General features: G+C 43.2%; 3 protein-coding genes and 1 non-coding gene across 15 annotated transcripts; 3 read left to right on the top strand and 1 right to left on the bottom strand.

Moving 5' to 3' along the window:
- The first annotated feature begins 57086 nt into the window (after positions 1–57086).
- Positions 57087–117398, top strand: LOC121269111 (gasdermin-A2-like). 6 transcript variants are annotated; one of them, XM_041173577.1, is made up of 10 exons: positions 57087–57301; positions 96123–96334; positions 99175–99367; positions 101476–101629; positions 103411–103519; positions 105651–105728; positions 110229–110359; positions 115058–115232; positions 116313–116386; positions 117162–117398. In XM_041173577.1, exons 2-10 carry the CDS (start codon positions 96124–96126, stop codon positions 117378–117380), a joined length of 1344 nt encoding a protein of 447 aa, XP_041029511.1. In that variant the 5' UTR covers positions 57087–57301; position 96123; the 3' UTR covers positions 117381–117398. The 6 variants fall into 6 exon arrangements, with proteins under 6 accessions (XP_041029511.1, XP_041029512.1, XP_041029514.1 ...); XM_041173578.1 differs by lacking the exon at positions 57087–57301 and adding an exon at positions 58578–58648; XM_041173580.1 differs by lacking the exon at positions 57087–57301 and adding an exon at positions 81495–81605.
- A 7512-nt stretch (positions 117399–124910) lies between these two features.
- rapgefl1 (Rap guanine nucleotide exchange factor (GEF)-like 1) lies at positions 124911–204137 on the bottom strand. Of its 6 annotated transcripts, none has more exons than XM_041217616.1 (17): positions 204056–204087; positions 179395–179993; positions 162555–162633; positions 158899–159049; positions 155097–155194; positions 153908–153944; positions 150768–150846; positions 149739–149912; positions 148011–148108; positions 140616–140738; positions 139710–139888; positions 135874–135964; positions 133173–133223; positions 131506–131593; positions 128919–128983; positions 127987–128041; positions 124911–126361 (listed from the first exon to the last, which is right to left on the bottom strand). In XM_041217616.1, the coding sequence occupies exons 2-17, from the start codon at positions 179780–179782 to the stop codon at positions 126237–126239; spliced, it is 1881 nt and encodes a 626-aa protein (XP_041073550.1). In that variant the 5' UTR covers positions 179783–179993; positions 204056–204087; the 3' UTR covers positions 124911–126236. The 6 variants fall into 6 exon arrangements, with proteins under 6 accessions (XP_041073550.1, XP_041073549.1, XP_041073553.1 ...); XM_041217615.1 differs by lacking the exon at positions 204056–204087 and adding an exon at positions 187171–187261; XM_041217619.1 differs by lacking the exon at positions 179395–179993 and having other exon boundaries at positions 204056–204137.
- An 85-nt stretch (positions 204138–204222) lies between these two features.
- med24 (mediator complex subunit 24) lies at positions 204223–278439 on the top strand. 2 transcript variants are annotated; one of them, XR_005946689.1, is made up of 27 exons: positions 204223–204357; positions 207736–207874; positions 208941–209023; positions 210232–210270; positions 218845–218918; positions 223516–223739; positions 225354–225465; positions 226777–226924; positions 227975–228088; positions 230339–230386; positions 232521–232603; positions 235802–235888; positions 239001–239112; positions 239763–239905; positions 240775–240812; positions 242716–242798; positions 244639–244814; positions 246154–246253; positions 249862–250037; positions 251402–251666; positions 252944–253125; positions 256334–256427; positions 262983–263082; positions 269055–269135; positions 271139–271287; positions 275150–275330; positions 277320–278439. XR_005946689.1 is itself a non-coding variant. In XM_041217613.1 (26 exons), the coding sequence occupies exons 2-26, from the start codon at positions 207745–207747 to the stop codon at positions 275264–275266; spliced, it is 2958 nt and encodes a 985-aa protein (XP_041073547.1). In that variant the 5' UTR covers positions 204223–204357; positions 207736–207744; the 3' UTR covers positions 275267–278439. The 2 variants fall into 2 exon arrangements, 1 of the variants encoding a protein (XP_041073547.1); XM_041217613.1 differs by having other exon boundaries at positions 275150–278439.
- On the top strand, positions 241264–241372 carry LOC121269281. The gene has a single exon (XR_005941335.1). It is a non-coding gene; the product is annotated as a small nucleolar RNA SNORD124 (small nucleolar RNA).
- Positions 278440–286345: the final 7906 nt, after the last annotated feature.

Raw genomic sequence — 286345 nt, 5'->3', positions numbered from 1 at the left:
GGACAGTAGTGAAGGGGCTTTGGCTGGTGTCTGTATGTGCAACATTAAAGTCACTGTCTGTTTAGCTAAAAAAAAAAGCACAATGTAATACAGGAATTGCTAGCATCTTTTCAAGTGCCTGAGAAAAATCGATCTGTTTCTTAAATTGATTTCTAAGCTGTTATTGTTGCATTCAAATATCATTGTCTTTTTAGAGCAGTATGTTTTAGCTGGTCTATGTTGGCTGCATGTTTCACCTGTGATTTTTTCTTGTTGTCTGATCTACATGTACATGTTATGGACTATCTGGAGTTAATTCAAACAAATAAGCTAATATAGAGATAGGGTAGCTAGTTTTAAGAGGTTTCACATGGGCTCTTTGTTTTATGCATTTTTATCTGAAGAGCCTATGGTTATGAATGTGTCTCAACTGACAAACAATGGAGGCAGACCTTGTTTGCCTTCAGCATCATTGATATTCCTAAACCGGCCACTTTCTCAGCAACAACAATGGATTTTGTAAACTTCAATTTCTGACTTGCAGGCTTGGAATTCTACCCATAACAGGGTCTTTAATTAAAATGATATGGAGTTTAATTTGCAGTGTTTGTATTTTTTGTGAGGTCCTTCACCTATAAAATAATAAAACAATGATTTTCTCCTCCACTTTGAAGTTCTGGAATTATTTCATTCTGTATCCCTGCATTCCCATGTCATCGCAATAATTCACAGTGCCAGATTTGGCCTCCCTTTGAAATCAGAGTTCAAAGCAATGGGCTAAGTGACTGAGTTTTAACAATATTCAGTTCACCTATAATTGGATATAAAATCATTGGAAAATGGAACACTGCATCTTTTTAGGATAAGTAGAGTGAGCATGAATTAATGTTCTCAGGATGTAGGTTCCAAGTATTTAATCAATTGATAACTGGGATAAAAGTATTATCAACCTCATTATATGAGATTTTTTATACTGTAATCTCCAATGTATGGCAGATATGGATATCTTGCCATAATAGAGATCATGACAAAAATAACCTTTCAAAACTCCGATCATTCCCAAGGACAGCTATGATAGAATATTGAATTGAGAATTTATGATATGTGCTGTGAGTCTTCTTTCCCCCTCATTCCAAAGTATCCAGATTGAAGATTTTACATTGTCTGAAAACTGTAAGTTTGTAGCCTCTGATGTAGGTGCTATTGATTCATATTTTCTCCATCTTCTCGATAGCTTTCAAAAATCCACCCATCTAACTCTTAACTAGCACTATTTCTCAGCGAAACTGATCGCAGGCAGAGCATTTAACCTCTGAAACATTTGCTTAATAAATTATTTTGATAGCGCTGTTATATTCCAGCTTCTTTACTTAACTGACTTTCTTTACAAAGAATACTCAATTAAACCATTTCCCCTGCTTATACCTCCACTGTGTCAAAATCAAGACTCGTTTTTAATTCATTCATGGGATGTGGGCTTCGCTGGCCAGGCCAGCGTTTATTCCCCATCCCTAGTTGCCCTTGAGAAGATGGTGGCGAACTGCCTTCTTGAACTGCTACAGTCCATGTAGTGTAGGTGCACCACAGTGCTGCTAGGGAGGGAGTTCCAGGGTTTTGACCCAGCAACAGTGAAGCGATATATTTCCAAGTCAGGATGGTGAGTGGCTTGGAGAGGGACTTCCAGGTGGTGGTGTTCCCATCTGTCTGCTGCCCTTGTCTTTCTAGACGGTAGTGGTCGTGGATTTGGAAGGTGCTGTCTATGGAGTCTTGGTGAATTCCTGCAGTGCATCTTGTAGATGGTACATACTGCTGTCACCCTGTGCACCGGTGGTGGAGGGAGTGAATATTTGTGGATGGGGTGCCAATCAAGTAGGCTGCTTTGTCCTGGACAGTGTCAAGCTTCTTGAGTGTTGTTGGAGCTGCACTCATCCAGGCAAGTGGAGAGTATTCCATCACACTCCTCAGTTACATACATATGAACATACAAAATAAGAGCAGAAGTATTCATTCGGCCCCTCAAGTTTGTTCCACCAGTCAATAAGATAATGGTTAATCTGTTGGTCTTTCAAGTTCTGCATTCCAATCTATTCCTGATAACCTTTGACTCCCTTGCCTAACAAGAATCTATCTACCTCTGCCTTAAAAACATTCAGTGACCTCACCTCTACTGAGGCAGAGAGTTCCAAAGTTGCACAACCTTCTGCGAGAAAAAAATTCTCATATCTGTCCTATAAGGGTGGCCCCTAATTTTAAAACAGGGTCCCCTAGTTCTGGTCTCACCCACAAGAGGAAACATTAAATACAATTAAATGCAATTAATTTCAAACACTTGTGCTTAGTAGTTGGTGGACAGGCTTATGGGAGTCAGGAGGTGAGTTAATTGCCGCAGGATTCCTAGCTGCTGACCAGCTCTTGTAGCCACACTATTTATATGGCTGATCCAGTTCAGTTTCTGGTCAATGGTAATTCCCAGGGTGTTGATAGTGGCAGATTCAGAGATGGTACTGCCATTAGATGTCAAGGGCGATGGTTAGGTTTTCTCTTTTTGGGGATGGTCATTGCCTGGCACTTGTGTGGCGCAAATGTTACTTGCCACTTGTCAGCCCAAGCTTTGCCCATTCCACTCAATCCCCTGTTCTAACATATAGACGTCTTGGGTGAACTACCTGCGGGCTTCCAGCACCTGTTGAACAATGTCTCAACAGGTGTCTCTATCTTTAGGAGAAGGAGGACACAACAGAGGTTTGCAGGCAGTGTGTGAGGTATTGAAGCCTGGAAAGGCAGCATGACTGGGACAGGTATTAGGTTGACTTTTGCAGAATTCTGGATGGAACACAAATCTAAATGACTCATCACTCATCCAAGAAATCTTCAAAGTATCAGTCTTGTTTGTCCCCTCAGCACTGCGTGCCAATGATTGATCTGAGGGGATGTTTGAAAGTGCCACTATCAAAAAATATCAATTACATTTTGCAGCCAGTTACCAGACCAGCGTGATTAAATACTGGTCTCTGGTGACACTGTGCCGGGGGGGTGGGGGGAGGGGAGGGATTCCCCAACTGCGAGAGTGCGCTGGTTTCACGCATGCGCACGAAAGAGCGCACATCTCCCTGAGGCTAAGTGGTGTCTCAGGGAGATCGCTGAAAGGCCGGGAAACATTAAAAATAGAACAATAAAAAAATCATTAACATGTCCCCCGCATGTGAAAATGTCACACGAGATGGGACATGTTAATAAAAGACACAAAAACCTTATTAAACTTTAATAAAATCCGAAATCAAACCTCATCCCGCCACCGGATGAGGTTTGTTAAAAAAAAAAACCACTCGCCCGCCTGCCCGTTGAGCCCGTCCGCCGAGCAGAAGTTCACAGGGGCCCCCCCCCCCTCGAAATCCTGGTCGATTGGAGAGTGAATGGCCTTCATGAGGTCTTTAATTAATGGTGGGCGCGCGTCCCGCTGCATAGTGCTCCCGCCGACCGAAACACCGCGATGCCGCGCACAGATGTCCGAACCCTCCAGCGACATTTTAAGCGCCGATGTGTGGGTTCCGCCACCCGCATGTCAGCTGGAAGATTCAGCCCAGTGTTGCTTGGGAAAAGATGGCCTCGGTCATGAGAAGAGCCGAGGGATAAAAAATACAGAGAATGCTGGAAAGATGCAGCAGGGCAATCAGTGCCTGTAAAGAGAAAAACGGCCAGACACTGACACTTTTTTTATTCGTTCATGGGATGGTGCGGGGTGTCACTGGTAAAGTCAGCATTTATTTGCGTCTTTAAAGTAAAAAATGTTCTGGAATCCTTGCTGAGTAACCTGGGCATGCTCAGCATTGCAACTGGATGTCAGTACTTCAATACCTGGGCATTGTCATAATAATAGTATGTAATTCATTATGCTTTAATTAAACATAAACATACTATTAACCATATTGCTTTGAATTCATCTCAAAATGGGTGATTCCAAAACCATGCATGGAAAACAGAGTGAGTAGCTCCTGACCTTGATTCCCAAAAGGATCATTAAAGCCTCCTCGGGGACAATGTGGAAAATGACATGCAAACAGCTGAGGGCCATTGGTGTTTGTAACTCCTATTGAGTCAACCAAGTAAACTAAATTAACAAAATTAGGGACAAAGTAAAAGGCAGACTCTCAAAGCAAAACTGCAAAAACAGAGATAAAATTTAAAGGAAACTTGCAAACATTAAACCAAAACGTGATTAACAGGGTCAAAGGTCCAATTTTGGTAGCTGTGGGATAGACTCACAGGTCACAGTGAAGTTATATCACTTTTAATGGGAATACTTAAGGATCCATTAAGTGGCAGCTAAATTCTGTGAAAATTGTTGTGTCTTGCTCTGAGGAAGACCAATACATGTTCAACTGCAGGCAGCCAATACTGAACGAACTTTATTTACACCTCCCCTACAGAACAGAGAGGGCAGCTCTACAATATACCACAACCTGCGTGAGTTAGCAAATGTTACCACTTTTAGCTTAAAACCGGCTTCGTGCTTCATTCTTTTTGCCAGAAGACCCATTTCTGTTTGTCATTCACTATGCACGGTCTGCCCTGTGTGAATGAGTCTTAAACTCCCGCGCATCTTCTTGGCAACACGGCCCATATCACCTGCTTGATCCCATGTACCGACTTATAAGGTAAAGTAAAACATGTATTTTTGAGGTGAAAAATTGAGGACAACTCCTAATGCGACTGTGTCTTAGCAGAAGATGGGGGGGTTGACTTATACAGTGAGTATGGGCCTAGACATGATTCTTGGTGCCGAAAAAATGGGGTTGTCTTTTTTGCCGGGTCAACTTATAGGCATAGATCTATGGTATTAATTTCAAACACTGTGGGTGTGCTTAAACTATATGGACTGCAGCAGTTCAAAAAGGCTGCCCACCACCTTCTCAAGGGCAGTTAGAGATGGGCAATAAATGCACTCCCCTTTACACTAGTGCAATTTTGATTTGGTGAATTCCAGATTGTGGACTGTAGTGTAATGGTGCCCAATAGGAACAATTTCAGATGGCTTTCATATGCATCTCCTCTTTTTAGCCAGCAGACTTGCACCCTATTGGTATGGTTGGACCTGATCCCAGGCCTCTGCAGTGAAAGGGCAGTGTGGTAAGCCGCAGCACCACCGAGCTCCCTCAGTCTCAGCTTTTAATGCCAATGATTTTATATGGAACAGAAATGACAGAGAATGCGCAGCACATAAACAGGCCATTTGGTCCCATTGACTCCCTCCTCCCACTCTCATTTAACTTCATCAGCATAACCTTCAATTCCTTACTCCCTCAAGAGTTTATCTAGCTGCCCCTTAAATGTATCCATACTAATTGTCTCAGTTACTCCTTGTGGTAGTGAGTTCTAACCATGCTGGGTTTCTCATGCATTCTCTATTTGATTTATTAGTTAAGTATATTTTTAGTCCTTGATTTTAGTCTCTCCCACAAGTGGGAACTGCTCCTCTATCTGGTGAAGCCTTTTTGCAGAAAGTCCCAGTACTTTTTTTACAATGTGGGTGAGTGTGGCTTATAACAGTTGAGTGCCGTGATGAGATGTGCAAGACTAGATTCAGTAGACCACATAGCAATACGCTGTACTGCAAGCTGTCCTGAATTGTTACAACCGCCAGTTTTAGTTGATGAGCCACAAATTAACGGTGACTCCCTAAAATGACCGAATAGTGAAAAATATTCAACTGTTATCCTACTGTAACCTGAGCTCCTCAATCAATGACTATTCTTCTGATTCTGCCCGGAAGAACTCATCCCATTTATCATTCAATATTGCCATGGCGAAGTCTATGAGGCATGCCATTCAAATGACGAGGGTTCTGTCGTGTTATTATAATAATATAATATCTTGGGCTTATTTACTATACAAGACACAAGGCACCAATGCCTTCTGAGCGATTGGTACCATGTATCTTGCACAGTAAATATGCCCGAGGTATTATATCATTATAATACCATGACGGGATGGTAAGACAGGTGGCAGTAAAATTAAGTACAGGTACGACATGATAAATAGCCTTAGATTGTGCTACATGGGCATGAGAAGACGCTTGACATTTTGGTCACACTGCAACTAAGTTGCAGCATCGGAGAGTGTCGGAAAACGCAGCGTCGTGACTGTGAAGAAAAGCTTTGAAGACATCAGAGCCATCTTCTGTGTGCTCTGCTCATAGCAAAGTGAAACTAAGACTGGATCACATGAGAGAGTATTCCTTCCAGTGCTGCCATGCTGATATCGCTTACAGGCTTATTACACCAGGTGGATTATACAAAGCACAAATGATGAACTGATTGAATTTCAATCCCAACGTTTCAGTCTGCAATCTGAGGCAAATCCACTGTTTTGCATTTGATGCTAATGATAATTATAACCTCTTTCTTTTAAATTATTTGCAAACATTCCTTTCTGCACTCCTCTAATTCTGGCTTCTTAAATTACATCTCCAATTTTAATCTCTCCACCATTGGTGGCTATGCGTTCAGTTGCTGAGGTCCCAAGCTCTGGGATACCCTCCCTACACTTCTCTGTCTCTCTACCTCTCTTTCCTCCTTTAAGACACTCCTTAAAACCTACTTGTTGACTTAGCTTTTGGTCATCTGACCTAATATCTCCTCATGTGGCTCCGAGTGATGCTTTGTTTCATAACGCTCCTTCGGGTTGTTTTATTATTTTAAGTCTGCTGTATAAACATAAGTTGCTGTTGTTTCAATGCGGATCCTGTTTCACATGCTGATGGTTAGTGTAGTGTTCAATTGTTTAATAGTTCTGTGTTTGATTATCTTAATCTGGGGCAGAATTTTACCCTTGGCGTGTGGGCTTAGCCAGGGTGGACGGGAGTGGTCAAGAAGCCGACCTGCGATTGGCAGTGCACCATTGGCCTGCCCAATGTGAGACGCAGCCTTTCAATGAGCGTGAAGCGGCGGGCGGGGTTGGGGGATTAATGTCCTCCGAGTCCATTGGCGCCCCTGTGGCTGATTCAAATACGGCCTTGGCAGCCCCCGGGAGGTTGCCACGGAAGGATGCAGAAGCTGTGTGCACGGATGCCGCAGTGGGCGGGCACATCAGGCGGGAGGACAGGTGGGCGGGGCAGTCGGCACCGTGTTTTTCGGACGAGTGCCTCGGTGCCCTCCTGGAGGAGGTGGGAGCCAGGAGAGAAACAATTTCCCCCAGGTTCAGAAGGAGGAGCCCCCCACCCCGTACCTCACCAAAAAGGCCTGGGAGGAGGTGGCATCCAGGGTCAGCAGCCATGACGTTGTGAGGCACACATGGGTGCAGTACCAGAAGCGCTTTAACGATCGCCTGCGATCGGGAAGGGTGAGTACCGTGTTGGCATGGGTCACTTTGCAGAACAGGTAAGAGCTGCCCATTCACCCCGTGGACCTCAGAGGTGTTAGAGTGTGAGTGGCAAATGTCAATCAGGCAGGATCTGGCCAAGGGGGTGAGCCCTGGCTGCTTGGGCTGAGTGCCTTGCAGCTCCAGGGTCACGAATCGGCTGAGCCCTGCGAGGTTTTCCTCAAGTGGGATTGTCCAGGCTGCAATGGTGCTGCAGGTAGAGAGTGGACTAATCAATGCTCCTGTGTCCTTTCAGGAGAAAACACCCCATAACAATGCTGAGAGGTTGTGGACTGGCAGGAACCCCACGCCTCCTCATCCTCAGTAGATACAAGCAGGAGACCCTGGAGCTGGAGAGGCGCCATGCACCTCAGTCAAGCGGCTGTGGTGAGGTTGGGGTGTCAGAGAAAGGTAAGAGTGCAGAGCATTGAGGTGAGAGTGTCGGTTATTGCTACCTTTGTAGTGTTGTATCTATATTGATGTGAGCCTGGAACCTGGAATCCCCACTGATAATGGAAAGATGAGGGCACCATGATGCATATCTCTGTCTCTTCAGGGTGCCAGGCTTGCACAGTAACAGTGTCATGATTTAAACTAATGACATGTGCTTCTTCTCCCTTTCAGGCTCACCAGCAGCTCGTTATGAGGAGCCTGAAGACCCACCCCTGACCCCTGAGGACCAGCATGCTCACCACGGACCCATGTCGCACCCTCCCTGTCAAGCAGGCACCAGCACAGATACCAGCACCTCCGTGGGCATAAGATCGCCGTCTAGTATCTCGGTGCACATTGGTGAGGGCACTTCACACTCGCTCGAGGTGCAGGCAGAGCAGAGAGTGTCCAGGGCGCCGGCAGTTGGAGGACTGCTGGAAACCAGGACGATGCTCAGTCGATGGTTGATGATGGGCCTCTGGAGTTGTCCCTGAGGCAGCCGATGCTGGAAGTCCAGCAGGATGTGCAGGAGGATCTGGCGGAGCTCATTAGGGAATGCTTGCTATGGTTTCCATTGTGGAGTCGTCCATACAGAGCATAAACATTGCATTGACCCTCATGGCCGAGCGCAATGCCTCCTCCATGGAGAGAGTGGTGACTCTCAGGCAGAGGCTCCTCCAGGGACTCAATCAGGGGTCCCCGGGGATGCTCTCGGACCTGCAAGCCCTCACACCGGCAATGACCTCAGCTGGTTAGTGTCAGTGTGGGAGATGGACGAGGCACCCAGTATCTCAACTCGGTGCCCATCCATCAATGGTGAGCAGGGAGGTCCAGAGTGACCTGGCGGTGCACGAGCTGCTTGTCGTCTCTGTGGGCTTCTCTCTGGATGATGGGCAGCAGCTCCTCCGCCCCTCTCCCCAGTGACCATGGCATCTGATGAGGCTGCAGTGACTGGGGAGGTGCCAGCCGTGGCACTGGCCGCTCCCTCCCAGCCGGGGCCAGCACAGGCTCCATGGGCCAGAGGACGACCGCCAAGGTCATCGAGGCCAACAAGACAGCAGAGTGAGCAGGCTGCCTCCAATGCCGGTGCCAGTGAGGGTGGGAGCACCTAGACGTAGTGCCCGCAAGTGAAAACTTAAAGCACAGCATGGCCTGATCATGGGGGATGTTTGTTTCCCCCATTTTTCTGTTTTTTTAACGGTATAACGTAAAAACACTGCTGAATGTTAATTTCTGCTTTGTTTGTCACTCAGAAGTAAATGAGATGGTTTTTTTTTTGCAACTGACCTCTGGATGCTTCATTTGCTCTGTAGGTGCAGGGTAAGCCATGATGTTATGCTGGACGTGTGACCCCTTACACTATGAGCCACTGCAATAAAGTTTATGTTGTTGACCAAGGAACTGGTCTTGTCAGGGATCAGCCCTGGCATGTGGTGATGGTTCTTATTTGGCAGGCTAGCTGAAGGAGCATTGGATCAACGTTTCCCGGGTGTCCCAGCCTCCCTGGAGGTTACCCAGGTCAGCGTCTATGCCCTCAGCTTTCTCCTGAGTGTGCTCGTCCTCGGACTCACTACTGGACTCATCACCTGTTACCTGTGCAGCTGCGTCAAAATCTTCTTCCTCCTCTGCGTCCCCCCCTTGCCAGTGCCAGATTGTGGAGAGCGCAGCGTGCAACCACTATCAGTGACACATGATCTGCAGGGTATTGCAGTGCGCCCCCTGAACAGTCCAAGCTTCGGAAGCGCATCTCTCTACCACAACACTTATGGAGGCGTGGCTCCTCTTGTACCACTGCTCGACCTCTGTTCTTGGATGGTGGAGAGACGTCATGAGCCACCTTCTGAGGGGATAGCCCTTGTCACCCAGCAGCCATCCATCCAGCCGGGCTGGAGCACTGAAGAGCCCCGGCACCTGGGAGTGTCTGAGGATGTAGGTGTTGTGGGAGCTGCCTGGGTACCTTGCACAGACTTGTAGAATCAGCATCCTGTGATCACACACTATCTGCACATTCATGGAGTGGAAGCCCTTCCTGTTGACGAAGGCACCGGGCCCACCTGCTGGCGCCTTGATGGCCACATGTGTACAGTCTGTAGCACCCTGGACACGGGGGAAGCCAGCAATGGCCGCAAAGCCTCTGGTTCGCGGTGTCTGGCTGGCCTTGTCCGTACGGAAATGAATGAAAGTCAATACCTGCCTGAACAGAGCGTCTGTCACCAGTTTGACACAACTGCAGACAACTGATTGGGAGACTCCACACAGATTCCCCACTGACCCCTGGAAAGACCCAGAGGCATAGAAGTGTAGGGTCACTATGACCTTCAGAGCCACTGGCATGGGTGTCCACACACACAGTCGGAGCTGATCTCAGGCCTGATCCTCTGACAAACGGAGGTCACTGTCTCTCTTGAGAGACGGAGCCTGCTTCGGCATTGCACCTCAGACATATTGAGGTAGTTGCATCTGTAAACCCTGGCAGCAGGATATTGGCATCTTCTGTGGCCCCTTCCACCTTGGCCTTTCTGTTGGCCCTGCACCCCCTGTGCCTGCACCTCTCCTCCCACAGGTCGCTGCCCTGGAGGCTGAATAGGGACATGTGGCCTCTTCCCTATTCTGGCCCTCTCTTTCTCAGAGAAGGTGCTTTCAGTGGAGACCACAATCCTCATTACCAGGGTAAGGGAAGGCCGTCTGATACTTGGAAGGCCCCACATGGTGTGAATCCTCCGGGGGCCTGAAAGACAACATTGAGTCCTGAAGTGAAGCCTCTAAATGCTCCGGATGCAGTTCTGAAGTGAAATGAAGCTGCCCTGTTCACAGAATCAAGCAGCAGCAAGTGATATCCTAAACTATTCATTATTCGCCTGGTGAAGCCCACTGAACCCTCTTATCCCGCCCGTGGATGAGGTTTTGCAAATTGTGGCCTGCCTGCCCGTTTTTCCCAAGCGACGGCCTGAAAATTGCATGGGCTACATAAACTCGGAGTCAACTGGTCTCTCAAAGGCTTTAACTGGCCATTAATTAATGGCGGGCGAGCCTCTGTCTTCATTGTGCGCCTGCCTAGATAAATACCGTGAGAGTGCACGTTGAGGTCGGGATCCTCGTCCGACGTCAATGTGATTTATTTCACGCACGCCTGCGGGCCAAGGGTAAAATTCTGCCCCGGTAACTGATCAATGTGCCCTGGGCTTTATTGATTTAATCTTGAGTGTGGACTCAAAGCAAAGTAAGCAGACACCACAGAAAGAAGTAGAAGCTGAGCTATAAGCATGAAGGCTGACATTTTGTGGTTGAATGAATATTTTAAAATGCTTTAAATAAACCTGTTGCACACTTAGAAGCTAGCGTTGTCTCTGCATTGCTCTGGGAAATACAAAATGTACAACACTTAGTGAGAATTTCCACAGCCTTGAGATAGTTGCATTTCCCTCTATAGATAAGAGCTGAAACAATGAAGACAGCAGAAAACAAGGCTTTAGCTTCTAATTCTGAACCTTGTAATACCTCCTCTCCCTCCATTTCAGCTTCAGGATTATTTACCTGGTGGAAAGTGTTCTTTGGGACAATTTTTGCCATATTTCAGGGCTCTTTAACACGGCTCCACTCCTGGTGTGGCAGCATTGACCCTGCTTTGACAGTCCTGCTGTTACCCTTGGAGCCACCTATGGACTCCTTTCTACTTGTCGGTGGGGTAATTGCTGTGAGGCCGACAGCTTAAAATCCCAACCCGTGGGAAGGCAGTGTGTAAGTCACCGCTGCAGTGGCCACAGCTTCATGCCTGGTTTCCACAGGAGGGGTAGGTTAAAATCGGCCAGACACTCTGCCCGGTTACCCAAGATAAAGTAGGACAGTGTTAGGGAAGGTAATTAGAGCCTTAAGTTAATTATTGGTTTAATTCAAAAGCTGTTACCAATTTAAATCAACATTCCAAACACCATTCCCTGAATTGCGAACATCAAAAAAAATTAAAGTTGGTTGCCATAGTTACACAAAGAATAAGTAAAGCTAAAAATCAATACTATATTAGTGAGCCCACACATTACAGAAGACAATGCATTTAGATGAAGTGTTCTTTCTTGAAAGAATGTACACCATGACACTGATTAATGCCATATGCTGCGCTTTGAAGAATTGTTTTCCAAGTTCTTGAACAATTGCTTTAGGGCCTTGTCCTTCTCATTAACTCACCTGTGTTTGGCCAGATTGAGAAGCCTTTCATTCTAAGGCAGAACGTGAAAGGGCTCCACTGAACCAAGTAGCTGAAAGTGTCACAGGCTAAATAAGATTATCAGATCTGCAACTATGGGGGCCAAGGAAGGAGCATTCACCTTGTGACACCTGCCGGGTTTTGTGTGGACTGTAAATCCTTCTACAATGCTGCATTCAACTTCCTGCCACTCGTATTTCCAGAGCCTGCATGGAATAGCGGTGAGGGAAGGTGAGCAGTGAGCCACGCAGCAGGGAAAAGTCTCCAACTATCAACTTTATATCAGTATGAAATTTCTTTTAGAATTGGCGCCTTTTGTCGAGTCTAAAACAGAACAAATGTAAGAGAGGAAACTGACCAGAAGGTAGCTTGACTTCTAATATTTCCCCATTGCTGTTGTGATAGTGAGCTTGCTAATAGGTAAAATACACTCATTTGAATATATGATTATGTAAATAGTTATGTCATACAGGAAGTGATGTGATGTCAAGAGATGCAGCAGAAGCCAGTTTTGTTAGACTGCACAATGAGCAGCACATATAACAACCATAAGAAGAAGCCTCCATTAAAGAAGCTGCCTTCAGTTTCTTTTATACTCATTTAGAAAGACATAAAAACGTTGCTGGTGAAAGTTCATTATATCCTTTGTAATTCGAAGACACAAAGTGTTTTCCGGTGTTTTCAAAATATAGTTTAATGGCCCACTAAAATTCTTACTCTTAAATCTCTCTCAATTTCAAACAACTTCCACAATTTTCTTAGCACGTTATTAATTGCAGAGATAAACAGACATTCTCCTAATATCTGTTCATACTTTCGTCTGATTTACATTTTGGATACATCCAGGAACTTGCTGATAAAACAGACCATCTGTGCAAAGCCAGATGTGTGGCATTACTAACCACTCTAGGGAACAATATCCCTGAGGCTCAGAGCTTCAGACCCCATTACACTAAGAGGTATCAAGTATAAATATTCAGACTGTCATCAGCCGTCCCATGATTTGAGGATGATGCCTACAAAAGGGCTGCATGGGTCTTCAGACAGTTTGAACAGGTCAATTCCCCATCCTCAGATCTGTGGGCACGTGTTCACGATGGCCCATGGGGTATTGGGAACCGGACTGCAGGATTTTTTTCCTTTTCTTTCCCTCTTTGTCGCTGCTCTGCCTCATCATCAAAACGTGATGCAGTTTGATGGGCAAGTTGCCTTCATTTTGAACAATTGGTAGCAAACTCCTCCTAGCCAGTCATGTCAATGCTGCTGAGCTTCAGGATGAAATACTTAGATATTTGGAATCTAGTGTTAGTATTCCATCAGACCAACTGTCACCATGGTAATGACAGTACTGTTCATAATAAAATATTTATCTTACATTTAAAAAACTTTTTTTTATACTTTCATGGGGTGTGGATGTCGCTGGCTAGGCCAGCCTTTATTGCCCATTCTTAATTGCCCTTGAGAAGGTGGTGGTGAGCTGCCTTCTTGAACCGCTGCAGTCCATGTGGTGTAGGTACACCCACAGTGCTGTTAGGGAGGGAGTTCCAGGATTTTGACCCAGCGACAGTGAAGGAATGGTGATACAGTTACAAGTCAGGATGGTGAGTGGCTTGGAGGGGAATTTGCAGTTAGTGATGTTCCCATGTATCTGCTGCCCTTGTCCTTCTAGGTGGTAAAGGTCGTGGGTTTGGAAGGTGCTTTTGAAGGAGCCTTGGTGAGCTGCTGCAATGCACCTTGTAGATGGTACACACAGTGTGTCGGTGGTAGGGGGAATAAATGTTGAGGGTGTTGGATGGGGTGCCAATTAAATGAGCTGCTTCGCCCTGGATGGTGTTGAGCTTCTTGAGTGCTGTTGGAACCACACTCCTCCAGGCAAGTGGGGAGTATTCCATCACACTACGGACTTGTGGACAGGCTTTGGGGAGTCAGGTGAGTTACTCTCCACAGAATTCCCAGCCTCTGTGCTGCTCTTGTAGCCACAGTATTTATAGGGCTGGTCCAGTTCAGTTTCTGGTCAATGGTAAGCCCCCAGGATGTTGATAGTGGAGGATTCATTGATGGTAACACCATTGAATGTCAAGGGGAACAAGGGGAAATTGCTAGATTCTCTCTTGTTGGTGACGGTAATTGTCTGGCACTTGTGTGGTGTGAATGTTACTTGCCACTTATCAGCCTAAGCCTGATTATTGCCCAGATCTTGCTGCATATGGACACAGATTGCTTCAGTATCTGAGGGGTTGTGAATAATGCTAAACCTTGTGCAATTATCAGTGAACAGGAGAGGACTGAATAAAACTGCACAAATTAACAATAAATAACAAAATAGGAAGGATTACAACTTTGGTATGGGTAAGTTGATTAAAGGGTAGATAACAATGAATATTGATTGGAGGAATAATGCCAGGGTGTAGTGGAGGGTTGGTGAGGTGACCAGGAGGTAGCAAGTAGGAGAAGAACCCCATGACTCAGCATTGGGACCACTTTTTTTTCTAACCCAGCAGTGGAGTTGAAGCAGGGAGCAATAATGAACTAAGTAAAAGCTGTGAGTGGGCTGAACAATGACAGATAACATTTAGTGCAGGGAAGTGTAAAGTCTTACCTACAGGAAGGGAAAATGCCAACACACACACTTCATGAATGTTGCTGAAATAGCTAAAGGGTGAGATTCCTCATCCATAACTTTCTTGTTTTGTGGCCTCAACTACTCAACATCAGTCAGGCTACAGATAAAAGCACCATGCACAATTTTGGGCTCCCCAACTTTAAGGCATATTAAAACTATAGAAATCATATGGTTTAGTTTCATCAAAATGATGCCAGGACTGGGGGTCATTGGTTGTGCAGAAAGACTTGAGCTATTGGAACTATTTCCACTGGAGCGGGGAAGGCTGTGAAAAGATTCGATAGAGGTTGTTGAGGTTAGTAAGTGTTGCGCCCCCAAAATATGCTTTCAAATTTCGTGAAATAATGGCACCTAATTATCATACAGTAATGGAAGCAGAGGATGATAGAGAATGAGGCATTAAATTCTTTGCTGCAATTCCACTTTAGTGCCGATCCTCCATTATCAGTGAGCAGCAGCAGTCTGATGTAGCTATCAAGCATGGGAAACCCTCCGAATTTATTACCTGAAACGAGCTCCAGCGTTTTCACAGATGATAGCCAATTTTCTGAAAATGATATGTTCTGTGGGCCCTCAGAATAAATTGCTGCTCATAAAGATTGCTGGCACGCTTGGGTGAATTTGAGATTTCCTGGACTAAAATGCTTGCACTGAATTGAATGGCTTTTATGAAAAGAAATAGTTGTGCTGATCTCAAAAGGTTAATTTAAACACTTTTAGTTGCAGTACATGTCTCATTAATCCAGTCGGATGCCCACAAAACACTCAAAGACAGACCGTTGAAGAAAAATGCTCTTAGCTCAAATAATCGGTTTGGAATATAGGATCATAAGAACGTAATTAAACCATTCAACCCTTTGAACCTGCTCCGCCATTCGACTAGATCTGATATAAACTTCAGTTCTACTTACCTGCCTGTTAGCTCCATTTCTCTTGATTCCTTTGATATCTGCTTTTTCTTCTTGTCTTGTCGACTGCATGATTCAATGCTTTTCTTAATAAACTCATTACTCTGAAGAAGAGTCATATGGACTCGAAACATTGACTATTTCTTTCTCTACAGATGCCGCCAGACCTGCTGAGCTTTACCAGCATTTTCTGATTTTATTTAAGATTTCCTGCATTCGCAGTATTTTTCTTTTATCATTTCGTTTATTATTGATCTGCATCTATTTCTTTCTGACTGCACAGAAAGCTGAATTTTTTTGTACTCATTCATGAGTTTTTATCGCCCATTAGTATTCATCGTCCTTGGGAAGATGGTGGTGAGCCACATTCTTGAGTAAAACTAAATGGTTGGCGAGGCCGGTTCAGGGTCACATATGTGTCTGGGGTCAAACTAATACTTTGTTATATCTAGTGATGGGCCATACTGGTTAACATATGATAACCATTGGTTTCCCTTGGTGGAGAATTCTAGAACCAGGGGACATAGATTCAAGATAAGTGGCAGAAGGTGTAAGGGGGACATGAGGAAGAACTTTTTTACGCAGAGGGTAGTGGGTGTCTGGAATTCGCTGCCCAATTTGGTGTTAGAAGCAGAAACTCTAAACTCTTTTTAAAAAGTACCTGGATCTGCACCTTAAGTGCTGTAAGCTGCAGGGCTATGGGCCAGGTGCGGGAAGGTGGAATTAGAAAGGGCGCCTGGGTGTCCCCGGGCTGGCATGGACAAGATGGGCCGAATGGCCTCCTTCTGTGCTGTAACTTTTCCCCATGGTTCTTACATCTTTACACCAGATCTGGGGTGAGTTTTTTTCATATTCATTCATGAGATATGGGCGTCGCTGCCCAGGCCAACCTTTATTGCCCATCCTTAACGGCCCTTGTTCAGAGGGCATTTAAGAGTCAACCACGTTGCTGTGGGTCTGGAGTCACATGTAGACCAGACCAGGTAAGGACAGCAGATTTCCTTCCCCAGAGGGCATTAGTGAACCAGATGAATTTTAGACTTTTAATTCCAGATTTTTATTAAATTCAGATTTCACCATCTGCCATGGTGTGATTTGAACCCAGGCCCCCGGAGCATTACCCTGGGTTTCTGGAATACTAGTCCAGTGACAATGCCGCTATGCCACCACCTATGTAAGGATATCCTTAGGATATCCTAACTCACTGCAGTTGGCCAGACTGGTTATAGATGGCAGATTTTCTACCCTAAAGCACATTGGTAAATCAGCTGGGTTCCTAGGACAATCTGGTATTTCGTGGTCCCCACTACTGATTCTTATTCCAGATTTTTATTTAGTTAATAATAAAAACAGAAAATGCTAGAGAAACTCAGCAGGTCTGACAGCATCTGTGGAGAGAGAAACAAAGTTAATGTTTCAAGTCTGTATGACCCTTCCTCAGAGCTAAAAAGCTCTGAGTTTTGCTTTTATTTTTATTTGATTAATTGAATTTAAATCCCTCAGTAGCTATAATGGGATTTATATCTCTGGATCATTAGTCAAAGTCTTTGAATTTTTGGTCCAGTAACATAACCATTTTGCTACAGTATTCCATTTGGCATGCACATTCTTGTAGAGTGTAAGTGGCTATGGAATCTATCCCAGCATAAATACTGGCTGTTTTGACTGACAGCTTGGCTCAGTTGATAGCACTTGAGGGTATAATCTTGCCTGATGTTTAAATGCAAAACCAAGGTAGTGTACATAGTTAAAACTGCTTTGGACAAATTGTTAAACCAAAACCTTGTCTGCAAGTTCAGATAGGCATGGAAGATCCTGTGTCACTTTTTTCACTGAAGAGCAGAGACTTCTCTCTCTGTCAACATTCATTCAACAAATGCCAACAGAAAAGATGAACTGATAATTTATCCCACTGCTGTTTGAAGGGCCTTGCAGCAAGTAATTAGACTGCTGTGATTGTCCACAAAACAAGTGACGACACTTCAAAAATAATTAATTGCCTGTTGCAGTGAATTGGTAAATCCTAAGGATGCAAATTGCACTGAATAAATACAATTGTGTGTTAGCACATTCCTTAGATAATATCACCACCTTCAACACCTCTTTGTCCTTTTGTCTGTGACATCTTTTGGTTATCTCCACCTATCACTGGCCCTCTATCCAGCTCTACCTGTCCCACACCACCGCCCCCCCCCCAAACCAGCTTATATTTCACCTCTTTTCTATTTTTACTTAGTTCTGTTGAAGAGTCATACAGACTTGAAATGTTAACTGTGTCCCTCTCCGCAGATGCTGCCAGACCTGCTGAGTTTTTCCAGGTATTTTTATTTTTGTTTTAAATACAATTGTGTGCTTCTCTTCTTAGTTCACCCGAGTTCCAGTGTAAGGATTTCAGTAGATGTTGTGATACATTAACCAGTGTGGCCCATCACCAGATGTGATAAAGTATTAGTTTGGAAAGTTACTATCACTGCCTTTGTACCTTCAGTTTTAATAGAATGTGACTTTAATTAACGTTTCTATTAGAGACAGTTATTGGGGCTATGTCCCTTTTCAATAAATGAAATGGTTTCACCTTTCAAAAATAATACAGGCTCAAAACACTACTTTAAGTCAAATTGAAAATAGGGATTAATACCTCTTCCTGATACAATTAAGCTTGTAGGACATTACAATGTTATGTCTGCATAAATATTAATTTGCTTTCCAATATATAACTACAGGGCATTATCTCCCTTTAGCATAATGTAATACAGGGTGCATTTTAATCATTTCACATAGTTTTTCTTTTGAGATTGTATTTTAAATGGTATGAACATTATTCTTCACACTTCGGCAAGTGTCAAACTGCCTCATGCAGTGGGCAACATAGGCCGGAATTTTATGGGTGGCAGGTGGAAGGAGGTTGTAAAATTGGGCACCGTGGTTGTGGTGTGGTGCCTGCTGCCTTCTTGCCCCATCCGCCTACTGCAATGTTACGAGCATCGATGCTGGCAATAGACAGCCAATTGAGACCCTCAGGATGGCTAATTCATGCTGTTCAAGGTAATCTCAAGATAGGCCAACCTGATCCCTGCAAGACTTTGGCCTTAACCTTTTGTTCAAGGCTTCATCGCTGATTGCTTTTCTCAGGAGCGTTGCAGTCCCAGTTGCTGTCCTGGGCGCGCTGCTGGGACAAGAGATCTGCCAGAATATGATTGGCCACCAGCTCTTGGAGGTGGGACTTCCTCTTGGAAGGAGGTGGAGGTTCTGCCTTCAGCCAATTAATTGCTCAATGGCCATTAAATGACTGTGGGTTGTGTAGGACAAGGATCTGGCACATATAGAGTTAATGTTGGGCTGAGTACAGTGCCACCCACATGGTGATGTAAGAGAACACATGACATGCAATGAGGAGTCAGTGTGGTCTTGGACACAGCCATGTGCAGGCCCAAGCATGGAGACAGCTCCTAGCTTGCACTCTTTACTGCATATTTCTAAATAGTTCTAGTAGGTAATAAAGACTTACAGTTAACCCATATGACTACAAAGGCTTTTTCAGACCCACCGGACTGTAACCAACATCCTACATGGTGGCAGCTTGTGCGAGAAACTTAAAATCCTTGCTAAAATGCAGATACAAACCAAAATGCTGCAAGACTGAGGAAAAATTCAAAAAAAAGCATTTGGATCTGGAAAGAATCTCCAGGGCCAGAATTTTCGGGTTGGTGAGCGGGGGCGGGGCCCACTCACCGACCGTGTAAAATGACGCTCGGTGACGTCGGGCGCGTGTCCTGATGTCACTGCGCATCGTTCGGGTTTTCGGTTTTCAGCCGGGTCAGCTGATCACCCGCCGAACCGTCAAAGGCCTATTAAGGCCATTTAAAAATCAATTCAAACAATAAACGGAGCTGTCCGTCCAACCTTAAGGTTGTCTGGCAGGCGAAGAGCCCAGGCGGCCTTCGTGTTTATCATGGAACCTCATCCACGGGCGGGATAAGGTTTCATGAAGGTTTTTTAAAGTTTTCTAAAAACTTTGAATAACATTCACAGACATGTCCCAGCTCCTGTGACACTTTCACATGAGGGGACATGTCATAAATATTTTTTTCTTTATTAAAATTTTCAGAACCTAAACTAATCTTCCTGAGGCAGCTCTGTGCCTCAGGGAGATTCCTGCACTCTTTCGCACACATGCACAAAAGAGCACTCTCCCTGACTCAGGCAACACCCCCACCTCCTCCTCCCCCTCCCCCCCCACCCCCACCCCCGAGCGCACAGGGAGTGCCCAGCGCTTCCAGGTGCGCATCACGCTGGATGGCCCTTAATTTGCTTGCCCATGTAAAATGGCGGCACCCAGCCAATCGTGGGCAGCGATCAGCTACACTCCCACCCACGGCTGCTCCCAACCAACACCCCCCACCCCCCACCTCAATGGGGAGAAAATTCTTCCCCAGAAGAAGAGGCCCAGAGGAAAAAAATCACTAGGGAAAGTCTTGGAAGCTGGAGGCAGGAATTTAAAATCCCTTACTTCAGTAAAAAAAAACTCCATTGCAGCTTCTTTGGAAGTCCAGCTTGAAATCCCATGGTCAGGAGGGTAGCTAAACCTTCTAAAATTGCAGGCTACAGCAAGTTCTGTGAAATCTTTTAAAATTTTAAGTTAGAAGTGCAGTTTGAAAAAAAAGCTGTATCTAAAAACCCAATCCTGGGTCAGTGTGGTGTCCAAGCCCACTTCAAAGTGGAGAAAAATAATTACTAAAATAATCTTGGAGAATCGTGACATCAAAACTCATGTGAGGGCAAGTAAAAACCAGGATTTGACAAATTTGCAACTTTAAAGTAAAACACTGAGCAAGAGAACTCTGCAGGCAGTCAATCCAGGCAGTGATAGTTGAAATTATTTTCAAGCTGAGTGTGGGCGTTATTGTAGCAGAGCCTGCCAAAACCAGCAAGCGTGGGAAATCCCTTTGTCTCCAAGTGAACAGTGATGCCATCTTGAAATTCATAAAGCTGTTGAAGAAGAATCTTCACTTCTAAAAATTAACCGTGGAACAGAATTCCACTCATCCAGAACAATTTGGTCTTATCCAAGGGCCAAAGCTAATGGGAAAGTTGGTGTCTTTGAGAAGAACATTTCTAAACTACCAGAGTACATCAGGTCTAAGTATAAAGACAGAAAAAGTCCAGATTTGTGCCTTTTTATACTGGTTCGATGAACTTGCAAGGCATTGATGAATTCTCAACCAGCTTTGATGAAATACTAAAAGCCTTTGATAAATATTTTAACCTTCAAGTTGAGGAGCATGCAGAACTTAAAAAGAGGCATAGAAAACACCCAGCAAAGTGACAAAAGGGAAAATGATAATACCCAAACAAACCACATGAGGGCACCAGAGAGGTAGGAACTTTGTAGAAATGCAAAGATATATCTTCTTGGAGATCTTGACATGTTTCCAGAACTGCAACAGCAGCTGGCAGTGAATGACAAGCACAAAACCCTGCTGTTGGGAGCAAGGAAAAGCAGAAATAAAATCAGAAAATGTTCATATCAAATTTGAACTGGAAGGTTTAAAATGCGAGATTCAAGCTGCGTATATATCTTTTGAAGACACGAGATAAACTAAAAGTCTTTAATGAACCAAACTGTTTGGGATTTAAACAAACTAGTTTCTGAGGTTTCACAAAAGTACCAGGAGGAATGAAAGGCCCTGAATTCCAAGGTTAGCAAATCAAAGCAGGAATTGGGTAAACTCCACCAGATATACAACCAGGCATAACATCAGGCAGAAAAGGTACTCAAAGAAATTGTGCCCTTGAAAGATTCTTTGAAGAACCAATACATGCTCCTGGAAGAACACAAGGAGTTAAAAAAGTTGAATGCTACTTTAGAAAAAGCTGTGTTGGAACTATCAGTAGTGACAAAGCAATACACTGAAGTATAGAAAGAGAAGACAAGAGCTGAACAGGAAAATAAACAGCTAAAAGAATAACTAATTGTCCTTCAAGAACAAATTCAAAAACAGTACATAACTCTTTAGCAACCTGAAAGAATAAAGACTACCTTGAACAGGAGAATGGCGATAAAACTGAACAAACTTGATAAGATTCTGTTAAATTACAGGGAAACTCAAGACAAAGTAATTGCGCTTTACAAAGAAAAGGAAAATCTGCTAAAGGACCTTCACATGCTGCAAGGACCCCTCAGGTCACAGTTTATTCCTCTGGAAAATTACGAAATGAAACAAAACAAATTTAATCTTACTTTGAAAGAACTGAAGAATCAGCTGGCAGAGAAGACTCAGGAATATTCCAAAAGAAAGCCAAGAGGTACAAGAAAGAGTTTACAGAGCTGAAGAAAGTGATTGGAGATTTGGAGGAAAACTTGGGAAAACATTACATTTCCAAAGGTATATATGAGGAGATGAAATTGAATGACCTAGAATGGCAAGAGCAAGTAGAACTTCTCGCAAAAGAGCGTGAAACATCTCAAACAATTGACAGAAGTGCAATTACAGAGCTTGAGGAATAGCGCAGAGAAATTATGCTCTGCTAAAGAAAAACTGACCAGCGTAGAGAACCAACTTTCATGTACAAAAGATGAGTTTGTAAAGGAAAAATGAGAACTGATGAGAACACTGGAATGTCACTCATAGGAAGTAGAACACTTGAAAGAGGATATGAAATGCTTAAATGACAGACTTGTAGCAGCAAATTCAACAAAGATAGATCTTTAATTAAAACTTCATGAACTTTAAGCATCAGAAGTCTCCTAGCATCGCGCAAAATGCCTGGAACAGGAGAAAGAACTACTGATGCATCAGAACAGTTGCTTGAAAGCAGAATTAACTTGCAAAACTGATTTAACTTTTTGAACTTTGTTCCAATCTGAACAACAATGAAGTTTGGGATATGCAATATGGGAGAGCAAATCCTGACTTTGAAAGCAGATAAAAGAAACAGACTGATGACCTAATGAGTGAATTGAAAGAGCCCAAGGAGCAGTCAGTGACCATGGAGAAAGATTCTGAACAGAACTGAATGCCCAGGTGAAGTTGTGAAACGTATATAAGAGTTCCACGGATAACTGAAACAAAGACGACTCAACTTACCAGAGTTATTGCTGAACTGAATGAAAAGATTCATAAGGTCGAAGAACAAGTGGAAAAGAAGAAAATGATCAAAAATGTGGCTAAAATTGTGAAACAAGTGGGAACGAGGGTTCCATTTTTGAACCATAAACTTCCACATACGTTACAAGACCCACACGGTGATGGAAGATGCAAAAAAAGTGACAAGGAGATGAGCACAATGTTTGTCCACCCCATAAGAAACAGGCCAGAGTAGCCACTGACCAGTGCAACACTGGATCGACCAAGAGTGGTTCAGCATGAAAGAATGGAAGTAAAGGATGAAAACATACCCAGGTGACAGAACAACCTCCAAACCTTCAGGAAGAACCAGCAGTGACAGAGTCTACCGCTCCCTCAAGAGGAAGGTGAATGGGATATGGAAGGGTTGGTTATGGGGCCTCCAGACCTCCTGAACCTTTGAATTCAAGGACTTTTGGTGGGGAGGTGGGGTAGTGATAATGTAATGACAATGTAAATGTATGATAGCAATAAAAATGTGAGACATAAGGTAAGCTATAATCACTTAAAATACATTAGATAAAGACTTGGGAGAAGGTACAGCGTAAGGGTCTGGCACATATGGGGTTAATGTGGGACTGAGCACAATGCTGCCCACATAATGATGTTAGAGAACACATGACCCACACCTAGGGGTCAGTGTGGTGTTCGACAGAGCCGCATGCAAACCCAAGCATGAAGATAGCTCCGAGCTTGTACCTTTTACTGATTATTCGGAAATCGTTCTCAGAGCCAATAAAGACTTACAGTTAATCTGTGTATGACTACAACAACCTCTTCAGACCTACTGAACTGTAACCAACACACTACAACAGGATGAGCCAGCCAAGCAGGGGCGGGCTCACACCTGACCTTTGTGGTGGGGGGTGGGGGATGGGACACCGCCCCCAGCGTCAAATCCAGCCTCTAGAAAACAAGAGCCCAGAGGAGCAATCTAGGAAGAAGAACTGTGTCGGAGAGAAAGTGTGAAGGAGAGGAAAAGAACTGCCACCCTGAGTAATGGTTTACACATTGAAGAGAAATAGATTGTACCTGGAAGTGTATGAAAGCAGATATTCATTTCAGGGTTTTCAAATATAATGTACCAGCTGCGGCTGACTCACCTCTGAATCAAAAGGTTCTGGGTTTAACTTCCACTTCAGGGCTTGAGTAGAGGGAGTGCTGCACTGTCGAAGATGCTGTCTTTCTGATGAGACCTTAAACTGTGGCACCATTTGCCTGTGTGGGTGGATGGATTCCCTAGTGCTATGTCGAAGAAGAGCAGGGGTATTCTCTCCGGTGTCCTGGACAATAGTTAAACCTCAATCAACATCACAAAAAACAGATTTTCTGGTCACTATCACCTTCCTGTTTTTGGGAGTTTGCTTGAGTAAAAATTGGCTGCTGTGTTTTCTTCATGACAACAGTGACCACATTTCAAAAGAAAAACAGAATTACCTGGAAAAACTCAGCAGGTCTGGCAGCATCGGCGGAGAAAAAAAGAGTTGAGTGTTCAAGTCCTCATGACCCTTCAACAGTTCCAGCATCCGCAGTTTATTGCTTTTATTACATTTCAAAAGTACTTCATTTGCTGCAAAACGATTTGACACACCTGGTGGTTGTGAAGAGTAGTATTTAAAGGCAAGTCCTTTTTTTTAAAAATTTCCCATTCAAATTTAAAGGAATTCCATTGTGTGGAGGGAACAGAGGGCTTGAGACTGCTCTCTGCAGAGCAGTGAACCTTGAGAGGAGATTTGATTGAGATGTTCAAAAAAATGAATGGTTTTGATAGAGTAAATAAGGAGGAATTGTTTTTAACGGTGGAAGGATCAGCGACCAAAGACACCGCTTTAAGGTGATTGGCAAAGGAACCAGAGGCGTGATGAGGAGATCTTTTTTAAGCAGAGTTCTAATGGGGGTGGGTGGGGGGGTGGTGGTGGGGTGGGCGCAGGGTTTCTCCTGCGGGATTCTGGATCCCACCATCACCTCCAACACTTTTGCCTCTCAACCCCAAAAATAAATCACACACTTTTTCAGGCCCTGAGTTCCATGGGGATGTCCTTTTCCACAGGGTAACTCCAAAACAAAGTCAGCTTTTACAGCACAGACCTACATTAATGGACACCCCCCCTCCCCTTTGATCTGTAATCTTTTGATTTCTAAGATTTACTGATAATCCCAAGTTGATTCTCCAGGGTGAATCGGTTTGCCTTTTGACTGACAGTTTTTCAATGAATCTCTTCCTAACGTTATCAGAATCACAATTTTTAAGCAGATGCTTAAAGTGCCCAACTGCTGATTCACAGGTGACCTCCCGACCTGAACAAGTACAGAAACCATGGCCTGGATTTTTTCCGATGGCGGGTGGAACGGGACAGGTGGGGGAAGAGCCAATCGCCGCCCGCGGTCTGCTCCGCGCCGCCATTTTACGCGGGCGGGCTAATTAAGGCATAATTTGCGTTCCGTAGCGCTCAGCACTACCTGTGCAGGCGGGGGGAGAATGGGGGTGGGGGGGTGGGGGAGTCGGGGCCAGTGCCCTCTCGCTCATGCGTATGAAAGAGCGCAGCGATCTCCCTGAGGCACAGATTGAGTGGATATGAAAATAATTAAAGAATCGGTTTAAAAATCTATTCAAACATGTCCCCTCATGTGACTGTGTCACACCAGTTGGGACATGTTTGTGAGGGGGGGGAAATTTATTTATTTATTTTATAAAAGCTTCAGGAAACCTCATTCCACTTGTGGATGAGGCTTCCTGAAAAACACGAAGGCCGCTTGGGCTCTTCGCCTGCCCCCCCGCCGAACCAACCTTAAGGTTGGACGGGCAGCGTACTTAACTACTTTAGTTAATTTCTCAATGGCCTTAATAGGCCCTTAACGTTTTGGCCGGTGAGCCGCCCGCCAAATGAAACATTGCGATGGCGCGCGATGACATCGGGATGCACGCCTGACATCATCGCGCATTGTTTTACACGTTGGTGTGTAGGTCCTGCCCCCCGCACACCGGCTGGATGATTCTGCCCCATAACAATAGGCATTAGGGCATCAACCAAAGGGTTTGTTCACAATGCACCAACTGTTAACACCCCTGCCCCCGCTTAATGCTTCCTGGTGAAGGAACTTACATGATCTTGACAGTAGGTGAAGGAAAAAATAGTTATTCAATTGAAGGGAAGGTACCATGTTAACCAGAGTGGAGATATTATTACACTGTGCACACTAAGGGGTTACATTCATTCAGTGACAAGCTCTCCTGTCCTCAAGCAATGCGGCACCATGGACAGAACATGCATTTAAATAGCAACTCAGCACATCTCTCTGAAAGGCCTACAGTGCTTCACATGAATTACATTGTACAATCAGTAAATGCAGCAGCCATTTCACATACAATAAGGTCCCACAAAGAGCAGTCAGAGGAATGACCAGTTAATCTGACTTTTGATGGCGTTGGTTGGGGGGGTAAATGTTGGTCAGGCTACTGGGGCCGACCTACTTGCACATTTTAAAATGGCTCACTGCTAGCTACCAGGAGCAAGCAAACGACACCGGCGACAACACATTTCCTCTTTACTGCACTGAAATGTCAGCCAAGGTTATACAGGTTCCATCGAGGCATTCAAGAGGACATTAGATGATTATTTAAATAGAACCAATGTGCAGGGTTACAGGGAGAACGGCACTGAGTCATAACGCTCATTCGGAGATCCGGTGCAGACACGATGGGCTGAGTGGCCTCCTTCTACACTGTAACAATCCTGTGATTCAAGTCTGCAACATTCTGCCTCAGATGTGAGAAGCGAGCAGATGCTTTGTAACTTTATTAGTGAATAAATTTGATGCATTGCCTGTGGATATTTCTGATGCATTTTCAGTTCAACTGATAAGAAACACTGCCTCCATTTTCATCAGCCAGAGCTCGGCTACCTCCAGGGTCAAATTGCTCCTAACCTCCTTCGTCATCATTTAACCCCGAGGCCCAAAGGAACAGAAATAAAATAACATTGAGAACGCTGGAATTAGAGGCCAAAAGAGAACATTGGGAATCACACAGCTGGCTGTTCAGCACCTACTGAGAAAGCGTTGTTGTTTTGAATGTGGGCCCTTCTGCAGAGCTGAAAATTAAGCAATGGTGAAGCACAGCAAGACTGACAAACAAATAAATTCACTTGAATGACCAGCTGTGTGTTTTATGCCTCAGAAGAACAGTCTTCATCTATCAGATATAGCTCCTTTCTGATGGACAAGACCAGATGCTGCACACCACTTAGTTTTCCCAAGCCTGCACATATTCCCAAAAGGAGCTCCTGGTCACATTTAGGACATTATTAACAGTTTTTTATGGTGCACCTTGCTTGGGCAGATGGCGGTGTAATGGTAATGTCTTTGGACTAGTAATCCTGAGGCTACTATTCTGGGGGCGTGGATTCCAATCCCACCATGGCAGCTGGTGGAATTTAAATTCAATTCATAAAATCTGGGGCAAAATGTTCCCTTTGGTGTGTGGGGGCGGGTCCCGCAGGTGGGGTGACGTGGGGTGAGCGTCACTGTGCGCCATCGCGATATTTCGCTGGGCGGGCACGCAACGAAGTCCGACGCGCAGCCAAAATTCATTAATGGAGCCCCTGAGGGCGCCCGTGCTGAACAGGCAGGCGGGTAGGACATACTTGTGTTAACCTCATCCACTGCTGGGATAAGAGGGCTTCAGTGGGATCGCGAGCGTGCACAGTCGAATATTTATTTATGAAAGTTTTTGAAACCTGCCTGTGGGACCTGCGGTACTTCAAAACGCTTCCCAGCTGCTTTCTCTGGACACTTAACCTTCAGGTCAGCGCTCTGCAGTGAGGAATCTTCTCTGGGCCTGCAGGTTTCAGGAAGCCTTCCCTTAGCCTGGGAATGGGAGCTGGACTGTCCACTGGAGACACCTCCTCTGAGGAGGAAGGGAGGGCCAGAAGGGGGAGGATGCCGATGTGAGGGCTTGCTGGTCCCAGGAAGTGTAACTTTATTAGTGAATAAATTTGATGCATTGCCTGTGGATATTTCTGATGCATTTTCGGTTCAACTGATAAGAAACACTGCCTCCATTTTCATCAGCCAGAGCTCTGATTGGTCTCCTGGAGGAGCCTCTCCACAAGAGTTGCCAGTCTCCCCATAGAGGACGCATGGCACTCGACCATGAGGCTCATTGCATTGGCGATGGTCCACATGGACTCCTCCACCATGGACACCAAGCCAAGCATAGCCGCATTTATCTCCCCAAATGCTCCCACACACACATATCCTGCACCTGCTGCGTTGCGGACGACTCCAGAGGCTCATCATCAGGCACCGACTGAGCATGTGACTGGTCCTCTGAAGTCCTCTGACTGCTGGCACTCCCTGTTCTGCCAGCTCCTCCAGCAACTGTGAAGTGCCCTCACCGCTGTGCCCTGGGACACTAGCTGATGTTCTAATTCCCACCGAGGTGCTAGTATCTGCTCTGGTGCCTGCCTGGCTGAGATGGTGTGATGCTGGTGAGACTTCAGGGCCCTCAGTGTGAGAGGGGGGCCTCTGCTTCTCCTCCTCCCAGCCCTGCTCCACTGATGCTGAAAGGAAGAACAAGGACATTGGATCAGTTAACGTGGAGACAATGTCAATGTGCATCCCTGTCCCCCGGATCATTATGCGCTCATCCTTCCATAACCAATGGTCAAGCCATGTTGCAAAATTAGATCAATTAACATTCAGCACTGCCATGGCTGTTGAGAGAACAATGGTCACCTCACTGTTGGGCATAAATACCTGCCCCGTGGCACCTCAACCTCACCGACACTGGTGGAGCTGGGTGCATGGCGCCTCTCCAAATCCAGGGCCTCCTGCTCGAACCGGCTAAGAATGGTGATCTGTGCCTGGCCGGCGCCAGTCCTCACCCACTCGGCTGAGTTATGCACGTTCTTCTCCTGAAAATGAGAGATGAGGATTGAATAGTGAAAATTGCACATGGGGTCTCTTCACGCACGGCCCACCCCAACCAGAGCGGGACATTGCAGGGCTCCAGTGCCTCCTCACCCACTCACACAAAGATGCTAGACCTACTCCACACCCCCAACCCCCACCTTGGACACACACTGCCTACATCTCATTAGGCACCACACGTATATCCTCCCATAGCCAGGAGGCTCAAGCACGTGGAGCGCAGAGGGCAGCAGATGGTTCATTGCCAACGCCACCTTGAAGCTTCCCTCCCAGTATGTCATCACCCAGACTTGGACATGTCCTGGAGTTCCAGCACTGCGCCTGGGTGCAGCTCTTCCAGGTTACCCCCAAAACAGTCGTGTGGGACTCAGTGTAACACATGCTGAGGGGGCAAAACACATCTCTTCATCACCCCCTGAGGCATGGACAATATCTGCTGGCCCTCCCAGCAAACGACAAATGCTGTCAATGATTCAGTGCAGTCACTACACTCAGACTTGGGGAGTGGGGGGTGCTGAGCAAGGGGGTAAGCTGACCTGCTGGGTACAGGACCAATGCCAACATGTTACTCACCCTGCCAGAGCGCAACAAGTCATTGAAGCGCTTGCGACACTGGACCCAGGTGCCCCGCACCACAACGCAGGAGCTCACCACCCCCACCACCTCCTGCCAGGCACGGTTGGTCATGTGTGGGGGGAGGGCCGCCTCCTCCCATCCTGGGGAACCAGCATCTCCCGCCGTGCTGCCACCTCCTCGAGGAGGGCAACAAGGCAGTCATCTGACAAACAAGGGACACATGGACCCCCCCACTACCCTCCGGCCTGTCCTGTCCTGCTGCCCTACCCTCCCGCCTGGCCTGCTCACCAGAAGCCCTCTGGTGAGCCCTTCCACTTGACATTCTAGGCAGCCTTACAAGGGCTGCCAGCGCTTCAGATAAACAGGTGGCCGGGTCACCATTGGACCCGGTGGACAATGCACTCCTGCTGCCGCCCGCCCATTCCCGCTACCCTCGGGAGTCGCGCATTACGCTGGGTGGGCCTTAATTGGCCCGCCCATGTAAAATGGCGGCGCGAACCTGATCATGGCGGCGATCGGGTCCACACCCGCCCGCGCCCTGCTCCTGCTCTGCCACCCCACCCCCCACCCCGCCAAACAGAAATTTCAGCCCCTGGAATTGAAAGCTAGTCTCAATGATGGTGATCACGAAACTGTCATTGGTTGTTGTAAAAACCCATCTGGTTCACTAATGAAGCAAATGGGGATAATGGAAAGAAATCTACCATCCTTACCTTGTCTGGACTACATGTGACTCCAGACCCACAGCAATGTGGTTGACTCTTAAATACCATCTGAAATGGCCTAGCAAACCACTCAGTTCAAAGGCAATTAGGGTTGGGCAACAAATGCAGGCCTTAGCAGACATGCCCACATCCCAGGAAGGAAGACATTTTTAAAAATTATATCCGAAATATAATTAAATCAAAGTTAAAGTTGACTCTAAACTCCAATCTCTTAAAATAACCTCCCGGGAGGGAATTTGATCCCTTGCGAAATTTATTTTCCAAGGTAAACATTTCAATTTTGTTTGAAACTTTTAGTCAGAAGTGAGTGAAAGACAAATGTCCCAGGTCATAATTCCAACTCAAAGCCTTGAGGTTGATTAATTCCTTTCAAAGAAGTGGATTTACTCCTCTACCTCCTTTGAAGGCACCACCTTATGTTGGAATTGAGCTCTAAGGGCACCAAAGGCTTCCCACTATCTCACCCAAATCTGGACAATAAGGGCCCAGTTTGTAACGCTGAGACCAGCTGGTGGAAAATCGAACAGTTCAAGTGAGGCGAACAACTTATACTCACCCCCTCCCTCACACCCCCTTCGACCCCACTGCCTTTCCGCTGGACCCCAATACTAACCTGTTCTTTTCAGCAGTTGAGCAAGATACCATCCCTAGTCGACTTGGAACTCAATGAAGACGTGGATGTCGCCTTCTCTTTAAAATTCTGCCTGAACTATTAGCAAACTCTTCACCACTGGTACTGGCACTACCAAGTATAGTTTACAAATTTCAAAGTTAACATCTATCTAGGCAGAAAAAAATAAGCTGCAATAAATGTCAGTCTCTTTTTGCCACATCTGAGATTTTTATAACTAATAAGCCAAAGTTTTCAAAGAGAAAGAAAAAAAAAACAATCTTTTTAATACCCTGGTGATTTTTCTCCTCGATTTGCTGACAAGTGATCTGAAGATAAATCTAAAAGACTTGGACAATTCTGGAGTGTTGGTGACTATAACATTTTTATTTCATTCTTTCAAGGGATGTGGGCGTCGCTGGCTGGGTCAGCATTTTTCCTGCCCATCCCTAATTGCCCTTGAGAAGGTGGCGGTGAGCCGGCTTCTTGAACCGCTGCTGTCCCTGTGGTGTAGCTACACCCACAGTGCTGTTAGGAAGGGAGTTCCAGGATTTTGACCCAGCGACAGTGAAGGAACGTCAATATATTTCCAAGTCAGGATGAATTCGTAGCTTGGAGGGGAACTTGCAGGTGGTGGTGGTGTTCCCTTGCAACTGCTACCCTTGTCCTTCTAGGTGGTAGAGGTCGTGTGTTTTGAAGGTGCTGTCGAAGGAGCCTTGGTGAATTGCTGCAGAACATCTTGTAGATGGTACAAGCTGCTGTCATTGTGCGTCAGTGGTGGAGGGAGTGAATATTTAAGGTGGTGGATGGGGTGCCAATCAAGTGGGCTGCTCTGTCCTGGATGGTGTCGAGATTCTTGAGTGTTGTTGGAGTTGCACTCATCACATTCCTGACTTGTGCCTTGTAGATGGTGGACAGGCTTTGGGGAGTCAGGAGGTGAGTCATTCGTTGCAAGATTCCCAGCTCTTGTAGCCACAGTATTTATATGGCTAGTCCAGTTCACTTTCAGCACTAATACGACAGGCTCTAAAACCAAGACCAGGATTGCAAATTTCAAACCAGAATCTGTGCCATGTTTAATTGGTCAACATTCAGGTTACCAGAAGTTTAGAAAGCTCAGTCACATGAAGCAAATGGACCCCTGTGAAGGATATTGCTTTTTAATTGGGCCTGAGATGCCGGGGTTGCGATGTTAATAATTAGTGTTTGAATCTTGTGCATAGTTGACCCATGCCTCTTACTGTGGCATTTGAATTGGCAGGAGGACATTGTTGACTCCCAAGGCCTTCTCCTTGCAAGACATCCCAGTGATGTTGCCAGGATAGTGACCAATAAGGGCTTTTTTCCACTATGGCCATGGTGAATGGAAAAACCTGGTTTGAAAATGACAGTGCCACCAGGCTGCTCAACCACAGGTGGCACTGTTAGACAAGTTCATCTGACATCCAAACCAATGCACTTTCCATCAAGATTTACTGGACAAAGGTCAGAAGCATGAAGACTGACTGATTTTTCTCTTTCTGGTCCATCGATGCCAAATCCAATCACACAACCTCCACCTCTGCCTCACCAAAGACAAATGTAGGGTTGCCAACCCTCCAGGATTGGCCTGGGATCTCCAGGACACTGCTGTGCGCAACCCTGGAGAAAATCATTGGGGCATTAAAAAGGATTTTTTTTTGGTCATTTCCTTTGAACATTTCTCTTTACCAGATATAAAACTATTGAAAACATAGGGGACAAAAGGCAGTCAAGCATCACCCAATTGGGTAATGCATCATTTTGCTTTCCAATTAGCGTAGGAAGGCAATTGAATCACAAGGATGGATGTGTTGACTAATGTCTGGAGTGTGGGGGAAAATCATGTGATGAAATCTCCAGGAATATATTTATTCACAGTCTGCAACCCTAGACAAACCCAGTGACTTGCACATCTCTACAGCTAACTATCGCACCATGCGACATATTCACCTGCTGGGTGCTCACTATTACAAATTATTAACCGAGTGCTAAAAAACCTGTTGCACTGATTCAGCATTCACAACCAAAATGAAACAAAATAGATATAAGAACATAAGGAGTAGAAGCCGGAGTAGGACACAGGGTCCCTTGGTCTTGCTCTGCTATTCAATAAGATCATGGCTGATTTTTTTACATCAACTCCACTTTCCTGTAAGGTTGCCAACTGTGATTTAATATATCCCTGGAGGTTTCACCACATGACTTGCCCCCACGCTCCAGCCATTAGTCAGCCAACACATCCATCCTTGTGATGCACTGCCTTCCTACACCAATTGGAAAGCAAAAAAACTTACTGTCCAATTAGAAGATGCTTGACTGTCAGCCAAAGCAGCCTTTATTTCCCATCTTCAATATTTTTATATCTGGTAAAGAGAAATGTTCAAAGAAAATGACAAAAAAACAATATTTTTTTAATGTCCTGATGATTTTTCTCCAGGATTGCGCACAGCAGTGTCCTGGAGATTGATCTTCAATTCCTGGAGACTCCAGCCCAATCCTGGAGGGTTGGCAACCCTGTTTTCCTGCCCCATCCCCATATACCTTGTTTCCTTTGGTCAAAAATCTAACAATCTCAATCTTGAATATACTCAATAACCGAGCATTCATGGCCTTATGGAGTAAAAAATTCCACAAAGATTCACAATGAAGAAATTTCTCCTCATTCCAGTCCTAACTCATTGACCCGTTACCCTGTGACTAGCTCTAGACTCTCCAACCAGTGAAAACATCCTCTCAGCATCGACCTTGTTGATATTTGGGATTTGACAACTGTTCGAATACTAAAGGAGCGTTGCTGCTTTAAATGACTTATTTAAGTTCTTTTCCCCCATTGTGATGAGACAATCTGTCCTTAGTTTGGCTGCCAAATATTCAGCAGCTTCATTGCAGGGCTGGGGCTTGGCCTAAATAGCCAAGTGGTTATGGTACTGGGTTTGTAACCCCAAGATCAAGTATTCAAATCTCACAATGGCAAACTATGAAACAATGTAACTTCATCTGAAACAGATGGAAACGGGTTTGTACTCGAAAGAGTTTCATTGCAGGGCTGAAAGAGTCAGCTTGAGGGATTTGCTCATGAATTGAAAATAAAACAGCTTACAATTAAGCAATAAAATGTAATTGGTTTCTTTACAGAGTTGACTGGCGCAAAAGGAGAGGAGCTTTTTATGAGGGTCAATAAGGATATACTTTAATGGTTTAAACTGACAGAAGCAATGGGCGGTTATATATTTAATGGGAGAAAGCTGAAGCTCATTCGCAATTACTTCTTCACCTTGGATCAGATGTGTAATGGGAACTTGGTTCATCCTCCTGCCGTCTCATTCCAGGAGAATTACTTTCAATTGCTCCCTGTGGGCTGTTTTGCTGCATTTTTTATTTAGCATCTGGCGTCGGTTTCCTAGTGATGATCCTTGGTGGGCGCGATGTTAACCCAGGTCAGTTAAGCTCAGGCCAAGGGAACTCCCAGGAACAAGTAGCGGACCGGAGGTTTGACACTGAGATGGCTCCATGTGTCATGGTGGTTATTGTTGAACTGACCCCCAAATTCCCTGGGGCAGGAGAGGGCACATCTCAAATGGGGGGAGATGGCAGGAAATTGGGACAGAACCTCTATCATTAGGTTTCTACATCATAACCACCACATCCTAAATTCCAATGGGGTGAAGACGAGAAGGGTGAATAAGCCGGTTTCCCTCTATTCGCTTTTGGCAGAGACTTAGGGCCATCCCTGGCAGTGGTACTGAGCTACTTTAGGAATTCTGACGAGTACAATGCCTGATAGGCACAGAAGGACCTACACCTTGTGATGCAAGTCCCACTTTCAGAACTTTGAAATTGCCAGCAAGAAAGGTGAGTGATCCCAGAAGTGATTAATCGCCTTCCATGTGATTTGCCTTTGCTCCCTCAGGGTTATTAAAAAAGTGGTTACGGAACGTTTTATCTAAACTGAAGTCAATAGGAATCGGGGGAAAACTCTCCACTGATTGAAGTCATACCGAAGATAAAGGAAGATGGCTGTGGTGTTGGAGGCCAATGATCTCAGTCCTAGAAACATTAGTGCAGGAGTTCCTCAGGGTAGTGTCCTAGGCCTAATCATCTTCAGTTTTCATAAAGTCAGAAGTGAAGATGTTCACTAATGATTACACAATATTCAGCATCATACGCAAATCCTTAGATGCTGAAGCAGTCCATGTCCATATGCAGCAAGACCTAGACAAGATTCAGGCTTGAGCTTAAATAGCATGTACCATTTGTGCCATGTGAGTGACAGGCAATGACCATCTCTAACAAGAGAGAATCTGACCATTTCCTCTTGACATTCAATGCCTCTACCATTGCTGAATCCCCCACCATCAACATCCTGGGGGTTACCACTGACTAGAACTGGACCAGCCATATGGCCACAAGAGTAGATCAGAGGGAAATCTACAGCAAATAACTCACCTTATGACTCTGCAAAGCACGTCCACCATCTGCACGGCACAGGCCAAGAGTGTCATGAATAATCTTCATTTGCTTGGATGAGTGTAGCTCCAACAACACTCAGGAAGGTCAGCACCATCCAGGATAAGGCAGCCTACTTGATCAGCACCCGATCACCACCTCAAACATTCACTCCCTCCACCACTGATGCACAGCGGCAGCAGTGTATACTATTTGCAAGACGCTGTACAGGAACTCGCCAAGGCTCCTTCGACCACAATTTCCAAACCCGCCACCTTCATCACCTCGGAGGATATGGGCAGCAGACGCATAGGAACACCGCCATCTGCAAGTTCCTCTCCATGCCACACATCATCCTGACTTGGAACTATATTGCCATTCCTACATTATTGCTGGATCAAAGTCCTGCAACTTCCTAACAGCACTGTCGGAGTACCCGCACCCGGAGGGACTGCTGTGGTTCAAGAAGGCAGCTCACTGCCAATTAAGGATTGGGCAATAAATGCTGGCCTAGCCAAGGGCATCCACATCCCATGAAAGAAGGAGAAAAAGCGTACAGAATGTGGAAGAACCAAATAGACCTGGACTTTGATCAGATCAATCACAAACTGATCAAAGAAAGGTAGGGACAGCAGCAACGTGACAGTGCCTGACAGTCACTGCAAGGCTTATCTCTGCCTGCAAACAATTCATGATAAATCATTCAGAATGGTTTTGGAGAGCAGAAGAATGTCGTTTTCAGAAGGGAACCTGTAAGCCAGGAAGTGTGAAAGCTTCAAGGCACAAGTGTGCAGCTTTGAAATATCCTTATAATCACTGACAGCTGTACCATTTATGGGAAGAGGAAACTGGTTTTCACACTTCTACAAGATAAAAGTATAATTAGTTAAGGTAAACTTTGCATTGGTGATTTTGATAGTGTTAAATGTGGTTCGGTTGGTTGCATTCTGAGATGCAAGGGACAGAACTTAATGAGTGCAATGCGGGTCTTGTCCAGCGATTGTAGAATTGGTGGAGATCCCACGTTGCTCTTCTCCAGATGCCTGACGCAATTACCAGGTAACAGGCCACAGTCAGGCCTCCCACTCAATTAAGGCACCAGCCGGGCGAAATCCCTCCCTCAAGAGCTGCCGGCCAATCAGAGGCTGGCGGCTCTCTAGTACCGGCAGTATCACTGGGAGTGGTGGCCACCTCCGGTACTAAACTTGGGCCTACAGGAGGGATGGGCCATGAGTTCTTAGGTAGAGGTGAGAATGGGTGGGACGGGGATCGTGGGGAGGGGTTGGTCAGCAAGTTGGGGGAGGGGGGTGCAAAGGCAGAGGGATGGCTCATGGGCCTCTCCTGTTTGATGTAGGGTCACTTGATCAGGCGAAGGACCTCCACCCCGGTAATCTGCTGGTAGTCCCCGGCTGCTGGTTGAATATTGGCCTCTGTGTGGGAAGGCCGCTCTCTGTTATTCCCATTCAGGCCTTGATTGAGGTGTGGGGAGGTGTCTGGAAGGTGGCAGGTTCCCCACCTGCACCCTTCCACTCAAATAAATGACACTCTCTGCCTCTGAACCTGCCTTGGGAAGTGCAGGGGTGGGGGGTGGGGGTATTAAATTCTACCCAAGATTCCAGGTTCAAGTTCCACTCCAAAAATCAAGGCTGATGCTCCAGTTCAGTACTGAGGGACTGCTGCACTGTCAGAGGTGCCATCTTTCAGATGAAGCACTACTAAAATGGCTTTTTCTTCTTGCAATGCCATGGGGACTGTACTGGAAGTGGCTCAAAGTGAGAGCCACACAATATAAGCTGTGCAAGATCTCCACAGTGCCAGTACAAGCAGGGCTGCACACAGCAATTTCACACCCGATATATTTGATTTTGTCTGCGTGTGTGAGTGGCTCAATGAATTTGTCATTGCATTCTATTATGTTGAGTGCAAGAATGAATTAATGCACTTCATGGGGATATCAGATCAATTTATTCGGATTTGTATGTGTGTGCTGTTTATCCAGAGTGCAAATAGAAACATTTGTCCAATCTGCCAAAACGAACATTTTAATCCAGAATTTGCAGATCTGTTGTTTCAGAGAGATGCATTGAGGCACATAAACAAAGAATATCATAATTTAAGGTTGGATAAGATTCAACTTCAATCTAGTTCTTCTCTATATAGTTTGTGACATCAATTTTACACGATTCACCTCACAAACAGTGGTTATCACCTGCTTCCTATCTTCTCATGCTATGTAAAATACAATAGCAAGAGGCTCTACTGAGGCTGATTTTTTTCCCCACCTAAGGGGCCTTTGTCAAACATCTCTTCCGTGCTACACCTCACCTTCCTCCAGCCCCAAAGGCAGCCCTAGCCATGACTGCAGTAGAACTGCTGTGGCCAAAATCCATGCAGCATCAGCACAATCCTTCCTGTCAGCAACAAAAATAAACTTCTAGCCGCCCGGAAATAGACCAAGAAAATAATATACCTTGACGTTAGCCAGAGGCCTAAAAGTGAAAATAGGCAACAAACCTATGTGTAGTGGATGCACCCTTTAAATGGCACTATTGGTGGATCCTATGCCTGTTAGCACCACAAATTTCTGACCATGTTATCCAGTGGTGAACCAATTGCTGAGGCAGCCTAATATCAGAAAGAGGTCCAAAACAACTGGTCTGGCAGCATCGGCGGAGAGGAGTATAGTTGACGTTTCGAGTCCTCATGACCCTTCAACAGAACTAAGCAAAAATTTTTTACATTTTAATCCAATAACAACTACTTCATTTAGCCATTTAAGTAGTTCTGGCTTTCCTCCAGAACATCCCAACCCAATAGAGCGGACGGCACACTTCCGGCTCATTGTGATCACACACTTGGATGTTGTGTGTTCATTTTGCACCTGGGAGACAGACATGGCACCATCAAATTTCAGGCCCGTCATCCTCTCTCCTTTCAGGTGCTGACAGAGCTGCTACCTTCCAAAAATGGCGGTTTACTTTTTTTTTAATCAATTTCTTAATGCCCATTTGCAAGTGTTCGACTTACAGCCCTGTTCAAGAGACTCACCTCAACACAAACATCAGTGGTATTGAAACAATGAAGCATTTTCAGTTGCATCTGTAGTATAAAGGGTTAACTAGATGGGATATGCTAATGTATGACGTAGATGATAATGTATCACTGACATCAGTCAGTCATGTGTTAGACTCGAGCGAGAGAGAGAGAGAGAGATGTTGGAACACCATGCGTTGGAGCAACATGCCTAGTCTGTGATCTGTTTAGAAGTAACACTAATAAACAAGTGTTAAGCAGATACCAGAGTATGACTACAATCTGTCTACTAAGCAAGTACCATGCCTAGGGGTCACAGTTAGAAGGACCATCTCAGAACATGGTGGCAGCAGTGGAGATATCGATGTAAAAGACACATCGGTCTTATCGAAGGAACCACAGCGTGAAGGAAAGCTCAGTATCAACTTGCAACAAATCAATGGAAAGAGAAGGAATACTGGAGAGAGGCAATGATGACTGTACCTAGTGAGCAATCCCTGTCCCTACCCTGCCCAGTTGACTGCCTTAAGGGTGCACAGAGAGGGCCAGCAGTGGGAGTTATGCAAACACCATTTTCTCTGGTATCAAGCAGCATCAGGCCTTCACTCTAAAGAATAAAAGCATGAAGTCAGTTCCTTCCTTTAGGCTGTAGGTCCAGTAGCAGATAACGTTCTCCTGAGGCAGGGAATGGAGAAGCTCACCATGGATTTTGAGATGGCACTTGAAGCTTTTGACACTTATTTCAGTCTGCCGCTGAAGACCAAAGTTGATCAAGCGGTCCAGCATAGGAGGCAGGCTGAACTCAGGGAAAGAAACCACGCTATCATTCAATGCACTCTGAGGCTTCACATAACTCCATTGTTTGGGTGGGCCCATGGGCAGTGGCTCCACCTATACAACAGCCCGCCAAACCAGGCAAAAGGGCATGAAGCTCCACACTGGCAGCCATTTTGAGGTACTTGCGTTGTGGTGTGAAACTCCAATATAGACAACAGGACCGCCCAGCAGGAGGCGCAAAAGGCTTCCCGGGCAGCAAAACTGGACGTTTTGAGCGTTTCTGTAAATCCAACAACTAAAATCGAAGTAGAAGACAAGAAATTATTTATGAAACACAGGCCATTCAAGAAATGGTAAATCAAGATAAAGACAAAATTACAGATTTCCTAGGGGAAATTGATAGTCTTAGTCCAGACTATTGGTCAGTTACGGTGCAAGGCCAAGGCTTTGATACCATGTTTAAGATTGATTCTGGAGATGCTGTTAACATACTGGCCTTGACTAGCTTCAGCCAATGAGCCTTCATCCATCAGATATCAAATTACAAATACAGGCAGCATAAACCTTCCAATTAAAAGCAGAGTTATTGCTCCTCTTCACTACAAGGGGTGACAGATTGTTGATTCTCTCTATGTTATCCACAATCAGCGTACATCCTTATAACACCAAATCCGGTGTTGGCATACTTATTGGAATCCTCAAAAAAAACAGACGATACCCAGTATTTGAATGACTCAGTGTCCTTCATACAACAATCTTCAACCTTTTGTTTAGAACCAGTGGAACTTCAGCCCCCAGAAGCTGAGGAAGTTTATACAATCAGCAGCAAGTTCCCTTCCTTCACAGAGACAGCAAGCACTAGACCCTGGGCTGAGATGGAAGTTATGAAAATCTCAGTTCTTCATAAAGTTAGATCAGAGATGGTGGATACAGAAAACACTGCAGCAGAGGGTGACCATCCACATGAAAACCTGCTGGACCTAAATTGGCTCTTTTCAGAAGAAAGTGTAGAGGGAGATGCTCTTGTAGCACTGAATCCTTCTGTTGGAGGTTGTAGTCCTGGAGGATGATTCATCTTTCCAGCTGATAGACACATCACATGAGGTTTGTTGTATTTTGAGAGGAGTCAGCTGTGTTTCTAGTGGCTGAGCTACACTCAGATCTTTGTTCTACTGTACCTACCAATGTATTGCCTAGTCTATCCCCTGTTGTCCATGAAGAGTCTTCCAGAGAGAATCCTTTGCCTGATTCAGCCCCAGCTGAAGGTCTCCTTCCCTCTAGAGCTGGAGGTCAACACAGAAGCTGTGGCAGAATCCTGTACAACAATCTTATCCCTGAGTTAATTTTCGACAGGAAATTCATCTTATTACAGAAGATGAGGCTCTCTTGTCTTGATATCCTCAGCAATTCTTCCCATTGCCCAGAGTGGAGCAACCTGGTACAGAGAAAAGTGTGGCTCTCTTACCACTGCCTATAGAAAGTAGACCATCCTTCTGAAGTGCAGTCGGGAAATTATGTCTTCTTTTCCTGAAAGGCTTACAGGAATTTTGTCATTTTTTCGTTTGTTGTCTCAGTTAATTGAAATCTCGGATATTCAATGTCTTTTCAGTCTTTCATGCTGGACAGAATGATGCAGCTGTGACAGTTTTACCTGGAGTTGAAAGTCATTCATCTTCTGAAGTTCTTAACTTGGGTGCTTCAAGGGGGCAACAAATTCCTCAGAGTCCTGAGTTCATCTCTTCTAGTGCCAGAGAGTCCAAAAGTTGACGCTCTTCAGCTTTCTCTCTTCCATCAGTCTTTCATTGAGAAGTCTTCGTTGTCCTTGCAGTTCCATCATCCTGAACCCTACACTCTGCTTTCAGCAATGCTGCTAAATTGCTGTCCTATTCTGCAGATGATGATGTCCTACTAGATGTAGAAGGAAGCCAGCATGTCTCCAAAATTGTCTTCCCTAAGGGTCAGGAATACTGCAGGAGATTGAACCCCTCAGGACTGTGACTTGGGGAGGGGGAAGAGCAGGAGCTGAAGTTGGGGTGGAATCTGTAGTTGTAAAAAGGGAGCTACAGAAATGCAATGTAAATAGTTCAAGACATAGTTTCATTTTTGTGCTGAAAATAGTTCTGCATGCTGGAGGGAGATGTAGTATAAAGGTTTAACAGACTCTCACCATGCCTATGGGCAGTATGCCTACTCTGTAACTTGTTTATAAGTAATACTAATAAACAAGTGTTAAGCAGATACCAGAGTATGACTTCAGTTTGTCTACTAACCAAGCACCATGCCAAGAGTCCACAGATAGAAGGACCATTCCAGAACATCTTCAAACATTTGTGAACAAATATAGGAGTATTTGTGAGGTATTTTTCTCATTTAAAAGGTACCCAGTGAGGGCTTCCTATGTGACAAATAGATCAGTGAATGGAGGCAGGCAGATTGAACTATTGAGATCATTGAGAACCATATGTACAATGCAGCAATGGAGCAGGAAGAAAATATATCACAGCATTATATTATTCGTTATGTTGGCTTAGTCAGTGAATAGATAATTTATCAAGAGAGACAAGTTTAAGCAATGACACTGAAGGAAATGAAAGACTCTCAAACTCTTATGAGAACTGATATATCATCATGTCAGTTTCCAGCATGCATTCATTCAGTATTTACTCATTTTCTTCAGATGAAGTGCAATTATTTCTACCAAGCCCCTGCAGTACAATCTAGCAAGCTGTTTTTTTTAATTTATTTTGTTGAACTATATTTTTTATTTTTTGGACTTTGCTTCTGTGTTATTTTCTTATTTCTCCTTGCTGTTGTCATTGCTACTCTGGCTGCTGCTACCCGTCTCTCTCCTCAGGGGGTCCTTATCGCTAGGGCTGATTATTCTCTCGGGGATATATTTGTCACAGAGCCTGCAGAGCTTTATGATGTTCCCAGGCGCACTGTGAAATCTCGGAGTCTCCTGAAATTAATGTAAAAATGTGATTCATTTCATGCAGACCCCCTGACTCCTCACAAGAAATGCTCCCCTTGGAAACTGTACCCCCTTAGTCTTCATCATGAACAAGCTAGCAGGTGGATTCATTATGTAGTTGGAAGGTTACTCACTAGCTCAATTAATGCCACATCCCAATTTACTTATTCAGTCTTGTGGTTGAAGAGAAACATTTATGTCTGTCTTCTCTCCATTTCATTTCCACGCAACACCCATCTGAGGAACAATGAAACTTATTCAGCTGAGGCAAGTGACTTTGAAGAGTCCAGGAGGACTGAACTCTCACCTGGGAATCGAGCATTCAAACTGTTTGAGTCCCTGAGGCAACCTATCCATACAAAACAACCTGGAACAGGATATTGGCAAGACATTTGTTGAGTTGACAAGAGTTGAAAATGGAATTCACCCTTGCTAGTTTATAACATCATGATCTTTATCTTGCTCTCCCCACAGGCCAACCATCCATTTTACCCTATCAGCTTTCTGAAATAAAAGATTGACACAACCTTTACTATGCCTTGCCATAAACTTCTTTCCCTCTCCATCTTTTTCCCTTGAGATTCATATTATTATTGCTGGTCTGAACTATTCACTTCCTCAGCTCCAAATATTCCATTTTACACACGTTTTCACCTTACTGAATTGTTCCCATTTTGAATTCAGGACTCATCACGTCATCTCCTGCTTTAGCCCATCTTTCTGCACCTTTCTTTTCATTCTCTCCCTTCTACTCTGCTGTATCAAAACTTGTCCCTGTTTCCTGCTACTCATTCCTCTGGACTAACCTTAATCGAGCACTTCCTTTCCATACCTATTGTCAACATCAAACAATCCCCATTCAAGTTAGTTACACTTTCAGGTTGGTAAAGCATGAGTTCTCAATCCTAGTCATGGAAGAATACCCTGATTGTACCAATCTGAGATTGCTGGTGTCTGCTAATTAGTGACTGGGTAGTTTGATGGAGCTGTGCTAAGTAGAGATGTTTTGAGACTGTCGATCAAACTTGTTTCACTGAATAGATGTGCAGCCTAGCTCAGCCATTGATGCTAAGGGTCAATATCGTAACGAGCCCTTCTCTGCGCTCTCTGTAAGGCTGAATGTGTCGGTAATCAGAACAGGGAAAATGCTTGAGGTGTGGCCTGGAAGATCGCAATGAATTTTCAGCATCCTTCCCCTAATTTGTACTTTACTGTTTTAACATGAAACATCAGAATTCTGTTTATATTGCTTCTCTGCAGTAATTGAACCTGTTGAGCAGACTCCAAAAAAACAGGGGAATCAAGGGTTAATGGGGGGCGGGTGGAGGTGATTTGTGGGATCTGGCAGGAAAGTTGAGTTGAGGCCACAATCAGGTCAGCTATGATCTTATTGAATGGCAGAACAGGCTCGAGGGGCAGAATGGCCTACTCCTGCTTCAATTCCTTAAATTCTTATGTTCTTATTCCTATAACCTACAGGCTTTTAACACTCAAATTTGGTTTCTTTGCCATACTTCATTCATGCTGGTGTCCAGGTCCTTGGTTCAACACTTGGCTTCTCAACTTGAAGAATCTTTATGTACCGATCACTGGTGACTTTTAGCTGATATCCTCAGGACAATAAATTTGCCCCATACATCACACGCTCTTTATTTGGGTCTCACTGTAATTTCGAGGTCCAACACCAACCTGCATTTATATAGTACCTTAACATAGCAAAATGTCCCAAAGCACTTCACAAGTGCTTTATCAAACAGTTTAACACCAAGCCACATAAGGAGACATCAGGACAGAAGCTGTGCTGGAGTGATGGGTTTTAAGAAGTGTCTTAAAAGGAGAGAGACGTAGAGAGGGGTTTAGGGAGGAAAATACGAACATAAGAAATAGGAACAGAAGTAGGTCATTCAGCCCCTCGAGCCTGCTCCGCCTATCATTTAAGATCATGGCTGATCAGTTTGTGTTTCGGATTCCACATTCCCATCCACCCCCGATAACCTTTGATTTCCTTGCCTAAGAAGAATTTATCTAGCTCCACCTTAAAGATCTTCAGTGACCCCGCCTCTACTGTCTCCTGAGGCAGAGAGTTCCAAAGTCGCACAACCCTCTGAGAGAAAAAAATTCTCCTTATCTTTGTCCCAAATGGACAATCCCTAATTTTAAAATAGTTCCCCCTTGTTCTGGACTCACCCATGTACACCTTGACAATACTATTCAGGATCTAATATACTTCAATCAAGTTGCCACTCACTCTTCTAAACTCCAGTGGAAACAAGCCCAGTCTGTCCAACCTTTCCTTGCAAGAAAACCAGCTCACTTTGACCTGGATTTATATGAAATTGCACTCTTTGCTTTCATAAAGGCTGTTCAGAATCATTGTAATAACCTGAGGATTTTGTTTTATCTGGCAATCATATAGTGATTATGTTCATAACGAGTGAGAAAGACCTCAAGGAATAAAATTTCAAATTGCATTGTCTAATGTAAGACCAGTCAAAATTAGACTCCCTGAGGCCCTGTTCCAGCACCATCCCTTTACAACAATAACAATCTCCCTTAGGAACAGTCAGATCCAAAGCTGTTTTACATACTGAAGAGGTAGTTTAATTATAGCTTCCCAAATAAACTAAAACTGTTCAAAATTAATTCAGAAATTAATGACAAATATGGCTCAGGAAGAAATCTGTCCACAAAGGTGGCTCAATTCTATTTGGCTAATGTAGTCCCTCAGGTAATTATCCTTGAGAATACTGAGCATCCAAACTAGAAAGGATAAAGTGCCCTTTAGCGATTGTGTTCAACCAAAATGTATCAACAAAAATTTTTCAATGTTTTTTTACTTTGTCTAACAGAGAAGGGTAGCAATGTCAGTTAATGTTGGGGATGTGGACAGAACCCCTGCGGCAAATAATTCTATGCTCAGATCATTCAATAGGATGTGCTAACACTTCCTACAGCAACTGGGCCTGTCTTTAAGATAACTAAAGCAATCTTTGAAACATTTTTTCATGCTTTGCTATGAAAGAATGATTCTTCCTTACTTTAATCATGCTGAAACCATTGAAACAGGCAGAACCCACGAATGCTACCTTGATTCTTGATTGACAAGGGAGTCTAAGGCTATAGGGGAGGTGGAGGAAAGTGGAGCCGAGGCCACAAGCAGATCAGCCATGATCTTATCATATGACGGAGCAGGATCAAGGGGCCAAATGGCCTATTCCTGCTCCTAAATCGTATGCTTGTATGTGCCCAGGATCAAGTGCCATTCCATTGATCTAGGCTACATTAGTATAGATGTTATGTTCCTCGACTTGTATTCCAGATTCTTATAAACCAGAGAACATGAGTTCTAATCTCACAATTGCAGTTTGATAATTTGTCTAGTTTCCACAAACGGTAGTGTGATAATGACCAGATAATCTGTTTTTGTGATGTTGAGTGAGGGATAAATATTGGTCAGAGCACTGGGGATAATTCGAAATATTGCCATGGGATCTCTTATGTCAATCCAAGACAGCAGACAGGGCTTTGGTTTGACACTTCATCTGAAAGATGGCACCCATGACAGCACATGCTCAGTACTGCAGTGAGGCATCAGTCTTAGTTTTAGCATTCAGTCCTGAGGAAAATAACAGATCAAATACGCTTTTTGCACTCCAGCTCCACCGTAGTTATATTTTCAGAATAGCTGGCATGAGTTGAATGGTCATTTGCTTGTGTTAGAGATGTTTCACGTTTAGCTTGTCTAAGCATTAGAAGGAGTTAATCATTCATGTTCCACGGCCCATGAACTTTATTTCTGGATCTGATAGGCTGATAGCAACATCTCAGAAAATGCAAGTTCTGATAGTGGGTTGCTCACAAAAAGGATTTTTTAAAAATTCTTTTATTGGATGTGGGCATCACTGGCAAGGCCAGCATTTGTTGCCCATCCCTAATTGCCCTTAAGAGGGTTGTGAATATAACTGAGTGGTGTGTTGGGCCACTTCTAGTGGACAAAGGGTCAACCACATTGTTGTGGTGAGGACAGTTGACTTTCTTCCCTAAAGGACATAAGTAAACCAGATGAATTTTTAAAACAATGCGGTAGTTTCGTAATCACTATTATTGGTATTAGTTTTTATTCTAAATTCCCCTTCTGATTTACTTAACTGAGTTTAATATCCACAATCATTGTGATGCAATTTGGATTCCTCTGGATTCCTATCCCAGTAACATTACCCCTATGCTACTGTATACAGTACAGGCAGTAGCTTAGCATCATTATCTCACATATAGGTATCTAGGTAATGAATTAGTACAATGGCCTCCATAAGGAGGAACTTGGGTTAGTAGCAAAGAGAACAAACAGGGAATCTGGGTTTTGGTTAGTTTCTACCACTTCACAGAGGCAGTTCTGTTTTGAATCTGGAGCTCTAAGAATCTAGAGCAGCTGCCTATCCATTCCTTTAATTCAGTAAAGCAGGGAGTTTGGGGGAGGAGAAGAAGAAAATCACAAACATACTGTTAACTTATTTCTGTACATCTCATGGATCGATTCCAACTGAGGAGCTGAATATTTAGAGGGATATATTAAAATGAAATGACTTCAGTTGGTAACTATGCCCAAATCTTTAATCTGGTTTCAAATACTAAATCAATTCCTATCACTGAAGGAATAAAAAGCCTTTTCCATCCTGCAGTGAAACTCAGATCTGATATAATCTAATGATGGAAAATGTGCCTTCTGGCATGAAACCCCGCAAAACTGTAACAAAATAATATTCAACTCTGATCAGGAACTATGGAAATAAAGCCTGAGTTGATGGGGTAATCCCATCAATTGGCAGATCTGCTGCAGGTTTGAGATTAGTCATGCACTTCAGCGCTTCAGAGTATCATTAGTGATTCCTAGCCTCTCGGATAAATGTTGGCTCTTGATTAAAGAGTATATTTAAAAATCCTCATTTGTTAAAGATCTTAGTGCTGGAGCCCAAGACTCCAGCATCTGTTGCACTGCAAGCACAGCTACAGGCTGCATGAGACACCAGGGAAACAAACTGTTGGCAGCCTTGGGTCTGGTCACAGCAGGTGCTGAGAAAACTACAAGTTAAGATGTACTTGTAGTTGGAACTCAGAACCATTTTGCACATTTTAATAAGCCCTTGGGGTGTATGCGCACTACCTGAGAGGCTGGTTCAATCAGATTCCATAGGGACTTTCAAAGTACTTATGGACTTGCTCTTGAAGAGGACTAATTTGCAGGGTTATAGGGAAGAAGGTGGGCTGGGGGAGTGAATTAGACAGTCCTTTCAAAGAGCTGGGACAGGCTTGGTGTACAAAATGGCCTCCTTCTGCTCTGTAAGATTCTTGGGCTGAGCCCTGGAAGGTAGTATTGTACTTCTGCACGTCAAACAGGTGCACACAGAAGGTTGGCTTTATTAGCAGTCGACCCTGGTGATCTTACCCAGCAACGCCTCTCCACAGGACCTTGCCTCAGTTGGCACGCTAAGGGCAGTGCAAGGGAGTAAAGCTCAAATGCTTGGTGAGTTCCAGACCCCAAAATTTGTCCCCATCATCGCTGCTCATGAATGTGAATTGTGTAATAGTTTATCAGCTCTTATCAAGAAGTAATCAATACGGGCTGGTGAGTTCAAGTGGAGGATCAGGAGTTCCTCATGTGGGTAGGAGAATTTAGGCCAGAAGGTCATGTCGGGTATTGGATGAAGGAGGATGTTGGAGAAGAGTTGGGAGGGCTGGACAACGATGAAGCATCAAATGTGGGGAAGGAAACAGAGGAATAGAGGAAGTCACAGCAACAAGATGTGAAGATGATTTCGACTTTTGGCATATTAAGAGGTTATTTTAAATTAACCTACCTATAGGAACTGAAGGGTGAGCCATTATACAGCCAACTGGGTTTCACTTGTGACTAACGTTTCCATGAAACTTAGTGTTTCTCTTCCCCTTTCTTCATTTCTTCTTTTGTAAGTAATGTGACTCTGATTAACCCTGTTCCTTTCTCTATTATTATTCTATTCCTTTCTCTGTCTTCATTAGTTAGGGGATAAACTATTGTTCCCACCATTCATCGAAGCTGCCCCATTGACTGTGCTATCAACTCAAACTTCCAGTAATTTTCAACACTGCAAATTTGAGCTGAAGGGTGAGGAAGAATTTCTAGCTTACGGGGCACACTGTGAGGTGCCCTTTCCGGAAAATTCTTGGCTGACAAGTTAGAGATTTTTAATCCATGTCCATGGCCCCTTCTGTCCATTGAAAATGAGCAGCCAGGCAACAGTGGTGTCTAGAGACCTCTCAGTGTTGGTGCTCAGGTGTTATAGTTGATGGATGGGAGAGGGAGGTCATGGGGGGGGAGACGCTGAGGTGGACGGTTGGGGTGGGCTGGAGGAGCGTAGGCCGCCTGGAATGATGGGCTGGTTTACTGGCTGCAAGCTGCTGACATGCTTCACTGAACAAATCCCAAGTGTACAGCCAATTTACAAGTTACTATGCTTTTATATATAACTGTTCTCCACCTGGAATCCCGGGGCACATTTCATTTCAAACACTGAACCTAGAGATGGAACAGGTTTTAAATGCAGCAATAAAATGTTAATGGGCGGGGGAGACACAGAGACCAGATTAGTTCCAATCAATCTTCAGGCAGCTGTTTCCCTTGGTGTGTGGAACACAGGCTTCCATCTGTCACTGTCCAAATCATTTCTGCCTCAATTAAAGTTCAATTTCTACATTTAGCAACAATTACTGAATTGCACCCAATCCACGCCTCCCGGACTTCAGCAAATTAAAACCACACATTAACCCCTAAGATACTGGATATTGCCTCAAGATGCTGTGAAGTTCAGTATGGTTTTCATCCACAAGACCACAGATTTCTGACTTTTAGTACCAACGCTGGGTGGAGATGCACAAAATGCCAGCTCCATGTGGCATTCACATCAATCAACAACATTTGTGGAACATGTTTTGGGGCTTATGGTGTGTCTGTGATTGTGGTGTTGTCTCCATGTTTTTGGTATTGTTTCTGTGTTTGTGGTGGCTGTCCGTGTTTGCCATGTTTACATGTTTATCCCAGAATGTGGCACAAAAAACAGGCATTTATATAACGCCTTTCTTAACCTTAGGACATCCCAAAATGGTTCACAGTCAATCAAGCATATTCAAAGTACCACTTGGCTAACCAAGGTTCATTACAAGTTTCATTACTTGCTTGCTTTTCAATTCTTTCCCTCTAGCAATGAACCCCAGCATTCTGTTAGCTTTTTTTTAATGACCCTGTTAACCAGCATTGCTACTTTTGGTGATTTGTGCATCTGTACCCTCAAATCCTTCTTTTCTTCTACCCCATTCACTCACTTATTTTACCAAGGAATACATAGCTTTCTTATTCTTCCTACCAGAATGTACCACATCATGCTTATCTATATTGAACTTCATTTGCTAATTACATTCTGCAAATTTGTTAATGTCTTTCTGTATTTCTTCACTGTCCTCTGTATTAACTATCTCCCCCAATTTGGTACCATCTGTAGGATTGGAATCCCCTCCAACTGGACTTTATTAAATATAAAAACCACTTCATGGGCATAAACACAGCAAAACAAAACAGGTCAAATCTCAACACAGAGGCAGGCTGTACCGCAAGAGGTTAATCTTCAAACAAGTCAATGCCGAATCTAATCGATACTGTGTAAAGATACTGGGACATTATCATCTCAAAGACACAGAGCAGGTGCCATCAGACAATCCAATTAAAGAAACTAGGAAACCATCACAGCAAATGGCCCTAGACAACAGCCATCACACAAACAAACATCGAAAACAGCTAAGAAGAACTGGACCTTATCACATGCACATTAACCTGAGATCCAGAGACATCACACTGGGATGGGGTCTATTATTTCGGTCGTTGAAACAACATCGTGAAGAATGGGTTGTCTGAACCAAGGCAGGAGCCAGGCTAAAGAGATCAAGGGGTGCTAAGCACCGACCATCCAAACAGAATGTGCTCCAGGAAATGTACTCTGATACTACAAACTAGATTTGTAATAAAAAGGCCAAGGCTGTGGGGTCTGGCACTGCGTCACCGAGGAGGATCGGGAACGGTCAACCTGATTCATGGACCTACAGCTCTCACTGGACCAACCAACTGTGTGGGGAGGTGTAAATATCAGCCAGATCCACAGATTTTGGGGCTGAGAATTAAGGATAGCTTTAAGGGTAGTAACTAAATCCTGAAAGGGGGTTTGAGTTGGACCAAGTAAGTTTTGGAGCAGAAACGTGGGGTTTTGCCTGTGGTTCTACTTTCCAATGGAGTTTTATAAATGAGTTTGTGATTTAGAGTGTTGTACACCATCATTACACTAGTTTAGAGCTCTTGTATTAGGGGCAGTAGAAGTGCTCCGTCAATAAATAAGTTTGTGGTTGAGCCTAAATCCCTGTGAGTTTGTCCTTTATAAAATACTAAAGTCAAGTACCATCAGTAAGGGTAAACGAGCACCGATTGAACCCCTTACATCTCAGGCAACCAAGGCAGGACTTCAAGGTTAAGAACAAATTGTGCAAGGGGCTGAGAGCAAGAAACCTTCAATGGAGCAGAGGATGTCTGAGTATGTAGAAGGTAAGTTGAACTTTTCTGCATCGTGGGTGCAGGAGTTGATGATGGCTACCTGCACGGAGGAGAAGGTAGCAGAGTGGGCGGGCAATAGTTCCCACAAGAAATCAAAAGATAAAGCAGTTTGGCTGCTCTATATGCAGAGACAAAACCAAATTCTAGCAGTTAAACTTAACCGAGTGCAGGAGGAAATGGAGGAGTGAGAAAACAGGGTAAACGATAGGGAGGCTGCGGTGGACTGGCAACAGAATTAAGGAGGAGAGGGGAGCGCAGAAGGAGGCTTCCAGGAGCTTTGTGGAATATTTGCAATGCCAGATTAAGGAAAGTAAGGGGGAATGCCAGGCTCAATGGGAACAAAGTGCCAGGAATCTGGAGAGAGCGTGGCAAGGCTGAGGGGCAGCTGAAAGATGTTAAGACAGTTATAAGGTGTTGCAGCGTCAGGCACATGAAGAGGCTGACCATGGACCATGTAGGGAAAAGATCTGGAGCTGACCCTAGCATTATCAGGGGCCAGAGGTAGGGCCAACCACATGGCACCAGGAGAATGCGGTATAGACAGGGATGAAGTGGGAAAAGCGTCTGATGACGGGGCTCACAATAGCAGGAGTTGGCCAGCTCCCAAAGCGCTTGGTTCACCAAGACCAATGCTCCTTCTGCGATAGCAGGAGTTTGTCCCACCTCCAGTAGGCGGTGGTCCGGCACCATTGCAAGGTGACTATGGAGTCCCATTATTCAACCCTCCAGCTGCAGGAGATGCTGGCCAACATGCTAAAGTCAAAACCCGGAGCAGATGCCTCGGTCCACTTCACGAATATAGAACCGATGGGGGGAATTAACAACTGTGATGAGGATGAGATGAGAAAGTTGATCCTGTTCTCCCTGGATAGGAAGTTATAAACAGAGTTTGTCGGCAGCAACTGAGGTGGGGGTTGGAAATGGGAATGAGTTCAAGGATGAGATTTTGATTGCAGTGGGACATGGTCAGGGCAGCCTGCTCGCACAGATCCGGCAGCTGGCGTTTGCAGACAGGTTATGGCCTGTGTATCTGAAGGCTACAGGAAGCACCCAGGCTCGGTTACAACAAGCAGGGGCCGGGAGAAACCATTGGCTGAGGGCCCTGGTATCCCACTGCCTGCCACAGATTAGAACGATGGCAGAGTCATGATTTGACCCCCAAGGACCTGACGAATACAGAGGCACAGATCCTTGTGCAGCCCTGCTTTGTACCTTTCGCCAGTGTGAGTAACCACCTTTAAACCCTATCCCCGTTTTGTACCTCTTTGGCCAAGCTTTTGGTCACATGTCCTACCAGCTTGGTGTCAGTTTTTTCTTAGTGTGCTCCTGTGAAGCACCTTGGGATTTGTAATGAAATCAAGAGGAGCTACAAAGATATAAACTGTTGTGGTGTATGTTCACGTCAAGGCAGCAAAGCTACAATCCCGTTTTACCTGAAATTCAGAGAGGGGAATGGGTTGGGCTGCCCAGACTTGACCCAGGATTGACTAAGATTCAGAGTCGACACTGTTATGATCCAGTTAGGGGCCAATAACATTTAAAAATAAACCTGAATGCCTCATTATGACCAATAGAACTATGCCACAAGAGTTCACTTTATTGTATTTAAAAGACTTAAACAAAACAAGCACCATTAACTTAATACGGCGTATAACTATATAGGTTAAGCAATCAGGTTTACTTCTTACTTCCTTCAAGAATTCTCTTATAACATGCATCAATCTTGAACTTATTACTTATGCAGGGATCACCCATAAGTATGCCACAGTCCTCTGGAGAATTCTCCTCAGTTCCAGCTATTCTCAGAGGTAAAACTTTCATTTACCACCTCTTGACTGTGGAAGCCACAATCCCTTGTTCTGGTCACTTTTCCATTATTCCCAAGATAATCTGCTGCTTAATTTTTTTTGCAATATTTGAGAGGCCTACTGTGGGTTCTCCAACTAGCTTCAAACAAGGAAATCTTCCACCTTTCGTTCCTCACAAGATTCAAGCTGAGATTAAGCTTTCCACGTGGTCAACGATGAAGTTAGTGTTTAACTCTGCTTACAATACAGGTCTATCTAACTGTCATTTATCCTAATTAACTTCTCTCTCTGAGCTGCAAACCACACAAGTTCCAAACTGCAAGTAAAACTCTCTCAGCAAACACCCAGATAAATTGAAACCAGAGAGCCTTCTTAAGCTTCATCCATCTCCATGACAACATAGCCTGCTCTGGGTTATCCTCAAATGGGCCTGTAAGCAAATTATTCCTCATTTACAATTTCACCAGCTAAGTAAGCCCACCTGCTAGGTCTATCTCTTCTATTCTGATTCTATTAAAAAAACATGGGTAACCTTCTGAACTGCCATTTCCTTAAGTGTTCTGGCAATCACTAAAGCCCAGAATTTTAATTACCTTCCCTTTACAACAGTAATTTTCCCAGAACTAAACATTACCTTGAAAATATTAACATGAGCCATGAACTAGATATTTGCTACAAAAGCCTCCCTCCCCAGTGCTGATCATATCTTTACATTCTTTCTGCTAATGGCATCTCAGCAATTATGGAGGGAGGCTTGAGGCAAACAATAACCTGTCCTTACATAACAACTACATTGTCTTAAAACACCCCAAAGCATTTCACTGGAGTGTTATCCGGCAATATTTGACACCTAGCCTCATTCGGAGATATTAGGACAGGTGACCAAAAGCTTGGTTAAAGAGATTGGTTTTAAGGAGAGCCTTAAAGGAGGAGAAAGAGCGACGGGGAGATTTGTGGAGGGAGTTTCAGAGCTGAAGGCACGGCTGCCAATGGGGGAGCAATTAAAGTTGGGGATGCTCTAGAGGCCAGATTTGGAGAAGTGTAGAGATCTCAGAGCTGGGGCAGGTTACAGGCTTCAAGAGGGATTTGAAAAGAAGTGAATTCTAAAAGTTACAGTCGAAGCAGGGTGAAATGAATTTTGCCATCCTTACTGTATCTGGCCTGACAGAGCTTGATGAAGACATTGGGGTGCAGAGTGGATAAGGACTGCAGTGCCCAGCACTCGCTGCTCTTTCTGTGCTGAACGCAGTGAAACTATTTGAAAAAGATAGCTTCGAAAATGAACAAATCTTAGTAACAAATGCAGGGAGTTCAAACAGAGACCGAGCTCATCATCTCCAGTTGCTTCGGCTGCCTTGCTTCATGGGGCAGCTGCAGTCTAAGTAAGTAATCAACGGCAGGGCTTGGTTTGCTTTATAAAAATCCCATTTGAGGAGAAGTCATTTGAAAAGCATCAGGAAACGCATCTTAATGTTGCATCATAATCAGTGGGAGGTTGGAAATGCTACAAGAATAATGCAGAAACAGTGGGAAATCTGCAAAGGCCATTTTTTAAAGTAGATTTTTATCTTATTTGGTAATGTTCTATTTAAATGGTCAACGTCACCAATGTCAATAGCATGGGCTAGCTTTCTCTGCGGATGAGTTTCTTGCTGGAGGTGGGCCAGTGTTGGGTTTCTGTCCTCTGCCCCAACCCCCAAAACTGACCCTTACAGCACCAGAAGAGGAGAAAGCATGTAAAGGAATGCATCTAAAAGGGAGAAAGTTAAAGAGTGCATGTTCAATGGGATATGTTAAAGGCAGCATCCTAAAGGGGCAAAAAAGCCCTGAAGTTTTTATTTATTTTCATATTTTTATTCATATTTGTACCAAGAAGCATACTAACAGGAGGACGAAGCAACCATGGCTGACAAGGGAAGTCAGGGACAGCATAAAAGCTAAAGAGAAAGCATACAATGCGGCGAAAAGCAGTGGAATGGGAAGCCTACAAAGACCAACAGAGGACGACTAAAAAAGAAATAAGGAGGGAGAAGATTAAATATGAGGGTAAACTAGCCAGTAATATAAAAGAAGATTGCAAGAGTTTTTTTAGATATATAAAGGGTAAGAGAGAGGCAAAAGTGGACATTGGGATGCTGGAAAATGATGCTGGAGAAGAAGTAGTGGGGAACAAAGAAATGGCGGAGGAACTGAATAGGTACTTTGCGTCAGTCTTCACGGTGGAAGACACAAGTAACATCCCCAAAGTTCAAGAGAGTCGGGGGGCAGAGGTGAGAATGGTGGCCATTACCAAGGAGAAGGTGCTAGGAAAACTGAAAGGTCTGAAGGTGGATAAATCACCTGGATCAGATGGATTACACCCCAGAGTTCTGAAGGAGATTGCTGAAGAGATAGTGGAGGCGTTAGTGGTGATCTTTCAGGAATCACTGGAGTCAGGGAAGGTCCCAGAGGACTGGAAAATTGCTAATGTAACCCCCCTGTTTAAGAAGGGAGTGAGGCAAAAGATGGGAAATTACAGACTGATTAGCCTGACCTCGGTCGTTGGTAAGATTTTAGAGTCCATTATTAAGGATGAGATTTCAGAATACTTGGAAGTGCATGGTAAAATAGGGCAAAGTCAGCATGGTTTCATCAAGGAGAGGTCATGCCTGACAAATCTGTTAGAATTCTTTGAGGAGGTAACGAGTAGGTTAGACAAAGGAGAGCCAGTGGATGTTGTCTACTTGGACTTCCAGACAGCCTTTGACAAGGTGCCGCACAGGAGGCTGCTCAGTAAGATAAGAGCCCATGGTGTTAGAGGCAAGGTACTAGCATGGATAGAAGATTGGCTGTCTGACAGGAGGCAGAGAGGGGATAAGGGAGTCCTTCTCAGGATTGCGGCCGGTGACTAGTGGAGTTCCACAGGGGTCAGTGTTGGGACCACAACTTTTCACTTTATACATTAATGATCTAGATGAAGGAACTGAGGGCATCCTGGCTAAGTTTGCAGATGATACAAAGATAGTTGGAGGGACAGGTAGTATTGAGGAGGCGGGGAGGCTGCAGAAGGATTTAGACAGGTTGGGAGAATGGGCAAAGAAGTGGCAGATGGAATACAAAGTGGGGAAGTGTGAGATCATGCACTTTGGTAGGAAGAATAGATGCATAGACGATTTTCTAAATGGGGAGAGAATTCAGAAATCTGGAGTGCAAAGGGACTTGGGAGTCCTAGTCCAGGATTCTCTTAAGGTTAACTTGCAGGTTGAGTCAGTAGTTAGGAAGGCAAATGCAATGTTGGCATTTATTTCGAGAGGACTAGAATATAAAAGCAGGGATGTGCTGCTGAGGCTTTATAAGGCTCAGGTCAGACCACATTTAGAATATTGTGAGCAATTTTGGGCCCCGTATCTCAGGAAGGATATGCTGGCCCTGGAGAGGGTCCAGAGGAGGTTCACGAGAATGATCCCAGGAATGAAAGGCTTAACATATGAGGAACGTTTGAGGACTCTGGGTCTATACTCGATGGAGTTTAGAAGGATGAGGGGGGGATCTGATTGAAACTTACAGAATACTGAAAGGCCTGGATAGAGTGGACGGGGAAGATGCTTCCATTAGTAGGAGAGACTAGGACCTGAGGGCACAGCCTCAGAGTAAAGGGAAGACCTTTTAGAACAGAGATGAGGAGAAACTTCTTTAGGCAGAGAGTGGTGAATCTATGGAATTCATTGCCACAGAAGGCTGTGGAGGCCAGGTCATTGAGTGTATTTAAGTTCAAGATAGATAGGTTCTTGATTGGTAAGGGGATCAAAGGTTATGGGGAGAAGGTGGGAGAATGGGGTTGAGAAACTTATCAGCCGTAATTGAATGGCGGAGCAGACTTGATGGGCCGAATGGCCTAATTTCTGCTCCTATGTCTTATGGTCTTATGGCCTTATCACTAAGATCACCTATTTTCACCTCAGTAGCATGTTTGACTATGCCCCGATCGCAGTTCATCTACTGCTGAAGCCCTCATTCATGCCTATGTTACCTGTAGATCTGGGTATTCCAGTGCACTTATGCCTGGCCTCCTATGTTTATGAGGTGATTCAAACGTTGCTGCCTGTCTTAACTTGCACCAAGTCCTGTTCCCCTATCAGCCCTGTGTCCAATGACCTTCACTGACTGACTCCTGGTCGGTTGATTTTAAAATTCGCATCATTATTTTCAAATCTCTCCATGGCGTGGTCCCTCCCTATCTCAGTATTCTTCTCCAGACTCACAAACAGTGCAAGATATTGTTGGTGACATCATTTGATGATCTGCTTCTATCACTGCTTGTTTGTCCCTACAACCACACCACCCCCCTCCACTTGTCTCTCTCCCTCTCTCTCCCCCCCCCACCCCCCCAAACCACACACACACACCTTAAACCAGCTTATATTTCAACTCTTTCTTGGACTCGAACTCAAGTTCTGTCGAAGGGTCATGAGGACTCGAAACGTCAACTCTTTTCTTCTCCGCCGATGCTGCCAGACCTGCTGAGTTTTTCCAGGTAATTCTGTTTTTGTTCAAGATATCTGTGTTCCTCTAATTCTGGCCTCTTGCACAAACTCGATTTTAATCACCTCAATATTGGTGGCTGTGTCTTCAGCTGCCTCCCCAAGCTCTGGAATACCATCTCTAAACCTCTCCACCTCTACCTCGCCTCCCTCCACATTCTTTAAAACCAACCTCTTTGACCAAGATTTTTGTCAACGGACTGAGTATCTCCTTATATGGCTCGATGGTATACTTTGTTTCATAATGCTCCTGTGAAGTGTGTCGGGATTTTCATTACATTAAATGTGTCACGTAATTATGAGTTGCTGTTGTTTAAATTGGCCACAGCAGCAAGAGGAGCCTATTGGCTGGGTCCTCCCCTTTACAATCTGCTGAGCAGAATTATTGCTGCTGCCCTGGGGTTACCATACCCTGGCAGCTCCTGGGATTGGCAAAGGCATGCGAAGCACTGAGAGAATGTGAGGAAGTTCCCGGGCTCCATATCCCTCTATCCTGTGCCTGTGAGCCCCGGGGCTAGAAGGAAAGTCCAGGGCGGAGATGAGGCTGCAGGCCTTCATTTCGCGCTGTTATACGACAGTCATAGCGCCAGAACATCCAGCCCAGCCGACACACGCCACAAGCAAAGGGGTAAGAATTCCACAGGCCACAATGTTTGCTCAAATACCTGCCAAAGGAAAGAAATGTCTGATAGAAGAATTTTCACCAATAGCTTTATGATACTGTGTGTCACGGGGAACTGTGAGGAATTATTATTGCAAGGGGTTTGTAGAATGACGTGTTTCCCCATTATCTACTTCACCATTGCCTTGGAAGCACAGCAGATAGAAGGAAGCCCTTTGCAGCAGCCTTGGGCTTTAGAGGGGAAAACCAGGTTTCTCTCCCCTGACCATGATCTAATGAACATTGCTGGGAAAAGCGGTGTTGATAACTGATGGGGATATGAAGCCCCATGCAGTCAAATAGACTGAAAACAGTCACCACCTGGGCTCATAAGAAAATAAGCTCCTGTGGAGATAGGGGAGGTAAATGGGGGAACAGGAGGAACGGGCGGGGGGGGTGGTGGCAGTGGTGATACAAAACTGTTGAATTGGATACACAATGGATTCTCCTGTTGTTCTGATGGATGAGTGTTCAGCAAAAAAAAGACCGGTTTACAATCTAGGCTGATGTCCTCTTGTGTGTGATGTTAGACCATGTCGCAAATTACACAACCAATTGTAACTTCTGCATTTGGAATCAGTTTTGAAGGGATGGATGGAGTCATTAGCTTTACGCTGCACTTGCTCTTCCTAAAGGCACTTGACTCTGGTTCTCCTCAAATGCCAATATTGCTTGAAGACAGAGACTTCTCTATTTGTCCAACGTTGTTTTTTTTCCCATGTGTTGGGGTCCAACTTGCCAGCTCTGAGGTTGGCTTTCAAATTGTCTTTATATCTAAGTTTGGAGCATCCCCTGGCCTGGGTTTTCGGGCTCAGCTGGCTGTAGAGTACTGCTTTTGGAATGTAGGACTTCACCAGACAAACCACAACATTGGCCCAGCAAAGCTGACCTCTGATGAGGCATGCTCTCGGCTGGAAGCACATTTGAAAAGAAAACCTGCAGGGCTTAGGGGAACGTACAAAGGTGTGGGATTAGTTGAAAAGCTCTTTCAAAGAGCTGTCACTGACATGATGGGTGAAACGGCCTCCTTCTCTGCTACTTCGTTCAATGATTCTTAATCCCCAATCATTAGTATGTATAACAAACTCCAGCAGCTTGTTTTAAAATATCTAAAAATCTAAAAGTGTAACAGTCTGCCAAAGCATTGCAGCTTTCTCACAAAACTGGTTAGGCAGTACATTAGTTCCATTGAACAAATCATAGTTAACCACATCCTGTGGAATCACTTACAGTCAATGTGCAAGCATCAGATGCTAAACCAGACAACAATTAAAGAAATTGGTGAAAGGTACGCAGTTCATCTCTCGCCTCGAGGTAAGGCTTAAGCGCTTCTTATTTAAGGTCAGCTTGCCTCTCACTTTGTCTTCTGCCTTTCTTCAAACAGTTTATGCCATTTTTTATTTCATTTGTTTAAAAAAATAATAATTTCGCAACCAATGGCGTGTCAACTATTCCTCGTTCTGGTGAAGTGAGATCGCCGCAGGAGGTGTACTACACATACAAAGTCGGCACAAGGAGTCTGTATGCTGTGTCCTCACTGATTTAAATTGGGGCCGGTGTTAAAAGTGAGGCCAGGCACATCCCCACAGGAAGGAAAGCAAAAACTTCTGCTAAAAGCAACTGGTTTATCGTCCACTTTCCTGTTTTGATAGAGGAAGAAGTGGAGAACAGTGCTAAATCCCTGTAAGCGTGAAGTGTAAACAGACTGCATAAGCCAGTCAAACCAGAATCTTTGAAGTTACTGTTTAAGTGACTAGACTCAAACAGCAAACACCGATGGAGTACACAGTGAATACTTGATAAGTGGATGGACACAAAGTATAAAAGCACAAAACTGCGGATGCTGGAAATCCAAAACAGAAATAAAAATACCTGGAAAAACTCAGCAGGTCTGACAGCGTCTGCAGAGAGTTACACACTTAGCGTTTTGAGTCTGTATGATTCTTCAACAGAACTAAGGAAAAATAAAAGAGAGGTGAAATATAAGCTGGTTAAACCTGGGCTCAAAGTATATCTGTTGTCCACCAGCTCATGCACCAGTGAAGAGGCATTCACGCTGAAGCGTTTATTTTTGTGGAGATTTCACCTTGTACCAAGTTAAAGGCCCCAAATATTTCTTGTATATTTTTCAATCCTGATCTGTCACCCCAAGTGATAACTGATGCTCGCAGGATGAAACCCTCACCAACTTTGACATTTTTCTGCAGTTGGGACCAAAAGTGGGTCCAAACCCCACTGGTATCGGCTCGTCACATGGTATCGCCATCTTAGAGGAAGCAGCCAACTCAGAGGCTTCCTCCCCCTTCATTGTCCAATTAAGGGCAGTCAGTAGGTTCCCAAGGTGGGAGGCCCAATCAGAAGGTCCAAAGCTCTAGGCGCCTGACAGTTCAACCAGGAGATGTGGGCATTGCTGAGGCAGGTAGGAGACAAGGGTGGGGGGGGGGGGGGGGGGGGGGGTTGCATCTCAAAATGGAGGTGCCCTCTGAAGCCTCCATAAATTTAAAAATTAAATAAAGGGCACAGCTATCAGGTTATCATTGTGCAGAGGGAGCCACTCTCCATAGGGTGGCTGGTGGCTGTAGCTGTGGCCTTATCCCATTGGGCCTGTGATGGGGTCATGGAGAGGAGGTGTGATGTCACCGCCCCCCCATCCCTTGCCTGTCGCCTCCAGGTACTTCTTGGGCTTTGGCCTCAACCATCTGGGAAGATCCTTGTGGCATCAGGAACTTCCCCCACCTTAGTCCCTTATTGGGCCTAATTGGCTACCTGTCACCCCTGGGTGGGTAAGTGCTGCTGCGCTGAGCCCACCTCCGGCATGATCTCTTGGAGGTGGGAATGTGTCAGGCAACTGATCCGATGCATTATTTTCAATTTTTGCTCCCATGCCCCACCTCGCCCCCAGCTCGGCGGGGATGATACGATTCTGTCCACGGCGACTGTAACTCAGTGGAACTGCAAAGCTTGCGGCTTGTGAATATCCGTCCATTTAAGCATCTGGGGTTGATACAGTGAGTGGTCAAAGACCAGGAGGAGTGTGGGACTGAAGAGGAGCCAGAGGCTGAGGGACAGCTTCCTTCAAATACAGCCACACTTCACAACACAGTCGTGGATCACGGTCTCAAAATTAAGGGCAGCCTGGGAGTTTGCAAAATAGCCTGAAAACCAATTAGACGAACTGCTCTGTGAAGCACTGTCCATTCTAGACAGCTGCTGTATGTAACATAGTGTTAAAGCTTGATAAAGTCATTCAATTTTCCTTCGATGTTGGATAACAAAGAATTCTGAAAGAGGTTTAAAATAAGAACATCACTCAATCGGCAGACATCCATGCAATCTTGGTAGTAATCAGGACTGGAAACCGAGGCTAATGATTTTATTTCTCCTCCTAGAGACTCCAAGAGGTTTCATTTGCCTTGGTAGAGCACCCATTAACATCACTTTAAGCACTGTGCTCAGAGAAAACTAAACTCCAAAAGCTTTAGTTTAGGATTTACACAGCATGCCTTACACAAACATGTAGAAGAATGGAGCAAGGTGAAGTAACTTGATCCACAAAGCTGGCTGCTTCTATAACCCCGACACAATCTGCACTATACAGCTCTCTATCCCAGTTCCACGAGGGAAACCTCTACATTGTTTAAAAAGGAGAAATTATTTAATGAGACAATGTTCAGAAGGCTTAATGCTCGTGATGGTCAGACCATCCTGAATGAGTGCTGATAAGTGAGTGATGGGGTGTGGTGCATTGAGCAGAGGGAGAGCTTGGTAGTTCCATGGGATCTTTACATGGCAGGTAGCTCAGAGTCTGAATTGGAGGCAGGCGAGTGTTAAAAATTGCCCCACTTGTTGGTGAGCTAGCTCCCCAGCTCCATTCCACTTCCGGGCCATTTTCTTTTTTACAGAGGTGGAATACGGCGATGGGGAAGCATTGGCGGGGGCGGGGTGGGGGGGGGGGGTGGCTATGAGGATGGCAGGGCTACCTGTCCACTCATCGTGGCTAACTGTCATGGATCACAGATCATTAAATGTCACTTAAAGCCAATTAAAGGAGTTCGACTGGAGACGACCTCCCATTGGCAGACTGGGTTGGGGGTTGGGGGTTGTGGGGCTGGTGGGGGCATGGGGTCAGTCCTTCAGATTAGCCTACAGACCCTCCCTGCCTCCCAGGAATGCTGGAACAGGCACAGGTCATCCTGCAGCGAGGTTTCTCTCCCCATTCCTCCCACCACCCACTCCCCAGTGCAAAAAACATTTATCAATTTAAATTTTTAAAAGTGTTGGTGAGAGAATGTCTCCATCTTAAAGTGCCCTCCCAGTTACTTACTTTCCATCACGGCCTCCTGCTCCATCAATCTGGCAGGCCTCTGATTGGCCCTGGCTCCGAAAGCCTGCTGTCCTTAATTGGTCACCAAGCTGCCTCCATTTCAATTAAAGGGACGTTCCCGTCAAAAAGCCCGTGAGTGTCTGTCTCCCCCCCGGGGCTGGACTCCGCACCCACAAACAATCCCGAGTCCTGCCCAGCATCTCTGACAATGCCGAACTAACCAGCTTGTGGCAGGAATGCAGGAATCCAACACATCCAGTCCACATTGAGAGTTTCAGGACAACGTTAACTTTCCTTTTATTGAAAGAATATTCATTGAAGTGACTTGAAATTTTGAGTTATTACTGAGGCCTGTTTGCTTCTAGGCTCAACTGATTGCCATTGCGTTGCCAAGTATGTGCTTGACACACAAGTTGGCTAAAATTTTACACTCCCATCGCCTACCACCCCCCCCCAGCCCAAGTGGGTTCTGAGGCGCGGCTGGGTGTGGGGGGAGGGGGAGCATGAAATTGCACAGACATGATTCCCTCTGGGATCCTGCCCCCCCACCCCAGACTTGGTAGTGATTTTATGCTGGGGCGGGCAGGGTCTCGGACAGGAAGCCTGCCCTTGTTCCAATTCAGGCCCTTAAGGGTCTTTTCCCACCCAGACTCAATTTTTAGGCTGGTGGCCGGATGACAGCCCTTGGTGGGGGGAGTGGGGGGAAACCCGGAAATGAACTGAGCCCGATCGCGGGCAGGAGGTGGTGCGAGTGTGGGGTTTTACCTCCATCAGAAGGCCTTTCCTGACTGGGGTAGTCCCCACCTCCCGGCCTATCCTCCGAGACCCCCATCTCAAGCCCCCTGATGTTGCCGGCCCTCCCCACCCTGGGACCCCTGCCATTTACCTGCCCTCCAGGTCCCGGGACTTAGTTCCAAGCAGCCCCCAGCGGTGCCTCTTCTGCCAACGGCAGCGCCGTGCCTGGCGAGACTGGAGAGCTGCCGGCCAACCCGATTAGCCAGCGCCTCTTCAAGGTGAGACTTCCTCCCGAGTGAGGGTGGAAGTCCCACCTACTGCCAATCAATGCTCGCTGGAGTGTGAAGTGACATCAGGGCTGCTGGAGTCGGCGGGGACTCTTCTGATGGCAGGAGCTCCACCATCCTGAACCTTCAGGCCATTAAAATGCAAGGTATTTGATCATAACGGTACTTTAAGATTAAGGAGGGGGCTGCCCCAATGTAATCTTTTAATCATAGCTGATTGGAGCAGCTTCCAGTACCACCCGGTGATAATGGCTTTGTGAGACTGGTTATAGTGTTGTTACAGGTTGCTGCTAAAGCCATCCAGTTTGTCAATCCCTTTCTTCCTTTGTTGCTTCTTTCTCTGTCCTCTGCCAGTTTGGATTGACGGTGAGGGGTTTATTTTGCGGGTGTTCACTCCCAGTGGGGACCCTCACCCATGTATCAGGACAAAGCAGGGACAGAGTACAATAACTTTCCATTCATAATGCACTGTTAGCACAAACCTGTACAGCTGAGGCACGGTTGGTAGCACCAGAAGCACTTTGAAACACTCCTGCCTGCTTGGCTGAAGGTGTACTTGCAGGTTTCCTTGTGTGGGTACCTTTTCTCCACAATGGTGGCCGGCGGCTGTGGTCATTTTCAGTTGAAAAGTTTTTATAGTTGCTGAGAGACCACCTCAGGATTGAGGCACTGTCTCTCTCTTTCTCCACACAGCAACTCATCAAGCCTCCAGAAGCACCTTCCAAACTCACAACTTCTACCACCTAGAAGGACATGGGCACCAAATTCATGGGAACTACACCACTTGCAAGTTCTTCCAAGCCACACACCATCATGAATTGGAACTACATCGCTGTTCCTTCATTGTTGCTGGGTCAAAATCCTGGAACTCCCTCCCTAACCACACTGTGGGAATAACTACACCACTGAGACTGCAGCGGCTCAAGAATGTGGCTCACCACCACCTTCTCAAGGGCAATTAGGGATGGGCACCAAATGCTGGCTCAGCCAGCAATGCCCATGTCCCGTGAAATAATAAAATAAAAGTGCTTGATAGGGACTTCCATTTGACCCATTCGATTTTGGTGTAGGGGATCGCCACTCAAAACTCTAAACCCTGGTTATTACAGTGTGAAGGAACAGAGTTCATTGATTCCAAGTTCAGTGGTGCACATATCTTTGGAGCCATGTTGTGTTTACAGATTACTGTCTCAGAGACTTTAGATAGTGCCTTAGGAAGGATGTCAATCTTTTAGTCGAGATGCAGTAGAGATTTACTAGAATGGGAGCAGGGATGAGAAACTTCAGTTATATGGTTAGACTGGAGAAGCTGTGGTTACTTTCTTGAGAGAAAATATGTTTAAGAGGAGACTTGATAGAGATGTTGAGATTATAAAGGGTTTCAATAGAGTAAGCAAAAAGAAACCACTTCCAGTGCTGGAAGGGTTGGTGACCAGAGGATGTGATTTAAGGTGATTGACAAAAGTACCAGAGGCAATATGGGGAAATGTTTTTTTTATGCAGTGAGTTGTGATCTGGAAGGCACTGGCAAAAAAGGCAGCAGATTCAGTCATAACTTTCAGAAGTTAATTGGCTACTGGAAGAGAAAAGAATACCGGGCTACGAGGAAAGAGTGGAGGAGTGGGGCTAATTGTATATCTGGACCAAAGAGCCTGCACAGACTTGATGGCCTCATTTTGTGCTGCATCACTCTTATGATGCAAAGCAATTTTGGGACAATGATTTAAGGCACAAGAGCTGAATGCTGTAGATCGATCCAAAATTAGAAAAGGTTTGGTGGTTTTATTTATTGGCTGGGGTCTTCCTTTAAAAATCGCAGGAGGGAAAGCTAACAGACAAGAAGAATCCAATTACTTTTAAACAAAAATATAATGTGGGTTTTATTTTTCAGTCAGTGGGATCCATAAATCTGTTTCTCAGTCATGTGGATCTCATCTCCTTAGCTTTTCTACTCACACACTGTCAAACAGGCCTTCACACTCAGCTGAATGTGTGGATGATACATGGCTGATAATCTTTTGAAGGATCATCCATTGTGCATCAGAATCAGCTTTCTTTAACCCTTTCTCTCCCATCAAACAGCTGGCTCAACCTATGTTACATTGAACAATCCTGAAATCTTTGTCTGTGAAAGAGATGTGCCTTTAAGTGAAGCTAAAAAAGGGCATGAGGGAGAAAGGAGTAGAAGGATATATTGATGGAGTGAGATGTGTGGAGCATAAATATCAGCAAGCCGATTATGCCAAATGAACAAAGAACAAAGAAAAATACAGCACAGGAACAGGCCCTTGGGCCCTCCAAGCTTGTGCCGATCATATTGCCCATCAACTAAAACATTTTTCACTTCCGGTGTCCGTATCCCTCTATTCCCATCCTATTCATGTATTTGTCAAGCTGCCTCTTAAACACCACTATCGTACTTGCTTCCACCACCTCCTCTGGCAGCGAATTCCAGACACTCACTACCCTCTGCGTAAAAAACTTGCCCCGCACATCTCCTCTGTAGTTTTCTCCTCTCACCTTAAATCAATGTCCCCTAGTAAATGACTCTTCCACCCTGGGAAAAATCTTCTGACTATCTACTCTGTCCATGCCACTCCTAATCTTGTAAACTTCTATCAAGTCGCCCCTCAATCTCCGTCGCTCTAGTGAGAACAATCTGAGTTTCTCCAACCCCTCCTCATAACTAATAACCTCCAGACCAGGCATCATCCTGGTAAACCTCCTCTGCACCCTCTCCAATGCCTCCATATCCTTCTGGTAATGTGGCGACCAGAATTGCACGCAATATTCCATGTGTGGCCGAACCAAGGTTCTATACAGCTGCAGCATGACTTCCCAGCTTTTATACTCAATACCTCTGCCAATGAAGGCAAGCATGCCATATGCCTTCCTGACTACCTTATCTACCTGCATTGCCCCTTTCAGTGACCTGTGGACCTGTACACCCAGATCCCTCTGCCTGTCGATGCATTTAAGGATTCTGCCATTTACTGTATAATTCCTGCCTGTGTCAGACCTTCCAAAATGCATTACCTCGCATTTGTCCGTATTAAAATCCATCTGCTATTTCTCCGCCCAAGTCTCCAACTGATCTATATCCCATTGTATCCTTTGACAATCCTCTTCACTATCTGCCATTCCTCCAACCTCAGTGTCGTCTGCAAACTTACTAATTAGCCCAGTTACATTTTCCTCCAAATCATTTATGTATACAACAAACAGCAAAGGTCCCAGCACTGATCCCTGACTCCACTAGTCACAGCTCTCCACTCAGAAAAGCACCCTTCCACTGCTACCCTCTGTCTTCTATGACCAAGCCAATTCTGTATCCTTCTTGCCAGCTCATCTCTGATCCCTTGCGACTTTACCTTCTGTACCAGTCTGCCATGAGGGACCTTGTCAAAGGCCTTACTGAAATCCATGTATATAACATCCACTGTCCTTTCATCAGCGATCATCTTTGTCACTTCCTCGAAAAACTCGATCAAGTTAGTGAGACAAGACCTCCCCTTCACAAAACCATGCTGCCTCTCACTAATACGCCCATTTGCTTCCAAATGATAGTAAATCCAGTCACGAAGAATCTCCTCCAATAATTTTCCTACCACTGACGTAAGGCTCCGGCCTGTAATTTCCTGGATTATCCCTGCTACCCTTCTTAAACAATGGAACAAGGTTGGCCATTCTCCAGTCCTCTGGGACCTCACCCATAGCCAGTGAGGATACAAAGATTTCTGTCAAGGCCCCAGCAATCTCCTCCCTTGCCTCCCTCAGTACTCTGGGGTAGATCCCATCTGGCTCTGGGGACTTAACCACCTTAATATTCTTCAAGACGACTAACACTTCCTCTTTTTTGATCTCAACATGATCCAGGCTATCTACACACTCTTCCCTAGACAAATCGACCGCTAAGTCCTTCTCTTTGGTGAATACTGATGAGAAATATTCATTCAGTATCCCTCCCATTTCTTCTGACTCCACACACAGATCCCCACCTCTGTCCCTGAGTGGGCCTACCCTTTCCTTGGCTACCCTCTTGCTTTTTACATATGTATAAAAGATCTTGGGATTTTCCTTAATCCTGGTTGCCAATGACTTTTCATGACCCCTTTTAGGCCTCCTGACTCCTTGCTTAAGTTTCTTCCTACTTTATTTATATTCTCCAGCCTTCTAACCCTTACGAATACTTCCCTTTTCATTTTGACTAATGGCCTGTTCTTGTGCTCTAATTCAATGTAATAAGGGCAGATTTATTTGTAATTTCCAAATGTTGAAGTCATAGCACAATAATTTTATCATGAAATTCATGAAATTACAATGATTGATTCCAGAGCCATTTACATTTCTGTGCACATTCACTTTCACTAAAATAATTTAGATAATAGACTGGAGGACATTTTTTGATTGAGTTATTAGTGGGAAATACTCGAGCACTTGGCCTGCACTTGGTGTCACTCCCTGATGGACATGGGAAATAGTAACCTATTATTATTCCTATTACTATTATTCCTATTAAGAAATATTAGCCACAGGTGATTACTAGCAGAGGACTGCCAACAAGTTTACTGAAATGCTTTTAAAAAACTGTCAATGGGGATTTCCTGCGGGGTTCCCCTGAAAGGGCATCATACTGTAAGTCTCCTAGTGTACCACCCCTTCGAGTGCCATAACTATCCTATTATAACACCCTCTCCCATACCATAACTGTTCCAGTATAACAACCCCTTCCATACTGTAACTGATAGCATAACATCCCTTCCAATACTGTAACACCCTAGTATAACATTCCCTCCAATACTACAACTCTTCCAGAATAACATTCATTCCAGTGAAATAACTGTCCCTATGTAACAACCCCTCCAGTACTGTAAATCCCCTCACCCCTCAGTGTAACATCCAGTGACATTTTAAAGGTCCTCTTTGTATACAGATTATTCTAAATATTTATCGTTATTTAAATAAATGTAAAATCAGCGTACGCCTCCATTGTTCTGGCTTACTTTAAAGGAACAATACAGGTTTACCTTATCCATACCATTTAATATTGTATGTCTATTTAATGTCTAACACAAATATTGAACACAAAGAAGCTACACATAGGGCCCTTCCCTTTGCAGATAGAAAGAACATGTACACTAATTGCGCCTGTTTCAAATAAACAAAATAGGCAACAGCTATTCTCTGGTTCATTCCCCAGGGCAATGCCTTGACCAATCAGAATCAACCTGCCTGATTGGAATTTAAACAAAGTTTGGCAGTTAACTGTCAGTCATCAGTTAACTGGTGCATTCTCCATGGCTGCACCCCTACCAATCAGAGTCCACTTGCCAACCAATCAGCACTCTCTTCTCCTGTAGTATAAGTTATTGTTCCTTTTGCATTTGGTTTTCTTGAGAATTTTCTGATGAGTGCAAGGTGAAAAATTTCGACAAAAAAAGTTCCTTTCTTCAGCAAAAACAGGAGTACATTAGAACTTTAAATTTAAGACAATGAATTGTGATTAACTTTCTGTACATAAGTGACTATAAAGAAGTGAAGACTGAGGTGACTTAATAGAGGGCTTTTGTTTAAATTCATTCAGGGTATATGGGCTTTGTTTGGCTAGTCCAGCACTCATTGTCCATTCCTAATTGCCCTTAGGAAGTGGGGGTGAGCAGCTTCCTTGAACTGATTTGGAAATATATCGCCGTTCCTTCTCTGTCACTGGGGCAAAATCCTGGAACTCCCTCCCTAACAGCACAGCGGGTGTACCTACACCACAGGAACTGCAGCGGTTCAAGAACGCAGCTCACCACCACCTTCTCTAGGGCAATTAGGGATGGGCAATAAATGCTGGCGCAGCCAGCGAAGCCCACATCCCGTGAATGAATAAACAAAATGTGGCATAGGTACACCCACAGTGCTGTTAGGAAGGGAGTTGCAGGATTTTGACTCACCGGCAATGAAGGAACAGCGACATATTTCCAAGTCAGGATGATGAGTGACTTGGAGAGGAACTTCCAGGTGGTGGTGTTCCCATCTATCTGCTGCCCCTGTCCTTCTAGATGGTAGTGGTTGTGGGTTTGGAAGGTGTTGTCTAAGGAGCCTTTGTGAATTTCTGCAGCGCTTCTTGTAGATGGTACACACTGCTGCTACTGTGTCATGGTGGTGGAGGGAGTGAATGTTTGTGGATGTGGTGCCAATCAAACAGGCTGCTTTGTCCTGGACAGTGTCCAGCATCTTGAGTGTTGTGGGAGCTGCACTTATCGAGGCAAATGGGGAGTATTCCATCACATTCCTGACCTGTGCCTTGTAGATGGTGGACAGGCTTTGGGGAGTCAGGAGGTGAGTTACTCGCAGGATTCTTAGCCTCTGACCTGCTCTTGTAGCCACTGTATTTATATGGCTAGCCCAGTTCAGTTTCTGGTCAATGGTAGATAGTGGGGGATTCAGTGATGGCAATGCCATTGAGCGTCAAGGGACGATGGTTAGATTCTCTCTTGTTGGAGATGGTCATTGCCTGACACTTGTGTGGTGCAAATGCTACTTGCCATTTGTCAGCCCAAGCCTGGATATTGACCAAGACTTGCTGCATTTGGACATGGACTACTTCAGTATCTGAGGGGTTGCGAATGGTGCTGAACATTGTGCAATCATCAGCGAACATCCCCACTTCTAACCTTATGATGGAAGGAAGGTCATTGATGAAGCAGCTGAAGATGGTTGGGTCGAGGACACTACTCTGAGGAAGTCCTGCAGTGATGTTCTGGGACTGAGATGACTGACCTCCAACAACCACAACCACCTTCCTTTGTGATAGGTATGATTCCAGCCAGCGGAGAGTTTTCCCCCTGATTCCCATTGACTCCAGTTTCGCTAGGGCTCCTTGATGCCACACTGGGTTAAATGCTGCCTTGATGTTAAAGGCCGTCACTCTCCCCTCACCCCGGGGGCTCAGGGGCAGAATTTTGAGATCAGCTGGTGGGCGTGATCAGCGGGCCCAGGAGCTGCTGGGAAATTAAGACCTGCCAAGCGTGAATGGCAGCTCTCCAATGGCCCGGAAGGCGTGGACAGGGGTAGGAGATCTGTCGGCTGCCTAGTCCAATGGCAACCTGGCAGCCGGTTTAAAACCAGCACAGTCAGGCCCTGGAAGGCTGCCATAAGGCTACCAGAGAGGAAGACATCTTCAGTGTTGGTGACAGGAGATTATAAATTATGGATTCCAATGCGGCTGTAGACGCCAAGTGGAAGGGCAGGTCAGGTGGGCACTCGGCCCCCCCCCCCAGTTTTCTGATGAGTGCCTCGTGGTCCTCCTGGAGGAGATGGCTGCTAGGAGGGACACCCTTGTCCCCAGGTAAGGAAGGAGGAGGCCACTGCACCTTACAAAAAGAGCTTCGGAGGAGGTGGCAGCGCTGGTCAGTAGCCATGATGTTGTGCGGCGCATCTGGGTCCAGTGCCACAAGAGGTTTAACAAGCTGCTGGACTCAGGAAGGGTGAGTACCATTTGGCATGGGTCAATGTGGTGAAGTGTTAAGGGCTGGCCATCCCTGCATGGAGCTCAGGGATGTTAGAGTCTGAATGCCAACCGTCAATGATACCAGAACTGGCCGAGGAGGTGAGCCCTGGCTGCTTGGACTGAGTGCCTTGCGGCTCAAGGGCCACAACTCGGATGTGCCCTGCCAGGTGTTCCTCAGGTGGGGTTGGCCAGGCTGCAATGGGGCTGCAGGTAGAGAGTGGACTAATCAATGTTCCTCTGTCCTTTCAGGAGAAGACATCCCATAACAGCATTGAAAGGTCAAGCACTGGTGGAGGCCCCCAAACCTCCTCAACCTAACCAGATGTGAGCAGATTGCCTTGGAGCTGGAAAGGCGCCACACACCTTGGTCAACCAACCACGGAGAGGCTGGGGTATCAGATGAAGTTAAGAGCACAGTGCACAGGGGTGAGAGTTTCGGATGGTGCAAATATTCTTGTGTAGTCACATCATTGATAGGAGCCTCAAAACTGGATTCCCCGTTGATCATTGAAAGACGATAGCACGATGATGCAGATCTCCGTTGTCTCACCAGGGTGCCTGGCATGCACGGTGACAGTGTGATGACTTTAACTAATGACATGTTGTTGTTCTCCCTTAGGTTTCCCACTACGCACCCAATCGCAAGACCCCGAAGACCCACCCCTGATGTCAGAGGGCACTGTCTCCCTTGAGAGACAGAGCCTTCTTCGGAATAGCACCTTAAACGCAGTGAGGTAGCTGCATCGCCACCTGTAAACTCTGGCAGGAAGATAGTGGCATCTTCTGCAGCCCCTTCTGCCTTGGACTACCTGCTGGCCCTGCACCCCTTGTGCCTGCGCCTCTCCTCCCACAGGTCACTCCCCTGGAAACTGCATTTGAGACAGCTGACCTCCTCTCCCTTCTGCCACTGTCTTCCTCTTTTGAGGAGGTGCCACCAGTGGAGACCATAACTCCCATTACCAGGGTAAGGGAGGGCTGTCTGATACTTGGAAAGATCCACACGGTCTGAATTCTTAGGGGGCCTTGGATTCACCAAGGAAGCCTGGAAATGCTAAGAATGAAGCCCCAAACAGAGATGAAGCTGCCATATACCAATAAAGCACCAGCAGCAAACTATCTACCAAACTTTCCACTACTCACACTGGCAATGCTGCTGACCCTTTTTATCCCGCCCTTGGATGAGGTTTCTGAGATTATTGATTGGCCGCCTGCCCGGTTTGCCTGTGCGACAAGCACGAAATTACATGGGCAACTTAAAATCGGCGTCAATTACCTTTTTAATGGCCTTAACTAGCCTCTTAATTAATGGCGGGTGCGGCACCAGCACCCCCACCTGCCTGCCCAGCAACCTAAATATCACACTAGTGCAAAATGACATCGTATGCTCGCCCGAAGTCATCATGCACTATTTTACGCTCCAGCAAGTTGGGCACGTGCCCTCCTGCTCAGTGAAAAATTTTGGCCCCACTCTTCTGTCCATATTTGAACCAAGGCTGTAATGAGATCAGGATCTGAGTGGCTCTGGCGGAACCCAAACTGGGTGTCGGTGAGCAGGTTATTTCTAAGCAAGTGCCACTTGATAGCACTGTTGATGACCCCTTCCATTACTTTACTGATGATCAAGAGTAGACTGATGGGCCGGTAATTGGCTGGGTTGGATTTGCCCTGCTTTTTGTGTACAGGACATACCTGGGCAATTTTCCACATTGCCCGAGTAGATGCCAGTGTTGTAGCTGTACTGGAACAGCTTGGCTAGGGGCATGGTAAGCTCTGGGGCACAAGTCTTCAGTACTATAGCCGGAATATGATCAGGGCCCATAGCCTTTGCAGTATCCAGTGCCTTCAGTTGTTTCTTGATATCACATGGAGTGAATCTAATTGGCTGGAGACTGGCATCTGTGATGCTGGGGACTTCTGGAGGAGGCCAGGATGGATTGTCCACTCAATACTTCTGGCTGAAGATTGTTGCAAATGCTTCAGCCTAATCTATCAAACTGATGTGCTGGGCTCCCCCGTCATTGAGGATGGGGATATTTGTGGAGCCTCCTCCTCCAGTGAGTTGTTTAGTTGTCCGCCACCATTCACGACCGGATGTGGCAGGACTGCAAAGCTTAGGTCTGAGCCGTTGGTTGTGGGACCACTTAGCTCTGTCTATCGCTTGCTGGTTAAGCTGTTTAGCACACAAGTAGCCCTTTGTTGTAGTTTCACCAGGCTGACACCTCATTTTTAGGAATTCCTGGTGCTGCTCCTGGCATGCCCTCCTGCATACTCTGGCTTGATGGTGATGGTAGAATGGGGGATATGCCGGGCCATGAGATTACAGATTGTGTTCAAATACAATTCTGCTGCTGCTGATGGCCCACAGCGCCTCATCGATGTCCAGTCTTGAGTTGCTAGATCTGTTTGAAATCTATCCCATTCAGCATGGTGGTAGTGCCACACAACACGATGGAGGGTATCCTCAATGTGAAGACGAGAGTTTGTCTCCACAAGGACTGTGTGATGGTCACTCCTACCAATACTGTCATGGACAGATGCATCTGCGGCAGGCAGGTTGGTGAGGATGATGTCAAGTATTTTTTTCCCTTTGTTGGTTCCTTCACCACCTGTTGCAGACGGTGTCTACCAACTTTATTCTTTAGGACTCGGCCAGCTCAGTCAGTAGCGATCCTACCGAGCAACTCCTGGTGATGGACATTGGAGTCCCCCACCCAGAGTATATTCTGCACCCTTGCCACCCTCAGTGCTTCCTCCAAGTGGTGTTCAACATGGAGGAGCACTGATTCATCAGCTGAGGGAGGGTGGTATGTGGTAATCAGCAGGAGGTTGCCTTGCCCATGTTTGACCTAATGCCATGAGACTCTATGGGGTCCAGAGTTGATGTTGAGGACTCCCACTTCCTCCTGACTGTATCCCACTGTGCCGCCACCTCTGCTGGACCTGTCCTGCCAGTGGGACAGGACATACCCAGGGATGGTGATGGTGGTGTCTGGGACATTATCTGTAAAGTACGATTCCGTGGGTATGACTATGTCAGACTGTTGCTTGACTAATCTGTGAGACAGCTCTCCCAATTTTGGCACAAGCCCCCAGATGTTAGTAAGGAGGACTTTGCAGGTTACTTGAAAATTGTGAAAGGGTTTGATAAGTTAGACATAGAGCAAATGTTTCCACTTGTGCAGGGAATACAAAACTAGGGGCAATAAATATAAGATAGGTGCTAAATAACCCGACAAAGAATTCAGGGAAATGTCTTTACTCGGAGAGTGTTAGAATATTAAACTTGCTACCACATCACAACACAATTGCAACACAACTCCATCTGAAATGTGTGCAGGAGCTAGTTCACAGAGTAAATTGTGCGTTGCTATGGACTGAACAGCAGCAGTGCTTTCACAGCCTGCAATGTAAATTAGGATAGATCCCACATCGTCACCAGTGGATTATAATCCAGCGCAGCTTTTGTAAGTAGTTCTGTCATATTGACACAGTACATAATTACAAATGGCAGTTGGGAATATCAAATGAAGGTTTCAGCTTTTTGACTTATTTTTTAAGTGCATATTCACTCATACTTTTTTTTCTCCCTTTGGGGTATAGCTGTGAGGTGGGAGAAGGATTCCCTACAGCCTGTTACAAACATACCTTCTGTGGCCAAACAGCCTGGTGTGGGAGTTGAACCCAGAGCTTCTAGCCCAGAAGTAGGGACACTACCACTGCACTACAAGACCTCGTTGGTTACTTGGCTGACAAGATACCATTTCTGTGTTCACTTGCCTTCAGCTGCCTAGGCCACAGGCTCTGGGATTCCCTCCCTACACCACCACCCACCCCACCAACACCACCCCCCCCACTCCCCCCCAACCCCCAGAGTTAACATTTCTGAAGGAGGTTCATACAGACTCGAAACGTGAACTCTGTCTCTCTCCACAGATGCTGTCAGACTTGCTGAGCTTTTCCAGCATTTTCTGTTTTCGTTCCTTAAAACCTATCTCTTTGATCAAGCTTCTGGTAATCTGACCTAATGTAGCTCATGTCATACTTAGTTTTATAATGCTGCTATGAAGCCTTGGTTACAGGCACTATATAAAATAAATATATATGTTATTGCGTAGGCAGAGAGTTTTAGAGTCACCTTCAACAGAAACAGTAAAACAGCTCCTGCTGAGACCAGTCAGAAATTTGAAATAAAAACCAAAAATGCTGGAAACACACTGAACAGAACCATCTGATGAGAGGTCACCCACCTGTAGCGTTAACTCTGTTTCTCTCTCCACAATATGCTGCCGGAGTATTTCCAGCATTTTTGCCTTTTATTCAGATTTGCAGCATCTGCAGCATTTGATTCTGTTCCAAGCAAGAAGTTATGAGATGAATCGCATCCATTTTTCAGATCTTTAAAAAAAATGGAAGCTGCACAAGATTTTGCGGGTCGCTTTTTCATACAGTTAATTCCAGCTGTTGGATCAGGTTGGAGAAACTTTGCCCAAGTTTCAAAAATTGCTCTGAAGTTTTCTTGAATTAGTATCACCCATTGCTCAGCATTAATGTGTACAGCAGCACACACAAAACAGTCACGCGTCTAGACTAAGCTCCCTCAGGCTGATGCCGACATGATTAGAAATGCAATTCATTTCACTAGTTTAAAGATTGCTGCCTTCTGATTGCCTTTATAGATGCTTCAACATGGCTTCAAAGAAGAAACCTATGCTGTGGATGATGGCACAGTGCCAGTCAAACTTAGAATTAAAATTTTGACTCTGTCAGTGCAGGCTGAGTGTATCAGAACCTGTACTTTTATCCCCCAATGGTGTGTCTAGTTTTGTGTTATGCCTTTGAGTGAGTGATTTTTAACCGATGATTTTATCCCCTGGCTTTGGGCAAATGAACTTAAGCAACAATATTTTGTCTGTAAAACAATCAAGTCAGAGGGAGTACAGCTGCAATAGGCTTCAAGGGAGCAAGGCAAGGCTGGATGGCCTCTACTTTAATGCCAGGAGTATTACAGGTAAAACGGATGAGTTAAGGCTGAGGATTGACATGTGCAATTGTGATATAGTAGCCATCACTGAGATGTGGTTGAGGGAAGGGCAGGATTGGCAGCTCAACATTCCGGGTTATCGAATCTTCAGGCGATACAGGGGAGGGGGTAAAAGAGGAGGAGGCGTTGCTTTATTAGTTAAGGAGTCGGTTACTGCAGTAAGGAGAGATGATATCTTGGGGTGGGGGCATCGAATGAAGCTTTGTGGATAGAGCTTAGGAATAAAAAAGGGGCAACCACATTATTAGGTGTTTATTATAGACCCCCAGATAGTCAGCGGGAAATAGAGGAGAAAATATGTGCACAATTTGTGGAGGTGTGTAAAAACAATAACAATAGGGTAATTATGTTAGGTGATTTCAACTTTCCCAACATTAATTGGGATAGACATAGTGTTAAGGGCTTGGGTGGAGTGGATTTCTTGAAATGTGTACAGGAGGGTTTTTAGGTCAATATGTAGAGGGTCCAACAAGGGATGGTGCAGTGCTGGACCTAATTCTGGGGAAAGAAGCCAGACAGGAGGCTGAGGTGGTGGTGGGGGAGCATTTTAGTGATAGCGACCACAACATGATACAGTTTAAGTTTGTTATGGACAAAGTAATCGACAAGTTGCAAAAAAATGTTTTGGATTGGGGGAGAGTGGTTTTTAGTAAAATAAGGCAGGATCTGGCCAAGGTAGACTGGGAACAAAAACAGAATTACCTGGAAAAACTCAGCAGGTCTGGCAGCATCGGCGGAGAAGAAAAGCGTTGACGTTTCGAGTCCTCATGACCCTTCGACAGAACAAGTTCTGTCGAAGGGTCATGAGGACTCGAAACGTCAACTCTTTTCTTCTCCGCCGATGCTGCCAGACCTGCTGAGTTTTTCCAGGTAATTCTGTTTTTGTTTTGGATTTCCAGCATCAGCAGTTTTTCTGTTTTTATTTTTAGACTGGGAACAGTTACTTGTGGGGAAATCTACAGAGGAACAGTGGGGGGTGTTCAAAAAGGAAATGGGGAGGGTACAGGCTCAACATGTTCCCTCTAGGGGGTTAGGAAGGAGTAACAAGCCCAGAGAACCACATGGATGACCAGAGATACTCAGGTTACGATAAGAAGGAAAAGAGAGGCTTCTAGCAGGTACAATGGAAGCAAATCAGCAGAGGCATTAGTGGAGTACAGACAGTGCAGGGTGGAGCTTAATAAAGCAATTAGGAGAGCAAAGAGGGGATATGAGAAAGCTCTGGCTGGTAAAAGTAGGGAAAATCCTAAGATATTCTATAAGTATATCAATGGGAAGAGGATAACCAGGGAAAGAGTAGGGCCCATAAGGGACCAAGGGGGCAATCTGTGCGTGGAGCCAGAGGACATCGCTAGAGTGTTGAATGAATATTTCACATCCGTCTTCACCCAAGAGAATGAGGTTGAAGGTATCGAACTTGGGGAGAGAGACTGGGAGGTTCTTAAGCAAATTGTTATAGGGAGTGACAGAGTATTGGGGGTATGGACAGGCTTAAAAGTGGAAAAATCTCCAGGTCCAGATGATTTGTGTCCCAGACTGCTGAGGGAGGCAAGGGAGGAGATCGCAGGAGCTGTGACCCAAATTTTTAATTCCTCTCTGGCCATGGGGGAGGTGCCAGAGGACTGGAGAACAGCTAATGTGGTTCCGCTATTTAAGAAGGGTTGTAGAGTGAAGCCAGGGAACTACAGGCCAGTGAGTCTCACGTCAGTGGTAGGGAAACTATTGGAGAAAGTTCTGAAGGAGAGTATCTGTCTCCACTTGGAGAGGCAAGGTTTGATCAGGGATAGTCAGCGGCTTTGTCAGAGGGAGGTCATGCCTAACAAATTTGATTGAATTTTTTGAGGAGGTGACCAGGTGTGTAGATGAGGGTAGTGCAGTTGATGTAGTTTATCTGGATTTCAGCAAAGCCTTTGACAAGGTCCCACATGGGGGACTTATAATGAAGGCAAAGGCACATGGGATACAGGGTAATTTGATAAGGTGGGTTCAAAATTGGCTTAGTTGTAGGAGGCAGAGGGTGATGACCGAAGTTTGCTTTAGTGACTGGAAGCCAGTGTCCAGTGGCGTACCACAGGGATCTGTGCTGTCATTTATATAAACGACATAGAGAACTATGTGGGGGGTAGGATTAGTAAGTTTGCGAATGACACAAAGATTGGCCAGGTGGTTAACAGTGAGGTTGAGTGTCTTGGGCTACAGGAAGATATGGATGGGATGGTCAAATGGGCAGATAAGTGGCAGATGGAATTTAACCCTGAAAAGTGTGAGGTGATACACTTTGGAAGGAGTAATTTGGCAAGAAAGTATTCAATGAACGGCATGACACTAGGAAGTTCTGAGGAACAAAGAGATCCATAGCTCTCTGAAGACGGAGGGGCATGTTAGTGGGGTGGTGAAAAAGGCACATGGGACACTTGCCTTTATCAATCAAGGCATAGATTACAAAAATAGGGAGGTCATGTTGGAATTGTATAGAATCTTGGTGACACCACTGTGTGTCTGGTTGCCACATTATAGGAAGGATGTGATTGCACTGGAGGGGGTGCAGAGGAGATTCACCAGGATGTTGCCTGGGATGAAACATTTAAGTTATGAAGAGAGGTTGGATAGACTTGGATTGTTTTCATTGGAGCAGAGAAGACTGAGGGGCGACCTGATCGAGGTGTACAAGATTATGAGGGGCATGGACGGGGTGGCTAGGGAGCAACTGTTCCCCTTAGTTGAAGGGTCAGTCACAAGGGGGCATAAGTTCAAGGTGAGGGGCAGGAGGTTTAGGGGGGATGTGAGGAAAAAATTTTTACCCAGAGGGTGGTGATGGTCTGGAATGCACTGCCTGGGAGGGTGATGGAGGTGGGTTGCCTCACATCCTTTAAAAAGTACCTGGATGAGCACTTGGCACGTCATAACATTCAAGGCTATGGGCCAAGTGCTGGTAAATGGGATTAAGTAGGTAGGTCAGAAGTTCCTCACGTGTCGGTGCAGACTCGATGGGCCAAAGGGCCTCTTCTGCACTGTGACTCTGTGATTCTGTGATAATGCAGATTATAATTATGGTAAGGACGTGGGTGGATTTAAATAAATCAGGAGATCTTTAACTGTGTTATCTGCCTCAACAAAACTGAGATTAGTCCAGCAAGAAACTCAGATCTTTGTATAATTTGGCAAGTTGGAACTGTTTAGCCAGTGGAAGCTTCATGTTACTATCTATGACTCGTTGTAACTATGGTTTTACATTCATCAATGACTATTTACAAGAACTGCGCTTATATTTAAATGGTGTCTTTAAGGACCCCAAGGTGCTTCACAGAGACAGATTCAGACAAAAGTGGATGCCAAGCCAAAGAAGGAGGTATTTGAGCCGGTGCCCAAAATTTTGGTTGAAGAGGCAGGAAGGGGAGAGAGAGAGAGCAGGAAAGGCAAAAAGTCGAGGGTGGGGGGAATTCCATACATGGCTGTAAATGTTGAGTCGATGGGAGGGTGGATGCATACAAGGCCATTGTCAGAGAGAGTTCTGGGGGCACAGCCATGAAGGGGTTGAAAATTGAGAGTGACGTTTTTGAGTTGGGGGCTTTGGAAGTCAATGAAGTTCCAAAAGGACCGGAGCATTTAGAGGAAATCTGCACAATTATTATAGTGGTTTGACATAGTTTTTTAATTTGTTCATTGGGCATAGGCATTGCTGAAGAGGCCAACATTTGTTGAGACCAGTTAAGAGTTAACATTGCTGTGGGCCCGGAGTCACATGCAGGCCAGACCCAGGGAAGGATAGCAAATTTCCTTCCCTAAAGGGGAAGAAACCAGATGGGTTTTTATGACAATCAATAATAGTTTCACAGTTACCATTACTAAGACTAGCTTTCATTTCCAGATTATTTTAATTAATTGAATTTAAATTCCACCAGCTGCCATGGTGGGATTTGGACCCATGTTCAATGTTAGCCTGTGCCTCTGAATTAAGTGACATGACCACTATGTCACTGTCTCCCTTTTTGTGGTCCTGTGTGTGTTAATGCACATTTATGTAGGCTGCGTGGGTAATACTGTGGGGGTACATGCATGTGTTTGAGATAAGTGCATGAGAGAGTTACCATCCTTCACATGTGCATGGCTACAATGTGTTGTTTAAATACGTTTATAATAAAATAAATAAAACATCATAATTATTGCAGAATAAGCAAAGCAGTTAATTGATGCTTAGTAACTTCAAAATACAATGCCAACTCTGGCTGGCACTATGCCAACCCGTACTGCAGAAATCTCCACTTTGAAGGCTGTTTGAAAGTTTTCATTGTTTGTCTAAATATCATTGCTACTTACTGCTCATTATGCTAATATTTGCTAAGATTTGTTGAGGCAGGCAATGATTTGTGGATAGAAACAATGATTGTACACTACTTCTATATGATGGGAAAAGCTTATAATGGGCTGTCCAGTTTTGATATCCATTTGATGAGATCTTGAGATGCTGGGCGATAAATGAGGAGTCCCCTACAAAGGATCCATTATGATCCAGTTAGGGACCAGTAACCTTTTGTTTGAAGTAGACAAAGTTTGAAATACTAGTTCCCCACTAGGAGAATAAAGCCATAAGATTGCATGGTTTTAAACAAACAAAACAAACTTTATTATGCAAAGTCAGAAAAATAAAACATGTTGCAGTATGAACCTTACTCTCTAACAATCAGAATTATCATGAGGTAAATATAACTTAACAGGCAAACTGTGCTTGAACACACCACACTGCACATTAACTGGCAGATGCGACCAAGACAGATCCTACGGAGTTCTTAGCAGTCCACCCAGATGTCAGTGACCACTGTGAGTCAAAATATCTCATTCACATCCTGTCTCCCTCATGTGGGATTATAAATCTTCACTTTTGAAGATCTAGCCTTCAAAATCACTCAAAAGCCATTCTACCTCAGACTGTCTCAACTACTGCTCACCTCCTGATATTTCAATCTCTTCACCTGAGACTGCATTCCATGGGATTCATGAAGTTGCATTCCCATCTCTAATTACCGACATACTTTCAACTCTTTCACAGGCCGCTAGCTTCACTATGTTGGCACTGCCCAAGGTTTCTCTGAACTCCAGTCTCCTGGCTGCCCCAAGCTACAAATGGCTCCAAGGACTTCTCCTGAGCCCTAACTGCCTGACACAGAATCAGTAACCTTCCGCCACCTTCACAGCTCCCTGGGACTTCTTTGAACCTTCACTGCCTGAAGACTGATAACAGCTCCTATGGTTTCTCTATGTGCTGCAAACCACATGAAGTTCAAACTGCAACTAACCCTCTCTTCCAGCAGACACAGAGATAAATTGAAACCAGAGAACCTTCCTAACTTCCACCCATCTCCATGACAATGTAGCCTTCCAGGGTTCACTGAATGTGTTTAAACTAATTTAACTCTAACTCCCAAAACAAAACATCTCTCTGGATTGCACTTCTTTGCAAGTAATGTAGATACCATGTCTCCAGTTCTCCAGCTAAGTTAGCCCACCAGCTGTTTTGTTGCTCCAGCTCTTCTGTTAAACAAACATGGTAACATTCTGAACTGCCAGTATCTTTTAGTTATCTGGTAATTTAGAAAGCCCATGGGTTTAGTTATCCTACCTTCACAAAAACAATCTTCCCAGAACTAAACATTATTTCTAAAATATTAACATGGACCATGACTAGATATTCATCACAGACCTTAGTGGGTAAGTTGTTTTGATCTGTTCCATGGTCTGAAGCTCATATCTGCAATTGTTGCACTTCAGGTTGTCTCTCATCTTCCTCATGGTGCAGATGTATCAAGCAGGTCCAACAGAGGGCACTGGTGAGAAGTGACTGAAGCATTCTGGGAGAAGTCACTGCAGACACTGCGACTCAGGAGGGAATCGAGGAGAAGGACTCTTGCACTCAACAGGAGGATGAGCATCCAACAGAGGGTGCTGGTGAGAAGTGACTGAAGCATTCTGGGAGAAGTCACCGCAGACACCGCAACTCAGGAGGGAATCGAGGAGAAGGGATCTTGCATTCAACAGGAGGAAGAGTATCCAACAGAGGGCACTGGTCACTGGTGAGAAGTGACTGAAGCATTCTGGGAGAAGTCACCACAGACACCATGACTCAGGAGGGAATCGAGGAGAAGGACTCTTACACTCAACAGGAGGAAGCACATCCAACAGAGGCATTGGTGAGAAGTGACTGAAGCATTCTGGGAGAAGTCACCGCAGACATCGTGACTCAGGAGGGAATTGAGGAGAAGGACTCTTGCACTCAACAGGAGGAATAGCATCCAACAGAGGGCGCTGGTGAGAAGTGACTGAAGCATTCTGGGAAAAGTCACCGCAGACACCGTGACTCAGGAGGGAATTGAAGAGAACCCACTGTCAAAGTATGGAATAGCCCCAAACATTACATTGCTGTAGTGTTTCTATCCCTCCCTCCTCCTCAAACCAAAAAAAGAGAGAGAGCAGAAGAGGCAGTGCCTTCAGGGGTGCACCAGACTTGCAAGAGACACTTTTCTGAAAGTGTATTTTAAAGAAAAAGCAGCTGATTAGTGAGTAAATCCTGATGAGGTTTTTTTTTCAATCTATTAAAGTGATTCATGGTTTAATACTGAGGTAGGAGCTAAAAAAAAGTAGAGAGTAGTACTGTACAAGTATAGTTAGTCAAGAAACAAGGTTCCTAGCTAACAGAAATAAGGCCCCTACCTAGCATATTTGTTTTTAAGGGAGTAACTAGCTAAATTGAGAGGGGCATCATGGCAGGAGATCTCAGACCTGTGATATGCTCGTCCTTCATTTCTCACATCTTGCAGGAGGCTTCCAGCGTCCCTGTTGACCATGTGTGCAGAAGGTGTGTCCAAATGCAGCTTTTGGCTAACTGGATTTCGGAGCATTGTGGAGCATCCGCGATGCTGAGCAAGTCGTGGATAGCACATTTAGTGAGTTGGTGAAGATTACACAGGCAGAAAGGGAATGGGTGACCATCAGGAACAGTAAAAGACTCAGGAAGGTAGTGCAGGAGTCCCATGTGGTCATCCCCCCTCTCTAACAGATATACCACTTTGGATACTGTTGGGGGATGGCCTCTCAGGGGAAAGCAGCAACAGCCAAGTTCACGGCAACCCGCGTGGCTCTGCTGCTCAGAGGGGCAGGAGGAAAACATGTGGCAGGGCTATAGTGACAGGGGATTCAACAGTTAGGGGCACAGACAGGCGCTTCTGTGGCTGCAAACGTGAATCAAGGATGGTATGTTGCCTCCCTGGTGCCAGGGTCCAGGATGTCACGGAGCGGCTGCAGGACATTCTGGGGAGGGAAGGTAAGCAGCCAGTGGTCGTGGTACACATTGGTACCAAAGACATAGGTAAACTAAGGGATGAGGACTTGCAAGCTCAGTACAGCAAGTTAGGAGATAAAATTAAAATGCAGGACCTCAAATGTAGTAATCTCAGGATTACTCCCAGTTCCACGTGCTAGCGAGAGCAGGAATAAGCAGATAGACCAATGAACACGTGGCTGGAGAGATGGTGTAACCGGGAGGGATTCAGATTCTTGAGGCACTGGGACCGGTTCTGGAGAAGGTGGGACCTGTACAAAGCAGATGGGTTGCACCCAGGCAGAGCTGGGACCAGTGTGCTTGTGGGGGCTTTTGTTAATTCTGTTGGGGAGTATTTAAACTAGTGTGGCAGAGGGATGGGATCCCAGGAGTAGGATCAGATAGGTCAGATTCAGATCAGAAAAATGGAGGTGGAACATTAGCTAGGGACGTTGTGATAGACATGGAGTTACAGGAGAAGCAAAGTTTACAAAGTGTCCAGCAAGGGAAATTGACGGGGTTAAACTGTTTATACTTCAATGCAAGGAGTATTACAAACAAGGTAGATGGGTTAAGGGCACAGGTAGACACATGGCAGCAGGATGTCATTGCTATAACGGAGACCTGGCTAAAGGAGGGACAAAACTGGCAGCTAAATATCCCAGGTTATAGAGTCTTCAGACACGATAGAGTAGGAGATAAAAAAGGAGGGGGGTTAAAGAATCAATTCCAGTTGTGAGAAGGGATGATATACTAAATGGGTCAACAAACGAGGCTTTATGGATTGAGCTTAGAGATAAAAAAGGGGCAGTCACACTACTGGGAGTATACTACAGACCCCCAAATAGTGAAAGGGAGATAGAAGAACTCATATGTAGGCAAATTTCTGCTTGTAAGAACAAGAGGGCAATAATAGTAGGAGACTTCAACTACCCTAATATCAGCTGGGATTCAAACAATATGAGGGGCACTGAGGGAGAAAAATTCATGCAGTGTGTCTAGGAAAAATTTTTCAACCAATTAGTGACAAATCCAACGAGAGGAGATCCAATTCTAGACCTAGTCTTGGGGAACGAAGAAGGGCAAGTGGGTGAAGTGACAGTTGGCGACAGTGATCACAATTCAGTCAGATTTAGCATTACCTTGGAAAAGGACAGAGATAAGGCCGGAGTAAAAGACTTGAGCTGGGGGAAGACAAATTTTACAAAAATGAGAAGGGACTTGGTTGAGGTGGACTGGACAGCACTGCTGGAGGATAAAACAGTGGAAAACCAGTGGGAAGCACTAAAAAGTGAGATCCTAATTGTACAAAGTAGACATGTCCCCTACAAAAATAAGAGTGGTACTGCCAAATCTAGACCTCCCTGGTTGTCTAGAGGAATACAGGGGAAGATCAAACAGAAAAAGAAAGCGTACAATAGGCACGAAGAACTAAGCACTGCAGATAGCCTAGATGAATATAGGAAGTGCAGGGACAAGTTAAAAAAGGAAATAAGGAAATCAAAGAGAGGGCATGAGAAAAGATTGGCAAGTAAAGTTAAAGATAACCCAAAGATGTTTTACCAATACATTAATGCTAAAAGGTTAGTTAAGGGAAAAGTGGGACCTATCAGAGATGAAGGTGGAAACTTATGTGTAGATGCAGAGGCTGTGGGAAGGGTTTTGAATGAATATTTTGTCTCCGTGTTTACAAAGGAAAGGGAGGATGTAGATATAATAGATCAGCAGGAACACTGCGAGATATTGGACAGGATAGTCATAAAGAGAGAGTAAGTACTCGAAGGGTTGAAATCCCTGAAAGTTGATAAGTCACTAGGGCCAGATGGATTGTTTCCGAGGCTGCTGAAGGAAGTCAGGGAGGAGATAGCAGATGCTCTGAGGATGATTTTCCTATCTTCATTAGATACAGGGGAGGGACCAGAGGACTGGAGAAATGCAAACGTAGTTCCATTATTTAAAAAGGGATCAAAGGAAATACTAAACAATTATGGGCCAGTTAGTCTTACATTTACTGGTGAGCAAATTAGTAGAATCAATCCTGAGAGATAGGATTAACTGTCATGTGGCAAGGCATGGACTAGTCAGGGAGGGTCAGCGTGGATTTGTTAAAGGAAGGTCTTGCCTCACAAATTTGATTGAATTCTTTGATGAAGTGACAAGAGGGGTTGATGAAGGTAGTGCAGTGGATGTTGTGTACATGGATTTTAGCAAGGCATTTGACAACGTCCCACATGGCAGGTTGGTCAGGAAAGTAAAAACCCAAGGGATTCAGGGTAATGTGGCAAACTGGATAAATGATTGGCTTTGTAACAGGAAACAAAGGGTAATGGTCAATGGATGCCCTTGCTAATGGAAAGTTGTCTCAAGTGGTGTTCCACAGGGCTCAGTGTTGGGACCCTTGCTGTTTGTGTTATATATTAACGATATGGACGTGAACGTGGGGGGCATGATTGGGAAATTTGCAGATGTCACAAAGATTGGCCGAGTAGTGGATAGTGTAGAGGATAGTCATAATCTCCAAAACGATATAGATGGGTTGGTGGAGTGGGTGGTAAAGTGGCAGATGGATTTTAACAGACAGAAGTGTGAGGTCATATATTTAGGGAGGTCAAAAAGTTACAGGGATTACAAAATAAATGGGAATATACTAAGAGGGGTAGATGAAGTGAGAGATCTTGGCGTACAAGTACACAGGTCCCTGAAGGCAGCAGTTCAAGTAGACAAGGTTGTAAAGAAGGCATATGGAATGCTCTCCTTCATTGATAGGGGTGTAGAATATAAAAGTAAGGATATAATGTTTGAATTGTTTCAAACACTGGTGAGGCCACAACTGGAGTATTGTGTGCAGTTCTGGTCACCACATTACAGGAAGGACGTAATAGCTCTGGAGAGAGTGCAGAGGAGGTTTACAAGAATGTTGCTAGGGTTAGAAAAGTGTAGCTATGAGGAGAGATTGGATAGGTTGGGGTTATTTTCCTTGGAACAAAGAAGGCTGAGCGGTGACTTGATTGAGGTGTACAAAATTATGAGGGGAATAGATATAGTGGACAGGATAAAATTGTTTCCCTTGATGGAGAATTCTAGAACCAGGGGACATAGATTCAAGATAAGTGGCAGAAGGTGTAGGGGGGACATGAGGAAGAACTTTTTATCGTAGAGGGTAGTGGGTGTCTGGAACTCGCTGCCCAAATTGGTAGTAGAGGCAGAAACTTTAAACTCTTTTAAAAAGTACCTGGATCTGCACCTAAATTGCTGTAAGCTGCAGGGCTATGGGCTGGGTGCAGGCAGGTGAGATTAGAAAGGGCACCTGGGTGTCCTTGGGCTGGCATGGACAAGATGGGCTGAATGACCTCCTTCTGTGCTGTAACTTTTCTATGGTTCTATGATTTTTTTTATTTGGCACTCAGGAACTGGCATGACCTCTCCATTTGGACTTAGTGTAAAGTTTTTATGCTGAAATCACACTATACGTGGAGAGGGTTGAAGTTGTATCAAGTTGTAGCCGTGGGATGTTGTGCTGTACCCTATGGTTGAATCTCTGGATTACTTTCAGGGAAGGGACAACATTATGCTTCACACCACTTAGCCAATCTGAAAAGAACAAGTGGGACAGCTTCTTGATGTCAGTCTAATACAGGCTTCATGGTTTTGATTTTAATACTCCTACCCACCAAAGGCTTTGAGATCCAGGCAAGGGCTAAAATATCAGGATTGGGCAACCCACCCCCATTCTGCCCCACTTGTTATGTTTTTCTACTTCTTGTGCTTACAGAGTAGACAAAAATCAAGGCACCAACCACAGACAAGGGATTGGTTAACACAAAAGTACATAGGTTCATTTATTAAGGATTTGAGAAGTTGGTAGCAGTGTTACACCGTTGGACAACTTGCACATGTTTGTGTTGATAGTTTCCTCAGAAGACACTGAGACTAAGACCGGATTTTCCAGCTGGCCAGCGGTGGGCTTCATGGTGGGCAGTGGGTGGTGGGGGGTGGGTGGAGGGGGGGGTGCTGGTGAAGAATGCATTGTGAGTGAAAAACCGGTTTCCTGAAGGCGGGAAGGGTCACCTCGAAACCGTTCAGCATATTATTAACAGAATCTAAATGAGCACCCCACTGGAATTCCGGCTGGAGCTGATGAGATCGCAGACGGAGGGGACTTGGAGCACCGGACATCCTTGGAGAGTCCTAAGTGGAGATCCCCGGGGTGTCTGCTTGCCATGCCTCCTCCCTTTGGGTGCCTGAGGGCCCCTCCCTGACTCCTTGAGGGAAAGGGGCTCCTGGAGAGAGCTCGCTGGGTCCCGTTCCCCTCTCTCATAGCCACTGGAAAAGCTCACCCATGGCTATAGTGGTCAAGTGCAGGTCCAAGAGCATCTCCGGCAGAAACTGCGCGTTTTGCTGGACCAGGTTCACCATGGTATCTGCCATCCTCCCCATGGACACCTCTGTGTGCACATGTCAGTGCTGCTACAGCAGAGAGCCTCATGTGCCACTCTGCTGAGGGCCTCTGACACCTCTGCCTGATATTCCCACGTCCCTTGCTTCACCTCCAACATCTTGTCCATAACCGCTCCCTGAGGCTTGTCATCAGACTCGGAATTAGGAGAGGCCTCTTTCCCCTGCATTCCTCCCAGTGCCGGGGACCTTGACTGTCACTGCCTCCTCCTAACATGGACACATGTGTGGTAACCACCAGATTGTGGGGTCCAGCCTAAACTAGATCTGTGATCCACCAAGGAGTGTCTGGGCTGGTGGATTCTGTGAGGGCTCTACACGTGAGAACTCGCTGTCGTCGTTATGGTCCTCGGTCCCCTATGGGCTGGGGCTTAGCTCAGGATTAGAGTCTGATCTCACCCTTTTTCAGCTGGCACCTGTAATGGAAATAGAAGAGAATGAGTAACTGCATGGGCTGCCTCTTACATTGCACAGAGCCTCACCCTCAGGTTTCAATGTGCAGAGGTTAAGCATCCTCGCTGGGTAGCTGGGGGAGGCTAACCTGCCGTTGGCACATGCACAGTCATGATCCTCCCCCTGCCAGCTCAGCAGCTCACTCTTCATATTGTGTGAAGGGGGGACATCAAGCATGCCCCCTCCTGTCTTCACCCTCTCCTGCCTGTTGCGCACTATCTTCTCTTGTGTGAAGATAGAAGATGGTTTGTGAGCACTTCTGATGCAGGTGCCAATCTCCGCTGACCCATTGGCAACTGTGTGCGCCATATGAAAGCTGCACTTCTGCTGGTCCCAAAGGGCACTTTAGCAGCACCCTCTTGACCCGTGAGCTCTAGTAGCTGGAAAGACAAGGACAACAGAGGCATGGCAGCGGCAGCCACATCTGCAGTTGCCCTCTATGCCAACCACCCGACCCCCGCCAAGATTTGTGCCATCTTGTGGCTGGGTCAGCAACTGTGGTTGCCTCCTATCACAAGAGGGGAGACAGTGGCGTAGTGCTAATGTCACCTAGTAATCCAGAGGCCCGGGCTAATGCTCTGGGGGCATGGGTTTGAATCCCACCCTGGTAGCTGGCGGAATTTAAATTCAAATAATAAATCTGGAATTATAAAGCTAGTCTCTCAGTAATGGTGACCAGGAAACTATCAAAAAACCCATCTGGTTCACTAATGCCCTTGAGGGAAGGAAATCTGCCATCCTTACCTGGTCTGGCCTACACGTGACTCCAGGTCCACAGCAATGTTATTGACTCTTGAAATGGCCTAGCAAGCCACTCAGTTCAAGGGCAATTAGGGATGGGCAACAAATGTTGGCCTTGACAGTGACACTCACATCCACTAAAAGAACGAAGAAAGAAAAGCAGACTATATGGACTTCATTGGGGGCTATGAGCACCATGTGAAGGGGTTTTATGCATGCGCAGCACAGATGTTGGTCTTGCCATTGAGGCCCACGTCCAAGTTCCCATTTAGTGAGGTAGGTATGAGGACAAGAGGGTTCACTTCCCTGGCAGCACGGATTAGGTCATTCATTCTGTTCCTGCACAGCAGAGCACTCCTCCTCTGATTGAAATTGGCATTGACCACCCTGGTGACCTCTTCCCATCCCTTGGGAAAAGGACATCCCTCCTGTCCTCCACGGCTGTGTCCAGCGAGGCATTGCTGCACCGTGGGGTCGGTGCTTGCTGTTTCCTGGCAGCCATGTCTAGGTCCAAACCCTTTGCACGATGACTGAGTAGCTCCATGGCGGGGCGCACGACTTCCTGCCTGCCCCACAACGTGATTCACCAGGAAACCCCCGGCTGCATAATTAATGAGCCGAACATTGCGCAATTCAGCGAGTTTACACACTAGGCTCTGCGGTGGGAGTCCCCCTGACTTCACACCCCCACCACAGGAATTAGGCTCAGGGTGGAAAATCCCACCCTAAGTCTGAATCACATGATTTGTGTTATTTTCCCCCTCCGGTGATGTATAAAGAAGACACAACCACAGTCAATTAAAGGTGTTCCACAACATTCAGGACATTAATGAGGCTCCTGCAAAAGATATACCGAAGTCGTGGTCCCATGACTTAAATTTAAAAGAAAGTAATGCTGCTGGGCGGGAGGTGGGACTACAATATGTTAGTGAGATAAAAGCGAAAAACTGCGGATGCTGGAAATCCAAAACAAAAATAAAAATACCTGGGAAAAACTCAGCAGGTCTGGCAGCACCTGCGGAGAGGAGCACAGTTAACGTTTCGAGTCCGTGTGACTCTTCAACAGAACTAAAGAAAAATAGAAAAGAGGTGAAATATAAGCTGGGTTTAAGGGGAGTGGGGGGGGTAGAGCTGGATAGAGGGCCAGTGATAGGTGGAGATTGCCAAAAGATGTCGTAGACAAAAGGGCAAAGGGGTGTTGAAGGTGGTGATATTATCTAAAGGAATGTGCTAATTAAGGGTAGAAAGCAGGACAAGCAAGGTACAGTTAGCCCTAGTGGGGGTGGGGTGAAGGGAAAGGATCGAAATAGGCTAAAAGGTAGAGATAAAACAATGGATGGAAAAACATTTAAAAATAATGGAGATAGGTGGGAAAAGAAAAATCTATATAAATTATTGGAAAAAAAGGGGGATCGGAAAGGGGGTGAGGATGGAGGAGAGAGTTCATGATCTAAAATTGTTGAACTCATTATTCAGTTCAGAAGGCTGTAAAGTGCCTAGTCGGAAGATGAGGTGTTGTTCCTCCAGTTTGCGTTGAGCTTCACTGGAACAATGCAGCAAGCCAAGGACAGACATGTGGGCTGAGAGCAGGGTGGAGTGTTGAAATGGCAAGCGACAGGGAGGTCTGGGTCGTGCTTGCGGACAGACCGCAGGTGTTCTGCAAAGTGGTCACCCAGTCTGCGTTTGGTCTCTCCAATGTAGAGGAAACCGCATTGGGAGCAACGAATGCAGTAGACTAAATTGAGGGAAATGCAAGTGAAATGCTGCTTCACTTGAAAGGAGTGTTTGGGCCCTTGGACGGTGAGGAGAGGGGAAGTAAAGGGGTAGGTGTTGCACCTTCTGTGGTTGCATGGGAAGGTGCCGTGGGAGGGGGTTGAGGTGTAGGGGGTGATGGAGGAGTGGGGGTGTCCTGGAGGGAACGATCCGTGCGGAATGCTGCCGGGGGGTGAAGGGAAGATGTGTTTGGTGGTAGCATCATGCTGGAGTTGGCGGAAATGGCGGAAGATGATTCTTTGAATGGAGAGGCTGGTGGGGTGATAAGTGAAGACAAGGGGGACCCTATCATGTTTCTGGAAGGGACAGGAAGGTGTGAGGGCGGATGTGCAGGAGATGGGCCGAACATGGTTGAGGGCGCAGTCAACCACCATGGGTGGAAAACCTCAGTTATGGAAGAAGGAAGACATGTCAGAGGAACTGTTTTTTAAAGTGGCATCATCAGAACAGATGCAACGGAGGCGAAGGAACTGGGAGAATGGTTAGTGAGCCTGCCCCACACCCTCCCCGCCTCACAATTAATACTGGGTTAATGTTACTGCCTTGCTGTTTTTAAACTTTTCTTTATCAAGAACACTACATTTTATCTAGAAAAGCTTTTGTTTGGCATGTCAGTAAAATAATTATGCAAAATGGCTCTCAATCCAGCTAACATGGTAAAGATTGGTGGAATCAAGTGTTGCAAATAGTGTGCGACGAGAATCAAGAACATGAGCACTAGCTGATATGGTCTTGGAGAAAGGGACACACTCCCTGTCTATCTACCAGAAACAGAGTGAACACATTCTACCCAAGCTGAGTCTCCAAAATTAGAAATGTAACTCCATTCATGTGTCATATTTAAGGTTATGGAGCAATTTAACAGCTTATATTTATATAGCGCCTTTCATGTCTTTAAACACCCATAGGAGCATTATGAAGGAAAATATGACATCAAGCTGCATAAGGTGATAGTAGATCAGATGACCAAAGGCTTAGTCAAACAGGTAGGTTTTGAGAAGCTAGTTAAAGGAAGAAAGCAAGTATAGAGGCAGAGAGGTTTAGCGAGAATATTCCAGAACTTGGAGCTCATGCAGCTGAAGACACAACCACCAATGTTGGAGAAATTATGATTGCTCTTCCCTTTTAAGGAATAATCACTTTTATCCATAAATGTTCATTTTATTTGTGTTGTTTAACTCCTGTTACACAGAGGGAAGAGTTTCACATCAGTGAAGTCTCTGGATAAAATTGTATTGTTGGGTGTTCAAGAGAGAAATCTATTCAGAGAGAAATAACTGAACCAAATCCTCCGTGTGAGTCCTGTGTGGGGAAGTTATTCTTTCTCTTCTTTAAAATGGTGTGATTTACACAAAATCTTTTTTTAAAAATGTGTGAAACACGTCCCACATGCACAATGTCAACAGTGTGCATTCTGTGGTTACACCTAGGATATAACGGAAGTTACAAAATTACTTTCTTCCTCTAAATCCTTTGTGCCTCCGCCCCCAACAAAAAGATTGTGAAATCATTTCCATGAAGGGAGTTCCTGATCATGTGATTGGGATTTCCCCAGCTTCTGTATATAGATATAAAAGCCTGAGAAGCAATAAAGCCAAATGACAACGCAACCTTGGACTGAAGACACATTATTTGGGAAGGACAGAAACAAAGTAAGTAGTGTGAGTCAGTTGGAAATCATTGTCGTGTTCTAGGAGGGACAGAGTACCATAATGTACCCGGGTGGTGCAACCATTACTGCAAAACTGTGTTTGTTTTGACCCATTGAAGTCAAGCGATTTTGTATTGTGCATGTGTGAGAGAGTGGGGAGAGAGGGAGAGGGAAAGTGGAAAGTGGAAAGGAGAGGGGGAGAGTGCAGGGAAGAAAATGTGAAAGAGTGGGGAAATAGGAAGTGAGGGAGAGAAGGAATAGAGGGAAGGAAGAGAGGAGGGGGTCGGGAGAGGAAGGGAGAGCCAGGGAAGGTGGGGAGGAGAGGGGGAGGAGGAGGGCAGTGGGCAGAGGGAGAGAGGAAATGGGAAAGAGAGGGAGCAGTGTGGGACAGCCAAAGAAGAGAGAGAAGGGGAGAAAGAAGGGGGGAAGAGCCAGGTAAAGAGAGTAGGTTAGTGGGAAAGAGATGAAATTAAGGGGGGAGGAAGAGATTTTTTTTATTTATTCGTGTGGGCATTTACCAGGCCAGCATTTACTACCCCTTCCTATTTATCCTTGAGAAGGTGATGGTGAACTGCCATGTGACATAAGTACACCCACAGCGTTGTTCGGGAGTTCCAGGATTTTGACCTAGTGGCAATATATTTCAAAGTCAGAATAACGTGTGATTTGCAAGTGGTTGTGTTCCTACATTCCTGCTTTCTTGTTCTTCTGGATGGTAGAGGCTGTGCGTTTAGGAAGGTGCTTTGCCAAGTTGCTGCAGAGTTTCTTGTAGATGTTACACACTGCAGTCATCGTTTTTTTAAAAACTATTCATTGGATATAGGCAGTTTTAGGAGTCAACCACATTGCTGTGGGCTAGGTAAGGACAGCAGATTTCCTTCCCTAAAGGGGGAAAGGGCCAGGTAAAGAGAGTAGGTTAGTTTAGTGGGAAAGAGATGGAAATTAAGGGAGAGATTTTTTTAAATCATTCATATGGGCATCACCAGGCCAGCATTTACTACTAGGACAATCAGCCATGGTTTCATCATTTAATTCCAGATTTTTATTGGATTCAAATTTCCACCATCTGCTGTGGTAGGATTTGAATTTGGGTTCCTGGAGTATTACCCTGGGTCTCTGGAATGCTAGTCCAGTGACAATACCACTATGCTACCACCTCCCCCTTTGTTAGTAGAGGAGTGAATGTTTAGGTAGTGGAAGGAGTGCCAGTCAAGTAGATTGATTTGTCTTGGATGGTGTTGAGTTACTTGAGTGTTGTTGGAGCCGAACTCACCCCGGCAAGCGGAGAATATTCCATCAGACTCCTGACTTCTGCCTTGTAGATGGAGGAAAGGCTTTGGGGAGTCAGGAGGTGAGTTACTTGCTGCAGAAATCTCAGTTTCTGACTTGCTCTTGTGGTCACAACATATGTGGCTAGTTCTGTTCTGTTTCTGGTCAATGGTAACACCCAGGATTTTGATGGTGGGGACTCAGTGACGGTAATGTCGTTGAATGCCAAGGGGAGAAGGTTATATTCTCTCTTGTTGAAGATGGTCATTGCCTGGCACCTGTGTGGCGCAAATGTCACTTGTCACTCATCCAAGCCTGAATGTTATCCAGGTCATGCTGCATCGAGGCACGAGCTGCTTTGGTATCTGAGGAACTGCAAATGGAACTCAAAAATTATGCAATCATAGGAGTAGGAGTATTCCCACTCCTAACCTCATGCTGGACGGAAGATCATTGATGAAGCAACTGAAGGTGGTTGGACAAGGGCAATATCCTGAGGACCTTCTGCAGCGATATCTCTAGGACTGAGATGCTTGGCCTCCAATAACCACAACCATCTTCCTTTGTGCTGGGTATGACTCCAACTAGTAGCTGGAGAGAGAAAGAGAGAGGAAGCTGCATTTTCAAACTTAAAGATATAATTTTAACCCACTCAATGGGAAGGAGTCGTGCAGATGAATAAAATGGTGCTCGTGTCTTCCTCTGTGCTCCAAGGATTCCTGCCCATCACCATTTCAATGGCTGGATTTCTGGCAGTGCCAGGCTCTCTTGCTTTAGGCTGGTGTTAACCTCATTAATATGTAAACATCAGGGTCCAATTGCCCAATTAAGACAGTGCAATTTTAACCACTGATTTCACATGTCATGCTTATTGCTGGGCCCATGGGTGGTGTGGTGAAACGAACCCAAATGTGATTATATTTCAATTTTTTTTTTGGTTCCTCTGATGGCAGAGAGAAGCAGGAATGTTCCTTGGTTCCCAAGGGAAAATCTGGGCCTCTCCCACTTTAGGATTGGCTCTGTCTTCCCCACCTGCAATCTCCTTTGGAGCAACCCACCGACCGCTTAATCCAGGGCTGGGGAATGTTGCCAGACAACCCAAGGATGACAGCTCCCTAACTGCCTGGACTCCCATCCCTGTCCACCTGCCAGATGGAGCTTCATCCAACACGGCAAACTGGGTGTGGGAATTCCAATCCTCGGGGTCTGAGCCTGTGCCCGCTTCGAGATAACAACCATTCCAGGGTGTTTGAATGGACACCGTGCGATATTAAAATGTTGCATTAACAAAGGTATGAATCCGTTGGTCAGAATATCAGAAAAAGAGCCAGTGATGCAGTTTTCACTGTTGGTGAGTAAGCTGAACATTGTTAAAAACAAAAAACCGCGGATGCTGGAAATCCAAAACAAAAACAGAATTACCTGGAAAAACTCAGCAGGTCTGGCAGCATCGGCGGAGAAGAAAAGAGCTGATGTTTCAAGTCCTCATGACCCTTCAACAGTTCTGTTGAAGGGTCATGAGGACTCGAAATGTCAACTCTTTTCTTCTCCGCCGATGCTGCCAGACCTGCTGAGTTTTTCTAAGCTGAACATTGTGTTGGTTGTACCATAAGCTGTTATTTGAAAACATTGTAGCAAGGATCATCTTATAATTTTACTGAATAATAACAACATTTCATTAACACAGGATGCTAGCCTGGAGGTATGTTGTGTTAGTGAGTCATGATGTTTTGAGAAATTCTGGAATGCCACAGTATGTCAGTGATTTTTTAAAAATACTTCAATCGTACATTTTCTGAAGGAAATTTCTTCCCCATGACACAAACAGCCTTATACCAAAGGCTAGAAACACTGCCAGATTTTCCATACTCCCCTCATCTGTTGCTCTCCAATAACTTCCCTGGACTTCTTTTTGTATGTAAAAAACAAAAAACTGCGGATGCTGGAAATCCAAAACAAAAACAGAATTACCTGGAAAAACTCAGCAGGTCTGGCAGCATCGGCGGAGAAGAAAAGAGTTGATGTTTCGAGTCCTCATGACCCTTCAACAGATTCTGTTGAAGGGTCATGAGGACTCGAAACGTCAACTCTTTTCTTCTCCGCCGATGCTGCCAGACCTGCTGAGTTTTTCCAGGTAATTCTGTTTTTGTTTTCTTTTAGTATGTCTTCATCTCTCCCTCTCACATTCTCTCTCTTTGTCTCTGTCCCTCTCTCTCTCTCTGTCTTCACTCCTGTTAGTTTTCTTGTTCAATTATGAACTCCATTTTTCCTTGCACCATTATCACTTCCATCATTTAATCACTCCTGTCCGACAACCTACCTGATTTTTCCTTCTGTTCTTTCTCTGCCCCCTTTCCCCAACTCTGAGCTTGTTTAAAAGCTTTATTAAAGGCAGTTACAGTACACTTTCCAACCACAACTTTTATTTACTTAGCACCTATAACATAGTCAAATGTCTCATTGTACTTCATAGGAGTGTTATCAGAAAAAAATTGATACCAAGCCACTTAAGAGGTGTTCAGGCAGACAACCAGAAGCTTGATATTATTATATGCCTTCGGCTCTCTCTCTTTCTCTGTCTTTGTCTGTCCCTCACTCTTGGTCTCTTCTGCTTCTCTCTCTTGTTTTTAGCCCCAGTGTGATAGAGAATGTACTTGCTGACCTCTGTTCGCAACCAGTTCACAAACATCTTGATTTTAAAACTCTCACTGGCTTTCCCCCACCCACCATGTTCAAATCCATCCATGATCTCATCCCTTCCTGTCTCTGTAACCTCCTCCAACCTTACAACTTTCTTATAACTCAGTGCTCCACCAAACCGGGCCTCTTGTCCATCCCCCACATCCCCCACATGCCTTGAGCTATCCAAGCCCCAAGCTGTGAAATTTCCGGCCTAAAGCTCTTCGTACCTCCACCCCTCTCCTCCTTTAAGACCCTCCTTTAAATCTGTCTCTTCGTCATCTGTCCCAGTGTCCCAGTCTTTGGCATGGTCTTTGTCTGATCTTACTCCTGTGAAACACCTATGTTAAGGACGTTAAATGACTTGCCCTTGCTTCACTGATTTTCCATCCCACTTAATTCACAGCCTCCACTCCTCTGACTTGGGAAATTGCCAAGCAGAGCCAACATGGAGAGAGAGAAGTCATATCAAGCCAGCCACTAGGTTAGAAGTTCTGCCGCACTGACCCATTGGGTCAGGATATATTGTCTGATGGTATCTAATTTAACATGCACCTTCCCTTGTTTTAGGATGTTTAAAAAAGCATTACAGCACCTTATTGAACAAATTGATTCCGGAGGTGGATTGATCCCAGCCACCAGTGCTTATGAATCAGAGAAGTTTCAACCTCTACACCTGGCCTACAGGAGAAAAAATGGCCCATTCTGGAGAAAACCAACATATTGCCCTACTGAATTCGAACTGAAACATGTACTAGTCGATGAAGACACTTTGGTGCCAGGTAAGTCGATGTGTGTGTTCATCGAACAATGTTGTCAGCGTCCTCAACAATGCAGGAAGGCGGAGGGCTGAATGGAGTGCTTTGTCCATTCTTCTGAGTCCTTTTTTCACCCCCTACCATTTTTATCTCCTTTCCTGGACATGTTGATTCTTGTTGGTTTACTATTTTGCCAGTAACCCCCAGTATCTCACCCAAGTGAGGCCAGATCGTGAGTCAGAAGTTTGTGGGTTCAAGTCTCACTCCAGCACACAATCTATGATGACACCTTAGTGCAGCATTGATGGAGCGCTGTAGAGTAGGGGACCCCTACATCTTAAACTGCTGTCTCAGATGGGCATAAAAGATCCTATGGCACTATTTCAAAGAAAAGCAGGGAGATCTCCCAGGCAACCTGGCCAATATTTAACCCATAATCAACATCAATGAGAAATGGATTATCTGGTCATCATCACATTACTGCTTGAGGGAGCTTGCTGTGCACATACTTTTTTTACATCAGAACAATGACTGCATGTCAAAAGTACTTCTTTGGATGTTGAGCGCTTTGGGACATTCTGAGGTTGTGGAATGTGCTGCATAATTGAAAATTCTTCTTCTCTTAAACATATGATATTCCCTTATCTGACATCATATTTGTGTCATTGGATAATGAAAAGGCTTACTCTAATAATAGCTGCTGAGTATGTGCATAAGGAGCTATGTCATAATGACGTCACTCAGGAAGAGGTGAGTGTGCAGGACCTCAGAGAGGAGCAGTAACCCTGTCCTGACATTCTGTAATCTTATATATAGTTAGCCATGTTAATAAAAGTACTTCTAAGCAAAGATCTTTGCCTCCAGCCAAATCTCTTACCACAGTAAGACACCCAATGTCTTCCAAGACAGCCCAACCTAATGGGGAGGTGGTGGCATAGTGGTATTGTCACTGACTAGTATTACAGAGACCCAGAGTATTGATCTGGGATTCAAATTCCCACCATGGCAGATAGTGAAATTTGAATGTAATGAAGAAAATCTGGAATTAAAATATTGTTGTAAAAACCCACCTCGTTCACTAATGTCCTTTAGGGAAGGGAATTGTCTGGCCCACATGCGACTCCAGACCCCTAGCAATGTGGTTGATTCTTAAATGCTTGCTGAACTTTGGCAGTTATGGATAGGCAATAAATGCTGGCCCAGCCAGTGAGTTCCACAACAAACAATCAAGAGGGGGGAGTTGAGTCATTATTTTCCGCACTTTGAGTAACTGGAAAACCCTGATTAATGCCTCAACTGAGACCACCTAGCACAACACAGACCACAGGTGGACCCCAGACCTTTTTTGTGTCAGTACTTCAGGAGCCCATCATGTGGTGAAGTCAACATGGGGAGTATTCTTTGAAATCCTAACATAAGATCTTGCAGAGTTCCATCATGTGGGTTATTATTATTGATATTGCAGAAAGGATAATCAGAATTACAGGGGAGAACTTTAAAAAGTCTGTCCCAAAGTGCATTTGTGCTCTGAAGCTCCCATCCCACTGAATGGTTTCTCAGAGCTGTATGTGTTGCTACAGGAAAAAACTGAACAGACCCATGGAGAAGCGCTGACACCACAATGCGGAGCAGCGCAGTGAAGTGGAGAGGCGTGAGGGGAAGGTTGAGAGAAAACAAGCAAACATCTGGCTTTGCAGCCTTTTGTAAATTCCAAGCCAAAATAAAGGATTGTGGGGCTGGGGTGGTGGGGAAAAATGGGGCCCCATTTGTGTGAGGGTGTGTATGTGTGTATGTGTGTGTAGGAGTGGAGAAATGGGAAAGGGGAGGGGTGTGGTGGAAAGAGGTAAAATCAAAAGGAGATCCAATGTGGGCCTTTCCATTTACCCATGAATGGGAGTTGAGCAACAATGGCTTCTTTACTCAGAAGAGCAAAGTACATACAACAGTATCAATTTTAGAAAATCTGAACCTTTTTAATATCCATGGGGGAGATATACGACTTGAGCCCAAAAGAATGGACAATTTCTCTATACCAGCCTGAGGCCAAAGCTAAATTAAAAATCAGACCTAATTTCAGTGGGAGTGATGAGCGGTGGGACACCAAAGAGGCCACAAGGAGGCACTGACACCAGTTCACCTTATATTGGGCAGCCATTTCTTTGTGGATCATTTTGACAACTATACATTATAAACCAAATACAACCTGGCAGGAGTGGGAAGTTGGGGGGTGGGGTGATGGTGGTGGTGGCAGATTTTAACTCTGTTTAAGTGAATGAGCTTCGATCTGGGTTAAAATCAGGCCCGTGGCACAAGTTTATCTTCTTAAGTTGGACATGCAGCAACTAGTCCCTCTTGTTGCTCCATCTTTAGGGGTGTAGTCATTGTTTCAATAAACTGAATAAAGATGACAATGAATTGTCAACATTATCGAAGAAAATTGCACACACACACACATATGTACACACACATATACACACACGCATATGTACACATACGTACACACACACACACACACACATACACACACTCACACAATGGGGCCCCATTTTTGCCCTCACCACCCCAGCCCCACAATCCTTTATTTTGGCTTGGAATTTACAAAAGGCTGCAAAGCCAGATGTTTGCTTGTTTTCTCTCAACCTTCCCCTCACGCCTCTCCACTTCACTGCGCTGCTCCGCATTGTGGTGTCATCGCTGGCAACAAGTCATCAACGTCAACTCCAATAGCAGGTGGGAAAGAGATTTTGCCTGTCAATTACTGCTGTTACTGAATGAAACAGATTCAAAGAAACAACAATACCAGTGAAAAAAAAAATGTGAGCCTGTATTACATTTCAGTGAGCATTTCATTTAATTCCTTGCAGTTCAACAGAAGGAGATGCCCTTCAGTTTCTTGGAGACAGTGGATGGGTTGATCAAAGGAAAGGTAAAGGTCAATCTTGATCCGGTAACAGGAAAAGTTGAATTATCGAAAACCAGTTACAACACCGTTCAGCTGCAAGGAACAAAGCAACTTTACATCAGTGTCTCCGAGCTAATCGAGAGCCTGAAAAAACGGTAAAGCACAGTAATGAGAATATGCAAACTGTGGTCATTTTTGGTGATGTTGCTTTAGGAAGAATCAATTGTTACTGTAACGTGAATGTGAAATTGACGGGCAGAAAAAGACCAGGTGAGGCCTGTCCCACAGTCAAGAGGTAATACTTGTTCCTTCCTCCAGGGTTAGTAGATTGTCAGCAGAGGATTTTTCAGTAGCTTTTATTAAATGCATCTCAAAAAGATTGGTGTGTATTTGTGGAAGTCATTAGAAGAGTATTTTTGGGTTGGAGGTTCAGTGCAAATTCTCAAAGTAAGTTACATTCTTAATATTTATTGATTCTAAGAGTAGTATAGCACAGAAAGAGGCCATTCAGGCCATCAAACCTGCACTGGCTCTTTGAAGAAGCAATCCATTTAGTTCCACTCCTTTGCCCTTTCCACATACCCTTGCAACTGTTTCTCTTTCAAGAATTGATCTAATTCCCTTGGGAAGAGCTGCTATTGAATCTCTATCCACCACCTATCAGGCAGTACATCCCGAATCCTAACTACTCATTAAGTGAATAAGGTTTTCTTCATGTTGCCCCTAGTTCTTTTGTCAATCACCTGAAAACTGTGTCCTCTGATCATCCACCCTTCAGCAAATTGAAACAGTTTTCCTTTATTTCCTCCTCCTTTAGATACCATGCCCTAAGACAGTATTGGTGGCCATGGCCTTCCAGTGGATTAGTCCAACATTAGGCCAGCCAAAGTACTGTAAAGGTCTGGCATTGCCAGGAAAATCTCCTGCTCTCTATCAGGCATATTGATAGCATATACAGGCTGATAATTCACCTGTTTAGATACATTATGAATGCACCTTCTATAGCCATCAAGTGCCTGGCGTGGGATTGAACCTAGAGCTTCTGGCCCAGCAGTAGTGATGCCACCCACTGCACACAAGACCTCCTCTTCCCTTTACTCGCTCTATTAAAACCCTTCATCAATTTTTGTCATGTATCAAATAGGTAATAGGTAAATTAGTGTAACAGACTCCAGGGGCCAAATTTTTAAACAGTCGTGGAAGTGGGATCAGGGCTGCAATTCCCCGCCACCAACTAGCATGTCACTTTAATGGCATAGTCCCATCTTGGGGCCATTTCTGAAGAGCCTGTTTGAGGCAGGGTGGCAGGGTGATGGAGGAGGATGGCTACCTCCCCACAAGAGGCAGGTAGCCAATCAAGCCCCTATTAAGGTCAGTGAGCAGACACTGCTAGAACTTTCCGATCAGCAATTACGACCCTTCACTGATGCAGAATCCCAGCCGATGAACGAAGGTGACTTCCTGGCAGCAGACCAGTTTCCCATCTATAATTTTTAACCATCCTTGGCTGGGTTTGCAAGATGGCCAGAACTGCATCTGCTTGCCACCCTGTGCAATGAGGGCCAGCTGACAGCTGTGGCCATTTTTTATTTTTAAAGCCTTTTAAAAAAAGTCTTCAGAGGGTGCCTCCATCCCTCACCTACCTACCCCAGCAGCACACGCCTCTGACAGCGGGGCTGCCAGTGCATCAGTACTGGAGGGCATCCATCCTAGTGGCCCTCTAGCCTCAGGAGCTGCAAGCTGTCCTAGATTGGTCCTGGCGACAGCCATTTAACCGGCCTCTTCCTTAAAAATCACTCCATGGGTCCAGACTCCAGCATGTGAAGATTCCTGACCTGCGTTTCCTCTTCACCATGGGCTCAGGACCCACAAATAAAAATTCATTCAGCCCAGGTACCATCTGGTGATAAAAACAAAAAACTGCGGATGCTGGAAATCCAAAACAAAAACAGAATTACCTGGAAAAACTCAGCAGGTCTGGCAGCATCGGGGGAGAATAAAAGAGTTGACGTTTCGAGTCCTCGTGACCTTTCAACAGTTCTACTGAAGGGTCATGAAGACTCGAAACGTCAACTCTTTTCTTCTCCGCCGATGCTGCCAGACCTGCTGAGTTTTTCCAGGTAATTCTATCATCTGGTGATGTTAGTTAGTGGTATCCTCTAATTCCAGAGCTGTCAGCTGGGTCTGCATGCCAGATTTCTGATGTATTTGCAAATTTGATGTCCTGAATTCCCACTCATTTACAATTCCCTTCCTCTTTCAGAAAGCTTGGACGTTCTTGGGAGCTGATTAAAAATAATTACTCAGGAGATCTCTGCATAGTAACCGAAACATTAGTGTCTGTAGAGCCCATCACACTGAAGAAAGTTAACAAAAGAGGATCAGAATTCTATGTCACCTTACCCTACATCTCCAAGGTAGGAGTGGCTGCAACCTTTAGGCATGAAATGACCAATATTACCATGTCAGTAATCCTTTCCCAGACTGCTGTTGTTTCTCTGCAACTTAGATTAATGAAATGAATCTGAGGTTAAAAAAATGATTTTTCATAGATAACATTTTGGACATAAAACAATTCTCTGGACTTTGCAGCCTGTCCCATAGAGATGCCTTATGTATAACAACACAACAATCTGCATTTATATAGTGTCTTTAATGTAATAAAATGTCTCCAGGCACTTCACAGGTATGTCATCTGTAGTGGTCAATGGTTGAATTCTGTGTTTGATTATGGGAGGCTGGTAACTGATCTATGCTATCTGCACTTGATTGGTTAAGCCTGGGGGATGACTCAGAGCTAGAGTAAACAGACAATTTGCTTGAAACTGAGCTGTAAGCATGAGTGCAGACGTTTTGTGATTGCAGAGATATTTTAATTTAAAACTCTTACAAATAAAACCTACTGCAGACTTAGAGACTAGTGTCATCTCTGTATTGCTCTGATATATAAAACATATACAAGAAACTAGTGAAACACAACGTTATCAAACAAATTTGGTTGGGCCTCACTCAGTGTACTGTATACAGTTCTGCTCTCAAAATAAAGAAAGGATACCAAGGTGTTGTAGAAAGCAGAGATTTACAAGGATGTTACCAGAACTGCATGGGGTTTACGTAAGGAAAGGATTGACAAGCTGGGCTCTTTTCTCTTGAAAAAAGATGGGTTGACCTAACAGGTGCCTTCAAAATTCGGAAAGGCTTTGATGGAGTGGTAATGGAGAAAATGGTTCCTCTTAAGGGAGGAACAGAGCTAGAGCCATCAATATAAGATAATCACCAAGAAATGGAGAATTTGATCAGAAGGAACTCCTTTACCCAAGGAGTGGTAAGAATACCACAGGGAGTGGGTGAAGCAAATAGGATAGATGCATTCATGGGGAAGATAGACACATGTCTCATTTGAGAGAGAAGGGATTAGATAGTTAGGATAGTTGATTTAGTTGACGAAAGATGGAAGGAGGCTCAAATGGAGGACAACCACCAGCATGGACTTGTTCAGCCTAATAGCCTGTTTCTGTGCCTGAAATCCCAGGTAATTCTAGGTAAACTTTGTCACCAAGTCATATCAGGAGGTATCAGGGCAAATGACCAAATGTTCAGTCAAAAATTATTTTAAGAAGTTCTTTAAATGAGAGAGAAAGTGGAGAAATTTGGGGAGAGAATTCCAGAGCTCAGGTCCTAGGTAATTGAGGACATGGCCTCTAATGGTGGAGGGATTAAATTCCAGGATATGCAAGAGACCAGAATTGGAGGGAAGCAGAGATCTCAGAGCATTGTAGGGCTGGTGGAGATTACAGAGGTAGGGTGGGACGAGGCCATGGATGGATTTGAAAACAATACAAACATTACCAATCTCACCTGAAGCCATGTAATATCCTGGGAGAGGCAGTAGATGAGAATAAAAACCTAGGCCTATTAGCAGGAAGAAGATTCAGAACAATCTGCTCTGACCCCCTTAGGCAATCAAAATAAGTACAGGAGCCCACTCTGGATCTGATTAACATTATAACATTACTGAGAGGGATCCAGGGTAGGATACCCTGCAGAAAAAAAAACATGAGAGTTCAAAGCAGTTAGATAAACCCTTGGATTCACAGAACAACTTAAGCCATTGATTTGTGCTTATTATGAGGGATGTAAATCTCCACTGCTCTGTGTCTCACAATAATTTCACTTCTGATGTGTATGCCTTTTTTAGGCAGGTACAGAATGCTCTCTTTTGACAGAGAGGACACTGGGTATTCCTAAAGGAACGGTCCTTGCGTACAAAGTGTGGGACCTGACCATATCAGAAGATGATACACTCTGTAAGTGATTTTGCAATTTAAGTGTTTTACCATCCCCTGACATTCTCCAGGCCAGACACATTCCCCTTCTGAAGGTTTGGTCAGCTAACCCTCCAGAAAGCCTCCTTCATTGGTGGTCAGTAAATGACATCTCCATGCTGGATGTCCCTGACTGACGGGGCTTTTTTATTTGTCCAAACTTTTGCCATGGTGACGTCTTTGGAGAAACTATGATAAGAGGGAAGCCAGCAAAGAACAAAACTGGAAGATTGTGTTAATCCAGAAATAGTGACTAGGCAACTCCGGAGACACAAGTTCAAATCCTGCCATGGTGGGTGGTGGAATATAAATTCAATTAATTAATAAAATTAATTAGTTAATGGAATAAAAAGCTAGCCTTAGTAATGGTGACCATGAAACTACCAGATTGTTGTAAAAACCCATTTGGTTCATTAACTGGTTCAGGGGAAGAAATCTGCCGTCCTTACCTGGTCTGGTTGACATACGGGCCAGAATTTTTCAGTCAGGCCCGACTCGCTGGTGCGTAAAATGACGCGCGATGACATTGGGCGTGCATCCCGACATCATCGCGCTGTCTCGTGATGTTGCATTCGGCAGGCGCACACCAGAGTTGGCTGCGCGCCCGCCAAAAACTGATAGGCCTATTAAGGCCATTAACGAATTAATTAGTGTCACTGTTGACGCTGCCCATCCAACAAAGCCCAAGCGGCTTTCACGTTTTTTAGGAAACCTCATCCACGAGCGGGATGAGGTTTCCTAAAGCTTTTGTGCATCAAATAAAAAAATTCTGTGAAATATTAAAAACACGCCCCATCTCATGTGACACAGTCATGTGAGGGGACTTGTTTAATTAGATTTTTTTCCCATTTATTTAATTATTTCAATAGCGATTCAGTCTCCCTGAGGTAGCTGGCCCCGACTCTCCCTCCTCCCCCGCCTGCACAGATAGCGCTGAGCGCTATGGCTCGCATCTTACGCTGGGCCGACCTTAATTGTCCCGCCCTCGTAAAACGGCGGCGTGGAACCAATCGCGGGCAATGGTCGGCTCCGTGACCACCCCCCGCCCACTCCCGCCGAGCCCGCCCGCTGACTGAAAGATTCAGGCCGTGGTTCCAGATCCACAGCAGAGTGGTTGATTCTCAATTGGCCTCTGAAATGGCCCAACAATCCTTCTCATGATCAATGAGTGCCAGCCTTGCCAGCAACACTCACATCCCATGAACAAATGGGAAAAAAAAACGCTTGAGTTTTAAAAGATTGACAATTATAGCAACGGGGAGAAAAATCAAGGAAGAGATGGAATTCCCTTACTCGAGAAATATTAGAGTTGAAGATGGTGTAATAAGCTTGATTTCAACACAGCAAGGAAGTAAACATTTAGATAGATGCCCGAGACAACAGGAACAATTGAGAAGGAGCCATAGTGTGGACAAAATAGAAACAGGTGAGAAAGGCAGTGGCAGCAGGAGCTTGAACAGTGGGGAGAGGTGGGGAGTCATTTAGAAACAAGAGGTTTTTTTTTCTCATATCCTTTCTAGGTATGTAACAAGTGTCAGCCAAAGTATTCCTAGATATTTAAAGTTTTACATGGACTTGTGCCTTAGTGCTCACACACATGACCCTTTCTCCACGTGTAAATATAGGTAGTGAATATTGGTGAGTATTTATCCATAAGTGACATTATATCCAAGCTGAATATCCTCACTCAAAATCCTTACATGTGCAGAGATGAGTGGATGGTTTTCAGGAATGGGAACAATGGCTGATTCTTTTTTCTCTTCCTAGTCCAGGATCAACTGTAATGCCCCTACTTTTGCTCCAGGTAGCATCAGCTATCTCAGCACAAGCCAAAGGTTGAATCTGGAACCCGCTGAGTCTGCATGAGTACATTTCCCTTGGTAAAGCGTCCTCACTTTCCTTGTCTTCTGCACTGTCTGCAAAGTGGAAGAACTTCAGAAGCAGTTCAGCTATCTGATCACACATTTAACCCTTTCAATGAACACCTTACTCTCCATTGAGTAAATACTTCTGTATACACAAGATAGTAAAACATTTGAAATTTGCGGCTAACAGCTCCCTTAGGTTTCCAGTGTTGCTCTAATCCAATGGCTTTTTCTCTTTTCCTTTTCAGGCATCTCAGTGCCAAAAAAGAAGCAACTATCAATCAAGCCTCAGCTGTGTCTTGACAATATAGACGGTAAAGTTAATGGTATAACCACTTGAAAATTATTAAGAGGATAGACTATGTTCCTGGACGAAATAGAAGAATAATGGAAAGAGTAAGCTACTGAGAATGAGGAATAGAGTGACAGAATAACAAAACTTAAAGTCAGAGAATGGAAGAATTAGTTTCAATTCCTCCTTCCAACAAAACAATCTTGGAACAAAAACAAAAATACCTGGAAAAACTCAGCAGTTCTGGCAGCATCTGCGGAGAGGAACACAGTTAACGTTTCGAGTTCATCAGAACTAAAGAAAAATAGAAAAGAGGTGAAATATAAGCTGGTTTAAGGGGGCGATGGGACAGGTAGAACTGGATAGAGGGCCAGTGATAGGTGGAGATTGCCAAAAGATGTCATAGACAAAAGGACAAAGGGGTCTTGACAGTGGTGATATTAGCTAAGAAATGTGCTAATGGGGACAGTAAGGGCAGAAAGCAGGATGAGCAAGGTACAAATAGCCCTAGGTTGGGATGGGGTGAAGGAATCGAAATAGGCTATAAGGTAGAGATAAAACAATGGATGGAAATACATTTAAGATAATGGAATAGGTGGGAAAAGAAAAATCTATATAAATTATTGGAAAAGGGGGGATCGGAAAGGGGGTGGGGGAGGAGAGAGTTCATGATCTAAAGTTGTTGAACTCAATATTCAGTTCAGAAGGCTGTAATGTGTCTAGTCGGAAGATGAGGTGCTGTTCCTCCAGTTTGCGTTGAGCTTCACTGGAACATTGCAGCAGGCCAAGGACGGACATGTGGGCATGATGGCAGGGCGGAGTGTTGAAATGGCAAGCGACAGGGAGGTCTGGGACATGCTTGCAGACAGATCAAAGGTGTAAAACAATCTTAGATATGGCTCCATTGGTAGCATTCTCGCCTCTGAGTCGGAAGGTAGTGGGTTCACAGTCCCACTCCAGGACTTGAGCACTAAAATCTAGGTTGACACTCTAGAGCAATACTAAGAGAGTGCTGCACTATTGGAGATGCCATCTTTTGGATAAGATGTTAAACAGGGCCCTGTCAGATGGGCATAAAATATCCTGCACCATTATTTTAAAGACTAACAGGGGAGTTATCCCCAGTGTCCTGGCCAATATTTAGCCCTCAATCAACATCAGTCAAAAAAAAATTTGGTCAGTATCACACTGCTGTTTGTGGGATCTTGCTGAGCGCACATTGCCTGCTGAATTTCCTGCAATAGAAGAGTGACCACACTTCAAAAATGTTTCATTCATTTTAAAGCATTTTGGGACATTCTGAGTCATGAAAGGTGCTTTCTTTTATTTCAAAATCTTTTGCAAACACAAGGTCAGCTTCCGTGTGTAATGACGACTCTCAAACCTGCCTCACCAACACTGCCATTGGCTCCAGAGTTGTTGGTGTATCTGACAATGAGACCTGCAGCTGGCCTGTTGGTGTGCAGGCTTGATGGTCTCTTTGACCACGAGCTGAGCTTCATTGCCTTTTATCCGGTCTGTCACCAAAGCCATCTTCATCTACCTCCAAAATATTGTCCAATTAACTGCTGAAACTCTAGTCTATACCATCATTGACTTGAGAATCAACTTCTCAAATGCTGTTTTTCACCTTCACCCTTCAGCTAATCCAAACTTCTACAGTTTCAGTCCTCTCTAAATTTGGTCTCTTACCACATTATCCCCAATGATTCTCTACATCCCAAAAAGCACCTTCGAGATTCTAATACTCAGTTTTACATTCTTCTGTGTCATCTCCGAGTCTATTTGCGACATTACCAGTCATAGCCATGGCCACTCCAGGGACTTGAGCAATAATTTAGGCTGACACTCCGGTGTAGTACTGGGAGAGTGCTGCACCATCTTTCAGATGAGTCCCTGCCTGCCTTCCCAGGTAGACTTTAAAGATCCTGTGGCATTGTTTCATAGAATAGAACATATACAGCATCTGGCCCAACTCATGTGTACTGGTATTTACACTCCAAATCACCCCTATTCAATCTACCTCTTCTCAGCCTTTCAACACTGCTTTCTATTCCCTTTTCTTATGTACTTGAGTAAATTCTTCATGAAAACATCTAAACTATTCACCTCAACCACTTTCTGTGGTAATGAGTTCCACATTCTAACCACTCCGAGTGAAGAAGTTTCTCCTTATCCCTCTAATGGATTTATTAGTAACTATTTCGGGCACCTAGTTTTGGATTCTCCCACAAGAAGGAACATTCTCTTCACATCCACCCTAGCTGTCCAACTCGATCATAATTTTAAAGATCTCTATCAGGTCTCCATTAAGGTCTCTATTTTGGAAAATCTCCCTGGTGTCTGGGCCAATATTGATCCTCAACCAACATCACCAAAGAGATTTTCTGGTTTACTAGATTGATACCTGGAACGGGCGGGTTGTCTTATGAGGACAGGTTGGATAGACTGGGCTTGTTTCTGCCATCGTTTAGAAGGTTGAGGAGTGACTTGATTGAAGTATATAAGATCCTGAATGGTGTTGACAAGTGGGATGTGGAAAGGATCTAGGCCAGAAGTAGGGGCCACTGTTTTAACATTAAGGGTGCGCCCTTATAGGACAGGGATGAGGAGAAATTATTTTCTCTCAAGAGGGTTGTGCGACTTTGGAACACTTTGCCTCAGAAGGCAGTGGAGGTGGGGTCACTGAATATCTTTAAGGCAGAGGTAGATAGATTCTTGTTAGGCAAGGGAATCGAAGGTTATCGGGGGGTAAGTGGAAATGTAGAACTCGAAACACAAACAGATCCGCCATCATCTTATTGAGTGGTGGAGCAGGCCCAAGGGGCCGAATGGCCTACTTCTGCACCTATTTCATATATTCATATGTACTGCACTGAAGGGCTAACCTAGACCTGAAGCGGTCAGCAAAAGGCCAAAAATGTGATCTACTGCTTCTGAAGCTTTTCCTGTGCCTGCCCACAAATAACCTGATGTTACCTCATAATACAAGGTCAACTCATTTAAACTTTTTTCCCCTTGTGTTGCTCATGCAGAGAGTCCACAGGCAGAGGACTGTGGCTGTACCTACACCAGATGGACTACAGCAGTTCAAGAAGGTGGCTCAACATGACCTTCTCTAGGCATTTAGGGATAGGAAATAAAAGCTGGCCTTACCAGCAACACCCACATCCTGTGAATGAATAAATGATAACAGAAATTCCAGTGCAGCTGTGTATGGGCTTCTGCTCTGGAGGAAAATTGGCCTTTGAGGTACCAAAGAAATGCAAGAAGTAATTTGGGTGATCCTGGCAGAGATTCAGTTCACCAAGCCTACTGCCTGCTCCCCTTTTGTGCTTTCACAACAGGGGCTACTCCAAACTTTGTCTCCAGTCCCTCTCTTGCAGTCCACATTTGTGGCAGAAGCTGAACGAATTTAAATGAGTATTATGAGGTAACATCAGGTTATTTGTGGGCAGGCACAGGAAAGGCTTCAGAAGCAGTAGATTATGTTTTTGGCCTTTATCCGTTCATGATAATGCAACTCTACAGGCCTTTGCTGAGTGCTTCAGGTCTAGGTTAGCCCATCTTACTGAGGCTGCTGCACACGTTCTGCACAGTTTCCTTTGCGTTAGCTGGAAGAATTAGTGTGTGCTAGTTAATCCAGATGTACAGCCATCTTCAGGACTTTGTGCCTGATTATACAGTGAGCTAACTCTAGATTTTGCACCATTGTGTTATTAGCCCATAGATATTGCTCCCAATCTTCAGTGATGTTTTCATGTGTTTGTGTCATAGCATCTTATAGCACAAGAAGAGGCCATTCTGTCCATCATGCCTATGCTGGCTCTTTGAAAAAGCTATCCAATTTTGTTCAAATCCCCCCACCCACAACACTCTTCCACTCCACTTCCCCACCTCCATTCTTTTCCCATAGCCCTGCAAATATTTACTTTAAAGTATACATCCAATTCCCTTTTGGAAGTTATTATTGATTCTGTTTCAGCCAGTGCAATAACTCACTGTGCTTTTTTAAAAAAAACCTCCTCAACTTCCCCTGGTTTTTTTGCATATGGTCTTAAATCTATATTCCCTGGCCACTGACCTTCCTGCCAGTTACTTCTTATTTACTCCAGTAAAAGCCCTCATAATTTTGAGCACCTCTGTCAAATCTCCTCTTCACTAGAATGGAAACTGCAACTGTTTTCATTCAGTAACACTTCATTCAGTGAAGCTTCTTTCAAAGAATAGTGGCACTTGGGAGACATCAATCAGGAAATGGAAAGGATTGACCAGAGCTCCTGCTTCTGAATATCTCCCGATTGTCCCTGTCGAAAAATGTGTGTGTGTGTGTGTGTGTTTTGAACTCCTCCTCTTTAAAAGCTTTCCATTTCAACTTTCTACACATCCCAGCCACTATTGTCTGATGGTTAGTGCAGTTAACACCAACACCATCATACCAGCATTTTAAAAAATCCACACAATGTTGATATCGATTCTCCAGAATTTTACTGCTTCTAATGTACTGTTTGTTGTTAAATTCTATTTCTTTCAGTTAAAAGAGTGGAAAGCTTTGAAATCTGCTGTGAACTTAAGTGTCTGGAAAATGTTCTAAAGCGTCAGCTCCTCGACCATATATGTCAGATTATTGAAGACTCTGAACTTCATTCAGTCCTCAGTGACTTGGTAAGGTGAGGTTTTGATTAAAATATTAAACAGAAAGGATTGATTCCAGGTTTACTCCCTTATCTGTCTCAGTTGGTAGTGTCATGTCCCAAGTGTCTCTGGATTAGGGAAGAGATTAGGAGATGTTTCTGATCACTATCTGTTGTATGTGCCTGTATGCCATTGTAATGTAAGAGTACTCAGCAGAGCAAGGATTAACATGGGACTGGAGAATAGTAGCGCTCACGGTATGATGTATAGAGTCACATGGTATTAAACTCAGAGAGAACACTCTGGAAGCAGCCTACATGCATGGCAGCAGCACCGAGCATGGCATTAACTGGAATCTGTGCATTGTTAATGATTAACAATAAATGGTTCATGGTTAAACAAACAAGTTTCAAGGTCTCACCATTGAGGCATCAAACGAACCCTAACACAATACTATCCAGTAGCTCTATGTGGAAAGCATGTTTGTGGGGATATTCGGTGAGGACAGGATTGAGTTGGGTTGCAATGTTCCTCCAATAAGCTGCTAATATTGTTGTCTCGGTCGACATATGCAGACCAGGTCAGTGAACATCACCAAGATTTTTCAACCATAGTTGAACTCAATCCTGTCCTTCGCGAATGCCCATTCGCATAAGTTTTGATTCAGGGTCCCTAACTAATGATTAAGCCTGACTGATGTTGCCTCCAATTCTTACCCAGCTTACACACACTGAGGCTAATTCCAACATCCCAACCACTGTCTCCTTTGAGATTGCGTAGGTAACTTAGCAGAAGTAAAGATATACAGGAAGCTTCCCTTTTCAATTGCATTAGTGAAGGCTGCTCCCTCACATTGTCCTTTAGAATGGGGATGATTGATCAGTTATATGGAACAAATCCAAGGGCAGGATTTTCCATGCCCACTGGAGTCAGGCATCATGTTGGGCATGAGCGGACAAGATGACAAGAAGGCCAAAAATCGATTTCATGACTTCATAAACCCAGCTTGTCAGAATCGTCCCCCCCATGCTGGATCATCTGAACATGTTGGCGTGATTGTACTCCAACGTCTTTCGAACTGTACATAAACGATGTGTACCTGGTGGGTTGCACTTGGCTCAGAACTTTGAGGTCTGTTTCGGTCAGCACTCGCAGTCATCAGCGCCAGGCTTCACAGGCAGCACCACATCACTTTTAGGGGGGCTCATGGCAGGTGTCTACCCACCAGACTAGCTGTAAGGTGGAGGTGGCTTTTCAACAGCTTCAGGGCTAGGGCCTGTGTGGGGAAGGGGGAGAAGTGGCCTCAGGAAAGTGAAGAGGCTGCAGAGCAAGGGCTATATTGGGGAAGGGGAGTATCCCAGGGTGTGTGTGGGGGCACAGGTTGATCTGTGCAAGTGGCCTCAAGATGGTGAGGGCTGAGGAGGCAGTCTCCAGAGGAGATGAGGCCAGATGGTGATGTGAGATTGTGTGTGAGAGAGTGAATAGTGATGTCCCTTGAGCTGGCAGTAAGTGAGGTGCCAATGAATGTGTGATGGGCTTATGAGTGTGTGACTTTAGAGTGATGAGATGGTTGCCTTACCCTGGCGGCATGGATGAGATTATTCATCCTCTTTCTGCACTGGATGGCCAACCTCTTCTGTGCAGCCTTGGCACAGATCACCACTGCCACCGACTCCCAAGCCAGAGGGGTGAGATTGCTGGATCTCCTGTGGCCAAAGCAGTGATGGAGGACATCATGGCATGTCTCTGAAAGGCATTCCAGTGATGTGTCACTGAACTCTTCTTGGCTTACAGGGCCACGTCTTCACTGGAGCAGTCCTGGGCTGCAAGCATTGAGGACTGCGTGGGCGGCTGCAGTTTAGATATGACACCCAGAGTGAGGTAACAGCGTGGTGGGCAACTCAGAGGCAGCCTGCCAGTATGACGGCGTATTTCCTGTGGCTGCATAATTATTGAGGTGGGACTGGGGCAATACGGTGTGAAAAGCCACCACTGCTGCCGGCAGGTAAATGTCCTCTTTCCCGCTTGCTACCACACTTAGCGCAAATCTGGGACGGTTAGTTTTGCTAGTTTTATTAGAAGTATACAGTGACCAATCAACACTTCCATTTTGGGCACCCTAAATTGACATCAAATACTCCCCAGGGAAGGGTCAGTTGCATGTCTCCGGTGGTTAAGCACGGAATAAGACCCTGCCTACATTGTTGCAACAATGGGGCAGGATTTGTTGAAAAAAATAATGGTGTTTGAATGACTCATGCCATTATCAATGTGCCGATCAGCAAGCAACCTGTGGTGAGGAAAGGATACCTTGTGAGTTGTGACGTGCCAGGAGTTGCTGGACAATTTACAGCGTTATACCACTAGTTTCACGAAAATTGAATCTCGCATTTAACCACCTTGTGAGTTTTGTGAAGCTTCTGCATTTTTACATTAAGTGCCCATTAATCTCATCACAGAATGTTAAATCTAGTGATTAATACCACAGGTATCCTTTTAATTTCAAGATAATTGTTAATGACTGCTAACCAATTCCTCTGGCCCAGAAAGTGAACAATTAAATTAGGATTTAATAGTCATTGGTGTAATAGACTAGTGAATTGTCATTGCTGGATGTTTTAATGATGGGGAATTTACATGTAACAATATTTTCTTACTTTTCCTCTCTGTAAGTCCAAACTGTTTTTATCTCCTGTATTTCTCTTCCTGTACCTGATTTGATATTGAATTCACCCACTGTAATTCACCCTCCTTCTCGGTTCTCCCTTTGTTTCTATCTCAATCCCTAAATCTCTTTGTTTAAGGAGATAAACTGTTCTGCTGTTCACCAAGGTCCCACATGCCCTGTTATCCTTACCACGCTATTATTAGTTTGTATTCCTATCAACTTAGAGGGCAAAAAATAAGCTGAAGGGTGAAGGAGAAAGTCTAATGAACTGGGCATGTTGCAAGATTCTCAGCTCCAATATACCGTCACTGTATAAAGGTGCGTTCTACTTCATTGGTTATGACGTGTTTTGGGAAATGCAGAGGTTCTGAAAGGCATCATATAAATTAAATCTCTTTCTTTCATTCATTACATTTAGGACCTGAATCCACAGCAGAAAGCAGCCCACAATTCAACATATGCAACATGTGCATTTTACAAGATCAGTGAGCACTTTTACTCAGCCAGTCATATGGTCTTGCTAACTAAAATTGTCAATTGCATATGTTGAATGCAGATCCTCTGCATTTCCCAAAACACGTCATAACCAATGAAGTACAATCACTAATGATAGTGTAGGAAAACACAGCAGCTACATCAAGGTCCCACTAACAGCAGTGAGATAAACTACCAGGTTTTACTGAAGTGGTTGAGTGATGAACGTTGGCTAGCATACAGGGAGAACGTCTCCACTCCTAGTGACCTGGGATATTTCACATCCCCCTGGCCAGCAAGACAAAGCCTTGGTTTAATGCCTCATTTAAGAGACTCTCTTGGTACCACACTAAAGTGTCACCCTGGATTATGCACTAAAGTCCTGGAGTAATGTTTGAATTTATGACCATCTTACTTAGAGGTGAGAGTGCTACCACTGAACCAGGGTTGACACTTAATTTAACTTGCTCACAGCCAGGCACTTGCATTCCACCAGCATCAGCCAAACTGTTTACTAATCTATCGTGTCACTCTCTGTCCAAGAATAGTGTGGCTGTAGTTTAGGAGACAGTCACATTCCCCAATTTTTAACTGTGGAAACCAGATAATTTCACAAGGATCACAGCTTCTTTGTGACATAATTATTGGGTTTCTTGTCTGTTGTTGGAACACCCATCCATGCCCTTGATATCTCCGGGTTCAATTATTTCAATGCTGTCCTGGATAACCTTTCATCTTCCACCTTCCAGCTCCTCCAAAACCCTGCTGCCTGTATCTTATCCTACACCACGTTCTCCTAACCTATTGCTATTGTGCTCATTGACTTACACTGCCACCAACATATTTCATTTAAAATTCTGATCCTTGTGTTCAAGTCCCTCCATAGCCTCAACCTGCCTATCTCTGTAACCTTCTCCAGGCCTGCAACACTTTGAGGCCTCAGCTTTCCTCTAACTCTGGCCTCTTGTAAATCCAGTACTTTTGTTGCTCCTCCATTAGTGGTCACACCTTCAATCATTTAGTCCCTAAACTCTGCATTCCCTTCCTAAGTCACTCTAGCTCCCTCTACTTGTTTAAGGTTTTCCTTATAATTCACCATTTTGACCAAGTTTTTAGTTACCTCCTATTATGTCCTTTGGCTCAATTTTTGTTTGGTTACACTTCTGTGAATCTCCTTGGGGATCTTTCCTCCTCCTCCAGGCACTATGCCCTAAGAGGACATTGGCAACCATGGACTGCCATTGGATTTGTCCCTGATAATGCTTGGCAAAGTATTGCAGTCGTTTGCCATTGCCTTCTGCATGACTGACCAGTAAATTCCCCACTCTTGACTGTCTGCCATTCAGCATATTGGAAGGATTTACAGGTAAATAATCCACCTGTTTGGCTACATTATGCCTGCACCTTCCATGACCATCAAGTCCCAAAGTGGGACTTGAGCCTGGAGCAGATCTTGTCCAGAGGTAGGGACACCAACGCACTGAACCACAAGACCTTGGGATGTTTATGCACATTAAAACATTATTTAATTAGCAAGACATTGTGGAATTGGTCATGTTTTTCATTTACGCTCTTTTGTTTCCCAGCTCTGTGATGCTTGTGCTGGAATCAAATATAAACTCTCAGATTTGAATAAATTTGATACAAAAGGAAGAGAATGTGCAGAGAACCTGCTGGGCATCTGCAGTGAGGCTCAGTTGCAGAACGCTGTTGAGAACAAGCTTCTTAAAGCAGTTTGTCTTCTCATTGCAGCATTGGAAGGTAAGGAACCAAATCTGAACCTTCAGCGTGGACCAACCAACCAACATCTAACCCTTCTTACTTTGAACTATCCTAGAATAGGTGCAGATAGACACAGTCTTCTACAAAGGGAAAGTTGTAGCATACGGTAATGTAATCATTATGTTCCTGAGCTACAGGCCTGCAATAATAATCCAGAGAACAAGAGTTCAAATTTTTTCCAGGCAGATTGAGTTTGAAAAAGAAAATTCAAAGATGTCACATTAGCATAAAATCTCAACTGGTTCATAAAGTCCTTATGGGGATGAAAATTTGCCATCCTTACCTGGTATGGCCTGACTCCAGTCAGACTCCAACACGGTTGACTCTTAACTGTCCATTACTGTAACCTGAAACGGTTACCAGCCCTCTGTCATGACGTACTCACAAGATTGCAGGATGGGAATTAATTGACACTCTTTGACACCAGAGAGTGAATTTAAAAACCCTTTGATTTTTGGAAGCTTGATTTTAAACCCCAGCCTCTCTACCCCACCCAACCGGACAGGAGATGGCCAAGCACAGGATTGAAATCTTGAAATTTGAAAGGTTGCTCCACTTTTGTGGACTTGTTTTTAGTTGTTTCTGGGATGTGAGCATCACTGTCTAGCCCATCCCTCGTTGCCCATCCCTAATTGCCCTTGAGAAGGCGCTGATGAGCTACCTTCTTTTACCATTGCTGTCTATGTGATGTAGGTACACCCACAATGTTGTCAGGGAGGGAGTTCCAAGTTTTTGACTCAGCAACAGTGAAGGAATGATCGATGTAGTTCCAAGTCAGGATTACTTGCAGCTGGTGGTGTTCCGATGTGTCTGCTGACCTTGTCCTTCAAGGTGATAGTGTTTAAAATGTGGTGTCGACGGAGCTTTGGTGAGTTGCTGCATGGCATCTTGTAGATAGGGCAGCAGTATATAGTAATGGCTATGACTTAGACCTTTGGCAAAACTCCGTCTAAAAGCAGACGAGGAGCCACTTAGGATACAGAAGTGCACATATAGAAAGTCTAAGAGGAAGTACCTTACCCTCGAATCTTTGCAAACATTCTCTTCTCTTATTTTCAGATCTGCCACCAGCAGCGCTGCAATTGTTAGTTCAGAGTTTGAAGATGCAGATCCTACCGCAGCAACTTAACATGGTAAGAAATGAACTAAGACTGTAAAAGGGGAGGAGGCAAATAAATACATTTGGATGAGAGAATTCCCAGGGGTGAACTAAACTGGAAATATTGAACATGTGGGAATTAATAAAACAGAAAATAATGAATACCTGAGAATAAATTAAAAGGGGAAATATGGGATTGAATAATGGAGAATTGAAATAAATTAAAATGGGAATAATTGATACCTGAGTGGGCAATGAAAAAGAATAATATAGACTCAACAATTAATTAAATAGAGATAAATAAAGATCATGAATTGCAATCGAAATTCTAGATACCTGGGAATGAATTCAAAGGGAAATAAGAATGACATAATGCATCATGTTGGGAACAATGAATATCTAAGAGTGAACTAAATTGAAAACAATGGATAAGTAGGTGTGATATCCAGGTAAACAAAATTCAGCAGCTCAGACAGTTCAATAACTGTGGAGAATGACTGTACTGGGCTGCCTCTGAGAGCAAGAGTGCCTTCTGAGAGGGGTGGTATGAGTTTCTCATGAATCCAAGTGCTGAATGAAAATGGCAGCGAGCAGCAGCAGCAGTCATTGCTGGCACTGAGGTTGGATCTGCCACTTGGTGTCTGGCTGTGGTTAGGTTTATTGCTCAGCTTAGCCAATGAATAAATAAATGTACTTGGCTGCATCCTTCATAACTGCAATGGTGTTTCAATGCTGGACCAGCCTGTAAGTCTTGCTTGTGGAATTGAAAAATTGCAACCCTTTCATTTCCCTGTTTGTCCTTTCTGAAGGTCACCAACATCATCAATGATCTAGAGTATAGCCAAGTAGGCCAGCTTCTGAAAGTGGATACCCGAGGTTTGCCTGAGGCTGCATTTGGAATAACGGCAGGGATTCTGAATGAAATCGGAATTCAGATGGAGAGAGAGGGCATTCGAAAGATGAGAGAAACAAGTCTCTGTGAACTGTCCATCGCTTTGTACTGTCTGGAAGCACTGAGCAACCATTAAAAGGGTGAATCGGACAGACTTAACGCACTGATTTGTCTTTTTTATTGCAGCGATCTCAGAGAAGATCCACATGCATTTATTTCCATTGATTCTACCTTCATTTACATGCTTTGAGATAATAATCTGCATGTCTCTCATAGATACCATTTTATCCATACTGAGAGATTACCGATGGACAAATTTCATTTGCATTGCTTAGGAAAGTACAAAACAGGTAAGCAATCTGCAAAAGGCAAATAGGTTCATCAACTCAGAATTACAAAGGAACTACAGCACAGAAACAGGCTATTCAGCCCAAAGAGCCATTCTGGCATTTATGGACCACCGAGTCTCCCTCCATACTTCCTCACCAAATTCCATCAGCCTCTGTTCCCTTCTCTCTCATATGTTTCCCCTTAAATACCTCAATGCTATTCACCTTAACCACTCGCTGCTTGCAACAGTGAGTTCCACATTCTGACCACTCTCTGAATTTAGATGTTTTCAATTCATTTTCCAGGACATTCATTGGAATATCAGAATAATTTTCCATTAGTATTGCTGAAAAAAGAGACATGCTGCCAAATCTTTTCACCTTGCACTAATCAGAACAGACACAAGAATGCCAAATTTCAAAGAAAGCAACAATTTATACTGCATGAAAAAAGGGTGCAGATGGGTTGGCAGTCAACTTGCTGACCAATTTGCACCCTTTTCTCGTGCGGTATAAATTGTTGTTCACATTGAATGTCTCACCCAGCTGCACTCAGCTTGTTCAGTTCTATTTACTTGCATTCTTAAATTGCAAATTTGAAACTTGTGCCCAATATTGCTCAGATGTTAAATTTTGTTTGCTAACTTCAGTTCTATTAATTCATGGGATGTGGTCATCACAGGCAAGGCCGCTCCTTATTGCCTATCCCTAATTTCCCTTGAGAAAGTGATAGTGGGTCAACTTCTTCAAAGCTGAGCAGATTTTCAGGGGACAGTTAAGAATCAACCATGTTGCCATGGATCTGGGGCCACATAGGCCAGACCAGGCTAGAATGGTAGATTTTCTTCCCTAAAAGGACATTAGTAATCCAGATGGATCTGTAGTTACGCGGTCATCATTACTGACACTAACTTTTTATTCCAGATTTATTTAATTAACTGAATTTAAATTCCTCAGCTGCATAGTGGGATTTGAACTCATGTCTCTGGAATACCAGGACCAGGCCTCGGGATTAGTAGCTGAATTTTACACCTCCCTGAGGGAAGGATGAAAGGCTGGCAGGGCGTAAAGTTGGGTGCCATGGCACTGGCGCCATGTCTATTACCTGCCCATCCCCTCCCACCCCTGCAAATGTTACCTGTGGTGAGGGATACCGGTCTTCAAGCTGCCAGATTTAACTTGGCGCTATAATAGCTGGACCAATGGGAGGATGGGGGTGGGGTGTGGGTGGGGCGGTGCAGGGTTCCTCCTGTTTGGGCACCCTGTACCCGTTAGAGGTACTCTTTTCAGGGCATTCCCAGAAATGCGCATGTTTCCTCTCCCTCCCACCACCACCCCCATCCCACCTGACCCCCAACCCCTCGCTGGGCTCCATGGCTCCTTAGTGTTGGGAACTGCCTGTAGTCCAAGCAGTGGCTATTTGATTGGCTGCTAGCTCTTGGAGGCGGGGCTTCCTCTGCAATGGTGGCAGAAGGTTCACCTCAAGACTGTTGGCGGTTAAATGGCTGTTAGGACAAGCTGGTCAAATGCAGGCTGACTCGCCTTTAACATGCACTGGGAGTGGTGTGGGCTAGGGAACCGTGCTTCCCACATAAAATTCAGCCCATGAGCACTATACTACCGACCTCCGAGTGGCCTAACAAGCCACTCAGTTGTATTCGAGGAGCTGAATTACTGCTATCTTTTTTAGGTCAACTAGGGATGGTCGATAAATACTGGATGGTACGTGATGCCCACATCCCATGAATGAATAAAAATAAACCCAGCAGAGACTGAGGACTGAAGCTAGCGCATGCTGGTCTCACACACACAATATGTGATAGTGGACAATTAATTTTGTATGTTTACAACTGTTCTACATTTCAATTCTAGTCTTTTTGTACATTTATATGACAGCACAGTGTTATTCATATGTTTACCAGCAAATTAAAAGCTTTACTTGTTGAAACCATAGGCAAATTCAGGAAGAGTGACAAACCCACTGAGAGGGGAAGAATAGGAGAAGGAAGCCTTTGCATCATGAGCAAATGCTGCAAATTATTGGAGAGAGAATAAGAAAAGCAAATGCTTAATATAAGGGACTGAGAACAAATGGGTTTTAGGACCGTGAAGGGCAGAATTTTCTTGACTCCGGGGTAGTGGGAGTGGAGTTGGGCAAGGATGTGAAAATAGCCATGTTGGGACAGATTCCTGGTGCATTCACCCCATCCAGGGTGTTTCCCTGGGGTGGTCAGGGATGTGAGAGTCTGCCTACTGCAAGGCAACAAGCAGCCAATCCACATATTTAAGGCAAAAGCAAAATACCGCAGATGTTGGCAATCTGAAATAAAAGCAGAAAATGGAAATGCTCCACAGGACTGGCAACATCACTGGAGAGAAACAGAGTTAACAGTTCAATGTTAATTCTCTTTTGCTCTCCCAACAGGTGCTGCCTGACATGCAGACTATTACCAGCATTTTCTGTTTTTACTGCTTATTTAAGGCTCCAACTAGGGGCCAGTTATATCACCTGCTGGAATTTTGCCTCCCCTGCCCTCACTCCGTGCAGAGGCCACCAGGTCCACAGAGGCAGCCTCTCTGTTGGGGGGTGCCAGCAGAACTGGAGACTCCGTTCCCCAAAGAGCTTGGGGGGTGAGGGGTGAGGGGCTGCTGGGGACGCTGGTGTCAAAGGCAGCGCCTGTGGCTCAAACACTGCTGCCGGATTGGTTTCTGATCCAATCGGGGTGGGGGTGGGGTGGTGGGGGGTGAGGTGGCGGGGTTCTGCCTGCTTGGCTCCCCTAAAACATTTAATTATTTTTCACCCTTCTTTCATTTGGATGTGCCGTTGTTTTCTCCTATCCGCACGAGGTGCACCTACCCTCCTCTCTCGGTGGGGCTGCCAAGGCTCTAGAAGTGCAGGATGTAATTGGGCTGGCAGCATTGGGAGCCTGCAGAGGCAAACTCAGAGAGGGCCAATTAGGAGGCCACTTCCCTGAAAAATAGCTCCCCTGGTCTGGATCCTGGCAAGTGTGGTCCCGGGACCACCATTTCATCCTGACATCAGAGTCCTGCAAGCCACAGGAAATTCTGCCTTAAGAGTCTGCATTCTGTGATAGGATGCTGCCTATTATTGCTGACCCTTGCTGACATAATTTAACAGCTAGTAGTCACCATAAGGTGCCTCAACTGAGGGCCCAATATTCACACTTGAGTCTGGTGTGTGAGTGTGGGTGTGGGTGTATTGTTTAACTTTGAGGAGAATTTCCAGCTGAACTCAATCCTGTCCTCACCACAATTTAATTTGTAAATTGATGAGCAAATGACTTAAACCTCATGAGTGGATATAATAAACCTGAGATAAATAGTGGGGAAAAAAATTATCAGAAATTTCTCCAGCTTGTGGCACACCCCTTTCAATACAAGGAAACAACACAAATTCCTTCAAGATACAGACAAATATACATTTTCCAGCAATTAAAAAAAGCTACATTTACATTGCATTTTTATGACCCCAGGGCATTCCAAAGCACTTTATAGCCAATGAAGAACTAATGAATTGTGGTCACTGTTGTATGTTAGGGAAAGGTGGCAACTTTCACACAGAAAGCTCCCAGACATTCAACAGAATAAAGGAACAGATCATCTATATTTTTAGTGTTGTTGGTTGAGGGATTAATTTTGACAAGGACATTGGGAAGAACTCTCTTGTAATACAAATAGCTGCTTAGTATTACAGAACTTGAATATTGCCGAAAAAAGAGACATATCTTGCACTCAAATGCAAGAATACCAAATTTCAAATGATCATAATTTAAATTACAGGATAAAAGGACACTGATTGGTTGGCAAGACCCCATGGCAATGCCTCGGCCAATCAGTCAACTTACCAACCAATCAGCACCCTTTTCTCCTGTTGTATAAATTGTTGTGATCATTTGAAATTTGGATTCTTGCGTTCGGCCTGATGAGTGCAAGATGAAAAGCTTCGGGAAGTAGTTAATAATCCCAAGGCACTTTATTGGAGTGTCACCAATAAAATTTGAAACAGAGCCACATAAGGAGATATATAGCCACATAGGACAAGTGACCAAAAGCTTGATCAAAGAGATAGGTTTTAAGGAGTGTTTTAAAAGAGCAGAGGTAGAGAAGTGGAGATGTTTGGGGGGGCGCTCCAAAGCTTAGAGCCCAGGCAGCTGAAAGAAAGCTTCAATAATACACCACTTGGAGGACGCACCAAGGGTGAAAAGGGCTTAGGATGTGCTCGGGGTGGGGGACTTCAATGTCTATCACCAAGATTGGCTTGGTAGCACCAGTACAGGTCGAGCTGGCCGAGTACTAAAGGACATAGCTGCGAGACAGGGTCTGCAGCAGGTAGTGAGGGAACCAACAAGAGGGAAAAATATAGTTGACCTCATCTACACCAACCTGCCTGCCGCAGATGTATCTATCCACAACAGCATCGTAGACAAGTGTTGTGTGGCATTACCATCGTGCTAAATGGGATAGATTTCGAACAGATCTAGCAACTCAAGACTGAACATCCATGAGGCGCTGTAGGACATCAGCAGCAGCAGAATTGTACTCAACCACAATCTGTAATCTCATGGCCCAGCATATCCCCCACTCTAACATTACCATCAAGCCTAGTTCAACACTAGTTCAATGAAGACTGCAGGAGGGCATGCCAGGAGCAGCACCAGGCATACCTAAAAATGAGGTGTCTACCTAGTGAAGCTACAACACAGGACTACTTGTGTGTCAAATAGCATAAGCAGCAAGTGATAGACAGAGCTAAGCGATCTGCAACCAACAGATCAGATCTAAGCTCTGCTATCCTGCCACATCCAGCTGTGAATGGTGGTGGCCGATTAAACAACTCACTGAAGGGGGAGGCTCCACAAATATCTCCATCCTCAATGATGGAGGAGCCCAGCACATCAGTGCAAAAGATAAGGCTAAAGTGTTCGCAACAGCCTTCAGCCAGAAGTGCCAAGTGGATGATCTATCTCAGTCTCCTCTGGAGGTCCCCAGCATCACAGGTGCCAGTCTTCAGCCAATTTTATTCACTCCACATGATATCAAGAAACAGTTGAAGGCACTAATACTGCAAAGACTATGGGCCCTGATAATATTCTGGCAATAGTATTGAAGACTTGTGCTCCAAAACTTGCTGAGCACTTAGCCAAGCTGTTCCAGTACAGGTACAAGACTGGCATCTTCCTGGTTATGTGGAAAATTGTCCAGGTATGTCCTGTACACAAAATAAGGACAAATTCAACCCCACCAACTATAACCCCATCAGCGACAGAAGGGGTCATCAATAGTGCTATCAAGGGCACTTTTTTAGCAATAACCTGCTCACTGATGCCCAGTTTGGTTTCTGCCAGGGCCACTCAGCTCCTGACCTCATTACAGCCTTGGTTCAAATGGGGAAAAAAGAGCTGAACTCCAGAGGTGAGATGAGAGTAACTGCCCTTGACATCAAGGCAGCATTTGACCGAGTGTGGCATCAAGGAGCCCTAGCAAAACTGGAGTCAATGGCAATAAAGGGGAAAACTCTCTGCTGGCTGGAGTCATATCTAGCACAAAGGAAGATGGTTGTGATTGTTGGAGATCAATCATCTCAGTTTCAGATCATCACTGTAGGAGTTCCTCAGGGTAGTGTCCTATGCCCAACCATCTTCAGCTGCTTCATCAATGACATTCCTTCCACCATAAGGTCAGAAGTGGGGATGTTCGTTGATGATTGCACAATGTTCAGCACCATACACAACTCCTCAGATACTGAAGCAGTCCATGTCCAAATGCAACAAGACCTGGACAATATCCAGGCTTGGGCTGACAAGTGGCAAGTAACATTTGCACCACACAAGTATTAGGCAATGACTATTTCCAACAAGAGAGAATCTAACCATCACCTCTTGACATTCAATGGCATTACCATTGCTGGATCCTCTGCTATCAACATCCTGGGGATTACCATTGATCAGAAACTGGGCTAGCCGTGTAAATACTGTGGGGAGCAGGTCAGAGGCTAGAAATTCCGCGATGTGTAACTCACCTCCAGACTCCCCAAAGCCTGTCCACATTCTACAAGACACAGTCAGGAGTACGATGGAATATTCTCCACTTGCCTCCAACAACACTCAAGAAGCTTGATACCATCCAGGACAAAGCAGCCCGCTTGATTGGCATCCCTTCCACAAACATTCACTCCCTCCACCACCGATGAACAATGGCAGTGGTGTGTGCCATCTACAAGGTGAACAGCTGGAATTCACCAAGGCTCCGTAGACAGCACCTTCCAAACCCACAATTGCTGCCATCTAGAAGGACAAGGGCAGCAGGTGCATGGGAATACCACCACCTGGAAGTTCCCCTCCAAGACACTCACCATCCCGACTTGGTAATATAAGGCTGTTCCTTCACTGTTGCTGGGTCAAAATCTTGGAACTCCATCTCTAACAGCACTGTGGATGTACCTACACCAGCGGTTCAAGAAGGCAGCTCACCACCATCTTCTCAAGGGCAATTAGGGATGGACAATAAATGCTGGCCCAGCCAGCAATGCCCAGAAATGTAAATGAATAAAAAAAAATAACGGAGTGATTAAAATTGAGGCCAGCATTAGGGAATTGCAGGCATCTCAGAAGGTTGTGAGGAAATTGCAGAGATGTGGGAGGGTGAAACCATGGACGAACTTGAAAACAAAATCACGGCATTGCTGGGCCTGGAGGCAATGTAGGTCAGCCAGCACAGGAGTGATGGATGAATGGGATTTGGTGTGATAAGGTCACAAGCAGCTGAGTTTTGGATGATCTCAAGTTTACGGAGGGTACAACATGGGAGATGGCCGCTCATGTTGCACAGTAGCCTGTGTCCCTGTTTCTGGGCCAGGAGCTCTGAGTTCAAGTCCCACTTCAGGGGACGATGGCCACAGAAGGTGAGTTCAAAACTTGGCTAAACAGGTTGATTATCAGCCTATAAATCCTTCCAATAGGGCTGATGGTAGGAGTCAGAGTTTCCTGATCAGCCATACCACAGTAAGCAATGGCAAACCACTGCAGTACTTTGCCAAGCATAATCATGGACCAAACCAATGGAAGTCCATGGTCGTCAATGCCCTCTTCCGGCATGGTACCTGAAGGAGTGTGACTCTGTAACGACACTACAGGTTTATTTGCAAAGATTTCCTCTGGTTTTTTTCAGATTAAACAGCAAAACACTTTTAAAAAAGAACCCGATTCTGATTTTGTTACAAATCGCAAAACTATTTACAATTTTGTTACACATTGTGTTCAGAGTAGTTCTTAGCGCCACATTCCTATAACTGAAAAATATGAAACATTAACCAGATCTTTAAAAAAATTGTTTATTCTTATACGCATAATTTCAGTTTGATCTGTAAGTGCTTTCTTTACAAGTAGGCAAGACAGAGAAAAGCTGACGAACACTGCGTATCTACACCCATAGACTCAAATTAAATCATAATGAGAAAAAGCATTCTTTGTACAAAAGTTTTTTAAAAATGTGGAAATTATTTCCTAAATGCAACAATGAAATTAAAAACTGATAGAAATAACTGATCCATTTTATGTTACAATTTAAATTCTACAGCAAAAAAAAGGATACAACTCTAAAAAGGCATCAGACCGGTGTGGAAGTATTCCCCTTCAACAATAGCTTAATAATGCTCCATCTGTTGGTAGTGTATGAAGTTGCAGTCATGAATCCCCAGAGAGGTGGTACACAGCAGCTTAAGGTGTTTCCCCAAACAGATGGAGGCAAAGGGAATAAAGAATGTTAGTGTATCCCACCCCATCAATCTTCAGGTTGCTCTTGCTTCTGTCCTCCTGGTTCAGGGTGGCATCAAGATTGAGTGAGGAGCCAGTGATCTGTCTGTTATCCGAAATAGGCAGTGAGGTGGGAAGTCTTACAAATGGAGGGGAAATTAATAAATATTTCAGAATTGGAGGGTGACGGTGAGTAGTGTTATTACAGGTTGCTAGTTTCACATTAATAATGAAGCAATTGGTCTTTACCAAAGTCAGGTTTAAAACCTAAGCCATCTGTATCTTGCCAAAAGAGGGAGCCAATGTCCTATGTCACCATCTATTACAGTAATGTAAATACTGAAGGCATTAGAATTAGATCTTCAGTTAAATGAATCATACTGGGTACAAGCAGAAATGAGGATATTCCCGAGAAAGACCAGTACACATGTATCACTCCCACCCTCTCCACTTCCCCATTCTGTTTTTGGCCTGTGTGTTGTTTGACAGTATCTCTTGGTTTCTGAACACATGATCCCATGGTTTCGTTAAATGGAAGATGACAAAAAGTAATAGTCCTAGAGAGCTTGCAGGCATTCTGTGTTCTCTGCTCAAGGTCCTACATCAGTGCACAAAACTCTTGAAAGAATACTGGGCACACACCACAAGGGTTCCTTGGCTGCAGCAGTCCAGTGTAATATATTGAATGCGTGAATGGAATAGGTCTAAAGCCAGGCCTAGGTCACTTTGAGGTCAGCTTTTCTAGCGCACATTCAGCGGTATGTGGCAGATCTCTTTTGGTAGGTTGGTGGTTCTACACAGTGAGTTCAGATCAGTAGTGGCACAGCCACATACACTTTCAACGCCATTGGCTAGCATTGCAGACTGGAAGCGGAGCAGAACATTCCATGGTTATGGGTCCTTGGGCTCTAGTCTGTAAGAGAGGTCGTAAAGTAACTGCTGATTGTCGATCACATGGAGCTGACGGATGTATGCCTTAATCTCAATGTGGTTTGCAGCAGCTTCAGCTTCTGGCTCTGGCAAGGAAAAGAGAAAGCTATTAGTAAGAGAATAGAAATTCTCGGTGCCAAGAGGCTGATCAACAATTGTGGCTCAGTTGGTCGCACTCTCACCTCAGAGTGAGGAAGGTTGTGAGTTCAAGTCCCGCTTCAAGGCTCGAAGCACAAAATCTAGGCTGACACTCCCAGTGCAGTACTGAGGGAGTGCTGCATCATTGGAGATGCCATCTTTTAGATGAGACATTAAACAAAGGACCTGTCTACCCTCTCGTTTGGATTTAAACAGTTCAATGATACTATTTCAAAGGAGAGCAGTGTCTAACCAATATTTATCCTTCAATAAGCATCACTAAAGACAAATAATCAGATCAATATCACATTGCTGCTTGTGGGAACTTGCTGTGTGCAAATTGGCTGCTGCCTTTCTGACATAATAACAGCGACTATGCTTCAAAACTACTTCACTGGCCCAAAAACACTCTGGGGAGCCCTGAGGCTGTGAAAGGTGCTATAGAAATGCAAGTTTGTTTATTTTCTTCCTTTTTTTTAAGGTACCTAATGCATCACCCAGTAACAAGCTGAGCGACACAAACTTGGCAAGGCCCAACCTCTTTCTCAGTCTGTGCTGCTTTCGATGCTCATTGCCAATATAGTCACGGGGGGGTATACAGGTTCTCTCAGCAATCCCTGGGTCAGGGAGGAGAAATATCAGCTTCAGGCTCTCCCAATATTTATTACCCATTTACCCTTTCTAGCACTAGGGTGTAAGGCGTGATTTCAATGTCTCTCATAGCTGATAGCCTACCAATTCTCTTACCTGCAGTTCTTACTCAGGTAAGATAGAGCTGGAATGAGGCAAGAGCCAGCACCTTCAGCAATGGGACATTTGTCACACCATTGTTAATATCACAGGTCTATTGATTTTTTTATTTATTTGCTTTTCCAGCATTTTTTACTGCTGATTCACTGTTTACGGAGTTCTCAGAACAGATTTAATCTCCCCCTTTCAAAATGCTGGATTGTCAACTTCGCGGAGTTATGGTACCAAAATGTTTACGATACTGGGCGAGGGATCTTAAGGTCTTGAGATCAAATCCCACTGTACAAGCTGGGAAATCTGGTCATTTGTAGGCTGGTGCCAGACAAAATGAATATGGAGGCTGTCAGGTGGTTGTAAATACTCAGTTAGTTCACTTCAGGGAAGGGAAACTGCCACCCTCTACCTGGTCCAGCCTCCTTCTGTCTCCAGTCACAGTGGCTGACTGTTCAGGCTCTCTTAAGTAGCCCAGCTAACCACTTAGCTGTATAAACCTTCTACACTACCACCTTCTCAGGCAAGAGTGGCCTTAGCAGTATAATTCACATTCTGAGAACAAGTCTTATTCTAAAAAGGGCAGCTCCTCATCTCAACATCAAGTACACCAACCTGGTCTGGGTCTGGGTCTGGACAAACCCATTAATCTTAGTCACTCTAAGGGAGAGAAAAACCAGACAGGCAGAGTTATTTATTTAGAACAAATGTAAGTTGGGTGTGTGTCGCCAAATCACTAACCCTAAGGATGACATCTACTGTTCCCGCTAGAGTTAACAATCTAGTGTTATTGTACAAGAGCTGTCTCTTCAGTTTCTCTCCATTAACTTACTGAGCGGGGTACTTCGATACCTCCTCATGGTCCGCACTGCGTTGGCCACCATGTGCTGTAAGAGGGAAGGAGATGGTCAATCCAATGCAAAAGGTTTAGTAATGTACCAAAAGGCAAGATCCTGTTTTAACACCTAATTACACCTGAATTACTCTTGCATATAATTATTTTCTTGCTCCTTGCCGATTTTTGTCTTTTAGCAATCCTGTGAAGTGCCTTGGGACATTCAACCATGTTAAAAGTGCTATATTGTTCATTGTTGCAAGGTTGCCTAATGCTATGCAGCCATTCCCTTAGTCACCTTGTCTGCTGCTGCTCTGTATTTCAGTTATCAGGCCATGCACTACAGCAGCCAGGCCAACTGTTCACCCTCCCCCTCCCCCAGAACGATAGGAAAGAGATAGGAAACCCACATTCTGTTAAAAATCATGAGTAATCATCTGCCACAAGTTTGCATTACTGCTGTGTCACAGCTCTCCGAAAATACTAACGGCCCATGGATTTAACAATTTGCGCTGCCGAGTGAGTCAATATTTCAGGAACTGCTGCTTGACAAGTGTATCATCGGACTTATCCGTTTATCTGTCAGACAGAATCACTTCCTAGTCCCTCATAGGTGCCAAGCAATTTTCACCTGCGGAGTACCCCACATTGCAGGGCTTCAGGAAAACAATTTTACGCAGTGAGCGAGGTCCGAATGGCACCAGATTTAAGCTCCCTGACAGAGGCAAGTTGAAAAAGAAGGGTGTTCAATATCACTGATTACCCTTTGGAGACTGCGAGATAGTGTGCAAGAACACTATCCCTTTGAAGACTGGGAGATGCAGTCTGCTAGAATATTGTCCTAATGGAGGCTGAAAGGTGCAGTGTGTTAGAACACCTCTCTGCATTGACTATGAAGTGTACTAGAACAATGGGGGGAGGAAACTCACCATTTTCTCAAAGTTCACCAATTGATTCAGGAACGTTTTGTTGCCCTCATGTATGAATGTCATGTCTGCAAAAGTCACCAAGAAAGAAAATTACTGTAAATAGTCCAGCAATTATAACTACCTCAAACCATCTAGAGTTTTATATTAAGCTACAGTATCCACACACAGTACTGATCGACACATTGTGTCTCTGAGATGGAGTTTTAGAATGACAATTAAATTGAATCATTCAGGAATTCTACAAACCTTCACCTGGATACAGGATCTTTTAGTACATGGATTTTTATGGATCTATAACCTGATATTATTTCTCACCCCTCTTTTTCTAGGGTCTCTATTTCCCTCATTTTTCTCTGATCCTTTTTACTCAGAAACTCACAATGGATCTTATATTTTTGGGCAGAAGCCAAGGGCAAATTTGCAACTATTTCTCAATAAATGTTTCTAGAAAGTTCTGCTAATCTGCCTGGAGTGACATGCAGGTTTCCTTCCCTAAAGGATATTAGTGAACCAGATGGGTTTTTATGACAAGCGGCAATAGTTACATGGTTAGCACTGGCTTTTAATTTGAGATTTTATTAACTGAATCTAAATTCCACCAGCTGCTGTGGTGGGATTTGAACAAATGTCCCCAAAGCATTAGCCTAGGTCTCTGGATTACTGGTCCTGTGACATTACCACCATGCTACCATTTCTCCCACGTTGTGCTGTGACCAAGTAAAAGAAAGACCTGCCTTTATGTCGCATATTTCACGACATCAGGACATCACAAAGCACTCCACCCCACACGAAGTTCTTTTTGAAGTGTAGTCACTGCAATGTAGGAAATGTGGCAGCCGATTTTTGCACAGCAAGATCCCACAAATGGCAATGACCAAATAATCCGTCTTAGTGATGTTGGCTGAGGAATAAACATTGGCCAGGACACCAGGGACAAGTCTCCTGCCCTTCTTCAAAATAGGATCGTGGGATCGTTTTAAGTCCACTTGAGGGGACAGACGGGGCCTCAGTTTGACACTTCATCTGAAAGACAGATAACCGTTTGATATTTATAATAATTCACCTAAATTCATGTGTGAGGAATTGCAAGGAATCAGGAAATGGCCATTGCCTATGGAACTATCTGGGCAATGTGGCAGTTGGAAGTTCCTTCAACAGTTATTTGACTACTATGTACAAATTTTGATGGCTCCTTTCAACGAGTAGTGCTGGTGTGTCTCCTAATATAAACAGAACCCAAGATTCAAAGCCAGCCCAGTATAATGATCATCTTTCACCAGCAATTCACAGGCAGGCGATCCTATTTTGAAGAAGAGCAGGAGACTTGTCCCTGGTGTCCTGGCCAATGTTTATTCCTCAGCCAACATCACTAAGACAGATTATTTGGTCATTGCCATTTGTGGGATCTTGCTGTGCAAAAATTGGCTGCCACATGTCCTACATTGCAGTGACTACACTTCAAAAAGAACTTTGTTTGGGGTGGAGTGCTTTGTGATGTCCTGATGTCGTGAAAGATGCGACATAAAGGCAGGTCTTTCTTTTATTTGGTCACAGCACAATGTGGGAGAAATGGTAGCATGGTGGTAATGTCACGGGACTAGTAATCCAGAGACCTAGGCTAATGCCTTGGGGACATTTGTTCAAATCCCACCACAACAGCTGCTGGAATTTAGATTCAGTTAATAAAATCTGGAATTAAAAGCCAGTGCTAACCATGAAACTATTGCCGCTTGTCATCTGGTTCACTAATATCCTTTAGGGAAGGAAACCTGTGTGTCACTCCAGGTTCATCATAATGTGGTTGACTCTTCACTGCCCTCTGAGTGGATAGTGAAAGTTGGAACCCAGGATGATTTCTCCCCCCTTTACTTAGCACAGGTTTGGTAAGGCTAATTATAGGCCCCTGTGTGCAATGAACTATAAAGATCAGGAAAATCCAACTGAGCTCTGATCATGAACCAGTTATTGGCCTAATTTTACAGCAGATGAGGGCGGAGCTTGCTTCTGGAACCAGCCAAATTGGAATAACTCATTCCAGTGTTCCTGCATCATGTCCTTCTTTAAAGGGTTTGCAATAAGTTCTGGTTGGGGTGAAGTCAGCCACTTAGCATCAAACTGACAGCCAACTCTCCAGCCCAGAAAATGACTTCAGCTGGTGCATGACCAAGGCTCTTCGCATTGAAGTGCAGTATGCCCAACTTCAGAAGACCTAGATAGGGTAAACAAGGAGAAATTATTGCCTCTGGCAACAGCGTTAGTGACCAGAGGACACAGATTTAAGGTAATTTGCAAAGAAACCAGATGGAGGTGTTTATATGCAGTGAGTTATTACAAGTTGGAATATGTTGAAAGGGCGCTGGAGGCCGATTCAGTAGTAATTTTCAAAAGGGAATTGGATAAATACTTGAAAAGGAAAGATTTGCACAGCCATGAGGAAAGAGCAGGGGAGCGGCACCAATCGGATAGCCCTTTCAAAGAGCTAGCACGTGAGCAATGGGCCAAGTGGGCATATCCGGTCCTTTATGATTTGATGAAACTGATCTGTATCAAGATTGACCTGGCTCTAGTGGCAGTGCCACAATCTTACCTTTTAGCAGCAAGGGAACAAAAGGAATAAGGGGAGGGTTCATCCTGGCAACGGAGTCTCTATAGGATTTATGATTACGTGAAGGATCCTGTAAAAAAAGAGGAAACAAATTTTGGTCTCAGTCATGTGTACAATGAAATCTAGAATATCCACATGAATGAACAGCCCTCCTGACTACCGGACCGAATTTTCCTGGTACAAAGCCTTGCATGAGACATGGTATTGATGCAGTTTAAACTTGGAATGAACCCCAGCCAGATAATGATGGAAGGGGTTTTCCCCGGGGCAACCGATAATGAAACCAATAGCCTGGTGAAGGAGGAAGGGAGGAAAGTACCAGCTGTAGGTTTTAAATATTACACCAGCTGTGGTACAAGGGCAATTTCCTTTCCTGTAATAGGGAGTGGGAGGAGGCTGTGATATGTTGCTGCACATAATTCTAAAGCTGACAGATGAGCTGGGACAGTGGGTACAGTTCTTAGCTTGACCGGCGGGCATGCGTCCGACCCGACTGAGCGTAAAATGACGCACGATGACATCAGGTGGGCGTCCCAGCGCCATCGCGCGACATTTCGGTTGGCGCGCGCCTGACGACAATTGAAAGGCCTATGAAGACCATTAAAAAAAGTTAATTAAAATAAATTTTTTGCTGCCTGTGTCCAACCTTACGGTGGGCGGGGCAGGCTGAAGCGCCAAGCAGCCACGGGCAGGATGAGGTTCCCAAAAGCAAATAAAAATAAAATAAATAAAGACTTTAATTTTTCGTTAATAACATGTCCCTGCTCATGTGAGGGTCACATGAGGGGCCATGTTTCATTACATATTTTTTTTATTATTCCCCCCCCCCCCACCCCCCCACATCTTCATCTCCCTGAGGCTGAGACCTGCCTCAGGGAGATTATGTAGTGTGCACTTGCGCGAAGATTGTGCTCGCCCCATCAGCTTCCCGAGGGTGGGTGGCGGTCAGCCCCACCCCTGAGGGCAGGCGGCCCCGCCCCCACCAAGCCCACACGCCAAGGACAAAATTGTGCCCAACGTTTCCTCTTTTGGGGGGGGGGGGGGGAGGTGAATCAAGACCTAGGGGGGGCACAGTTTCAAAATAAAGGGTCTCTCATTTGAGCCAGAGATGAGGAAGTTTTCCTTCTCTCAGAGGGTCGCTAGTGTTTGGAATTCCCTCCCCCAGCATGCAGCAGAGGCTGGCTCATTGAATATATTCAAGACTAAATTAGATCGATTTTTAATTGTCATAGGAGTCAAAGCTAATGGGGGACAGGAAAGAAAGCAGCAATAAGGCCACAATCAGATCAGCCATGATTTTATTGAATGGTGGAGCAGGCTCAATGGGCTGAACAGCCTACTCTTGCTCCTATTTCTTATGATCTTAGATGAATAGTCAATAAAAAACAGGGGAGCTCATTCCTCTTTTAATAGACCAAGGACTAGAAGAGTACAATCTCAGCAGGCTGGTCCAGCCACTATGATTAGGGGGCCAGTAGTTTGCACAGGACTCCTGCTAACTTTCTAGCAATGCTAGTCACCATTCAGCCTCTGGTGAATGCCTTGTTCAGGGGGGATTACTCTTCATTGGCGAATGAGGTGGAAAACACAACACCTCGATCACTAAGTCAGGTCATTTGATCTCGAGTGAGGGACTGGCCGTCACTTACCGTTAAGCTCTCGAATTTCTGGAACAGCTTTTTGCATTTTGCGGGCAGTTTCTGTAAAGCCAAAAAAGACAAAGTGGGAATAAAAAAAATGTTTCTTTTTGAAAGGTCAAAAAACAGAAACTCAGCCAAGGACAGTTTTACTTAGGTTTATAAGACCCTTGTGGGGGGCTTGACAGTGTAGGTACTCAGAGGATGCTTCCCCTCATGGAGGAATCTAGTACTCGGAAGCATAGGGCGGGATTTTTCTCACCCCCCCCCCCCCCCCCCCCCCCACCCCCACCACCACCCCCCCACCCCGCCCCCGCCCCCAGCTCCCCTCCGCCCGCTCCTGGGATCGTCCAGTTCTGCCGACAGTCAATGGACTTATGGCTGGGCCAGCGAATCTCCCACCACAATGGGGCCAAAAAATCCCGGCCACAGTTTCAAAGTGAGGGGTGCCCCACTTAAGAGGGAGATGAGGAGGAATCTCTTCTGTCAGAGGGCTGTTCGGTGTTTGGAATTCTCTTCCCAAACAAGCAGTGGTGGCCGGGTCAGTGAACACATTCAGGGCTGAGTTAGACAGGTTTTTGATTGACAAGGGTTATGGGGGGGACAGGAAAGAAAGTGACGCTAAGGTCACAATCAGATCAGCCGTGAACTTACTGAATGGTGGAGCAGGCTCGAGGGGCTGAATGGCCTACTCCTGCTCCAATTTCTTATGTTCTCATGTTCTACTTGGGGCTGCGTGTGCTGATTACGAGTTTGCACTTCACTTTGAAATCTAGTTTGGTAAAGACTCACTGACCAACATCAAGACCTGAAGAGCTGTTGTGGCTGATGAACAAGTGATCTCGCTCACCCTTCAACCTCTTGCTTTCCATCTGAAACTTCCTTGTCTTTCTCTATTTGATCACAGTCAATGCAGTCATTGTTTTTTTCAAACTTTCCTCTCTTGATACATTCCACGACCCTGCACGATCTTCCTCCACTCCCTGTCTTTGCCTCTCGGACATCAGTGTCACATCACCTACTCCCTTTCCCTAGCCCCAGCACTTATCTTCTCAACTGAGACATCTTCCTGTTTCCAGAGAGAAATGTTTGTCTGCCATTCTCTTGCTTGTACATTCAGATGTGGTGCCAGGGGCATGGGCATGGACCTCATCTCAGTCGGCTGCTGACCACCACAGAGAGCAAATATATGGGGCTGTGCATCCCGCTGTACAAAAATGACCCCCTTATCCCAAAGACAGGATTGTAGAAGCTCCTTTTCACCAAGACTGGTCAGGTTGACACAATGGGTCGCAACAAATGGATAACTGCGTGTCTATGGTCGGCAGCACTTCGCTGTAAAAGCATCCCTTCTCCCAAAATCGAGAACTATGCATACTGCAGCTAGTACAACAACAACCTACATCCATAAAGCACCTATAACATGGCAAAATGGGCCACAGTGGTTCACAGTTGGGGGGTAAAGCAAAATTATGTGAAGTGTAGTCAAAGAGACCAACTTTTGAAGTCAGGATGATATGGAGCCAAACGGAGCTCCTGAGGACCGTTGTGAAAAGGCTGAAGCTGAGAACCGGTTATAGAGGGGAAGGGATTGCCACAATAGGGCAGATTTTCGGAGGCTGGAGGGCACAAAGTAGGGATGTAGGGCTGTGGAAGGTTGTGGAAGTAGGTAGGGCAGGCAAAGGCATTTGAGGGATTCAAAGACAAATATTCTGAAATGAAGGCATCGGGGGGACAGGAGGACATGAAGGATTAGGGGGACAGGGGAGCTGGAGCAGAGATGGGGAAGAGAGGTCAGGATGAGTTGAAGTTTGTGTGCGGGGGTTTATGCTTCAGTTTGGCTGCACTGCGAGCACTATCTTGCCCCAGAAGATTGTGGATTTATACTCAGTTCTAGTAGAGGATTGTTCCCTTCAGGAGAGGAGAGAAGTCCAGGCCAGAATTTTAAGCAAAATCTTATTTGTCATAATAAATATGGTGAACTAGATACCAGAACACATGAGGTGGTCAGAAAAGCTAATGGGTTAATTAGTAATACCATAGAATCGTTCCAGCACAGAAGGAAACCATTTGGCTGGCCATGTCTGCACCAGCTCTCTGAATGAGCAACTCACCTAGTGCCATTCCCTGCCTTCTCCCTGTAACCCTGCACATTCTTCCTTTCCAGATGATAATTCAATTCATTTTCCAATGTCTCAATTCAACCCATCTCCACCACACTCTCAGACATTCCAGATCTTAACCACACACTGCATGGAAAATTTTCTCCTCACGTCTCCATCACTTCTTTTGCCAGTAACCTTAAATCTGTGCCCTCTCGTTCTCGCTCCTTCCACCAATACATTTCTCTACTTACACTATCCAAACCCCTCATGATTTTGGATACCTCTATCAAATCTCCTCTCAACCTTCTTTTCTCCAAGGAAAACTGTCCCAACCTCTCCAATCTATCCACGTAGCTGAAGTTCCTCATCCTTGGAACCATTCTCGTGAATCTTCTCCGCACTCTCTCTAATGCCTTCACGTCTTTCCTAAAATGTGGTGCCCTGGATTGGATGCAATACTCCAGTTGCAGCTGAACCAGTGTTTTATACAATTAATATTATTCCATTAATATAATATTGACTTATGTTCATAATTAACTGTGACAATGCGCATAAACAGCACAGGCCACTGAACTCAGGCACTCTCTGATTGTCAATGATTTACTCACCTCCCAGGTCAGACAGAGGCGACTGACAGCTGCATTGCACAAGCCCATGATGATGGCGAAGAATGAGAACAGGTTCTGCTTCTCCCTACAGCTGGAAAGTGAAGGGAGGCATTAGGATCGACATGGGTGAACAGGTGAAATATTCTTGTGTATCAGGGAGGGGCAACTCAACCACAGCATTTTCCCACGGCTTTTTTTTGAGTCCAGTAACTTGCAATTACACTTGGCACCTTCAATGTATAAAACACCCCAAGGCGCCCAACACCTTGGTGTACAGAAGAGAGTTGTCACGCCGAGGAAGGAGCAATTGAGTGAGAGACCAAAAGCTTAGTTGAAGAGATGGGTTTCGTGGAATTTAATCAAGGGTGAGTGGGAAAGCCTGAGGGTTTAACAAGGTAAAGTCCGAAGCCAAAGGTTAGGGGTCAAGAAATATCAGTTTTAATAATTGAGAATCAAGGATGTAACTGTTCATGGCTGTATTCAACGAAGCATGTCAAAGCATTAACTTACATTTACACACCACCTTTAATGTGATGGACATCAAGGTAAGTAGCAGGGTTAGGAAAGAACTTTTAACACCCTGACCAAAAAGGTAGGATTGGGGGAGTTTTTGAAGGTGGGGAGTGAAGGAATGACACAAAAGGGGAGGGGAACACCAGGGATGAGAGCTGCCGTTGGCTGAGGTCTTGTGCCATTGATGGTGCAGAAAGGAGCCAGAATCAACAAGACCAAAGGCTGAAATGGACGTATAAGATCCAAGGACCCTATTTTAAAGAAAAGCAGGAAGTTCTACGCCAATATTTATCCCTCAGCTGACATCATTAAAACAGATTATTTGGTTGCGAACACATTGCTACGTGCGGGAGCTTGCTGCGCACAAATTGGCTACCACGTTTCCTACAACAGTGATTACACTTCCTTGGCTGTGAAGAGCTTTGGGATGTCCTAATGTCAGGCAAGGCACTAAAATAAATGCAAAAGAAATTCTTTCTTCCAATTGCAAAAATAAACAATGGAACAGATCTCAAAACTGCCAGGGCTACTCCTGGGATCCAATAAGAATAACCATTCCGCAGCCGGAGGATCTCAGTCTCTTTTACGGTTCAGAGTTAGGATGTAGAGGTGCAAAGTAGCTCATCCGGGGGTAATTCTACTGCTGACACCCATGGCTGGGTCCCTAAGCCATACAGCACGAGTTTGGGTGTCCCTGCCCCAGCATTTTAAATGGTCAGAAAATCGTGGGCAGTGAGTGACCAACTCTCCAATCATTTACTCTCGGGCCTCAAGGCTCACTGTGAAATCGGAAAAGTATCCTTTAAAAGTGTGTTTACACATGTAAAGGCACAGGTAAATATATTTGGGTAAAAACAACTAATTTTTTAGTGCTAACTTGATATTAATTATTTTTATTTTAAAAAATATTTTAATTAACATTATCTACATGTGCATATTAATTTATTAATAATTTCGGACTTCCAGCATCCACGGTATTTTGCTTTTGTGATATTAATTATTACTGTTCCTGTATTGTTCAGAGGGTCAATGCTTCCATCAGTGTTAGGTGGTAATGACATCCTGTTGAGTTTATCGATCCCTGTGGATTAATGGAGTTTCCAGTCCAAGCAGCACAGGAATACTCTGCTCCATGCTCACACTTGCTGCTGTGAGTATGAGAGTTACAGCAGAACGTCCAATTACTGTTGGTTAGCCATTAAGCCAGTGAAGTTTTACTGATGACAGGAGTCCAACCAGGATTCCCAGTGTTGGTGTTTAGGTTAGCTGAACAGGTGCTGAGGGAGCTGTCGGCTTAAGGAATGTGAACTTTAAACAACAGGCCTTGCCGTGTAGGTAATTCACGGCTGACACTCTCACTGGGTGGAGTCAGTCAGCAAGGCACAGGCACCCCCTTAAATTCTTCGAATGGCAGATGTTGTGGTTGCCCTGAAACTGAAGCCACTGATTATCTCGTGCGGTGTGAAACGTCTAGACTGCATGCAGAAAATAATATCTGATTAATGCGGGATGGAGTACTCCTACTGCCTGATCATAAACAAGATCCTTTATCTCAACTGCTCCAGTTCATTCACCTGACAAGGGCGATTTTTATCACTTCTGGTAAACTGTAGGATTTCTTTTCCTCCTGAACCTCTTCTCCTGACTTGGGCTGGTGAACAAGCAGCTCGCTGTGTCTCACCTGCTCTTGATCTATCAGCCGAGCCATCGTTGCGCCTGGCATGGCAGCTGAACTTGTAATTCTCCTCTCACACGCGCAGATTTCTAGGTTAAGGTCAATGGAGTGGGAACTTTGGCTGATTGTGCTTTCGTTTTTTTCCCAGCCCAGGGCACCGAGGTCAGTTGTAGGGGGCCCTCCAGCTGTGGCAGCACTGAGCTCAGTTATAAAAATATGTATTAATGCAGCATTTGCCGTACCCTCAGGACTGCCCTTAACTGCTTAACAGACAATGAAATATTTTTGAATCGTTGTCACCGTAACTACGTGGCTTTTGGGGACAGGCTATTTATTCCCCGTCAAGATCTTTCTTTTTAATCCTTCCTGGGATGCGGGCACCTCTGGCAAGGGCCAGCATTTGTCGCCATCCCTAAATGCCCTTGAACTGAGTGGCCTACTAGGGCCACTTTAGAGGATCTGGGGTCACAGGTAGGCCAGGCCAGACAAAAGCAGCAGATTCCCTTTCCTGAAGTGAACCAGCTAGATGGGTTTTAAAAATTGACGATAGTTTCATGGTCATCGTTGCTGAGGTTAGCCTTCGATTGCATATCCGAACTCCGCCACCGAAACGGGCCCCGCCGCCATTTTGAGTGGGTGGGGCCAATTAAAGCCCATCCAGCGGCCTGCCTGACGGGAAGCGCTGTGCACTTCCTGTGTGTGGGGTAGGGAGGGAAGGGAATCCCCAGCTGTCAAAGTCCGCTCTTTCGCGCACGAAAAAAGCGCACTGCTCCCTGAGACAGGGTAAAAAAAAAACATTAAAAATAATAAGAGACACATCAACTTTATTGAAGTCTTTAAACACGAACATGAAACCTCGCCCCGCCAGTGGATGAGGTTTCATGTATTATCAGGAGACGGCTGGAGCTCCCGGCCTGCACCCCACCCCCCCCCCACCCCCCAGCCTTAAGGTTGGCCGGGCAGGGCATTTAACAAGCTTAATTAGCCTGTCAATGGCCTTAATTGGCCATCGGCAGGTCAGCGGGCGGACAGCTGATTTCGCTGTCCGCCCACCTTCCTCAATATTTAAAGGGACCGGGATGACGTCGGGGATTCCTCCTGACATCATCCCGCGTCATTTCCCTGTCGGCGAGCGGGCCCCGCCCCCAAATCCCCAACAGGAAAATTCTGCCCCAAGTCCCCAGAGTATTAACCCGAACCTCTGCACTGTGACATTGCCACTATGGCCACCGCATTAACTGAACAGCCAGCTAACCTCCTTCTGATCGTGTTGTCTTAGACATGAAGATTGGCCACTGGGGGATTTCCCTGCTATCCTTCTACAAAGTGCCACAAGATATTTTACATCCACCTAAAGGACCTCATAAGGAAAGTTGGCACCTCCAACCACACAGCTCAACACGAGAAAGCATCATCCTAAAGTCTGTGCACAGGTTTAAAGCAGGGACGAGAACCCGCAACCTTTTGAGCCAGAAACAAGGGTGAGCCAAGCCGACACTCACTCAGCACAGATACGGGGCGAAACAAGAGTGACTCCTGGCCTGAATGGGGCGGTGGTGAAAACACGCTGTTACAAATCTTAATACATTCTACCATCTTCCTGGTCCCCTCTCTCACCGACACCAATTAAATCCGGGTGAGTACTTACAGAGCAGCGATATTAATGAAGGTTTTGAGAAGCTGCACTCGCTTGCCTAGGCGTTCACACATTAGTATCTCAGTCGCGACCCAGTGCTGCACCTCGCTGCACCGCTGCAGCACCAGCTCCAGGTTTGCTGTTCGCCTCCGAATGCTCTCATTCCGGAACACATAATGGATCAGCTCCAGCTGTAAGGAAATCAGCCACACGTTAACACGGAGCGGGAAGAACTTACAGCACAGACACAGGCCATACAGCCCAACTGGTCTCTGTCAGTGTTTATGTACCATGTGAGTCTCCTCCACTCCTCTTCCTCCAACCCAATCAGCATAGCTTTCTATTCCTTTCTTCCTCAAGTCTTTATCTAGCTGTCCCTTAACCACCTTTTTGCTATTCCCCTTTAATTAATTTTTTTAATAATTTGGATGTAGCTGGCAATGCCAGTCTTTACTGCCCATCCCTATTTGCCCTTTGACGGCAGTTTAGGGTGAACCACCTTGCTGTGGATCTGGAGACACATGTAGCTCAGACCAGGTAAGGAACCAAGTGGGTTTTTCTGACAATCAGTGATGGTTTCATGGTCACGATTACTGAGATTAGCTTTCATTCTTAATTTCTTTTCAATAATTAATTGATTTTTATTTTAAAAAAAGGTATTTATGGGATGTGGGCATCGCTGGCTAGGCCAGCATTTATTGCCCATCCCTAATTGCCCTTGAATTTTTTTAATTTTAACTTCTGAAATTATAATGGAATTTAAATTCCACCAGCTGCCCTGGTGGGATTTGAACCCATGTTCCCAGAGCATTAGCCGGGGTTTCTGGGTTACTAGTCCAGTGGCATTACCACTATACCACTGTCTCCCCCTGATATTACATTGAAAGTTGAGGTCTGAGATTTGAGGGAGGCTAATACCTCATGCACACAATTTAAAAGCTCCCAGTCAAACATCGTGATCTGATTGGCCATTTCCACCATGTTCATTTCATTGATTTCTGGTCCTTCGTGAGGGAGGCGCTCGACAGCTGGTGGCGGGACCTATGATCAACACAAGATGAGAGAATCAATAATCGGCATTTACGTAGCACGTGAGTCAGCGTCACATCTGCGATAAGCAAGGGTGCTGGCATCTATTTAATATTGATAGCCACCATTTTAACTTCTGAAGTTCTAATGGAACCCAACAGCTGGTTAAAAATCAATGGGTAATAGCCGCTGCTAAAACTTACAGGGCTGGACCCTCCCGGGGACCGGCAATCTCCTACTTTCCTGCACCACGCCGGGGCTCCATGTTTCTGGCCGCTACTTCTGTTCCTGGCTTCTCCAGAAATGTGGAGCGTGTCAGAAATGGAGCTGCTTCTTCGTAGCACTGGACTGTACAGAGAAGGCAGGCTAGGCCCCTTCTTACAGCACCAGCTGCTGTATTCTGGTAAGTAAAGAGTTGAAGTGTCTCAAAGCTTCTTTGAAAAGTTACGGAGAGATGATAACTGTGTAAGGGGGTAGGGCAGGTGAGGGGGTAGGGCGGGTAAGGTAAGTGGGTAAATGTATAGGGTGGTGAGGTCGGGTTGTGGGGGAGTCGGGGCATCAGGGGTGGAGTTTGGGGGTCAGGGAGGGGTGTTGGGTGGTGGGGTCGAGTCAGGTCGGGTTGGAGAGGAGCTGGGGCGTCTGGGGGTGAGCGGGAAATCAGGTGGTGAGGTCAGGTTAGGGAGGAGCTGGAGCATCATTGGGTGAGGGGAGAAATAAGGTGGCGAGGTAGGGTCAAATCGGGTTGGTGGGGGTGGGTGGGTTGTGGCTTGGGGTTCAAAGAGGGGGTCAGGTGGGGGTGTGGGGCAGAGAGGGAGGGTTCAGTTGCATGGTTACCCAAGAGTTAGAATAGGATTTTTCTGTCTAACATTTCCTAAGTAACTATCCAGGTGAGTAAATCAGAACTGTCCGAAGTCTCTGACTCCAACTCAGAATTGGAGACGTTTTTGTCGGCTGCCAAGAAGTTGCCCATCGGAAGTTCAAACCTCCCAGGCAATTCTCACAGAGTCATTGCATTGGGGCTTCCGTACTGCATTTTTGATGCTATGTCTGACCTCCGACAATCCAGAGACCAGTAGATCTGGGCTGTGGTTTTCTTGATGATTATTGGGTTTGCTCTATTATTCCAAGGCAGACTATTCACTAGGATAGAACTTGTATTCAGAACATCCCAAAATGTTTTATAATCAATGGGATACCTTTGAAGTATAATCACAGGGGTCATGTAGGTAAACAGGACAAGCAATCTGAGCACAGCCAATCCCCACAATTAGCAAATTAATCAATCACTGGATAATAATGGTATCGGTTGAGGGAGAAATATTTGGCCGGGATAACCAAGAATTCCTTGCTCCTCTTAGTTTTGATCCATCTGTTCCATCCATCTGAATTGGTAGAAAGGACACCGATTTACTATCTCATCTGAAAGACGGCACCTTTGACCATGCTGCATTCCCTCAGTACTGCACTGAAATGTCAGCCTAGATTACATCCCCAAGTCCTGCAGTGGCGTGTGAATCTACAACCTTTTAACTCTGAGGTATCGAACTAGCTCTCAGATGGTTCCAATTAGGAAAGTCCGGTGCTCCTACTACCACAGAACTGATGGTAACGCTACAACCATGAAAATTACATTGATGATTTACTACATTTTTTAAAAAGGTAAATGCTGTAACAGGTCGGGTTTTACAGATACTGATATACATGCTGTGTATTTCCAGCATATTTAGTATTATATTTCAAAAGTGTAGTTCTATGTTTGACAGCTCTAGGCATAGCCCTGATATCTGTACAATCCATTTAACATTGAGGTTAGAAAACAATAAGATAATTAGAGAAGTGGTGATGGGCTGAATAAATATATTTCACTATGCTAATTAGTTGTGGCGGGATAAGCCTGCTAATGATTAAGATTTCTAGAAAGAGTTCAGTGTGCATATATTAATTGGGTAAATAGAACACACATAGGCCAGGATTTTCAGCTCAGTGTGTGGGCACACGCATGACATACACGTGCGTTAGCACGCCATGACATCAGGCGAGCGTTCGGATATCATCACGCACTCACGCAATATTTTGGTTGGCGGATGCACGCGGGAGTCGGCAGAACGCCCGCTGACAATTAAGAGGGTTGTTATGCCCATTAATTAATGAATTAATTAAAGCGAGATTTTCCCTGCCCACCCAACCTTACAATTGGTGGGCAGGCGGGCGAATAGGCCAAGCGGCCTTTGCATTTTTTTGCGAAACCTCATCCATGGGAGGGATGCGGTTTCGAATAGTGATTAAAAAGATAGATTTTTAAATATCATTTTTAACATGTCCCTGCTCATGTGACAGAGTCACATTCTCCTTATTTTTGAATTCTTTATTTTTCACGTTAGAAATCTTCAGCTCCCTGAGGGGAGCTCTGTGCCTTCAGGGAGCTTCCACTGATCGCGCCCGCCGCAGACGCGCAAACTTTGATGCTCGCGCTCCTCCCGCTCCTGCTCCCCCCCCCCCCACCCACCCCCACCGCGTTGAGGCTGACAGCGCACATTTCACGCTGGTGGTGAACTGGCCAGCCAACGTGAAATCGCGGTCGGAGGCCGATGGTGGGCGGCAATCCATTGCTGGCTGCTCCTGGGCCTGCCTGACGAGGTAAAAATTCTGCCCATAGTATTGCTGAAAGAAAGAGGCTTTTTCTGTCAAAGTTTTTTTGTCTTGCACTCATCAGGACAATCACAAGAATACCAAAGTCAGGGAACGCAACAAATTTATACCGTAATAAAAACAAAAAAACTGCGGATGCTGGAAATCCAAAACACAAACAGAATTACCTGGAAAAACTCAGCAGGTCTGGCAGCATCAGTGGAGAAGAAAAGAGTCGATGTTTCGAGTCCTCATGACCCTTCAACAGAACTAGTTCTGTTGAAGGGTCATGAGGACTTGAAAGTCAACTCTTTTCTTCTCCGCCGATGCTGCCAGACCTGCTGAGTTTTTCCAGGTAAATTTATACCATAGGAGCTCATTGGTTGGCAAGTGGACTCTGATTGATAGAGGCACTGTGCCACAAAACTATCATATTTTTCATAACATTATTGTAGGCTCATGGGTGTGAGTGTGGATGGTTCTGTCTGTTTGACTGCTTTAAATAGACTAGAGATGCTTAGGCTACAAAATTGAAATTATCAAAAGAGCTAGGTTTGGCAGACTTTTGAAATGAAGATAGCTAAGCTGGGGCAAGGGTTCCAGAGAAAGAGTGTGAAGGAAATTTGCATTTTTAGATAAGTGAAGGGGTTGTTTGATTTTCAAAGGGATGGTGTAATGTTTACAACTAACAAGATAAGCGAGGCAAAGCAATACGTTTATTTTTCCCAGGAGTGCTGACCATAATGATGGCATGAAAGATTTTTATATATTGGTAAAAGTAAATTTCTAAAGACACATAGACACAGAAACAAGGATGGAAGGCTAGGTGGAGATGGCCATGTAAAACCTTGAGAAGTACACCGTGTGGAGCAGGCTTGGGAAATGTCTTTAGGCACTCTGAAGAATCAGTACTGCTCCAGTAGCTAAAGTTGTGTTAAAAATCTTTGGAATTCGACGGTCAAGTGGATGCTGTGGTAACCTTGCTGGATTGCCTATTTAGATTTAAAATCTATTTTGGACTGTTGCCTTAAAGGAGGTGTGTAGTTGGGAGTCAGGTTAATTAGGAATTTTGGGATTTGATATAATATTAAGTAAATGTAATCTTATGTTTTCTTTTCTTAATAAATATTTTAATTTAATTTTAAAAATCTCTAAAGGCATTAGTGGACTCATAACTTCTGAATTCAGTGCACAAATCTTGTAATAAATACAAATTGCAAAACTGTTGTGATAGCTTGGCCAAGTTTCCCTTGTGGATTTGGTCCACCTGGCACATACCACCTGCCACATCATAACAGTTGCCATGGAGAATGCACAGGCAATCATAGCAGTTGCCATGGAGAATGCACATGATTATTTCACTCAGATCTATGGTACCTTGATTTTAGCAGGAATATGCAAGTTGTATCAGCTCACTCTTTGATAAAACCATGGGGGGGGAGGATATTCCGGTCGGCGAGCGGGGGGCGGGGCCCGCTCGCCAACACGTAATATGACACGGGATGACATCGGGCACAACTCCCGACGTCACCCCGCGTCATTTCCATTTTCAGATTGGTGGGGGCGCAGCCGAGTCAGCTATGTGCCCGCTGACCTGTCAACGGCCTATTGAGGCCATTAGTAAACCAATTTAGGTAATTGACAGGGCTGCCCTTCCAACCTTAAGGCTGGCGGGCAGGCCAGGAGCCCTGGCGGGCTTCAGAAAAAGCATGGAACCTCATCCACAGGTGGGATGAGGTTTCATGAGTGTTTTTAAATGTTTAATAAAGGTTTGAGTTAAAGCGATAGACATTTCCAACTCATGTGACGGGTGACATACCAGGGAAATTTTTTAAACATTTGTCTTAAAAGTTTTAATTCCGAGGTGATCTCTCTGAGGCGGCACTTAGCCTCAGGGAGATCTGTGCGCTCTTTCGTACGCATGCGCGAAAGAGGCACTCCCGGCTGAAGGAATTCCGCCCCCCCCCCCCACACAGGGAACACATAGCACTTCCTGGAGGACGTCATGCTGGCTGAGCCTTAATTGGCCGCCCACTTAAAATGGTGGCACGCCCCCGATTGGGGATGCCAATTGGAGGCGCGCCTGCCCGTGCTCGCTCCTGCACTTCCCCCCCAACAGGGGTGGGTGGGGGGAGAAATTTTCCCATGGAATAAAACAACCTGTTTAAACTCTGATAGTTCATTTTTACCAGTAAGGAAGCAGCCAGCTATTGCACCAGGAGGAATTATTTTCAAGATCAAATTTAGTTTGAAGCACATTTTTTCCAGCCTTCTCTCTATAGGACCTGCCTCTTCCTGGGGTAGAATTGTGTAAGAGTCTGCCACACTGCTGTATCCCATTCATTTGGTCATCCATCATGAGTAATCGTCAGCACTGAATGGCAGTGGGAGAGCCAGGGACTTGGTTTAACGTTTCATCTGAAAGGCACCACCTCCGGCTGTGCGTCAGTCCCTGAGTGCTGCACTAATATGTCCACTTTTTCAGTTAAGTGCTGGATTGGGTCTTGAACCCAAAACCCTCTGAATTAGAGGCACGAATGCTACCGAATGAACTACAGCGGCAACCAGCAGTAACTCTATGACAATCAGAAATAACAATTTGTAGTTATATATCACATTTAACGCAGTAAAAAAGAAACAGGGCGTTCCACAGGAGCCTTGATAGGAGTTTTTCCCCTTTCCTAGCCCAGGGGTGCTGGGGCTAGACATGAAACCTTTCCCAGGCTGGGATTAGCTAGCTCAGCACAAATGAAGGACGATCAATTATGGGTTTAAAGGTTTCTGCTTTAAGTCAACAAATTGTTTGGACACACGTCAACAATGAGGCAGCGAAACATGAAAACACAATTGAAAGACATTCTCCAAACCAAGCCAGCGATTTGCTGCTAAATTAATCTTGTGCTTTCTCTTCATGGAACTGAATTAGTTCTGCAATGCTCCTCATTCTAACAACTACTGTTGTCTTGCTTAGTTTTGGGCAGTCATGTTGGACTTTGGCTTAGCACAGTTCATTATGAACAGATGTAGTTTGGGACAGTCATGACAATTTCTCATAGGCTGATGAAGTTTGGCACTGTTTGACACTGCCAGCTATTATCTGGTGTATGCTAGCACAGACTGGTACAGTCCTTTGTTCCTTATCATTCATGCCTTCATTAGCTCTAGACTTGACTATTCCAACACACTCCTGGCTGGTCTCCCACATCCTACCCTCTGCAAACTCGAGGTCATCCAAAGCTCTGCTGCCCATGTCTTAACACGCAGCAAATCCCGTTCCTCTGTCTCTCCTGCCGACCCACATTGGCTCCCAGTCAAACAACGTCTTGGCTTTAAAATTCTCATCCTTGTTTTCAAATCCCTCCATGGCCTGGCCCCCTCCCTATCTCTGTAATCTCTTCCAGTCCCACAACCCTCCGAGATATGTACGCTCCTCTAATTCTGGTCTCTTGTGCATTCCCAATTATAAAGTGCTTTACCCAGTGGTGGCCAAGCCTTCAGTTGCCGAGGCCCCAAGCTCTGGAATCCCCTCACCATGCCTCTCTGCCTCACTTTCCTTCTTTAAGACACTCCTTAAAACCTACCTCTTTGATCAAGCTTTTGGTCACCTTACCTAACATTTTCTTGTGTAGCTCGCTGTCATACTTTGCTTTTTAAAGCCCCCGTGAAACAAGGGGTGTTGCATTACACTAAAGACACTATATAAATGTATGTTGTTATCAATATAATTAAGTTAATAACAATTAAAACATTGTCTCTTTTTATATTGATTATAGAAATAAACAATCCCTTACTCTCCAATTTCAGTGGTCAAAAGTACTTGCTTAACACCACAAGTGTCAAGGGCAACTAGGGATGGGCAATGAATGCTGGCCCAACCAGCGAAGCCGACATCCCATGAATGAATTAAAAAATACACCTCCCGGGCTTCTCCTCAAACACCAACAACAACTTTGCATCTCTATAACACCTTTGACATTGTAAAATGTTTCAAAGCGTTTCACGGGGGCATTACCCAATAAAATTCGACACCTAGTCATTAGGAAGATGTTAGGATAGATAACCAAAAACTCGGTTGAAAAGGTGGGTTTCATGGAGTGCCTTAAAGGAGGAGAGGTGGAGAGTTTTAGGTAGAGAGTTCCAGAGCTTGGAGTTGTAGTCAGTGGAAGGCATGGCCATCAATGGTGGAACAACAAAAACTGGTGCAAGAGGCCAGAAATGGAGTAGCACAGAGATCGTAGTGATGTAGTGGTATGGCATTGTGGGCTAGTAATCCAGAAACCCAGGGTAATGCTCTGGGGAGCGGGATTCGAATCCCAGCACGGCAGATGGCGGAATTTGAATTCAATAAAAATCTGGAATTATAAGTCTGATGATGAGGCCATTGTTGATTGTTGTTAAAAACCCATCTAGTTCTCTAGTGTGCTTTAGGGAAGGAAATCTGCTGTCCTTACCTGGTCTGGTTTACATGTGACTCCAGACTCACAATGCCCTCTGATAATAAATGCTGGCTTAGCCAGTGACGCCCACATTCCATGAATGAATATAGAAAAAAATCTCAGAGGCTTGTCGGGTTTGAAGAGGTTACTGAGATAGAAAGGTGCAAGACCACAGAGGCATTGGAAAACACAGAAACGTGATGGAAAGTTTCTGCCTCACCAGTGATTCCACAGACTCCTTTGTGCAGGCGAACAGGTGAGTGTTAACGCCCAAGGTCGTAAACACGGAATCCTCGTCCAACCGAAACATCGTTTTCTCTGGAAAATAAAAGCAAAGAGTTTGAGGGTCACACCGGAAGCTTAGTATTACTAAGGCAGCTAAGTAGACGGAGAAGAGTCACGTTGGACTCGAAACGGGGTTAACTTTGTTTCTCTCTCCACAGATGCTGCCAGACCTGCTGAGCTTTTCCAGCGTTTTCTGTTTTTATTGAAGACGGCGGAGGGACTTTTACCAGCCCCAGCTGAATCTTATGGCCTCAGTTCAGGGGGGGAACATGGACATATTTGAAATTTCCAATTGGACAACGGTTGTCGGCTTTTTACCTTCCCCATAATCCAGTCTCCTTTTTAGATAAACTATTAATTTTGCCAAAAAAATGATGCAGCGTCTCAGCCACAGTTACAGTGAAATCTAGCCATTTGTTCTCTGACTTTAAACTAATTTTGACTCAGCGACAGGACCCTGTTGTGGCTCCTTATTTATTGTGACTGTTGCAGTCAGTGCTCGCTTGCTCCCTCCTAAGTTTCAAATACACTGTCAACATGCTCCTCCTCCCTGCATTGAAACCCAGATTCGTTCCTGAGATGGACTCAACATGTTGCAACTCCTCCAGTCTACAATTATCTAATTCCAAGCTTGGTGTCACTGCTTCCTAATTTACCTGGCTGTAAGGTATTAGCTTTGGTCCAGCTGGTAACACGCTCATCTCTGAGTCAGAATGTTGTGAGCTCAAGACTCAGTCTGGAGACTTGCACACAAGATGCTCCATGATGCCTGTACTGAGAGAGTGCTGCATTGTTGGAGGTGCTGTCTTTCAGAAGAAATGTTAAACTGAGGCCCCACCTACTCTCTCTCAAGGCAGACGTAAAAAATCTCTTGCCACTATTCGAAGAAAAGCAAGCGCGTTCTCCATAGCGTCCTCCCCTCAATCAAGATCATTAAAACATGATCTGGTCATTAATTCTTGCTGTGTGAAAATTAGTTGCTGCATTGCAACAGCAATTTTTTTTTTAATCATTCACAGGATGTGGGCTTCGCTGGCTGGGCTAGCATCCCTAGTTGCCCTTGAGAAGGTGGTGGTGAGCTGCCTTCTTGAACCATTGGTTGTAAATGCTCTGGGGCATCCAGAAGCCATGAAAGGCACAAAATAAATGCAAACCTTTCTTTCTCTTTTCTTCTTTTTTAAAACTTGGTGGCATCCTGTACTACCAGCCTTGGCATACAGACAGGCTACTCAGTGAACTATACTTGGATTTGACATTGACAGGTTGACTGCGGACTCACATGTATCAGATACTTCAAAACTCGAGAATATCTTATACTTCAAAGGGTTTTGTGTAAACTGAGTTCTCCAGCAGGTGTGTGGGGAGACAGTTTGACTCAAAGACAGTGCTTTACAAATAAGCATTAGGACCTAGTGCCATTGCCCTGCCTTTTCCCCATACCCTTGCTCATTGTTTCTATTCAAATGATCATCTAATGTCCTCTTTAATGCTCTGCTCTCTGTAATGACGACCACGACCCACGGAAAGCCAGGATACTTGGCATCCAAACAACTACAGACAGATGCTCAAGAAGAAAGTAGCGCCAATATTTACTAAGTATCAATGCATAAGCCAGATCTACAAAGAGAAAAGGTTTCAGGCATAATGCATAACAAAGTCTTACCCCCTGATGATCTTATAGCAACCAGTAGCAGGTTCTTGTGCACTGGCTCCTTTGATTCTTCTTCTGAGTGCTGAAGTTTTTCAGCTACAGACAATACAATCTCCTGCACTGACGCTGACAATCTGCTTTTAATGGTCACGTAGGAATGATCACTCGAGTAAACACGGCAGAAAACTGGTGGGAGAGGGAGAAATGGAATGAAGAGGAGTGTCAAGGTAATTCAAATAGAAGCTGGCTTCATAAAATCTGGTCTGCACAGAACCAGTAACAACAGAACCTTTTCTTTTAGAATTCACATACCGTTACTCATAGGATGTGTCCTGGTCCATTCAGCTATCACACTCTGCTAATATTTCACTCACTCTGTGCTATGCCTGGCTAATTACTACATTTGGTGGTTATAACTCAGATAGCCAGGCAGTGAAGGGTATAACTGGAGTCTAATCTTTATGCACTTAAAAGCTTTTATTTACAGAGACATATCGTGCATCTCCAATTCGACAATCAGTTTCAATTTGCTTCTACCTACATGGGCACAGGTGAATCCCCAGCGCCTGAATACAATTAAACGTCCAATTAATATGCAGTTAACATAGGTTGCTCGTAATATCTTTGCACACCCAGAGATACATTATCACTTTGCTGGGTGATTTATAGCCCTGTTGCTCTTAACTGAACGGAGTCATATGCTTGGAAGGCTAGTAAGTCAGACTTGCTCCCCTTCTGTTGTTGACTCATCATCTGTCTCTCACTTGAACACATCAAAGTGCCAGCATCAGCCACTGTTTTCACACTGCTGACTCAACAAGTGAATCAGTCCTCTCAGCTGCAGCTCAGTGCCAACCAGTTCAGCTTGAATGTGTCTGAGTTTCAGCGAGAGGGTGTACCCACTTAACCTGGGTTGCTTCGGTTTGATTGGAAGCATTTATCTGTCTACCATGAGTTTGGTTCATTTTAGTGGGAGAGTTTGCCTGGTTCAGCCGAACAGAGCTCCTCATTCAGTAACAATGGTAAACCATTAAAACTTACTCTCATCTGTGCCACGTAGCGGCTCCCTCTGCTGCAGGCAGATATCGGTACGACTAAAGTGACGGAACAGAGGTTTAACCTGTTAGAGAGAGAGAGAGAGAGAGCACCAATGTGTAAACATTTTGCTGTCTCCTAAATATCAAGGGGTAGAATTTCTGTCCATTAGGATTAACATGTCATTCAACAATTTATCACTAAAAGCCTAAAGATTGCAGAATATGGATAGCCTAAGAAGGGCTGCCTACCTCGCAGGTTTCTTTCCCTGTTGCTCCCCAACCACTTTGTATCATAGAAAGAGCAAACTGTAATGCTTTTCTTCAGAGCTGAGTTGCCCGGTGTGGATTGTGCTTATCTTAAGGCACAATCTTGATCCTTGCAGCAGATATTTTTTCTGGCTCTTCCAATGGTAGCACAGCCTTCAGCCACTTGGACTCCACTGTCAGAAAAGCTCTACCTAAAGGCTGCCAAGTTACTACTTCATTTCCTTCTTCCTCAAATCCCACCTTGAGACCGTGTTTCGGCTGCCACTCTTGCTACTTGCCTTATGTCTCTCCTCTGTGAAGCAGATTGGAGTGCTTATGGCATTAAAAGCTACTGCTTAAATGCAGTAAATGCATAATCTAGGACGACACTTCAGTGCAGCAATAAGGGAATGCCCCATGGTCTGACTTGTCACCCTTCTGGTGGGATATTAAATGAAGGCCATCTACTTGTTTGAGATGGTCAAAAATCCCGTAGCATTATCTGAATAAGAATGGGAAGCGCTCATGTTGTGCTGGGGAACATTAATAAATCAAAGTTATCACATGGTAATAAATTGCTCACCACAACCAGTCCATGCCTGTGATTATTCACCATCTGAGCAAGTAATGCTCCCTGGTTCCCATATTCCTTCATCCCCTTTCTTTTCAGCCACTGTTTCAATCTAATCTTGAAGGTTGACATAGTTTCTGCCTGAAGCACGAACACTGGAATTAAATTCTACAGCCTCACATCTTTGGGGGTGTAAAAAAAAACTCCTCCTCTCCCATCCTTTTAAATCTGTTACCTTTAATCTTGTACCTATGCCCCTTAATTTATCCCGCAGCCAGCTCTGCTAAAACAGCTTGACTAGTCATTCCATTTAGTGGAATCTTGCTGTGCACAAATTGACTGCCATTTTTGTCTTCAAAACGATAGTGACTAAACATCAAAAATAACTGATCGACTGTGAAGGACATCCTGAAGACATGAAATGTGCTAAATGAATGAGAGTTTTCTTGACTTATTGTCAGCCTTGTGAGACTGTTCTCCTGACCCACTAAGTGAATGAAGCCAATCTAGTTTATCTGCAAAGATTTTACAACACGGAAACAGACTGTTTAGCCCCAACAGTTAGTGTTGACGGTTATCCTCCACACTGGCAGCTATTTTAATCCCAGAAGAACATCTGTCTTTGTTCTTCTTTCCTTCAAATGTCTCTCTAACCTATTCCTAAATATTGACATGGTCTTTGCTTCAATCACTAACTCCAGCAGTGTATTTCAGAGCCTCACAACCCTCTGTGTAAAAATGTTTCTCCTGATCTTTCATCTTAAATTTCTTACCTTTAATAGCATCAATATTCTTAATAACTATCCACTCAAAATGCTTAAGATGTAGTGAAAAATCATAATGCCATCAATATACTACAGACATGGTCTTCATATTCCTAACTCACATTCCATGGGGAGCATGTCAGATCAGATAAGACAAACAAATAAAAATAGAGTGCAAAGCCTGGTAAAGTGTTGTTCTCCCAGTCCTAGATTTTTATTAGTGGTAAGGTATAAAATGAATTTTTTTTAAAGCAATAAGGAAGTCTAATTTATTATTCCTTCTCCTTCTAACTTTCTCTCTACTTACTACACTCATGATGGGGCTCGTTTCTATCGCCCATGTTGAGCAGCAAGTTCTGACCAATCCAGTAAACTTGTCTCCATTCAACTACATGAAAGGTTTAATTCATTTATTTTACTAAGTTAAATTTGTATCATCTTAGTCTAAAAGGGTGGGAGTGGAGTGGCGACAGTGCTGGGAAAATGTCATACCTTTCTTTCAGACACCCTCTGTTTAGGTAGAGCACAGGATAGGTGAAGAGCAGAACAACTCTGCATTAATTCAATCCCAGTATGACATTTGCATTGTTAATTGGGCTAGCTGTCCTCATGGGTTCTCTGAATGAGATCATCAATTCAGTGCTAATTTGTGTCATAGTTTTGGTCTGTGAACATACTGGGCTCACTTCACTAAAAGTATGGGCAAATTTAATGCGCCCACGTCATGACATCAATGGCATCACAATATCCTTAAGGTCAATAGCTACCCAACTCAGATTGAAACAGAGCTATAATGACATCTACAAGGTACAAGTCAGGAGCGTGATGGAAAACCCTCCACTTGCCTGGATGAATGCAGCTCAACAACACTCAAGGAGCTCGACAACATCCAGGACAAAGCAGCCCACTTGATTGGTGCCACATCCGCAAACATTCATGCCCTCCACCACCGATGAACAGTGACAGCAGTGTGTGTACCATCTACTAGGTGCACTGCAGGAACTCACCAAGGCTCCTTAGGCAGCACCTTCCAAACCCACGACCACTACCATTTAGAAGGACAGGGGCAGCGGATACACGGGGAACACCATCACCTGGAAGTTCCCCTCCAAGTCACTCACCGTCCTGACTTGGAAATATATCGCTGTTCCTTCACTGTCGCTGGGTCAAAATCCTGGAACTCCCTCCCCTTAGGTACTGTGGGTGTACCTAAGCCACTTGGGCTGCAGCAGTTCAAGAAGGCAGTTCGCCACCACCTTCTCAAGGGCAACTAGGGATGGACAATAAATGCTGGCCTAGCCAGCAATGCCCACATCTTGTAAATAAATTTTTTTTAAATTATGCTGCTCACATGGTCCTGAGACTGGCCTGAGACTTCAGACATCTGTTTCACATAGGTAGAGGAGGTCTTCAACCCATCAATCTCTGCTCAATTTCAACATCAAACTCATGGGTTATCCCACTGCACCATTCACTCCGCTTTATAACCAATCTACCCTTTAGCCCATTCTTTATAGTTTAAAAACATATCAGGAACATTAAAAAGTGAGGGGAGGTTTTTACCTGTTTCTTTCTCAAGTGGCTGCATTCCTCAGGTGGCCTGCATTTGAAGTAAATAAATGGTGTTAATGCTGGAGCCTATGTCACACTGTGGTCAGCGTTATGATGCAGATAAAGAAAACCATTTAGGCATTTAGGGGAACATCCACAGGGTGTTGTTAACAACTAAGAGGGTGTTAACAAATTTACCATTATAACAAACATCTCAAGATAATTCCATCAATGCCAGAGGATTCTTTATTCACTCTGCAGGCATAGTCAGAAACTTCACTGACACTAAAATGTGTTATAAAACATCACTTAAACAAGCTAGGATATTGATCTGCCATGGCTGGGCATCTAATCTATTCAACTAAGAAAGAATGTCAATAGAAATGTTTGTTGCAGCACTAGCATAGTTTACCCTTTGGATAGTTGAGCTGTCTTTCTTTTGGAAGATAGGGCAGGGTTCCCTGGGAACGTGTCAATGAGGCTACTAAGTCTGTCTGGAAGTTTCAGCCTATAACCCCTTTTTCCAACCACCTGCCCCCATACTCCCACTGGACATGTCTATCCACGTAGCTTTATCAGCTTCCTATTGAGAGTGAGCAGACTCTTTCTCCACCAATTGGATCATTCTTGGCTCTTAGCCAAACTTTTGCCCCTCTCTAAAATTTTTCTAACCAACAAAATAGCGTGCAAAGAAAAATTTATGAAGCACACAGATAACGACAGAGGGTACAGTAGTATTCTGGTTGTGGATTCCAGATAAAATGAGTTCGATTCCCATCATGACAGTTCATGAATTCATATTTGGCTTAAAATAAGTTCTGGCAATAAAAAGCTGGTATCAACAAAAGGTATCCGACAATTCATCAGCTCTTTCTGCATGAGCCTCGATGGTAAATATTGCAGGCTATTTGGCTTCAGAGGCCACCACAACCAAGCCAGATTCTCCCCTCACCTCACATCCTTTGCATAATTGAGCAACTGCCCCGGAATCCCCTTTCCCTCCTTAGCCCACAAGCACCCCTAACAGAGCTTGGACCGAGCTTGGCCAATTGAGCATAGGCCAAGGATCAAAGTTGGAGACTGCACTTATCTTTAATTTCAATTCTACCCACTACCTGTCTGACATAGCATTAAATTGCTCACCCGTGTGGTTCTCCTACATTGTGTGGTACATGGCTTGTATTTACACCGTCTCTCTCACCTGTATTCCACTGTTTCCACCATGTGCTGAAGCCTCATTAGCTCGTCTTTCAGGTTAGGATAGAGGTGCAGGTCTTTTCTGGCGATAGCGTTCAGGTCCTATTTAATATAAGTAAATACAAAGATTTTTTAAATCAAACTGCTGGGTTTGCAAAGTTGCTGATGTGCAGCAATACCTGCTTTAGCAAAATATGGATTTGTTACACATTTGCTACTGTGGAAATAGGTTAAGACTCATCACACTCGCAACCATTTCATTAAAGCACTGTCACGAACAATGATATTTTCTAGATTACATATAAGGCAATGATAGTAATAAGGTAATGATGGTGCCTTTGGCAGCATGGGGTACAAGAATTAAGTACAACAGCTGAGCCAAATTCAGAATTTTAGTTTGAGTTCAGGGCAGTAGAACAAGAGAGTATAAAATTAAGATGTCAGCAGCACAAAAGGAGGCCATTCAGCCCATCGTGTCTCTGCTGCAAGGATCCAAGAGTAAACACACGTTGCTTGGAGCCACTAAAAAATAAATTCAGTATAAAACTTTGAAAATAAATCTGTATTCAAGGATGATAAATGTTTGGAATGACCTGCTGGGTCAGTAGGGGGATTGAAAACATTGGAACCAGGTTAGGAGAGCTGCTGCATCAGCAGAATGGACTATCTGGCTGTAAAAAGGTGTTTTCTTTGTCCTCTCCCCGACATGATGGCCTGATCTAAAAGAGGCTGCCGTTTATTCTCTGGGACTGAACACTCAGCCAGCCATGGTGTGTGTTTACATGGGCTGGCTGGCATGGGCCTTCCTGCAACAGCAGGTCAAGGGCGCAGCCAGCAAACCAAAGTCACTTCCCTGATTTCTCAATGACTGCGCACCAGACAAACTCCACTTGAGGCAGGTCTGCACAACGTAAATTGGCTACAAGTCTCCTGAACGGGGACCCTGACAATTACTAATAGCACAGAAGGATTTGTGCAGGTATTTCAAGAGGCGTTTTCTGAGGCTACCTGTGGCTTTCCATGTGCTCTACAAGCACTGAAACGGCACACAGTAACATTGTGTGGAGTAACAGTCTAGCAACATGCATTTGATTCATCTCGGCATGTTGTCATAACGTATACTGCTGATGGCTCAGTTGGTGGTATTCTTGCTTCCGAGTCAGAAGGTTGAGGGTTTGAAGTCCCATTTGAGTGCGAAAATAAAAAGCAGATGCTCCTCCCGCGGGCTCTACTGAGGGAGCGATGCTGTCTTTTGTTAAACCGAGACCCTGTCTGCTCTCCAAGTGGATGCAAAAGTCCCCAGGATACTATTTTGAAGGGCAGGGGAGTTCTCTCTGGTCTCCTGGGCTATATTTATCCCTCAATCGACACTGCAGAAACAGATTACAGGTATCTGGTCATTATCACATCGCTGTCTGTGAGGACTTGCTATGTGCAAATTGTTGCTGTTTTCCTACATCATAACAGTGACTATACTTCAAAAGTACTTAATTGGCTGCAAAGCACTTTGGAATATCCTGTTGCTGTGAAAGATGCTAAATAAATACAAGTTTTTCTTTTGCTAGGTTCTTCAATTTTGCTTTAGGCTTGGAAGAATAGCTCCAGTTTACATTCTCCAATTATTGTAGCATCTGTTTTTGCTGGCTCCCAGAGTTTCAAAGTCCTGTTCCAAAGCTCCTCCAGGATTATAACCACCTTACCTCAGTGACCTTCTGCAGCTACACACTCCACCTCTCCAGCTCTCAATTCTTCCTTACTCCCTGCTTTCTCCACTGGCTGTCCGACTTTTAGTCACCAAGCCCTCATTCACAAACATATCACCTTGATGCCCCTCAAACTTCCTTGTAAAGCTTTCATAAGAACCTACTTTGACTTAGACCTGCCTCTCCTGCGCAAACCCCCCCCCCCCCCCAACCCCAACTCCTGCAACCTGCTCAGGGACAAGTCTTGTGTTTGGAGATCAGGGGCGTTATGTAAATGCAAACTGCTGTTACTGCTTTGTAAAAGGTAGTCGGACTGTTCAGCTGATGAAATGTCTTTGCTGCCTATTTGCTCCCCTCTGAGAAATAGTTTTTCCAGATTCTGCTTGTCACACATTGGTCACAGTCTGGTTTACAGCATTTTAAAAAGGAAAGGCTTGTATTTTTATAGTGCTTTTTGTAATGATGGAAAGGCAGCATCTAATTTGTGCCACAATGTGAGAACAACCAGATTATCCGATTTTTTTGGTGAAAAATACTGAAAATCTGAAATAAAAGAAGAAAATGCTGGAAAAACACAGCACATCTGACAGCATCTGTGGAGCATCTCTCCGAAGATGGTCCCAGACCTGCTAAGTATTTCCAGCATTTTTATAGCCAGAGGTAATGTTTTCACCCCTATCAGTCTGTAAATAATGTGCCAAAAAACTAATGGTTAAATTTCAACAAAATTTGATACACAGATTGGGTAGGCCCAAGGAAGAAATGATTAGTTTTTGATGAAGATGCAGATACTTTTTCAACTAAACAAAAGCTTGGGGGACAGGGATTCCTTGGTATATTCCCCATGGCAATGCCTTGACCAATCAGATTGATCTGCCTGGTTTAAATTTAAAAAGCTTGGCAGTTAACTTGGCAGAACAGTTATATGGCAACGCCTCTACCATTCAGAGCCCAATTATCAACCAATCAGCAACCTCTTCTCATATGGTATAAATCGTCGTTCCCTTTGGAATTGGTATTCTTGCAAATCTGTCCTGATGAGTGCACGATGAAAAGCTTTGACAGTATGTCTCTTTTTTCAGCAATACTGGAGTTTTTTTTTAAAGATTCATTATTAACATTGGGAGACTGGGTGAATTGACTTTTTAAAGAAGGCTGAGAGTTGTTTTATTCAGAATGTTGTTGACTGTTTTAGAATGTTATGGAATGTCTCAGCTGCTGTGGTGCAACTTGCCACAGTTATCAAAATGTGAGCAGAGTTTTCAGAGCAGGTTGCTGGATGTGGATTGGCCTGACGCCTCCTCAATGAGATGAGAGCTCTTAATAATAAGATGCCTTTTTCAGCTTTGTAGTTACCGAGCTTCAGCTGGGCAGGGAAAAGGCCTCAACGACGAGCTGCATAATTGTAATAACATTGAGTTAACACAGCCTGGCAGAGGTATACATTCTACTGAGTGCCCTCTTTACTTATCTGTTCTCATTTCTGTTTTTTTTTGTGATGTTGACTGGGGGATAAATATTGGCCAGGACACTGGGGTAACTCCCCTGATTTTCTTCAAAGTAATGCCATGGGATCGTTTACATTCACCCAAGCAGGCAGATAGGACCGCTGTTTAACATCTCATCTGAAAGGCGGCATCTCCGACCATGTTGCACTCCACCAGTATTGCACTGGAGTGTCAGCCTTGGATTTCTGTGCTCAAGCTCTGAAGTGGGACTTGATCCCAGAATCTTGTGATTCAAGGATTACCAACTGAGCCACAGCTGGCACACAAATAAGTTAGCTCATAATGTCTTGAAGGACATTATCATGCTCACCTATGGCTCTGGAGTTTAGAACAGGCTTATCATTTAGAACTAACACCACCGTCTGTTTGGAAAATGAATGTATTCCCAGAAATCTATGAGTGAATGTGTAACAGAATAGTAGATGCAGAATTCACTCTCTAAGTGCTAAATTTTGTTTCAAACAATAATATTTATTTCAGATTTCTTGCACTGGCAGTACTTTAAATTTTTATCATGGTATATTTTTCACAGTACAGTGATATAATTTCAGTCAGGAAATATGAAAATAAAAAATAATCAGGGCCCATCCCCTACCTTCAGCAACCTTACTGCAACTTCATCTTCCAGCAGGAGATCCTTGCATTTCTCTGCCCATTCAACTGTGATTCTCAGAACTGTCTGCTTCTTCAGTTGAGGATAGGCTTCGTTCCAGTTCTCAGCTCTTTCGGAAGCACTCGTGCAGTACGTTACATACTGTTAAGGAGAACAGCTCTGAAACTGTAAAAGGCATCCCCATTATAACTCAGTGAAGGGGAGAAGGGCTATTTGTAAAATGTGAAATCAGCTAGTTATGTAAAAGTAAGTTGTTATTGAAGATACAGTGAAGGATCCTGATACTATCATATCTTTTACTACTTTACTGAGTGTTCGTTGTGATATGTGACTTGGGCAGGTAGTTTTATGTATGGAGTTTCTTAACTTATGTACGAGGCATTGGATTTTGATGGTCAAACTTTGCATTATAGTGTTCAAGACTGCTGAGCTCCATCACCTCTTGGTCAGCATTATTTATAATTTTGTTTCCATAAATCAGAAGGTAATGCCCTCTTTGCCCAGTCTCAAATTCTCCACCTGCCCTGAGGGCACTGATGCTTGTTAGTGTTCTTTTCCATGGGTGTGGATAGCCCCTTTGGCTTCTGGTCAGTCTGCCCAAATGCCAGGGGACTAAGCACAAGCTCATCCTCATCTAACATAGTAACATACGTACACAAGCAAACATGTGCACACACCTTTCAACAGGGGTCACAAGATGGTGATCGACACTGTTAATTCAAGCTGATATTTTTCCTTAGCTCCATTCTAAGTTTGAGTTCAGAGTTCCTACAGCTGAGTTCAGAAAATTCAGAGCAGATTGGGAATGGAAATGGGACCCTTTCTACTCTGAGTCCCTCAATTCTCCACCGAGTGATGCATGGAATATTTCTAAATTGGCAGATGACACAAAGCTAGGTGGGAATGTGTGTTGTGGGGAAGATGCAAAGCAGCTTCAAGAGGATTTGGTCAGACTTAGTGAGTGGGCAAGAACATGGGAGATGGAATATAATGTGGAAAAATGTGAGGTTATCCACTCTAGTAGGAGGAACAGATGCACAGAGTATTTCTTAAATGGTAAGAGATTAGAAAGGGGAGATGTACAAAAGGACCTGGGTGTCCTCGTCTGCAAGTCAGTGAAAGTTATCATGCAGGTGCAGCAGGCAATTAGGAAGGCTAATGGCATCTTGGCTTTTAATCACAAGAGGGTTTGAATACAGGAGAAGTGAAGTCTTGCTTCAGTTGTATAGAACCTTGGTTAGATGGTACCTGGAGTACTGTGTGCAGTTTTGGTCCCCTTGCCTTAGGGTGGATATTATTGACATAGAGGGAGTGCAACAACGGTTCAATAGACTTGTTCCCAGGATGGCAGGACTATCCTATGAAAAGAGATTGGGGAAACTGGGCCTGTACAATCTCATTGAAACCTAGAAAATACTTAAAGAGATGGAAAGGGTAGATACAGGTAAGATGTTTCCCTGGTTGGGGGGTCTAGAACTAGGGGACACAATTTCACTTAGGACCGAGATGAGGAGAAATCTTTTTACACAGAGGGTTGTGAATGTTTGGAATTCTCTACCCCAGAGGGCTGCGGAAGCTCAGTCATTGAGTATGTTGAAAGTAGAGGTTGACAGATTACTAAATGACAATGATGTAAAGGGATACGAGGATAATGTGGGAAAATGGCATTGAAGTGGATGATCAGCCATGATCGTATTGAATGGCAGAGCAGGTTCAATGAGCCTACTACTGCTCCTATGTTCCTATTCACCCACTAGACTATAAGGAAAGCTCACGGTGTGTTGTATTTAATTACACCACCAGATGGAGGAGACCTAATTGCTGCAGGGACTGAATGTGAATGCAAGTCTCTCGAAGGGACTGTGTTTCAATCTTTGGTGTCACTGTTGAATGCTCCATTGAAACATAACATGCAACAACAGATTGCTATTTGTGGAATGTGTAGTCTGACAGCCACAACAACATTGTTAGTGTAGGACTAGGATGGGATTTAGGGCAGAACAGGGTAACTGAGGTTATTAAGAGGGAGCTTTATTAGGCTTAAGGCTACATACCAACACCACTCTAGATTTTACATTCCTCTATATCCCTTTCATTAATGAAAGTCTTGGGTGACTAAGTATTGCTTGGACAAATGGAAGCAACAATTGATGGGGAAGTACATTGTCTTCGTGGGAACTCAGCCAAGCGGGGCAGGAGGGGCTCAGGTTTATCCCAGACAGAGCTGAATTGACTAACCTCAGTAATGAGGGTGGCCAAAGTGCAGAGTACTGTTATACCCAGCACCAGTCAGTTGGCAAAGCAGAAAAAGACAATTTCTCTCCGAGTTGATTTCAAAGCAGCCCATTCTGACTGGACGTCAGGTGAGGACTTAGCTTTTTTGTTTCGCCTCACAACTACAACTTATATTTATACAGTGCCATTAACCTAATGAAGCATTCCAAGGTCCTTCACAGGAGGATTATAAGACAAAGTATGACAGCGAGCCACATATTAAGTCAAGATGACCAAATCTTATAGAGGTAAGTTTTAAGGACCATCTAAAAGGAGCGTCGCAGTCAAACAGCCTCACTATAAAGGCTCATTTGTGAAAGTTTGCCACTTGGGCCAAGAATTGGATGGTGGCACAGAGGTGTCGAAGCATACGCCAGGAGTCGGTGGCCAGGAAATTGGCAGTCACGCCAGTTTGCCGTCAACATGGGAATGAACGTTCATAGATGTTGGCCCAAGGCTCATAAGAAATTGATCCTCAGGTCTCAGTTGCATGAAACTGGCAAGTTTTACCTGTCGGGGGTATCTGTGGTGGAACGGGGGTGAAGGGGATGTGGTGTAGGGGTGATTACCAAGTTTCCATGGCCTCCAGTATTTTCTAGAGCCATGAGGAGGTGTCCTTTAAAGACCCCTAGTTTGGCCACTTTGGTAAATAAGTAATTAGCCATAATCTACAAAGGGCCACAGGTATCTCTCTCCATCAGAGAGAGGCAACTGGTTTACACAGCTTGAGGGGCACCACTCCACATGAAGCCTGGGGCAAGGGAAAGAAGCAGGCGTCCATGAACTAACACAGCCAGCAAGGGGATTGATCCCCCGACGTTGGAATCATTATGCATCACATCCCAACCATCTAGCCAACTGAGCTAAAAGACCACCCACTGTAGCCCCCAAATATTTGAGCAGACCACATGGGTATAACGTGTGCCCTGTCCCAGTTAAAACAGGCACCAGAATCCTGATTTGCAAATTTTAGGCACATAATGTCTGCTCTGGGGGCATTTAGCTTTGCATCTTGACCTGACTTGTGGAGGGTAGAAGGGGTGTGACAGGTCTTGACCTGAAATCCGTTCCCCCAAAGCTCAAGAAAACAGACGTGACGAGGTTTACTTTCAAAAAAAATTGCAGAGAACATTAAAGAGGAGAAAAAAATGAGTTGTGTTTATTTGCCAAAGATGATGGGAGGTCTCTAATTAAAAAAATAAAAAGACTAGGATGATCATTAATTTGGGTGTACATTCATTGTGGATAAAAGACATTTAACCCAATAGCTGATGATAGGAATATTACACATTTTGTCAAACAGACGTGGATTCCCATTTGATTTAATAATGAGAGTGATGCAATGTTTTCCAAAGGAAGGATATTGTTTGTGCAAAACCTGAAGCAGCCTGTCAGTTGGCATGAAGACTGAGTGGGTGAGAAGGAAATCATCCAGTAAAATATCTGCAAGAAGACAGAAAAAAAAAATCATCAGAAACACACTTGGGTTCATTGCTAACAAATAAATTATATATAAATAAGTATTTTATACACAAATTTAACTGTGATGAATTCGTTGTGGCTAACGACGCTGTAGTGTCCAGTTGGTAATGACGTCTGGGAACAGACTGGAAACCAAAAGAAACCTGCAGGACCTGAGCTCTTGCCATGAGGTGCGAGGCACAATACAAATGAGTTGTCCCGCCCAAGGAGACTTCTGCAGCCGCTAATTGGGAGGGCCTGGGCTACAGCTACAAAGAGAAGCTGTGAAAATAAATATTAACAGGAGTGGTGTAGGATTCTTGGCAGCCTGAACAAGGGTGTAGCACAGGATTTGGCACTTGGGTGGTTTTCATATCAGAGTTTCCAAGCTTCAGTTTTTGCTGTTTAATGGTGGCTGGCACCCACTACCGCTTTCTTCTATAATAAAAGCAGAAAATGCTGGAAAAACTCAGCAGGTCTGGCAGCATCCGTGGAGAGAGGAACCGAGTTAATGCTTTGAGTCTAATATGACTCTTCCTCAGAACTGGAGAGAGGCAGAAATGTGATGGGTTTTATGCTGTTGCAAAAAACTGTGGGGGGGGGTGGAAGGGGCAGGGGGAGCAAACTAGAAGGTCAGAGATAGGTTGGAGGCCAGGAGAGATTAAATGACAAAGGTGTCAAGAACACAAGACAAAGAGAGTATCATGTGTCGGTGCAGACTTGATGGGCCGAAGGGCTTCTTCTGCACTGTGTGATTCCGTGATTAAAGACTAAAGCAGGTGTTAATAGCGGAATAGGTCAGCACTGTCTGAAAGCAGAATGTGTTAATAACAGAAAAAGGGTCAGTGTTGTCTGAGAGCAACAGAGGAGAACAAGATACAGACCGGCACCTGGGGGACAGGGGGATTAATCAAAATGGAGGAGAGAGTTCATGGTCTGAAGTTGTTGAACTCAGTGTTGAGTCCAGAAGGCTGTAAAGTGTCTAATCGGAAGGTGAGGTGCTGTTCCTCTTTCTTCTCCCTCACTTGACTGTCACGCTTCTCCTGAGTTTTACTATGGAAGTTTGCGTTATGTAACTGCAAGAGAATTTCAAAATGTAATTGTGTTTAGGGAGCTATGGCAGGAGGGGTAAATTCCATACTGGCTTTTTACAAAGGCAGGTATTGATCAGAGAGGTAATTTGTCTCTTGTTGCCTCACCTACCAGAGGAATCTAAGGTTTCTCCCCCTCCTCATACCCATATCTGCTTCTTGACTGATCCCGCAGTGCATGAAAAGGAATTAATTATTCTGTACAGAGATGTGATTGCCAAATTTGAATTTTGTTTGAACATACATAAACTCTTTCCATAGTCGTGGCTTAATTTGATAATTGTGCTTCGAGTTAGCCTTATTCTATTGGCTTTGTGATAGGTGATATTCTTGCCTCTGATTCAGATGGCCATAGGTTTAAACCCCATTTCAGTATTGGGCAGCCAATCTGGCCTGACACTTCAGCGTAATGCTGAGGGAGCACTGCATTATCGGAGGAGCTGTCTTTCAGACGAGCTTTTAAACCGAAGTCCCATCTGGCTAGTTTTGGTTGATCTAAATTAAACATTACGCATAATCTGAATCAGAACAAGGGAGTTCTGGCCAATGCTCATCCTAATCACCAAAAAACATAACTGGCCAGCCCTCCCAATTGCTGTTTGTAAGATTTTCTGTGCCCAGTTGACAGCTGCATTTGCTTAGGTAAGCTTGTGATGCATTTAAGCACTTAATAGGCTATGAAGTGTTGAGAGTCATCCTGAGATGTGAGGAGAACTATATAAATGCAAGAACATTTCTTTTTCTTCCTTCTATTCCACTCACTCTCTTATGCTGTATATGTTTCTCAGCATGTTCTAAAATTTGGATTCTAATATACCAAAGACAGGGCATTCCTCCGATGGCTGCAAGGGTCCTAAATGAAATGATTAACCCAGTGAGATTGTGCCAAAGTAGCTCCAATTTGGCACCTGTTTTGATAATCTCAGGCAGACATCACTGTGGATTACAACCAATTGAAAAAGGAGACATTAAATCCCATCAGTCTGGCAAGATTTGAACTCAGGTTTTTGAATCATGGAATGCCCATCATTCCTGTGCTGGCTCTTTCATAGTGCTGTCTTTAAAAGGTAAGCACCCAGTCTCCTTGCTCTGCACCTTTCTACATTTCTAAGTAGCACCCCTGCAAGAAAGGCTTGCATTTCTATAGCGACATTCACAACCGCAGGCTTTCCCGTAGCGCCTCACAGCCGATGAAGTACTTTGGAAGCGCAGTCGCTATTTCCTATATTACCACGCTTCAAAATTACTTCATTGGCTGTGAAACACTTTGAGACGTCCTGCGGTCATGGAGGGTGATATATAAAGGCAAACCTATTCGGGGCTACTTAGCATGCTACAATTTAGTTGACTCCCACCCCTGCCTTAAAGCCGCTGAACACAAAAGCCTCACAACTGCCATATAAGTTAACGGTATACTGTGCAGGTTTCATACACCACCACTAAACATGGTGTGTCAGGGATTGTGACAGGCACAAAAAATTAGTTCCCATCACAGGGAAAAAAAATGTTGTGGTTGCTACCTGCTTCTTTCACTGAGGCGTGTCACAGGAAATGCCTGTCTTCATTTTACACAGAATTCAAGGCAGCATTGTTTTTCTCTGGCCAGGCAATCACTTAATTACAAGATAAGATTCCACAAATACACAAAGCAAAAATCATTTACCAGGAATATAAGCACACCTACGCAATGACCTCTGTTGTATAATCACATTGGTTTCTCTTTGCATTGGAGCAATTACTGAAGCACAATGTATACACAGATTTTTTTTAATTCTTTGATGGGATATGGGTGTCACTGGCCAGGCCAATATTTGTTGCCCATCCGTAATTGTCCTTGCTTGCTAGGGCATTGCAAAGGGCAATTAAGAGTCAACCACATTGTTGTGAATCTAGAGTCGCATGTAGGCCAGACCAGGTAAGGATGGCAGATTTCCTTCCCTAAAGGGTATTAGTGAATCGGATGGGTTTTTAAAACAATCGATGATAGCTTCCATGCCTGAGACTAACTTTCCATTTTAGATTTTTTAATTGATTGAATTCAAATTCCACCAGCTGCTATGGTGCGATTTGAAGCCATGCCACCAGAGCACGAACCTGGGTCTCTGGATTACAAGTCCAGTGACATTATCACTATTCCACATCTGCCTCTGTGGAATAAGATTTTATGGAAATACTTTGGATATTTTATACAAACACTGACGATGACATATTTGGGAGTATTGCTGCATAGTTTTGGGCACCATGCTGTCAGCCATGACTCAGTTGGTAGCACCTTTGCCTCCAGAACTGAGGGAGTGCTGTCACAGATGCTGTTTTTTCGATGAGACATTAAAGCGAGAGCACATTGTCTAGCAAGCCACTCAGTTCAAGGACAATTAGGGATGGGCATCAAATGCTAACCTTGTCAGTGACACCCATATCCCATGAAAGAATAAAGAAAACAAATTATCGAGAAGAACAAAGAGATATCCTGGCCAATATTTGACTCTGAACCAACATACTAAAATTCAGACCATATGGTCATTATCACATTGTTGTAACAGACCGCACCCTAATGTATGTACTTTTTGTTGAAAAATAGGTGTCTGATATGCATGGAAACCATGCTGAAGAATCTTCAAACTAAGGTGATGAGAAATCCATCAAGGTGGAGTTTCTGTTCTCTAAATAAGGAGTTCACACTCGCTTCTGTCAGGGAGATTTCTTAACTATCTGAGTTCAGTGTGCTTAGACAGAGGCTGGTTACAGCCGATCCTCAGGAATCCTGAAGAGTGATTGTTTTGTCATCTTGCTCCTATCTGAAGCATAGGCACAAAGCAGATTCCACTGAATGGTTATTCCAACTGTTGAAGGGGCAGAGCTTTAAGTGCTGCAGTCCATTTCGCTGCAGCCTGATCACTGCAGCCACTGAACCCCTGTGTATATCGCCATCTGTTATCATATCTGGATTCCGCCTAACATTGTCCAACGAGTTACTGTACGTGGGAAAGGTGACGAGACAAAATGACCCTCCTCCATATGGGATTGACATTGGTGCACTGAGTCATTACCTTGGTCGGTCAGCTCCTGTGGCATTTCTGATTCATCCTGATTTGCAAGCTCATTAAACTGGTGTGGAGTAATAATAGAAGGGTAGTTGGGTGGAATGTAGAAGGGCAAGAACACAACTGAAGCTTTCAGATGATCCAACATCGCTATTGACAACTAAATGTGAGTATTTTAAACAATTTTTTTAACTATGAAATTTTATTAGTGTCTACTTCCTTCCAATTTTGGGAATTTTTCCCATTTCCCCTGCACCCCCCCACCCCCCACCCTGTTTTACTGGGGGTAATGACTTTTGAGGGTACAGTTGACTGTGCTGGCTTCCTTCCAGCACCTTATCCAACTGACTAATCTCCCTATATGAGCCAAGGCTGTATGATTGCTGGTGCATTGTGGCTGAACTCAATCCTATCCAATGTCCACACACGTTCTTTCCAGCAATGGCTACTGGGTGCCTGAGGAACACAGACGTACCAAGGTCAACTGAAGAACCCACCTGCTGCTCACCTTCCTTTTACTCAAAAGTGCAATTCCCTCCTATTTTTCTCCAAACTTCTTTTCACCCTTGGCCGTGCATCTCTATTGTCGGAGAGTGTGGCTAGGGTTCCGACAGGAGACCATCAGGAGGGCGGCGGAAACATCTTAGGGAAGTCCTCAAAGTATCCCTCAAGAGGTCAAACGTACCAGCTGACTCATGGGAGACCCTGGCTTTTGGCCAACCAAACTGGAGAAAGCTCATTCGGGAAGGCACCGAACTCAATGAGATGCTTCATCTGGAACATGCAGAGGCAAAGTCGAGGTGTCGGAGGGAGCACACAAACCTCCAAACGGCCCATCTACCCTTCAAGCAGGCACCACTTGCCCCGCATGAGGCAGAGCCTGCAGAGTGCACATTGGGCTTATCAGCAATCTCGGAACCCATTGAACCGGAAGGGAAGCAAGTCATCTTCGATCCCGAGGGACCGCCTAAGAAGAAGAAGAGAGCACAGTGGGATGTGTGAAATTTGCCACCATTCAATAGGAAGGGAGGAGGGCCATAGCAGATGAGGGCATAAACTCAGCATAGATTGAGGGAAATGAACCTGTGATTGGGGGAGGGGAGTGGGGGGTCTCACTAACCCATGACACCACACTTACTCTCATATACTTACACATGACTAAGTCTGGTTATATTTACATCTAATGCATTATGATTGAACCTCATTTGTATAATAAGGCTACACTTACTGGTATAAACCATTACTCACCATCTTTCAATTAACTATCTGCAAATGACATGACTATTACACATGATTTTTCTACACATCCTCATACATTTATGCGTGTTATAACCTGTTCTCTGAGGAATGGATTAAATTTCCACTTCACCATCAACATGATGTCAACCAAAGTTCAATGTAAGGAAATATGTAGATATTGGTGTGAAGAATAAGGAGGCCATCGTCATCTAATCCCTTCGACATATCCTTCTATCCCTTTCTATCCCTAAAGGGATTTGTGGGTATGGAGACACAGCTCACAAAAAGTAGTAACCTAGGTTAACAAGGCCATAAAACAAGCAAGGAAAGCATCAAGGTCATCACTACAACAACAGAATTGAAAATTGGAGAAGCTATGTCAAACTTGTACAGAACCTCGCTTAGACATCGTACCACACTTAAAGGTATTGTGAACAGCCCTGGGCTACATAGTATAAAAAAAGATAAAGAGGCACTGGAGAAGTTGCAAAGACAATTTACTAGAATGATACCAGAACTGTGACTTGGAGCCTGATTTTAACTCTGTGTAAGTGAAGATGTTTTTAGTGAGTTTTTAGTGAGTGTCTAGCAGAAACGATTGAAACATTTGGGGTTCGTTTCTCTAGGAAAAAAGTCTGAGGGATAATGCGACAGATGTTTTAAGGCTCTTAAAGTGGTTAATAGAGTAAACACACAGGAGATGTTTCCACTTCCAAGTGAGCCCAGAACCAGGGGCCATAATTTAAAGATAGTCACTGATAAATCCAAAAGGGAATTCAGGAGAAACTTCTTTACCCAGAGGTTGATCAGAATGTGGAATTCAACAAAACAAGGAGTAGTTAAGGCAATTAGTCTAGATGCATTTAGGGAAAGTTAGATAAATACACAAGGGAGAAAGGGATAGAAGGATATGTTGAAGGGATTAGATGATGGAAGCTTGTGGACCATAAACCCCTGCATGGACCGGTTGGGCCGAATGTTCTATTTCTATGCCGTAGATACTTCGTAATCAAGAACTCCAAACCAGGTGTAGGATATAGAGTAAAACTCATTCAACAACTGCCACTTGGGACTGCCGACATTGTTTTCATGTAAGAACTTAATGCTTGAGAGAGAGAGGGAAAAAGAAAAAAATACTTTAAGCCAATTAAACTGGGCTGCATTAGACCTCAGTTCCAAGTGTTGGATAAACAGTGAGGCATCCATCCTCACTTTGAGCAAGATTTTAACAACATAATGACCAGCCTTCAAGGTCCTGTTGTATTTATTAAAATGTCCATGTTATAAGTCAAAACTCTTGCCTGGCTTGTACCAGTGTCTGACATTACAAACTTACTTTATTGTCTAATGGGTTACATTTGAGAACAATTCTTCAACAGTCTATCTGACACTGTTTTATGTCAAAAGAGAATCTCCATCCTCTGAGATATCAAGATCTTTTTAAAGTTGTGGCAATACAAGGTGAACTCCAGGTGATTCATTAAGAAACTATAAAATGAACCAAAGGCTATTATTTGGGACCATTGTGCCAAGTCCAGTATATTAGCACAGCCAATGCTACTGCTTACTAATTTTGACCTTCTAAGCAGTGTTAGGACTGCAACTACAGTGATTCCTCACCTAGCGTTGATTTGATCAAAATTGTTTCATTATAACGTCACTGATACAATAGGGAACATACATACTTTTAATGTCATGAAGTTCTACATTACATTGTATACTCTGTGTTTGTGCTGATTGTTCCAACTTTCTAATAGATTGTATTACAGAATAAAAAATCTAGAAAGGATGGGTAAAATTTTTAGCTTGGCAGGCAGGCGCCCACTTGACCCAACCAAGCGTAAAATGACTCGCTATGATGTCGAGCGAGCGTCCTGACGTTGCACCCTGGCACAATATGTCAGTCGGCGGGCACGCGCCGGAGTCGGCAGTGCGCCGGCCGACAATTAAAAGGCCTGTCAAGGCCGTTAAATGATCAATTAACTTGAATGTTTCGCTGCCCGTCCAACCTTACGGTGGGCGGGCAGACGGAAAGGCCAAGCAACCTCTGCAATTTTTAGGAAACCTCATCCACGGACGGGATGAAGTTTCCCAAAGCAGATAAAAATAAAATTAAAAATTTTAAAACTTAATTAATAATATGTCCCTGGTCACGTGACAGAGTCACCTGAGGGGGGGGGGGGGATATGTTTCATTACATTTTTATTTTCTTTATTATTTTTATTTTTAACTCCTCATCTCCCTGAGGCAGCTCCGTGCACTTGCATGCATGCTGTGCTCGCACTCTCCCCACCCCCTCACAGGCAGCCACGAGCGCTACCACACGCGTTTCACGCTGGGCGGGCCTTAACTGGACCACCAGCGTGAAATTGCCACCTGGCCCCGATCGCGGGCGGCCGTCGGCTTCCCACCCACCCCCTGTGCCCGCCCGACATGGGTGAAATTCTGCCCGATATGTAGTTTAAAAAAAAATACAATAAAATGGGTTGATAATCAGAAACTATTTTGTAGGCGCTGTCGGTGGGCAGTAAAGGAGGCTGAATAAAAATATATAGTGGACTGTGAAAACACTAATAAATCTACAACAAACTGTTGACACTGTTGCATTTACTATTTAATGTTTGGCAGTTTATAGCCCAAGCCATGGCCTAACAGAGTGTTTATTCTACCCCATTCCAAAATCAAGAACGATCACAAGGGGTAATGTGATATGACTAGAAAGCTATAAGACAGCGACAGTAAACAAATTACCTAGACAATGAGCAGGTAAATAAATAGACAATGAGCAGGTAAATAAAAGCACAATCTATTACACTAAACCCAAGAAAAATATTGGGACTAAAACATCTAAAAACCTAATAATGCTAGCATTAAAAAGGTAGGAGCAGAATATTTACTCGGAGACCAACAACCTATTCAAACAGAACATGGGCAGAGGCAAACAGCACTATTTAAAATGTTTACACATGCTCAAAAAGAGCAGATAAAGAGATACACTTCAGCTGCACGGTTACACAGGGAAGAAGCAAAGGAATGCACTTGTGTTAGATAAAAAAAAATCATTAGTGCAGGTTCAAAAGGGAGGATCGGGAGTAATAGGAACAAGGCAAAATCTGACATCCTTACCTGGTCTGGTCTACAACAGACTCCAGACTCTCAGCAATGTGGTTGACTCTGAACTGCCCTCTAAAATGGCCCAGCAAGCCACCCAGTTCAAGGGGAATTAGGGATGGACAACATGTGCTGGCAAAGAGCAGGATAAGCTGATTAAATCAGTGTTGGCTTCAACTTTGGCTCTAAAACGGTTGTCAAAGGCAGGAAAAAAAAGGTCAGAGGGAGGGTGTAGTTCTGAGATCTGCAAAACAGTGAATTGGAGACGACTATGCAACAATTAGCGTGCCCAATGTCAACACAAGGAAGCTGTGGGCAGATGAAAAGCGAGTGTCAAGCAGTCATTCAGTACTTCAGGCTCAGTTCAGATTGGGCTGTCCGTATGTGTGCCGATCACAAGCACCCTTGCTCGACTGCTTCACAGCACGACAAGCTGTGTCAGCTTTTCCCCCCATTATTAATACTATAATAGGAGTCTAGAACTAGTTGTAGGACTTAAAGGATTTATTCTGGCTAGACTTTAATAGGTTAATGAACAGTTATCATCTTAACATTTACAATGGTGAGAATGGAGAGTCTGGGGCTGTACAATTAAAATTAATAGACACTCCTCATTATTATCCAGAACAGTCTCCCAGAGGTATGAAGCAAGAGCAAATCTTGGCAATGAAATGCACATTTGATTTAACAAGTAGAAAACTGAATTGGACAAGAAGGGAGAGTTTGATGGAATGCGTGTAAGTGCTTATTATCTATTCCTCAAGAAACACTCCAAATGGACTTTTTCTCCTGATACTGGATAGAGAGATATGGGTCAAAAGCAACATATTTCTTCACTTTCAAATGCTTTATTGCCTGGATCGTTAAAAAATGCAAACTAAGTGCGTGGAAAAGCTTATTCTTTATGTGGATTCTAAATACATCATTTTACTATCACAGGAAAGCTTTCCATTTTAAGAAAACCTATTAAACGTATTTCTTTGACAAACCATGTATGATAAGTCTCTTTATTAACACATTTATCTTGTCTTCTGAATGAGGTTAGGGAAATTGGCTGCTGCGTCTCCTACGTTACAGCACTTCAAAAATAGTTCATTGAGCACAAGGCATTTTGGGATGTCCTGAGGTCATAAACGGTATTGCGTAAATGGACATCTTTCGTTTTTCTTTTCATAACTACTGGTAATACTTCCAAGAAGCAAAAACCAGTACAGAACGTCACCCTGAACCACAAGCCAACCCAGCAGAACACCATCCTAACTATACCATCAGCAAAAAAAAGCATTTCCAAACTCCAACATCAAGAGCCAATGCCCATCCAATAACAGAGAAGCCTTTATGTAAAATTAACAGCACTTAAATTTGAAATTATTTACAGCTTGGATATACTTGAGCAATGAGGAATCTACCATGAAGACAGTAAACGCAATTCAAAAGTGGCTTATTGACTGAAACATTTTGGTCTGTCTCTTGCATATCCAATGCCAGTATTACAAATTCCCAGATAAAAGCAAAAATAAAAGCAAAATACTGAGGATGCTGGAAATCTGAAACTAAAACAAAAATAGCTGGAAAAACTCAGCAGGTCTGACAGCATCTGTGGAGAGGAAGACAGAGTTAATGTTCCAAGTCCGTTCTGATGAAGAGTCATACGGACTCGAAACGTTAACTCTGTCTTCCTCTCCACAAATGCCGTCAGACCTGCTGAGTTTTTCCAGCTATTTTTGTTTTTGTTACAAATTCCCAGGTCAGGGACAGCAGAGCTGTGCAGATCAAACTCTTTTGTCCTAGGAATGAATGCACCTTAATGCTAACCCTAGAACAGCAGTGCAGAGTACATCAGTGACATGTTGTTCCTGTATTGGCCATCCTTTCTTACTTCCTAAATGAAACTGTCGGTTCAGCTGTCCTTTAAACTCAGTTGCAAAGGTGGCCGCTGCTGAGCTTTTACCTGGAGGACGAGGGCACATCGATAACCATGCAGCCTCAAAAACTGGGTATGTGGGGTCTAGAGACACCAGAGCTAGTCAGGCAGGTTCCAGCGAGGGATGGAGGGAGTGGGTTTGCTTAGGGCAGGAAACATTATTGCCACCAGAGCGGCCAATGCCACCGGGAGTGCCTCCCATGGGCCAAAGAGCGCCGATAAGGAGCGCAAACCTCCCCACCTGGAGCATGCTGGGAGGCTGCCAGGGTTTACCCGGTGATCTCCACACATGGTGGAGGTCTCCCCAAATACTGGCAAAATGCTAAAGAAGGCAGGAAGAGACCCTTAATTGGTCACGAAAGTGGATCAATTGGGCGCGGTCAAGCCGGCTGCCATCTTTCCCACTGCTGGCAAGGTGACATGGTGGTGGGAAGACCTTGGATATGTCACTCGCCATCTTCTCATGCCAGCCATCTAGCCCATCCCAAAAGGGCTGGTAAAATTCAGCCTATCATCTTTCCATTAGGCAATAATTTACTTTCAAAATTGGTGGTTTCCACACAGACAGCAAGACTAAGCAATGACTATTTACTTAAAAAGGAAGCAGTTAAATGCAGATCTCGATGGAAGAAACAGGCTAAAGCAGATACTTGACACTTATATCAGTCAGACTGATGGGTCTATGGGTTAATGTGCAATAAAGTGGCCCAGCCTCATAAGAAGATTTGGGAGATCAGCCATGATCTAACTGAATGGCGGAATAGGCTCGAGTCCCTGTGGGAGTGTGGGCAAAAATCTACTGATCTCCTGTTAGTGCTTACACAACACATGACTGCATATTAACGCTCACTTAGAGAATGTATTAACTGTTAACACAGTGTGATATTATTACTCTGCATTTTTTGGTGAATATTTCTACTGATAAAAGTGACGGAAGTCAGTGAGATGGATCAAAAGAACTTTGCTTTTTGCAATGATTGTCAGCATCACATTTGACCTCAGGAACCCACCACTCAGAGAGGACAACTTGCAGTTAAAATTTTGACACAAAGTTGAAATGAGCTCATCTGTGGATGTGGAACGTTTTGAGAGATTAGTTAAGCAGCGAGTTTCTCTAAATGCAGCAGAAATCAGTGGCAGGTAGCACACATTGAAGATATGCCTACGCAGGATGCAGAATACAACAATAAACTTAACTTTATTAATACTATTATATGGTATTGCATTAGCTTATAGGAAAATGTCTCTGAACAAAAGGTTCTTTAGATAGATATTAATCTTATGTAGTACGTCAGTTTGCATTTGTAAGACGCTGTACAGTAGAGCTCTCATGTGTGAGAAATTGTTAAGTCAATAGCATGCTTCAGTACATAATTGAACTGTAGAAGATGGTACAATCTGAAAATAAAGGTCACTAGCTGCTGTTATTGAATCGGTGTCTCAACCAAATTGAATTTCCACTTATGGAAAGTGCTCACATTGTGAGCCCAGTCCAATAACAGAGAATTCTCTCCGTCAAATTAATGATAACACTGGTGCTTTAAATTATGTCTTCTTATACCGTCAGGTCCATACAGTCATCGGGATCCTCCTGTGCTTACTCTGAGAATAATGCGGTTATTAATGACCTGCATTTATATAGGGCCTTTCATAACCACAGGACATCACAAAGCCAACGACACACTTTGAAGTGTAGTCACTGTTGTAATGTAGAAAATGCGGCAGCCAATTTGCACACAACAAAGTCCCACAAACAGCAACAAGCTAATGACCAGATAATTTGTTTTTTTGTGTGATGTTGATGGAGAGATAAATAAACAACCACGACACTGGGGATATCTCTCTTGCTCTGCTTCAAAATATTGTCAATGGGGTCTTTTTATATTCACCTGAGGGTAGATGAGGCCTCGGATTCACATCTTATCTGAAGAACAGTACCTCCGACAGTGCAGCACTCCTTCAGTACTGCACAGAAGTGTCAGCCTTGATTTTTGTGCTCGAGTCCTGGAGTGTGACTTGAATCCAGAACCTTCTGACTCACAGAAGAGAGTGCTACCAACTGAACTACGACTGACAAAAGAAGATCCCACTTATCCTGATACACACAACAGCCTTTGATGGATAGAAAACTGCTTCCAATAATTTTTCTTAAGGATTTTTCAATTAATGGTCTGTTAGACTGATGAATATGATTTTTCTGACCTTCCTTTTCCTGGTGTTCTTTTATCTGTCAGAGCGTGAACAATGTGATTCATACCAGAATAAAGAAAACCAGGAAGAGCATTCAGATAAACACATACTTCACACTGAGATCTGTTAAAATTACAGCTCTTTAAATCCAATTTCTCTTTATCGGGCTGCAAGGAGAAAAAAAGAGTCTGCATTTATTTATTGTCTTGTCCTGTTTGTCAGGAAGCCCCAAAGCACTTCACATCCAACAAATTATCTTTTGAGATGCAGTCATTCCTTTTTGATGTGCATCGTGCACTTGGTGCAGCATTGAAGTGTCAGCAAAGATTATGTGTGCAAGTCTTGGAATGGGGCTTGAAGACAGAACCTTGTGACTTGGGATACTGCCACTAGTCATTCATTCATCTATATGCACATCCATTAACAAGACCACCCATGGTGTACACAACTACAAGACTACCAGAGACTTTCTTGTGCATCCTTCACTGAATGCTTCCCCCTGATATTAAATCAAAGGCACATTGGGAGAGAGGGGTCTGATCACATGGGAAACCCGGGTGTAAGTTCAGTGTCTCCGTATGGCATTTTGACACGGTCACCTGATTATCATTTTACATTCAGGTTTGTCATTAACTGTGGGCAAGTTGAGGGCCCACATGACCCGATTTCAACTCCAGTATTTAAAGGGCCAATCCAAAGATGGAATTTCGAAGAGTTGGGAGGTTTGGCACAGAGACAGCAACTGCGGAATACAGACTCAGGATGTTCAAAAGCTGTGTCCCACTTTAATGATCTCCCTTGACGTACTGTTGGGGGCTGTGAAGAGTGGAGGAAGATATTATCCCATAGCCGCAGGATAAAGGAACCTGCTGCTGCCACTTAGAAGGCATGGATGGAGGTAGTCCATGGGGTCAGCAACAGGAGTCTAGCGGCACACTCTGGATTCAGTGCAAGAAGCTCTTTAATGACCTAACCAGGCCAGGAAAGGTAAGTAATTGCACATTCACCTGTGCCCTGTTTTGTGCACCACTCCACCCCGTCACTCTGCCTTCTCTAACCCATTCTATCATATCAATCTTCGCTTTCACTTACTATGCACATATATCCATCCTTCTCTTTCTGTGCACTTCCTCATAGTCTCACCTATGCTGTCACTTACCCTCATCTTTATCTCCCTGATAGCACCCTCAAATAACTTCCATTCAGTGAACAGATGCTATTACAGTCAATTGTTAGTCGTTTAGCAGTTCGGAACTTGAGTATTGCTGAAAAAGAGACAAATCCAAGCTTTTCATGTTGTACTCATCAGGACACTCACAAGAATACCAATATAAGGGGCAAAACAACAATTTATACTACATACCTTCACATATATAGGGTGGGATTTTCCACTCTCACCCACCATCAGGATTGTCCTGGACTTCTGGCTGGGGTCCCGCCCATGACAGAGCTGGAAAATCCCGGCCACAGTTGTTTGTTAGTTCTGCTTTCCTCACATTGCAAAAGAGAGCACAGAACAGGAGAGGGAGAGGGAGAGAACGGGAGGTGCCTTGCACTGATTCCCGACTTGACGAGTACAGAAGAGGCGGTATGAAAATCAGTGGTGTCCTTACAGTTCACAAACACTGATGCGGGATTGAGAGGATTGACAAGCGCGTGCACATCAGTCACACCTTGCACTTGCAGGAAGCCAGTCAGAGATTCAAACTCAGGCACCTGCTCATTCTGACTGGCATCGCTGTTTATAGAATTGCCAGCCTTGGTAAACAACTCATCTGCCACCTGACTCATGCACTTCATGGGCCACCGTCCTGGATATGTCCCTGGCAAATCCCTGAAAGGATCCAGAGGTTGGAAGCGGTGGTTACTTTGACAGATGCTTTTAATACGTGGTCACCAGGTCCAGCAGGGAGTTGGGCTTCTCGTAGGAGGCTGTAGGTGTCGGCCACCACCTGACACGACAACCTGAGCCTCAGGATCGGCAGTGCTTCAGAAGATCAGGCTCTGCCTGTAAGCCCTGTGCGGGGGATAGTGGCTCCTCTCCGCTGTCCAGCTGTAGCTGCTGCTGGTCCTTTTGTTTCTTGTCCGAGGCCTGCCTAAGGCAGCTAAGGCACCACCCATCCTGATGCGATTCCAAAAGCCTCTGACATGTAGAAAGTACCCTCTCAGCAAAAAAACCTTTCCCATTCACAGGTAAGAAATCAGCTGTAAGCACAGTGTTTATTGCAGGTTTTTCTATGAGTTTGAATCAGCACTGTGGAGCTCAGGCCACAATCTGATCAGCCATGATATTACTGAATGGCGGGGCAGGATCAATGGGCCCAATCATCAATTTCTGCTCCTATTTATCATGATCTTATGATCTGTGTTCTCTCCGCGTTTTCACTGGCAAGATTCAGGAGGCCTAGGGAACCTGAAGATGCACCATTAAATTTAAAACTGGGTTGAAATATCTTTCCAATTCAACAATTAGCAGTTTTTTTTTTATTCATTCACAGTGTGTGGGTATCGCTAGTTAGGCCAGAATTTATTACCCACTCCTAATTGCCCTCAAGGTGGTGGTGGTAAGCCACTTTCTTGAAATGCTGTAGTCCATGTGGTGTAGGTACATGCACCAATGCTGTTAGTGAGGGAGTTTCAGGAGTTTGACCAAGCAACAGTGAAGGAACGATGATGTTGTTCCAATTCAGGATGGTGCATAACTTGCAGTTGGTGGTGTTCCCATGCATCTGCTGCCTTTGTCTTTCTTGGAGGTAGAGGTCGTGGGTTTGGAAGGTGCTGTCAGAGCAGCCTTGGTGAGTTGCTGCAGTGTATCTTGTAGGAGGTATGCACTGCTGCCACTGTGGTGGCAGGAGTGAATATTTAGGGTGGTGGATATGGTGCCAATCAAGCAGGCTGCTTTGTCCTGGATGGTGTCGAGCTTCTTGAGCGCTGTTGGAGCTGAACTCATCCAGGCAAGTGGGGATTATTCCATCACACTCCTGACTTGTGCCATGTTGATAGTGGCCAGGCCTTGGGAAGTCAGGGATAGAGTAACTCACTGCAGAATATGCAGCATTTGACCTGCTCTTGCAGCCACATTATTTATACAGTTGGTCCAGTTAAGTTTCTGGTCAACAGTAACCCCAGTATGTTGATGGTGGGGGTATGTAATAGGCAACCCGCTTCTCCCAAGGGGTTCACATGGACGCAGCCTCATGCACTCGAGTTAAACGCACGTGTCGGTGGGTCAGAGCCAGTTCCCAGTGTGCTAATATTTTTGCACCCCTCACTGTCCACACCCAAACCCACTCGCTCCTCCACGTTAAATTATCTCCAATTGCTTTTCTATTACCAAGAAATCACATCCAACATGGCTGCTGGGCTTGATCCAAGTGAATGCCCATTGCCAGACTGCTGGGACAAACAGACAACTACTCACCGACCCGCTAGAGAACTAATAATAGAAACATGCAAAGCACAAAAGCCAACAAACCCAACTCCCTCTCCCTGAAGAAAAACAGCAATTAGCTCTTTAGCGTGATCAACACCTGTCATAATACAAGCAAACTTTATGACTGGACAATAAAAACAACATTGCAGAACTTACAGGAACATTACGTCTTCCTGCTCACTATTTTGAAAGAAACTGATGCATTTAATCTAAATTCACTCCATTTTTTTTTGGTAAATTAGCATTTTGTCACAGTAGAAGTCTCAAGTTCAGCACTCATGTTTAATGGAGAGCCACATCCTGCTTACATAGGATTGTAGACCCAGCCATTATCCAATTACAAGATTTCTTTCAAAGGAGACCACAAAGTCATTTGGGTTCAGAACTAGAATGACATTTTGGAAACCCAAATGGAGCTTGAAGCACTAATCATGTTTTGCTCTTATCCTGCCTAAGCTTTAAGCGTGCTTTCACAATCTTTGGCACAGAGCCAGAGAAAGTGGCGCCGTATTTGTGGAAATTGACCTGAATCCAGGTTTTAAAATCTGATCTACTCAAAATTTGATCAAATTGGCTTTTTTTAACTCTGCTCAATCAGTGCTCATCATGAACTGGCACCTCCAGCACAGTGTTTGACAGTTATATTCCTGTTCAAGTGGTATAGGTGCTGCTTCCTTCAGACTTAGATATTGGCAATGTTCTTACACTTACCTGCATCCACGCTGTTCTTTGAAGTCTCCACCAGTCCCTCCAGCACATGCTCCACGATGTTCTCTGGGGTGTCTGAGAGATGCCACAACTTACTGCTGAGCGTGGACCCATTGGGGCTGATTTCTCCTGACGACAGGGAGGGACTGGTCAGGTCATCCTCTGTGTCTGTCCATTTACTCTCCAGGCAAGCGATGTCTGGGCTAAACTCATCCTTGGGGCTGGGGCTGTCACTCCCGGACACTGTATCCTTTAAAAACGGAAGTATTTTGGACGCGCTCGGCCGCCGCTTCAGCGTCCCTGGGAAAAAGCCATCCTTATCCACACGGCTTCTGGTCAGGGTCGAGGTTTGTTTCTTCAGGAATTTTTCTATCTGCTTCATCCCTGTCATCGTTTTTGAATACTGATCGGGGCTGAAGGGTTTTCAGCGAGTCTGAACGCTTGTGTTTGCTGGGCGGGGCTCTACCTCATCACGGAGGCTGTTTGTTTCAAACGAAGGCGAACATAGTGCTGGAGGGCAGTTCACTCCCATTGACTGTTTGAAGCAAAACAGGAATTTCCATGGCAGTCTGCAAGCTGATACTAGTAGGTGAGAGGGAGAACTGGGGAGCAGAAGCAAAAACAACAGAGCAGTAATCAGACAAGGTGCTAGACAGTCAGTGAAATTAATTCCAAACCTTGAAAATAATGGAAAGGGATTTTCCAGAGATTCAAATGTTCGACTTTCAAAGTTCCTCTCAATTTAACCCTTTAAATCCTTCCATCTTCTGGTTATTTTCTCCCTTTTCTCAGCTCCCTCCCAGTGCCATATATCATTCTGTGCTTGAATGGGCAGTTAAGAAAGATTTGCATTTATATAGTGCTTTTCATGGCGGCAGACTGTGCCAAAATCAATCCTTTGCAGGCAATGCTTTTTGAAGTGTGGTCACTGTTGTACAGGATTGGATCTCTTCCCGAGGTAATGCTGCCTTGTCACTGACTACTAGGAGGGATGGTGAGAATCTCAGGGTGAAACGCACACCAACTTTTCAACCCTCCCAGGGTTAGTGTTTAACTTTCACTTGATGCTTTTGCCCTTTTAGCATCTCCCTGACCTCCTTTTCCCCGAGGACCAGGTTAAGAATGGGAACTCAGCACGTGGGGAATTTCAGAGACCCATGTGATTCCACAACACGTAGCACAGAGTTGGTACAGCATTAATCTATTAAGCCTCCGGTTCCTGCTTATAACAAGCTCCTGTCAAGTGAGCGCAATTCTTCAGACATATTTCTTTGAGATTGCTCAGATTGCTTGTGGAAATCCTAAATCAAATCTTTAGGTGATGTCAGCTGGAGGTTACAATAGTCCCTATATCCCAGGATTATAAATCAGCCAGGATTCCTGTTCCTGATTATGATCTAATGACTTTCACTAGAAACGTGTGCACAATCATAGAATCTTACAGGACATAAGGAGGCCATTTGGCCCTTCATGCCTGTGCTGGCTCTTTGAGAGCTATCCAATTAGTTGCACTCCCCATAGTCCTGCTATTTTTTTTCCTTTCCAAATATATATCCAATTCCCCTAAGGAAGTGACTGTTGCATCTGCTTCCACTACCCTTTGAGGCAGTGCATTCTAGGTCATAACAACTCACCGTTAAAAAAAAAAGATTAACATTGAGTAACGATAAACTTCAGTTCTGGGGTGATGCTCCCCCAGCGGGTGAATAGTGACCCATCTGGTCCCAACGTGAAGAATGGTCACTTGAACAAGTCACTGGAGGATCCAATATTCTTCGAAAAATCCCCAACATCTGTCAGCACTTTCAGGACAGCAGCACCGAGAAGATGGCGGTAAGAAAGAAAATCATACTGCAATTGGAAATAGCGCAATCTAATAGTAATCTAAGTAACGCAATCTAATAGGTCCTATGGGCTTCTGCACACTCTCAAAGTAAGTTGCATTGACATCGGTTACGTGAAGTCAATCCACACCACTTGCTGTCTGGCTATGCTATTATGGGAATGGAAGATGGCAGGAAGGGAAATGCTCAGCCCCTCAATCTAAATCATTGATAACGGTCTTATGATTAGCAGGAGAAGTTATTTTCTTTTCCAGCCACTTCAATACACCATCTGCACCTCCTCCCCACACCACCCTCCCCCCCACCCCCTCCCCTCACCACCCTCCCCCCTCACCCCCTCACCACCCCACACCACCCCTCCGCCGCCCCCCACACCCCACCATCCCCACCCCCCCTCACCAGCCCAAGAAAATCAGAAAAACATACTTAGTTTTAATTTGACAAATTGCTAGCTCAGCCCTTTCACTGCTAACGTGTCCTGCATCAAACACGCGTTACTGCCTCGTTAAACAGTCTGGCACAAACACGGGCACATAAGCACCAATGTCAAAATATCAAAACAGGGTGGAGGCTAAATTTAAACAAATGTTAATCATTCTTGATCACATTACTGTTCATCACTTCAAATGGTAAACTCAAATGACTGACATGAAGAGTAAGTTGCTTCAGTCTGGTTAACCCTTCATTATCAGAATAGTTGCCAGTCTTGGCGTGAATACTGCATATCATAGTTCCTCAATATTCAATCTTTCACAGCTGTAGTATCCAATAAATTATTTTTAAACTCCCACTGGGTGCAGTGGTAAATAAAACACAGAGTAAGGACATGAACAAATTGTAATACAGTTTCTTCAGGAAGCAGGGAGTAATTTTGATGTTTTAGTGCACTTTCTGGTGTAATACTGAGCAGCGAAGGCCAGGAAGATCTTTGCACCGACCACTTAATATGCTAATCTTAGGCCAGTGAAAGGTGGTAGCAGATGGCCGCAGTGTACCTGGGCTTCAGAAAGTGAAGAAAATAAACCTTCCCACTCCAGACTATTGGCCAGCGACCCTTGCTGGATGCGTGGATATTAGATGGGTACAGATTCCAGCCCAATGCCATGGTGCAACAGCAGTCACCTGGTGGCCTTCCAGATGAAGGAAGGCCACTGGATTGAGGTTCCAAAGGGACATTGACACCTCTGGAACTGAAATGAACCTCTGGAACGGAAACTGCTTATGCTTCAGTGTCTTCAGGGGAGACGAGATATTTGAAGAAAGGAAGAGAAAAATAACCAGAGGATATTTGATCTCAGTTGGTCAGATTATCCCATCTTCCTGCTTGCACATCCCTTTCTCCCTGAGCTGGCTCTGAGTTCTATGTTGCATGTCTTCTTCCTGGTTCACAACCCATGCCTCATGTTACACCAATTCAGAACCTCCTTTTTCCGACTGACTGACTACATGCCCCTCACTCCCCTCATGATTATATACTCACCCAAATTAGTTCATTAAGAGTTTTGAGAGAGGGTGAAGGCCATTTGAACTTTGTATTCTTTCTCTTCTAATTCCCGCACTTATATAAGACTCCACTTGTCACCCTCTGATACCTTTGCCAAGGGGACATTCTCCATGTGCAAGCCAACATGTCTATTCAAGTATTTTTTACTTTGTGAGCCATTCGGCTGTGTGACATTGAGTCTTAGGAGCGAATATACATGGATTTAAGATCCGTGTTTCCACTGCTGATACCAACAGACCTTAGGTTTCTGATTTAAGGTTTATCTGCCACTGAGGTGAAAATATTAAATATATTCAAGGCAAAGTTAGACAGATTTTTGATCCACAAGGAGTCAAGGGTTATTGGTGGGGGGAGGGGGGGTGTGCAGGCAGGAAAGTGGAGTTAAAGCCACAATCAGATCAGCCATAATCTTATTGAATGGCAGAGCAGGTTCAAGGGGCTGAATTTCATTCTCCTATTTCTTATGAACTTATGAGGTAATAGCACTAAGGACAGCCCTTTCTAAAATTCCCAGCAAACCAGGGAATAGGAAATAGGAATGCAAATAGACAGAACTGCCTGGCTGAGTACCACAGCTCATGACTGCATGTTGCCAACAAACAGAATGTTGGACATCCATGACCCAGTGAGCACCAGAGATGTATTGGACCATGGGACAGATCGCAACCCAGCTGGTCCTGATGTCCATGCAGGTTCAAGCATAGGTAATCAAGAATGGGAACCTAGCAGGTTCTTTTCTGCTCCCTCACACAGGGATAGTGAGACTGATTGCTTCACTCCCTACAGCTGCTCTTGTAGGTATTTCTAAATTAATATTTTGCACAGAATTTACGGCATAGAAACAGGCCAGTGTTTACGGTCCGCACGATATTCTAGCACTCTATCTACTTCATCTGACCTGATCATCGTGCCTTTGCATCCATTTTCCTCTCAAGCTTATCTAGATTCCTCGTAAATGCATCTATAATATTCTCAGCTACTCCATGTGCTAGTGGGATCCGCACTCTCACCACTCTCTGAGTGAAGCTGTTCCTCCTGAAGTCTTTATTGGATTTATTCATGACTATCTAATATCTTTGGCGCCTAGTTTTGGATTACCCCACCTGTCAAAACATCTTTACGTCTACCCTATCGACGTCATTCGTCATTCTGAAGACCTTTATCAGGTCACAACTCTTTACGAGAGAAAGGAGCTCCAGGCTGCTTAGCCTTTCCAGATAGCTGTACCCTCTCAGTTTTAGTATCAACCTTGCAAATGTTTTTTTTGCATCTTCTCCCTCTGTGCTAGAAATTTATCACAGTGATTTTACTTACAATTTTTGCCAAGCACCTACTAGCATTGGCTAGAACCAGATCCTCTGTATACAGTACTGGGAGAAAAAAATATCCTCAACTCACCCTTTTAGAACTCCACGATCTAGCATAAATTTAATTCGACAGGTCTGTGCAGGGAGCAGCAGGCCTATCAAATCTCACTTACTTGGATTCAAATTCATTCATATAGCCAAGTAGAAAAACATTGCATCTGGTGTACATTTATAGGGCAGTAAATGATGTTAGGGCAAAAATGTCCATACGGCAGGAAATACCCCAGAGAAGAGAATTAAGTATTTGGATTGGCATTCATAGAATCATAGAGTGGTACTGCACAGAAGGCCATTTGGCCCATTGTGCCTATGCTGGCAATTCATTGACTATAAAACAGCATGTTAAAGTTTCCCTTAACATATTGGTTTTTTGACAGGCTCATCCAGTCCACTGATTTAAAAAGCATGTTTTGATCAATAGATAGTAAATTTTAATTGGCTAGCTTTTTAAGTAATGGGACAATTTATCATTAACAAGCAATGATTTTTGTAAAAATTTACGTGTAAACTTCACTCATTAAGGTGCACCAGTGAACAACAAGATGTCAGCTGTGGTTTAGTTGATTGCAGTCTCCCCTATGAGCCAGTAGGTTAGGGGCTTCAGTCCCACTCCTGGGACTTGGGCAAATAATTCTGACTGACACTTCAGTGCAGTACTGAAGGGGTGCTGCACTGTCAGAAGTGCTACCTTTCAAAAGAGGCGTTAAGCTAAGAGGCATATGCCCTCTCAGATGGGTTAAAAGACCCCATTGCACTGTTTTGAAGCAGATTGGGGGAGTTCTCTTCAGGGTATAAGATATTTGTCCCTTGATCAAAACCATTAAAAAAATCATCTAGTCATTATCTCATTGCTGTTTGTGAGCTTGTTGTGCACTGATTGGTTGTTTTGTTTTCTACATTACAACAGTGACTACACTTCAAAAGCACTTCACTGGCTGTGAAGTGCTTTGGGATGTCCTGAGATTGTGAAAGGCGCTACTTAAATGCAAGTCTTTCTTTCTAATAGTTAACAACCACAGAAGTAACCACGTACAAGTAGAGTATTGCAGTGGCTGAAAACAATTAACAAACAACATATCTAAAAATCAAAAACCTCTACTCTTGAGATGCAGTTCTTAGAATAATATCTGATGCTATCCTAACAGTAATAGCTTAACATCAACAGCATAAATTAAAGAGGTTTTCACACCTGTGACAGTCTTCTTATGAACAGCTCTTTACTAATACTGTGCAAGGGAAGGGAAATAGAAATAAACACATGATCAAGCCATTGAGATGAACAAATGCACATGGAGGATGTCCTTGGGAATCTCCTTTTGCTGCAGTGCCATATATGTTGATGGAACATCAAATGGAAGACTTGATTTAGGCCCATGTCTATAACATCCACATCATTCAGCATCTTTTTTCAAGTAAAATGCAAAGTCTACAAATCTACTGGCTGAAGTTACCAAATAAAATATACTTCCCAAATCTGTTCTTTTTTTGTAGCCAATTGGTAGACATGAAATACTTTTAAAATGGCAACCATGCAAAAATAAATGCACCAACCACACAGAGTCATCTTTGTTGGATCCAATCAATTAAACGCCAGTCTCATCATTTCTATTGACAGTAAAATCCTGGAATAGCTCTTAATTAAGTCAGGAAAACATTTAAAACATGTTTTGTTGGTGACTCTCTGCCTTATTTAGAAGATTGCGGATCTCCTTTGACATTGCTCACAGATAATACTGAGCACACTTCTGATCCTTAGCTGCTAACATGGAGCCGAGCTGCAAAATGGCCTGTTCCTTTAAGCGCTCACTGTGGAGAACAGGTTGCTTCAGTTAATTCCCAGCTGCTTGTAAATCCCTTTTTGTTTAGTTTAAAGGTTGCTTTTCATCTGCAATAGGAGGTAACATCTGAAGTGGGACAAAAGGTGGTGTTTGAGGTGTGATGGAAAGCGACATCTAAAGTGTGACAGAACAGGATGTATGCAGAATGACAGACATGTAATTGATGCTGATTTTCTATATGTGAGTGGAGCTGTTCGCAATGGGTCAGAGGTTTCACTGTTTTAAAGGGACAAGACCATTATGCCACATAACACACCATGTATTACAATGCTGCTGTATAGTAGCTGTATGCAACTCAGCTTGTCCTTTTAAGATTGCACTATCTCCCATGGTCAATTTGAGACTAACTGTTCTTAGCTTTTTTAAAATACTTTCCTTTAAGAGTCCATTATAGGTGTTTTTGGTGAATGTTTCTCTGTATGTTGGAATTTTTTTTGTGTGTTTAACCTTTTAAAGTGACACAAAATGTAGCATCTGTTACCACGAACACCCCAAGAATGATGGGTGTGTCTGCAAACCTTTGTAGAGATCAAGGGGTAAATATATATACAGGCATAAATATATACAGTACCTGGTTAAATTAATAGATATGCATGGGTCTCAAACATAATCTGTGGTGTCCGGGTGGTAAGGTACTTAAAAAACATTCTAAATGTTATCTTTCTCCTGCTTCCTTGTCGGAAGTATTACATGAATAATGCAGCAATGCATCACATTTTCAGCTCTACCAAGATACTATGCGGGCATTTGGGGCCTTTTATTGAAGTAATTGTGAAACTAAACTGAGGTGGAGGGGTGTAAAAAGTTCATTCCTTCTGGTAGATGATGGGAGTGCTGAAAGGTAGGGGTGTTCTGCTGATCGAGTATTCCTTCTATTTTACAGGAACAGTGTAGTTTACAAGTGAGATTTCAAACAGCACTTTGCAGCAGGTGGTGGAGACCACCAGTGAAAGATTAGCTGTGGGCTAATTTGTCAGAATCCAAAGTGCAGCAATTTAAAATTCAAAGTAGCAATTTTAATCGACATAGGATCCTTTCTTAATAAATTAAGCATTTTTTTGTGTGGAGAGGCAGGTGGGGGTGGGGTGGGGGAAAGAGAGGCAAGTTCAAAGAACAATTGTTCAAAGTAAATAATTTCCCAAACAGTTCTTGCATATTCCTCAAGGAGTGTGGGAGCATTCATTAATCAATGTGAGCTTAGACATGGTGGAAGTGCTGCAATTTACCTGGATTGAAAGGATGTTATAAAAATTCTCTTTTGCTGAATCCTTCATCAACCTTTAAAATGCTTATCCGTTGGTTTTTCAGGCCTACTGCCGGGGAGGGGATGTTTTCCCTCTGAAGTATCATCATAAAAATGGTGGTAAGGGAGGAGGGAATAAAGAATAAGGAGGAAAGGAAGATTGATTTAGTTAGTATTTAAGTTGATCGCACTTTGTTGTTATGTAGGAATATGTTACAGCTATTTTGTATAAGTCAAGTTCCCAGAATAAGATGACTATTCATTCATTCTGTCACTGACAATAATGAGAGGTCCTATGGTTTTCAAAGAATTAATTGTCATGTGGAAGTATTTTATAAGATACTTTGACCTCTATAGAGAGAGAATTGTCTGGCGTACAATTTTTTGCTTTCGGATGAGATGTTAAAACGATGCCCTGTCAGGTGGATGTAAAAGGTCCCATTGCACCATTTTGAAGAAGAGCAGGGGAGTTCTCCCTGGTGTCCTGGTCAACACTTACTCTTTAACCAACATCACGACAGCAGGTTATCTGGTCAGCATCACACTGCTGCTTGTGGGACCTAACTGTGTGCAAAGTGGCTGCCGCAATTCCTACATTGCAACAGTGACTGCACTTCAAAAAGTATTTAATTGGCTGTAAAGCGCTTTAGGATGTCCTGAGGAAACTGCACATCTTCCTTTTCTCTTTTAATGCCTTGTGATTCGTCCAGACTTGAGAGAAGGAAGGGAGTTTATTTGGGTGCCAATTCATAGGAAAAGTCCAAGTTATTATTGAGAAAAAGTTATTTAAAGCACCTACCTTGTAATTTCACAAATATGCTCAACCAAAGGATGTTTCTCTTGCTTCAAAGTGGCTCAATTCTTGGTGCAATGCCCAAGTTACCGACATTCAAAGTCTTTATAGCTGTGTGTTACCACTGTGCCAACGTAATAACTACATTTAGTTTAACCTATTAAATGTAATTCATGGATGTACTTGGTGAACTTAATAACTAGTTAACTTACTGCCTGCATTCAGTAATTAATTTCTCACTAACTTTAAAAATCTACCTGTGGAATACATTTTAACTACAGCAAGGGACTGGCTGACTTTTAATCATATTTTTGTCTGAATTTAATTTATTTCAGATGGCTGCACTAAAAAAGCAGACAAAAGGAATGTCATGAGAATGCATTAACTGTGTATGTGCTCGTATCAACAACAGAGATTTTGAACTCAAGACTACTGGGACAAGCTTGGCCATTTTATCAATGAACAACGTCATTGAGGTCAGCTGGTAAATGCAACTTATTTCACACCACAGATCTGCATGGTGGTCAATGAATAGCAACCAAGAATTCAAACCCTGACCAATTTTCCCCTTTCCTAGCTGAGAACATTGGAACAGGAGTAAGCCATTCAGCTCCTCAAACCTGTTCTGCCATTCAAATAGGTCATGGCTGATGTGTATCTTAGCTCCATCTAGCCACCTTGGGTCCATGACCATTGACAGCTTTGTTGAACAAAAATATTTCAATCTCAATTTTGAAATTTTTGCCACTTAAACCAATTGCAATACCTCCACTACTGAAGCAAGGACTCGATGGGCCAAATGGTCCCCTTCTGCGCCATTTGGACACTGAGGCCAGGAGACAAGAAGGGATAACAGGACCACATTTTGGGAACAAAACATCTTTGGTGTATAGCTCTAATCTAAGTTATCTTATCCCCTCTCCGCCCCATGATAAATATTCAGCTAGTTTTCTTAAAAAGAGATATCTTTTGGCCTACACAAATTATTTGGACCTTGGACAGCTGTGGACAATTGCATAATTCCAACGGCATTGTTGTCAGTATGTGAAGATCATTCCAGTCACAGAGAGACATCACCTCACTAAGTAGAACTGCCTTGATTGCATGTGGTATGCACAGCTCTTCCAGTTCTCAAGATGACAATGCTCCCCAGAGTCAGACAACAGCCCTCCTGGCAAAAAATAGACATGTTTTCCTCCATCAGTGCACACAATCGGTGACATATCGGCAGTGGTGCAAAGGCACATGTTCCCTGTGGCGTTTCTGAGATGGGGGGAGGGCAATATTAGAGTTCACACTTCATATTAATTCGGTGGAAAAACAGCCAATTGCATCAATGCTAAATATGTTGTCTGACTGATTTTATTGCTTCTCAGTACAGTCCTTGCATCAACATCTCTGCAGGCCCTGTTTCTTTCTTTCATGCTGAATGGCACAGTTCAGAGGATGAGCTATACTGACTTCAGTGAAGTACATATAATGAAGGGAGTGTCCAGGATTATTGCCAAAGACATGCTTCAAGGAGTGCTGAATATTGGCACCAGGTAGAAAGAGACAAAGTAGACTCCGTTTCTGTCTCTATCAAATCCCACCTGAACAGCAAAAAGAAAAATGTTATCCCAAAATCCCATTAACTGATAAATAAAAGCAATAATTTCTTTGAAGGGCTGTACAGGTGCTGAGCTCTTCTGAGCACATTGAAAGTACAGCTGTTCCCATTTAGTCACTGAAGTGAAGGAGCAAGTTGATACTTGCCTGCATTTCCCAGTAACTGAAGATGGGGCAGGTGTTTGGAGACAGTGGCTTGTTTACCTCAACACAACCAACAGCGTGCTACAAAACTTGAATTCCTAACCCATCAATCTGCTGACAAATACAACGTGGATGTAATGGAGATAATCTTCACAAGTGGTCATGTTCAGTGATTGACATGAGCTTATTAGATGGCACTGGAAATTTCCGATTTAGGAAAGATTGTTGAAGATATCGTGCAGAGGACAAAAAGAACTGAGGAAAGGTTTAAATATCCATAAGGTCATAATCTAATACGACTATGAGCACTTTTGTAGGAAAATGTCTTAAAGTGCTTCAAGGAGTATAAGGCAAAAATTGACATTGAATGATATTATGAGGGGCAACTAAAAGTTTGGCCAGGGAGGTAGCTTTTAAGGAGAATTTCAAAGGAGGAGAAGGAAATGGAGAGGCCAAGATGTTTAGTGAGGGAATCCCAGACCCGAGGGCTAGCTGGAGAAGACACATGGTGCCCAAGGTGGGGCAGAAGGAGTGAGGGATAAATAAGAGGCTAGAGTTGGAGGACTGCAGATTCGCAGAGGGTAGTAGGAGGTTACGGAAACAGGAAGGCACAAGGTCATGGAGGAATTTCAACATGAGAAATTCACACTCAACCAGCAGTCAATAGCACTGCACTGAAGTGCCAGCCTAGGTTATTTGATCAAATCCTGGAGCGGGTCTTGAACCCACAACTTTTTGGACTTGGAAACCAGAATGCTCCTAACCAAGTGCATATAAAGCGTCAGTGGTTGTGAAAATGCTGGTTTCTGAGTGGATCTGAGTAGATAGTGATTACTCCCGCCGTCTCCACCCCACCACCAACACCCCCCATGCCTAACTGAATAAAGTATAAGATATTGCACACTTGAGTCCAGCGCTGAAACTTGAACATGGCAAACTGTAGCGAAGGAACGTGGTCCAGTTTTATTGTGTCTGGTTTCAGAACAGCTTGTTTAGATTGCCGGGTCCTTATCTTGGCACGTATGACTTGCATTAGAAAGGAGGCCAGTTGATGTGGAGACAGATACAGTACATGGAAGCTTTTGCCTGAAGGAAAGGACTATGTTCGGAATGGAAACAAATAGAACAGCAGGTAACATGACTGTGGAACATGAAGAATCACACAAACATGTGGCTCAACACATAGGACAAACAGACAGTGGTGTCACTACAGGACAGAGGAGTGCAGTCCAAACAGAATAATAGAGGTTGGGGCAAAGTTGTTTGTCTGAAATCAAGATAATCATAGAGTCATTACAGCACAGAAGGAGGCCAAGGCAGGCAAAGGAAGGGATTCAGAGGCTGTACAGTATAAATTCTGAGATGGAATAATAAGTGCTCTGTACACACCCCGAGCCCTGTGGTTGAATTACAGATTTGTAACTCATTCTTGGGTATGCGCTTTTTAAAAATAATGTGTCATCTATAATTATAAACGATGGATTATTATTTGGGCATGCTTTGATGTGATAGCAAGGTTATGGTAATGTAACCAAGGACCAAGTGAGTAAGTGAGACATTTGATCTGAAGACGTACACAGTACCATGTGTCAGGTGGTGTGATATTAAATGGCTGTATTGAAAAGCAGGCTACCAGTTTATATAGTATAAATTATTCATGAAAGAGGACATTTCCCTTTACTTCATTGTCAGAATTAACCATCTCCTAGACCATAATCCTGAGGCATACAGCAGCTCGAAACTAAAACATGACAGCACAGAGAGGAGAAAGATTTTCATTAAAATATGCAAAGTTGCAATAATTCACATTTCTCTAAAAGAAACATTTCTGTAGAATGTTTCATGGTTTCAGGATGCCTCAATGTGTATTACAGCCAATTAGTCCTTTTGAAGTGTAGTCACTGTTGTAACTTAGGAAGTGTGCAGACAATTTGCACACAGCACGCTTCCACAAATAGCAATGTAATAATGACCCTGAGATAATACCTCCAGAATTCCCCAAAGATAATTTCTTGGCTCCTTCTTCATCAATCTGTAGGCTGCCACTTGGCAGCATCATCTGGAGGCACAAGGTCATCTTCCATATGTATGTTGATGACAGCCAGATGTGCCGCTCCACCACTGGCCTCATCCCCACAATCAGCTCTGTGCTATCAGATTGTCTCTGTTAATAAGTCATGAATGATCCAGAGTTTCCTCCAATTTCTCTTTGGTCACCAACAAAAGCTCCACTCTCATCATTGGCACCATTCTCCTCCTAGGCTGCTTGTTTAGGCTAAACCAGGCAATGCAAAATTTTGGCATCCTGTTAAGCCCAGAGCTGAAGTTTAAGACCTTCACATTGCCCATCATCAAAACCCCTTCATTCCACCTTGAAAACATTGCCTGCCTTCATCCAGACTCATCCTGACTAACCAACACAATCCTCATCCACTTTTATCACTTCTGGACTCAATCTTTCTAATATTTTGCTCGTTAGCCTCCTGGCTTCAAGTGTTAAAAATATTCCTACCAGGCCTTTAAATTTGTTCTGAGATTTGGGTGACACTGGCAAGATTACATTTACTGCCCAGCCCCTGTTACCCTGAGAATAATCTGGTTAGCCTTCTCTTTAAACCACTTAGCCACTTACTCATGGTCTCCATCTCATTGACCTATGCTGGTTTTTTGTCTCATCAAATCTTTGTTATTCACAAATCCCTCCATTGTCCAGCCTGACCCAACCTCTTCTAGCTTATACAAAAACAGAATTACCTGGAAAAACTCAGCAGGTCTGGCAGCATCGGTGGAGAAGTAAAGAGTTGACGTTTCGAGTTCTGTCAAAGGGTCATGAGGACTCGAAACATCAACTCTTTTCTTCTCCACCGATGCTGCCAGACCTGCTGAGTTTTTCCAGGTAATTCTGTTTTTGTTTTGGATTTCCGGCATCCGCAGTTTTTTTGTTTTTATCTCTTCTAGCTTATGGCTGTCTCTCAACTCCTTCTCTAAACTCTCTAGCTTTCAAAAGCTCCCTAAAACCAGTTTCTTTAACCAAGCCTTTCACCAACTCCCTTAGTTCATTCCCTGCTCTCAAAGTCTCTGTTTCTTTCTCTCTCTGTGAAATGTCTTGTGATGGTTTTCTTTGTAGAAGGTGCTATGCAAGTGCAAGTTGTTACTGTTCTCAACACACCTGCCATGCCTCGCCACCCATCAGATAAAAATGAAACCCATCCATCCATCAGGTCCTGAGAAGAAATCTTGCAAACAGCGAACCTCACCAAATTCAAACAGGTAAATTCAATGGTAAAATGAAATGGAGCATCAGGTAATAATAGGATTGTGCTGTTAATTAGATGCATTAGTTTTTAATTTGAGTCTGTAACTTAGCTAGGGGGCCATGTATGTGTATTTAGTTACATAAAATTAATTTTTAATTACACAGAAGTAAAGGGATAGTGTTTCGATATATGAACATACAAATTAGGAGCAGGGGTCTGTTTGGCCACTTGAGCCTGCTCTGTATTTAAGATGCTCATGGCTGATCTGACTGACCTTAACTCTACTTTCCTGCCTACCCCCTATACCCTTTGACTCCATTATCAATCAACAATCTTATATATATCTTATGTGGTTTCATGATATGTAACTGTGAGGTTTGCTAAGACAAAATGTTTAAGGGATTAATCAGCCTGGTGGATGTAAAAGATCCCAAGAACATTATTGGAAGAGGAGCAAGAGCGTTCTCCCCGGCATACTGACCGATATTTAACCATGAGCCAATAACACGGAAAAAAAATCCAATCATTTTCTCATTGGTGTTTGTGGGAGCTCGCTGTACACTAATTGGCTGCCATATGTACGAGGTACGAGGTGTACAAGATTATGAGGGGCATGGACAGGGTGGATAGGGAGCGGCTGTTCCCCTTAGTTGAAGGGTCAGTCACAAGGGGGCATAAGTTCAAGGTGAGGGGCAGGAGGTTTAGGGGGGATGTGAGGAAAACTTTTTTTACCCAGAGGGTGGTGACGGTCTGGAATGCGCTGCCTGGGAAGGTGGTGGTGGCGGGTTGCCTCACATCCTTTAAAAAGTAACTGGATGAGCACTTGGCACATCATAACATTCAAGGCTATGGGCCAAGTGCTGGTAAATGGGATTAGATAGGTAGATAGGCCTCTTCTGCACTCTGTGATTCTGTGAAATTTCTCTATAACAGTGATCATGCTTCGAAGTACTTCATTGGCTCTAATGACTTGCTTTGAGCTGTCCTGAGGTCATCATAGACATGTTATCAATACAAATCCCTTCTATCTTTCTTTGAAGTGAGCATGTTGTTCTTTCTGACTGTGAAGGCATCTAAACTCTGAAATATATTAGCATCCTATAAACGGCATCCTTCTTAAAAGCCATAGTGGAGCTTGCTTCTTTAATCCAGCTGGTTGAGAAGTGCAGAAAAAAAATATGAAATATATTCCAGACCTTTTTTTAAAAAAAATCAAGACTCCCTTTAATTTAAGGATTTAATTTGGTACCCGACATGTGCAAGTTGAAAGGAATTTACCATACTCTAAGGTGTAGTATTACTTGTCACTAATCCACTGCAGTCCTAGTGGTGTTGCAACATCACATAACTTAATCATCCTCCACCCATCAATGAAAATCCCCACCCTTTACACGGAGGCAACAGATTGTGCTAAATACTTATATTGTTAATAATAACGTTGCTTAACCCAATAATACTGATGGTTTTACTCGGAGGCATAAATATCAGGAAGATCCAAGATTTTACCCCCAACCTATACTGATTAGCTAATCTTAGCCTCGTACAGGCATTAAAATTTGGGGAAAGAACTTCTGGGTTAGAGAAGGCAAAAATCAACCAGGATTCTTGCTCCAGATTGCTATCCATCAACCCCTTCTGATAGTCCACATGCATGGATGTAGGGATCAGACACAGTGCAGATTTAAATTCATCGCCTCTTGATGACAGACAGTAAGAAAGTAAATAAGTAAATTCTGCTCTGAGGAAGGGTCATACGGACTCGAAATGTTAACTCTGTTTCTCTCTCCACAGATGTTGCCAGACCTGAGTTTTTTCAGCATTTTCTGTTTTTGTTTCAGAAAGTAAATAAGCTCCACTTTTGCAGTTTATGTTCATCTTAATGCAATTATTCTCATTGATATCATTCCAACACATGCATTGTTGTCCATATCATAGAATCAGCTGGAAGAAGGCCATTCAACCCATCTTGTCTTGGTAAACTATCCAATTAATCCAATTTACCTACTCTTTCCCAATAGCTATGCAAATTTTTCCTGTTCAAGCATTTATCTAATGCCCTTTCAAAGGTTACTGAATCCGCTTCTTCCCCCCTTTTAGGCATCGTACATGAAAGGAAACCACACAAGAGGCTTCTCTACATGATTGAAGCCACTAGTATTAGTGGTAATATATTGAGCTTGATTGGGATCTGACTGAATGGATGTGAGCAAATCACAATTATAGATGAGTTTGGATCTGTTTGGAGACTGGTCATTAGTGGTGTCCTACAAAGATTGGTGTTGGGATCATTATTTTTTATGATCTAGATGTAGGCGTTTGAGGGCACCATCTGGAAATTTCCAGAGCCTGATCCCAGGATCTGTGCAAGTGTTAGGACTGTAGAGGATACTCAATGTGCTGGGAGATTGAGCTCACGACTGGTAAATAATGTCTAATTTGGAAAAGTGCAGTGTTTGAATTCAGGCAGAACGAATGCTCAACAGACATGAGGGAAAAGCATTGAAGTAAATAAAAGAAAGAGATCTGGGCATTCAAGTGCGTATATCCTTAAAGGCATATGAACAATGCCTTGAAGCAATAGTCAAAGCGAATGCTGTGTTGAGGTGCTTTCACAGGACAATTGATTATAAGACAATGCATACTATTTTTCCTTTGTACAAAGATCTTGTTCAGACTTCACTTAAAATACTATGTCCAGTTTTGATCTCCTCACATGCTGGGTGATTACTGGGCTGCCAGACCAACTCCAACTATAAAGCATCTTAAGTAAAGCAAGACATTTGGAACTCCAGGCTTTACAGAAACGTAGACTTAAGGTGATCTGATTAAGATAAAAGCAAAAAACTGCGGATGCTGGAAATCCAAAACAAAAACAAAAATACCCCGAAAAACTCAGCAGGTCTGGCAGCCTCTGTGGAGAGGAACACAGTTAACGTTTCGAGTCCGAATGACCCTTCAACAGAACTGTTCTGTTGAAGGGTCATTCGGACTCGAACCGTTAACTGATCTGATCAAGGTTTGTTCAAAGAGAATAAATTGTGTTCCAGATGATAGTTTGTTCCAATTAAACATGTTAGGGAAGACCAGAGGTCACAATTTTAAATGTAAGATCTAGGTTAGATGCAGGGAGGTGGGTCTATTCCCAGGGAATAGTAGACATCAGGAACAGGCTGCCCTCTCATGTAGTTCTGTTGAAGGGTCATGAGGACTCGAAACGTCAACTCTTTTCTTCTCCGCCGATGCTGCCAGACCTGCTGAGTTTTTCCAGGTAATTCTGTTTTTGTTTTGCCCTCTCACGTGGTTGACACTGATTCACTGAATTCCTCAAAGCGAAAGCAAGGCCTGTTTCTGGCCGAGGCAGACACATTAAGGGAGGGACTATAGGAAACGCAGGACCAGAGTGATCCCTGGACTTATTTCGATTGCCTAGATAGTTGGGGAGGAAAGTCCCAGGTTTTTTTCCACCCAAGTTGGCCTGGGTTTTAATCTGATTTTTCGCCCTTCCTTGGAGATCACATGGGGGCCAAATCTTCCGGTCTCAGGTTCTTCAGAGACTGGATGTAAGACTGAAGGTATGCATTGGGACCCTGCAGAAGTCCTACATGGGAATTACCTGGGGTGTTTCAACTTCTGATGGACATTTTCCCTGCTCCTCAGTACCCTCTGCGAATGTCTCCGACTCTAAGTCGGAGACTTCGGACAGTTTTGCAATACTTACCTGAATGGTTACCCAAGAAATGTTAGACAGATTAAAACCTAATCTAACTCCTAGGTAACTCCACAACTGATCCCCAATCGCTCATACTGACCCTTCGACTACACACCCCCAACCACCCCCTTGACCCAGCTACCCCCCAACCAGACAGGACTATCCCCGACCCGACCTACCTGCCCCCTAACCTGAACCAAAAATTCCTGGCTCACCTAGCCACTCACCCGCTTAGTCGCCTACCCACTCATCCAACTGCCTCACCCAACCTACCATCCTACCCATTCACACACTAACAATTAAAGTTTGGGCATTTAAACTTACCATACAGCTACTTCTGTAAAAAGGGGGCATATTCTGTCTTCTCCTGACTCTATTCCACTCTGACAGAGTCCCCCGAGGGACGCTGCACTGCGCATTTCTGGGAATGCTGGGCTCAGAAGGTCCCAGAAGAAATGCGGAGCAGTGTCGGGTCAGGGGGATTTATGAGAGCAGCGGCGAACTGACCACCATTGCCATTGCTCGGAAGATCTGGACCATCGTTTCTGTGGTGTGGAGATTGTGTGAGACAGGCTGTATAGGCAAGAGGGTCTTTACTTGTCCGTCATTGCTCGTGTGTCCATAAAAGCCATTATTCTCTATACTGGGGCAGCTCTCAGGCTGTGCACAACTTTCCTGTTGCTCAAGAAGGAATTTTTTGACTTTGAACATGGCAGCAGTAGACTGCAGTCTAATTAACAGGTGGACTCAAATTTTTATGCAGAGATGAAGAGAAACGACTAGGTAAGTGCCACAGCAGCACCAAAATATCTATATCTTTGGTAGATATGGCACCACCTTAACTAATGCAGCCCAACTCTGGGAACAAAGCACACTCCAAGGCAAAGGTTCAAACTGTAATTGACATTTTGAGAGTAGCAGCAAACTACACAAGTGAAACCAGGTAATAGCTGTGGAGCAGGGAGGGATGATTTTAACATAAAATGATGATAATGGCTTGGTGGGTTTCAAGTTTAATAATGCAGCAACTCTCTGATATCTCATATCTGCTTAATTGGATTTTTGGAGGCAATGATGCTGTGCAGTCAGATAATAATCCATAGTTTTAAGATTTTTTTTTAATCAGACTAATTAACTCATATCTTTCTGTCTCGATATGAGAGACTAGAGATGAGAGAAAGCAATGACAATGGGAATGAGATGGTACAGGATGTACCATCCTTAGATGCACCATCCTGAAATTAACCCTTAAGATGAATTTGCCCCTTTATGGAGTTTGAGGGCCGAGGACTAACACTAGGCCGTTTACAAGTTTAGATGCTGTGCTGAATTTTGGAGTGCTGTGCGACGCCAGAAGCGTTTAAAATTCGGGTGTACTGACCATCATCTGATTTCTATTTCTGGTTCCATTCCAGTGTATTCTGATCACTTTTTATCTTCTGTCTGTCAGCATATAAAATCCATGTATAAATTTGTTCTGACTGATACTCATATTTCAGCGTTTTGTTCACACACAACAGAATGGAAATCAGATTTCATAGAGCGAGCATTAAGCAGAGCACGGTGAAGGCCAAATTGATTCCTGTGCCTTTGTGCAATGCAAGTGCATTCTTTTGCTCTAGTTATACTGAGAAAAATCAATGAGCACACCAGTGTTGCTCCTACTGAGGTGGCATTTTATTATTTAACAGAATTTATTGAATTTTGTCAGTTTGGCAGTATGCTTTCCTCAGAGTCAGAAGGTCATGGATTCAAACTTCACTCCAAGACATAAGCACATAATCTGAACTGACAGTTCACTGAAATTCTGGAGGACTGCTGCAATGCTAGAACAAGCATTTCGTTTTTGGATTAGACGTTAAAGCAAGGTCAGATGTGTCCACTCAGGCAAACACAGGAGGTCCATTGCACTTTTAAAAGATTTGCTAGAATGGGACAGGGAATAAAGGACTTCAGTCTAGATAAGCCAAGAGTATTCCCCTTAAAGCTGAGAAAGTCAAGGGGAAATCTAAAACAGTTGTTCAAAATCAAGAAAGGGTTTTGTTTTGAAGAGTAAATAAGAATTTGTTTCCACTGGCAGTAGGGTCAAGAATCAAAGACAGATTTAAAGTAATTAGCAAAAGAGTCAGAGGTATTGCACAGTAGAATTGTCTTTTTCCAGTTAACTTTTTCTATTAGTTGTTCCATCAGAAAACACAGCCTAGCTTACAAGAGAATGAAAATGGAAAATGGAGTTGCAGCACCACAATTCTTTGTTATCAAGTCAAGAAAACTGCTGACTACTAGGGCAAGTTATACCTAAAGAATAAATTATTAATGTCATATTTACACAGAAAGAAGTTGGAAAAAGAGTGACTTTAAAATTGTAGTTTATAAACCTTGTCCATTACCTCAAGGGGAACAAAAGGAGGGTTTGAATCAGTTGGTAGTTGAGATGCAAATGAGCCATGCTTTAAGCTGTTCAGAGTTGTTAAGTCCTCATAAAGGGTTAAATAATAAGTAATTTATTGACTTGTCTATGTAATCAATGAACATCTCGCATTCATTGTGCTGGAAAGTTTTTGATTTCTTCTTGACTGTGAACTGTTAGGAAATAAAACAGATTGTCAGACACCCAAGAGGCAGTCTGGACTTTGGAAAATGGACATTGTACGAGCAGTCAAGTAGCGCAGGCTTGTGAAAAATGGGAGACTACAGGGAGAGGAGATAATACCCTTAACCACAGGACAGAACAGAATGACGATGGGTTATTCTGTTTAAGCTATGTGAAATGGGGCTGAATAGCATATTCAGTATTTTCATCTGAATATGCAGAAATAAGATGCATTAACTAAGCTAAAAGTATTTAACTATAACTATTGTTCTGTATGTTTGTCTAACTCTGGGATATTGCAGCTTTAATGATGCAAATCATCCAGCACTGAGTCAATCTATTTTCGGAAAGATTGAAGAAAAAAAGACAAGGGGATCCAGTCCCGATCACAAGGGAGTATTAAAGTTACACCCTTGGGTCCCAGAATTGTTCAAGTAGATATAGCGCATTGTGAGTCAACTCCCATAGAAGTAAGGTACTTAAGAATGCTTAAGGTGGAGCGCGGAGAGAATGATGACTGATGCCACTGGGCCCAAGACGACATGTTATAGCAGACCTGAGTCCGTGACAAAGTATAAGCTTCATCAGTTTCTGGAGTTTTGGATGTGGATTGAACATGCTACACTCCCCACATTATGATAAATGCACTCAAAATTAGCACCAAAGCAGGTCAGTCGACAAGAATTAAAAATGCTAAATGGCATTTTGGTCTGATGTTCACTTTTTAAGTGAAAAGAACCAGTAAGACTTGGCTAAAGTTCACAAATACAATACAGTTGTTTCTGTTGAAGGGAGAGGAATCTGTTTTCCTTGTCAAGTTTGCTCCAAACTTCCTTTTTTGAAAAGAATAATTGGTTTTCCCAAAGCTGACTATTTGTTGCACCTCCTGAGCACTGTTCCAAATACACAGTGTATCAGTGCCAGCTGCCATCATGAAATAACAGCCCCCCATCACCCTCAATCTTTCAAAAAATGGAACTGTACTCTTCATTGTGTTGGCAAGCCTGATTTTCCTATTGTTAAACCCTCAAAACAATGGCACAGTTTCCAAGACTGCAAAGATGTCGTGGCACTTTTCATCAAAATCTCTGAGGCAGATCAAGTCCCTTCCCAGAAAAAGGCAGGCTCATCCCAATTACATTCATGTGTCATATCCTATATCACAAACTTGCATACCTGACCTCTTAGACTTTCCCTCCTCTCAGCCTAAGGAGGTTTGGGAGAGATATGAAGGTACGAGGAAGGAAGCTATTTCCTCAACACTGCTCACTAGGTATCACATTGATCGATTTTACAAAAGGTCAATTTAAAATAGTGCCCTTTGGGGGGTCTCTTCCTTCTCCCTTATTGTTTTGTTATTTACTACATTATTGCCCTTTGATTTGAAAAGGTACAATTAGAGCAAGTGATAACATGCCCTAATACAAAACAGAAAAATGCAGGAACGCTTGTCGTTTTGACAGATCAGCAGATTAGATAAAGGTTGTACAATCTTCTTGTCAGTGTGGAAGAGCAGTAAAGAATCTTGCAGATCTCAGAGCAATGTGTGTTCAGACGTGGTATAGCTGGGGGGATATTAACGTTTTATTGCTATTCAAATTCTGGCAGCTTCCAACCCATCCTCAACAATATGTTCACTGAGTGAATTTTTCCCAGCAGCATTCGACTACAATTAAAGCTTCAGCAGCTGAATCAAGCTTTTGTTTGGAGCTAAGCAAAATGGAGAGTGAAGGAATTGGTGGCGACCCCCATCTGAACACTTCTTTTAACTCAGGATATTGAGGCCCCCTGACAAGTATCGATAGCAAAATAGGAATGATTTGACAATCCCATGTTCTGGGAGGGAGGGCTGGTTGGACAGCCATGCTCACAGGAAGCACAAGCCAGAGGTGGGCTTACAACACTGTAGCTCAGCTTCCGCAACATACAATCCCTGTGTGTGCGAGACCCTTGAAACATTGGGTTGTGGAATGATTCCTAATGGATCCACAACTCACAACATCCCCATAACCCTCTGATATCTGCACTCCTTTAACTCTGGCCTCTTGTGCATCTCCAATCTTAGTCGCCCTGCCATTGGTTACCATTCAATTGCCAAGGCCTCAATCTCTGGAATATCCTTCTTACATCTCTCCACTTCTCTACCTCATTTTCCTCCTTTAAGACACTTGTTAAAACCTAACTCTTTCACCAAGCTTTTGGCCATCTGTCCTAATATCTCCTTATTGGCTTGTTATCATACTTTGTTTTATCATGTTCCTGTGAAGCACTCTGGGACGTTTCATTCCATTAAAGTTGCTAACAAATACATGCTTTTTGGATCATATCTGGAGATTTTTTTGTGTAGATCAAAGGAAGGGATGTTAGCACTGGGAAATGGAGCACTTTCCTATTTTTAACATTAAGTGCTAAGCACTCCCAGGTCAGGTACAGCTCCAAAAACAAGCAGCACTACTGTACCAGTGCGATACTTCCATTTCTCATACCATGTCCATTAAATGCAGAGAATTGCCGATTTAGTGGAAAATTTGGAAGTTTTTTTTTTACTTTGAACTCATTCCACTGACAGCTGTGTTGAAATTAACCTAATTGATTTCACGTACTACATACTGTGGTAAAGGGCTACACCCAATATCTTAACCTCTTTCAGATACTGAATGCCCCTGTATAATTCCTGAATTTTCATTTTCTCCCTTTTACTCATGCTCTTCCTGGTGGTCTCTATGGCTGTGTTTTCTCTAACTTTGCTGGCTTTCTTTCTGTTATACTTACTCTCCCTCTCGGAGCCCACCTCAGAAAAGACAGTAATCATTTCATAGCTGGTGCTCACACTGTCAGGGCTATTTTGAAAATAGGCACAAAAATAAATATTTGCGAGTAGGTAGCATCTTTCACGATCACCAGATGACTCAAGGTGCTTTACAGGCAATGAAGCACTTTTGAACTGTAGTCACTGTTGTAATGTAGGAAACGTAACGGCCAATATGTCCACAATGAGACCCCTCAAGCACAGATGTGACAATAACCAGATCATCTGGTTTTTTTTGTGATGTTGACTGAGGGACAAATGCTGGTCAGGATTCCAGGGATAACTTCCCTGCTCTTCTTCCAAATGGTGCCATGGGATCTTTCATGTCCACCTGACAGTATCTCGAATTAACATCTCAACCAAAAGGCAGTACAAGGGGCAGCACAAAACATCATACAACACTGGGAATTAGCATCTTTTTGCCAGGAACTACTGCCTTCTCTGATGGTCAAACCCCGGGTAAAAACAACTCCTTGTGTGGGATTATACTACACAGACCGTAGGTTCAACTACTAGTCTGTGTTGGCTTGGCCTAAATAGCCAAGTGGTTATGGTACTGGGTTTGTAACCCCAAGATCGAGAGTTCAAATCTCACAACGGCAAACTATGAAACAATGTAACTTCATCTGAAACAGATGGAAACGGGTTTGTACTCGAAAGAGTTACAAAAGAAAGAGATGCTAAGCCATGAAAATCACATTCTTTGGCTTGGCCTAAGTAGCCAAGTGGTTATGGTATTGGGTTTGTAACCCCAAGATCAAGAGTTCAAATCTCACAATGGGAAACAATGTAACTTCATCTGAAATGACAGATGGAAACATGTTTGTACTCAAAAGAGTTACTAGTCTGTGTTGAGTTAGCTAAAGTGACCAGGAGTGCTAATGGGGACACCAATTGGCTACAAGTGTCCCAAAGCTGAGGAGAGAGAAAATAGACAGCTTCCTTGCCCCTGCTAAAAGTGGGCACTGGGCAAGGACTAAATTGGGCTTGGCTGTGATGTCCCTAACAGCAGTGTGTGCCTGGTGAAGAACTGCCCCTTTGGTGAGAGAGTGGAGAGCTATTGGCACCTGTGGGGCTGTATCTCAAGCTGGGAGAGGAGAGAAAGCACAGCAAACTGAAAAGCAAATAGGGAATGTCTCCAACTGTGCGAATATTTAAAAAAAATAATGTAAACACGTTTTACTATTGTAATGGAAAATTGCGACATATTGAGCAAGGCATGCTATTGCGTTCATATGTAAATAGCCCTGTTACTCCGGGCTGAATATTTAATGGCACAGGAAATAAACCATGACTTTAATTCCAGGCTGTAAAAAAAAATACTTTATCACGTATAGATTCAGAACTATGATGGGCACCCCTATTTTGGGGAGGGGAGGGGAGGTGGGGGGAGTGCAATCGCGACTCTTTGGACTTAGATTGAGTATAATGTAGGCTCGCACCCCAACTCTACCCCCCCCCCCCCCCCCGCCAAAGCAAGCTGACCCCATTTCCCGGGAAGCATGGAGCGCAACAGAATCAATAGGACATCTGTCACTGCAGGCAGGGTGGAGGCAGGCAGGGCAATCTGCATGAGGATTGCAAACGCTGCAACTGCTTAAAAATCAGAACCCAATGATTCCGAAAGACGCAGCAGCCTCGGGAGGGATGCAAGTGCTAAAAAAAAATAAGAGGGGTGGTGGTGGTGGTGGTGGTGGGGTGGGGGGGGGGGAGATAGTGGGTGGTGGGAGGGGGGAATGAGGCTCAACAACCTTTTGGATCCCAACCAGCATTAATAGGTGGACAAACAAACCCATCTCATTTCAAGACAGATGCAGGCACAGGCATCTCATGCATGAATATAGACCGTGCACACTCACACATAACGCACACACAAGTGTTACAGACAGATGCCCTGACATTATCTTAAAACCAGATCTCATGGATTTTCAGCGGCAGAAACCAGCCTGACTTACCATCTCTGCGCTTCCCAGGCAGGTGACAGGGAGCTGACCCCGTTGCACGCTGGGGGCTGTAGTTCCCTCCCTCCGCCCCTTTCCCGCGGTCCCGCGGGCCGCCGGACTACAGCTCCCAGGAGGCGCCGCGCCCGTCGCCACCTCATTGACTCCATTGGCCCGGCCCGGCTCGCCTTCCGCCAATTGCCGCCGGCATTGCTGGTCGGTGCAACCTGGTGGGCAACATGGCGGAGTGTTTGGCTTGAGGCGCCCAGTCGTTGGGAGCGGCGCTGAGTTTGGAATTTGGTCGGAAATATTTTCAGGTAAAAGCGCCTTTCATTTACTGTCTGATCCACGTTCTTTATCCTTTGGAGGGAGAGCTCGCTCTTGCAGCTTGGCACTTCCTGTTATAGTTAATCATAAACTAACGCACTGCTCAGTTAATGGAGGATGACTCACTACAGACTGGCACCCCGAACCATGGATAAGTCAATACAAAAACAAAAAAATACCTGGAAAAACTCAGCAGGTCTGACAGCATTTGTGAAGAGGAAAACATTTAACGTTTCGAGTCCGAATGACCCTTCAACAGAACTGAGGAAAAATAGAAAAGAGGTGAAATATAAACTGGATTAAGGAAGGGGTGGGGGGTGGGACAGGGAGAGCTGGATAGAGGGCCACTGATAGGTGGAGATAACCAAAAAATGTCATAGACAAAAGGACAAAGAGGTGTTGACGGTGGTGATATTATAAAGCGAGTTTTAGTAACCACCTTGTCAAACACCAGGAGAGAAATGGAAAGCAATGAAGGTGAATAGGGCAAAAGAGATGGGCGGAAATTCTGTCGGAGAGAAGAGCAATACTTCTTCAAGGTAGATATTCCTTGAAGAGAGGTGGCAGTCAGATTAAACACTAAGATAAAAGCAAAGTACTGCAGATGCTGGAAATCTAGAACAAAAACAAAAATACCTGGAAAAACTCAGCAGGTCTGATAGCATCTGCGGAGAGGAATACATTTCGAGTCCGAATGACTCTTCATCAGAACTGAGGAAAAATAGAAAAGAGGTGAAATATAAGTTTAAGGGGGCGGGGATGGGATAACTCAATGCAGACTGTCACCCCCAAACCATGGATAACTCAATACGGACTGGCACCCCAAGTCAAGGATAACTTACTACAGACTAGCACCCCAAACCATGGATAACTCAATGTAGACTGGCACCCTCCCAAACCATGGATAACTCAATACAGACTGGCACCCCCCCAAACCATGGATAACTCAATACAGACTGGCACCCCCCAAACCATGGATAACTCAATACAGACTGGCACCCCCCAAACCATGGATAACTCAATACAGACTGGCACCCCCCAAACCATGGATAACTCAATACAGACTGGCACCCCCCAAACCATGGATAACTCAATACAGACTGGCACCCCCCAAACCATGGATAACTCAATACAGACTGGCAGCCCCCAAACCATGGATAACTCAGTTTGGACTGGCAACCCCCAAACCATGGATAACTCAATACAGACTGGCACCCCTCAAACCATGGATAACTCAATACAGACTGGCACCCCTCAAACCATGGATAACTCAATACAGACTGGCACCCCCCAAACCATGGATAACTCAATACAGACTGGCACCCCTCAAACCATGGATAACTCAATACAGACTGGCACCCCTCAAACCATGGATAACTCAATACAGACTGGCACCCCCCAAACCATGGATAACTCAATACAGACTGGCACCCCCCAAACCATGGATAACTCAATACAGACTGGCAGCCCCCAAACCATGGATAACTCAGTTTGGACTGGCAACCCCCAAACCATGGATAACTCAATACAGACTGGCACCCCTCAAACCATGGATAACTCAATACAGACTGGCACCCCTCAATCCATGGATAATTCAATTTGGACTGGCACCCCTCAAACCATGGATAACTCAATACAGACTGGCACCCCTCAAACCATGGATAACTCAATACAGACTGGCAGCCCTCAATCCATGGATAACTCAATATAGACTGGCACCCCAAACCATGGATAACTCAATACGAAAGCAAAAATACCTGGAAAAACTCAGCAGGTCTGACAGCATCTGTGAAGAGGAAAACAGTTAACGTTTCAAGTCCGAATGACTCTTCATCAGAACTGAGGAAAAATAGAAAAGAGGTGAAATATAAGCTAGTTTAAGGAAGGGGTGGGGGGTGGGACAGGTAGAGCTGGATAGAGGGCCACTGATAGGTGGAGATAACCATAAGATGTCATAGACAAAAGGACAAAGAGGTGTTGACGGTGGTGATATTATAAAGCGAGTTTTAGTAAACACCTTGTCAAACACCAGGAGAGAAATGGAAAGCAATGAAGGCGAATAGGGCAAAAGAGATAAGCGGAAATCCTGTCGGAGAGAAGAGCAATACTTCTTCAAGGTAGACATTCCTTGAAGAGAGGTGGCAGTCAAATTAAACACTAAGATAAAAGCAAAGTACTGCGGATGCTGGAAATCTAGAACAAAAACAAAAATACCTGGAAAAACTCAGCAGGTCTGACAGCATCTGCGGAGAAGAATACATTTCGAGTCCGAATGACTCTGCATCAGAACTGAGGAAAAATAGAAAAGAGATGAAATATAAGCTGGTTTAAGGGGGCAGGGATGGGATAACTCAATGCAGACTGTCACCCCCAAACCAAGGATAACTCAATACAGATTGGCACCCTAAGTTAAGGATAACTTACTACAGATTAGCACCCCAAACAATGGATAACTCAATACAGACTGGCACCCCCAAACCATGGATAATTCATTACAGACTGGCACTCCCAAACCATGGATAACTCAATTCGGACTGGCATCCCCAAACCATGGATAACTCAATACAGACTGGCACCCCAAACCATGGATAACTCAATACAAAAGCAAAAATACCTGGAAAAACTCAGCAGGCCTCACAGCATCTGTGAAGAGGAAAACAGTTAATGTTTCGAGTCCGAATGACTCTTCATCAAAAATGAGGCAAAATAGGAGAGGTGAAATATAAGCTGGTTTAAGTGGGGGGGGGGAAACAGGTAGAGCTGGATAGAGGACCAGTGATAGGTGGACTGTCACCCCCAAACCAAGGATAACTCACTAGAGGAGAGCTACTAGAGCAGAGAATGCTTTACTACAGATGCAATTGCGCCAGAGACCTGCATCCTTTGAAGAGAAGAATAGATTTTAAGCAGAGAAGGATATGGGCTACAGGGAAGGTATAGACGAGTAAGATTATTTCTGGATTGGTTGAGTGAAGCACTGACAATAGGACAATGGGCCAGATACTATCTGTTGTAAATATTTATGGTTCTACCTCCTAATTTCTGTGGTTAGCACAGCTCAAAATAGGCTCTACACACAAAGCCAAAGTTTAGAAGGATGGTATTTCTATGTACTGCTGGGTGTCTTTCCCACTTTATTTGAAATAAACATGTCAGCCATCCACTATTTAGCTTTAGTGAACCTGAAATCTGCATTAATAAGGCTTTTTCATTCTGGAATGTTTTAATCCTAACCATATCACATTGTACATTGTTCAACACACAAACCCATCTTGGTTGTTTTGATTGCATTGTCATAAGGTAATGACTTCAACATGGTTGGCATGACGAAGCTGTTTTATTTTTTTCCCTTCCTTTGCTGGTACTAGGGCTTACAGATGAAGGTGGTGAACCTCAGGCAGGCCATTCTTCAGGCCTGGAAGGAGCGATGGACAGACTATCAATGGGCCATAAACATGAAAAAACTTTTCCCAAAGGGTCCCACGTGGGACCTCCTTGGACTCTCAGGTCAGACTCTCAACATTGTGAAAACTGTTCCTGAGCTTTGGAGATGTGATGCCTCGGCTGTTTAAAACAGAAAAGCAAAAAGCTTTTTAATGGATGAATCTTTGTATCATTTTAAAACGGATTTGGGAAATAGCCCATTCTTCTGTTTTGTTAATCCTGTAACAATTTAACCTGGCTGCTGATGTGAAAAAAGAACAGATATCCAAAGCTAAACTAACTAGACAATTGATCGGAAGCAAAAACCTGTCTGCTTTTCTAGTGAAAAAAGCAGAATCTATTGGAAACATTCGCCTGGTCAGCTAGTGTCTGTGGAGAGAACACACAAATTAATGTTTGTTGTGTAGATCGTTCTTCAGAACAATTTTCTAGCTGTTAAGTTATTAAGAATTGCCCATGTACCTCAATGGAACTGAGATATGGGATCTCTCTAGAATGGAGTTTTTAATCCATAACTTTAACAGTTTACTGCAGGCACTGGAACGCTGGTACTGCCTTAGGGACACCAGCTGTCTGATTACTTTATAAGTATCCATTGTCCATGTGTGGATCTAAACAACGAACATCTGCAGACTTTTTGGCTAGATCCTGTTGAGGCCCAGCCTGATCCTAAGCTTAACTGATGTCCACATGCATCCACTTTCAGGCAGCTGCCATTAGTTAAGAATTGAGAGCAGGAACCCAGATAGATTTCTTCCCTCCCCCAGCTGAGCCTTGCTGAGGCAAATTTATAGCGTCCTTACAACCATTTTAGCTACCACCGACCAACACAGCACAGTCCAATGAAATCAGACCTAGGGCTTTTCTATCATGTAGGTCAGCATACGTGGAAAGAATGTTTTTGACACAATCATTCCAGGAGTAAATGCAATGAAATCCATCTTCAGTTTGTTCACTAATGTTTCATTGCTGTATTTTTGGCTGGATGAATTGCAATTCTCATATTTGAACTAGAAAAGCATCCGCTGCCATGTTATGGTAATACAGAGTATCCAATATGCTTAAAGATTTTCAGAGTGCTTTTGTTCACTAAATAATGTTGCTCTAATCTTGTTTCAATTTCTTCTAGATCACCTCCTGGAACAGGCTTTGGTGGGCCCATCCCCCAATCCTCTGATTATGTCCTATTTGAAGTATGCCATTAGTTCACAGGTAATGTGACTCAAAGCTCCATAAATCAGTGGTGCCCAACCTGTGGGTTATGAGTTATTTGTGGTTCCCAAACCATGGTGTTTGGCATTTGAAGCCCAGACAGCTCAATCCTATTTACACTTGTTCTACTGATCTATTGTGCAAACTTTGCGAGTGAAAATCTGTCTTTTCATGCTCTTTCCTAATTACTGATGAGCGTTAAAACAGAGCACCGGCATATTTTGGTCACAGCAAACTGAGATAAATGCAAATTAAATGGGAACTTGTGGCTAAACTTTATATACGCCTCTAAAAGCTGCATGGTACTCACCCACATACCCCACAGAGGCAAAACCTGACCACCCCTACAGTGGATATCACTATCTTTCCAATAGGAAAATTCATCCGATGTACAAATGCAGTATTCAAAAAGTCATGTACCATAATTGGACACTGGGGGTCACTGTCCAAAGTATATTTGCTTATTAAAATCAGGATTATTCAACAGTAAGTTTTAGTATTCAAATAGGTTGATTTTTGGTGTTTTCTCATTTGCAACCTGTAACTTTGTTCCACTTCCTCCAGTTCTTAAGAACAGGTAGTTCCCATTGACATTGTAGTGTACTTCGCTGTGGCTTGGCCATTATGTGGCCATTAAGAGGCAATATTGTTCTTCCCTATTCTCCTGCTCCCTTTCTCATTAATAGGCCTATTGAATATCAACCTACAAATTATTAAGAAAGCATGTACAAAATAATAATGTAGGAATTTCATCAGCCGCCTTGTCTTCCTCTCTTGTTTCTACAACGAATGATCTACCATCTGGAAGGCCCCTCGTTTATTAGTTGATTGTCATCAGATTACACATTAAGTGTGAGGAAAAGATTTTACAAGAAACGGAAACTAAAATCCAATAATAATCTTGTAAGTTTCTCTTTCAGTTTTATTCTTGTCCATTTTAGTTTAAATAATTTCCTCCTCATTTCAATTCCATAAAGCATAGCCAGCCTGCTACTTGAAATGATGTGTTTTGCAGCTGGAATGTGCTTGGCAAGCATGAGTTTGTTAACCTCTAATGAAGAAGAGACAATGAAGGGATATCCAGTGCAATAAGTGTTGAGAGACTGCCTGTTTAATTCCAGTATTACGTATAAAGATATATATCATAACACATTGTGTTCAGAAAGCTATTACTTCAGTTTCTCATTTTCTTCCACTTGCTTTTGCAGATGGTGTCTTATGCAAGCGTGATGTCTGCTATTGCAAAGGTCTGTATTTGAATAGTGGAACGATTTTAGAATGCAGAAATCTGCTGATACGTCTAGTACCTGATTTCAGAGAATCCCTCTGGTGTGCAAGATAAGAGGCAATATTGTTCTTCCCTATTCTCCTGCTCCCTTTCTCACTTCCTGTTTCCCTCCTCACAGTCTGATGTGAAGACATAATTCTAGCCGACTAAATAAAATATCACCTGATCGGGTTTTGGCAGCAGTACTATTTGGAAGTACTGTTAACTACTCTTGGGACAGTTGTTCTGAGGAGCCTATCCAGCTGCAAAATGTGGTCCATTTTTAATTACTGTAGTAAAAAAATCAAGAATGTAGCTACATGAACAATGCCCAACCACACCTGACATAAGTAAAGAGGCATATAATTTTCATTTAGAAAGACAAGATTAATCAAAGACTGGATTTGTTAAGGGAAAGTCATGTCTGACTAGCATGATTACATTTTGAGGAGGGAACATGAAAGATTAATGGGGATAGTGTATTTGGCGTGGCCTATATGGATTTTAACAAGGCTTTTGATAAGGTCCCACAAGGGAGACTGGTCACAAAAGTACATGGATCCAAGACATAGTGGCAATTTGAATCCGAAATGGGTCAAAGGCAGGAAGCAGAAGATAATGGTTGATGGGTGTTTCTGTAACTGGAAGGGTGCTTCCTGTGTGTTTGTGCAGGATTCAGTACTGGGTCCTTTGCTTTTTGTGGCACATATTTATGGTTTGAGCTTGAATGATTAAGAGGTTTGCAAGCGATACATAAATAAGAAAGCTGTAATGGATTAGTCTGGTGGGCAGAACAGTGGCAAATTAAGTTCAACCCGAAGAAGTGTGAGGTAATGCATTTGGGGAAGGCAACAAGGCAAGGAAATACACAATAATTGGTAGAATACTGAGAAGTATAGAAGAACAGAGGGACTTGATGTGTATGTTCACAGTTTCCTGAAGGTGGCTGGACAGGTAGATAAGATGCATAAGATGGTATACAGGAAACTTGTCTTTATTAGCCAAAGCATAGAATATAAGAACAGCGATATTATGGTGAAACTGTATAAAACGAGCTAGGCCACAGCTGGAGTTGCATGGACTTGCAGTAAGAGGTAGGAAGGTTAATAGGAGATTTGAGGGAAAATGTTTTCACGCAGCGAGCGATGGGGATCTGAAATGCACTGCATACTAAGGGTGGTACAAGAGGAACCCTTATAATACTTTAAAAGTACTTGGATGTTTGAAGTGCCGTAACCTACAACAGTTGGAAAATGGGATTAGGCTTTATGGCTCCTTGTTGGCTGGTGTGGGCATGATGGGCTGAATGGTCTCCTGTGCTGTAAATTTCTATAATTCTAATATAGATTTCAAAGCTTAGGAAATGGCTTCATTTTCTTATATTTTTCACTCTTCTATTTCATAGCCCACCACTTTGAAGCAGCCGAGTGTGTATGCATGAATACACACTTCTGCCTTTCCATTGCCATTCCAAGTTGATTTATGTATGCAGTGTACCATCTACCAGTTTTCACCTCATTCCCATTTTTTTACCTGACTCTTGATGAGTACAAATTATTCTCCTCAACCACCACCACCACCCCCCCCCCCCCCTAGTTTTTATTTACCCCTATTATGGGGACTATTTTATCCATTAGTTTTCATTTCTGATTAAGGCTTTACACACAATACATGTGTCAGTCTCCTCAGATACTGATGAACATTGTTCCCTCTCAAGCCATATAGAAGTTCTCAACATGCTGCACTGTGAACTAAAGGACAGTAGAGAGATCTTTAAACTAAGCTAAATAGTGGGGAATAGGGATCATGTGAGAGGAGATGTGATAAATTAAAGGGAAACAATGAGATAATAGTACAGGGTAGTGATTTGGGTAATGATAACTAGAGTGTGGCAGGAAGGGATAAAGAGTACAAACTTAAGACTGAACCAGCAGATAAGGCCAGAGATTGCAAAATGGATAAAAAACAGAGTTAAAGGCTCTACCTGATTGCATGCAGCATTCGTAACAAAGCGAATGAATTGTTATCACGGATAGAAATAAGTATGTATGACCTGATAGCCATAACATAGACATGGTTGCAGGGTGACCAAGGAGCAGGCTATTCTAGACCTGATAATGAGCAATGAAACAGGATTAATCTGTTATTATCCTAGCTGATGTTACTACTGGCAAGTCAGATCCCAGAGTGAAACCTGGCTTGGTAGATTTTAACTTTGTTTTCTTTAGCAACTGTGGAGGTCAGTTACTGAACACATTCACAAGAGCCTGTCATTATACTGTTAAAGAATAAAATGTTTATTAAACAATAGAAAATGAACTATATTACACTAGACAAAAAGGCTGGAAAGATTTCAGTACAGATACCAGAAAATAATTCAGATTCATACTATTCCTTTTATCCTAACAACCCTTACAAACACAAAAGCCCAGTGAAGATTTACCACTGTCTCAACACCAAGGTTTCTTGCATGGGTTAGCTCAGTTTCAAACATTTTTCTGCTGCTGGACTGCTGAGCATTTACTAGATGCTTTTCTTCAGCTGGTATCTCTCCCTGAGACACCCAATAACCGCAATATAAACTCAGTTACTTCGATTTCAGAGCAAATACATGAGTTCCATAAACTCAGCAGACTTGCAGGATTTCTTATTAGAGAGATTAGACCTTTGGCCTGTGTTCTCTGGGGTACACACTGACTGCCATTCTGTGTTTCCCTGTCTCTCTGTGTCTCCTGTTGCTAGGCAACAGCACAGTTCTTTTCTACATTTTTTTTAGCTTCACTTCTAACCCCTTGGTAATCCATCTCTTCGCTTCAAAAGTTATAAGACCTAATTAGAAATGCACACATACAAACAGGGCCCTAGACACCCTGGCACCCAGCTCACAAAAACCTCTAAATGAAACTAAAACCAGATTTCACCTTTATTAACACCTAAATACAAAATATATATTAAACTTAAAGCTATATATTCCTAACAAACTTATGGTCAAGGAGCCTCTCAGTGACAATGATCGTAACATCATAGAATTACACCTTCAGTTTGAGGGGGAGGAGTGTGGGTCTAAAGCTAGTGAATCTGAATAAAGATAATTATAGGGAATGAAGGCAGAGCTAGCTAAAGTGAACTGTGAAAATAGGTTAAAAGATAGGACAGTAGAGATGTAATGGCAAACTTTTAAGGAGATATTTAATAATGCTCAGCAAAGATTGATCCCCGTGAAAAGGATGCATCATCTGCGGCTAAATAAGGAAGTTATTATTATCTACAAAGATTAGTGGTAGGCCAAAAGATTGGTCAGATTTTAAGAACCAGCAAAGAATGATTTAAAAAAATAAAATAGAGGAAGAAAGTAGAGTATGAGGAAAGCTAATTCGTAATATAAAAACAGTTAGTAAGAGTTTCTACAAGTATTTTAAAAGGAAAAGAGTAACTAAAGCTAATGTTGGTCCTCCAGATGGTAAATCTGAGGAATTGATAATGAAAAACCTGGAAATGGCAGAGGCGTTGAACAGCTATTTTGTGTCTGTCTTTAGAAAACTTCCCAAAAATACTTGAAAATCAAGAGGTGACCAGGAGGGAAGAACTTAAACAATCACCAACAGCAGGGAAAAGGTGCTGGGAAAACTGTTAGACTGAAAGGCTGACAAGTCCCCCAGGAACAGATGGCCTGCGTCCTAGGGTCTTAAAAGAAGTGGCTGTAGAGTTAGCAGAGATATTGATTATAATCTTCCAAAATTCCTTAGATTCTAGAAGGGTCCCAGCAGATTGGAAAATAACCAATGTAACACCTTCATTAAAGAAAGGAGGGAGACAGAAAGTGGGAAATTATAGGCCATTTAGCCTATCATTTGTCATAGGGAAATGGCTAGAATCCATTATTAATAAGAATGTTCTAGCAGGATACTTAGAAAGTCATAATTTGGTCAGGCAGCATCAACATGGCTTTGTGAAAGGGAAATCGTGTTCAACTAATCTATTGGAACTTTTTGAGGAAGTAACAAGCAAGGTGGATATGTGGTGTGCCTGGATTTCCAAAAAGCATTTGATAAGGTGACACATCAAAGGTTACTACACAAGATAAGAGCACATGGTGTAGGGGGTAGCATATTAACATAGGTAAGGGATCGGTTAACAAACAGGCAGCAGAGAATGGGGATAGATGGGCCTTTTTTTGGGTTGGCAGACTATAACTAATGGAGTGCCACAGGGATCAGTGCTGGGACCTAAATTATTTACAGGATATATCAATGACTTGGATGAATGGACTGAATGTATGGCAGCTAATTTTGCGATTGACACCAACATAGGTAGGGAAAGTAAGTTGTCAAGAGCAGGAATAGAGCTGACAAAGGGATATAGACAGGTTAAGTGAATGGTTAAAAATTTGGCAGATGGAATATAATGTGGGAAAATGCGAACTCGCCCACTTTGGCAGGAAGAATAGGAAAGCAGTATATTATTTAAATGAAGAAAGATTGCCGAACTCAGTGGTACAGAACGATCTAGGTGTCTTGGTACATGAATCACAAAAAGTTAGTATGCAGGTACAGCAAGTGATTAAGAAGACAAATTGAATGCTGGTGTTTATTGCAAGGGGAATGGAATATTAAAGTAAGGAAGTTTTACTGCAGCTGTACAGAGTCTTGGTAAGACCACACCTGGGGTACTGTGTACAGTTTTGGTCTCTTTATTTGAAAAAAGATTTAATTGCATTAGAAGCAGTTCAGAGAAGGTTCGCTTGACTCATTCTTGGGATGAAGGGCTTATCTTATGAAGAAGGGTTGAACAGGTTGGGCCTATACCCATTGGAGTTTAGAAGAATGAGAGGTGATCTTACTGAAACATATCAGATCCCGAGGGGAATTGATAGGGTGGATACCGGGAGGATATTTCCTCTTGTGGGGGAGATTACAAGTAGGGAACATAGTTTGAAAATAAGAGAGATCTCTCTTTTTAGGACTGAAATGAGGAGAATTATTTTTCTTTCAGGATCCTAATTTCTAATGACCTTCTGCAGAAAGCAATAGAGGATGGGTCATTGAATACTTTCAAAGCAGAGTTAAATTTTTGATAGCTAAATAGTCTAGGGTTATGGGGGCAGATGGGAAATTGGAGTTGAGACTACAGCCAGTTCAACCATGATCTTATTGAATGGTGGAGCAGGCTCAGAGGACTGACTGTCCTCCTCTTGCTCCTAAGCCCTATGTTCCTAAAACCGACTGTGCACAACAGATCTTCCTTTAACATGTGCAAGCGTGGCCACACTTGACATGCAACAAAGTAATCTGCACACAGCAAAGTTAAGAGGGCCCATTGCTAATGAACCAGCATTTTCTATTGTTAATTTATAAAGAAAATTATTTTCCTTCTTTCATCATCTATTTGAACTTACAGTGGGCAAACATACAAGTGAAAATTGTAATAAAAAAGTGTAAAGTGTAAAAAGAGCCATTTGTATTATATGTTGTTGATGGTTTCTCAGACGAATGCAACAGGAGTCCATGGCGCCATGAGTGGCTCAGTTGCAAGGAGGGAGAAAAAAGAGTGGGAGAGCAATAGTGATGAGGGATTCTATCATAAGGAGAACTGATATACGTTTCTGCGGCCACAGATGTGACACTAGGATGGAATGCTGCCTCCCTGGTGCCAGGGTCAAGGATGTCACTGAGCAGCTGCAGGGCATTCTGATAGGAGAGGGTGAACAGCCAGAGGCTGTGGTCCATATCGGTACCAACGACAGTTAAAAAGAGGGATGAGGTCCTGGAAGCAGAATATAGGGAGCTAGGAAATAAATTAAAAAACAGGACTCCAAGATAGTAATCTCAGGATTACTCCCAGCGCCACGTGCCAGTGAGATCAGGAATAGGAAAATAGACCAGATAAACGCATGGCTGGAGAGATGATATAGGAGGGAGGGATTTAGATCCCTGAGACATTGGGACCGATTCTAGGGAAGATGGGACCTGTACAAACTGGGCGGGTTGTACCCCAGCAGTACCGGGCTCAGTATCCTTGTAGGGGCATTCAGTAATACTGTGGGGGAGGGTTTAAACTGGAGTGGTGGGGGATGGGAACCTGAGTTGGGGGGGAGACGAGTGGGAAGCAAAGATATAAATGAAAGATAGAAAAGTAAAAAGCAAAAGTGGAAGGCTGAGGAAACAAGGGCCAGCAGCAAAAATGGCCATAGTGCAAAAAAAAATTAAAAAGACAAGGCTAAAAGCACTGCATCTGAATGCACAGAGCATTTGCTACAAGGTAGAGGAATTAACGGCACAAATAGATGTAAACAGATGCGATAAGATTGCGATTACAGAGACATGGCTGCAGGGTGACCAAGGCTGGGAAGTGAATATCCAAGGGTATTCGATATTTAGGAAGAGCAGGCAAAAAGGAAAGGGATGTCACGTGACATTGTTGGTAAAGGATGACATCAGTGCAATGGTGAGAAAGGATATTGGCTCAGAAAATCAAGATCTGGAATCAGTCTAGGTGGAGCTGACAAGCAACAACAGGAGGAAAACCTTGGTGGGAGTTGTCTAGGCCTCCAAACAATAGTGGTAAGGTCAGGGGTGGCATTAAACAGGAAATTAGAGTTATGTGTAACAAGGGAGCTACAGTAACCATGGATGACTTTGATCTACATATAGACTGGGCAAACCAAATTAGCAACAATACTGTGACGAATGAATTCCTGGCGTGTGTATGAGATGTTTTTTTAGACCAGTGCGTCAAGGAGCCATCTAGGGAACAGGCTAACCTAGATTTGATATTGTGCAATGAGAAGGGGTTAATTAATAATATTGTGCAGGGTCCTTTAGGGAACAGTGACCATAACATGATAGAATTCTCCACAAGGATGGGAAGTGAAGCAGTCCAATCCAGTCCTAAACCTAAACATACAAAACTATGAAAGTATGAGGGGTGAGTTGGCTATGATAGATTGGGAAACTTCATTAAAAGGCATGATGGTGGATAGGCAATGATTAATATTTAAGGAATTAATGCAGCAGTTATACATTCCTTTCTGGTGCAAAAACACAAAACCATGGCTAACAAAAGAAATTAAGGATAGTATTAGATCCAAAGAGGAGTCATATCAAGTTGCTAGAAAAAGTAGCAAGTCCGAGGATTGGGAGCAGTTGAGAATTCAGCGAAGGAGACCAAGAAATCGACTGAGGGGTAAAATAGAATATGAGAGTAAACTTGCAAGGAACATAAAAGCGGACTGTAAAAGTTTCTATTAGTATGTAAAAAGAAAAAGATTAGTGAAGTCAAATGTAGGTCCCTTACAGTCTGCAATGGGAGAATTTCTAATGGAGAATAAGGAAATGGCAGAGCAATTAAACAGCTACTTTAGTTTCTTCTTCATGGAAGAAGGCACAAAAAACTTCCCAGAAATACTAGGGACCCAAGAGTCTAGTGAGGAGGAGTTGAATGAAATTAGTATTACTAAAAAAAATTGTGCTGGAGAAATTAATGGGACTGAAAGCTGATAAATCTCCAGGGCATGATAATTCTACATCCCAGGCTACTAAAGGAGGCGGCCATGGAAATAGTTGGTTGTCATCTTCCTAAATGCTGGAGCAGTCCCGGCAGATTGGAGGGTGGCAAATGTAACCCCAATATTTTAAAAAAGGAGGGAGGAAGAAAACAGGGAATTACAGACTGGTTAGCCTAATGTCAGTAGTAGGGAAAATGCTGGACTATTATGAAGGATGTGATAACAGGACATTTCGGCAGGAAAAACAGAGTGGCTGAGTATTGTTTAAATGGTGATAGATTGAGAAATGTTGCTGTACAAAGGGACCTAGGTGTCCTTGTACACCAGTCATTGAAAGCAAGCATGCAGGTGCAGTGAGCAGTTAGGAATGCAAATTGTATGTTGGCCTTCATTGCAAGAGGAATTAAGTACAGGAGCAAGGATGTCTTACTCTAGCTGTACAGGGCTTGGTGAGACCACACCTGGAGTATTGTGCGCCATTTTGGTCTCCTTACCTAAGGAAAGATATGCTCGTCATAGAGGGAGTGCAGCAAAGGTTCACCAGACTGATTCCTGGGATGGTAGGATTGTTGTGTGAGGAGAGATTGGGTTGACTAGGCCTGTATTCACTGGAGTTTAGAAGAATTAGAGGGAATCTCATTGAAATGTATAAAATTCTGACAGGGCTGGACAGACTGGATGGAGGAATAATGTTTCCTCAGGTTGGGGGGGCTCCTAGAACAAGGGGTCACAGTCTGATGATATTGGATAGACCATTCAGGACTGAGACGGGGAGTAATTTCTTCACTCAGAGGGTGGTGAACCTGTGGAATTCTCTTCTACAGAAGGCTATGGAGACCAAGTCACATTTAAGAAGGAAATAGATTTCTAGACACTAAAGGCATCAAGGGCTATGTGGAGAGAGCGGGAGTATGGCATTGAAATAGAGGATCAGCCACGATCATATTGAATGGTGGAGCAGGCTCAAGGGGCTGAATGGTCTACTCTTCCTATTTTCTATGTTTCTTGAAGGTTATTATATTTAGTGAATAAACATCTATTGTATTTCAGTTCGAAGATTACTCCAGAGAACTGTGTGTTAAAGCTCTGCTGGAACTAATGGACATGTTCTGTGATCGACTCAGGTCAGTAGTGGTTCATGCACTTAATTTGTTCTTCTCTCCACTCCAGTACCTGTCTGCCTTTTGAGCACGAAGTGAAAAGTGCCGCTTTGGAGAAGATAGGTAGGAGGCCAACTAAGCTGACACCTGGGGTTGAGCAGTTAAGCAATGAGGAGAGATCAAGAAACCTGAAAGTGTTTGCGCTGGAGAAAAGATGGCTGAGGAAATCTGATCTGAGATTTTAAAGCGTGGAGATAATGTGAAATGTAATAACATGCATGACATAACAGCAAACACTTTAAGCACGAGGCACAGACATGAGCTCAGAAAAGGGAATGTGAATTGGATTTAACTGCTTCACCCACAGGCTGGTTTACATATACAACACACTGTTCAGTATATAAGCGGATAGCATTGTAAAATTTTTAGAAAATTTTTTTAGTAAGATAAACAAATCAGGAGTTACTCTTTTTGGTTCTTTTTCCATTGCGTTTCCCTTGGTAGCTCTTTTTTAAAATTTAAATTCCCAGTCTTTCTCCACGTCCCTTAATACGGAATTACAGGATTTATTTCTGAGTAGGCATCTGCCTCACTTCCTGCCAAAATGGATAATTTTGTATTTTCTCATATGATATTCCATTTGCCAGATCTTTGCCCACTCACTTATTCTATCTATATCCCTTTGTCGCATCAGTATGTTCTCTTTGTAGCTTACTTTGCTACCTATCTTTGTATCATCAGCAAATCGAGCAACCATACCTTCTGTCCCTTCATCTAAATCATTTACATAAACTGTACAAAGTTGAGGCCCCAGTACTGATCCCTGTGGCACACCACTCATTACATCTTGCCAACCAGAAAATGACCCATTTTTGCCTACTCTCTTTGTTAGCCCCTACACCATGAGCTTTTATTTTCTGCAATAAACTTTGATGTGGCACCTTATCAAATGCGTTCTTGAAATCCAAGTACAACACATGCACTTATCCACAGCACATGTTACTTTCTCAAAGAACTCCAATAAATTGGTTAAACATGATTTCCCTTTCACAAAATTATGTTGACTCTGCCTCATTACCTTGAATTTATCTAAGTGCCTTACTATAACGTCTTTAGTAATAACTTCTAACATTTTCCCTTGTGGTGGCCTAGGCAACTACAGGGAACCCATTTAGTGCTAAAAGGGTTAATGGGGAAGTTGAATTATATGCCTAGGCCTAAGAGAAAAATACTGCAGCCTTGAGAACAATACCATCTTGTCTGACCACAGTTGTAGGATGAGCCCTGAGACATTCCATTTTGTTCTTTCTCAGGCCAATGTAATCAGGATTATGATAAGTATTTGTGTAAGCACAATGTCTGTTGTGCTGGAAATGAAATTTTACTGAAATATGGATTGGTCTGTTAACTTATGCAAATAAGCGAATAGGTTTGTGCAAAATTTACTGATTGGCTGTAAAAATGCTTTTGACAGGTCTGTGTGTATTCTGCTACGAGACTGTACAGTAGCTCTTTTGTGTGCTGTCTCATGCACAATGGGGTTTCTACATATTAATGATGCCTTGGTGTGATTAATCTCCGACACCCTATGACAGATTTTAAGCTAACTGGACTGCAGTTTCCCGCTTTCTGTCTCCCTTTTTGAGTAAAGGAGTTACATTTGCTATTTTCCAATCTAATGGAACCTTCCCTGAATCTAGGGAATTTTGGAAAATTAAAACCAATGGATCAGCTATCTCACTAGCCACTTTTTTGATGCCCTAGGATGAAGTCCATCAGAATCTGGGGACTTGTCAGCCTGCAGTTCTAACAATTTGCTATGTACCACTTCCCTGGTGATTGTGATTTTCTTGAGGCCCCCACCCCCCCACAACCACCAATTCCTGATTTACAGCTATTTGAGATGTTATTCATATCGTCTATGGTGAAGACCGATGCAAAATACCGATTCAATTCATCTGCCATCTCCTTATTTTCCATTATTAATTCCCCACACTTACTTTCTATAGACACGACACTCACTTTGTTAAATTTTTTCCTTTTTTAATGTTGATAGAAACTCTTGCTATCTGTCTTTATATTTCTAACTAGTTTTCTCTCATACTCTAATTTTTCCCTCATTATTCTTTTAGTCGTCCTTTGCTGTTTGTATATCCTGTCCAATCTTCTGACCTGCCACCCATCTTTGTGCAATTATAAGCTTTTTCTTTCAGTTTGATACTACCTTTAACTATTTTATAGTCCAATAATGGTTCACTAGGCTATCTCTAAATCCAATATTGTTAGGAAATAGAGATAGTTTAAGTAAATTTTATTGGTATTCGTGGGTGTTAGGAATAAATTTTAGCTTTAATATTTAAGTTTGATTTGTGTTTCTGTATCTATATGTTAAGAAAAAAATCAAGTTGAGTTTTAGTTTCACTTTTAAAAGGTGCCTGCATTTCTAATGAGAATTTACAACTGTAGGAGAATTGAAAGAAACACAGGAGCAGAAAAACTGGGCTGTTCCTAGCAACAGGGGTCCAGAGAGGCAGGTCTCTCCCAAAGACCTACACACAAGAAACTAGAAACAGCAGTTTGATTTGGAAGCTGTTTGAGTTCAGATGGTTTTGAAGACAGCTGCCAGGCAGAAGCAGCCTAGAAGACTCAGATAACCAATTCCAAGCTAAAGTTGGTTTAAAGTAGCTGCCAGGGAGAGACTGGAGCAAAGGGGACAGATAGCAAAACAAGCTAAAAAAGGAAGTCTCCAAGAATCCAGAGGAGTGGAACACGAGACAGTCCCAAGCAGACCTTCAAGTCAAAGGAAGGACAGGAACCTGGAAAAGGTCCTGTCAAGTGAAGTTAAGAGTGAGAGGCAGCAAAAGACTTCAAGCTTAAAGCTCCAAGCTGCAAGAAACAGAGTCAAAACAATATAAAGGCGTGTGAGAAGTCAGAAGATCCAAAGGGGCAACTGAAGGCCTGTAACTCTTTGCTATGGGCATGTGAAGCAGTGGTGCACTGTTGACATCTGAGTCAGTATGGGAGAGTGCGTGGAAGAAAGCTTGAATGCATGTGGTGACCATGGGAGAGGAACATTGGAAGGAGAGTTCGAAACCTTGGAGGTGAACCCTTGCAGAAGGCATCTGAAAGAAAGCGTCAGTTTGAGACAAGGTTCCAAGGCAAGTTCTTGGAAAGTGAAGATTAAAAACCCTCATGTGAAAGACAAAGTTCAGTAAGATTGATTGGCTCACGGTGTGACAAGCGTCTGGAAGCGTCTTGAAGAGAGATCCATAGCATCTGGTTGAGATGGCATCTGTCACTTGGTTTCAGAGTATGGCATGCCTGGCTGCAGGTTTCCTATTGGTTTACATGGACTGTGTACTTACTGTGGGCATTAGAGTATAAGATAGCTTTTGTAACTTGCATTACCCTTACAAATCTGTATATATCTGTAAAGATGTAGTTTTGGGTGAAGGAGTATTGTAATATAGTTAATCTTTTCTTGTTAAATAAATGTTTTATCCTTTTGTTAAAAGTTCATTAGCTGAATCTGGTGAATCTGTTCAGTAATCACTCTCCACATATCTAAACAAACAATTAAAAGTTAGGATCTATCAAGCTGGGTTCCACTCTGGCATCAGGCTTTTCCAGTGGTAATATCAGCTGGGATCATAATTATGTATATTTCCTAAAGTAGGAGACACAAAATTGATTATAATATTTCATGTGAGGCATGTCCAGTCGTATGTAATTTTAGTAGCACTTTCTTTTATATTTCATATCTCTTCCAATGAAGCCCAGATCACATTAGCTTTTTGATTGCTTTTTCCGGGTACTAGTTGGCATAATGACTTATGTACAGCCTTAACGTCTGGCATTCCTGGATCACTATGATCATCACTTCAATTTTGTAAACTGTTCTTGGCATTATTCTGCTGGCTTTGCAATTTTCTACCATTGTTTTTCACACAACTCACTAAATATCCTAGCTCCATATCAGTTGCAAACTTGTTTTGATTGGGGATTGAGTTATATAAGAGAGCATTGTGTTTTTTGATTTAACTTTGAATTTGTCCGGATGAGTGGCTTGATCATTTTTCACCAAAGAAAACTGGTGTTCAAACTCTTTTATTGGTGTGGCAAAACTCTGTTTTGCAGTACTAAATATAGTGGCCTAGGGACTGTGTAATCATTGCACTGTATTACATGGTCTTCTGCCTGGATCCTCTGTTCATATAATTTTCCTCAGAAATCAATTTACCCAGTAAATTAAAAACAGGAAATGCTGGAAATACACTGCTCAGTCAGCATCTGTGAAGACAAAAAAAAAACAAGTTATGGTGTTTTAGGTGTTTACCCTTGAGCAGACAGTGATTGGAAAAATAAGAGCCAAAAATATCATAAGTTGTCCTTTTTCTTCACAGACACTGACCAACCTGCTCTGTATTTCTAGCGTTTCTAGGTTTTGTTTCAAATTTCCAAGATTTGCAGTTTTATATTTTTTTCAAATAACCAGGTATCCAGGATGTAATAATTTTGACAGACTTGGAAATTCACATTCCCACAACTCCTATATAATTGGATTGTTTTCAGAGTTTTGCATAGATATGTCGGAATCTAATGTTGCTTTCTAACCCTCCAGCTGCCATGGGAAAGCAGAAGAATGCATAAGTCTTTGCCGATCCTTGCTGAGCACACTAGCGTGGTTGCTGAGGTGTGCTGCTTATTGTACTGAAAAGCTGAAGGAGGGGTCAGACACAGCCTCTGGAGAAGAACAGCTCCAACTCTGTATTAATCAGATTGAGAAGACCGTAAACAGGAGGAAAAATAGGGCTCTTCTTCATATTGCACGGTTGGAAGAGCAAGGTACATGTGCCAGGCTAAATTGCTGACACACAAGTTATGTGCTTTACTTCACTTTAATTAAAATGAGACTGCTCACGTGAGAGCTTAATGAATAAGTGGAGCAAGCAGTGTGGTACTAAGCTGTACAGCCCAGAAGGCAACAAGATTCAATCCCAAAGCTGCTGAATTAGCAGAACACAGTAGAGGCACCAGCTGGGGGCTCTGGGTTAGATGGGTGGAAGACCATCTTTGTTTCCTCTCCTGATCACTATCCCAATGGTGCTTGATGGGAAATGGTGTGTATGCTGCTGAGAATAGGATTTGGCTTGGCTTTGATGCCCTCTCCCAATTGAAGAGCCTGTAGGCACTCACTGTTGAGACTCAGGCATAATGAATGGTTGTGGACAAAATAACTAGAGTATCTTGCACCCATAGAACCATACCTTAGGGTAAATGGGAAGATATTTGCAAAATTGCCATTTATTTCTGCACTGGATATGAAAGCCTACTTGGATGTAAATCTGGAAAATTCCACTCTGCCAACTAGCTAATGACTGATTTACTTTCTGCCTTTCAATGAGCTAATAAAGTAAACTCCCAGCTTGCAAATAGTGTCACTGTTATTTGTCCCTCAATCACCATCCTCTTCATCCCCTTCTGTACTTTGAAGAATTGTTACTTGAGGGAGCAGTTGTCTCTTTAGGAACATAGGAGCAGGAGTCAGCCATTCAGCCCATCAAGCCTGCTCTGCCATTCAGTAAGATCATGGCTTATCATCCACTTTAATGTCTTTTTCCCCTCACTATCCCCATATCCATTTATCTTATTGGTATTTAGAAATCTGTTAATTTCTGCTTTAAACATACTCTGAGCTTCCACACCCCTCTGGGGTAGAGAATTCCAAGCATTCACACATTTCTGCGTGAGAGGGAATAAAAACTCTTCTCATCTCGGTTCTAACTGGTTTCATCCTTGTTCTGAAATTGTATCTCTTGGTTCTAGACTCCCCAACCAGGGGAAACATCTTACCTGCTTCTACTCTGTCTAGCCATTTTAGTATTTTGTAGGTTTCAACGAGATCACCTCTCATTCTTTGAATACAGGCCCACTTTCCCCAATATTTCTAAATAGGACAGTGCCGCCATCCCAGGGAAATATCTGGTGAAATTCCATTGCACACCCTCTATGGTAATAATATCCTTCCTAAGGTAAGGGGACCCAAAAATGCATACACTATTCCAGGTGTTAATCAAGGTTATATGCAAGGTTCTACAATTTAATGCTATTTTTGCTCATATAACTTATCTTAGTGTCTCATCCATCATGTTTCTACAGATATAGCTCTTGGGGCGAAAGGGATCAAAGGGTATGGGGAGAAAACGGAGCAAGCTATTGAGTTGGATGATCAGCCATGATCGTAATGAATGGTGGAGTAGGCTCGAAGGGCCAAATGGCCTACTCCTCCTAGTTTCTATGTTTCTGTCATGCAAGTAATATGTAACATGATCTTGAGATGTACAGGTTAAGTGACTGTTTCAGTGACTGGGTGTTGTGATTGGTACACAGCTAGTTAGCGAACATTAAGAGGGCTCTTGGAAAGAAACTGAAACTTTTTATTTTATTCTGCCCCTTAAGTTACATGGACTAATATGGAACAGGCACTGATAAAGCTTACAGAAAACCACAACAAGATAAGCAATCAGCAGCTTAGACTGAGGCTAGAAGAATGCATTGGATTGGTTAAAAGGTAAGGCTGGCCCCTTTTTCTATTACGCCAACCTGCTAGTCCCACTTCCAGTTGTCCTGTCTTCACTTGGATTTGAAGCCAGAATTACAATTTAACTTGTACCTAACATAATTGAAGGGGAAGATGGACTGAGGATGCTGCACGCTGGGATGAAATTTCATGATCTTGAGCGTTACGGAAGTGCAACACAAAAAGATTAAGGGACTGTGGGTTTAAGTGTAGCAGACCATAATACTTGCCCCCTGTGGGTCAGTGGATAGCGCCTTCACCTCTGAGTCAGAATGTTGAGAGTTCAAGCCCCATTCCAGGAACGTGTGATACGGTGTGATATTTGAAGAAGAGCAGGGAAGGTTATTCCCCCTGTGTTCTAGCCAATACTTATCCCTCAACCAACATCACTAAAACAAATTATCTCAGGTCTGTTTGTGGGACCCTGTTGTGTGCAAATTGGCTGCTTCATTTCCTTCACTACAGCAATGAGTATACTTCAAAAGTACTTAATTTGCATTAGAGTGCTTTGGGATGTCTTGAAAGGCACTATGTAAATGCAAGTCATTCTTTGCCTTTGTGTAAGTAGCAGTGAAAACTAAAATCCTTTTACTTAACCTTTCATAAAGCAGTTTCAGCTGATGTTCCCTATTACAAAAACTGAACACTAATTATTGCAGTTCTTTCTACTTATAAATCAAGCAGCACAGAAGTAGCATAGTTTTAGCAAAACTTTTGATGTCTGTTTATTGTTTTCAACCCAAAATTAAAAATTCACAGTTGATGTGTTTTAAAGAATTAACTTTAGAATAGATTATTGGATGAAAATTATTTGAAAAATTTTAGTCGTAGATGCTTTCAGGCTGTGACATTTTTGCTTATGTCTAACCAAATAAGCTCTGAATGTTACTTAGAGTAGAGACCAAAGCAGTTTTATTGCACCTGTTCTATCATGAAATATTTGATTCAATACAATACCATTGTTCAAAACAATCCACATGCAGTTAAAGCTCTTTTTTAATATATTTTCACCTTTTTAGGATTTCCTTTGGTCATTAGGATGTGGCTAACTAGCTTTGACAATTCTGTATATTATGATCTTAACCTTGACTTTGTTGTCAGATATTTTTTGAACATTGAGGGAAAGTTATTTGACTAGTGTTTGAGGCATTTCTTCAAAACTCATATAAGACCACTTCAGTCTTCATTATACTGTGATATGAATAATTTATTTTTGGATATTTGGAATCTGTCTAAAAGTCACAAAGTTGTTTAAGTGCTGTGTTTTTGAATCCCATATTAAGCTGTATAACTTGTTTCCAGTATTCCAGTCATAACAGCTCAGTCCGAGCAAAATACTAAGATGGAATTCCCCACTGTTCATGCTCTAATCATGTTGGAAGGGACTCTGAACCTAACATCTGACACCCAGTCGCTCGTGGAACAGCTGATCATGGTGAAAAGGATGCAGGTAGCTGGAATCCAGTGGAATTTAAAGATTACTCTCATATCGAAATAACGGGTATTGTTGCCAACCTGTTATCATGTTGTTAAACAAGTTTCCAAAATTGTTCCACGTTAATATGGGGTCAAACACGTTAATGCTTCACAAATAAAGCTCTATGTCATTAACTGCTAAGGAGATTTGTTTTAAGTACAGCATCGTTACCAAGGGCAATTATCACTTTTCCCCACATCTTGATTTTGATGTCCATACAAGAACATGATGTTTGGGAACAGGGAAGACTATTTGGCCAATTATTCAAACAGCTTGTGTACAGATTCTGGGGTCAGGGGCTGTATTCAAAGTGATCTTTTGAGATTTGATCAACAAAGGACAAAATAGTCAGGACGTAACAGTGTAATAACTTGTGGATCGTGCAGGTAATTGGATTAGGAAAGCATTATGAAAACAAATATGAATGCAACCAGTCAGCATTGAGTAAGGTTATTATTCTGGATAGATTTCCTGGAGTTTTATTTTATTCTTTCACAGGACATGGGTGTCGCTGGCTAACTCATTGCCCTTGAGAAGATGGTAGTGAGCCACCTTCTTGATCTGCTGCAGTCCATATTCTACTATAGAAGATTGAAACGAATGTGTTAGCTCTGTTATTAAATTTAGCTCCTTCACCCCACAAACCTATCATTGTGCCACTGCTGTAAAGGAGCCAGTCATAGCAGCCTAAATTCAGATAGTTGGTGCCACAGATACATGCTCCTTCAATCCAAACACACTAAATGTCATTGTAAGAGAAATATATGATCCTAGCAGAACTCCAGTTATAGAGCTCCATTGCTTGTTTGGTCACGTATGCCTGTTCATACCCTTACTGTAGATTGATGCATAGAGCATTTGGGTTGAGCAAGGTGCAGTTGTCACTGTGGTATCGTCTGTATTGAGACGCTAGATGTTGGAGAATCAAAATGCTTCCAGTGCTGTGATTTTGATCAGAGGGCATTTTATCCTAAACATACACTACTCTTAGGGAGCTTTAACTGTCCCTTTTCTCTTTCTTAGCGAATCCCCTCACCTCTCTTTTTACTGGAGATCTGGAAGGCCTGTTTTGTGGGTCTTATTGAATCCCCGGAAGGAACAGAAGAGTTAAAGTGGACGGCATTCACATTCCTCAAGGTAAAGATATCACCTTTCATTTCATGACTCAGTTAATTTATATTGATTTTTATTTTTTAAAAAGACTCTGCTGGATTTTAAGGACACAGCATGCTGTTTTCCTTGCCGCAATTCCTGGTCCCGCAGATCAACTGTGTGGCAATGTTACAGAGGAACAGGATGTATGCAAGCTATAGTATTACCCCACACCAGCTATACATGGAATTTTGTTAAACAGCTCAGTTTGGCATTTAGAAGTACAGTAAATCTATTTGATTACTTATGCCCAGTTCAAAAATTGATCTTTTGCCATCTTTGTTGGCCAAAAAAAATCTGAACAGGGCTGCTTAATAGTACAAAAGATCTGATGTCTGGAAAATATATTTGTGCTTTTACAAGTTGCAGTCAATGTTACTTTCATGAATATGCAGATTTATCATGCACTAGCATACTATAATATTTAGCTGTATGTAGAATTGAGATATAAGTATGATATGTTTCCCATTTGCATTATGTTTATTCAGATGCATAAATTAGGATGTATGTTGTATACTCTATCCTTGGTTAAGCAGAATATTTATATTTAAGGCTATGGAGATAATGTAGAAATATGGAGTTGAAATCGGTGATAAACCATGATCTTAGCATGAAGCAGGATGTGGCCAAATGGCCTATTTCATTCTTTATGATAGCATAAGTCTAAATTTCTATCATTTGTAAACATTTTTTTTTGAGTTGTGAGGGCACATGAGCATATTGGAGGAAATGCATTCAGCCAATTTCTGATGAGTTGAACTGTTCACTCTTTCAGTAGGATGAGTTACCTGATGTCTGCCTGGTGAGTCTTCAAAGCTCCATGCACTGGCTTACCTCCTTGGGAGAGTGGAGAAAGGGGTTGGATTGCTCTATAGAGAGCTGGTATGGACTTGATCGGCTTCCTTCTGTGCCAGAATGACACTGTGGCAGGGACTGTTAAGACCGTAGGACATAGGAGCATTTGGCCCATCGAGTCTGCTCCGCCATTCGATGAGACCATGGCTTATCTGATAATCCTCAACTCCACTTCCTGCCTTTCCCCATAACCCTTGACTCCCTTATGATTAAAAATCTGTCTATCTCAGCCTTGAATATACATAACAACCCAGCTTCTACAGCCCTCTGCAGTAAAGAATTCCACAGATTAACTACCCTCAGAGAAGAAATTCCTCCTCATCTCTGTTTTAAATGGGCGACCCCCTACTCTGAGATTATTCCCTCTGGTCCTAGACTCTCCTACAAGGAGAAATGACCTCTCAGCATCTACCCTGTCAAGCCCCCTAAGAATCTTAAGATGTTTTAATAAGGTCGCCTCTCATTCTTCTAAACTCCAATAAGTACAGGTCCAACCTACTCATACTCGCCTCATAAGAAAATCCCTCCATACCCAGAATTAACCTAGTGAACCATCTGTGGACTGCCTCCAATACTAGTATATCTTTCATTAGATAAGGGGACCAAAACTGTTCACAGTATTCTAGGTGTGGCCTAACTAGTGCATTGTATTGTTTTAGCAAGACTTCCCTATTTTTATATTCCATTCCCTTTGAAATAAAGGCCAGCATTCCATTTGCCTTCCTTATTACCTGTTGAACTTGTATGTTAGTTTTTTGGGATTCATGCACAAGGACTCCCAAATCCCTCTGTGCTGCAGCCTTCTGCAGTCTTTCTCCATTTAAATAATATTCAGCTCCTCTATTCTTCCCGCCAAAGTGCATAACCTCACATTTTCCCACATTATATTCCATCTGCCACTTTTTGGTTCGACATGCATAACAGATGGAGAAGGAACCAAGTTGATCCGAAGTGACACACTTGGTAGTCTGATAATTCAGCCAGGATATACACAGCACTATTGATTAGCCCCTTGGCCCATTTCATCTCATCTTTCCAGAATGCTATCATGTTTTCCCATAACTGTATCTCACTCTTAAGTGCCTCCAGTGTCTGGTTTTAACAGTTCTTCCGGTACACCTTTCCCACACCACCTTCCCCCCAACTCCCCACATCCATGGAAAGAAATGCTTCTGACATCTATCAGACAAACTTAACTTGTGGTAAGAATGGTGAATAAATCAAGTCAGCTTATAATTTGCTCCATTCGGGACCATGGAAATGATTTAAATAATGTTTTTGATTGGAAGGCACTATTTGTCTGGAATTTCAAAGATTTCCTGTAAACTTATCTGAAAGGAGTGATGGCAGCTTAACTTACCTTGTGTCTAATCTTTGCAGATTCCACAAGCATTATTGAAGCTTAAGAAATATCCTCTTGGAGATAAAGTAAGTTGTTTTTTGTTTTGGGTTATACTTTTGTCAACATTTTCTCTCTGCACCTCCACAGTAATTTAGTGAATCTCAGTAGCCAGGTGAGTTTAGCTTTTAGGTTGACAAACCTGGATGACGGACCTAAGCCCGCAGTGTAAAATACTGCCTAATTTAAAAAAGAATAGAATAAGTCAAGAAGCAGTGGTTGTGGAAGCTCATGCTTGAGTTGTAAACACCAGAAGGACTGAAGGAGGTAAAGAATTTCACAGTGTTGATATCCTGGAAAAGAATGACTCGAAGACAATATGATGGGTCTTGACTTGAACAGCTTAGGGGGAATAGACTGCAAGATGGCACATTTTGATTTTAGTACCAACTGGAGGAAAGTTGAGAGGAGCAGTGAGGGAGAGAGGGTGATGGTGGTGAGAGAAAGATCACTTGTGTGAGTCAAACCTGCATTCCCTCTGTTTTGGCACAGTAGGATATTTTTGATTACTGAAATGCCCCTACGACCATTTAACGCACCAATACTGCATTTCTTTTAATGCTATTTGTTAGCCCGTTTCAAATAATGCTGGCCTGTAAATAGCACACAGAGGAATTCAGCACAAGTGTGTTAAGCATGGGAACATGACTTTCATCGATTGGCGAATAGACCCTTATGTATCTGCTTCATCAGTTTGTGCCTGTGTATCCCATCTTTAATTGAGCAGATTAATGGCTATAATAGGTTCCTCCCTCGCCATTTGGCTATGAAAGATTGGACATGGCTAAATGAACAGTAGGGTGAAACAATGATTTGAATTTCACCACAATTCTGGGAAATTATTAGATCAAATGCATATTGGTGTTGTAGCATCATTACCAGCGACTTGTGGGTGTAGCTGCTGGAGGAATCCACAAACCCATATTATGGAAACCAATCATGAACAACGCACTTAAAAAAACACTTTTTCTTAACACCAAAAAATCTGAAAGAGTAGTCAACATAGTCTAACCCACGTTTCTGATGTGTGACCCTCAAATTCTGCGATCATTATAGGGGAATTTTACCAGGCCTTCATGCATCTTCTGATCAAGAATTCCTTAACTTTAGATACGATCCAGTTGGAAACGACAAATAAATTTAAGGCTTGCATTTAATTCCTAATTAGCTGTACCACACCCACAATCTGATGGGAATAATTTTATTTCTCTGAGCTGATCGTTTTGAGTCACTGGGCTGTAAATAAATAGCGGCATATTTTGTACCTATTGTAATTATTTTGTTAAGTACTGATTCACCCAAGTCTGGTGTATAACTAGCAAGCCTGACAATAAGCAGCTACTAGGCAGATTACAAGAAACCAATTTGATGGGGGCGCACAACACCAGCTCCTGCTTCATCCTTGTGTTAGGGCAAGTGCTTTAGACCTTATTGAGAATGACACATTTTAAACAAAAAAAAGGCTATCGCAAAATAAGCTTAAAGACTACGAGAATATATCAAGAGGTATTGCAGAGTGAAACAAATAGAACACAAAGGAGGCAGAAAAATATTCTTCCTAGTTTGTGGATGGGGTTAGAGAGAAGTGGAAAAAAGAAAGAGAAAATTCTGAAAGGGTAATCAATCTAGTCTGGCCCACATTTCTAATAAATGATCCTCAAATCCTGAGGAAAACATAGAGGAACTTTATGTTGTGACATATCCCAGAAATCTCTACACCTTGCCTGACCACACGATTTGCTGCCCAAGTATCATTGATGCTTAAAAAAAAAGCAGTGAAGGTGCTGGCTTTTGAATGAAAATAAATGGTTTGTTCTACCCATGGCTTCATATAGTTCTCACGTAACTTAGCTGAATAACTTTTCATGTGTCCCACCACTTTGTCTTTTGTTAGTGACATTGTCAAACATTGCAGGCTCCTTGCTAAAAGACATTCTTAAGTTGGTGCTTGTTTAATTCAGATCGCAGGAGCCTGTGGTGGTTTTATGCATTCACTAAAGTCTGTCCTCTTGTCCAAGTGGCAGAACTATAGACTCCCCCTCCCCCAAGAGTACCCCTCCCCTTCCCTACCCCATGAAAACAATGTAATCTGACCTAAGCAAGAGTATAATTTGATGCCCTTTGGTGCTTGATGAATTCTGTGCTTACTTTGTTTGGGTGCAGGATTTTACTGAAGATGTGAACACTGCATTTGAGTTTTTGCTCAAACTTACTCCACTTCTGGACAAAGCAGATCAGCGATGCAAGTAAGTGATGCGTCAGAGTTTTCAGGTGCAACCAGGACTTTGGGCATCTCCATGTTCCATGGTGGTGCTACTGTCTGGTCTTTTATTGGGTGATGGGTGTGTTAGTGCATTGGGGTGGTGGTTGTGTCTTTTCTTTTTTCCAAAATTTTCTCTCTCAAAATTTTAACTCTCAGCTGTTGAAAGACGCTTGCTCCACCCTAAAACAGGTTAATTCAATAATTATGACCTGAATTTACTTATTGCAATGCTGTATTCTTCTCTCATACTGGATGAATGGGTAAAGTACAGTTTCCAAGTTGGGGAGGATTTGTGCAAAGGAAGTGCTGAATTGAACTGCTGAAGTTTATCTTGTGCACAGAGTGTAGTTGGGGTGGGTGAATGGCAATGCAGAATCATGTGTCATGAAGCTATTAATGTGTATGTTATTGAAAATTATTATTTTTTTAAAATAGAGATTTAGCCTGTGGGTGTGTCTGTATGTGTTAATTGGATTAAAGCCAGCTAGCCTGGGTGCTTTGATGTACAGTAGTTTTGAGATGTAAACAGAGGTAGAGGGTACATTTACATTTTGTTGAATAGAGCATTCAAGAGTGGAAGTGAAATCTTGCACTTAGCTAGGAGAGACCAAGCAATATGTTTATATTACTAATAAAATTGGTACTATGAAAGGAGTTCAGAGGGCCTGGTGATAACAATGAGAATATACATTCAAAGAGAAGTGCTGGGTATAACAGCAGTTTTGTGTGTGCAGAACAGAAGCATGTGACATCTAAGCAACTGTAAGCCTACAACTGTCTGCAAAAGAACCAAAGTGAACTGAACCTCATTTTGAATTCGTAAGGTGAAAATGCTTTGCCTGGTGTCTGTTTAAAGTCTATGGGTTGCTGTTGCCTTAGTGGACCTTAATTTGGGAGTTTGTTAAAAAGTTATGACAGTAATTTGTAGCCATGTATGTATGCTTAACTTGTTAATTAATAAATGTCCCATGTAGTTTGATATAAAACCTCGAGAACTAATGTCTTATTCCTGAACTTAGAGCTGCATCTCAAACCTGCCAATTGAAAATATAGGTTTTGCCAGTTGTTTAAAGTTTTCCTCTGGGATTTTAAATAACAGCCTTTATCAACTGTTGTGTCATAACAGTGTCATAAATTTTCTGACACATAAGGCAATGTATGGTAAACAGAACGTACACATATAATCCTATGAAAAGGTTTGTATGTAACAAACTCAAAGACTGGGAAGAGAGAGACAACCTGTTCTGGATGTCTGATTTTGATGCCAACATGCAATTTTTGAAACCCTACAACCCCACAGTTTGAACACATTGCCTGAGCAATTGCAGCCACTTAACCACTTGGCCTTAATGACATCTCTGGTCATCTGTTGGAAAAGCTGCCATCACTATTATGCAGCCTCGCTGAATTTATACTTGTTACTGATCTATTTGATTCCTGGTACTTTTTGCCATCTAGTGGTCAAAGTGCAATATGCACTGAGTTATGAATTGTATCCTAAAATTTGGAATGACAATTGTATTGCAAAGAAATATGAAAATTACTGATTGGCAGATATTAATTGATACGGAGGACTGAAAGTGAGGTTTCAATAGCTAACGTGCTTCACCAAAACAGTACTGTTTTAATTATTTCAGCGCTAACTAAATGTAGAAAGTGAATTTGCAAACCTTTCCAAGGGTTTGTTCATATTCCCCTAAACTGTACTTGCCTGGTACATGTCACTGTGCGTGCGAGGTGGGAATTTGGAAAATGCAGTGTTCAAAGGTGCAGGGAATATATGATTTTAAATTTTAAAAATAATTTAAAAGTTTTATAAAAATTCAAAACCCAGGGAGGCATTATTCAAATATTCAAGATTCTTTAAGTTGAAATCACACAGTTTACTATAGATTGCCACAAGCTCTTAAAATCAGGAAGCATGAACTGATAGAAGTTGCACTGAGAGTTTACATTAGAGTATCCAGAGGATGGTGAATGTGGGAAATAGACTGCCAGAGCAGGCAGATAGCTCAAAGAAATTTAAGGGGGAGTTGGAAAAGATATTTGAGAGAGTGTCAGCTGAGAGACTTTTTTTTTGTTTTTGGACTGAGCAGATACCGTGGGCTCTTTTCCAGTCGTTAGTTTTCCATGTTCACAAGCTATGTCATTATTTAACAATATTTTTTAATGTCAGTGTTTGCATTAAAAATCAAGAGGGAGTAAAGCTGTAATAATCTTGAAATTTGAGTTTTAATGCAGAATTCTATAAAAAAAAATGAAATTGAATGAAACTGGAATGGTGCAGTTGGGTAGAACATTGTTCATTGGGATCAGTGGGATGGGACAAGGGTCTTCACTGGAGCTAAGTGTCCAATGTAATCTACATAGTAATTAATCCAGCGTATAAAATGTCACATTACATACTATAAATTATTAACGGGTCATAGATGTAAGAAGTGGGAAGACTGACATTGTTGTATTAGGAGATGTTCTTCTGAGGTTGAGCTGAACCATATTGAGGGGCAAAGAAACTAAATGTGCTCAGCCAGACTTGGGAACGCTTCATGTATTTCGTTGCCTGGCATAAACATTGCTCACCCTGATGGGCATAAAATTTGCAAAGTAAGCTGCCATAGTGTAAATGCTTTCATCATTAGAACATTCATTCATTCTTTCATGCACTCATTAAAATATTTATGAATGTACTCAAAGCCTGGAGAAAATAAAGATGTAGGGCTGGAGCAGCAGGGTGAAGGGGGCTAATGATTTCTGTCTCATGAACTGTAGGCATAAAACCATACCCTACCATTCCATAGTTTACTGTTTATGATTACAAAGGTCTGTGTTGCTAACAGCTTATTTGATTAAAAAACAAAGCAGTGACATTCAGCAGTGGTATTTTGACGTACTGTACCATAGACTGGAAACGTCAACAAACAGCCACAGTGCTAGAGGACAAGAAAGCCACATATTCTCTTGAACTGGGTGGCATTTGCACGCACTGTTTTCCGGTATCTGATGTGACATCAAACTGATGTTTGAGTTTGAAAAGAGAATGTTGCATGATGTGAAAAACCTAGGGGAAGGTGATAAATTTCGGGATTGGTGCTGGGAAGGCAGTGGGAATGGCGTAGATGTTGAGCTTTATTAAACGATCTTCTGCATTGAATTAATGTATTTTTCTCCTTCCTGTCAATAGCTGTGACTGTGTCAGTCTCCTGCTTCAGGAATGTGGAAAACTGGGGCTTCTTTCAGAGGGTAACATGAAAAACCTGGTCAACAAAAGGTAGGACCGACAGTAACAAAAACAAAAAATGCTGGAAAAACACAGCAGGTCTAACAGCATCTGTGGAGAGAAAGACAGAATTAACATTTCAAGTCCGTATGAATCTTCTTCAGAGCTTAAGTTTTTTTTTTAGCTCTTCTGAAGAAGAGTCATACGAACTCGACACGTTAACTCTGCCTTTCTCTCCAAAGATGCTGTTAGACCTGCTGTGTTTTGCCAGTGTTTTTTGTTTTTGTTTCAGATTTCCAGCATCTGCAGTATTTTGCCTTTATCGTAGGACTGATGGTATCTGTAGTGCATTTTGAAGCACGGTAAAGGCCTTTCTTTTGTTTTCCATGTGTCACTGCACAGCATATATTGTTTGGGGAGTTCTGTGCCTGAAAAGCACAGTTTACTTTAAGAGTGAAAGGTGTATTTTGTTTCACAATTTTTTGCAAATTCTGATCTGGTTTGGTATAAGTAAAAAAGATAAAGTAGAAGTAAAAACAGAAAATGCTGGAAATACTCAGCAGGTCATGCACCATCTGGGAAGAAAGATATTGCTGATGAAAGGTCACCAACCTAAAATAATAACTCTTTTTCTCTCGTCGCTGCCAGACGTGCTGAGTATTTCCAGCATTTCCTGATATTTTCGATTTCCAGCATCCACAGTATTTTGCTTTTGTATGAGGACAGTAGTAGAACATGATGCCATTGAATAATTTACTTGCACTTCCATATATAGCTGTGGAAACCTGAATGGAAATTGGAGAAAATAGTAGCCTTGATTTTTAAACCTTCCTCCAATGGGTAACTAGAAGAAAATTATGATCCCAAGTTTCATTAAGTGGCCAATTTTGCAGACAGATTGTGATCTGGCATTTGTAAGAAGAGATATCATTTACAGGATTAAAGAAAACTTAACCTGGGTAAGGAAGGAGAATGATCCATGACATTAGTCACCTGCAATTGTTTTAGGCTGATGCTCAACTGTTTCAAATTTTTGCCACTGGATGTTGCCGCATATGAGGCTCCACTTAAGATCAATCGACAAGATGAAATTGCTCAGGGATATTCAAATTTTGAAAGTACCCCAGTTTAGTATTTTGAATGTGATCTCATTGCTAATGTTAAACAGGGAATCTTTTTTCCATCATCAAAAAATTGAATTTGATTTTGTAGCATTTCATAGTATACTGTAACCTCTCCGGTCTGGAATGCTTAAGACCAGGTCATTCCTGGATTTCGAAATTTTCTGGATTATAGAATGGCTATAGAATAACATTAAAATGCCTAACCACAAGTGTGTGAACTGGAAAACACCACAGATATAAACATTCAGCTGAGTCACATATTCACCTGAGACATAAAACAGTGATAAAACATTATAAAGCAGTAATAAAAATGGTTTTACGTATCCACTGTATCATCCATGTTTCCACCCCCAAAGTACTGTACCAAAATGATGTCGTTGATATCAAAAGTCAGCTCAAAAAACTTCTGGACAACTGATGTTTCCGAACAATTGATTTCCTGACTGGAGAGATTTACAGTGTATTTGTTAATTTGTCATGTATTTGATGCACTGCAGCAACTCACCAAGGTTCTTTCAACAGCACCTTCCAAACCTGCAACCTCTACCATCTAGAAAGACAAGTGCAGCAGATGCATGGGAACACCACCACCTGCAAGTTCCATTCCAAGCCACATACCATCCTGACTTGGAATTCTATCGCCATTCCTTCACTGTCGCTGGGTCCAAATCCTGGAACTCCCTTCCTAACAGCACCTACACCTCATGGACTGTAGTGGTTCGAGAAGGCAGCTCACCACCACCATCTCAAGGGCAAATAGGGATGGGCAATAAATGTTGGCTTTGCCAGCAGCACCCACATCTGTGAAGGACTCAATTTAAAAAAAATATAGCACCTGGTAGCAGAAATTAAGCAGTGCCAATAGATGACCACATGCAGTGAGTCAGCTTGAAGTCCTGTAAAATCAAGTTCTTCTCTATTTTTCTTCCATTCATTTAGTAAGAATGCATAGCTCTTGTAGCAGGCATGTCTGTGTACAGGCACCTTCTCCAGCATATCAGGCAGACAAATCAGCTGTTGTTACTATGGCAGTTCTGGGCTGCCCAACAGAACTCAGAGAGCTTTGGTTGTGGAGTGAATGTAGAATTGGGTACGTTTGGGGAGCTGAGAATTAGGTCCATACCCCTTTTTTATGCAGTTAATCAGCAGATATGGATTGTCTGATTTACCTGATTGTCTAGCCCAGCCACTTCCATTGTAAGTGGAATCCATTGTGTTACATTCATGATGGCAATTTCAAAGGATTTCTTTTCCTGAAATTTCAAATTTGTATTTTGATGTCAAGCTTGCAGTGAACAGTCCAACAGATTGTGGCTGAACATTGCTGTTATCTAATTTCGGAATGCAAAGAATATTTGCTTTATCCAAATAATATTTACACATAGACTTATACTTCTGTTCTTTACACAAAAATAACTGATGAAATGGAACCTGTAAAGTGTGTGAGCTGGTGAATAGCACTTTTATTTTTGTTTTGAAGGTTTGAATTTGTTTAAATTCTCAAAACCATAGTGTTGTGAACACCACCACCTTGAAGTTCCCCTCCAAGCCAATCACCATCCAGACTTGGAAATATATCGCCGTCCCTTTACTGTTGCTGAGTCAAAATCCTCGAACTCCCTCCCTAATAGCGCTGCGGGTGCACCTACACCACATGGACTGCAACGGTTCAAGAAGGCAGCTCACCGCCACCTTCTCAAGGGCAATTAGGGATAGGCAGTAAATGCTGGCCTAGCCAGCGAAGCCCACATCTCTTGAATGAATAAAAAAAAATTTGCAATTTACTGGCAAGTAATTTGCAAATTTATTTTAAATACTTGTGCTTCATGTCAAACAGATTTTTCTAGATGTTTAAGTTTCCCATTTGAAGTTTAAGCACTTGAAAATAATTTTTGTAAATTTGCAGAGCAAATCATGAGTCTTGGCAATTTTACAGTTGCTTCAGATGGTGACCGAGGTTGGAGACATGGGAGTTAAGTTATATTGTTACTCTGACATCCAAAACTGTTTCCTAAGGCCTCTTTTTCTTCTTGTTGCAGAACAGCAGATAGGGAGTTGGCTCCACGACTAAAGTCTGCTGAAAATGCCAGTATTCAGCCCAATCCAGGCCTTATTCTACGTGCAGAACCCACGGTCACTAATATTTTAAAGGTGGATTTTTTCTGTGCTTTGCTTTGATAGGCCATTTTAATTTTGAACAGAAATTTGTCAGCTTTTGTTCATTGGTGGTACTTCCCCCAAAGATCATGGGTTCAAGAGCTTCTCCAGAGATTTGAGTACATAATCTTGGTTGACACATCAGTGTAGGATTGAGAGTTTTGCACAGTCAGAAGTGCCATTTTTTAGAGGAAACTTTACACCAAGATACTATTTACTTTCTTGATGTGATGTTAACTTGCAGTCTTAATTTATGAATCTGTCTGCTGAGGTTTCCAGGAAATAAGATTTTAACTTCCTCATTCTAATTATTGCTGGATATGAGTTTACCCCTGCATTGTTGATGCATGTTTAATAGAAATGATCCAATATTGTGACTCAGAGCTTGTGCCATTACTGTTTTGTTTAATAGTCAAAATGTTAAATGATATGTGTTCAAATACTACTTGATAGTTGGAACATTATATTCCATGTGTGTAAGCTCTCATCTAAATATTACTGTTGTAACTTGATATATCTTACCTACACACAATAAGCCATAAAGGGCTGCTGACATTGTAGGCATCACTGACTCATGTCAAGCATCATTTACGTAGATACAGCATAATGCAATGTTTTGATCTTCTTCCCCTATACCCCTTCAGACCATGGATGCAGACCATTCCAAATCTCCTGAGGGACTTCTGGGAGTGCTGGGCCATATGCTTTCTGGGAAGAGCTTGGATTTGCTACTGGCAGCTGCAGCTGCTACTGGGAAACTGAAATCCTTTGCTAGGAAATTTGTCAAGTAAGTGTAAGGTGACTACGCAATGAAAATATTATAACGATTGCTGACGGTAGTAATTTCCTTTCTGAAGTAATTTATCTACTAGACCCATTTAGCAAGCATAACAAGCTTCTATGAATGCTTTAATTCCCCAGATGGTTACAGTTTTATTTTTTCCATTCATGGGATGTGGGCTTCTCTGCCTGGGCCAGCTTTTATTGCCCATCCCTAGTTGCCCTTGGTGAGCTGCCTTCTTGAACCTATCATAAGTGGAGAAGGACAACGCAGGGAATAAATAACAGTGAATTACTACCAGATGAATGATAAATATCTGATACACTGCCAAGAGCAAATCCAAGCTCTCTCTTCCCTTGCTGATTGACATGTTGTATATTTCCAGTATTTTCTGTATTTATCTTAGTAGTTGAGGTACTGAGAGCCAATAGAGGCCAATAAGCATAGGGATGATAGATGGATAGGACTATTGCGAGAAAAGGTACGGTAGAGTTTTTGACGAGCTGTAGTTTACAGGACATAAAGGATGGAGGATGGCTAGGAGTGCATAGGAATTGTCAAGTCTGGAGATAGCAAAGGCATAGCTAAAGCAGATGGGCTAAGCCAACCAATGTATTATGACACTTTATACATTACATATTGTAATATTCCAACATTATGAAACAGTGCAACATCTGATTTTCTCTCAGCAACAGCATGAGTGATTTGATAATATTTTTATTGCCTGCTGCTGAGTTTTCAAAACTGGTTGGTCTGTGGGAGCCATAAGACTGTTGAATTTCTCCTAGCATGGATTATTTTGCTTTGTAGTTATCAGGGCCACAACTTGTAACCTGTAATTTATATTTCGCCCCATACTATTGTGTTTCATTCAGGTTAAATGAATTTGCCAAGCACATCAGTGGGGAGGGCTGTAAGTATAATTATATCTCAGCCTAATGATCTTTAAAGTAAATGTGCTAACTGTCTATAATAATTTACTGAAAGAAACTTTTTTCCGACTTATTTGCACACTTGTTCCCTAAAAACATTGGATCATGTTGGGTTGAGATGTGGCTCCTTGAGTCTTTGGCCTTGTTCTGATATCTTACCCAGCTGACTCTTCTCCCTGTGTCAGCCTAGACAGTAAATGCCAATTCCATCATGGAGGTCATCATAACTGGACACCAAGGCACCTGCCTGCACACTTGCTCTTTTTCCCGCAGGGGTGGTTAGATAACAATTAGGAGTTGGAACCTTGGCTCTTCCAAGCCCGTCTACACTGCTGGAGATCAGTTAATAACAAAGAGCACATTTATATGGGTCGTTATCACACAATATGAAACTGACCCAGTCAGTTATCTGAGTAGCCCAGTATACTTTCTGTAGTCAGAGGAAGGAATGATGTTTGTAAAAGTCCCAAGAAAAGGATTCTGATTAAACCTTCTTTGCAATGATTGAACTTTAGCTATTACTGACCTTCCTCTCACCCTCAGAGGGTGATGTGGTTGCATTCCCATAACATTGGTTGGTAAAGAGACTGTATACTGCAGGGTACTTGTTGGGATTCCCATAAAAATTAGGTAAAAATATACAGATCTGGGCAGACAAAAATATGCATTCATTGGAATGGAGTATTTTTACTAAGTTGTTATGACCCGGCGGATGATGTTTGCCAGGCGGGTCAAATCCATGTGGGAAACTTAACCGCACTATCACAGCAGTCTTGCAATTTATACTTATTTAGAGATGCGTGCCCTGAATTCAAAAGTAATAAGTCCACCAAGACTTTTGAGATTTTTTAAAAAACTAAAATTAAAATATTTATTAAGAAATGAAAAGATTTCAAGTACATACATAGGTCTACATATTACCACTATAGTAACTCCTAAAATCCCTAAATAACCTGATTCCTAGTTGCACCCCCTTTAAGGTAATGGTCCAGAAATAGACTTTAGAGTTTAAACAGATCCAGCAAATTGATACAATACTCTGGACAGCGGAAATCAGAATGGCTTTCTCCAGCTTTAGTTTCTGTAGGCAGACGCTTAATGCACAAATACTGGAGGCTTCTTGGGGGCAACTTCACACACTTCAGTGAGATCTTACAGTGCCTTCCCCTGGCACACAGCCTCAATCTCCTTTATAAGTGTTTCTCCCTTTTTAATATCGAAATTCCATTGTTTCCATATGCTTTTGGAACTTCTACCTTTCTCATAATATAAATGTTTTCTTATTGCTCATTAACATTCTCATTAACCTCTTTGAAATTCAAATCTCCTTAATCTATCTAAAAATTCAAAATCTCTTTATACCTTACATGCTAAGACCCCAACCACATTTACTCATTAGCATATTAAAGGCACCTTACTTCTTTTGATAACTTCAATTTGCAGTCTACTTGGCTACAAAATGTAATTAAATCTCTCTCACACACACGCACGCGCGCGCGCGCACACACACACAAAAACACAACCCCCGTAAACCTACTTTCCAATAAACCAGAAAACTATTATACTCTCATGACAAGGTGTAAACAGCTCATCATATATGCCTTGGATAAAATGCATTGTACTTAAATATGCTAAATTGTAAGTATTAAAATGGATAATAAGTATTATGGTTTCAGCACACAAGTGGCACCTTTTGTGGACTGCACCTACTTCTGGTAGAGTCAGCTTTTTGTGGAAAAACTGAAACTCTAAGCCAGCTCACTGATTTGCTTCTTAAGAAGTTCTTGTTAGTTTTTACACCATCCCAGCATAAAATGTGTAATGTCCTGTGGTTATCTAACTAAAACCCATTGACTGATATGTTCCTTCTTTCCTTGTTTCCAGCAAAAGCAGCATCCGTTCGAGCGCTACTGTTTGACATTTCCTTCCTCATGCTGTGCCACGTTGCTCAGACCTATGGATCTGATGTAAGTGCAACCTGAGCTTGTAAACCTACTCTAATTGAAGTTTGTAATGTGTGGCAAGGACAATGTGTTTAGGCATGATCCATTATGATAGCATAGTAATTGAATGGAGCTTCACATGCTGCTGTTAACTATACCTACACCTACTTGCTCACAAGCGCACTTTTTGGTTCAAATAGTTTGCACTTACAAGACGCTGAATATAAACAGTAGCCGAACTGGAAGGACTGAACATCTCCCTCGTCTCAACTTATCTTTCTGATGTATCTTTTTCAATATAATTTTCAATATATGATTGCTGAAATTTCACCAGATGGTGCTAAATTGCCATAACTGTTGATAAAAAATACTATAGGCGATGTTGCTGATATTTTTTTTAAATAATTTTATAGAGATTTAGATGTGTAGAGCAGCTAACCATCAGCAATGTATTAAAGAAGCTTATTTTTCACCTCAATGTAATCCTGGTAAATTGTTGAAAATACAGTTTGCTGTCATAATTCCACTTTATACATCAGTGGGGGATGGGGGGGTGGGGGGTGCGGTTTCAACCTGCAACCCTGTGTCCCAACCCTTGAAACCCGACATATTTTTGTCATCTTTTGAGTCTTGTGGGTCTGGATGTTTGAAAAGTGCTCTTATTAGAGCTATTGTTCATTGGTGAATAAATCCTAAATCCTCAGAAGTGGAATGAATTACAGAGCCCATTGTGTTACACTCCTGATAGCCAGTTGGTGAAGGAAGAAACCAGAGCCAGTCTCTACTCGGAATAGGCTTATTCACAGGATGAAACATTACAGGTATATATCTCCATTCTACTCCTTTGGCAGTAAGTGGCTTTTTATACGTGCTCAAGTAGTCATGTGGAGAGACAGCGGCATAGTGGTAAGGTCACTGGACTGGTAATCCGTAGACACAACCTAATGCTCTGGGAACATGGGTTCAAACCCAGTTAGTGGAATTTAAATTCAGTTAATAGATCTGGATTATAAAGCTAGTCTCGGTGATGAAAATCCATTTAGCTCATTAATGCCCTTTATTAAATGTCCTTACCTGGCCTGACCTACATGTAACTCCAGACCCACAGCAATGTGGTTGACTCTTAACTGCGCTCTGCAATGGCCTAGCAAGCCACTCCGATCAAGGGTGATTAGGGATGGGCAACAAATTCTGACCTTGGCAGTGACGCCCATATCCCATGAAAAAATAAAAAAATGGCCTCCACCTCAGTTGATACAATTAACACTGTTCCCATTTATTCATTTTTATGTAGCTGTTATATTTGCAGTAGTGTGCTCCTAGGGTTAATTTTTGCATGGAGATTTTTACATATACAGACCTTAAGCCAGATCTTCCCAACATCCATTAGAATCAACAGTTAATTGTTGTACTGCTACTATGGTTCCAAAATGGATTATTGCAGCAATTGATTTATTGAATGACTGCATATTTGGTTCCATGGCTCAGCAGATAAAACATTTGTATGCATTTACTTGTCTGGTGGATGGAGAGAAAAATTTCCCTTGCTGTTCTGTCTCGCATTGGCTGTAAGTCTGGTGCTAAAGTGTTGAAGTGCAGCAATTGTCTGAGAAGGTGCAGGTCCAATCATAATGTTATAAAATTGTTTGATAGATTTTATCTGACACGATGATATAATACATTTTTCTCCTTTACAAGATTTATGAATAACTTTTGTGAAATAATATCCTCCAGCCTTTTTTTAAACAATTTTTGGGTATCTTGAGGACATGTAAGGTGCTATATAAACATAGATTTGTTCTTCATTGCTGTAGTTATTTAATTATAATTTTGCAGGGTGACTGTGCCTGTGCCTTGGTTCTAGGTAATACTGTCAGAGCCCAGCACGTCAGGGGAGGTGGTATTCTTTGAGACGTGGATGCTGACCTGCATGCCTGAGGAAGGGAAGATCTTAAACCCAGAGCAGGGATTCCGTGCCGACCCCACAAAAGTAGAGTCGCTGGTGGCTCATCTGAATTCCTCCACTGAAATGAAGCTCGTGTATGTTGATGTCTGCTTCTCAATAATCCTGTTTGATATTTATTTTCGGAATGTAGAGCATTGAGAAGCCCCATACACATGCGCATTATCAGGAATGGTTTGTCTGACCTCAGGTGCCTTCTCAGATTGTTAAATATTTTACACGTAGGTTTGAACAGCACTGTGTACAGCTCAGCACTATACTTTCCGTGATCTTGTGTTAGTTTATACACAAAATACTTAACATGGTCAGGTGCCATCCATGCATCGTGGAAGCAAGTATTAAATAAGCTACACAAGATGTCGGGCACAAATTCTTTTTAAAAAAAGGGCAGGAGCAGGACATTGAAACTGCCAGTAATATCAAACATTTCTACTATGTAATAAAAATAGAAAATGCTAAGCACAAAACAGGCCCTTCAGCAACTGGGAAAAGAAAAGTCAGGCCAATATTTCAGTATAGATCTCCTGTCACAGTTCAATTCTAATGAAGGATCTACTTCAGATCTAATTAGGCTAATCTTTCAGGATTTAGATCCATCTTTTCTCTTTGCAGTTATTGTAGGATTGCAGTATTGCAATGCGTTTCCTGCACAATGCGGTGAAAGACCTGACAGCTGTGTAGAGGTTGGAATAGTTTCTCCAGTTTCTCAGATGGTTCAATAGCTCATGTCTAGGTTGATGTATGATGTGTGCAGGGTTTGGCAGTGCACATCAGCCTGTTTTTTTTTTTTCAGGTACTGTGTGTTTCTCGCTCTTCTGTTTTCGTTTCAGATTTAAATGCTTGCTGGTTTTTTTAACCCTTATTTCACAATGTGGATCAGGATATATCTTGAGCATTTACAATGTTTAAATAGTTTAATTTGTGACATGCCTAAAATATTCACAGGTTTTGCTAATTGTAGATTTTGCAATCTGTTTATGCAGTATGTGTCTGTTGAAAGGCATGCTGATCCAGATCTTCTGACTACCAGTTTCTCATATAAAAGTGGAAATTATTGAAATAAATAGAAATTGAATCAGTATCTAATAGAGAGAGGAAGGTTCACTGTTTCAGGAACCAGTGTTTATAATCCACATTACTGAATTTCAGTCAGTATCAGAAAGAACTACTACAAATTTATAGTTTGGCTTGTTTATGAGTTATAAAGCTGTGAAATTATTAGTTTTTTATTTGCTCTTTCTGTGCTTTAATTAGTCTTTTCAATTGTCCATCCTTTAGTGGTTTGTACAAATATCTTTATTTTTCCTCCTATCTGTATTTACTGTTTTTTTTAACCAAAGCTCTATGACCATTTGGAATAATATAGTACAGCATTTCCAAAGCGTAGCCACACTTATTGTGCATTTTGCTTTCAAGCCAGGTGAAATGGCATGAGGTATGTTCCTGTACACCAGCGGCTATCCTGGAAGTTCTCAATGCCTGGGAGCATGGACTGTTGACGTTTGAAGCAGTGCAGGTAGTGCTGTGGTTTTGTTTCTCTGTGCAGGGTTGTGATGTTAGGGATATGTACTGATCAGATATAATGTGGCTGTGCATGTCCTCATTACATACTTAGGCTCCAGATCAACATTCGCTCTAACCTCCATGGCTGCATAGCAACCTGGAAGTTCCCGTGCAAAAGTGTAACGTTCCCACGCACTTAAGTGAATAGCCCATGCACAACCAAAAGAAATTGCGGGAATGTCGCTCCAACTTCGTGTTTTTGAACCGTGTCATGACCAGAAAAAGCGCTGGGCCCCAAAGTCTAATTGGTAAAGTCACCGCTCAATTAAGCTGCACAAACCAGATGATTCCATTCCTTGTGCTAAGTTAGCTGACCTCACTAGGGTAGCAGTGAACTGTAGAAAGGAATATTAGCCTGGCCCACTCCTGATTGCTAGTCAGTAATTCCTGTAGTGCATGTAGTTAAGGAAAAGATTAGGCTTTCTTATGATTCTCAGATTATAGAATAGCTTGCCAAAATTAAGAATAATGATTTGAATGTTGGAACTTAGGACTTTGGGTGAGGAGTAGGCCATTCAGCCCACAAGCCACCATTTGATAAGCTCATGGCTAATTTGGTTGTGGTCTTAACTCCACTTTCCTGTTTGCACCCAATAATCCTTGACTCCCTTGTCTATCAAAAATCTGTTCAACTCCACCTTAAATGAATTCAATGATCCAGCCTCCACTACTTTCTGGGAAAGAGAGTTCCACATACTAACAACCCTCAAGAGAAAAAAATTCTCCTCCTCTCTGTCTTAAAAGAGAAACCTCTTATTCTTAAACTGTGTCCCCTAATTGTAGCCACCCCCACAAGAGAAAACATCCTCCCAGTAGCAGCCCTATTAAGTCCCCTCAGGATCTTATATGTTTCAATAATCAGATTCTTCTAAATTCCAATGGTGTAGGCCCAACCTGTTCAACCTTTCTTCATAAGATACGCTCCTCATCCCAGAAGTAAGTTGAGTGAACCTTCTGTGACCTGTTTCTGAATTGAGTGAGATATTGGAGGGCGGCTGGTGCCAGTAGAGTTATACCCCAGCAAGAGTCAACATTATGATGAGGAGAAATAATTGCAAAATAAGTGCCCTGTAAAAATGAGAGTAGAACACCTCCTTGTTTAGTGTACTAGAAACTTGCCGCATTCTTTGGAAGAAACCATGAATACAGAAGCAAAGAAGTTCTTTCTGAACTCTAGCTAATCTTGTATTTCTCTGACATTGAACTCATTAATCTTGGCTTCTGTTTCAAAGAGTCTGAACCCCAGAGGAGGACACAAATAACATACCAGAAATCTTGGGGAACGCAGGGAGGGAGGAACTGAAATAAGATGGTTGTGGTTGTTGGAGATCAGTCTGAGTTGCAGGAGTTCCTCAGGGTAGTGTCCTGGGCCCAACCATTCTCAGCTACTTCATCAATTACATTCGTTCCATCATAAGGTCAGAAGTGGGGATGTTCGCTGATGATTGCACAATGTTCAGATGCTCAAGCAGTCTATGTCCAAATGGTGTTGGGGAAATTGATGGGATTGAAGGCTGATAAATCCCCACGGCCTGACAATCTACATTGCAGAGTACTTAAGGAAGTGGCCCAAGAAATAGTGGATGCAGGGGGATACCTTCCGAGATTCTGTAGACTCTGGAACAGTTCCTACAGATTGGAGGGTAGCTAATGTAACTCCACTATTTAAAAAGGGAAGTAGAGAGAAAACAGGGAATTATAGACCAGTCAGCCTGACGTTGGTAGTGGGGAAAATTCTAAAGGCCTTATAAAACATTTAATAGCTGAGCACGTGGAAAACAGTGGTAGAATCGGACAGAGTCAGCACGGATTTACAAAAGGGAAATCATGCTTGACAAATCTACTGGAATCTTTCGAGGATGTAACTAGTAGAGTTGATGAGGGGGAGCCATTGGACGTGGTTTATTTGGACTTTCAGAAGGCTTTCGACAAAGTCCCACATAAGAGATTGGCGTGTAAAATTAAAGCGCATGGGAGTGGGGTTAGTGTATTGAGATGGATAGAAAACTGGTTGGCAGACAGGAAACCGAGTAGGAATAAATGGGTCTTTTTCCAATTGGCAGGCAGTGACTAGTGGGGTACTGCAGGGACCGGTGCTGGGACCCCAGTTATTCACAATATATATTAATGATTTAGATGAGGGAACTAAATGTAATATCTCCAAATTTGCAGATGACACAATGCTGGGTGGGAGGGTGAGCTGTGAGGATGATGCAGAGATGCTTCAGTGTGATTTGGACAAGCTGAATGAATGGGTAAATGCACTATAATGTGGATAAATGTGAGGTTATCCACTTTGGTAGCAAAAGCAGGAAGGCAGATTATTATCTGAATGGCTATAAATTGAGAGAGGGGAATGTGCAACAAGAACTGGGTGTCCTCATACACCAGTTGCTGAAGATAAGCATGCAGGTGCAGCAGGCATTAAAGAAGGCAAATGGTATGTTGGCCTTCATAGCTAGAGGATGCGAGTACAGGAACAGGGGTATCTTGCTGCAATTATACAGGGCCTTGGTGAGACTACACCTGGAAAATTGTGTGCAGTTTTGGTCTCCTTATCTGAGGAAGGATGTTCTTGCTATAGAGGGAGTACAGCAAAGGTTTACCCGACTGACTCCTGGGATGGCAGGACTGACATATGAGGAGAGATTGAGTCGGTTAGGATTATATTCACTTGAGTTCAGAAGAATGAGGGGGGATCTCATAGAAACCTATAAAATTCTAACAGGACTAGACAGGATAGATACAGGAAGGATGTTCCCGGTGGTGGGGGAGTCCAGAACCAGAGGTCACAGTCTGAGAATACGGGGTAGACCATTTAGGTCTGAGATGAGGAGAAATTTCTTCACCCAGAGAGTGGTGAGCCTGTGGAATTTGCTACCACAGGAAGTAGTTGAGGCCAAAACATTGTATGCTTTCAAGGGGTTAGATATAGCTCTGGGGGTGAAAGAGATCAAAGCAGGAGCAGGCTATTGAGTTGGATGATCTGCAATGATCATAATGAATGGTGGAGCAGGCTCGAAGGGCCAAATGATCTACTCCTAGTTTCTATGAACCCACAGTTTTATTAAGATATATTGTTGTTGCACTTTTTTGTTATTTTCTCTTTAATTGTTTATTTTGAGCCTATGATGTTGAGCCCCAATTGCCTTTTATTCCATTTCAAGTGTTGCTTGTCTGTTAAAGAGTTGAGGTTTTTGTGTCTGTAATCATTACAAGGCCCTTGTTTTATTGGGGGTTGGTTAGCTCAGTTGGCTGGATGGCTGGTTTGTGATGCAAAGTGATGCCAACAGTGCGGGTTCAATTCCCGTACCAGCTGAGGTCCTTCTCAACCTTGTCCCTTGCCTGAGGTGCGGTGACCCTCAGGTTAAACTCACCACCAGTCGTCTCTCTAATGAGAGAGCAGCCTGTGGTAAAGTTGGGTTTGTATATAAATTCAGACAATTGCAGTGTTGTGTAAACTAAAATAAAATTCACAAATACTTTCCAATTAGTGTGTGGCCTGTACTAGTAAATTTGCAGGAATCATTGCTTGGTTCTTCTGTTATTAATCTGAACCAGAAAATCACCGATAATATCAAAGGGAAGATTTGCAGCATGGCAATCTGTGCGGTGGCTTGGTTAGTGGCGCACGTTAGGATGTTGGGCCTGGAAGAACGTGAGAAACCTCTACAGATGATCTGTCAGCTTGTAACACCATTGTACGCCGAGAACACCCTTCAGTTCTACAATGAAAGGTAATTTCATTGTATTTTGGCATCAAGAGGTGAACACAGAAAACCAGCTCTGTTTGAGTCATTTTCTCAAATTATTTCCCCTTTCTTAAACCTTCCCAAGCTGAAAAGTTGGGTGAATGATTTGACCCAACACTGCCCTGAAGCAGCCTGTAAGTAGCTGTGTACAAGCTAACCAGGGAAGGAGTGCTCCCTTCACTTTGTTCATTTCCTGTCAAGTAAACTGTTGGAGCCTGCTTTATTCCTTAAGTAGCTGAGATTGGAAGTTGCTCTCATCTTCCTTACTCTGGGCACCACCCAGAGCTTTCAACTCCATACCATCCTTTTCCATTCTACTCAAGTTATAATAACCTTAAAGTTGAATGAAGCGTGAAGCTGACTGCGTCTCATTTTCTCCCACTCTCCTCTCCTGCCACTCCTTTGAACTCGATCATAAATCATGAAATGCCTGTTTATTTCACCTAAAATTAGTTACAGGTTGCAGCTCCCGGAATTTCTTTGCATTCCTGTGCTCAAGCCATAGAGAGATAATCTGTTGTCCCTTAAGCTATCTAAATATTATGGATTTTATAACTGCATTTTCATTGGCCGCTCATCAAGTTCAAGCCAATTAATTATATTTTAGCATCAGCTCTCAATTTGGCAATAATCATCTTACCTCAACTTTGTATTTCTCCCTAAGAAAAGCACACATTGTCGCCCCTGGTTATATCAGTGTCCTCTTGTGTATTTTGTTTTAATTCCCGAGGAACCACTTTTGTCTCAGTTTTTGGCGTTAGTTCTGTGACAAGATGGTAGTGCTGTGGTTAAATTGGATGCCTTTGAAGGTATTTTGGCAAAAATGACAGAAGATAATGAAGCTGTGCCTTGTTTTGAGACTGATTTTATATCAGTGACTTTCTCCTTGTGTCTCTTCCCCCACCCCCGCCCGCCCGCCCCTAGTTTTCTCCCCTCCTCTGCTGGTCTGTTCATGGTATGTTTTTGTTCCATAGGTGCAAGCACCCCTCTGGTACCTTACCCAAATTGCCATTTTACCCAAATTGCCATTTTACATGTGAGAATCTAGTCAGGCTAATCAATATCACAACCAGGCACAGTCTTCACCCATGTGTGCTGTTCCAGCATAAAGCATTAGAAAAATAAGTTGAGCTAATTGATTATTTTTATTGCTTCCTTGGTCCACAAGTACTGTACACAATTATAACTACCATCTGTTGTCGGGTCCGCAAAACCTGATGGTCAGATATGAGGCGTTCAGGGTTTGTAAAGCTTAGTATTTAACTATATTGGCAAAGCCATGGTCAGTGCATTTACTCACTATATCATCAGGAAAGGCAGTTTTTACTGCTTTCGTTCTTCCCTTCCAGAGTGGTTATCATGAGCCTGATCTTGGAGCAGATGTGTGCTGATGTCCTGCAGCAGACTGCAACCTCCATCAAGTTTCCTTCAGCAAACCTGGATCCCATCCCATACCGGAACCTTCTGCCAGTAAAGAAGCCAATTAAAGAGGTGCTCATTACTAACTTCAACGACATACTAAACAAAGGCTGGGTGGACAGCCGCTCCATCCACGTGTTTGAGGCTTTGCTACATATGGGAGGAGTATACTGGTTCTGTAATAACCTGGTCAAGGTAGGTGTGTCAAGTTGAGCTGAAAATTATGCCAACATAGTGTTAATTTGTCTCTTACCTTTGTGGTGAAGACATTGCTGTGAATCCGATTTGAGGAGTAATGATAGTAAGGCACTCTGTTGAGAGGAATATGTTCTGAAGTAAAGTAATGTAGCAGTGAGCTCTAACCTGTGCTGATTGATTCACTTCATGCTATGCCAGTAGAAATTAGAAATAAAAACAGCCTATTCTATGATTGAAATACCGATGGTAGAAAAATCTAATGTGGTATGTTGTCCGTTACACTATCAAATGTAATTAGCCCTTTTTAAAAAAAAATAAGAGTCAGCTGTCTACCATATGTACCAAATTCATGTTCTTGCTTCATATAATTATGACAGACACAGGTTACAGATGGCTGCTACGTCACTTCAGCAAAAAGCTGTCTGAAATTCTATCTTAATCAAATGCATTTATTACCTTTACCAATAAAGTACTTTTTTAATGATTGAATAGTAAGACTTAGTATTTTGCTGTAATGTCATGTTGATTAAAAGTGAGCAACTGATTCTGAAGAGATACCCTGAAATGATTGGCTGTTTCTTGCTGGGTTTTTTTGCCTGCACACAGGAGAAACCATTATTTAATGGTAAATGGTTGATGTGTGAGATCCTCCAATCAGTTGGAAGGGGCAGTCTTTTTTTGCTGTTCTTTTCATACGTTTAGTAGCCCTAACAGTCAGATTTACCTGATCTGCAATGTTCTCACTGCAACTGTAAACATATCAACTGCTCCTCTCATGATTTATTTTAATGTTACTCCAGTAGCACAATGGAACAGAATTTTGGATTTTTTTTACTCATTCATTGATTATGGGCATCACTGGCTCAGCCAGTGTTTATTGCCCATGTCTAATTGCCTTGAGAAGGTGGTGGTGAGCCGCCACCTTGAACCCCTGCAGTCCATGTGGTTTAGGTGCACCCACAGTGCTATTAAGAAGGAAGTGCTAGGAGTACGATCCAGCAACAATGAAAGTATGGAAATTGCAGATGATAATTCATATGGTCCTACTCCATGACACTACTTTGTAATACCAGCAACCTCTTCAGCTATGCATGCATTAACTTGTAACTGGTAAATGGAATAAATCTCAGTCGATTCAGTTATGTCTTGCCATCTGCAGCATTAATCACAATCTCTAACCTAAACCTCGAACCTGCCTCTTCTCTTCCATTTGGAGTGAATTACCCCTCCATCACCAACAGGTTGCTTGATTCATGCATTTGGTTCTCCTTTAGGAGCTATTGAAGGAGACAAGGAAGGAGCACTGTTACAAAGCTGTTGAGTTGCTCCACAGTGTGTTTTGCTTGGACATGCAACAGATCACGTTAGGCCTGTTGGGCCATATACTGCCTGGACTCCTGACCAACTCCTTGAAGTGGCAGATGCTCATGGACCCACCTGGACGAGCACTTGCCAAGTAAATCCATTATTTTCTTTAATCATTCGCATTAATAGAACAAAACCATTTTATGCTGTTAATGCAGTTCATTGTTCTGGTTGATGAGAAAACTCAAGGGTTTATACAAAACTATGAGACTGTATTACAGCATTCCCAGGATCTGACAGAAGGAAAAGTTCTATATAATCATATGTTTGCCTAGCTTTATTATAATCAGGAAATGTGCTTTAAGGAAAGTGGTTGAACAGAAACCCAAAACAGCTCTTTCAGGAAATAATTGGATATCCCACTGCCAAGCAAAAATAAATTCAGACTTTTATTTTTCGTTTTTATGTTCCTTCCAAGGTAATTTGAGATAAACTGGGCACTTTTCAGGTCCAAAAGTGGCAGCCTTTGGCCCATTCATGAGTGTGCGCAACACAGAGAGCAATGATCTGATCAGGGTAACCATAGCAGGATAGCTTTGATGCACCCTATTTTGTATCAAGCTTGCATGCTGAGCAAACGCCTGTAAGAAATTCCTTTCACACCTTAATGCGCTCTATATATCATGCTGAAATTCACCTTTGAAATGGAGCAGCCTAAGAGCTCCCACTCCTCGACGTGCTAACTCTGAAATCCGCAAATGGGTTCTCTACCACAAGCCTCCTTTCACTGGTTATTATACGCATTGGGATTCCTACAACTCCACGCGCTTCAATCCCAAGTGTTAAAAATTAATATATTCATATGCAGGGGCCTTCCACTGCAGGCAAAAAATATGTGCCTAGACATTGCACCTTAAACATGGGGCAGAATATTATGCTTGGCGTGAGGGCGCGTGCACGACACATCCAAGCGTAAAATGACGCACAATGACAGCGAGCGTGCGTCCTGACTCGCAATATTTCGTTCAGCAAACGTGCATCGGAATCAGCTGCACACCCACTGATAATTAAAAGGCCTATTAAGGCCATTAACAATCTAATTAAATTCAAATTTACGCTGCCCGTCCAATCTTATGGTTGGCGGGCAGGCGAATAGGCCAAGCGGCCTTTACATTTTTTAGGAAACCTCATCCATGGGCGGGATGTGATTTCCTAAAGCAAATAAACATTAAAAAGAAGCTTTATTTTTGAATTAAAAACATGTCCCCAACTCATGACAGAGTCACATGAGGGGACATGTTTTATAAATTTTTTATTCTCGTCATTTTTTTTAACACAGCACGTCAGTCTCCCTGAGGCACAGAGCTGCCTAAGGGAGACTGAAGCTTTCTTTCTCACGCTTGCACTAACCGTGCGCTAGGCCCGGCTCCCCCCGCCCACCCGCACAGGCAGCGCTCAGTGCTATCACTCGCGATCCATGCAGAGCGGGCCTTAATTGGCCCGCCAGCGTGAAATCACGGTGCAGAGCCGATCGCGGGCTCCCTAACCATCCCCGCCAAGGGCAAAACCCTGTCCATGAAGGCCAATAGCTCCCTGGTGCATTCGCCATGGAAATGTCTCGACCAATCAGAGCCGACTTGCCAACCAATCAGCACCCTCTTTGTCATGCAGCATATATTGTTGTTCCCTTTGAAATTTGGCATTCTTGTGTCTGTTCTAATGAGTGCAAGAAAGAGCTTTGATAGCCTGAAATTTCGATTTACAGAGGAGAAAATTCACAACTTAAAAAATAAATGATTGTTGCGTCACAGAGTTGTCCTGTACAAGCATTTGGACGGTCAGAAAGAGTAAAGGATATGCAGGCACTGGTTATTTAAAATTGTACTCTGTGCAATGCAGCATCAGTGAGTAACAGTTTCAACCTCATGCAAGCATTAAACTGAAAAGGTGGTGGTGAGAGTGATGGCCTTTTATCAGAACTGGAAGAAAGAAATATAACAAGCTTTAAGCAAGCACAGAAGGAAAATTATGGGGGGGAAGGGGGAATAAGGGGGGAAAGAAGAAAAGGGAAGATCTGTGATGGGCTGTAAGGGAGGAGTCATTATATGATGCAAAAGATTACGGTGCATTGGGGTGGGAATGGAACAAGTAAATAAATAAAAGATGGGTCTAAGGGAACTGTAACTGGCAACAGCACATTGGGACTGTGGAGAGAATCGGGGCCTGACCTGACTCCAGAGCAAAGTGAGGCGAGAGTCTCTGGAAGGTTTGACTGATCATTTTCCTCTCGGACAATTTGTAAACCATGTGAGCTTCATTTGAATGTTCAGTGGACAAAGATTCTACCTCCCATTCTCTAAACATTTCAGTTTCAAACTTCTGAGAGGCAGGTGCGACAGTACTTGCATTCAGGCATGGACAAAACTACCCCACCCACCCCCAACCACAGCTGGGCGGGGCAGTTAAAATCTTAAAAGGGGAAGAGGGTGGCATAGTGGTAACTTCACTGGACTAGCAATGCAGAGGTTCTGGCTGGAGTATAGACAGAGTAAATGTGAGTAGGCTCTTTCCACTTAGATTAGGAGAAATAAACACCCGAGGACATGGCTTATGGGTGAAAGGGGAAAGGTTTAGGGGGAACATTAGGGGGAACTTCTTCACTCAGAGAGTGGTGAGAGTGTGGAACGAGCTGCCATCTGACATGGTAAATGCGGGTTCACCCTTAAGTTTTAAGAATAAATTAGATAGATACATGGATGGGAGAGGTCTGGAGGGTTATGGACTAGGTGCAGGTCAATGGGATTAGCAGAATAATATTTTGGCACAGACTAGAAGGGCCGAATGGCCTGTTTTCTGTGCTGTAGTGTTCTATGGTTCTATGGCTAAAGCTCTGGAGAGACAGGTTCAAATCCTACCATTACAGCTGGTAGAATTTAAATGCAGTTAATAAATCTGGAATTGAAAACTAATCTTTGAATGAAAAGTAATGGTAGCCATGAAACTGTCATTGATTGTTGTAAAAACCCACATGGCTCACTAATGCCCATTAGGGAAGGAAACCTGCCATCCTGGTCTGCTCTACATGTGACTGCAGACCTACAACAAAGTGGTTGACTCATAATTACCTTCCAAAATAGCCTAGCAAGCCACTTAGTTCAGGGGCAATTAGGGATGGACAACAAATGCTGGCTTTGCCAGCTATGCAAAAAAAAAAATCCCAACCACAAAAGAACCAAACCTTGCCTTCAAATGAACATATTGTCACACTACGTTTTATAATAGTTTCTTTCATTTGTTAATCTGATAATTATTAGGAGAGGAGTTCCATTGATTTAACCTGTTTCCTGTATTAAATGCAGGCTTTCAGTCTGGTGTGCTCTGAGCGCTCATTCTTCACATAACAAGAGTCAGGCCACAGCCAAACAGAGGAAAAGACACCGAGAGGATATTGAGGTGAGAAAGGTGCCATTTTAATAGTAAATTATGCATTCCTATTGTATAAACTTATTTCTCTGTTGATGCAGTTAGGATGATATGCTAGTAAGAACATTAGTTAGTATCAATAAGATCCCCCTCTGCTACCCATTAACGTTTTTTGTTGAGAGCCCCAGTAATACTCTCATAGAGCCAACAAATTATGTTTGGTTTTCTAAGTTGTAACCGCATTTAGGAAGAAACAGTTTAATTTTGCTAGTACGCAGAGAGGAGCCCTACATTCAAGCATATATAAAAACATTTCCATTGTTTTGTTCTTTTATGGTAATCAAAGTGAGATATGTTGGTATTGGCTATGGAAGGTAGGAAATTCCATTTTCACTAACAATGCAAAGTCGAATTGAATCAGCTTTAAAGTCATAATATTTATTTTGTGATGAAAGGATACAAAAACCCATCAAGAATTAATTGACATACTGTTTGCTGCTCTAGGATTTCCTTTACTCCTGTTAACCAGAGTTAATGATGTGTGTAATCCATATTGATATGTAAACCATAGAGTAAGATGGATGTGCATAAATTATTCATGATATAACTTTATCAAAGTTTAATTTTCTTCATGATTCAACTTATGAATATCAATGATGATCAAAGAACTGACACATAGGCCTAGGGGTTCTGACCCTAGGCAGCCATTTACTGACTACCTCCCCAGCAATTGTCTTTTCAACCGCACTCGGGGTCATTTACAGATGTAAGGCAGGTGCACTGGCCTTTGTCAAGGAATCACGCCAGTGTGAGGTTAGAGGTTAGCTGCCGCAGGCCTAAGCGGATTGCCACAGCAAATATATCCAGCTTTTAAACATGTTGGATTGCACTAATGAGGCTTGTGGACAGTCATACTCTCTTAACTGTGCTTAAATGGGCCCCTCTTTAGCTATTGTACCTGATGCCCCTCCACCAACCTCTGGTCACAGGGGCTTAACAGGCAGCCTCTGTATCCAATGTTCAGAGACTATAAATGATTGTATGACAGGCCCCGTATCCTTCATTTGCGTATGTTGCCCCTCCCTATCTACATATGGGTGTGAGCTGTTTTCGAATATCCTTTTTTGGTGGTGCGTAGGTGATTTATTTAAGTAAATAAAATTAATTTTTACATTGTTTTTAACGCCCTGCGCATTCAAGCTATGTATAGGGGCCAACTTGCATGGCCTGCATGGGTACTTGAGGGAAGCTGCACTGCCACCCAGCTTACAGGAAACATTGGTTGATTCCTTTGATGGGATTGGCCAGTTTAAAACCTTTAGGAGAAGTAGGGATGTGGTGGAGGTTGTCTCGAAGGTGCTTTCTATTTCCACCTACATCAAACCTGCTGATAAACCAGTGAGTTGGGTATTGGGTTGGGCGGGGGGGGGAGACAAAGTCTGTGCCACACTGTTGTGTTTTGGCCTCTGGGCAAAGTTCCAGAAATTTGTTCAGCGCTTTTTTATTATGGTCAAGTGAATAAAAGATGTTCATCAGTGCCCCTAATGTGCCCCAGTCATGGACCTTTTCAAGGGCAATTAGGGATGGGAAAGGAAGGCTGGCCTTGCCAGTGATGCTAAAACCCCAAGAAAGCATTGAAGAAAAACTTTAAGCCCTGCACCATTATAAGACGTAGGAGCAGAAGTAGGCCATTCGACCCAATGAGCTTGCTCCGCCTTTCAATGAGATCATGGCTGATCTGATAATCCTCAACTCCTTTTTCCTGCTTTCTCCCCATAACCCTTGATTGCCTTACTGATTAAAAATCTATCTCGGCCTTGAATATACTTAAAGACCCAGCCTCTACAGCCCTCTGTAGTAAAGAATTCCACAGATTGACCACCCTCTGAGAGAGGGTGTTTTAAATGGGCGCCCCCTTTATGCCCTCTGGCCTTAGACTCTCCCACAAGGGGAAACAATCTCTCAGCATCTACCCTGTCAAGCCCCCTAAGAATCTTATATGTTTCAATAAGGTCGCCTGTCATTCTTCTAAACTCCACTGAGTACAGGCCCAACTGACTCAACTTCTCCTCATAAGAAAATCCCTCCATCCCCAGGATCAACCTAGTGAACCTTCTCTGCACTGCCTCCAATGCCAGTATATCTTTCCTTAGTTAAGAGGATCAAAACTGTTCACAGTATTCTAGGTGTGGTCTAACTAGTGCTTTGTTTAGTTTTAGCAATACTTTCCTATTTTTATACTCCATCCCCTTTGAAATAAAGACCAATATTCCATTTGCCTGACCTATTACCTGCTGTACTTGTATGCTAGATTTTTGGGATTCATGCGCGAGGACCCCCCAAACCCCTCTGACTTTTCCATTTCTAATACCAGCCATCCTGTGGAATTCTCTAAGATTATCGGTTTTAGTGCTGTTATTGGACAGACAAACAATGGGCGAGATTGTTGCCAGTACAGACTGGATTAAAATCATTCAAACTCTTATTTAGGCAACAGAGTGAAGAAATTTGGTTAAGTATATATTTCTATCAATAATTCAAGTATCAGGAGTGAATGAGCAGAGTCATAATTCATTACGCCACCTGCACATTGTAATATTTTTTGCTAACTGTGGAAAGCACAACCATTAGCATTTGAAATTCTCTATCAGAAACAAAGACCTTGCATAAATCCTTGCGTTTCTGTCGAAAAACCCACGGTAGAACACACTTCTCTAAAAGAATCCAAGACAATATTTGAAGAAGAGCAGGGATTTCCTCCCAGTTTCCATCCCTCAATCAACGTCACTTTTTTTTTAAAAAAAGTGCTGATCTCATTGCTGTTTTTGGGACTTGGTAGTGTAGAAATTGGCACTGGTGTTTTCTACATAGAACTGTGACTAAAATTCAAAACTTAATTGATTGTGAAGTGATTTGGAACATCCTAAGATAGTGAAAGGTGCAATATATAAGGTGCAAATTGAGAGGTGCAGAGATTTACCAGAATGGTTCCAAGGAAGAGGAGTTTTAGTTACAAAATCAGGTTGGAATGGCTGGGAAGAGCAAAGGATATTGAGAAGAGACTTGATAGAGGTGTACAAGATAATGACAGGCTTAGATAAGGTAGACAAAGAAAAACTGTTCCCATTAGCTGATTGTACAAGGACTAGGGGGACAGAGATTTAAGATTTTGGGCAAGAGATGCATGGGAACTGTGAGGAAGAACTTTTTTACTCAGCGAGTGGTAATGACCTGGAACTTGCTGCCCACAAGGGTGGTGGAAGTAGAAACAGTCAATGATTTTAAAAGGAAATTGGATGGACACTTGAAGGAGATAAACTTGCAAGGTGACAGGGATCAAGCAGAGGTGTGGCACTGACTAGATTGCTCCACATGGAGCTACATGAACTCGATGGGCCGAACAGCTGCCTAATATGCCTTAAATGACTCTATGATTCTATGAATTTCTTTCCACGAATATAGGAGCAGGCATAGGCCATTCAGCTCCTCAAGCCTTCTTGGTCGTTCAATTGGGTGTGGCTGCTTTGCACCTTCACTCCATTTTCTTGCCTTTGCTCCATTTCCCTTGATACTCTTTCCTAACCAAAATCTATCTGTCTTGAAAGTGTCCAATTTTCTGTTCCATAAAAATGGAATGGATAGAACATTTAGGAACAGTGGACGACAAGTTTACCCTTTCTTCGGCCTTGTGGATTACAGTGCCCTGATATCACTTGCCAACTGACTTGTGAATTGCATAGTGCCTACCATCACTCAGCCTTCATTTAGCATACACACAGTTCCCATGAGAAATAGCTCTGATTACATTGAAAGTGTTTTTAGGGGAAGAAAAAAAATCAATTATTGAATAATATTGGTATATCCACTTCCTATTTCTTCCCAGCAATTAACCACAATCACATCTGTAAGTTCAAAAGTGAAACCAGTACAAAACAAAGTTTAAAAAAAATAGACCAGCAAAAAAGTGAATATTTGCAAAATAGTGTGAAAGCCTTAGAGGAAAAGAAATTTAAACAAGAAATGAAAAACTAGTGGCAAAGATGGTTTAATGCACTATATGGTGCTGCATTGAACCACATTGCCATTCAACTAGTTGATCTTAGCTACATTGGCATTGTGGATGTTACTGTTGTCATCAGCGTATTCAAGCAATGTTCTGACTACTAATGGCTATCTAATAATCCCTGAGTGCACATATTTGGACACCAGCGAAGAGAAGATTTTGTTGGACTTGGAAGGTCTTCATAATTTAATAGTTGGCGTTCATTGTCCCGTCAGAGAAACATCCCCTTAGAGTGCTCCTGCCCAGGAACCTGTAGCCATGAATGAGTCAGTGAACAGCAAGGAAAAACAGTTGAAGGGCAGTTGATGGCAAGAAAGAATCTCCATCCAGGTTTTGACTTTACCAGTAAACAAAGAAAATTTAAAAAATGGATCTTGAATGGGATCTACAATCATTTGAATTGGACAGTGCAGGAGGAGGCCATTCAGCCTATCATGCAGAACAGGCTCGGAGGGTCAACTGCTTTTCCTATGCCTCTTTGAGCATGGAATCTTATGGCCTTCAAGAATAATGGTGGCGTGGGACCATTTCCAGTTCCTGACCTCGCACTTACCTGCAATGTGCCCACCATCACAATCTTCTGGAAGGGAGCCTTCTAACTGGGTGCCTCCATGTTCACCATGTCCAATTAAGACTGGCAGATGGGTTCCTGAAGCTACAGATCCAGTCGAGGATCCATGGCCTTGAAAGGACAGCAGCCTCATCCCCTGCAGCAGTTTTTATTTTTAAAAAACTAATTGTGGCCACAGCAGCCAGGCCACCACTGGAGAGGGAGCCGCTCGACACAATGGCCTGTTGTGGACCATGGATGCTTGTGCCTCCAGCAGAGGGGAGGAAATGAAAGAGGCCTCGCAGGCCCCCCACAAGCAGCCTCCGAGTACCTGCCAGGCTTTGGCCTTGGCGGGCCCAAGGGGAGAGGTAGGAGGAGATCCCAGTAGCACCCCCAAACTGCCCACAATCAGTCTTAATTATTCAAGTTGGCTACCTGCCGTTGGCAACCTGTTGCCTTTGACCCATCTCCAGCAAGATCACCTGGAGGCAGAAACAAGTCAGACTACTGACCAGACACACTGGTATCTAAATTTCCCCTCAGTTCTGTTTTCAAGCCTGCCTCTACGGGGCTGGGAAGATTCTACCCTGAAAGAGCTTTCATTCTTTTTCCATACTCCTGTAAATTATTTTCGATCCAATTTCCTTTTGAATCCGCTTCCATCACCCTTTCAGGCCATGCATTCCAGATCATCATAATCTGTTGTTTAAAAATAAAGCTCCCCTTAACTTCCTCCTGGTTTTTTTGTCAGATTTCTTAAATCTGTGCCCTCTGGTGATTGACCCTTCTGCCAGGAGAAATAGTTTCTCTCAACCGACCCTATGAAAACCCTTTGTGATTTTGAGCTCTCTTAAATCTATCCTTAACCTTGTCTTTTAAAGAGAACCATCCCAGCTTCTGCAATCAGCCCATATAACTGATGCCCCTCATGCTGGATATCATTCTAGTAAATCTCTTATACATCCTCTGCAGCTTTTTTAAAATCCTGTTTCACAGTGATTTACTTAGAGGAGGAAGAATGACTTTAATTGCAGTTAAAGTGAGGGATCTCTGTACTCGAGCAACAAGCCCAGATGTGGAATAAGCCTCATCTGCAGAGCTCCAACAGTGTTCCATCAGCTCAACCTTTGAAGAGCATCCTGCCACTCTATCTATCATATATACTCTGACCCAAAGATGCGCTTTACTAATACTGCCTGTCCCATAAGAAGATAAGAAATAGGAGTAGACCATAGGGCTTGGGAAGTCTGCTCTATCATTTAATATGATTGTGGCTGATCTTCAGCTTCAACTTCCATTTTCCCATCCGCTCCCCATATCCCTTGATTCCCGGAGAGTCTAAAAATCTATCTCAGCCTTAAATATGTTCAATGATGGAGCATCCGCAACCCTCTGGGGCAGAGAATTCCAAAGATTCTGAACCCTTTGAGTGAAGAAATTTCTTCGATCTCACTTCTGAACAATTGTCCCTTCATCCTGAGACTGAACTCAAATGCACATCAGAGGGAAAGGATAGGGTTTGCAACCACAAACTCCACTCATTCTCTATGATATTTAACCTTGCAAGTGAAGAATGGCCACATAAGTTAGGCCTGGTATCTAGAGGGTAGCTGACGCCCATGGAGCCGTATCCTAGTATGGGTCAATGTTGTTAAGAGTCTGCAAAGAAATCTGGAAAGGCAAAAAAAAAGATGTATTATTTGCTGTTTGAGTCATTTCTGCATTAGGCTGCTACACTGTACTTGTTGGTTAGAAACCATCTTCAAAATGTGGTAGGAAGAGCTATTTTAAAATGTACCAATCTACCATAAGATATGAAGCTAAATCTTTCTCAAGCTCATTTGGACAGCTCTTTGTTCGTTGTGAATAGGATTTCTGCTTTCATTGCACTAATTGTGTCTAATTTACATGTGAAATGTGATATCTAAATCTAGTAGCACAATTAAATATGATGGGGCCCGTGTTTCAACAGGATTATATCAATCTGTTCCCACTGGATGATAGCCAGCCATCAAAACTATTACGACTGTTGAGCTCAAATGAAGAGGATCCAAATATCCTGTCCAGTCCTGGTGGGTATTCTTAACTTAAACCACAGCCCAGCCTAAAAAGCAGTGGGCTTTATTAAACATTGGCTATTTGTGCTGTTGAATTGTATTGCAGCTTAACCATATAAAAAAGGTATCATGAATAGAATTCAAAGGCCAATGTATAGTATGAGTAATAGCATGAGAAATAAGGGCAAAACCACGAGGAGAAACTCTGACGTGATGCATACCCTACTGGCAGTATCCCACAAGTTGAAGATGGAACTGTGATTTTCACAAAACTGTATTTAAAGAGTAATCAACACCACTCTGTATTCGTGTGTATGTGCCTAATTTGATTGCTGTTGGTAGCTGTAGTAATAAGCTGTTAATGTGAGAATGCTGTGGATTCTAGAGAACATTTCCAACAGCCATTTACCTATGAGCCTGTTGACAGATTTTTTTTTTTTATCGGACTCTGGACACTTTTTTAGAGAGTGATGATCAGATTGTTTTTTGTTAAAAATTCATTCACGGGTTGTGAGCTTCTCTGGCTGGGCCAGCATTTATTGTCCATCCCTAATTGCCCTTGAGAAGGTGGTGGTGAGCTGCCTTCTTGAATTGCTGCAGTCCCTGTGGTATAGGCACACCCACAGTGCTGTTAGGAAGGGAGTTCCAGTATTTTGACCCAGCAACAGTGAAGGAATGACGATATATTTCCAAGTCAGGGTGGTGAGTTGCTTGGAGGGGTACTTCCAGGTGGTGGTATTCCCATCCATTTGCTGCCCTTGTCCTTTGAGATGGTAGTGGTCGTGGGTTTGGAAGGTGCCGTTGAAGGAACCTTGGTGAATTCCTGCAGTTCATCTTGTGGGTGGTACACACTGCTGCTACTGTGCATCGGTGGTAGAGGGGGGTGAATGTTTGTGGATGGGGTGCCAATCAAGCTTTGTTCTGGATGGTGTCAAGCTTCTTGAGTTTTGTGGGAGCTGCACTCATCAGGCTAGTGGGGAATACCCCATCACACTCCTGACTTGTGCCTTGTAGAAGGTGGACAGGCTTTGGGGAGCCAGGAGGTGAGTTTCTCGCCACAGGATTCCTAGCCTCTGACCTGCTCTTGTAGCCACAGTATTTATATGGCTAGCCCAGTTCAGTTTCTGGTCAATGGTAACCCCCCCAGGAAGTTGATAGTGGGGGATTCAGTGATGGTAATGCCATTGAACATCAAGGGGAGATGGTTGGATTCTCTCTTGTTGGAGATGGTCATTGCCTGGCATTTGTGTGGCGCAAATGTTACTTTTCACCTGTCAGCTCAAGCCTGGATATTGTCCAGGTCTTGCTGCATTTGGACATGGACTGCTTCATTGCCTGAGGAGTCGCAAATGGTGCGGAACATTGTGCAATCATCAGCGAACATCCCCACTTCTGACCTTATGATGGAAGGAAGGTCATTGATGAAGCAGCTGAAGATGATTGGGCATAGGACACTACCCTGAGGAACTCCTGCAGTGATGTCCTGGAGCTGAGATGGCTGACCTTCAGCCATCTTGCTTTGTGCTAAGTATGACTCCAACCAGCGGAGAGTTTTCCCCCTGATTCCCATTGACTCCAGTTTTGAACAAGGCTACTCCTTGATGCCACACTCGGTCAAATGCTGCCTTGATGTCAAGGGCAGTCACTCTCACCTCACCTCTTCAACTCTTTTGTCCATGTTTGAACCAAAGCTGTAATGAGGTCAGGAGTTGAGTGGTCCTGGTGGAACCCAAACTGAGCATCAATGAGCAGGTTATTGTTAAGCAAGTGCTGCTTGATAGCACTGTTGATGAGCTCTTCCATTACTGATGATTGAGAGTAGACTGATGGTAATTGGCCGGGTTAGATTTGTCTTGTTTATTATGTCTAGGACATACCTGGGCAATTTTCCATGTAGCCGGCTAGGAGCCAGTGTTGTAGCTGTAGTGGAACAACTTGGCTAGGGGCGTGGCAAGTTCTGGAGCACAAATCTTCAGCATTATTGCCAGAATATTGTCAGGGCCCATAGCCACTTCAGTATCCAGTGCATTCAGCCATTTCTTGATATCACGTGGAGTGAATCAAATTGGTTGAAGACTGGCATCTGTGATGCTGGGGACCTCCAGAGGCAGCTGAGTTGGATCATCCACTCAGCACTTCTGGCTGCAAATTGTAGCAAATGCTTCAGCCTTATCTTTTGCACTGATGTGCTGGGCTCCTTGTGGAGCCTCCTCTTCCTCCAATGAGTTGTTTAATTGTCCACCACCATTCACAATTGAATGTGGCAGGATAGCAGAGCTTAGATCTGATCCGTTGGTAGTGTGATCGCTTAGCCCTGTCTTTCAGTTGCTGCTAATGCTGTTTGGCATGCAAGTAGTCCTGTGTTATAGCTTCACCAGGTTGACACCTCATTTTTAGGTATGCTTGGTGCTGCTCCTGGCATGCCCTCCTGCACTCTTCATTGAACCAGGGTTAATCCCCTGGCTTGATGGTAATGGGAGAGTGGGTGATATGTCAGGCCATGAGGTTACAGATTGTGTTCGATTACAATTCTGCTGCTACTGATGGTCCCCACTGCCTCATGGATGCCCAGCCTTGAGTTGCTAGATCTGTTCAAAATCTATCCCTTTTAGCACGGTGGTAATGCTACACAATACGATGCGAGGTATCTTCAGTGTGAAGGCGGGATTTCGTCTCCACAGTTACTGTGTGGTGAGCACTCCTACCGATACTGTCATGGACCAATGTATCTGCGGCAGGCAGGTTGGTGAGGATGAGGTCAAGTATGTTTTTCCCTCTTGTTCATTTCCGTACCACCTGCCGCAGACCTGGTCAAACAGTTATGTCATTTAGGACTCTGCCAGCTTGGTCAGTAGTGGTGCTACCGAGCCACTCCTAGTAATGGACATTGAAGTCCCCCACCCAGAGTATATTCCGCGCCTTGCGCTTTCTCTAAATGGTGTTCAACATGGAGGAGCACTGACTCATCAGCTGAGGAAGGGCGGTACGTGGTAATCTGCAGCACGTTTCCCTGCCCATGTTTGACCTGATGCCATGAGACTTCATGGGGTCCGGAGTCGATGTTGAGGACTCCCAGGGCAACTCCCTCCCAACTGTATGCCACTGTGCCGCCACCTCTGTTGAGTTTGTCTTGCCAGTTGGACAGGACATACCCAGGGATGGTGATGGTGGTGTCTGGGACATTATCTGTAAGGTATGATTCCGTGAGGATGACTCTGTCAGGCTGTTGCTAATCTGAGAGACAGCTCTCCCAATTTTGGCACTAGTCCCCAGATGGTATTAAGGAGGACTTTGCAGGGCCGACAGGGCTGAGATTGCCGTTGTCATTTCTGGTGCCTAGGTCGATGGCAGGCGGCCCATCCGGTTTCATTCCTTTTTTGTGACTTTGTAGCGGTTTGTTAGCTGTTGTCATTTCAGAGGGCATTTAAGAGTCAGCCACATCACTTTCAGTCTGGAGTCACATCAGACCAGATCAGGTAAGGATGACAGATTTCCTTCCCTAAAGAACATTAGCGAACCAAATGGGTTTTTACAACAATTGACAATGGTTTCATTAGACTTCTCGTTCCAGATTTTTATTGAATCCAAATTCCACCACCTGCCGTGGCGGGATTCAAACCCAGGGCATTACTGTGGGATTCTGGATTACTAGTCCAGCGCCAGTACCACTATGCAGTCACTTTCCCTATTATTTCTGTTTCGCTAGATATCTAACATATAGAGAGATATCACCATATTTAAGAGCCTCCAAAGCAAGCAGTTGTACCATTAACGCACCTACAATTTCTGTTTACCCAATTCAGAGTCCAGACATTGGGCTGGGTTTTTGCTAAGTGTGTTTGAGGGAGGGGAGGGGAGCAGGTCCAAATGGTTTGGAAACCCAGACATTGGGATTCCCTCCGCACACTGTAGACTTCACTGATCATTTCCCACCCCAAAGACAAGTCTGACGGGCTTGGCCTCCAGCCGGTGGGAGCTGGCCAGTGAAGGCTGCAGGATCAGCTAAGTCTATGGGTTGGGGGTTGGTGGCCCATTGGATGGGCAGCCAAACCCTTGGAGGAGATTGGAGACATGTTGGGGGCCTAATGCTTGGGGAAACCAGGCCAACCAGGGTTAAAGTTGAAAAATTGTTTGTTAGTTCCAACTTGCCTCTTTGGGCCAGGGTGATTGGTCACCTACTCACTCCCAATCTCATTAAAGGCGGAATTAGGAAGATTTAGGTCATGAATAAATTTTTCAGACTTGAACTTTGCCAACCAGACCTAAACCTCCCCTTTTTTTTGGTTAATATTCAACCCTCTCTGCCGCTCGGCCCCTCTCCCTCTGCCGCTCGGCCCCTGGTATTAGAGGCACACCTCATTTACTTGGGTACAATCTTCCATCAGCAGACATGTCCTTTTGTTGCCAGCTCAAATCTAAAGAAGCACTTTATTTCCTTCCCACTCTCTCCACAAGGCTGGTCAGTGGCCAGTCACAAGCAGAAATACTGCATAGAACAAGGTAAAGGCAGGGCTGTCGCTACCAATAGACCAACTAGGCACTACCTAGGCAACAATATTTGGATGGAGGAGGTGGGTGGCTGGGGGCAGTAAAAAAAAAGTGTTGGCTTTTTAAAAAAAAATCAGAACTGAAGCCTGGTGTTTTAAACAAATCAGCCCATAATTTGTCATCAACAACCAAGGGTGGGGGGTGAAACTCCAATTCTCATCATCATGAGGCATTGCCACCTAATGCCATCATATCCAGCACAGCACTGCCCAATCAAATTCAAATATCCTTAAGCCAAATAAAAAGCCAGGAGGACAGCTATTGGCTGTGATTTTGGCGAGCTGTGATGGGATTGGTGGGGTTTGCATTTCATTGAGGGATCAGGCATGAGCAGCAAGCATTAGTCCAACTGTGATGGGTGCGAGCAGGGCTTCGTTTCTGATTGGGCCAGTGATTTGTTTTTAAGGTTTACGGCAAATGTTCCCACATTATATCTATTAATGACTGTGACTGGAAGTTAGAAGCCCACTTGTTGTTCACAACAGGGAGTTTGAGTTCCCAAAGTAGAGGCAGTGAACCCCCACGTTAATCTGCTCCCTAAGCCTATCCCTTGGTCCCCAGGACTTACTTCCACTGACTCTCCATGACATAATTTCTGCCAATGTCTCCCAGAATATGGGGTTGGTGGGGGGGGAGGGAGTTGGTGCTGGAGAACAGGCTGAAGGTTTGCCTTGGGCGACAAATACCCTTACACCAGCCCTGGGTAAAGGTGCAGAGCAGATCATCACCATGCGAAAGAGAGGAATGTTCCAGTTGGTACCTTCGTTAGGACAGAACAGCCCAGATCTGTTGAAGGATTCTAACAAAGCTGTGTCAGTACCATTCTACATTTTATTTCACGTTTTCAGCACATACAGTTTTTCATTTTATTTCTACAGATTCTGCGTTCTTGAGTTCCAGCTGAAAGTGCAGCTGTTTTGGCGAAGTGTGCTTGGTGGTTTGGCATTGGTTGCATTTCTTAGAAATATTTTTAGTGGGTGTCAGTGCACAGAACTCCATTCTGTTGCCTGTAGATGATACTTACTGGAGGCATTTTGTTATTACCCGGTAACAGAGAATGATGGAAGTAGATTACTTTCTTCAAGTATGCCAACTGCATTCAATCCAAATATTTTAGAGCAAAGCACTGTTTTAAAAGTCAAAAAAATTGCCAGATTTCACTCTTCTACAGAATTCTGAACAGTGACTAATACGGATATGAGTAGAGATCACATACTCCATGGATATAATTATGGTGGACGTTTGCAACATATTTTGCATATTTTAGAACGTTATGTACTTCTTGGAAATTCAGTTTTCCTTCTAATCCTCCCTTTTATATTTTACTTTAACTAGAAATGCAGTTGTTGTATTTTGGAATATTTTTTCCACTGCTGTTGTGTTACGATTTTAAAGTTTTGTCCTGTTTCCTTTTATTATCTCAACATATAATCTTTTAGGTGATCGTACAATGAGCAGCTCACTGTCTGCCTCTCAGCTCCACAACATAAACATGAGAGATCCCTTGAACAGAGTATTGGGTAAGTGATATATTCCCACTAAAATCGATTCAGGGCCATGTTGTTACGCAGGCATTTGACTATGTAACAACCGTGTTATATTCAATATTGCCTCTAAAATTTAATAGTGCGGGGCCAGTTTTTTCAATGTGATACCTTTAAATTTTGTGTGTGTGTGTGTGTGTGTGTGTGTGTGTGTGTGTGTGTGTGTGTGTGTGTGTGTGTGTGTGTGTGTGTGTGTGTGTGTGTGTGTGTGTGTGTGTGTGTGTGTGTGTGTGTGTGTGTGTGTGTGTGTGTGTGTGTGTGTGTGTGTGGCATTAACACCGAACAAGACCTGCACATGTGAGCAGCTTAGCGGAAATATTCATTGTTTATAAAATGCTTTGGGGTGACCAAAAGTTGTAAATTTTGCTATATAAAAGCAGAATTGTTTGTTTTTCTTTGGTAACTGCTTTTTGACTTCTTAGTTTTATGGTATTTTAGCCGGATTTTCTGCCAATTTATTGGTTCTCCTCCTTTGGCATTTGATTGCTGAGCAAATTTTAATAGGTTGCTAAATTGAATTTTCAGTTGGGGCTTTCTTGGAGATTAACATCCTGTTTTCTTCAATACTCAAGTAGTCTCTTCCTCGTGAGTTATGTAACTTACATAAGGGCAAGGACTTCACTTAAAAAAAGGAAGTTGAGCAACATTGAGAGGGTAGAATGGCTAGTATCATCTTTATTTGATGACAGCTTCTAGGTGGTGGAAATGATGAGGAAGAAACTTCTTCCTCTTGTCGTGGAATTGGCTATGTGTAACAGTAGTGGTTTTTCCATAAACTCAGACTGCAACAAGCTGATTTGGGTGCTTATTGCTAAACTCCTAATGCCATTATACTGTGTGACAGTAGCTCAATTCAAAACTCAGGCATTTCTGTAGGCTGCAAATTTGCTTTGAAAAAGGATTTAATTTGAGATTTTTTTGTAGCGATTTGTATTTATTGAAGAAAGAATGAACTTGCACCTTTCACACCCTCAAGAAATCCTAAAGCACCATACAACCAATGAAGTATTTTTGCAGTGTTGTTATTGTTATCTAGGCAAGCTTTGCAATCAGTTTGTGCACAGCAAGACCCCACACACCACAATAAGAGAAATACGTAGCTTGGCAGTATTTGGCGATGTTGGTTGACGAGAAATTGTTGGTCAGAACAGTTGGGGAAAAACTCCCAGCATCTTTTTCAAATAGTGCTAAGTGTATTTACCAATACAGAAATACAGATTAGTTCTTGGAATTTATTTAACTGCCATCCCTGTGGTCCCTTAAGAATTGGGAAGGAGAGAAATCAGGCATGCTGTAATCACTGTCCAATAACCACTCCACGTTGTTGAGTGAAAACAGAGTTGAGCGTCGCTGTGATGCACCACATGGTTAAGTAGCTCACTACCATTCAGTGCTCAACTTATGCATAGATTGACCAAGTGAGTCCGATAGCATATCAGAGGACAGTTGACATCAGTGGAATATATCCCAATATGGGCCAGCGTCTTCAAGTGTTGGGAGGAAAACTGGACAAAAATAAGCCAAAATGGATGTGTTTACACTATCTTCAAATAACTTTAATTCTGAAAAACTAACATTGAATAAATTCATTGTATTTCTTTCTAATTTTTAGAAAGGAGACTAGCTACTGAGATTTTGTATTCCTTTCCCTAAAAAGAAGATAAAACTCAAAGGTTAAACTCTTTTCAAGAATGCGCTGTCATGTTTACATTGCTGTGATCATCCACGTCTAAAATCAGTGGAGCACAAGACATCAGGATATATAATCCCTCCTACTTTGTTTCAGTGGATTAAAGCCAGCAGCTTGTTAAAATTTCATCTCATGAATGCTTGTGGGAGGGTCTCCCAGCTTTAACTAATCTCCTTTTGAAAATGGATAAAGTGAGAATAATAATGCAAGGATTGGACAGACGAATTTTTAGAACAACTTGGTCAACAAGAGTTAGGAGACCCATGAATTTTCTCAATCTCTTTTTCAGCAAACTTGTTCCTGTTGATCTCTTCGATCCTGAGTTCAAAGGTGGCTGGTCCACACACCCAGTTTGTTCAGTGGTTCATGGAAGAATGTGTGGAGTGTTTGGACCAGGGGAGTCGTGGTAGTGTTCTCCAGTTCATGCCTTTTACCATGGTAAGTCAAGTCTAGAGATTGACTGATGACCAACATAAGTAATGAAAATATTATGCTCTTTAAATTAACATCTATCTACTGTAAAATCTTCATTCCCTGCACATGCCGGATAATAGATGGTCCCAGTTAATTAAAAATGCCAATTAACAGAGTTCCATTTACCATTGGAATACAATGCAACACCTGTAGCATGGACTAAGATGCAGTACTCAGGAAGTAAAGAACAGTATTCTTTTTACTGCTAAATCTTCACATTAAAACACGAAGTATTAAATAATACGATATACAGGTACAGGTTTCGGATAACGTTGTAATTGCTTCCGGTTGGTAAAGTGACTATTTGTATTAGGGGATCATCCGAAATTCTTGTTAGTAGACAGTTCCAGTTGTAGAGTGCCAGATAACACAGAGCTTACTGTACAGTGTTTATAAAATAGGGGTACGCAATTTGTCCATTTTGCAATGCTCCTTCATTGTGGATCGACACAAGTTTAAAGCACTTGGCTGTTCAACCAGATTGTCAATGTACTGCATCAAAATTAGCCAGACATTCAACATGTTAAATTATGGTCTTGGCCCACCTGCACATGTATTTCCTGAAACAGATCATTCAGAACAGCCAGAATCACTCAAAAATGGAGAGTGGATACAGTCAGTTGAGTACGTAGTTCCCGCCACACCCCTCCCTATCATATGAAAAAGTTGATGAAGACCTTTAGAAATAAATTAGTATGTGATCATTCTTTATACTTAATCAGAATGAAGGGTTCATTGCATAGTATATAGCCTAGCTTTTCACAACAGTAGGATGCCTTTCACCCTCTTGAAAAAGCAGGAAATAGCGCCATATGAGATGACCCCATTTTTATTAGTGCCAAAAATCATGATTAAGCCTAAACTTGGCAAATAAACTGACCCTGATTTTCTGCTAAGATATTCTATACCTGGAATAGGAGGCAACCTCAATTTTTCACCTTAGAAATGTTATGTTTTACACACCATATAAGTAGGCGCATGGGATGAAGCAGGCAATATGGGACACATTGCCAAGATGATGTTCAGGAATTTAAGACACACCTACACACACCAGACTACATATGGAAAATGTTGAATAAAAATCAGTCCTCAGGCAAAAAGAATGGAGTACAAAGTTGGTTTCAAGCTAAAAGTCATAACATTTGCTAACTCATCAAATAATTGCTGTAGCAAGGAAATTCGGTGTTAGTGAAGAACCTGGGCGAGAATGGAAGAGGGATCCACCTTGAAGAAGATGCCCAAGACCAAATGCATAAAGAAAACAGGGACCAGCCACTGGCCTGATCTTGAGAAGCATGGAATGGGTCCTCGAAAATTGTCAGAATGGTTACATCGTCACCAGAAATGCAGTGCGTGTATACATACTAAAGTGGCCAAATGAAACCCTGAGTCCAGCAAGGATTTCTGAGCTATAGCTAGTTGGTGTAGCCATTTTATGGAATGAAAATGTCTGGTGTTGCAGCAGAAGACCAAGATTGCTCAGAAGCTACCATTTTAGAGACTGCTACATAGAGACCAATTTTTTTACAAATTTTTTGGTGTATAAGTCAACTCCCATTTTTGGAAGGACTTTTTGAGGCTTCAAAGGTCCATTTATATGCCATGATCTATGTTAGCTGTTACATAGAATGTTATTCCTACGAAAATGTATTTTTGTATATGGGGAGAATTTTCTCCAATGTGCCTGTGATGGGCTGCGTGCTGCCATTTTATGTGAACGGGCCAATTAAGACCTGCCCAGCATGATGCACACCTGGAAGCGCTGAGCGCACCTTGTGCAGACGGGGGGAGCAGGCCGAGTCAGGGCCGAAAGAGCGCAGAAGTCTCCCTGAGGCACACAGCTGCCTCAGGATGATTAGGTTGATGGTCAAAAATTTTAATAAAGAAAAAAAAAGAGAATTTTTAAGACATGTGACATGTCATGTGACTGTGACACATAAGCTGGGACATGTCAATGAACTTTAATAAAAATTTTTACTCATTTTATAAACACTTCACGAAACCTCATCCCATCCGTGGATCATGATAAATGCAAAGGCAGCCTGGGCTCCGTTAAATGTTTTAATTAGTTTTTAAATGGCCTTAATAGGCCTTTGACAGTTCGGCAGGCTGCAGCCAACTCTGGGGTGCACACCCACCAAACTGAAAATTGGAATGATGCACAGTGTCATTGGGACGCACACCCGACATCACCATGCGTCATTGTATGCGTCGGCAAATGGGACCTGCTCCCATTCTGCCCATGTATATTTGTGTAATTTGAGCCCTGCAATTAGACCGCTAATGGGAAAAATCAACTGATTGGGATCATTTAATGCTTCCTTTCTTGTTCATTGGGAGTGTATTTTTCATAGTGGCCCTCAGCTAGTTATAAATAGATAAACGTACTGGCATTTGAGATGCGTCATGAAAGGACGGGTGATATTGTGGCAGCTGTTTTCTGTAATGTTACTTCATCCTCTTCCTTCCCCTGCTAAAGAAACTCACTCACTTCAGGATACAGTTCTGTAGGTGTCAGGCTATCTCTAGTTCTTTGCCCATGTGGCCCTTCTTCCTGCAAGAGCATAAATATTGAACACCAGCCTGCAGTTTGATTGTGGATGGAACCACAGATGTGGATTTTCCATCTTTAACCTCATTGGGCTCCTATCCCAAATGCAAAAACGGTGTCTCAGCTAGATGGATGGAAAATACTTGCCAAGACGGGAATCTGACAGTTTGTTGAGCTATAGGCATTGTTGCAAAATTCAGGAATGCCCATTTTTGTCAGTGGAAGCTAATTTGCTTCAGCTGATTTTTAATGAGTTGTCAATTCAGGCTTTTCAAATTTGATTTATCATTCAAAATTCCCATTGATTGATTTTTAATTCATTTCTGTTTGGCTTTCTAAAATGTCTTATTAAAGTAGTGTTTCTGTTTTGTGCTGTTTAATCACTTTTTGTAATTAGAGCTCTGAATGGGATATTTCTGTCTTCTCCATTATAACCTTTAGTAAGGTGTCAGCCTTGGCTTAGTTCTAGCACTCTTCCTTCCATGTCAAGGTTCAAGCCCCAGTCCAAAAAATTGAGCATATAATTCAACTTCAGTGCAGCAGTGAGGGAGTGTTGTACTGTTGGAGGTGCTGCATCTTGATTGAGATGGTAAACCAAAGCCCCATCTGTCTTCTCATGTGAATTTATAAAATTCTATGGTAAAAGAAAAACATGATTCCTCTTGGTGCTCTGACCAGCAATCACCATGATTGGGTGTTTATCTATTTAATTGCTGCTTGTAGGAGTTTATTGTGCACAAGTTGATTGGTGCATTTCCTACAGTACTACAATGATCGCACTACGGAATTGGCTGTAAAGCACTTTGAGTTGGCTTGTGGTTGTGAAAGGTGTTTTATTAATTCAAGTTTGTTCTCCTTTAAGTTGGCCAATATTCATTGTGTGAAAATCTTGGACAATCTATTGTAATGAGAACTTAAAATAATTCTTAATTATTTTACTGTAAATGTGCAATATATAAGTATATTGCGGCATGACCTAGTGAATGTTTATGCCATTCTTTAAAATTCCCTTTCCTTCCAGGCAGCCTCCAGCTACAACCTGAGCTTTAGATTTTCAAAAGCTGACAGACTGCATTGTACGTATTAGAAGCTTCTGTTTCCATACTGGAGCAAGCACTTTCTAAGACCATCAGTTCACCATATATAGTTGAAGTTTAATCAGGGGTAAAATGTGTCAGCAGATTTCAGAATGAGGTTTTGCCACTCAGTGTGTTGTTTTGCAGTTTGAAGGTGTTTTCAGCCTGACATCATTTTATGTCTTTTTTTCTGAAACAGGTTTCTGAACTGGTGAAACTGCCTGCCATGTCCAAACCAAAAACAGTGTTAGCGATAACTGATCTGGGCCTCCCGCTGGGGCGCAGGGTGGCAGCAAAGGCCATTGCTGCTCTTTGAAGAAGACCAGGCACATCTCTTCAGGCCTAACTAGGAACAAAGAAATAAATATTCACTGATAAACGTGAGCTCTCCACGTGCACCTGATGCTGTTGAGATATGTCTATGTACTTTATGGTTAATGACTGTCGACATCACCTCACACATTCACATCATTCACATATTCACATACTGTTAATGAACTAATTTGCATGTCAAAGCAGTAGGCTGGAAGCAGGACAGACTGCGTCAGAAATCCAGTGTTATATTTCACATTGAATTGTGTGTTGCTGCAGTTATTCATTATACATTTTGGGGATAATCCTGTAGATCCCGCAGGAAGCACACTGACCGAGAAGGCAGATTGTGGAATCGGGACTACAGTACAGCAGCCAACCTGCAGCGTCTCCAAACTCAGCTTCCCTGCTGGGAGCATATGTCTGTATCTTTTGTTTGCATTAATTCATTGAGTCTCTTGGAGTCTTATATATTTGAGATATGTTGTGCTGAGTTGTTGAGACAAAATCATTTAAAATGTTCAGAATACAGTTGGTTACTGTAATGGGAAAGCTAGCGATGAGCTTTGGTGAGTCAAATAGCCCTTTCTTGTTATCCACTTTTCTTACATTCTGTGTTTAGCACAGGATCATAAGCCAGGGTCACTTCTTGAACATCACCAGTGGAGATCTTTGGTATTCAAATGTTGTACCTTTCTTGTATATATGCTTTATCTTTGTTTTTTGTCAAATTGCCTTCATGTCATATTTACAGCATGTTCTGTGCGCGCTGCAGTCACATGCTTCATTTTATGTGTGTTTAAAATGTTCATCAAATCATTAAAACCTTACTGAGAGATTGGTATTTTCCTAAGACAACTGAGAAAACCTGTTAGTTTACTGGGATTGTTGTAGTTAGGAGATTGTTGGTTCTCAAGTTCAGTCAAGTCAATGAAGCAAATTGATTTTTGATCTAGGCATATTGTAACTTTACCGTTAATGCAGTTTGCCGCTCCACTCGTTCTCTGAGAAAGTTGACACCCTCTCAGATCTGATCATATTCTTTTCTGGTGAACATGGGGTGTTAAGCCATTGCTTCATGTCTAAGATTTCCTAGTCAGTTCCAGGAGTTCGCAGGATATCTTGTAGGCCTTCCAGTGAGCAGCTTAATTGGGATCATTAGAGGCATGAAAAGTAGTCATGGGTGTGCAGTAAGATATAAAAGAGAGGATAAATGTAACTCAAAAAGAAAAAGAAATTCAACTGTTTTCCACCTACTCAGCCAGCATGACAATGTGATTTTATATATATTTTAAAACATTGTATATGAAGCCAGTTACACTACTCGGTTGGACGATGGGAGTTACATGGGCACAACATTTCAATAAGTCTTTGTCTTCTGTGCAGCAGCATTGAAATTGAAGAATTTCCCTTTAGAATCTACAATTCATTTGACTTCTGAACCCAATTCTGTTTATGAAGTTTTCTTTCAAGCAGTGGTGAAGAGAAGATGATTGGATGGGATTATAGATCCATGCCAAGCACAAATTAACGGGATGAAAGTTTCCTTTGTGTCCGGTGTTGGAATGCTTGTTGAGCCTATGCAGTCGTGAACCAGCTCCATGTGAACAAGCATTAAACTCAACTCCTAAAATTGATACTAGTCCAAATTGGAAAACTGCATGTGATATTGACAGATTGCATGTAAATTGTTAATTTTTGAAAAGAAAGTTACTTTGCTACTTGCAGCATTTGGTGAAACAGTACAAATGCATATCTCCTTTCAAAGTAAGTTGCACTTCTGTCTGAGATGTATGTATACCTTCAGACAAACAACCAGAGATCTGAAAATTGCTAAAACTTGTCATGGAAAGGCTCTTCATGGTAGTTGCCAGCAGTTTGATCAAGCGCATTCAGATAATCCAGTGGAGTCCTGGAGATTAAGCAAATAATGTCTATGCTGTTTTTCGACAGATGTTCATCAACCTCAGCTTGTAGTGACCCAGCGCTGTTTGCTAAACTTCTGTTGACTTCTAGTTAGTTACCGAGCAATCTTGTTTATTGTATCATTTCTGCAGAATCCACATTAACTAGCTACAATACAGAATATAAAAATCAGGAAAGGCCACCTAGAAGAAGGAATTTGCTGGCCATTTCAAACTACGTGAATGCCAACATTACTCAAAAGCTGTGTCTTTTAAGCAGATGTCATCAAAAGGCTAAAGCATTGCATTCAATGCCAGTATAACTGAAGGAACATGTCATAAAGAGAGATGTTTTAGCTGTCCCATTGAAAATGATTCAGCTCTAATAGATTACCAAAGGTTTTCACCGAGTTTGTGCCAACCACGTTTTGCTGTTATCTCTTGAACAAGGTTATCTGGTTTAATTTTACTTTTGTCATGTTCAAGTTGAGCTATTTTATATTGGCTTTTAACACTGCAGCTGCATTAATTTAATTTGACAGATTTTAAAATACCCTGCTTTCAGCACATGAATTTTTGAATTGAAATTAATATTTCAAAAATCTGCGATGACACCCTATCCTCCAAGCCCCTCTCATTACCTAGTCGCTGCTGACTTAGCTGCTCGCAGTTAGTGTGGTCTTGGTGATGGCACGACAATTGTTCTCTCATGCCTTTTACGATGTAGTTCATTTCAGTACTCCTGGATAGAGGGGGAAATAAAATGTGATGGTCCCCACTCTAGCCAGTGCATGTATGCATAGCAATTGAGTACTGAACACAGTTGTGTTCTTCAAGCATGAATAACACTGCCCTCAATGTCCACGATGGAGAAGACACCTGGGCTAGTTAACAGAAAGCTATTTGTTGATGTGCAGTTATCACTTTCTGGACAGGAGGGACAAAGGGAGCAGCTTGGAGACTGGCAGTGAAGGCTGGAAATATAAAACGCCAATCACTCCTTGTTTTCTATGCAATACCCCTGTGTTTTTCGACAAAAAAAAACAGTAAAAACTACAGATCGGTTTTTTTCTGGCAAATTTTGTAGCACGTCAGTTGCAAGATTGAGTTGTGCATTAATAACATGGCCATAGTAATAGCTACATACTATGTGTTGGAAAATCTAAAGGTTTAGTAAATATTTTTAAATGCCATTTTGTAACTAAATGGGCAAGTACTTTGTCCTATTTAGCTGTTAGGTTGCTTAACAAAATAAAAATATTTCTTACATTTACTTTTGAAGCTGTTTTATTGCTTTCTACCAATACATCAGTCTGATTAATAAATAAAGACGTGAAGACTTACCTAATTGACCTTTCTACAGCTACCGCATTCAGTTCTGCCTTGCCTAAGCTGTAATGTCACTGATTGTACTTCACTGAATATTTCCACTTCAATGCATTGGCACCATTAATTTCAGTAGCAACTATAATGCAGATTTATATATAGACTATGCAAAGATGGATTATGGTCATTGGTTAACCATGTGAAACCACATCTGCAGTAGTAATAGTGGGCTAGAGGAGTTAGAGCTTGAAAAGTACTTAAGGGTACTATTATACTACAGGGATTGCTGTATGCTATGCAGTGGCCAGGCAAAACTGAGATGGCAGGACAACAGCCATGTAATTGATGAAATGAGCATTTTTTAAAGCAATTTATACACATGCACACTGATTTCAACCATGAGATAAGTTTGCTGTTTTAAAACATTCTACCTGGTGTTCCAATGCTGCCGTACTATTTTTGTCACCAGGGACCCTCAACAAACAATGCAGGTAGCAGAAAAACATGATTACAAAACTTATTTTCTATTTGGGTGGTAGCTGAATGATCCACTGTAACTGGTGAGAAACTCAAAAGTCCTTGGGGCTATCCCTCTTCCTCCTAGATGATGGGATTTCCTATTTTGTGGCTGGAGGGTGAACAAAGATTGAGAAAATTGTGTCTTGTGTTTACTCCATTAGCGTTATGGTCATTTTAAATTTGGCTGTGTATCTTAACTATGAAGGAAAGATGATTAGTTCCTGGAAGTTGGAATTTACCATAGACAATACAGGTGAAGAACTCTCAATCAGCTAAGGTAAATAAATTAAAGAAGATAATATGAGAGATGTAGCTACCAATCACAGATTGTCTTCACTGCTTCATTGAATGTGAGGGCCAGTGAGGAATCTCCCAGAGCTTTTTTCCAAAATTGACCTTTTCAACCACTCCTTAGAGACTGGGACAGTGTAGAGGAGGAAGGAAGCAGTGTGTGGAACTTACGCCATACTGTGATGGATAGGCTCAATTGGAACAACTGGTTGTTACCTGTCCAAAAGTCACTATTGTTAGATCAACAAATGAGGCAAATGGTTTACCCACAGCAAGAACCCAAATAAAACAATGAGCTAAATGACTGATTAATTTGTTTTTGGAGGGGTGTTGGTTGAAGGATAACATCCAGCCAGGTCACTGGGAGAATTTAGTGCTCTTTGAGTAGACCCGTGCAACTGTTCATGTCCTCCCGAACATGTGAATGGTACTTTGTTGAATCTTTCATCCAAAAGTCAGTGCCCACAGTCAATGCACCACTTCCACTTTCTCAAGTGTCTGACAGTAAGTGTTGCACTTCTGACCTGACACAGGACGTAAAAATGGTTCTACTGAGCTGAGTTGACATTTTGTGTTAGATTCATATGCATGTGTTTGATCCAAACCTCTTGAAGTTCAGTAAGTTATATTTGTGAAAGGAAACATCTGATGCTCTGATGAAATTTTAAAAATACTTTAGCAGTAATTGCACACTACAGTGACTTCTTCCTCTCAATAAAGAGTAACCTTTCTGAACAACACCTTACCTTGTTTTCTATTCTTAAACCACATTACTGAGTAAAACAATGTTATTAGCTGTTCCAAATCACATGTGGGTGGGGAATTGTACAGAAACCTTCACATCGTTTATTTTTCTCCTTCCAAATCACTATTTAGGCCAAATATCAGTAATTCCCTGAATACTGCAAAGCACATTTCTTCATTTAGTAAAGCTGTCTAGGGGCAGGAGACCCACTGATGTGTTGTGTTCGCTCAGACTTGTCGGATTCAAATTCCAGAGAGATGCTAAATCATCTAGAACACTTTCAATAATAATTAGTGCCTTGATTTGACTTCACTTTCACAAAATTGATCAGCCTAATTATGCTTTATTTATTAAAACTGAAACTTGAGCTGTCTTCTGTGTTTTACTTTACCTACTTTATGCAACAGTTCTATTCTCAGACTTCAAAAGAATATATAATGAAGTGATGCAGTAGCCTCTTCAAAAACAACTGCTATCTTGTGACATAATCTGCAGGTTCTATTTATTTCCTCTGATCTAGCAGATCAAGATTATAGTTTGGCACAGTTTCTGATTTTTTTTTCTCAAAATTGTAAAATGAAGGTGAAAGGCTGAGGACTGTGGTGCAAGACAAGATATCAAGAATGAAGAGGACAAATCAAAAAATGTGAGTCAGAAGAGTGATTAGGTAATGCTAAGTTTGCGCTAAAAACATGAAGATTCCATGAGAATGCAATTAAGAAGCTCTGCAGTTTATAGATACTGATAAATAATTGGGTAGAAATGTGTGATGGGTTTATTGTAAAGCATAGTGTAGCTTGAGCTTAGAACAAACTGTAAACAATGTCCAGAAGCATATTCATGTCAGTAACATCATTAAATTAAATGAGATTGGAGGAGAGATGTCAAAAAGGTTAGTTATTGAATGAAAAGCTTTTCCTATGCTTATAATTCATCTGTCATTCAGGTAAGACATTAAACAGAGACCCATTACCTGCTTGGGTCAAATATCCCATGGCACTATTTCAACGAAGAGCAGGGGACTTATTCCCAATGCCCTGATCAATATTTATCCCTCAATCAACATCACAAAATCGATCAGCCTAATTATGATTTATTTATCATTATCACATTGCTGTTATGGGAATCTGTTGTGTGCATATTGGCTACCACGTTTCTGACATCACAGCAGTGACTACACTTGAGTTTTGAGATGGCTAGTGGTCATGAAAAGCTTGTTCTAAATGCAAGTTCTTTAAGAGACTTTCGGATGCTGTAATGAGGGGGCTCAAGGGTCTATGGGATAGATGAGTTAAAATGGGCTGAATAGCCTCCTTGATTTGTAATTATCTTGCACTCGTGAAGTAAGGAATGTTTAGGTTTGGGAAATAAGCAGCAGAGGCCACAAAAGGTGAATGCAGAAGGAAGAACGTGTGGGAGATGACAAATTCCAGGGAAAACCCCTTTGACCATTTTGACTATTAACAAGAAACATGATTGCCATGCAGACAATTTTGGTGGCAAAACTATAAATTACTGATTTGTTCAGAAATTCGCATTTCCAGACGCCTAGGCACTGGTGAATTATCTATAGCTTGGTTATTTCTCTTCATATTTAAATGCAGAGAAATAATAAAGGTATCAAAGGGAACAGCCATGCTGAACGTACATTAAGGGTAGTGGATAGTTTCAATATTAACTGCAGTTTTCACAAATTCAGCAATGATAATGTCATTGAATATCAGGAGGAGATGGTTAGATTCTCTTTTGTTGGAGATGATCATTGCCTGGCACTTGTGTGGGGTGAATGTTACTTGGTATTTATCACTCTTGCCTGAATGTTGTTCAGGTCTTGCTGCTTGTGGGCACGGACTGCTTCATTATCTGAGGGGTTACAAATGGTTCTGTGCACTGTACAATCATTAGCAATTATCTTCACCACTGACATTATCTGGCAGGAATTAAAGTTGATCTTGAGCAAATAGATTTTATTTTATTAATTCATGGGATGTGGGTGTTGCTGGTAAGGCCAGCATTTGTTGTCCATCCCTGATTGCCCTTTAGAAGTTGATGATGAGCTGTTTTCTTGAACTGCTGCAGTGCATGTGGTGTAGGTACACCCACAGTGCTGTTGGGGAAGGAGTTCCAGGAACTTTACCCAGTGACAATCAAGGAGTGCTGATACATTTCCAAATCAGGATGGTGTGGGGCTTGAAGTGGAACTTTAGAATGGAGAAATGTTGTTTACCAAGTTCATTGAGATTACAGCTCATGTAAAAAAATGATCAGTTTGCTTTTTAGAAGATTGAGCAACTGGATCATCAGGATGGAAATGAGGACTCAGAGAAGTCACAGGATAGGTGTTGGCTAGGGTCAAGAAGGGGTAACTGATGAAAGAGCAGGAAGGCTAATTGACTGGTCTTTAAAGTTGCAGTCATTTAGCTCTTAATAGTGGATTTGCAGAAGTTGAGAACGGAGATGAAGTTACCTTAGACTTCTTAAGACAGGTCAAAAGAACAACTGGAAAACAAGAGACATGTTAACTAATTCAATGCTCAAGCAAACAGGGCTAGTTTATAGGATTTAATTTGTTGCAGAAAATTCAGCAAGAGGTGAACATGAGAGTGTAATCGGAGGATTGAGGAAGTGAAGAGGACAACTTTGACTTTATCACCCTTACCTTAATAAGTGTCCTGATTCTCTTTAATCTAAAACTGCCCTCATGAAACCTGAAATAGGTATTACGGTGCCACAAGTAAGGAGGTATGCTTAACTGCTGTAAGCTGTTGGTTGTCATTGTGCAGTTGTGTACAATACAATGGTATACATTATTTCTCTACACATCTTGTCTATTATTTTACAGCTGTAGTTTCCATACTTAGCAGCTTCTTTGGTTCGTAGTGGCTCTTGTGCCAAACATTCGTGCCTCTCTCAAACAATTACACATCTGCCAGTGTGACATTTTAGGATTCATTGACCATTTTGACTTTGAAGGACTTGGGCATAAAGAGTTTTTAATATGTAGCCTGAACAAAAGTAGCTTTAAAAAGTGCTGAGTGGTGGATGCATTGGCAGATGAGAGGGATTTGAAAAGTGGGATGGGCTGTTGTTTTACACAAATGCCACAAAATGGTTAATTCATTGGCAATGGTTGGCCAATTGGAAAGTCAGCCTGCACCTTAAAGGAATGGACTTCCATTTATATAGCGCCTTTCATGACCTCAGGATGTCTGAAAGTGTTTTACAGACAATGAAATACTTTTGAAGCATAGTCATTATTGACAAACTCACTTGTTCCCTATCAATCAACAGATAATTTTAATAAGCAAGACACAGACAACAGAAAGCTGCAAGGAAAGAATTTCCTTGCAAGCGAAAGCTTGTCCTTTTCACATTAACAAAACAGTTCACAGATGGGGCTGATGTGTACATGCACTTTATTTTTGTAATCATATGTGCACAGAGATTTAAACCAACAGTCTAATGTCTTAGACAATTTTCCATATAATTTGCCTACAGTGGAATAAAGCAGCTTATGAATCAAATGAAGTGACCTCTCATCTATTGATAACTTGGTTCGTCTTCTGAGAAATTGTTGGAGTGCATTTGCTTAAGACACAGAGACCCAATCTAGATCACATGGCAGTTTCATTGTTACGCTCTTGAATCCCACTATCATGTTCATGGGACAGTTGGAGTCAACTTTCTCAAGAAGCAGGTGGGAACGCTACTAAATAGAGTGTCAAACCGGTCATCCTGAGTGCTTAGCTGTGGCACATCCTAATTTGTAGTAGTTGGTTAAGCTCACTGAGCACTCTGTTTTCTAAACCAGAAGCCAGAGAGGGGTGAAACCTTTAAGAGCACAGGGTCATTGATCAGCTGGTGTCCTTTTGACAGATACCTTTCTGGAAGGAGTTTCTAATGTGGATTTATATTGAGTTACCTGCACTTGTATCATCAGCCAGTCTGTTAGCCAGTAGGGAACCTGCATTAATTTGATTCCATGACAATATTTCAGGGCATAAGAAGTGAACAGCCATTTTTAAGGTTTGATGTATGTATGTAAGGAAGAAGTTTTGGGAAGTGCCTTTGCTATTCCTCATGACATAGAAAAATAAAGTTTGCATTTATTTAACTATTTCACATATAAATTGTATTTTGCTTTATAGCCTAAGTCTCACACCATAGCATGTTTATTAAATCTACCTATCGAGGATGAGGAGAATATTTTAGCAAACTGGCATACATAGGTAAGGGTTTCCTGCTTCAGATCAGGGTCTCACTATCATTTACTTGGATATTAGGTGGTTAAAAGCACGCTCTAGATCATCGAGGCATCCACTAATGGGAATGGTTGGTGATACTGAAGGCAAGTGAAATATCTATCATAAAGTCCAAAACATTAACATTTTGACTAACTCACCATCAGTCTTCCTTACCCCTTCTTTTTCTCTTAGCCCCCCCCTCTGACCCCATTCTACTTTAAATCAAAAAAATTGTGTTTTGTCACCCATTATTGTCATATACAACCCTTTCACAAACTGAAAAATAGATCAGTGTATTACTAATAAAGATAAGCTTTCTGTGCATACCTGTAATTCTACTTTATAATATCTGAAGAAGTTCACACAATTGCTTTGGCAGATAGAAACTTTCAAATGAGTTGTTAGTCAATTACTGATACACATAGTTGGCTCAATGGTATTAGATATACTGAAGATAGATTTAAATGTAGATCAGATCATGTGTCAAATGTCTGAGCAGAACTGAAAGTAGCACTCTAGATATTTCTGTCCCAGGCAAGTCTGAATATGTAATTTATGATGTGAAATTGGCCTCTTGTCAGAAACCAAAATGAGATCTATTCGGAGATGACAGCTCAGATCGCAGAATGCTTACCACCATGGGCTCCAGATATAAAGTTGTCTGCGGCTGCAAGATAACTAAGTATGAAAATACCACCTTGATGGTAGTGGATCAGCTTTAGCTCTGAGATTGTTAAACAGTAGAAAATCTAGACTGAAAGCCAGTGCTTTATATGGTTGATGATTTATCACCATTCCTCTGCCCACCCCATCCCCCCCACCCCCCAATCTTATCATAGTGCTATTTTGTACGGTTGCATGGCATCGCTAGTGACTGGTGTCTTTCCTGCCAACCTGTAATTCTTCATATGGGCATTCAACTTTCTATAAGCTCCCCTGCTTTCCCCCACATTCCCAAACAACCAGAAATCCATTCCAACTGAATATCACCATGACTTGGTCACTAATTAGACAAGGGTCCAAATAGCTTCCGATTTGCGGCAAATGTATCTTGAATTTAAGAATGCTTTTTTTTTCCTGCATCATACAGTGGGCATCAGCACAATGACGAGAATGCTATTAAGACTATTGAAAATTTTCACTGGTGGGAGGAAGACCGAAAATGCGGACAGTTAAAATAAAATAGATATGAGGAAAATAGATGATCGAGCTGTTACATTAGCTATGAGAAAACATCCCTTTGAGGACTCATGGAAGTAATAATGACTTTTTTTTGCTTTCCTTAGCCTTTTTTTTCACTCTTTCAATTAACGTCCAAGCTATGAAACCCGATGCCTGAAGCCCAGGCAACTCAATCCGATCTATCTGCATTTTTATTTCTTATTCTCTGGTTTGTCGTCTTCATCCCTGTTGAGCCTGTATGTTTGGAAAGGGCTATTCTCTAAACTACAGCTACTCTTAAATCAGGACAGTATTGTCTGTTAATAGTTGCAACCAGAAATATGATAATTAATGGGAATGTGAGTTTAAATGTTATGTATGGCTTCAAAGATATGGACAAAAGTAACCAACAAAATAAAGCTTGGACCTCTGTCTCAAAGAGACATTTTTTCACACTTAATGCCTCTTGATTATCTATTTTCTTCATGTCTATTTTATTTTAACTTTCCTCAGTTGCTTTCATCCTCCCACCCATTACATTTTTCAGTGAAAAACAGAATATTCCAGAAATACCCTGAAGGTTCATTAGCAATTGTGCAAAAAGGCAGATTCACGTTTCCTTGGATCCTTTGTCACATTTCCACTTCCTAGAATCTGTGGTTCTTTTTGACTACTATTTTTCTATTTTTGACATTTAGGTCAACCTTCTCCTTATTATTCAGTCACTGTAGACTACTTTTATTCCTCATCCTGATTTCAATCTAAAACAGCAACTCTTGCCACCTCTCACCTGAAGAGGTATTTGGGATTAACAACTCATCCAAAATAAGGCAGAACTCCACACTATGACATGAGAGGCTCAACCCACAAAATGAGCAGTGCTGGGAGCTTGA

This window comes from Carcharodon carcharias, chromosome 23 (assembly GCF_017639515.1).
Source record: "Carcharodon carcharias isolate sCarCar2 chromosome 23, sCarCar2.pri, whole genome shotgun sequence".
NCBI classification, from domain to species: domain Eukaryota; kingdom Metazoa; phylum Chordata; class Chondrichthyes; order Lamniformes; family Lamnidae; genus Carcharodon; species Carcharodon carcharias.
The sequence above is the reverse complement of the archived record's forward strand: the minus strand, read 5'-3'. Positions and strand labels throughout refer to the sequence as shown.

What these genes read in the sequence shown, in the direction of transcription:
- LOC121269111 (XM_041173577.1), top strand. Translation starts at nt 96,124, where the DNA reads ATGTTTAAAAAAGCATTACAGCACCTTATTGAACAAATTGATTCCGGA. An exon ending in TGAAGACACTTTGGTGCCAG is followed by an intron (nt 96,335 to 99,174) that starts GTAAGTCGATGT and finishes AATTCCTTGCAG; the next exon opens with TTCAACAGAAGGAGATGCCC. An exon ending in CCTTACCCTACATCTCCAAG is followed by an intron (nt 101,630 to 103,410) that starts GTAGGAGTGGCT and finishes TGCCTTTTTTAG; the next exon opens with GCAGGTACAGAATGCTCTCT.
- rapgefl1 (XM_041217616.1), bottom strand. Translation starts at nt 179,782, where the DNA reads ATGACAGGGATGAAGCAGATAGAAAAATTCCTGAAGAAACAAACCTCG. An exon ending in TTCATTAATATCGCTGCTCT is followed by an intron (nt 135,965 to 139,709) that starts GTAAGTACTCAC and finishes TTCACTTTCCAG; the next exon opens with CTGTAGGGAGAAGCAGAACC. An exon ending in AGAAATTCGAGAGCTTAACG is followed by an intron (nt 131,594 to 133,172) that starts GTAAGTGACGGC and finishes CTTTTTTTACAG; the next exon opens with GATCCTTCACGTAATCATAA.
- med24 (XM_041217613.1), top strand. Translation starts at nt 207,745, where the DNA reads ATGAAGGTGGTGAACCTCAGGCAGGCCATTCTTCAGGCCTGGAAGGAG. An exon ending in AAAGCAGATCAGCGATGCAA is followed by an intron (nt 232,604 to 235,801) that starts GTAAGTGATGCG and finishes TCCTGTCAATAG; the next exon opens with CTGTGACTGTGTCAGTCTCC. An exon ending in TCCCTTGAACAGAGTATTGG is followed by an intron (nt 269,136 to 271,138) that starts GTAAGTGATATA and finishes TCTCTTTTTCAG; the next exon opens with CAAACTTGTTCCTGTTGATC.